This window comes from Sphaerodactylus townsendi, linkage group LG07, assembly GCF_021028975.2.
Source record: "Sphaerodactylus townsendi isolate TG3544 linkage group LG07, MPM_Stown_v2.3, whole genome shotgun sequence".
NCBI classification, from domain to species: domain Eukaryota; kingdom Metazoa; phylum Chordata; class Lepidosauria; order Squamata; family Sphaerodactylidae; genus Sphaerodactylus; species Sphaerodactylus townsendi.
In genome coordinates, this window is record NC_059431.1 from 125292783 (window position 1) to 125536575 (window position 243793).

The 243793-nt window shown below is 48.4% G+C and overlaps 3 protein-coding genes and 1 long non-coding RNA gene across 5 annotated transcripts; 2 read left to right on the top strand and 2 right to left on the bottom strand.

Annotated features, from left to right (window-relative positions):
- Positions 1 to 1152: 1152 nt before the first annotated feature.
- PLAU (plasminogen activator, urokinase) lies at positions 1153 to 30963 on the top strand. The gene is made up of 11 exons (XM_048504760.1): positions 1153 to 1253; positions 8477 to 8607; positions 10866 to 10923; positions 13217 to 13321; positions 15251 to 15425; positions 18316 to 18407; positions 22684 to 22879; positions 24660 to 24805; positions 25197 to 25337; positions 25996 to 26144; positions 30038 to 30963. The coding sequence occupies exons 2-11, from the start codon at positions 8548 to 8550 to the stop codon at positions 30224 to 30226; spliced, it is 1311 nt and encodes a 436-aa protein (XP_048360717.1). The 5' UTR covers positions 1153 to 1253; positions 8477 to 8547; the 3' UTR covers positions 30227 to 30963.
- LOC125437285 lies at positions 22420 to 31575 on the bottom strand. The gene is made up of 3 exons (XR_007245158.1): positions 31565 to 31575; positions 22896 to 22908; positions 22420 to 22617 (listed from the first exon to the last, which is right to left on the bottom strand). It is a non-coding gene; the product is annotated as an uncharacterized LOC125437285 (long non-coding RNA).
- A 50330-nt stretch (positions 31576 to 81905) lies between these two features.
- VCL (vinculin) lies at positions 81906 to 219145 on the top strand. Of its 2 annotated transcripts, XM_048503064.1 has the most exons (22): positions 81906 to 82319; positions 136772 to 136842; positions 143566 to 143716; positions 146910 to 147018; positions 155234 to 155356; positions 159709 to 159869; positions 169868 to 169958; positions 175940 to 176087; positions 177550 to 177703; positions 180904 to 181079; positions 182897 to 183087; positions 184728 to 184927; positions 186115 to 186243; positions 187925 to 188074; positions 190919 to 191027; positions 193656 to 193958; positions 196900 to 197024; positions 199367 to 199552; positions 205193 to 205411; positions 208999 to 209202; positions 210998 to 211102; positions 216687 to 219145. In XM_048503064.1, the coding sequence occupies exons 1-22, from the start codon at positions 82152 to 82154 to the stop codon at positions 216831 to 216833; spliced, it is 3420 nt and encodes a 1139-aa protein (XP_048359021.1). In that variant the 5' UTR covers positions 81906 to 82151; the 3' UTR covers positions 216834 to 219145. The 2 variants fall into 2 exon arrangements, with proteins under 2 accessions (XP_048359021.1, XP_048359019.1); XM_048503062.1 differs by lacking the exon at positions 205193 to 205411.
- Positions 219146 to 220085: 940 nt separating this feature from the next.
- On the bottom strand, positions 220086 to 243570 carry AP3M1 (adaptor related protein complex 3 subunit mu 1). Its single transcript, XM_048504469.1, has 5 exons — positions 243520 to 243570; positions 230625 to 230758; positions 229524 to 229731; positions 224723 to 224867; positions 220086 to 220947 (listed from the first exon to the last, which is right to left on the bottom strand). Exons 1-5 carry the CDS (start codon positions 243568 to 243570, stop codon positions 220847 to 220849), a joined length of 639 nt encoding a protein of 212 aa, XP_048360426.1. The 3' UTR covers positions 220086 to 220846.
- Between the last annotated feature and the right edge of the window lie 223 nt (positions 243571 to 243793).

Below are 243793 nucleotides of genomic sequence, written 5' to 3' on the forward strand. Positions count from 1 at the left end.
ATTTTCATGCGAAGAACTAAAGTGCGATCCTTTACCTGGGAGTAAGCTCGGTTGTTGGCAATGGGGCTTGCTTCTGAGTAAACCCTCCTAGGGTTGTGATTCACCCATTGGAAGAGTTCCACCGTTGCTTCAAAGCAAAGCCACTGACTACCACCAAGCTTACTCCCGAGTAACACATGTCTCGAAACGTTTTTTCTACACTAAAACCTCAGTATTCAGGTTAAATTGGCGTGTTGGCACTTTTTGATAAATAAGTGGGTTTTGGGTTGCAATTTGGGCACTCAAGTCTCAAGAAGGTTCGCCATCACTGTAATAGAGTAAACTAAATAATTGGCAATTTGTGACCTTTTTGTGGTACCTTTAGGCCTGATGATGACATAAATGTATTGGTCACATTGGTGACCCTGACCAATGAGGGATTCCTTCTAAGAACGGAACAGTTTTTCAGAGCTTTCGTGGTGATCCCACACAAATTGCCCGAGGCTGGACACTCTGATGAATGTTGTCATAAAAGCTGCTTCTTGTTGCCATTTGTGCTCATTTGGGCCCTGATCTTTCACCTATCCTAGCTTCATCACACAAGCAACCTGTTCAGGCAGCCAGGACCAGGCAAGATAGGTCAGGTCAGAGTCAGCGTGGTGTAGCGGCCAAATGCAGCGGACTGGGTTTAATTCCCCATTCCTCCACATAAGGGCCCCACTCTAATGTGGTGGACTGGATTTGTTTCCCTGCTCTTGCACGTGAAGCCTGCTGGGTGACCTTGGGCCAGTCTCTCAGACCTCAGACCTCTTTCAGTTCCACCTGCCTCACAAGGTGCCTGCGGTGGGGAGGGGAAGAAGGGAAAGAGTTTGCAAGATGCTTGGAGACTCCTTATGGTTGAAAAAAAAGTGGGGTATGCACCCACTCCCCGCCCCGGGCCAGCTCCGGCCCCGCGCCCTCACAGCTGCAGCCCTGCCCTCCCCAGCAGGGTGGAATTGGCCCCTCCCAGCCTTCCCGCGGGCGAGGGGGGGGGGCTTCGGGTGTGCAAAGCCGGGGGCGCTGGTGCGAAGCATCGTTCCGGGGGCTGAGCTGGAGGCGTCCAATGGGAGCGCGGCGGGAGGGTTTATATGGAGGAGCCTCGCCTCGCCTCGCCTCGCCTCTGCGGCACAGCCCCGAAGGCGGCAGCAGCAGCAGCAGCCCGGACCAGCGGCGCCCCCGCGCTCGAGCAGCGGATCGGCCGGGGACAGCCCGCCTCGTCTGGCAGACTCGAGCCGGTGAGAAGCCAGGGCGGCCGGGTTCGGTCCCAACTGGGGGCTGGGGGTGGGAAGGGGCTCTCCCGCGGGAATAGGGCGGCGGCGCAAAGCGGGGATCCCGGCGGGGCAGGGCCTTTTTCTTTTTTCTTTTTGGCACCGCGCCGGTTTGCCTTTGCAGATGGCCGCGTTCCCACGGTCCGCCTTGAGCCCGGTTCGGTCTTAATGACGTCATAATGGGGGGGGTTCCTTTTCGGGGGTTCCTGTAAATAGCTGTGTAGTTTTTTTTGGGGGGGGGGGGTTGGGGGGGGGGGGGTAGGCTTGGGTCTGCACATGGTTCCACTGTCCTGCCCGGAGACAACTGGCTGTTGTGTGCTTTGTGCAGAGCGTGCTTTTTTGGCTGTATGTTTTCTGTGTGGTCTGGTCGCTTTGGCTTCCGATATTTCCGCTGCATCTGTGGCTGGCATCTTCACAGACATGTCCCGGTGAGAGGTGAGATGCAGGTGAAGCATTAGGAGATGAAGCTCTGTAAATTCGGGGGGGGGGGGGGCGTTAACACCAACCCAAGTAACAGAACACCGTGTGCAAGTGGCTGTTGTGGGTTGTCCAAGCTGTGTTGTGGTCGTCCGGTGGCTTTTGCTCCTGAAGTTTCGTGTCGGCATCTCTGACGGGTCTCTCTCTGTGGCAGAACAATCACTTTTCTGTGCTCCATATACAAGTTTCCAGCAAACCAGGCAGACAAGGTTGCATGAAGCGCCAGGAGCCACCTGAGAGGCACACAGATTCCCCTGACCCGCCTCTGAAGATGCCAGCCGTAAGATGCCAGCGAAATGTTAGGAGCAAAAACTACTACACAGCCAGATGGCCCCACTGCGTTCTTGCTTTCCAGTTTCAAAAGATGAGCGGAGACTCGTTCAGGGACCAGAGGGTTCTCCAAGTCTATCCACAGTGGCTGAACACCAACTCTGCATTAATAATCTGCCTTTCAGCTTTCACTAGGATGTCACCTTTTAAACTTAATGCAACTTGAACCTTGCAGCCCATTCAGGGAGGGAGGGGTTGGTCAGCTGCCATGTGCAGATCTCATTCCGGATGCACCAAGCAGTGCACCAAACCCGCACCCAATCTGCACTGTAGACGAGATTGGGTATCGGGCTGGTCCCACTGGGAGATGACGAGGAGACATTCTGGGGTGGCACCTCTGGGCTCCCTGAACAAATGCCAGGTCTCCTCTTCCTTCAGGGGAATGGAAACAAATCAGCACGGCACAGATGGCTTTAAAGCCACGGCAGGCTGCCTTCTGCCAGCTGTCAGGGTGCCCCCGCTTCCCCAGATGTGGCCAGCTGCACACAAGACCAAATAACACCAGCACTTCTTTATGGAGACATAGGAAGCAGGGGTGGCCAACCTATGGCACTCCAGATGTTCATGGACTACAATTCCCATCAGCCCCTGCCAGGAGGGCCAACCTATGGCACTCCAGATGTTCATGGACTACAATTCCCATCAGCCCCTGCCAGCATGGCCAATAGTCCATGAACATCTGGAGTGCCATAGGTTATCGCCATGGTGGCGAACCTATGGCACTCCAGATGCTATAGGTTCTGGCACTCCAGATGTTCTCCAATTGGCCATGCTGATAGGGGCTGATGGGAATTGTAGTCCATGAACATCTGGAGTGCCATAGGTTCTCCACCACTGGGTTATCATGTCACCAGGATTACTCTCTCTCTCTCTCGCTCTCGCTCTCTCACTCTCTCGCGCTCTCTCTCTCTCTCTCTTGTGCATTTGCTCGTGTGTGAAGTGCTGTCAAGTTGCCGCTGGCTTCCGGCAACCCAGTAGGGTTCTCAAGGAAGAGGCTCGCAGGGGTGCCAGTCGCCTTCCTCTGCATCACAACCTTGGTGTTCCTTCGCTGGGAGTTAAAAAGTCTGCTTTGGAACAAACGCAGGAAAAGGCAGGAGTCCTGTCTTGAGGGTCACAAGCTAGACTTCCTGCATTTTATAGCTTTGGAACCCACAGTGTATGTTCTCACTCCCCCCCCCCCTCCCAGTTTGTATATGTTCTGCTAATTATAAGAATCCATTTAATGCGTCCTCCCCAAAAGTGAGCTCCAAGCCAAGCTTCATATACAATAAATCAGGTAGTTTCTTAGGAGTCAGAAGACTGGGAACAGTTGATGCAGCAGACGACTGACACGGCTAAATCCCAGCTCTCGATCTGCAGCAAAGACCTTGGCCAAATGTCTACCCGGCTCCTGCAGGGTTGCTAGCTGGACGCTGTTTAACTCAGCCTCAGAAATATTCATTGAATGTCTTTCCGTTTCTTTCAGTGAAGTCAATAATGCTCACGTGAATATGTTTTTAAAGGAGCAAATGACAATAAATAACTTCATTGTCATAATAGGCATCCATTACATACAAAATCCAGACGCAAACAAATAAACCCCCCTAAAATTCAGGAGAGGCTCAGCCAATCAGAACCCTTTCCAAGAATTCAGCAACCGACTCCAAAACCTTGACTGAGCTGTTGTTCAGCAAAAAGCAGACCCATAAATTAGCAGTAGAGTGCAATAAATAAATTACCAATATTCAGTTGACATTCCCATGGAACTATCTGGAAAGGACTTGGGAAACTGCCATTCTTTTGTGGCAGGAAAGTTGCTTGCAAGGGAAAGTTTCCACCTGCCGTCCAGCGTGGCATGAGTCAGATGTAGGGCAGGGCATTCAGCGCTTCACATCTGTGGATCAGGGCCTGCTGTGATCGAGAAGTCAAGTCTGATTGTTTGTTTATTACATTACATTTATGCCCCACCTTTTTCTGGAAGACTCCGGGCGTGACTCAAGGTGTGAGCAATGGGCCAGGAGAAAGCAGATGAGATTCACCAAAGCAGTAATCTGGATCAGAAAGACTGAGAGGTGGAAATTAATAAACAATATCCACAAAACAGGATTGACATAGCCAGCAAACCTTGATAAATTAGGTGGACCTTGATAAATTAGGCGAGTGGGCTAAGAAATGGCAAATGCAGTTCAATGTAGCAAAATGCAAAGTGATGCACATAGGGGCAAAAAATCCAAACTTCACATACACGCTACAGGGGTCAGTGCTATCAGTCACAGACCAGGAAAGGGATGTGGGCGTCTTAGTTGATAGTTCCATGGGAATGTCAACTCAGTGTATGGCAGCTGTGAAAAAGGCAAACTCTATGCTGGGGATAATTAGGAAAGGAGTTGATAATAAAACTGCAAGGATTGTCATGCCCTTATATAAAGCAGTGGTGTGACCGCACATGGAGTACTGTGTTCAGTTCTGGTCGCCACATCTCAAAAAGGATATCAAAGAGATAGAAAAAGTGCAGAGAAGGGCAACGAGGATGATTGAAGGATTGGAGCACCTTCCCTATGAGGAGAGGCTGCAGCATTTTGGACTCTTTAGTTTGGAGAGGAGACGTCTGAGGGGGGATATGATTGAAGTCTATAAAATTATGCATGGGGTAGAAAATGTTGACAGAGAGAAAAATTTCTCTCTGTCAACATTTTCTACCCCATGCATAATTTTATAGACTTCAATCATATCCCCCCTCAGACGTCTCCTCTCCAATACTCCAATTTCTCACAATACTAGAACCAGGGGGCATTAATTGAAAATGCTGGGGGGAAGAATTAGGACTAATAAAAGGAAACACTTCTTCACGCAACGTGTGATTGGTGTTTGGAATATGCTGCCACAGGAGGTGGTGATGGCCACTAACCTGGATAGCTTTAAAAAAGACTTGGACAGATTTATGGAGGAGAAGTCGATCTATGGCTACCAATCTTGATCCTCCTTGATCTCAGACTGCAAATGCCTTAGCAGACCAGGTGCTCGGGAGCAGCAGCAGCAAAAGGCCATTGCTTTCACCTCCTGCAGGTGAGCTCCCAAAGGCACCTGGTGGGCCACTGCGAGTAGCAGAGTGCTGGACTAGATGGACTCTGGTCTGATCCAGCAGGCTAGTTCTTATGTCCTGAAACAAACTCAACGTAGGATCTCATCAGCATGATAGATTATATAAATCCTTGAATCTGCAATGATTTAACTCTCTTAGTGTGGCTGTGCTCTTTGACAGCTTTATCTAGCGATGCCTTTGTCCCAGTGTCAGTGTGATTTGCCACACAGGACTGTTGCCTTGCATGACTCGTCTAGGGAGCAAGACCACGGCTGGAGGCATCTGAGCACCCAGCTTAGTCCAAGAACACAGCATGGTGGTGCTCATCCAATGTGATGAGGTCAAAATTGGAGCGACGGGAATAACCAAAAAACTTCTGGGCGACTCAAAGACTTGGCATGTTGTTCAGTTCTGGTTGCAATATCAGTATTTGCCCATTATTGGCAGAAGAACTGAAGCCCTCACAGATGAGACGGTTTGGATGAATTCAAAAGGCTTTTCAAAAGAGGTTAGACAGACATATTTTCCTGAGATGTAAATGTCAACAAATGGAGACATGACTACTTGTCTGGAAATTTTTTCCTAGCAATTTAGCATTTTGTCATGGCAGGTGTAGGAATGTTATTTGTCGATTTTCAGGACTAACTTCAAGAACATAAGAACAAGCCAGCTGGATCAGACCAGAGTCCATCTAGTCCAGCTCTCTGCTACTCGCAGTGGCCCACCAGGTGCTTTTGGGAGCTCACATGCAGGATGTGAAAGCAATGAATGGCCTTCTGCTGCTGCTGCTCTTGAGCACCTGGTCTGCGAAGGCATTTGCAATCTGAGATCAAAGAGGATCAGGATTGGTAGCCATAAATCGACTTCTCCTCCATAAATCTGTCCAAGCCCCTTTTAAAGCTATCCAGGTGAGTGGCCATCACCACCTCCTGTGGCAGCATATTCCAAACACCAATCACACGTTGCGTGAAGAAGTGTTTCCTTTTATTAGTCCTAATTCTTCCCCCCAGCATTTTCAATGGATGCCCCCTGGTTCTAGTATTGTGAGAAAGAGAGAAAAATTTATCTCTGTCAACATTTTCTACCCCATGCGTAATTTTATAGACTTCAATCATATCCCTTTAATCATAACTTTATTCATTTATATTTTTGGAATAGAAATAATTTTTTAAAAAAGGAATGTCAAAAGGCTGCAGAGATTGGAGGCTTGGTCATATTTATTTCTATACTCCCAGAGTCCTTTCCTGGTGCACGCCAAGTTTTTTTTTAGAAAATGGGCAGGGCTAGGTAGGACTTTTGCCCAGCAAGACTTCTGATTGACTATTGGAGATTTGATTAGCTGTACGGATTTTTAAAAAAATGTTGCTGCCACCACGCCCCAAAGATCTGCCCTGTGCAACTGAAGTTAAGCTGTGGCTGCTATTTTGTGACTGACACCGCCTCCTGCAACAGCCATTTTGTGGCAGCTATTTTGCTGCTGCTCCCGCCGTGCCGTGTCAAAATTCCAGATGTGCCCAGAAGCTCAAAGAGGTGTACAACCCCTGTTCTGCATTCTCATTTCCCTCTTTAACTGAGCTTGCCAAAAACAAACGAACAAAAAAAGACCCAAGCTACAGGTGTGCTGAAACTGAAATTTGTCTCATGAGTTATCTATGACTCTTCCTACTGAGTCCGGCCTGACTCAAGACTATAGCTGTCAGTTGTCTGATTTGGCAACAGGTGCCAGAATTGCCTTTTTATCTCCCAACACCTTCCCGAAACATTGTTCTGTGTTGCTTCACACAGAGATTGAAGAACCCCAGGCGTCAAAGGATGACTTCATGTGGATGCTTTGAAACTTAAGTCCCAAGCGGTTAATTTTTGACAACACATTAAATGGTTGGCTGATTTTGAAAGTCACTATAACGTGCTCTTACGGGTCTCTTTAGGACAGTGGTGGCGAACCTATGGCACGGTGCCAGAGGTGGCACTCAGAGCCATTTCTGTGGGCACACGTGCACAGAGTTTGTCATTGGGGGGTGGAAAATCACCCCCCCCCTTACACACACATCTAGGCTGGTCTAGGCACGATCCTTTACCTGGGAGTAAGCTCGGTTGCTGGCAATGGGGCTTGCTTCTGAGTAAACCCTCCTAGGGTCGTGATTCACCCATTCGAAGCATTGCACAGTTGCTTCACCAAGCTTACTCCCTAGTAACGCACACCTTGGAGCCAACCGTTTTTCCTAAACTAAAACCTCAGTATTCAAGTTAAATTGCTGTGTCGGCACTTTGCAATAAATAAGTGGGTTTTGGATTGCAATTTGGGCACTCTGTCTTGAAAAGGTTCGCCATCACTGCTTTAGGATCTTATTTGTTGGGCATTTTGTGGCAGCCTCATACTCCAAAAAGCACACCTTGGTGGAAGAACAGTTCACAGAAATTTCTGATCCTGTGCTCGAGAGGGTTCGCTGAGTTCAGCCATATTTCAGCTCTTTGCATTCCATCCCACGCTCTGCTCTGTTGCTGACCTCAGCTGCAAATGAAAGCAATTTATCCTGGTGAAAGACTCTACCATTGGTAGAATGGAGGGAAGGGATTTAGGATTCAGTCCCAGGATATAGTAGACCAAAAAGTACACTATTCCTGTTTACAAAATAGCAAAATCCAGGAAGAGATCTTACACGCAGAAAGATTATTTCTTATGGGCAGGAAAAAATCCCTCCCTTAACTGCCTACTTAAAAGCTCAAGCAGTCGGTCATCACTGACCCAGGGAAGGATGTCGTATCGCAACATATACTAGGGAGACTAGGTTTACAGGGTGATTTGCCACAACCTTCCCCAAATGCATAGTCTTTTTTTTTCAATTATTGCTGTCAACAGATATTAGTTTTAAACGATATAATATGGTCTTTATTTGACCAAGCTATCATCTCTGACTAGTTTTTTTCAGGTTGTATTAATTGAACAGAAATGTTTTTACCAGAGGTGACAGTGCAGTAAATGTGGTCACTGCAGACAATAATGCCCCTAACGTTCAGCTCTGTGAAAAGCCCACCCCATAATGGGTATTCTCTTGTGGGGGGCTGGGATCTTTCCACAGGCCAGGTGAGCCCCAAGATGGGTGGGGGGGGGAGGAATCATAGATCGAGGCTTGACCCGTGTAGAGTCTACAGGTAAATGCCTATTGGTGGGTCTTCTGTGATGACAAGATTGAAGTCCCATGTCTGGTTCCTGTTGAAGTTCACGACGGAGAAAGCTTTCACCTCCTCTATAGTGAGGACGTTCAAAAGACTGAGAAAAACCAGCAAATTGCCCCAAGTGACTTCACTCTTTTGCTTTCAGAGATCATCAGAAGAGGAAGTGGAGAAAGCAGCGGCCAGAACTGTGAAAATAGGAACCTCTTTCCCAACATCATGAAGCTGGTCTTCGTCACCTCTGTATTGCTGAGTGTTGTCCTCACAGACTTTGCCTCCGTAAGTGACACAACCAACAGAGACTCCCAGAGTTACTTCCATGTTTGTACTTATTTCCATTTTTGACCATAAGTTCCGCACTTCCTCTTTTGCCTGGGACCGAAGTCTATTTTTGCAACTTCTTTCTTGCTTGCTTTCTTGAAAATATCTGCTCGTTTTGTTCTGCCCTGAGTCTGCGGTTTGAGACCTGCAATGAATGTGAATATAAATTTGCACCCAGAAACGTAGGAGGTTATTTCAAAGCCTTCTGTGGGCTTCAGCCTCCCTTTCTCCGCTCTCCCTGGTCAGATTTGCTTCACTGCTCTCAGCCCTGTGGACCACGATTTCTTCTAAATTCAACCCCCTTTCCTAATTCTCCCCACTTCCCGCACACAGCATGCTGCTTTTTCATTCTCGGGCCCACTCGTTTCCTGGGGACGCCTGCTTCTTCTGCTCTTCCTTCAATTCTTTCTGCACCTTAGAGATTGGTCCATTTGTCCCAACATTAGGACAGCTCAGCCAACCACTTCCCAGGGCTGCTTCTCTGCCAGTACCACCACAAAGTTCCTCAGAGCCCAGATGTGCGTAAAGATAACTGCCATAACTAACTTCTGCAGATAAGCTCAGCTATGCTTCAGAGCAATCTGCCACGCTCTTGGTAGACCTTCCATTTCCTCCATCCAGGGTGGGAATTAGCAGCCCTCAGGCCTAGTTTTTCATCCCTGAGAAACTGAGGTGCAAGAGTAAAAAATGGCCTCCAAATAGTGACACTCTAGCAATCACCTCTAGTCTCTGTGGTAGAGGCCATAGAGATTTGCAGAAGCAAGCTAGGGTGTCATTCAGATTTTCTATCACATGACCCCAAACTCCATCATTTATAGCCACCAGTGAAACAGTGCTGGGAATCTTCATTCTTGGAGGCAGTTCACAATTAGTCTGATGCAGTGATGGCGGACCTCTGACACATGTGTCAAAGGTCATAGGCCATGATGTTTGGGTGCCACGCCAACGTTCACCAACACTCAACAACAACTGAGTTTGTTTTACCTGTATTTCATTTTTGTAATTATTTGACATTTATTTATATAACACATAATACCACACATCTACTTTTTAAAAATATGTAAAGAATAGGGGGGACGGGGGAGTGACATGCCAAAAGTGTTCAGTTAGGCATTTTCCGAATTTTTGACACGCTGATCCCAAAAGGTTTGCCATCACTGGTTAAATCCATGCTAAGCAAAAGGGGAAGGTACACACCAAAGTGAAAATGAAGAAAACTTGTACCAACAGGCTACAATAATGACTTCAAAAAATTAGCTCTCCCACTGGAGTAGCAATTTACTTGTAAGTAACCAAAATAATTTTATAATTTTACAAACAGTAACAAAATGTTTTGGAAAAATTGTTTACATTCTCCCATTGGAGTAATATATATATAAACACAAGTTAGAACGGCACGACAATGTAATCTAAATATAAATATAACAGCTAGCCAGATCCTAGATAATTAACCGACTGGCCTTGTTAAACTACACGGCTGTTCTGAAAAGAAACAAAATAAAGGCTTGTTACAAAGAACTACAATTTACATGTGAAACTGATTTCCAAAACATAAAAATACTTACAAAGGCACGTCAGGGTTTTTCAAAGTACAATGATGGTTACAATCTACAAAAAAAATAAGTAAATAGTTGTAATTATAGCGTTCAACCAGTAACAATTTGATTATTTTATATAGGAGAAAAAATGCCAAAATACCAGGGAGAACAACGCTCTGCAATTGGTTTATTCTTATGCCTCTCGAAATGTCCTTGACCACAAGACAGAAGCAACCTAATTTATGCAGAAAGTCAAGGGAGACAGGTGCAGTTAATTAAGGAATCACATTTTCACATCACTGGTTAAATTCCCTCCCTTTATCCAGAAGAGGGGAAAGCTCTGATTTGGAATGCAGAATACTCATCAATTCTGCCATTTATTTCCTATCAGTGTTTGCAGTCTGAAGACTCCTCTAGCACCTCGCAGAATCCTTTTCTGCCGCTTTATGGCCCAGTTGACTGGGAGCTGGATTCTGGTTGACCATCCACTCATCTGTCCTCTTTTGGGATGACTCCTCCTCAAAACCCCACGGGTCATTTTGCAATCTGTAGAGTGGAAACAGGGATTTATCTGTTGCCAGGCAAATGCAGCCAGAACACTGTTCTCGGTCTGCTGTGTCCACATTTACAATCCGTCTAATTTCTTTAGAATAATTTGCATCTCTTCTTCTGTTTTAGGCCTGGGTTCAGGAGACGCCTTATAAAGGAGTGAGCAAAACTAAATACCAGCGCCAAGGTACAGAAACATTGGCATCTTTGGGTTGCCACCTGAAGAAAGGCAGTGCTACTTATTAAATTCATATAGCAGCTATGCAGGGCCGGAGCAAGGGGGAACTGCGCCTGGGGCATGCGTCCATCCTGTGCCCTGCCATGCCCCCAACCACCACGCCCCAGCCATGCCCCCGCACCGGCGCATGCCCGGTGCATCGCGCACCACCCACCCCCTTGGTGCAACACGTCTGCAACTATGACAGACCCTTATTTCAAGGAAAAACAACGTAGGGAACTTTGGAGCAAAGAAAAATGAGAGGAGAGGGATGCTTAATCTTTTCCGCAGCTCTTACTTTTGCTTCAACTGTTGTCTAAGGTTGCCCCTAGCTCAGTAGTGGCGAACCTATGGGACGGGTGCCAGAGGTGGCACTCAGAGCCCTCTCTGTGGGCACGCACAGAGTCGCCCCCCCTCCCTCACATCTAGGCTGGCCTGGGCCTCCGAGCTCGATTATTAGCATTAAACCTAAGACCTAATTTTGGGGAAGCAGTGTAGGTAACCCTGTTAAGCGCTGTTAAACCCCACTGATTTTCATGCGAAGAACTAAAGCTTGACCTGGGAGTAAGCTCGGTTGCTGGCAATGGTCCTTGCTTCTGAGTAAACCCTCCTAGGGTCATGATTCACCCGTTCAAAGAGTTGCACGGTTGCTTCAAAGCAAAGCCACCGACTACCACCAAGCTTACTCCCAAGTAACGCACGCCTTGGAGCCAACCAGTTTTTCTATACTAAAACCTCAGTATTCAGGTTAAATTGCCGTATTGGCACTTTGTGTTAAATAAATGGGTTTTGGGTTGCAATTTGGGCACTCGGTCTTGAAAAGGTTCGCCATCACTACCCTAGCTCCTGCCTCGGAAATGCCTAAAATTTGGAAGCGGAGCCTGGGGAAGGGAGCGACCCTACTGCCATGGAGGCCACGCTTCAAAGAAGTCATTTTCTCTCGTGGAACTGATCTCTGTCAGTTGTAATTCTGGGAGAAAGGTTCTGACTGCAAATTTTTTACAGTCAGAGTAGATCAGCAGTGGCATTGGGTCCCTCGGGCAAGGGCCTGCAACCTGTGGCTCTCCAGATGTTCATGAACTACAATTCCCATCAGCCCCTGCCAGCATGGCCAATTGGAGAGCCACAGTTTGCAGACCACAGTCCCTGGGGTGATGTGTTGAGCTCCCCCTCACTGGCAGTTTTGGAGCAGCGGCCGGACAAACACTTGTCTGGGATGCTGCAGGCTGATTCTGGATTGAGTTGGGGATTGGACTAGATGGCCTCTATGGCCCCTTCCGACTCCTGTGATTCTATGAGATCTCCAGGCCCCACCTGGATGTTGGCAACCCAATGCCCAAGGCAGTGCCCACCAATGCACTTGCCCCCAGGATTCCAGACATAACTATTGTTATTTGTCTTCTATCCCACCCTTCCCCAAATGGCGTCAGGGTGGCTGACGACTGAGAAATTGCGTATCCTAGACATCACCATAAAACATCACACACGTAAAGGAGCAGCAGTGGCGTAGGAGGTTAAGAGCTCGTGTGTCTAATCTGGAGGAACTGGGTTTGATTCCCAGCTCTACCGCCTGAGCTGTGGAGGCTTCTCTGGGGAATTCAGATGAGCCTGTGCACTCCCACACACGCCAGCTGGGTGACCTTGGGCTAGTCACAGCTTCTCGGAGCTCTCTCAGCGCCACCCACCTCACAGGGTGTTTGTTGTGAGGGGGGAAGGGCAAGGAGATTGTCAGCCCCTTTGAGTCTCCTACAGGAGAGAAAGGAGGGATATAAATCCAAACTCTTCCTTCTTCTTCCTAAAAACTGACATAAAATTCCATCATATGCACAAAAATAAAACTGGTGCCTTCAAAACAAGGGTATCAGTCAGATCCAAGATCCTCCCCAATCAATGTTGTCAGTTGTATCAGGGGAGGGAAAGGGGGGGAGGCGATGGAAAACCATTGCTGTTCTCAACCCTGAGCCCTTTGGGGGTAGGGTGGTTTACCAAATCGAATAAATGATGATGACGATGATGACGATGATGACGATGATGATGACGACAACAACAACAACAACAACAACCCTGAGTCTGGCAGAACATCTTATGTGCTCTAGAAGAAAATCAGTTGTGGGGAGAGATGCCCTGGGTCAACTTTCACCCCTCCCCCCCATCCTACTCCAAACCTTTTCTGTTTCCCTCCCTGTTGCAGCCCCTACAGGCAGAACCTGGGACTACACGTACTTCTGCAATATAACGGTCTTTCTGTGGCTTTTGTTTCCAGACTGCAACTGTTTGCATGGAGGAAGATGCGTCTCCTATCACCTCTTTTCTCGAGTCAAACGCTGCTTGTGTCCCCAGAAATACACTGGAGATCACTGTGAAATAGGTACCGTACTTGTTGGCTGTTTACACGGCACCCCGCTGTTCAGGATTACCATCATTATCAGTTGAAGCCGTTCAGAGGTAGACTCAGGTGTTGGTCTGAAGCGGCAGGGAAAAAAGTGTTGAGTCTAGTGGCACTTTTGAGGCCAACAAAGTTTTATTTTTAGTATGAGCTTTTGTGTGCTCCAGATACACATCTCCAGATGTGCAAGAAAGCTTCTGCCAAGTGTACAACTATGTTGGTCTTTTTGGAGGATAGGGGCATCTTTTGCCAGGTGCAGTGGGAGAGTGTGGGCCGCCATTGCTGTGGTGCTGGGGCCCCCGGCTTCAGTGTCAGGGTGTGCAGAAAAAAGGAGCAGCTTTTGCTTGGCCCATTGGGAGAGCACAGGCTGCCGTGGCTGTGGCAGTAGGGCGGCTTTGGAGTCAGGGAAGGGTGGCCGAGGAAAAGGCCTGGTTGTTGGCAGGGTGAGTGAGAGAGAGTGGCTCAGCACCAGTCTCAGGCAGGGGGACGGTGCCACAACGCTGAACTCTCCACCAGTGGGCACCCAGGAGAGACTCCCGCTCTCTCTTGGTTAAGGGTTTGTCGTCGTGACAATTAGCGTGTTACCCAATTAGATAGGGTAAGATTAATATTTTGATTTGTTTCCTGCCCTTTACAATAGTTTTGTTGGATAATCTCCTTGGAGAGATCACACCTTTGCATAGAAGAAGAAGAAGAAGAAGAGTTTGGATTTATATCCCCCCTTTCTCTCCTGCAGGAGACTCAAAGGGGCTTACAATCTCCTTGCCCTTCCCCCCTCACAACAAACACCCTGTGAGGTAGGTGGGGCTGAGAGAGCTCTGAGAAGCTGTGACTAGCCCAAGGTCACCCAGCTGGTGTGTGTGGGAGTGCAGGGGCTAATCTGAATTCCCCAGAAAAGCCTTCACATCTCAGGCGGCAGAGCGGGGAATCAAACCCGGTTCCTCCAGATTAGACACACGAGCTCTTAACCTCCTACGCCAGAGGCTGCACTGGAGGCGGCAGCGCAGCCGAAGCATTTCCCAAACATGCGTGTGAGTGTGTTGGCACAAAGAAAAAGTCGGAGGCGTTTGTAGTTTCTAATCTAATAAAAGGAGTCCTTATTAGTAAACTCCATTCTGGATAGAAAGGTAGATAGTTAGGTTCACTAATCTAATCTAGCTGGAAGAGGATGGATGCACTCAGCATCCGTCCTCTTTATGCACGTGGTGCTGGAGAAGGTTAGAAAGCAAGAAAGAGAGTGAGCTGGAAGGAAGGAAGTCCTTGAAAGTATCAGTCTAACATCAAAGGGATAGGGCCTGCTCGTAAACATCTGGCTTTCTAGTAAAACCCCCTCTGAGATTGAGGCAGGAAACAGCGTAAAAGTCCTTCCCTTCCAACAAGTTTCAGGGAGGGTTACAATAACAAGCCTGCTAAAATCCAAAATCCAAGAGAGCAGCAGTGGCGTAGGGGGTTAAGAGCTCATGTATCTAATCTGGAGGAACCGGGTTTGATTCCCAGCTCTGCCGCCTGAGCTGTGGAGGCTTATCTGGGGAATTCAGATTAGCCTGTGCACTCCCACACACGCCAGCTGGGTGACCTTGGGCTAGTCACAGTTCTTCGGAGCTCTCTCAGCGCCACCCACCTCACAGGGTGTTTGTTGTGAGGGGGGAAGGGCAAGGAGATTGTCAGCCCCTTTGAGTCTCCTGCAGGAGAGAAAGGGGGATATAAATCCAAACTCCTCCTCCTCCTCCTCCTCCTCCTTCTTCTTCTTCTTCTTCTAAAACTCTCATCAACAATATCACATGGAAGCCTCCCCCCAAGGCCTGTGATTGGAGGGGGGGGGGGGGATGACATGAAGCAAAATATCCTTGTGGAGGCAGCCAAATTCTGTTATCAACGGGGACTGACGGTCACCTTTGCCTTCGTGTCCAGATGCTGAAAGTCAGTGTTATCTGGGCGACGGGGAGGACTACCGAGGGACCAAGTCGGTGAACGAGGAGAATGAGCGATGCCTCATGTGGGATTCTCCCCTGCTGAAGAGATGGCCTTACAATGAAGCCAGAGAAGATGCCGTGGCGCTTGGCTTAGGCAAGCACAACTATTGCAGGTATGAAAGCAAAATGGACGGCTGGTTGTGTTTTGTGCTGGTGTTTCTCTTGCTCCACTCTGGGAACATTAGCCAGTATCCGTTTCTAACAGAGGTGAATTCGGGGGGAAATGGCACCAGGAGACAATTACTCCTCTGGGCACCCCCCTGCACCCCCCATGCTTTAGGGCGGGACTTGGGGCCACACCCCTGAAAGCATGGAGGGTGGTGCTTGAGGGCGGGGCCACCTCCTGAACCCTGCCCCCCTGGCCTCCATGCAGGCCAGCTTTTGAAAGCTGGAGCTTTTGAAAGTCGGCTTTTGAAAGCACGGAGGCCGGGGGCAAGGCCACACTCCCAAGCCACGCCCCGGCCTTTCAAAAGCCAGCCTGCGGGGGGGCTTGCTGGCGTGTAGCTGGGGCACATGCCCTTTGGTCATGTGGGCAGGCACCCGGACCCCCCCCCCCACGACCTAAAGGCATGTGTCCAGGGACATGGGTGTCTCTAGAGTGGTACGCCCCTGGTTTCAACACTCACCCCTTCTCCAAGAACCGTACCCAAGACATGCAGTCCTGGGGATGACTAACAGGTTCTTCAAAGGCTGTTTCATTTATGACTCTTAGAACTTCAAGAGACTTGTTGTTGTTGTTGTTGTTGTTGTTGTTTAATTTTGGTTACTATCACAATTGCCAGTTCTTTTATTATTATTTATTAAATTTATATCCTGCCCTTCCCGACCAAGGCTGGGCTCAGTGCGCCATACGTACATCCTTGAAAACGTTCTATAAAAATCATTTATAAAATCTACTCCTCAAGGTCTAACCAAAATTCAGGGGGCAAAATAGCAGTCTAAACCTATAAAAATCCGTCCAGCACATTTTAACCCAGACCCCAATTGTCAGGGCATGGAGAAAATTAACAGAGTGGGCAACGCCAGAAGACAATAATGTGTTGGTGGTTAGTTGTTGGAAGGCAGCAGATAGAATCAAAATAAGCCCAGGGCCTCAACCATGGATCTAGTGGAGCATCTCTGTCTTACAGACCCTGCGTAACCTCTTTCTGTGGGTTCTGTGGGGCAGAACTTGGAATGAGTTTGCAGCAACAAAATTTAAAAACAAAATGGTTTACTTTCTTAACATACAGCATCAAACATCAACATTTAACATCACACTTCAAGGTCCTGTTCAGGTTTCATTTCAAGTCCTTATATTTACAGTCTTCTGATATTGCCAAGTCCAATTCTTCTGTGCAAGTGGGTTGGCTCCTGAAGACTCCAAGGGCTTGGTGAACAGGATTCAACATGGTGAAGGTTTCCAGGAGAACTCTCACCCATTACAAACATTAAAAAAAACCCTGAAACAATAAACTCCAACATTTACAACATAGCAAAAAACAAACAACTACCTTCCCAGTAGTTCCCAACAACATTGCAGTTACCTTAACAAGGTGTTCAGGGCTTATACAACCAAGGTCCGAGTCTGGTAGCCTCGTCTCCTCCAAACTACATGAGCTCTGCAGCCTCCTGCTGCTTTGAGTCTCCACCCCTTTCTGGGTCAACCCATTCTGAGCATGGGGGTTACACCTGCAGAACTTTTTAATGTCCCACAGGACCCTGGTGTCAACTGACAGAGAGTTCCCCCAAGCTGGAGCCGGGGCAGAGAAACCCCTGGTTCCGATTAAAGCCCAACCGCAGATCCTTGGGACTGGGGACCACCGTTCTCACAGAGCTTACTGAGAACTTTTCAGTTCTCACAGAAGTTACTTTTAAGATTTCGATGGGGACAAGTAGGGTTGCCATTTTTTAGGGGTGTGGGCACATTTGTGTTCCCTAGCTCCAGACCCCTCCAGGGATGCGGAGCAACATCACACAGTACCATGATGTTGCTTCAACTTGTACCCAACAGTCACATCAGATTCTCCAGACATTTATTTTTTTTCTTTTATTATTAGTTTTATGTGCCGCCCTCCCCCTGAGGGCTCAGGGCGGTTCACAACAGGTTAAAACATACATTAAAACATAATTTAAATACCAATTACATAAAAACAGAACCCATTAAAAATGTGGATGGCGTCCGGCTACCCCCCTCCCCCCCCTTGTGCCCACGGGAGGCCAGATGACACGGTAGATGTATTTTTAACCAGGCTGGCCAAACGCCTGGCGGAACAGGTCCGTCTTGCAGGCCCTGCAGAAACCCTGCAAGCCCCGCAGGGCCCTGATCTCCCTAGGGAGCCTGTTCCACCAGGTAGGGGCCAGGGCTGAAAAGGCCCTGCCCCTCGTCGAGGCCAGCCTGATCATTTTGGGGCCAGGGATCATGAGTAGGTCCTCTTCGAGGAGCGGAGGGGCCTACCAGGGCAATATGGGGTTTTTAACCATAGAGAACGGAGAATTCCTAGAGTGCAATGATTCTAATCCTGAGTGCAGTTGGAAGGGATGTAGTGCCATGCTCCCATTGGAGCTACAGCGGTGCCTGACCAGCCTAGGGACAGGGTACCTATCCTTTTAAAAACTGTGCAAGAGATATGGGCTGAGGCACTGTCACCTGCTGACATTTCTCTTTTAGGAAGCTGTTAAAAGTACCAGAGTCCTCTCTTCCTTCTCTTGCTTTTCTGCAAGGCACTTGTCAGTCTTTAACAAGACCTCTTACTAAAAGGGATATCCTAAGCCAGGGGTAGGGAACCTGCGGCTCTCCAGATGTTCAGGAACTACAATTCCCATCAGCCCTACGTAAAGCCAATTGGCCATCCTGACACATCTTTGAGAGGGTGGATTCCGCAGGTTCCCTGAGCCCCTGATTCTAATCCTAAGCATATGCAACTATTTTCTATGGTTGATGGAAGGGACTGGACTGCCCTCTGCTGGTGTGTTCTAATATTACCAAGGATCACTTCAAACTGTTGCATTATCTTTTTACAGAAATCCAGATGGCCGGTCCAAGCCGTGGTGTTATGTTAGGAGGGGCTACCGAACCTTTTCAACCCCCTGCGACATATCGGAGTGTCACAAGCGTGAGTTATGTCTTGCTTGGAGGGGCAGATACTATGAATCTCAAAATCAAGGCAGGATGTGTTTAGGGAAATCCAAATTCTGTAATCTAAACTTTTTCAAAGCATGTATAAAGCAAGTACTTCATTTGGGATGTCTCTTCTGACGGCAGAGTTGTGCTGATAATAGCACAGCTTGATTCAGGCAGACGAGGAGGGAATCGTGTCGTTCTTGGGAGTCCAAACTGTTTTCCTCAGTCCTAGATTTTGTTGTTGCCTATTTATTGAGCAGATTTAGTTCAATTTACTCTCCTCTCCTTTCAACTCACAGTTCCCAAGGCAGCAAACATTAGAACATTTCAAATGTTAAAACCTTAAGACATTAAAATGTTAAAACCTTAAGACATTAAGCCTAAAAACTGCAAGTACATAAACACTACATATAAACAATTAAGTATGCATATAAATGCATGAGTGTACAAAGAGGGAGGGGGCCCAACAAAGTGAAAAATTATTCACCCACTGCTGGAGGTCGACAATAGAGAGATACAGTGTGGAACAAGATGGGGATTATGTGCTCTCTGACCCACTCCAGTCAACATTCCAGCTGGAATATTCTGTACCAACTACAGCTTCCAGGTAATCTTCAAGGGCAGCTCCACACAAAGTGCATTACAGTAATCTAATCTAGATGTCACTGGGGTCTGCACCACATGGGACAGATCTTTTCTGCTCAGGAACCGCCGCAGCTGGTGCACCAATTAGTCTCTTCCTCCCGTGAAACAGTGATGCCATCATGTTTCCAGATTTAGCTGCATGATTTAGCTGAAGGCAATCGAAGTGGATTACAAGTAAGGGCAAGACTTCTGGAACTGAATTGCCTTCCTCTAAGACAGTCAAGGACTGTCTCACGATACGGTGTAGCCAATCAGAACTGATTATATGATGACATCACTAAGGCCCAATAAAACCAATTCAGAGCGAGGAACATACTTCCTGCCTTCCTGTCCCCTCATTCTGAATGTCAGTACTTGTATAAGGAGTGAAAGTAGATGTGAAAGACACCGAGAGACAGAATTGGAGGAAGTTGAGTAATGTTACACAACATACATTAGCCCAAGCTAACATTTCCTGTAATAAACATATGAAGTGTGGAAAGGAGACATGCCATAGTTGTATATACACCACTGTCTTAGATTATCTGTCAGAGGCAAGTGACATAGGTATAGATTTTTTGTGGGGTGGGTTCAGGGGCGAGGCTCAGGGGATGTGGCCATGCCCCCACCTGGCCCTGGAGGTGGGTCACACCTCCCCAAGCCCTGCACCCAGCTGGTGGGGGGGCAGGGGGTGGAACCCACGCCACTATTCTGGTCATGTGGAGGGGGGTGCAAAATCGCCCCCCCACAATGACCATGAAGAAGGCAGGGGTGCAGAGCCGGGCGCCTTGGAGAGCTGCTTTTATAAGCACTGAGGCCGGGGGGCAGGGCTCAGGGGGTGGGACCACACACACACCCCGCCCCTAGGGGTGTGCCGATGCCTCCCCAAGCCCCACCCCCCGGCCTCAGTTCTTATAAAAGCAGCTCTCCGAGGCTGGGATGGCAGTCTCTTCTGGCTTCCCCAGAGGGGAGCGCAGAAGAGACTGCCGGCTGGGAGCCCAGCCAGTGGAGAGCGGGGGGCGGGTGAATCCAGATGCCCAGGACCCTGCCCACATCGTGCCCATGTCGATGATAACAACATGGGTGGGGTTGAGGGCGCTCGAAGATGACGAGGCAGCAGGAAGTCATGCGCTCCCCTCTGGGGAAGCCAGAAGAGACTACCGTCCCAGCCTCGGAGAGCTGCTTTTATAAGTACTGAGACCAGGGGGTGGGGCTTGGGGAGGCATTGTCACGCCCCCACGGGCAGGTGGGGGTGTGGCCCTACCCCTTGAGCCCTGCCCTCTGGCCTCAGTGCTTATAAAAGCAGCTCTCTAAGGCCGGGACAGCAGTCTCTTGTGACCTCCCCAGAGCGGAGGGCAGAAGGGACTACCGGCTGCCGGCTCAGCCAGAGGAGGGGTGGAGCCCCATCTCCAGGTGGGGGCTGGCGCGGGCAAAGCCCTGCCCGGCGGGGGGCACTCAAGCAAGCCAGACATGTAATGGGGGGTTGAACCCGTGAACCCCTCCCTTACCTACATCCTGGTAGACAACATGGCAGACAATGACAGGAGGACCTCATTATTTTGGACAAGCATAGCCCAATGAGTTGGGTCCCATGGATCTGTTCCTCTAATGGCAGTGATTTCCTCTGTGGCACAGAGCGTTGCTGAGAACTGGAAGGGTGACCCAGGCAGTTGCCCTGGGCCAGGGGCACCGTATGGGAATGCCCCAGAAAGTGTCTTTTAGTACCCCTTCTGCCCTCATGCCCTCTAGCATCCTAGACAACTACCGTAGTCTTCCTAGTACGCGGGCCGCTTCCCAGACTGTGTTTAGGTGTAACCTTTCAGATGTCCCATTATGTCAAAATACTCGGTCTACAGGAAGGCAGCATGTTATTTATTTATGTGTTCTCTGTATATTTATTGCCCACCCATCACCAAAGTCCCCAGGTGGGAAGTCAGGTATTTATGTGTAGCATGTACCTTTTGTTATTTGTGTAGTTTAGAATGTCAAGTGATTGGATCACTATTTTGTTTTGTATTGTATCATAAGAACAAGCCAGCTGGATCAGACCAGAGTCCATCTAGTCCAGCTCTCTGCTACTCGCAGTGGCCCACCAGGTGCCTTTGGGAGCTCACATGCAGGAGGTGAAAGCAATGGCCTTCTGCTGCTGTTGCTCCCGAGCACCTGGACTGTTAAGGCATTTGCAATCTCAGATCAAAGAGGATCAAGATTGGTAGCCATAGATCGACTTCTCCTCCATAAATCTGCCCAAGCCCTTTTTAAAGCTATCCAGGTTAGTGGCCATCACCACCTCCTGTGGCAGCATATTCCAAACACCAATCACACGTTGCGTGAAGAAGTTTTTCCTTTTATTAGTCCTAATTCTTCCCCCCAGCATTTTCAATGGATGCCCCCTGGTTCTAGTATTGTGAGAAAGAGAGAAAAATGTCTCTCTGTCAACATTTTCTACCCCAGGCATAATTTTATAGACTTCAATCATATCCCCCCTCAGACGTCTCCTCTCCAAACTAAAGAGTCCCAAACGCTGCAGCCTCTCCTCATAGGGAAGGTGCTCCAGTCCCTCAATCATCCTCGTTGCCCTTCTCTGCACTTTTTCTATCATTTGAGTTGGGTTGTAGTTGATAAAAAATTAGTTGATAAAAAATTAATAAAAATTAATAAAAATCACTATTAAAAAAAAAGAACCAGGGTCCCCAGCATCGCGGCTGCCAGCAGTGCTTGCCAGAACGTTTTCCAGAGTCCGCTGAGTGTTTTTAGGAAGTGGGTGGAACTAGGTAAGGCTTTTGCCCAGCAAGGTTTCTAATTGGCTTTTGGAGATTTGATTGGCGGCGCCGGTTTTCAAAAGCCTTGTTTTGGCAGCCGCTGCCGCTACGGCATAAGGATCTGCACTGTGTTGCTGCAGCCGAGCTGTGGCAGCCGTTTTGCGGCTGTGCCTACCATGCCGTATCAAAATTGCAAATGGGCCCGAAGGCTCAAAAAAGCTGAGCACCCTTGGCTTAGGAATTTGTGAGGCTCAGCCAGAATTGGAGAGGGTGTTTCTGAAGCACTAAAGCAGACCCGTCTTGGCTGGTTATCTATGAATTCAAGAGGTAACATCCAGTGAAGGATTCATAGCACAGTTTGGTAACTAGTAGCAATTATGCTTGACTGGTTGAAAACTAGTATTACTGCAACAATTTTGCACTGATGAAGACCTGCAAAAACGCACTTTAGCGCATAGGTGTCTTGCTGTACTGCTTTGCACGTCGCGTTAAGAGACTTTCTTCGCCGCTCCGCATCTTCAACCCGCTCAGCTGTTATCCCGGCTATTTGCACTATTTGGTAGCGTGGGGAGTGGACTGAGGTCCCATCATGCCCTGACTTGTTCTTTCAATGGACTATGAATGAGTAGAAACGGACTATGTGTTAACAGTATTTATTGGACATTTCACATGATTTCTGTTCATTGATTGCTGACTAGTATATGAGTAATAGTTATTATAGTTCATCAATTTAATACGCTTCCTTGTGCTGTGGCAAGTTATTGTTGGGGTTTGGCTAACCCGGTTCCTGTTTCCCTTCTACTTTTGCAATCTTGCCTCTTTTTCCTTTTTTTCTGTCAAAAAAGTCCTCCATTTGAACGCCTTGTATTCTTTCTTCCACAGAAGTCACGTGTGGCCGGAGGAACTTTATCAAGTACTTTAAGATTGTGGGCGGGAGCAAGGCAGAGATCGAGTCTCAGCCCTGGATAGCAACCATCTTCCAGTACATGAAGAGAGGCGCCGTAAACATGTTTCTGTGCGGGGCGACCCTCATCGATCCTTGCTGGGTCGCTACAGCAGCTCACTGTTTCAAGGGAAAGTATGTCATCATCAACTTCCTTTTCCCCACTTTGAATGCATTCGTGTCATCAACTGTTTGGTCAAGATCCTGAGCAGGGCTTTTTGAACAAACATTTAGAACTGCTCAAGAGTATAGGGTCATTATGAGGGTGCAGCACTTGTGTCTAAAACGTGTGTGTTTGCATCACTGCCCTTGCATGACGCTGGCAACAAATACAAGACTTGTCCGGAAAAAGGTTTCTGTGTTGTAAGATGACTTCAATGCTTTCTGTGATTTCTTTGGTCTTTGAAACTCTGGTGAGAAAATTGTGGACAGAAGTTGGAGAGAAGGAGGCTGATTCCACATGGGCCAAAAACAGTGGTGTGAAAACGGTGTGAAAACAGTATAAACCCTTTTACACCGTTTTAAACCCTTTTACACCATTCTCACACTGTTTTCACAGCGCTGTTTTTGGCCCATGCGGAATGAGCCGGAGTTTTGGCAGGGAGAAGAGACACAAAGGGCTTCACTTCATTCTTCCCCGCCCCAGGCTGCTTTGGTTTATTCCCTGACCCGTGCACGCATTTTTCGTGCCTTTAGTTTTCTTTTTTTGTTGTTCCCCTCCCCCAATTTTTTTCTGGAAAAATAAAGGTCAAGGATGCCTCAGTTGGATTCAAGTCCCACAGCGCCTTAGAAACCAACAAGATTTTCCGGTGTATACTTTCCAGTTCAATCCAGTTTGGGGCAAAAATGGGTTCTGGGAGTGGCACGGGCCCACACCAGTATGTTTCCCCACCCTGCCAGCATAATAATAATAATAATAATAATAATAATAATAATAATAATAATAATAATAATAATAATAATAATAATAATAATAATATGGATTTATATCCTCCCTTTCTCTCCTGTAAGGAGACTCAAAGGGGCTTACAATTTCCTTGCCCTTCCCCCCACCCCCAACAAACACCCTGTGAGGCAGGTGGGACTGAGAGAGCTCTGAAGAGCTGTGACTTGCCCAAGGCCACTCAGCTGGCATGTGTTGGATTGCACAAGCTAATCTAGTTCACCAGATAAGCCTCCACAGCTCAAGTGGCAGAGCAGGGCATCAAACCCAGTTCCCCAGATTAGAGTCCACCTGCTCTTAACCACTACGCCATGCTGGCTCTCATGGGGACATGGCTGGTTCTCTTATCCTCCATTTTATTTTCACAGCATCTGTGTGAGGTGTCCAAGTGACTCAAGGGCAGGGGTGGAGTGAGGGGGAACTGCACCCGGAGCGAGCATGCGCCTTGCCATGGTGGTGCCTGCCCCCGCTCTGCCCCTGCCCCACCCCAGAATGCCCCTCCACGCCCCCTCCATGCCCCAGCCATGTCCCTGCACTGGGGGGGCACCCAGGGCATCATTCCCCCCTTCTCTGTAGGCGCTACGCCACTGCTCAAGGGGCACCCATTCAGCTTATTGGCAGTCTGGAGATCTGAATGCACGATCTCCCTCGTCAAATGCAACACTGATCACCACACCACAGTCATTCGCCAGCTTTAGAAGCCTACAAGATGATTTGGGTGTGAAGTGCTTTGAGGGCTGAAAGCACTACATAAATGCTGAGTGTTATTTATGTAATAATAATATTTACCATCATTGTGTGTATTTTATAATGGTGAAGCGACAAAAAGTATTCCATAAATCAAGGAACAGAGTACAAGTGAAAGAAGCGCCATGGGAAACTATTTCACACACACACACACACACACATACACACAAACACTGTAGAAATCTCTCTGAAATTCAGGGCTGTGCCTTCTTTTGCTCTCTGCAGGAATCTTGACCCATCCCAGTTCACGGTTGTTCTGGGGAAGACCTCGCTGACTTCCGATGAAGCGAATGAGCAACGATTTACTGTCGAAAGGATTGTCCTCCATGAGGAATTTTCAGATGAATCCCGGAATTTCAACCATGATATTGGTAAGTCGATGCTTAAAATTTCCCTTCTGGTCATTGACACATTTCGCATGTTTTTATCTAAAAACAGGGCCACGTTTAAGCATAAGGAGTTCTTTAGGAGACCACTGGAGATGTTTCAATGTGATTATACTTTTCCTATAAGGCAAGCATCACAACGCATTGGTTCCAGGCTCCATGTGGGATAGAATAATATCAAATGGAGAGAAGTAAGAAGCAATATTCACAAGGAATGAAGTTTATACGAACCCAAATCTGTTTATATGGATAAAACAGTAATATGTGAAATTATCTAGGAAAGCTCTCGGGAGTAGCTCTGTACATAAACATGTTTGCTTTGAATTGGATGACTGAAGGCTGTCCTGGTAACGACAACTCTTTGCTCTTGATCTAGCCCTCATGAAGATCAGATCGTCTTCAGGACAGTGTGCGGAAGTGTCAAACTCCGTGGCAACCGTTTGTTTGCCACCTGAAAACTTAGTACTGAACGACAATTTCCGGTGCGAAGTTTCTGGCTATGGGAAAGCAAACAGCAGTAAGTCTTGTCTCTCTTGCACAGTTACGTCTAAGTCCCACTCAGATTTGCTGGAGTCCCGTTGCTGGGGCCGGAATTTGCTCATCAGAAGCCAGTTCTGCCCCAAACTAATGCCTACATTTTGAAAATTTGGTTTGTATGATTTGTTGGAAAACCTACTGGCATGCCATCATTCCTAAAAACGTTAACATTGGTTCCATGAACAAGGGTGTGAAACTTTCAAACAAGCCAACAGAAATATTCCCAGGTTGGCAGACCTTGGAAGTTTATTCTTTGACAGTTGCGGGTTTTCCAGGCTGTGTGGCCATGGGGTCTAGTACTGGGGTCTGCAACCTGCAGCTCTCCAGATGTTCATGGACTACAATTCCCATACTGGCAGGGGCTGATGGGATTTGTAGTCCATGAACATCTGGAGAGCCGCAGGTTGCAGACCTCTGGTCTGGTAGTTTTTGCTCCTAACGTTTCACCTGCATCCATGGCTGGCATCTGTGGCTGGTATCTACAATAGGTGACGCAAACACTACCAGACCACAGCCAGGAAAACCCAGAGCAACCAGTTGATAGTACATTTATTTCTTGGCTTCTCCCCTGAGAGAACTGTTAGCATTATACTTCCCTGGAGAAAGTCTTAATCAAATGGCACGTCTTTTGTCTGCAGGTGATATTTTATATGCAAGGATTCTGAAATCGACCAATGTAAATCTAATATCCCAGTCCTTGTGCCGAGACGAATACTATCATGATCGCGATCTCAATGACAACATGTTCTGTGCTGGAGATCCACGCTGGAAGACTGATGCCTGCCAAGTAAGTTGGCTTGCTGGTCACTTGGAAACTCTGTCTCCTGGGAAATGCGACTCATGCGAATGGAATATTCCTAAGGTGCACCTGAGACCTTCAGAACTGGGTTCTCCTTGACCCAAAACATCTCATGGGTAGTGATGTAAAGTGCCATTAAGTCGCAGCCCACCTGCGGCGACCCCTGTAGGAGGTAACCGCAAGAGATGATTAGGGATGGTTTGCCGTTGCCTGCCTCTGCAAAGCAGCTCTGGACCTCCTTGGTGGTCTTCCATCCAGATACTAACCAGGGCCCACCCTTCTTATCTTCCAAGATCTGAGATGATCAGGCGAGCCTGGGCCATCCAAGTCTCATAGGTAGAGAGCATATTTCCTGCACTGTACAGTGTTACGGCCTTAACAGGAGTAAGGATTTTATTGAAGGGAATCTCCACCAGCTGCTAAAAGTGTAACAGCACACATATAGTTTTTAAAAGTAGATCAATGGGGAATGAACGCTCACGTTGGCAGCGAGAGGGGCCGAGAGGAGATCTTTTAGACTGTATAATACGGAGAAGGAATTCTGGCAATGGATATTCCACAGAGAAGCAAGAGTCCAAATTGAGTTTAAACGTTTTATATAAATTTGTTCAAAAATACACACACACAGTAAGACATAAGGGCACATACATTCAAGTTCCTGGTATATAAAAAAGGTTTGAAAGATAGATTGGATGATAGAGAAGGGAATGGGGGTTGTTGTGGGGTAATACATTACCTAACGATTCTTAGAAGGGTAGAAGTAGAAGGCAGGGATTCCATGCCAGCACAGAAACCCAATGAAGGACGAATTCATGTCTCAAACTGACCAGACCAAGGAAGGTACAGGCTAGTAAGAGCACATGTGTTGGGGTGAACTAAACTTTTATACCCTTTTCCCCAGGTAGGGGCGGGAACAAGTGAGTTTTAAGTTTCATTTTTCTAAATTCTCTGGAACTTCCCATGCTGGGCTTGGGGGTGCTGAGGTAATTAGTCAGCTCATCTACTGCTAAACCCGGGACAATGGGGCCAAAATTGCTTTGTTAAGCTAAACGAGGAAATGCTGAAAGACTTCCATGCAGATTAACTCTTGAGAGTCACTGCCCAGGATATACAGATTTAGCTGAGACATTTAGATCAGGATAAGGTGAGTGATTTAGGAGAGTCATGACAAAGGGAAGGAAATGCAGAGAAGCAACCCTTTGTTGCTAGAAGAGATAGTGAAATTCAGCAACTGATGCTAATGTGGCTTTCCATATTCTTTGTCTTTAACAGTATCTTTGCCAGGTGAGGTAATCAAGCTCATGCCCACAAACAAAATGAGACCTCCAGGTTATGCTGGAGTAACTCATTATCTTAGCTTTTGTTAAAGTAGTTTTGACCTTTTGGCTGTGGTCAGGTGATCATGCGGCTACCTACACCCATAGGAGTGCTTTTGGCAACTGGCTTTTGCCAATATGATTTTAAAGCAGAAATGTATATAAATAATATTCTGGGGGTCCTTTGGGTCGTTACAACAGTGTAGTCTTACTCTGTTGGGGGGAGGGGGTCACCCAGCTCTGATAGGACTGAGAAGTCTGCTGAAGGTAGACCAGTTGAGGTTGCTACCATGTTTCCCCGAAAATAAGACAGTGCCTTATATTAATTTTTGCTCCCAAAGGTGCGCTATGTCTTATTTTCAGGGGATGTCATATATTTCTGTGTTCTGTTCGACGGGCATGCTTCCAAACAAAAACTTTGCTACGTCTTACTTTTGGGGGATGCCTTATATTTCGCACTTCAGCAAAACCTCTACTACGTCTTATTTTCCGGGGATGTCTTATATTCGGGAAAACAGGGTATGATGCTTGCTTCCTTTTCCACCATTGCAACCAGGTGTTCTTGAGAGCAGGTTCTTGTTCAGAATTCCTACATATTTTGAAGTGATGACTCAGGTGATTCTACTAAAATGCCCATTTCATCTGCCTTCATATTATGCAAATTAGGATTTTACCCTTTCTGGTCTCTCTTTAGAAGACTAAAATGCAACATAGTTTTTGATTATCCTGCAGCCCATATGCACTGCTGTCCCATTTATATTTCAATATATGATTAAAAAATAACTCCTATATATTTTATGTATCATAAAAAGCTAGCTTGGTTAAGAGGGGTGGGTTCTGATGTGGAGAACTGGGTTTGATCCCCTATACCTGTGGTGGCAAACCTTTGGCACTCCAGATGTTATGGACTACAATTCCCATCAGCCCCTACCAGCATGGCCAATTGGCCATGCTGGCAGGGCTGATGGGAATTGTAATCCATAACATCTGGAGTGCCAAAGGTTCGCCACCACTGCCTATACTCCATATGAGTGGCGGATGCTTATTTGGTGAATTGGATTTCTTTCCCCACTCCTCCACATGAAGACCTTGGGCCAGTCATGGTTCTCTTAAGAACACTCTCAGCCCCATCTGCCTCACACGGTGTCTGTTGTGGACAGGGGAAGGGAAGGAGTCTGAAAGTCACTTTGAGACTCCTTAAAGGAGAGACTCCTTACAGGAGATGGGGCATTCATCCAAACTCTTCTTCATCATCATCCTCTTTTCCCCATTTAAACAAAAGGAACTCCTCTTCCCATATTGAACCTCTGGCTGATGTGAAACTATTGATGATGATGATGATGATGATGATGATGATGATGATGATGATGATGATGATGATACAAAAACAGTTATACACAGCAAACAAGATCAATATGCTGGATTTTGTATTACATCACACGTCGGACACTTCCCAAGCATCTAGGACTGTGTGATGTATCGACGAATAATGCGTGCAGAGCTGAGTAGGGTGGCCTTTTGCAGCTGACATATGGTGATTTTGTCAGCGCCAATTGTTTTTAAGCGCCGTCCAAGGTCTTTAGGCACTGCACCCAGTGTGCCAATCACCACTGGGACCACCTTTACTGGTTGTTGTTGTTGTTGTTGTTATTGTTATTGTTATTATTATACACATAACAGCACATCGATTTGATTTGATAGACCGCTCTATCCCCGAAGGGTTCCGAGCGGTGTACAAATTAAACAAAAGACAACAAATAACAGTATACAAACAAATCGAATAACATCATTAAAATCCAGTTAAAAACAGCAGCAACAATTCATCCCATCCTCAAATTGATAGATGGCATCCAGTCCCAACCCCGGGAGGGGGCCGGCAAATTGCCAAAGATAAACAGGTGGCACATGGGCATCAGAGAGAGGCGGAACTCAGCGGCCAGTCTTCCCAAAAGCCCGGTGGAACGGCTCAGTTTTGCAGGCCCTGCAGGACTCGCCAAGGTCCCGCAGGGCCCCAACTTCTGGAGGAAGAGTGTTCCACCAGGCCTGGGCCAGGGCCATAAAAGCCTGGCCTGGGTAGAGGCCAGCTGCATCATAGAGGGGTGGGGGACCACCAGCAAATTCTCCTCTGCAGAACAGAGAGGTCGAGTCGGGACATATGGGGTAAGACAGTCTCTAAGGTATGAAAGTACAGTAGGAGAACGTAGAAGAAGAAGAGTTTGGATTTATATCCCCCCTTTCTCTCCCGTAGGAGACTCAAAGGGGCTGACAATCTCCTTGCCCTTCCCCCCTCACAACAGACACCCTGTGAGGTGGGTGGGGCTGAGAGAGCTCCGAGAAGCTGTGACTAGCCCAAGGTCACCCAGCTGGCGTGTGTGGGAGTGCACAGGCTAATCTGAATTCCCCAGATAAGCCTCCACAGCTCAGGCGGCAGAGCTGGGAATCAAACCCGGTTCCTCCAGATCAGAGTGCACCTGCTCTTAGCCACTGCTCTTAGCCACTACGTCACTGCTGCTCCTACGCCACTGCTGCTCGACGTAACCATCGCTCCTGGTTTTCTCTTGTCAGGGTGATTCCGGTGGACCTCTGGTGTGTGAGCACAACGGCAGGATGGTGCTGTACGGCATTGTCAGCTGGGGAGACGGCTGTGCTAAGGAAAGGAAGCCTGGAGTCTACACCCGAGTCAACAAATACCTCCCTTGGATTGAGTCCCATGTGAACAGCGTGCACTTCAAAAGCTACTACCCTCCGAAGTGAAGGCAGCACTTCCTTTCCAACGTGAACCTAAAGCCCGGATCCGAGGTGTTCATTAGAATGCCAAACTTGTGGGAACTGAGCCAAACCACAATGCCGTGCATTGGAGCTCCAAAGTCTTGCCTTGGAGTTGATCTGACCTCTTCAGAGGATTCCTTTTATGGCTTTTCATAGGATCGTTTGTTGGCGTTCATCTCAGCTTGTCTGGAATACAGATCTGTCCCCATCGCCGTGGATGATACAAAAAGTATCCGATGGGGGGAAAAAACACTATATAATATTTAACATTTAAATACAAAGTGTTTGCCTGCCAATGTACCTTATAAGTCATATTATTTACAGGAATGGGTATGACAGTATGGCAACAGTTTTTGTAAAGGTTTAAAATCAGCTATTCGCTTACTAATGGAGAAATGTGATGCTCGCTGAAGTCCCTTTGAAACTGAACGGAGTGAGATTTAAGTGCTGAATTGTTTTGAACGGTTGGTTTTTATGCGTCTTAAGTGCACTTAGCTTTGACTGGCTGAAACTCTTCAGCTTTTACCCCCATTTTAATGTTTTTGTCTGAAATTTTTTTAAGGGAAGGCCATCAGCAATTTTGCTGTACGAACAGAGAAACAAGTTTAAAATTGGTGGGGGGGGGGGGAGAGAGATTATCAGTCTTGATCCTCTTTGATCTGAGATTGCAAATGCCTTAATAGTCCAGGTGCTCGGGAGCAACAGCCACAGAAGGCCATTGCTTTCACCTCCTGCATGTGAGCTCCCAAAGGCACCTGGTGTAGCAGAGAGCTGGACTAGATGGACTCTGGTCTGATCCAGCTGGCTTGTTCTTATGTTCTTATCAGGAGCTGAGTCTGCTGCCTAGTTTTAGTTCCAGAAAAAAATAATAGGGAAGCAATTAATGCTTCCGTTAGGACCACTCTTGAAATGACCAGGGCAATTTATCTGACATGAAATTAGTACGTCATTCCAATTGTATCTGAATCTTATTTTATATGGAAGAGACGTCCATCGATGGCCGCTGTCCCGGTGACTAAAGGGAATCCACCATGTTCCAGTGTTACGAGACAATGTCAGAAGGAGGTTTTGGCCTTGTCCCCTGTTTGTTAGTCCCACTCAGCAACTGGCTGGAAGCTGTGTACCTTAGGGTGCTGGATTAGATGGACCACTGGTCTGGTCTTCATAACAAGTGTATCGAGATCATTCTGACATGCAGAGAACAGAGGTCAAGAAGCAATAAATGAAAAATGAAATTTTGTGAGGAGGGTAGAGATTTGTGAGGAGGGTAGAGATTCCTCACCACTTCCAAGAGTACGTTCGGCAAATCAGTGACAGTTAAACTTATTGGTATGGGGGGGGGGGGGCAACCTATTTGAGGGAGCCAAGAAGCAAATCTTGAATAATGCCAAATTTTTCCAGCATTATTCAGACTGCTTCGGCCCCATTTCCATTTTTAAAAACTGAGGAAAATCCTCTCTCACCCCGCTCCCTCACTTATCTGCTGGCTGGCGGAGTCTCAGGGGCAGCAGCTACGCAGAGCTGAATACTGGGCTCAGAGGTGGCTGGAATATTTGGGGTTTGTGTTTAATAGATCCCCCCAAAAAATGACTATCCAAAAAAAGCTACCCCTCAATTTCGGTATCGGGGTTCAGCTTTTTCGCATTTTTTGAAAATTTTCAGGTATGTTAAACCTGAACCTGAAAAATAGCAGGAAAAATGGCGTGCACCCACGCGGGCTACAGTCTTCAGTTGTCACAATCCTGCCAATCTCAGGGAACCTGAACACTGGCTTTATAATGTTCTTCACACTCAACTCTGAATTTGGAAAAGCAACAAAAAATGGTTTGTCCAATGAGTGTCCCTCCTAATGAAGAACATTTTAATATATAGCTTAGCCATTACTTTTTATTCCTAGTGGAGAGGTTTGTAATTATGTTTTGCTTAATGAATTTGTAATATGGGGGCAGGAACCTCTATTATTTAAGAATTTTACTTTGTTTAACTTATTGTTAATAAACCAGCTCTTTTAAAACTCAACAAACTGTTCTCATCGGTTACATGGATTTCTGTTGCTCTTTTCCCCATTGCATTGGTTTCATAGGATTTATTAATTTAGTATGTTTTTATCTTTCTTTTGTCCAAAGCAGCTTATGGAAAATACACTTTAAAACAAATTTACATAAAATATTGTATTAAAAAAACAGCCAAAAGACCCAAGATAAGCAAGACCTTCTAGGCCCATAGTGGCGAACCTTTGGCACTCCAGATGTTATGGACTACAATTCCCATCAGCCCCTACCAGCATGGCCAATTGGCCATGCTGGAAGAACTGATAAGAATGTAGTCCTGGAAGTCTCAGGTACTCCCTCTAAGAGCTGGTGTCCACCAGCTGAATCTACCCAGCCAAAATTAGGGACTCTGACATCAAGCTAAGAAATGGGCACAAGATCACTTCCGCATTAGGGAAGGCTGTCTGGATGTTTCCCTTGTTTATGATTTGATAAAGGGGGCTGCCGTTCCGTGCGGTCGCTCCCTGATGAGCTCCTCCGCATTTTTACGATAAGTTTTTAAAAGTTCTTTTACCTCACTCACTTTTTATCTACTAGCACTTCCTTTTAATCTAAAATTGTTTTATCATTCTTGCTTAACGCTGGCGACATGCCAGTTGCACTCATTGGACTGGGCTCTGTGTTGCTTGAGTCTTTTTTAAAACTTTTAAACCTACTATCTTCCTAGCTATTATTATTTTAATTTTAGTTTTAGCTTTGGTATATTTTAACTTTTAACAATTTTATTGCTGGGCAGTACAGTGTGTCCTTTTTTATTAGGGTAACTAGGAGTCTATTTCAACTTTTAAAAAAAAAGGTTTTTTAAAATTTAGTAACCTATAGCAAATTGTTTTACTGTTTGTGTGTTTATTGGGTTTCATTTGTTGTTTTGGTTTTAGAAGATCCCCAAGGAAGCAGGTTTGGAATCCCGAAACCCAGGGGAGGATTTTAATCAATTAACTTAAAAGGTTGCCCACACCCGGCTTCCAGTTCTGGTAATTCCAGCAGACCAGGCGGCTATGAACGCTTTCCCACAATTTTAAGTTAAGTCCAAGGTTTTAAAGACTATTGTGAAGATTTGTTTGTGATTTCTGGTCGCTCCCAGGCTGAGGAACAGAGCTGTGTTGGGGTGGTTGAAGACAGTTATAAACTATTAGTAGGCGCTGGAAGAAACTGCAAATGACTCCCGGCAAGAGGCAGCGAGATTGAAGACAGCTGCTCTCCGCCGGCCAGTAAACAACTTAAACAACTTAATATTTGATAAAGGTCTGTCTGTATGAGACAGAGAGTGCTCTTCAGTAGACCTATGGCTCTGTTGCGTGTACCAGTGAAAGTGCAGAAGTTCATCAGCAAGTTTCAGGCCAACATCTTCTGAGTTTGCTTCCCTCAACAGTTCAGTGCCTTGCTCCATCTCTTGCTTAGATGCCGTTGGAAAGGAAAACACCTGTGCAATAGTACACAGTAGCTCCTCTTCTTAAACTGGCTTCAGAAAGAAAGGATTTGGTCCTACACTTATCTCTTGAAGAAAGTTCATCTGAGGCTTTAGGACCACATGCACTTCCGTCATTTCCTTGCCATTTCCTGGCTCTTCTTCTTGTGGCAGTTCTGTAGTTAACATTTTGGCAAGGCGGTTTGATGAGCTTATTGCTCACGCTCAACAAAATCTTTTAATTTTGTTCAAGTGAAGTGAACTGTACACACTTGCACAAGTACACACTTGCACAAGCAGAATATGAGAAAGTGTATCAATTGTGTCGATTTTGTCCTGATACTACTGATACACTTTCTCATATTCTGCTTCACTGTTCAAAATACAACAACATCAGAACTGATTTGAGAACTGTATTACCAACAGGATTTATGCTCCTTTCTGATAAAATAAAATGGTTAGCTTCTAAATAGCTCTAATGTTGAAATCTCTAGGCTATTTGCTATATTTACTCTGTGTACTGCAGTTACACAATACTTGATCTTCTTATTGTATTTGGAATTCTTGACACACACCGGTTTCATGCCTAATAAAGGTTTTGGATTTGGATTTGAAGTGCTCAATAACAATTCAGATTTCTGAATGGCTTTGCTGACCCTCTGAAAATGACTCAGCACACGGGTCCAAAAATGCAACACACACCAATTCCAGTTCTTCCTCACAGGGTGGACTTAACTCAGACAGGTGTCGACAGCCACCCAGTGCCCTTTTCCTGAGGGAACAAAATGGCAACTGACCTGGCCCAGGTGAAGTGGCAGCTGGCAGCCCTGGCTAGCGTTTGCGTCTTCCCACTGAACTCCCTCCAGCCCAGTCGGCGAAGGTGGCTGACAGGCAGCAACGGGGACTGCTGAACGCCTTCCCGCAGCCCAGCAAGTTTCCGAGGCTCGGTGCAGCCCCCGGCCTCTCTGTTTGATGCTGCTGAGAAAAGGCAGGCCAGCGAGTGGGAAAAAACAGGTGCATTTCCAGAGCCCAGCAGCGGCGGAGGCAGTGGGTGGGAGGCTGGGGAAGAGGTGGCCCAAAACAGTCCCCCACGTGATGAATCAAAGTGTTGCACTGGGTCACCGCCAAGACCCACCCACATCCCTCTAGTGGTGGAGGGCAGTCATTGTGTCACCCTGGAGATCCCAGTTGCTTAATTCTAGAAAGACCCTGGCCTGACTTGGAGATTGGCTGCCCTAACACACACTGCCAACTGATCAGTGAGTAGGCCTGGAGCATTCTCTGCCTTATTACGGGGAGCATTCTAGAAACCTATCTGTTTATACAGAGAGTTATGGAAGGTCAGGGGTCAGCCAACGCTTCTCTTCAAAGAGGAGTACCTCCTGTAGCTCCAAAGCCTACAGCAAAGTTCCTTCAGCCCTTAGTCCCTCAAGAAGCTGTCAAATCAGTCCCCGCCACTGGGGAGCCACCAGCAATGATACCAGTAGGGCCTGCGCCTTCGCAGCAAACCATACCACAAGTCTCCACAAGTTATAATTCCCATGAATCCAGAAGCGCGCTTTGTCACCATACAATCCATGGACGAAGAAGCAGCAAGAAAATCAATTTTGCTAGCTGCAGTGATACATTTCAGTTAATGTTACTCTACATTGATTGCAGATGCTGAACTTAGTTTCTAACTTTTCTCCGGCTGCTATTGACCAAGGAAAGCATAGTTATTTCAGTTCTGCGATAAACTGAACATTTTGCTTTTCGCTGTAAAAATCCTGCTATATCTAACCCAGGTCTAGGGGAGACTATAGAAGCCTTTCCCCACTTACCTTAAGGCCTTCGCAGGAGAGTAAGCATGGGGTCTGACACTCCGCAGTGACGGCAGCGCCAACCGCCCTGGCGGCGCCCCTCAGCTGAGAACATCCCTAGGCGCTCTTGCAAAGGCACGTAAGGGATGCCGGTGGCCTCAAGGATGCTGCGGCGCTGGGAATTCTTGTACATGGCGACGGTGGCGAGGGGAAAGTGGGAAAGTCCCTATGACATTTTTCCCCACAGACAAAATATCCTGGGATAGACCCGGGATCATATATCCCAGGGTGTTTTTTTATCCTAGTTTCTTCCTTCGCACAACAGCCCATCAGTGCGTTCCGGGCTGGGAAGAACTCCAGTGAATTATGGGGCGGGCCCAATTTTATTTTCATTTTTTTTCCACGCCCGGCGTTCGTGGTTACGCCGTTCCGTTTTTCCGACGTTCACGGATTGGCTGCTGAAGGTCGGCCGCCCAGAATTACATGGGGAGAAGAGAAGCGAGAGGCAGCGGTAGTATCATCCGGTGGAGAGAGCCAGCAGCAGGGAAGAAACCCGATGGGCCTGCAACAGCTCTGCCGTGTGCTGAGTCCCTGGCACCTTTATTAGAGTTTGCAGAGAGTGTAAAGGGAGGCGGATGGGCAGGCGAGGAGAGGCCCGGAGGCGGGAGATCATCATGTGATGCAGCATGATCTCATGGGGCTGCTACGTGCAGGAGGAGGCGATCCAGTGGTCCTAATCCCTCCTGCCCTGAGGGGGCAAAAGGGCCCGCCTTTGTCCCTTTGTCTGGGACATCTGGTGACCGTGAGTCAGGCAGTTCATGACCCGTGACTCCCGCGGGGGGGCCGAGAGGTGGGGGGCGTGTCTTGAAGGCAGCAACTGGCACAGGCATTCCATAAAATATCCGTGGTTCTGCTGGGTTGTGGGCTCCTGCCCATCTGCAGCTAAGGAGTGCAGGAGAACAGGCGGAAATAAAACTGGCCGTCTCCTGCGTTGTTTGCATTAGGGCAGGGGGGGAGGTGTGGAGCTTTTCAAAAGAACCTGACAATTTAATGGATTTTTTTGAAAGCCCAGCGGGACAAGGAATCTCAAGGCGACCCAAGTTAGGCCGGAAGCCTTAGGGAATTCACTTGGCTGAAACAGGACAGTTCATTTCCTTATGGGATAATATTTTATCCCGTGGGAAAACGCCCCAGTTTATTATTTGCTTGTGAGGGTCTAATTCTAAAATCCACCGTTAGTAAAATGCTTGATGAGTGAAAAAAATTGTATTCCTTCAAAATGCAGTAAATTGTTAAATCATCTTTTTCTCTCTCTCTTTCCTCTCTATAGACAATACTTCTACGGAGACTAAGTATTAGTTGTTTCTTTTTTGTATAGATATGTATTGATGTATGTATTGATGTAACAAACCTTATTCAACTGGAAATTATTAAGGAGAAGTATTAGATTTAAGTAACAAAGATGGAAATTATATAGATATGATGGACTAGTTTATATGTATCTCAGGTGATTTAGTTGGAATATACAAATCTCTTTCTGTATAAAACAGCAACAAGTATATATACTAAATAGATAGATCAAAATTGAACTGAATTACATGTATTAGATTATATGTATCCTAGCTGGAAGTATATTAGTTTAAAAACTGTGATGCATAAGTTAGAATGATTTGATTTGATTTGATTTGATTTATTGTATTTATAAGCAGCCTCCCGAAGGTCTCAGGAAGTGAACAGAACAAACAAATAGAGCACAAATAAAAATCAAAGAGTTAAATATAGCTCTATGCTAAAGAGTGCTTGTTAAAAGAGTACAGCATCCTAATATCCACAAAGTGCTGATGGCGACCTACTAGCAATCCCCTAAAAGAAAGGAGGGAGGAATGGCAGGGATGAGATGTTATAAGAGAGGAGGAGAGAGGGAGGGCATCAGCGGGACCCCCGAAGGCCAATTGGAACAACTCCGTCTTGCAGGCCCCTCTGAAATTCTTTAAGATCCCTTGGGGCCCCTGGAGGTAGAAGCGTTCCACCAGGCAGGGCCAAGAGCCAACAAAGCTCTGGCCCAAGTGAAGATCAGCAGCATCATTGTTGAGGAGCTAGGGATCACCAGCAAATTTACCTCTACTGGCCCAGAGGCGATTAGGAACATATGGGGAAAGAGCGGTCCCGTGGAGTGCGGAGTCCCAGGCAGCATAGAGCCTTAAGGTCAAACCAACACCTTGAAAAGCGATTCAGAATTCAAATGCATTTAACCAGTGCAAGTGACTGCTTACAGGTGAGATATGGTCTCTATGGCGGCACCTCCTGTGGAGCAAGCGTGCAGCAGCATTCCTGGACCAATTTTAATTTCGAATCAGAGCATGAGGGCCCTACGTGGGAAAGCGAGTTACAATAATCTAGCCTGGAGGTGACCGTTTACATGGATCACAGTGTGGAGTCCGTTTGGAGAGGGAGATGGCTGGTGAGCATGGGTTACATGGAGCCACCTGGGTCTCCATTTAGAAAGAGGCAGGTGGAGTGGACCCCAGACTTTCTGAAACGGAGGAGAGGCGGTTTGAGAATGAGTTGTTTTTTTAAATGGATGGAATTTTTTCATGTAATAACTTTATGTTAAAACTTATATGCTTAACAATTTCTGTTAATCCTGCAATAACTTTAGAAATTCAAATGTCAATTTTTCTTACTCAATAAAATTTAGAATTTAAAAAAAATTCTAAATTCCACCCCGCTCACTTAGCGGGCCACTATGTAAGGTTTTGAACTCATGACTTTCCAATTATTCTGACACAGAAGTGCAATCCACTCTGCCAGAAGTGTAATTCTGTGCTAATATTGACATTCTGAATGCTTTACTATTCCAGAGTGAGAACAAAAGCAACAGAATTCAACCCAAAGGTAATGAATGCTTGATCCAAAGAGACCAAATGTGCACAAAACTCTCTCCCAATAGTTTTGCCCATAAAATGTCCATAAAACTCTCTTCTTCAAAAAGCACATTTCAAATGAATCAAGGTTTTTTTTGTTGACTTTCTTCATTGCTCAACTTTCACACCCATCTGTAGTCAATGGGAATACAAATGAAACTCAATGGGGAAGAAATTGCTGGAGAACCAGTAATGTTGGGGCAACCAAGACAATAAAACCCTTATTTGTGTTAATGTTGACAATGATAATAAAGGTCAAAGATAAGGTGACCAGATGGTCACCGCCATAAATGGAGACAGGTGGGTGTGATGCACATACACATCTGTAGCATAGCAGCCGCAGGGAAGCCTTCACAGAGCTCCGTTTCCGCCCTGTCTAGAGCATATGCCCAGAAAAACCAGCGGCACAAGTTGTTTCAAGACAGGGACTGTCCTTAGCGGGGCGTCGAGATCCAACCCTAGTCAAAGGAAGCATCACATGCCAGCAAAGAAATCCCTCACTCCAATCTGCATCATTTTAGGTTGCTTTGCTGCATTGCCTGACCCTGAAATTGGGTCCTAAGTCCACTAAGCATTTCTCTTTTTTGTTCTTTTTATTTTGGGGTTACCAACTAGCACAGAAGCGTAAAGAAGGGCATTTTCTACGGACATAATGTCCAAGAGAAAACCAGGATCAAATATGCAGACTGTTTGCATCTTAGTTTCTCCCTTCCTCCATGACTGCCCCATCCCAGCATATTCCAATTGGAGGAAGAACTCAGTAAATTATACCCGAGCCCCCCCAGTTTATTTCATTTTCCACATGAGCATTATAAGTAGTTTCACATTAGATTCTCTGCATGTCTTGAACATTCCCGTTTTTCTGACGTTCTGATTGGTTGCAGCTGTGGGCGGGGAGAGCAAGTAGAGAGGCAGGACAAATAAACTGCTCCGTCTCCTGCAGTGTTTGCATGGGAGTGGGAGCGGCCCAGGCTTTTTAAAAAGAATCTCCAATTTTATCGTTTTTTGAAAGCTGCAGGATAAGGGAAATCTTGTGAGGCGGGCCTCCAATTCAGGCCTGGAAGTCATGGCCAAAACTGCAGAAGTCATGGCCAAACTGGGATGTTTCACCTCCTTATCCCAAGACATGTGGTCCATGGGTCAAAGCCAAGGAATATAAAATACAGCACAAGGCTGTGAAGCATTGAAACATCCATTCAACGGAGGAACTCAAAAAAAATAGGGAAATCACATAATGGCAGCCAGGAATTGTTTCGAGGGAGGAGTGCAAATAAAGGTTTGAAAATGTTTTACAAACATTTTAGCAGATCTGTGTGGAAAGGGTCACTTTTTCTCTATAAAAAGGGAAAGGGTGACTTTCGTTGATTTCCCCAACTGTCACTGCGTGCCCCTCCCCTATTTTGACTCTGTGATGCTCCTGGAGCCCACCATGAGCCACAGACAACTTTGCACTTGCTCTGCAAAATCCCGCTTTGTGGGACGCCTGCTCACCGGATCTGTAACCACAGCTATTTGCATTCTGTGAGCGGCCTGCTCGAATATGAGACAAAGATCCCCGTGGAATGATATCAACTCAAGACAAACGTACATCCAGGTGGCTGCCAACACAAGAAGCACTATTTAGGCACGAATTGACTTTTGAAAATAAATGGATGGTACTATATGGTGACATTCTCAACACTGCTCAAAAGGAAGTTAAAATGAAATCAAAGAGGGACAATTATTGTCAGAGGCCATTTCTTGCGACTGGTTTCCCTTCCCCTTACTTAATTATCTGAGAGATTTAAGTTAGATAAAGACTGTATGGTTTACTGAAAATAGAGACTAATTTGAAATGGAATTATGTACAAATGGTGAACATTTGTTGTGTGGTTTCCAGGCTGTACGTCTAGTGTTCTAGTAGCATTTTCTCCAGACGTTTTGCCTGCATCTGTAGCTGGCATCTTCAGAGGATCTGGATCCACAGATGAAGGTGAAACCTCAGGAGAAAATGGCACTAATTTCACAACCAATGACCGGGCTCCACAGTGATTCGGCTGAAATAGCGACAATACGATGAACATGTTATTTCTAAAATGTATGTACTACTTTTGAGGTATGAAATGGGAGGAGAACAAATAAAGGAGTGTATGATAAAATGGGCCACTAATTTTGGGTATACTACTACTACTACTACTACTACTACTACTACTACTACTACTACTACTACTACTACTACTACTATTATAGATAGATAGATAGATAGATAGGTAGATAGATAGATAGGTAGATAGATAGATAGATAGATAGATAGATAGATAGATAGATAGATAGATAGATAGATAGATAGATAGATAGATAGATAGATAGATTAAATGAATTTAGTATACCGCCCTATCCCCGAAGGGGTCAAATAAAACAATAGGAGAACATGTGGTCAAAGAGTCTTAGAGTTTGTTAGAGCTCTATCTCTACATTTACCACATCTCCCCGATTTGAAGATTGAATTACGCTACTTGTTGGACAATCCTAGTCCCCTTCTCTCTGTATGATAGTGGCAGACTTTCTCCTGAAGTACCAAGCCAGTGGATTTCCTTCGACCTAACATTTTATTTCTTGTATTGTATATACTTTTTTTTAATTCCGTTTTATTATTGTTGCTGTTGTCTATACCAATAAGGCTTGCTTCTAACATTGAGCTCTAAATATTCAGACTATACAAGAGCCGCTTGCTGGAAACAATCTCACAGAATATCTGGCAACACTTAAATGGCTGTGTTCAACATCGGTTATTGCAGCAAGCATGTGGGCAACTTGTGTTCCATCTCAAGTGGCATTCCTGAACTGAAGAATAACTTGACTTTTTAGAAAGTTACTCTAAATGGGTACAAAGACAGTGCTCGAATGGCAATCTTGCTCTCAAGGAGTGCACAGTTCCTCCTAGTCCCCTTCTGCAAAGATTAAACAGTCATTTCTTTGTACATGGTTTTGAAATGCCATCCCTCTCTCAAGTTTCTCCATTAAGTAGAATTGCTCAGCCTTCTGAGCCAAGGTCAGGTCAAGAGGAATCTGAGTTAGGGACAATCTAATGACCTATTCCTGAGAAAGGAAAATGCTCCAAAGGGATGGGATAAAATTTTTTTATTTGTTTATTTAGAGAATGTTTGTGAATTCAGCTTCATCCTGAGGACTCGGGATCCAAGACAGGCAACAACATTGACTATAGTACAGTGGTGGTGAACCTACCTATGTACCAGTGCACCAGAGTGACACTCAGAGCCCTCTCCCTGGGCACAGACAGAGCAGAGTGCCCCACATCTAGGCTGGCCTGGGCCGCTGGGCTCGATTATTAGCATTAAACCTAAGACCTATTTTTGAGGAAGCAGTGTAGGTAACCCTGTTAAGCACTGTTAAACCCCACTGATTTTCATGCAAAGAACTAAAGTGCAATCCTTTACCTGGGAGTAAGCTTGGTTGCTGGCAATGGGGCTTGCTTCAAAGGTAAGCCACCGGCTACCACCAAACTTACTCCCGAGTAACACATACCTAGGAGCCAACAGTTTTTTCTAAACTAAAACCTCAGTATTCAGGTTAAATTGCCGTGTTGGCACTTTGCGATAAATAAGCGGGTTTGGGGTTGCAATTTGGGCACTCGGTCTCGAAAAGGTTCGCCACCACTGCTATAGTACATCACAACAGTATCTATCATTAACATATAAAATAAATGTATAGCAGTAAACATTAACAAGAGTTCAGTGGGGAAGCAAAAAAAACTGGCAATATTAATATTTATTATGGATTTGGTTATTTATAGTCGGCGTTTGTCGCTGGGACTCGATAGGGGAGGGGCTGTAGCTCAGTAACAAAGTATCTGCTTAGCATGCAGGAAGTCCCGGGTTCAAATCCGCAGCACCTACTGTTAGGTCTTGCCACAACAGTCACTCAACAGGCTCTGGATATGAAATTGGAAGTCTTTATTGGGTTGGCAACAAGGAAACATGGAAACTTCTGGGGCAGCCAGTTCACAGGGACCCAGGCTTCTGCAGATACATTTTATTCCCCCCTTTTCCCTGCTCCATTACCCCCTCCCATCTTACGGATTGAGTAGAACAACAAGGTGTGAGAAGGCTTTGTTATAGGTACTGAGTGTCTAAATTTAAAGTGATGGTCTTTTGCCTAGACCTCCCACCATTTCCAAGAGGCTCCAGGTGAGGCCGCCTGGTTAGCTACAAGATTTAGAACAAAAGCCCATTAACATATTATTTACCCATAGAATTATAGGTAACAATAAGTGATTCAACAAACAACTTAATGAGGCAGAGAGCAAAGCGTTCTTCAAGCAAAAGGGATTTTTATTGCAGTGAATTGCGTCACAGCTCAGACGGAGAGAATGGCTCTTGCAGCAGTGCAAGAACTCTATTCAAACCAAGGGGCAAGGGAGGTGGGGGGGAAAAGTCCCTCACCCCAAAACACCAATCATAAACAAACAGTTTACAAACCAGAGACAGTTACACTTTTCTGCAGAACCCAAATCTCAGCTGTCAGAGGCGTCTTCCCATGAGGATCATGATAGTCCCTGAAGGGACAAGCAGATAGTGTCTATTGTCCCTTGAGAAATCAGATAGACTCACTGCCGCACCCAGCTATCCCAGCTATCAGATGGCTACACCCTTCAGGGGATGCCTTAGAGCTCCCCTGCTGCTTGCTATACTGTAACAAAAGGAAAGTTCAAACTGTCAATGGTATTCCTGCCGTCTCCCCAGCGGCTGGAGACCTCTGGGTGCTGGCTGCAGATTTGATTTGTAATTCCAAAGAGGGGTTGCTGTCTTTATCAAAGAGAGCCGGCTGGGCATTTGGTCTGAGAGCTGCATTCCAGAATAACTTCCTTGTCCTTAATGTCAGACCTTAACTAGCTATTACTTTTACTATCGAACCCACAAATTTCAAAATAGCATTTCCTAGCAAACATTAAGAGCAACAAGGACAAACACACATACTTATACTTGTAGGCAAGGCTTCACAGATACTTATTGGCGTAATAACAAGAATCTAGCAATAACAAGACCTTAGAAGCTAACTGAAGAACCTAACTAAACTAGCATCCCTAGAAGCACAGGCACATCTAAATTCAGCTTAAAGGGGCATTTATTACATCCCTAAAATGGCACAAACACAGGAAACCATATAGCATTGGTACAATCACACATATACATTCTTTTTTTAAAACCTTGTAGAGGCTTCTGAACCACACACAAGTCTCCATGTCCGGAGAAAGGGAGCCAGTGTAATGACAACCCTGACTTCAGGAAAATATTTCTTTATTTTCCTGTGGCAGTAACAATATGACGGTTGGTTACATGGAGGGTTGATTCCCCTGCTCAGGTGTGCCCCTGAACTCTGAATGGTTTGGTCAAGGAGGGGCATGACTGGGATTGGGTAGGGTGGGTGTGAAGACCGAGGAACCAGAAGGATCCTGGAGGAGCAGCTGCCCGTCAAGAGCAGACGATGTGACTATGATAGACCAATGGTCTGAGGGCAATGCAAGGCAGCTTCAAGTATTAAAACCCTGTACCGCGTTGCCTCATTTAAGTCACTGCAGGGACTGTGGCTGTAACCCCAGTGGGATGGCTTTCTGTGGTCATTTTGCCACTGTCTCTGTTGCTGCAGAACTGCTAGAGCCACCTGGGCAGAAGATTACCTGAAGGGGAAACAGGGCTTTGTCCCTTTAAGAGGAGGCTTAACCTGTGGGAAGAGACAGCTGAAGCACTTCCTGGCCGAGTCCATCACATTCCAAATTAAGGCCAAACTTAAGTATTACCTTCAGAAATGTCTCCTGCTGCCTTTTTTTTTTAAGGAAGGAGAAACACCAGCAGCCTGGTGGTGCAGGGCAATCTGTTTAGAAACATGTTGTCATTCCAGCCTCCAGTGTATGAATTGCCAGAGTTCTTAGCAAGCTTCACGGGCATCCAAAGGCAGAGTAAGGAACTGAGAACCAGCCGCTCTCAAGAAGTTAACCATCTTTTACCAGCAGACAAAGCACCTCCTTTAGCTTGTTCAAGGAGCAGCAGTGGCGTAAGAGGTTAAGAGCTCGTGTATCTAATCTGGAGGAACCGGGTTTGATTCCCCGCTCTGCCGCCTGAGCTGTGGAGGCTTATCTGGGGAATTCAGATTAGCCTGTGCACTCCCACAAACGCCAGCTGGGTGACCTTGGAGCTGATCCCGCAGCTCGGAGCTCTCTCAGCCCACCACCTCTGGGGTGTTTGTTGTGAGGGGGGGGGAAGGGCAAGAGATTGTCAACCCTTTGGAGTCTCCCTACGGGAAGGGGGATATAAATCAAACTCTTCTTCTTCTTCTTCTTCACCCTTGAAGCGTGCACCACGGCGGCTGGCTGTAATGCTGCGCAGAATTTGGAGATCTGGTCTCTCAGGCCTGTCAAATCTGAGACTCATAGCCGACTGAATCGAACCGCCATAGTTTGTTGAGTCCGTGTTGTTTTACTCTGGCTGACAGCAGACTGTCATGATGGCACCCCCGAAGTTTGGTGCAGTTTGGTTCAGGGGGTCCAAAGTTATTGAACCCCAAAGGTAGCCCATCTCATTAGCAAAAAGGCGGGGATGGGAGCTGCCTTGAGGGTCCACTGGACCATACATAAGCACGAAGTCTCGTTTGGAACTTGGGACTGAAATTTGGTGCCGATAAATCCAAAATGCGCCCCCTGCAGGAACATCCCAATTTGCCCAGAATCTTTGTTCTGCATTGAGTTTGCACTGTCAATGGGGGTTTACGGGCTGGGGGGGGGGGCACATTTCTGAGAGCACAGTCTCAAAACCTTCAATTTATCATCAGGTGACTTATGATATCCCAGGTTTGGTGCAGTTTGGTTTCAGGGGGGGCCAAAGTTATGGACCCTCAAAACTGTATTATCTCCTATTAGCTCCCTTTGGAAACAATGGGATGGGGCACCCAGGGTGTAACTTTGGAATCCTTGAACCAAACCTCTCACAAAACGTGGGGGAGTAAGGACAGTCTGTTATTATGCTGAAAATTCTGGTGCTGATATGACTCACAAACCACCTACGAGGCACCAATGTCCTGGTGCAAAACAAAATTTGGTCGTGGTGGGTGAAAGCGCCCATGGGGGGGGGGGCATTGAACTCTGGGCTTTGCCCAGGCTGGTTTACTCGTTATGCCCCTGAGGGAGACGATTTTGACTGATTTCCCCTTCCCGCGGTAGAACCTCCGACTCCTTCCCCCAGCTGATACTGCGTTCCCAGAAGCATTGTTTGGGCTATGGAGGGAAAAGGAGAAATCCTGCTGCACAGATGCTGGAATCCCTCCATCTGCAGAATCTTGGAGTGAATCCAGTGTCTGTTTCCAGAGATCTCATCACTGAAAATTAAATTAGCGCCTCACTGTTTGCGGAACGCTGGGAACATTCAGCAATACTTTTGCCAGTCACGACGTTCCCATTTCGCAGCTCACAATGCATTCTACTCACAGCGTAACCTGCAGGGGGGATTTTGTCTGGAGACCTCCAGATGGTTAAAGTAAACACAAAACACAGCAGATGAGTAATTTCGTGGGAAAAAAAATGATTTCAGAAGAGGATCGATGCTGATAAAGAATCCCATTATCCTGCGGGTGGATGAATGTCCTGCTGACACTGTGAATTGGTTTTTGTTCCCTTTCTCGCTTTCGGAGCAGCCAGAGGTAACAGTCCTCGGCGACTCGGGCAGGAAACTGGGACAGCCTGGGTTGGGAGGTGGGGTTGGGAGGTGCGCAGAGCGGCACCATCAGGGGCCCGGCTGGCTCGTCGGTCGGTGGATGAATGGGTCAGGTGGAATGAAGCCTTTTAACTGGCGGAGGCGGGCCTGGCTGAAGGTTGCCAGGATGAAACGGTGACTTGGTTAAACGTTTGGTAAAACATTACTGAACATGGTAAACCTGAAATTGCATGTTTGGACTGCTAGGTATTTAAAATGGTGCTCGTCAGATTGTTTTGCTTGGTCCCGTTCAACTCCCGGTGTTTGGTTATCGGAGAAAGGTTCTGGAAGCACTGGCACTTTTAGTGGCATTGGGCACAGGCATGCTGAAGCGGCTCGGGATGACCTTGAGAATGGATAACTGGTTAAGCTGATGCTGGAGCAGTGAGCCAGGCAGCACTGGCGGCTGGACAGGACAGGTGAGATCACTCGATGCTGAACTGAAGCTGGAAAATGGGCTGTATCACACTGGCACTACTGAGCGACCCAGTTGAAATCTCTTCCTTTGGTTTTGTTGTGGGCAAATGAAATTAGACCATGTGATCTCTTTGAAATAGTTCTTTGGGCGGTTTTGTCCGGACTAACCAGTGCATGTTTCATTTCTGCTTTATGCATGGGACTAGTGTGCTGGACTCCATATTTCCGGAACTGAAGCTAAGTTGCCCTAGATGCCAATCAGTTTTATGGAACAGGTTCCGGAACCCCTGTTGTAGCTTGGTGGCATGGCATTTCAGCTTGTTCTGTGTATTTGTTCAGGCTCGCAGTGGGCAGCATGAAAGTATGGGATGCCTCCCTAAGAATGGTCAAGAAAAAACTCATTGCCAAAACCAGAGGCTCAATTTTGGCCTCAGAATAACAAGCTGTTGGAGGTTTGCTATTGCGGCGTTTGAAATATTTCATGCAGGAATGGGCTCATGAAACATTCAGGTTTGGGAGTGACATGGGCCTTGCAGACCCAAGACCCACATTGGGATAGCCCTTAACCATTCCGCACTGGCAGGTGGGCAGCTAGGCATGGGGCATCAGGCTGATGCAACTTCCTTCGCCAGTCCATGGGAATGCGTTTGACCTTTGACTGATTGCAACAACCATAATCCATTATATGAGAGACTGCAGGTGGGAAAACACTCAGCAACCATGGCCCCAACAGTGCTCTCATGAGCCTAGTCTTAGTGATGGGATAGCTATTTGATGACCACTGTGCCAAAAATGGGCAGGCTGGGAGGTTGGCAGAAACACAAGTTCAGGTTGAAACTCTCATCCATTTGGGATCTCCTTTGGGAAAACAGACAAACTTGGATGCTTCAGCCAACGAGAATAGTCCTCCTGACTGGTGCATTCTGTCCATGAATACGTTGAGCCTCCATGATGCAGGAAGCCTAGAATAGTGAACCTGGCTGGGGCCGCAGAAGACAGGCATCTGTGAACGCTCAGGCTGAGTGCACGCCTCCAAGGCTGGCTAGGCTGCTCAGTGTGCATTGACCAAGGCTACGTTTGCAGAGGCAGTGAGGTGGCACACTATTAAAAAAAGCTAACTAAACCCACTGAAGAGACACATGGGAAAACACAGAGTCAACTTTGGGAGTAGCTAGTTGCTGTGTGAGGCTTGCAGCACTTTGATAGCCTCAAGATGGTGAATTATGGAAGGGCCTTGGTGCTTGGCTTTCCAAAGCCAGCCACCAGCTTTCCCTCCTGAACAACCCCAGCTGGAGCCAACAGGTTTTCAGCAAGCCTCGGTATTTAGGTTCAAATGTTGTCAAACAGACTGGTTTCTGGGACATTGAACTCAATTCCCCTTGAAAAGGATTATGCCTCCTTTAAGAGCTACCCCTCAGGGTACTTTTGCTCCCACTACCAACAGAACCTCCTCCAGCTGGCCCTCGTCTCCTTGGGACACATTGGACTGGTGCTGACAGAAACCAGAGCCATTGGGACAGCAGCACTCACCTGGCTGAAGGCAGGAATGGAGGTATCTGGATTGGAATCCTGTAATATATCCAAGTAGTTGCTTAGGCTGGGCTTAGAAAACTCACTAGGAGGGCTGGGAGGTAGGGTGCATGACCAAACATGCCAAACTCTGCCCACCTGAGGCTGGCTGGGAACATCTAGGCAGGGAAGAGGCAGAACTTAGGCATCTCGGACATGGGATCTGCCTCCAGGGACATGTTGACCCGCCACTGCTAGGCACTTATCTCCAAACCAGCAACAGGAACTTGATGCCTTCTATGTTCAGGAATGGGTTTGACCCAAAGGTGACTTCAGCACCTTAGAAAGGCTTTAAAGCTTTAGTGAGAGAGACGGGAGAAACTACTTGGCTTGCAGACAGGACACCAATTTGTCCTTTGTAAACTATACTGTTTAAAATTTTGCAAAGATTATTTGGGAACTTCAATGGGAAGGGACTGACACATGCACTAATAGCGTTAGAATTTGGCTGGCTGGGAGCACTATGGCTGAGAGTGAGTTGCTGAGACCGCCTATATGCCCCAGACCATTCTGGGCCTGAGGAATACTGGCATGGCTGCCGGACTTCACGAACATCGGTGGTTAAACCAGGATAGGACGATGCGGAAATTGTTGCGCTTGCTTGCATGGCCTGGAGACGTGGGATCCTGGGCATGCGGGGCATTGCGGCGGCGCTGTGGCTGCGACATCGGAAAACTGTTTCTTTCCAGCGGTGGGCGGTATTGGGGCGACGGGCGGCCTGGGGACACCGAAGCGGGCGTGGCAGCGGGGGGGGTGAAGTGGAGGAATTTCAGAAGGTTTTGTGATGGTTAATGACGATGATTTGGGATGACGCGGTTCAGCGACAAACAGGGATGCCCAGAACTGATTTAAGTTACTGAAGCCGTTTCTGGGGATCCTCTGGAATTATACGCGAGAAACGGGATAGCTTCATTCCGGCGGGATAACGCAGCAGGACGTCGCGATAATGGCTGAACCTATTTGAAGGCGAGTGGGACGCTCTGGATGTTGCAGCTAACCAGGACGGAGGATGGACTTGTTCGTTTGGACTTGGGACGTTTGATTACCGTTCGAATGGACTGAAAGGCTTTAAAGTTGAAACACCGGAAGCGGTAGAACGAAATTCGGACACTGAACGGCAATACGACAGGGACCCGCCGGGTAGGAGAACTTCACCGAGTACGGAACCAATTTCGAACTGAAATGAAGTTGGGAGTTTGAGCATACCGAAAGGTGGCCGGCGGTATGGTACGCCGGATGAAACGGCGTCGCTTACGGTAATAAATAAAGTCCGTACCTGCTTTCGTTGCAAAGCGCTGTTCAATTCATTGGATGGAATTGTCTCCTTATCCCATGAAGACAGCCCTCTATTCTCGTGTTACATTCCTTCTGTTACTCAAACTCTGCGTGCTGTTATCTATCCATTACAAGGGGCTGCCATAAAGCTAGCCCTCTGTCTCCAAGAAGAACCTGTTCTTCTTGGTTTTCTCCCAGAGAGAGATATGTCCTTAAAGGGTATGCAGAGTTCATGGGATCATGAAACATTCTCCATTCCCAGTTTGAATGGTTTTAAAACATTTAAAAGATTAGCCACATACACTGATTCTAAAACAATGGGGTATTGTGAAATGCCAATACATATGAATCTCTCATTATCATTTCTGTGTTCGTTAACCTTATAGAAAAACTGCTGTAATTTAACCTAATCATTCAGTTCTTGTTGGCCTAGTGCACGGGAAGGATGGAATTATAACTCACCCTTACTAGAACGGAGGTAACTGCTTTACGCAGTATGAAAGAAACACTCAGACAGTAGATTTAGTTCAACAGAATACTTTATCTCTTGTTTCTCAAAGGAACAAAGAAAATAACAATAACTATCCATCTCTACTCTGACAACAATCTGAACCCGAAACACAAGAAGATTGAAGGAGAATTGAAGGAGAGGTACTGCTGAATTATGGGTATGCAGTCTTCTTATATGGATTTTGTCCAACAAATCATTAATGAATGATCTAATCATCCTGGCCTGTGACCTTTCACTTCTGCTGACTGTTACAGCCTGCCAATCCTGCAGACCGGACAGAGACTCGACCTTTGAATTCTGCTGACTGTTACATGCCAATCACTGCAGACCCAGACAGAGAGGCTCCGACCTTTACAATTCTGCTGACTGTTACATTCCAGTCATTCTAGACCAGCATATGACCACCTTTACGATTTTCAATATCTGACACCCCTTCTCATATCTGGTTGGAATGTTGCCTCATTGTAATATTTACAAAACAAAATAATTACAAACAAAGTCATTCCATTATTTACACTCATTACATGGTTAATTTGCATGGTCGGTTTTAGGTTACTTATTTCACTCACTTTGTACAGAGTCCTTACCAAATTAATACATCTGCTAAGCCAAACCAAACCGCAAGTCATTATATGTTTTTGTATTAGTAATGTAGCTTTGATAAGATATCCATTATGTTTGCAGATGATTCACAATCTACAACTTAATCGCATATTTGTGTATCGGTTGTTTTGTTGGAATTCCACAGCTACATGTTTGTCTGACTTTTAAAGGTTTTAGTTCTCTGCCAGCGAAAGCTATATACATGTCTGTGAGTCTTCAAAACTGTTATAAGGTTGTTCACATTTCTCACGCAAGGTCTTTTAGCAACTGCATGACCATTAGCTCATTACATGCCTCATTAAGAGCAGCATGCATCTGCCTCAGCAGTTGAAATTAGCAACCGTTGTTCATTTCGAGATCCAACAAATGGGATGGCTGCCATATGTATTGCATATAATAACCACTCACTGAGCTTACATCCTGGAGTCCTCTACCGATAAGGCTGTCGCATACACCACTAAGTCCTTGTTGTTTTGGTTAAGAAAGATAATAGCAAAACCATAGTTAACGGTTCCTTCAAGTAGCAGAATTACTCTTTTTTAGCCCTGCCAGTCTTTCTCCAGTAGGTTTTGCAACTGTTCTACTTAATAAACCTACAGCAAAAGCTATATCTGGTCTTGTCCAGTTAGCAATGTGCAACCAGGCTGCCAATTAAGGAAGCGATATAGATCTTGCCTTTCAAATGCTTTGCTGTTATCTTGCTTACAAATCAGCCACCATTGGGGTTTGTGTGCCACTTTGGCATCTTACGAACCAGCTTTTGTATGACACGCCTATCTTTTGTTTTGTGTCGAAACATCCCTTCTTCAGATTTACTGACGAATACCCAGGTATTACTTTGAATACCCAAGTCTCCAGCTTGAGTGTTTACTCAACTCAGTGTAAAGTTGTTTGATTTGGTTGTCTGTTTTACCAACCACACAAGAGATCATCAACATAAATCATCAAAATGATACATTCATCGCAATTACCTCATAACGGGTATATATACGAGCATCCGGCCACACTTTGGTCAAATTTCATTTCACATAATGCTTTGTGTATGCACCTGTTCCAACATCTGGCGGCTGACTGTTTCAGCCATTACAAAGCTTTGTTGAGCTTATAAACTTTATCCAACTTGTTCATTACTCATAACCTGGTGCGCACTTCATGTATATATGGTCTCTTGCAAATCTGCATTTAAATAAGCTGTTCAAAATCAAAGTTACCTCATTTAAAAGTCACTTTGCTCAGCCAAGAGCAATCCACTAATCATGGATTCTGCTGCTTTGCAGTGGGTGCATAAATCTGATCGCCAGCTGTCAAACTTTGTTTGAGAGAAGCCTTGTCGAACTAATCTTGTACCTTATTTGCAAAGTCCCCGCCGGACATGAGTTTCGCCTGTATACCATCTTACCTATGATTGGCCTATCAGTAGGTTTATCAACAATGTTAAACACTTTTAAAGTTCACCAAGGGATTCAAACTCATTGTCCATAGCCTGATTCCCATTTTCCACCCTGTTCCTCAGGGTGGACATTTCAACTTATATCATGAAACTTGGTTCTGTCCCTAATTGGCACACTCTCACTTCTTGTACCATATAAACCTTTTTTGGTGGTATGCCTTTATTTACTCTTTCCTGATCTGCGTGGTATAGCTATTTCTCCCAGTTTGCTCAGCCCTCCTCTCCTAGCTTCCTTCCTTCTGATCACTATCACTGTTCTGTTGTTGCCCAAGGCTCGAACAGATGTGTGACTATGTGAACAAAGGGGTCAGGGTTGTGGCTCGTGCCTAATCACTAGGTACTGTGTCATGTGTACTGGTGGTAAGAACACTTCAGAGTTTGATGCACACATGTTCTACAACCTGTATGTGCTTTTTTTTTCAAAGTTGGCACTGCATTGAGATAGCAATTCTTCCATGACCAATGAAAATCTGCCAGCCTTTGGTATTCTGCGCCTTATCCTACAAAGCACAGTCTCTGCCATTCTTTTGTCCCTTTTCCGTTGCTGTCTGGGAATGAGGCGTTAGCAAAACTCCCAAATGTTCTAAAGGTGTTTCAGGGAGGCCTTTGCCAAACATTCTGAAAAATGATTGTTTCATTGATATGAACTCCCTGCTCTGTTTTGTATGTGTGGCGGCTAAAGACAACCTCTCCCCAAATGGAATGGAACCATGGCATCATTGTATCATGCAATCCCAGCATTGTTTGAAGATACTAGATCTCCTCTCCCAGCCGCCATTTCCAGCCGGGCTGAAACGGATTTGTTCTCCTGGCTAATACTGTCAGCCATGTTTGGAATTTGTTCCCCATGAACTCACCGCCTCTGTCAGATTGCCGGGCAAACCACCTTGTGTGGGGAACCTCCGTTCAATCGGTAAGGACCCATTCCTTAAAACCTTGTAAAGGCTTCATCCTTAGATTTCAACAGCGAAGCAGTAAGAATATCTTACTTTATAATCATCCAATCCCAGCAGAAATATATATATAGGTGCACCCCGCCCGGCTTGATTGGAAGGACAATGAAGTCATGCATGGACGCTAGTTCAAATGGTCTTTCCATTTGTCATAGCTCTTTTGAGGATTGGATGGGATTTCACCTTAACCCCACCAGACTGAACGGTCTAGAATGCTTTACCGAGCTTTACACTCAAATCCTTACTTTTGCCAACGCTGCTTGATGGTGGCAAAGCACGTATCTAGGACTCTGTGAAAATGGTGCACACAATGAAATCATCGTACATAGGCTTATTAGCTAGACTTGAAACATTCGTTACATTTTCATTTTGCCCTTATCAGTCATGGCTGTACATTTTGGCCATGAAATTGTACCTTTTTTGCACACTCTATGTCATTCTGCCATACTGTACAGCCCTGTCTATCAAATATAGTTTGTACCCTTGTTCAAAGCTAAACTTGGGGCGCTCAACAAACAAAAAATCCAGTCCAGGAACACACAACACATTTTGCAACTTTTTACCTGGAAGGCATGGCCCATGTGACAGTTCCTTGCAATTAACAGCAGCGGTGATCCATCCCGGCCAAGCGACATGCTTCTGCCTTGGACTCCTCAGTCAATAGATTGATGAGCATTTACGACATGCTCTGAGCAGGCGAGTCAAAAGAGCCAACAGATGGGTTATTTCTGCTCTGGACATCGGTTCTCAACAATGCTGCCGTCAAAGTGGTGCTCTTCTTTCCTCTTCCCGTTGTCCGCTTTGCTGGCCTTCTTCTCCCCCCTTCTGGGCATTCTCGGAGAAGATGATTAGTAGAACCATGAGTAACTTATCGGGCTTCTGTACATGTGACCAACGGACAGTTCAGGAAGCTGGGTTTCACTTTTGCCTCTGGAAACAGAGACTCTCTTTCTGGCTGTGGCTTCAAGGCAAAACTCTCTCTTTTGTTTCTGGAGCTCCAAGAAGCCGTTACTGATCCACCTTAGTCTAAGGAGTCAAATCATCTTCGCTTTGTACTCTGCATACTATAGATAAAATTGTCCCAGCTGTCATCTGAGGAAGATAATTTTACAATATAGGCCCCTATGCTGTTCAGTGAAAGTCAACCTCTGTCTTCAGCTTTCGATGAATGAATTATGCGCAGCTGTTGGACATGGTTATTACATTTTCACCTCCCTTTCAGCTTCAAATTGGCATAAGCGTCTGGTCAGAATTACCTTGGAGACCAGCAGTCTCGTCTGGTACAGGTCCTTCAACACCTTCCAGCAGTCAGAAACCTTCTCAGCAGCAACCCGTGAATGAATGGGCTGGGTTTTCCACAGCCAACATTATGGGCCGCCTTGGCTCACCAGCATCCTGTCTCTGCTCTGCTGCTGTGCCACACTGGGTTCGGTGGGGTCTCGTTACAGCCCATAAATCTTCACGTATGAAAGCTCTGCATTTTACACTCCATGCTAGGTAGTTCCCTGCAGTCAGCCCGTTCAAAGACAAACTGCACATGGTGGATGTCATCGTGTCACACTGCCTCGACACTCTAGCTTCAGTGGTTGGGATACTGGGACCCATAATAGGTGTTGGCCCTAGTGCACAGTGGAAGGACAGGTGTAACTCACCTTGCTAGAACAGGAGGTAACTTTGCTGCGGTATAAGAAAAAAGAAACACTCAGACAGTAGATTTAGTTCCAACAGGAATACTTTATCTTTTCTTTCTCAAAGGAACAAAAATAACAATAACTATCCACTCTCTAACAACAATCTGAGCCCGAACCTGAAGGTGAAGGTGAAGGTGAAGGAGAGGGTGAAGGAGAGGTACTGAATTGGGTATGCAGTCTTCTTATATAGTTTTGTCCAGCAAATCATTAGCTAGATGATCTAATCATCCTGGCCTGTGACCTTTTCACTTCTGCTGACTGTTACATGCCAATCACTGCAGACCCAGACAGAGGCTCCGACCTTTACAATTCTGCTGACTGTTACATTCCAGTCATTCTAGACCAGCATATGACCACCTTGCAATTTTCAATATCCTGACAGTTCTAACCCAAAAACAGAGTAATAAAATGTATATTTCTGCTGTCACGTTGGCCCTTTGTGACAAGATCTCAAAGATATTATCTTGCTTGCCTGCATATTCACTGAGAAACAGGCTTCTGACCTGTTGGAGACAAGCAAACCTGCTGTCTCTTTACACAGAAACCATTTTGATTCTTTAAATCTTTGGTTCTAAACAGAATCCATATTCCTTGATTAAATACAAATTTTATACATTCTGATCCATCTCCACAGTGTGGGGGATTCTGTGGAAGGATGAACCACTTGAGGCAAATCGGTTGTTCATGGCAGTTTTGCTCCATTGTTGAAATTGCCAAACTCTTCCTCTCTGTGCTTGTCTGCCTCTGATATTTCGCAGAACAAAATAAGAATGGCATCCTATAGTTCAGTGACGGCGAACCTTTTCGAGACCGAGTGCCCAAATTGCAACCCAAAACCCACTTATATATCGCAAAGTGCCAACATGGCAATTTAATCTGAATACTGAGGTTTTAGTTTAGAAAAAACAGTTGGCTCCGAGACGTGCGTTCCTTGGGAGTGAGCTTGGTGGTAGTCGGTGGCTTTGCTTTGAAGCAACCGTGCGACTCTTCCAACGGGTGAATCATGACCCTAGGAGGGTTTACTCAGAAGCAAGCCCCATTGCCAGCAACCAAGCTTGCTCCCAGGTAAAGGATTGTGCTGTAGTTCTTCGCGTGAAAATCAGTGGGGTTTAACAGCACTTAACAGGGTTACCTGCACTGCTTCCCCAAAACTAGGTCTTAGGTTTAATGTTAATAATCAAGCCCAGTGGCCCAGGCCAGCCTAGATGTGGGGGGGGGGACTCTGTTTGCACGTGCCCACAGAGAGGGCTCTGAGTGCCACCTCTGACACCCGTGCCATAGGTTCGCCACCACTGCTATAGTTGGAGCCCCCCTGTTTCTGCATCAAGAGTCACCAAGAGCTCTCCACTCAACCAAACTGAAGGCCTTTCTGGGACCGCACTACATTTTCTTCGTTACGAGTGCTTATCCTTCATTAGCCTCTGAAACAACAGACAATATCTAACAGTTATCAATATCAACAATATCAACAGTTTCAATATCTAACAGTTGCAGCTAGAATTGTATGGGACGAAATATTGGAAATCTAATCATAATCCATCCAAACTTGAATGGCAAATTAAAGTATTAGAATTGGCAAAGCTTGCAAAAATAGCAGATGAAGCCGATTATAAGCTAGATCATAATTATCAAACACAATGGGAAAAATGGATTCAATATATCCAGAAAACAGTGTTGCAATAGTTAGAATCACGTACAAGATTAAGGGAAAAATACAAATAGAGATATTTGGAAGTCTGCTCATATAGGCTCATTCCGCACATGCAGAATAATGCACTTTCAAACTGCTTTCAGTGCTCTTTGAAGCTGTGCGGAATAGCAAAATCCACTTGCAAACAATTGTGAAAGCGGTTTTCGAAGGGTTAGGGTTGAAGATAAATAAGTTTGCTAGGTTTGTTCTATGTCTATGTACTATGTCTATGTTTTATGTCAATATGTCTGTTCTATATTTATGTATTTTGTTTATATATTCTTTTGTTATTAACAATAAAAACATTTAAAAAGATTATTCTTAAAAAAAAACTTAATAGAATGTTTCATCTCACAATGGTGTTGTCGTACTGAGATTATAATGCGATGCATTCTGGGAAGAAATTACTATCTGTAAAAATAGTATCTGTTAGGTTTGCCAGGTACAGGTTGGGAAATTCCTGGAGATGTCAGGGTGGAGTTGGGGCTGCCCAGCCTCCAGCTGGTGGCTGGAGATCTCCTGGGATTACAACTGATCTCTGGGCAACAGTTCATCTGGATAAAATGGCCGCTTTGGAAGGTGGACTTATGGCATTATGAAGCTTCTTTCCTCTTCAAACCCCACTCTTCTCAGGCTTTACCCAAAATCTCCAGGTATTTCCCAACCCAGAGATGGTAACTGCAACACCTCCCACTCCCTCTGAAGAGAGACAGAGGCCCAATGTGGGGGGGGGGAAGCATATTGCTGGGGGTGGATGTTTGATAGCTGCCTTTTGCTTAGGCATCCTCCACTTTAGTAAAAAATCCTGTCAGGAAGACTAATAATAAGCTGCCACCAATTCTGAGGTAAATGTTGAAGCTTTAGAGAGGTTTTTGAAAGATTAAAAAAAACCTAGATTTTATTTTACAAACTTTATTCTCAGATTGTTGTTACAGAGAGGTACTTGTGTTTCTCATTTCTTTAGGCAGATATTTACTTAGAGGTTACAGATGAAAGGCAGTTTCACTTAAATATGGCTATTTCAGTTTCCAGATAACTTCACACACACACAGATGTCTCTGTTTAGTGTCTCTGTTTTCAGCATGGTCCTGAGCACGCTCCTAAAACACCGACCCTTAACTCCAAAGTGAACTCACACTGGCTTGGGACAGATTAAGCTCTGGGGTTTCACTAAACCCACACTTAACTCTGCCAGTTAAGCTAAACACACCCTCATGGGCTCTCCGGCTCAGTATCTAGGTGTGGTCTTCTCATGAGGTAATAGCCGAGCCTTCTGTGTGGTCTTAGGATAGGCTGACCAGACGTCCCGCTTTTGGCAGGACAGTCCCGTCTTGAAACAACTTGTCCCGCGTTCTGCGGGTTTTTTCAAATGTTCCGGGTTTTGGAAGGCTGCCGCACTGCCTTCTGGGGCGCAAGGCAGTGCGGCAGCCTCCTGCGCGGCCACAGGAGCCCATGGCCTTCTGGGCCGCTGCCGTTTCCTGCCCTGTCACAGGGCGGGAAACAGGAGCACCCCAGAAGGCAGTGTGCTCCTGTGGCTGTGAGCGCATGTGCGCGCGGCCACGGCCGCCCGCCTGCCCACCTGTCCCGGTTCGCGAGGGTGACCATCTGGTCACCTTATCTTAGGAGTGTCCTCGTGATATAAGCGTCCCTCTTGTTTTCCACCACCACCAGGCCTCCCAGCCTCTGGTGAAAACAAGGCTCTTTCCTCTCAGTCTTTGAGATCTCTTTGAGAACACTGGCGCCCTAGCTGTTCTCCCTCTGTCTCTGTCTCTCTCTGCCTTTAGACACGATCTCCACACACGTTGCCTTCATTTCTTTATCTGTGTGCATGAAAAAGCTTTGGGGAACAGACTATGAAAGCTGCAGAGCTGGAAAAAGTGCAGAAAATGGCAACTAAATGACAAAGGTGTTAAGAGCCAGGACAGCTCCTGGAATTACAACCGCAAACTACAGAGATCAGCATCCCTGGAGGTCATGTACTTTTGGAGAGGGGACTCCGTGGCCTCGTGTCCGTGCTGTGGTCCTTCTCCTCCCAAATTCCACCCATTTCAAGCTCTATCCCCACTAAGAACGGCAGCCTCCAGGTGGAAGGTAGTCTGTAGTCTGGCGAGGAGCAGGGAGAAAACCGATGCTTTGAAGAATGGACTGGGTGGCAGAGTAGCCCACGGATGTCTCTGTCCTCCCCAGCCTCCATGCCCAAATCTCCAGGAGTTTCAGGTTGGGCTTGATGCCTCTTGTGGCCTCTTCCAACTCTATGGTTCTATGATTCTAACCCAGAATTGGCAACCCTAATCCTACATCTGCAAGAATTTCCCCAAAGTCAGCAACCACACCTCAAGCCCAGCAGGAAATTGTCTGGACCTCTAAACTGGGGCCCCGTGCTCTGAGTTTCGACTCTGCCCATCTATAGCAGTGATGGCGAACCTTTTCGAGACCGAGTGCCCAAATGGCAACCCAAAACCCACATATTTATCACAAAGTGCCAACACAGCAATTTAACCTGAATACTGAGGTTTTAGTTTAGAAAAAATGGTTGGCTCTGAGGCGTGTGTTACTCGGGAGTAAGCTTGGTGGTAGTCGGTGGCCTTGCAACTCTTCCAACTCTTCCAACCATGCAACTCTTCCAACTGATGAATCACGACCCTAGGAGGGTTTACTCAGAAGCAAGCCCCATTGCCAGCAACTGAGCTTACTCCCAGGTAAAGGATCACGCTTTAGTTCTTCGCATGAAAATCAATGTGGTTTAACAGCGCGTAACAGGGTTACCTACACTGCTTCCCCAAAACTAGGTCTTAAGTTTAATGCTAATAATCGGGCCCAGTGGCCCAGGCCAGTCTAGATGGGGGGGGGGACTCTGCGCATGCCCACAGAAAGTACTGTGAGTGCCCCCTCTGGCACCCGTGCCATAGGTTCGCCACCACTGATATATAGTGAAAACTTGAGATCCAGTTTGTAGAATCAGAGCATCAAAGAAAAAGTAACCTCATCCAGGAACTAACTTTTCCCAACAGAATTGTTGGGGGAGATAATTTCAGCTTTCTTACCAGAATTTGTGTTTTTAGGAAATGTCTGGTCAAGATTTTTGACCCTAGGGATTGAAATCTCTTGGGGGAGTCTAAATATATTAAACAGGAGCCCCAATGCCAACCAAGATCAGGTCTTGTATGTGATTAAGGGGTCTGGATTATTTATTGAGTCCTTACATCTGACAGATCAGAGTGGGCATGCACTAGAAGCAGAATTTAGTACCCCAAAGGTCAACAATGAATGCAACAACAATGTCAACAAATTCAAAAGTAATAATTATTTAACTAATGAAAATATAATATAAAAATATATTTATTGCCAGCTAAAAACAACATCAAAAATATGGCCCTACATTTCAAACATGTTCATACACCAATATGACACACACTGACAAACAAATCCAGTTTCCAAACCTGGCCACATGTTTTGGCCAAATAGCCTTCCTCATTGATCAAAAACGGCACAAGTCTCAACTCCAGACAAAAACCAATCTTTCTTTTTAAGATCTTTATCATTGTGGTAGATACTTTTGCAAGACTAATAATAAATAACAGCAGAATCTCCTCATATAGTATACAGTTCAATCAAAAGATTCATCCAGAGCATATCTTTCGCATAAGAGAAAAGTTAGTGTCGTTGAAACAGCTGTAGAATTTTTTCCATAGTAATGTTGTCATAAAAATGTCTGGAGCATGGACTGGAAGCCCCGGCAACCTCAGCGTTCTGCCTCTTGTCATTCCTTAGTCTAGTTTCCTGCTCTGTGGCTGCTGAGACGAAACACTCCCATATTTGGAAGTCGGACGATGGGCTGGAAATCCCTTATGGGTTCCTGTTTAAAGTCAAGTCACTGTTGCACACACACACACACACAAACACATCTTCTTGAGCTGATATAAATCAAACACAGTGCCAAAGAAAAAGCCGAGAAGCTCTGCCTTTCCTGACGCCCTCCAGAGAAAAGCCGCTTCTGCCTCAGGCTGTGTTTCAGACGGAGGGGTGTGTGGACATGCGGGCACTCCTTTCGTTTCCCCAAATTTCTACTCATGCCACAGGGTTCAGTCTGAACTTCTTGCTCTTCTGGGTGTGCGCTTCACTGCAAACTCCCATTGGGTTGCTCCCACGGAGTGGAGGGCATTGCTATTTCTACCTCGAAATCTATTCCTGAGGCCTGGCTTCAAGGAAAAGCAAAAGAGACCTCCTCGTGCAGACTCAAAGTCGTATTCAAAGACAAGCCAGGGAGGTCTCAATAGAAGAGAAGCAAGCCTTTATTGGCATACCCAGGGGTAGGGAACCTGCGGCTCTCCAGATGTTCAGGAACTACAATTCCCATCAGCCTCTGTCAGCATGGCCAATTGGCCTCTGTCAGCATGGCCAATTTTCACAAGATAACTGGACTCCCAAATTGCGTGCCCTATGCAGCCCTTTGTCTGGAGTTAGGTCAAAACTCCTTGGAATCAGCTGTTTGGCTGAGGACTTTTAGATTCTGGCTGCGAATTCATTTTCTCTCGGACTGTAAGAGCCTCAGGTTCCCTACTGGAGAGCCTCAGGTTCCCTACCCCTGGCATAGACAACAGTACAACAATAATAAAAAAAACGGATTAAAAAGCATATACAATACAGGTCGAAGGAAATCTACTGGCGTTTAGTAATTTCCAGGAGAAAGTCTGTCACTATCATACAGAGAGAAGGATCATGATTGTCCAACAAGTAGTATAATCTAATTAAATCGGGGAGATGGGGTAAATGTAAAGGAGTAAGATTCACATACTTGGATCTGATTTCCTTGAATCTGAGACAGTGTAGTAATTGGTGGGCCAGAAATTCAACTGAGCCATCGTACATGGGCACCAATCTTTTAACCTTTCCTTGCTTGTCACAAATCTGCCATGTAACAAGGCAGAAGGCATAACATTAAACCTGGCGAGCATTATGGCTCTCCTTTGAGCAGGGTTTATAAAGCAATACAGGTAGTGTGCCAAGTGGCCCCGTTCAAATGGGAGAGAAAAATACAGGGGGGAGCACGTTTTCTTGGCTGCGGTGATTGGGGTAGAGAACTCTCTATCCAATAGTTGACCTTTTAATTTCCTATAAGCTTCTGAATAGGACAAAGGGCAAAGTGAATCCATTTTTTCTTCAATTATGGAAAACCAGGGGTTGGAATGGGTGTCAGAGAGCAGATGGTGGACCAGGGAATTACAGTCCGAGAGAAAATGAATTCGCAGCCAGAATCTAAAAGCCCTCAGCCAAGCAGCTGATTCCAAGGAGTTTTGACCTAACTCCAGACAAAGGGCTGCATAGGGCACAGAATTTGGGAGTCCAGTTATCTTGTGAAAAAATTTATTCAAAGACTTTGTGCCAAGCAGTTGTGAGTCCTCACTTTGCCAACTAGAGGTCTGTAACCCTTGTGCATGTTGTGGGGTGGGAGGTACAGTTGCCAGATTCAGGTTGGGAAACTCTTGGTGATATTTGGGGAGGTCAGGGGACGCAGTGGGGGGCAGCGTCACAGAGCCTGCCCTCCGAACATCCATTTTCTCGAGGGGAACTGGTCCCTGTAGTTTGGAGATGATGTATAATTCTGGGGGAACCTGGAAGTGGGTGTCACTATTTGTGCTAACTAAATACGTGTGTCTACTTTGCACTGATAGCAGCCCTGTTTGAGCAGGACATGGAGTTGGACCCACCCAGCTTTTTCTGCTGGTAGTCCCCTTTGATTACCAAAAAAGGTCGTGCCGGCCTCATGAGACCTGGATGGACAAAAGCTGTGTGGGATTGAGGCCAGGGGCGTGTAATAAAGAGAGGGGATGGATGGCACTGAGTGGAAAAAGGTGTCTGGAACTAGCCCAGCATGGGTGCTTTGCAAAGTTGCACGAGGATCTGTCCTGTTCTCGGCAGCTGGAAATCCTCCCTGTGTTTCCTGCCCCATGAAACAACTTACTGTCCCTGAACACGTTTGCTGCATTAGTTGACACCACTGGTGGATACTTTTTAGCCAGTGAAAATACCTTGTGTGACTCCCGAAACCTACTTGATGGTGCTATAGAGATCAGTGTGGTGTAGCGGTTAAGAGCAGGTACACTCTAATCTGCAGAACCAGGTTTGATTCCCCATTCTGACACATGAGTTGTGGACTCTTAACTGGTGAATTTGATTTGTTTCCCTGCTCCTACACATGAAGCCTGCTGGGTGACCTTGGGCCAGTCACAGTTCTCTCAGAATTCTCTCAGCCCCATCGACCTCACAAGGTGTATGTTGTGGGGAGAGGAAGGGAAGGCGATTGCAAGCTGTCTGAGACTCCCTACAGTTGAGAAAAACAGGGTATAAATCCAAACTCTAGTTCTTCTACAGTATCTGACTGAGCAATGGTCCAGGGACACCAGACCTGTGCTTTGTGTACAAAAATGTCATGTGACCAAACACACCTTCACACTCTTTATAGAGGACACCAAAGAAGACAACATCTGTCCATAAATCTCAAAAATTTTCCCCAACTCAGAGCAGGCAGCCCTAGGGAAATCCCCCCCCTAGGGAAAAGGGGGAGGGGGTCCATCATCCGGTCGAGGTCCACCCACCCTGCAGGGAAGGGCCCCATCATCGGTTCATGGGCCGCCCACCCACCCTGGGGGGAGGGGTTGGGAAAGGGAGGGTGGGGTGGGGGAGGGGAGGGGCTCATCATCTGGTTGTGGCCCACACATCCAGTAGGGAAGGGGAAGGAGAGGCCCAGCATCTGGTCCAGGAAGGGGAGGGTTAGGGAGGGGGAGAGAGGGAAGGGCCCCGTCATCCGATCATGGCCCACCCACCCTGGAGGGAGGGGAGGGGAAAGAGTTGCCGGCTCGGTGTTGGAAAGTTCCTGAAGATTTGGGGGCGGAGCCTGGGGACCATGGGGTGGAGAGAGGCGAGCAACCTCAGCAACAGGGACGTAGGTATAGATTTTTTATGGGGGGGTTCGGGGGTGGTGCCACACCCCCACCCGCCCCTAGGGCATGGCCATGCCTCCCCAAGCCCCGCCCCTGGCCTAGCGCTTATAAAAGCAGCTCTCCGAGGCGGGGGACAGCAGACTCCCATGCCCTGCCCTGCCCTGCCCCCCACCAGCTGGGCTCCCAGCCAGCAGCCGGCAGTTCCTTCTGCCCTCCGCTCTGGGCAGAGGCATAGAGGGAAAATGGAGCCTGGTGCAAAATCTGAGTTTTGCAGCCGCTGTGATGCTGGAATCCACCCCCAAACAGCATCACTTTCAATGGTGTTTAAACTAGAAAGCCCAAATTCTCCTTTTGAATCCACCTTAACGGCAGAATCTGGGGTCCCTAGTTAAACAACATTGAAAATGATGCTGTTTTGGGGTGGATTATCCCCCACCCTGAAACAGTATCACTTTCAATGGGGCATAGTGGTTAAGAGCAGGTGCATTCTAATCTGGAGGAACTGGGTTTGATTCCCTGCTCTGTGCACTCCCACACATGCCAACTGGGTGACCTTGGGCTAGTCACAGCTTTTCGGAGCTCTCTCAGCCCCACCCCCTTTCTCTCCTGTAGGGAGCTTACAATCTCCTTGACCTTCCTCCCTCACAACAAACACCCTGTGAGGTGGGTGGGGCTGAGAGAGCTCTCAAAAAGGATATTGAAGAGATAGAAAAAGTGCAGAGAAAGGCAACGAGGATGATTGAGGGACTGGAGCACCTTCCTTATGAGGAGAGGCTGCAGCGTTTGGGACTCTTTCGTTTGGAGAGGAGACGTTTGAGGGGGGATATGATTGAAGTCTATAAAATTATGCATGGGGTAGAAAATGTGGACAGAGAGACATTTTTCTCTCTTTCTCACAATACTAGAACCAGGGGTCATCCATTGAAAATGCTGGGGGGAAGAATTAGGACTAATAAAAGGAAACACTTCTTCACGCAACGTGTGATTGGTGTTTGCAATATGCTGCCACAGGAGGTGGTGGTGGCCCCTAACCTGGATAGCTTTAAAAGGGACTTGGACAGATTTATGGAGGAGAAGTCGATTTATGGCTACCAATCTTGATCCTCTTTGATCTGAGATTGCAAATGCCTTAACAGACCAGGTGCTCGGGAGCAACAGCAGCAGCAGAAGGCCCTTGCTTTCACATCCTACATGTGAGCTCCCAAAGCCACTTGGTGGGCCACTGCGAGGAGCAGAGAGCTGGACTAGATGGACTTTGGTCTGATCCAGCTGGCTTGTTCTTAAGTTCTTATGTTCTTAAAGGCTGCTGCTGGGAAGGCTTAATGCAGGACCAATGCAGGGAAACGCTTTGCTGCTGGGCTGTATCAGCATCTGTGGCAGCTGTGGGAAAAACCTACCCTGTGTGGGAAACACCAAAGGCACCTTGGCAGAGCAGAACAGGCCTTTAAGAAAGCGGAGAAACGATCTGAGAACTCAGAGGAAAGGAGGGCTGTCTCCGGAAGGCTGTACTTCATCCTGTTGTGCAAAAGCCATACAAGAGGGAGCTGGTTTGGCCTGACCAGAGAGAAGAGGCTGCCTTCAGCCTCCTCAATGACTAAGGAGTTTATATTTGGCCTCCAACTGATTTCCTGGCTTTACCACAGCATCTGTTTCGCGTCCTTCAAACGTTACGCAGCTCCATCCTCATGTACTTTTATGTCCTGCCATACTCCACGACACATTGTGCAATGGGAGTTCATAAGACATCTTGGATTGCAGAGTATTTGACCCTCAGAGGGAGGGGAAAGAAAGGTGGGGCCACATTCTGGAGTTACTGGTGGCTGCATTAAACATTTGTTCTCTCTGAGGGCCTGGCTGGAGCTCCTTTCTCTCCCCCCCCCACACACACACACCCTCCACATTCTATGCCTGCCATACACTTGATTAATCTGCTTGGTCATCACTTTTCTCATACTGCCTTCTGAGGTCGCTACCTTAGTAACCCAGCCCTGTTGGATGGAAGATGGACTGGCACGAAGCCCGTTTCCCCTGCAAGGGTGACAGATTCTTCCTTGCAAATGCCATTTCTGTGCTGTTCAAAATGAGAGAATTCTTATATTTTTATCTCGCAACCGACACCCCAAATGTAGGTTGCTGGTAACTTTAGGAAATGTTACATCATAACATCAGGGAAACCTATTCTATCGACCCCCAGCGCCTTCTTGCTCATCTTTGCTAGTCCACAGAGCTCCTGGGTGGAGGAGTGGAACATTTGTTCTCTCGTCCTCCCTGCAAATCGCTTTCCCCATAGGACGGACAGCCCAGAGCACGCCATCATTCCTCCACACTGCATCACTTTCAACAGAATGCAGCGCAGTCTGGGCAGATCAGATGCACATCTGGAGCTCTGTACCCCACACGGACCTGCAGTGTGTTTCTTCTGACCAAATGTGTATTTGGAGACACATGTGAGAAGACATTCCAAGGGGAACAACCACAGGGGTAGCTACCATGGGGACATCCGGGGACAAGTGTCCCGGGCGCCACCTTGTGGTGGGTGCAAAAAATGTAGGTTCGTTTCTGGCTTTCTGTATTTTTTTACTGTGTTTTCCAATTCTGGCCTGCAGGGGGCGCAGTATTTAGGCTGGTGGCACCAAAATTTCAGGCTATCATCAGGTGACTCTCTTGATGATATCAGCCAAGTTTGGTGAAGTTTGGTTCAGGGAGTCCAACGTTATGGACCCCCAAAGGGGGTGACCCCATCCTCCATTGTTTCCAATGGGAACTAATGGTAGATGGGGCTACCCTTTTGAAGGTCCATAACTTTGGACCCCCTGATAAGCTTTCCACTAAACCTGGAATGAGTATAATCGGAATAATTTCCTAAAGACCAACCCTAGGGCCCACTAGTATTATTAGCTTTCGTATTGCTCTCCCTGAAGGCAGGCACCCTCAAAGCCACCGGGTTCTCTCTTTAAATCCACCCCCTTTGGAGTGGATTTAAAGGGAGAATCTGGGCTCCCTGGACACAGTGTATAACAGACTTCTCTCTGTGATACACCTCTGAAGATACCAGCCACGGATGCTGGTGAAACATTAGGAACAAGATCTACCAGACCACAGCCACACAGCCCAGAAAACCCACAACAACCAACATTGACCATGATGCTGTTTGGGGTGGATGGGTGGGAAATCTACCCTGAAACAGCACCACTTTCAATGTTGTTTAAACTAGAGAGCCCAGAGTCTCTCTTTAAGGTGGATTTAAAAGGAGAATCTGGGCTCTCTAGTTTAAACAACATTAAAAGTGATGCTATTTCAGAGTGGATTCCCCCTCTTCAAAAAATAGCATCACTTTCAATGTTGTTTAAACTAGGGAGCCCTGGGTGTGTTCAGATTTGTGTGTTGGGGCATGTTCTATAATGTGATGGTGACTTTGAGATGACCTGGCGCAAAAAAATGTTGTTTGGTCGTGGTGGGGAAGGGACGCTGCCCATATGCCCGGGGGGGGGGGGGGCACAAAACTCAGATTTTGTCCCGGGCTCCATTTTTCCTAACTACGCCACTGGGAACAACCAAGTGTGGATAGACTTTCCGTAATAGGGTGTGGATCCAAATGTACACACCTGCACATGAAACTTTTTCATGTGGCTTCAACTTGGCGCTCGTTTATTTTCTACATACAGTAGCAGCACAAATGGAGCTCCCTATAAAATAGGTGTTTACAACTGCCGGGGAGCATCTGTTTCCTATCATCTGAACTTACATGAGTGCAATAAAGAGTCTTGTGCAAAAAAAACACCAAAAAGACTTTCTAATCTTAAAACCAGGATTTTTAAAAAACCATTTTAGCTGACATTCTCCAGTTCCAGAAGGTTAGGCAGAAATCTTCAGATTTGCACACTAGGTAGCTGTGACCAGTGAGTTCCTAGCAGTGTTTGGGCGTCTTGCTGCTGTACTGAACTAACTAGAAGGCTGCGCTACAAACTTATCTACAATCCATAATATATAAACAAGTAATTATTCTGAGTGCATAATGAGGGGAAAGAAATGAACCAATGCACAGATGGGCTAAAACCCAGTGAAATAATTCACATCTGGGATTTATAGTGCAATCGAAAGCAGACGCATACCCTTGTATCATTTACAACTGCCAATAGTGAACGATCAGGCTCCAAAATGCAAGTGCATTACAAACTCCAAATTACTGGTAATTATCTTTGCTCAGAACATAAGAACTAGCCTGCTGGATCAGACCAGAGTCCATCTAGTCCAGCACTCTGCTACTCGCACTGGCCCACCAGGTGCCTTTGGGAGCTCACATGCAGGAGGTGAAAGCAATGGCCTTCTGCTGCTGCTGCTCCTGAACACCTGGTCTGCTAAGGCATTTGCAATCTGAGATCAAGGAGGATCAAGTCCTGTAATATTTTGTCACAATAGGAATGCCAGCCTCCAGGTGGGATTTAGGCACCCCCCTCCCCCCCAAGAATTATAGTTCATCTCCAGACTGAGCTCTATTCCCTGGGAGTGTGGACTCCATGGCATATTGTACCCCAATGAGGTCCATTATGCAGTCTGCACTAAACATCATAGAGTTTATGTAGATCACAGGTTGTTGGTTGAGGAGCACTTCGCAAGCTTTGGAGCTGATAAAGGACAGAACAGAAAGAGCTGAATTTGTTAGCTGGAAGAACTGAACTGTCTTCTGTGGAAACTGCAGTCCCTGGAAAGAGCAGAAGTGGCTGGAAAGAGGAAGGAACAGGATTTGCAGTAGGTGCACTCTTGGAGAGCTGCATTGAAGCACCCTCGTACACAGCTGCCCCACCTTGTCTTTGCAAGGGGAAAAGAAGACCAGCTCCTAGAGCAGTGATGGCGAACCTATGGCACGGGTGCCAGAGGTGGCACTCAGAGCCCTCTCTGTGGGCACGCACAGAGTGCCCCTCCCCCCACATCTAGGCTGGCCTGGGCCACTGGGCTCAATTATTAGCATTAAACCTAAGACCTAGTTTTGGGGAAGCAGTGCAGGTAACCCTGTTAAGTGCTGTTAAACCCCACTGATTTTCATGCCAAGAACTAAAGCTTGATCCTTTACCTGGGAGGAAGCTCAGTTGCTGGCAATGGGGCTTGCTTCTGAGTAAACCCTCTTGGGTCATGATTCACCTGTTGGAAGAGTTGCACAGTTGCTTCAAAGCAAAGCCACCGACTACCACCAAGCTTACTCCTAAGTAACACATGCCTCTGAGCCAATTGTTTTTTCTAAACTAAAACCTCAGTATTCAGGTTAAATTGCCGTGTTGGCACTTTGCAATAAATCAGTGGGTTTTGGGTTGCAATTTGGGCACTCGGTCTTGAAAAGGTTCACCATCACTGTCCTAGAGGGTAACTACAAATCTGGAAGACTCATCTGGAAGGATTGGGGGGGGGGGGGGTTTCTGCTCCAGACTTGGTCTCAGGAAGAACCCTCAGTGCTGCCTGCAAGGGACTGTGAAGAGGACTCTGATATAAGATAGTGGTTAGTGAACCAAAGTTGATACGTCTGGGAATGTTTTCACAAATGCTTTCTAATGTAGTTTAATAAATGGGATTTATACTTTGAGTTTATTAGAATTACTTTAGACTTGGAACTGGGACTTTGGGGATTCAAGGAGTTATACCAGGGGCGTAACGAGGCAGCCCTGGGCAAACTGTAGCCCTGGGCAAAACCTGAGTTGGATGCCCCCATGGGCTTGACCACCTGCACTCCACTAATTTTTTTTTTGCACCAGGACATTGGTGCCTGCAGGGGGTGCATTTTTAGACATATCAGCACCATGAAAGTTTTGAGACTGTGCCTTCAGAAATGTCCCGCCCCCCCAGCCTGCAACCCCCATGGACAGTGATACAGAAAACTCAATGCAGAACAAAGATTCTTGGGGAAATGTCTGGGATGTCCCTGCAGGGGGCGCATGTTTGGATTTATCGGCACCAAAATTTCAGGGTGTCATCTGGAAACTGTCCTTATGGTACCCCCAAAGTTTGGTGCAGTTTGGTTTAGGGAGTCCAAAGTTATGGCCCCTCAAAGGGGGTGCCCCATCCCCCATTCTTTGCTAAGGAGATGGGGGCTACCCTTTGAGGGTCCATAACTTTGGACCCCCTGAACCAAACTGCACCAAACTTGGGGGGTGCCATCATCTCCACATGATACCCTGAAATTCTGATGCTGATACATCCAAAAATGCACCCCCTGCAGGAACATCCCAGACATTTGCCCAAGAATCTTTGTTCTGCATTGAGTTTTCTGCATTGCTGTCAATGGGGGTTGCAGGCTGGGGGGGGGGGGGCACATTTCTGAAGGCACAGTCTCAAAACTTGCAGGGTCTCATCAGGAGACTGCCCTAATGATACCCCCCACGTTTGGTGCAGTTTGGTTCAGGGGGGCCAAAGTTATGGACCCTCAAAACTGTAGCCCCCATCTCCCATTAGCTCCCACTGGATACAATGCGGGATAGGGGCACCCCCTTTGGGAGTCCATAACTTTGGACCCCCTGAATCAAACCTCACCAAACGTGGAGGGTAGCATAAGGACAGCCTCCTGATGATACGCTGAAATTATGGTGCCGCTAGCCTAAAAACTGCGCCCCCTGCAGGCCAAAAATGGAAAACCACTAAAATACTCAAAAACGAACCCAGCATTTTGATGCCCCCCACAAGGTGATGCCCTGGGCAGCTGCCCACCTTGCCCAATGGGCATTACGCCAGTGAGTTATACTTATGTCCTGTGATGGATTCCTGGTCATCTGACAATGAGTTAATAAGCAGGTGAAGAGGCCAAAGAGAAATCCTCTTGGGTTTCCCCTGAGTCACCTGTCGGAGTGGGAGGAAAGACTGAATCTCGCCTGGGTCTGTGCAGCCCACAACCAGTCCCTGATTGATGACTAGTTGTTGTGGAGATTAAGGAAGAGCCAGCGGCGAATGGATGCAATGGTTTGTTTGTTTTTTAAAAGATGTTAAAATGCCTTGTACTAACCAGAGACATTCACACATACATACATATTTTCATCAAAAATATAATCCATTATAACGAAAAGGAGACATAGTTGATAAACATCCAAAAGTAATAGAAAGCAGAATAGAAAGCAAAATTATAAAAATACATATGTTATATATTTTTAAATACATACAATTAACACTTATTCCTAACAAAGCCAAGGTTTATAGCGCCCTGTAGGAAACTTGCTACCCTCTCACACAAATCTGTGGAAGGGCTATTTAATAAATACAACGTCACAGCTGCAACAGAAGAGTCGGTTCTCAGTGCAAGAATAGGGGTTAAGGATCTTTCTACATATGTTACAGTGGTGTAGTAGTTAAGAGCAGGTGTACTCTAATCTGAAAGAACTGGGTTTGATTCCCTGCTCTGCTGCTTGAGCTGTGGAGGCTTAACTGGGGAATTCAGATTAGCCTGTGCCAGCTGGGTGACCTTGGGCTAGTCACAGTTCTTTGGATCTCTCTGCCTACCTCACAGGGTGTTTGTTGTGGGGGGAGGTAAAGGAGACTGTCAGCCCCTTTGAGTCTCCTTACAGGAGAGAAAGGGGGGAATATCCAACTCTTCTTCTTCTTCTCAGTCATGACTGACACATTTTTCGATGGGGGAAGCAGGAGAAGTTAGAGCAAATTTAAAATTACTTCCCAATGTAATTTCTTGGGTCAGACCTGCCAGAAAGGGAGAAGAAACTGTGACATGATTTAGGCCATTCACGCCTCTTGCAGTTAAACTATTGGAATACTGCTAAGAGATTAATGAAAATAAATGTTAATGGATGATGTCTGACCAAGTTCCTTCTTTTATTTTTTTTTAAAAATCTGTTTATTTGTCCTGCCTTGATTGTCCGCTCTTGAAGGGACTCGTAGCCATCTGCCATAATGCAAACTATGCTCTTTCCCCTCTGGAATCAAAAAGAAGAAACACAGCGAAACTTTTGGGATGGGTGGTTTTTACTGTTTCAGTAAAATCTGGTTGCAAAGTGCATTGGAAATGCACAGACAGTGCGTTATTCAGTGAATGTGAACGTGCCAAGTTCCCCCCAGGAAATCAGTAGCCTCAATGGGGTGCGTGTGCATCGCAGAAAACAGCCCCCACTTACGGCAGCCACTCGATTCAAAGAACAAACCAGGAATGCTTTGCTTCAGATGACAAAAAGTCGGGGGGGGGGCAAGAAAGAGTGTGGATCCCTACGTAGCTGACACCCCCTTTTTCATGTCATGCAAGAGAAAAGGGATTTAGATCTACCCCAAAAGGCAGGCACAGGCCCTTTCAACACAAACCTTTTTAAATGTTTTGAGGCAGGAAATAAAACGTTTCCTCCATGGAGTTCCACACTCTTTTTCTTCCCCTTTGGTTCTGAAAGGGTTTTATTACCAGCCTCAAAGCCCATTTCAGTGAATCTCCTTTACAAACAATTCCTGAGGCGTAAACATTTTCAAAATGTATTGTCGAAGACTTCACAGCCAAACTTAACAGGTTGTTGTGGGCTTTCCAGGATGTGTGGCCGTGGTCTGGTAGATCTTGTTCCTAATGTTTCGTCTGCATCTGTGGCTGGCATCTTGAGAGGTGTATCATAGATAGAAGTGTGTTACACACTGTGTCCAGTGAGAAGGCGTTACCCATAAAAAATTGGAAAACTAGATTTTTCTGTTAGTTCCATATTATATGTATTGTGCTTAGATTGTTAGTAAAGCTACCCTTCTTCCCTTTTATTATATAGAAGAATGTATGAGATTCTTAACTGTTATATTAGCATGTATGAAATACTAATATTCATATATAACCTTTGTGTGTGTCTGTATTAAGAACATAAGAACAAGCCAGCTGGATCAGACCAAAGTCCATCTAGTCCAGCTCTCTGCTACTCGCAGTGGCCCACCAGGTGCCTTTGGGAGCTCACATGTAGGATGTGAACGCAATGGCCTTCTGCGGCTGTTGCTCCCGATCACCTGGTCTGTTAAGGCATTTGCAATCGCAGATCAAGGAGGATCAAGATTGGTAGCCATAAATCGACTTCTCCTCCATAAATCTGTCCAAGCCCCTTTTAAAGCTATCCAGGTTAGTGGCCATCACCACCTCCTGTGGTAGTGCATATTCCAAACACCAATCACACGTTAAGCAGCTGAAGAAGTGTTTCTTTTATTAGTCCTAATTCTTCCCCAGCATTTTCCAATGCTTATGCCCCTGGTTCTAATTCATTGGGCCGCGTGGAGTAAAGAGAGAAAAATTTCTCTCTGTCAACATTTTCACCCCATGCATAATTTTGTAGACTTCAATCATGGCATCCCCCCCTCAGGTGTATATATCCAAGGCTACAGAGTCCCAAACGCTGCAGCCTCTCTCCTGGGAGAGGGTGCTCCAGTCCCCTCAATCATCCTTGTTGCCGTCTTCTCTGCACTTCTTCTATCATCCCTCAATATTCCTTTTGAGGATGCGGCCGCACCAGAACTGGGCAGCTAGGAGTCGCATCTTCAATTGGGTGGTGGCTTTGCATATAAGGGTAAGTACGACAACCTTGCATTTTTATTATCAATTCCTTTCTTAATGATCCCCTGCTAGAGCCTGCCTGGGTTTACAGCTGGCATGCATTGGAGTTGACATTTCTCCCATGGAACTATCAACCAGGACGGCTGGGCCCTTTCCCAGGTCTGTGACGACAGCATTAGACCCCATTCAGATGAAGTTTGGACTCTTGCCCCTATGTGCATCACCTCTTCTTTACATTTTTCTAGTAGAACTGCACTTTGCCATTTCGGCTTAAGCCCACTTCACCTACTTATCATTTAACTCGAGATGAAGCAGACTCTTCTGCAATCCTTTGTGGTTCTCACCCATTCCCCTAATTTGGTATCATCTAGCAAACTTGTGCAGACGCTACCCACCCCTGCTTGACCATGGTGTCATTTTAATAGCGTTAAAGGGCTTTGGTTCCAAACGGATCCCTTGGGGACACCCAATTCACACTTGAGTCCATTGTGAGAACTTCCCATTTACACCCACTCTTTGTTTCCTGTTTCTCAGCCAGTTTTTGATCCATAGGAGGACTTCCCTCTTATTCCTTCATTGCTGAGTTTTCTCAACAGTCTCTGGTGAGGAACTTTGAGACTGTTGAGAAAATATTAAATGTATTACTAGTGTTATTATCTCCCCATATAGGAATAAGCTGAGTATTTTGTTACAAGAGTAAGAGATTCTTTGGAGAAAGAAAGAGAGAGAATCAATTTAAAATATTCCTTTTCTGTATTAACAGAATAAGTTCCTTAGGGTTACATTAGTTTCTATTTTAGCTGATATTAAGTCTCCAGGAAGTAAGCTAAAAAATGCAAAACAAGTCAACACCCTTCTGCAACTGGAGAAACCCATCAACTTAAACAAAGGACCTTTGGACTTACAGAGTAATGGGATCAGGGTGTGTGTTTGTTTTTTTGAAGATGTCACCCTACTGCCCATTGGATTATTTGAACTCTCCACTAACAGGATCTCCAGTCCCATTGGACAATTTGAATTTTCCTTTGACAGAATCCCAAGGAACTAGCCTCAGGCAAGAAGGTGCAGCCTTTTATTTTGGGACTTAACCCCATCAGCAAAAGCAAAAGACTGTCTTCCTGCTCTTTGTTTTAGATTGTTTCTGTATTGTGTGGCAGGGGACTACCCCCTTTCCCCTCTGATTGGGTGAAAAGCTGAATAAAAAGGGCTGCATTTCGCTCTGTGGAGGACGGACTGGCCTGGAAAGAGCTTGAAGTCACAATAAAGAACCTCTGCTCTAAAGGCAGCCTGCCTCTGCATCTGCTCACTGCCGCCAAAGCTGAAATCACTCTGAAATCACTTTCTAGTTGCCCTGGCAGTGGGTAACAAAGGGAATGTTCAGGGTGGTATATATTGTCTGTCCCAGGGTGGGGAACCAATATACCCCACTAAACATTCCCTTCTCACTGGACACAGTGTGTAACACACTTCTCTCTGTGATACACCTCTGAAGATGGTGGCCACAGATGCAGGCAAAATGTTAGGGACAAGATCTACCAGACCACGGCCACACAGTCTAGAAAGCCCACAACAAACAGTTCTCAAAATGACTTCACTGCTTTGCAGTCTTTTAAAGAATTTTTCATGCCTCTCTGCCTTCCCCGAACATTTTCCTTGGCACCATGTTCTCAGCTCGCTCTCTGTTCCCCCTCGCCTGTTTTCTGAGCGTTTGTGTGAGTTCTTTATTTCGGGGTGGTGAGAGGGTAATCTTCGAGACCTCGATTATCCACAGTTTAGAGAGAATCGCAGCACAAAGCTGTGAAGAATGAAAGCATCGATCCATCAACTAACTTTTTTTTAAAGGGGGGAAAACGTGTAATGGTGGCTGTGAATTGTTTTGAGTGCAGACACATGTAGTTTTGTTTTTAACTGTATTTATATTTTTAACTGTATTTATAGTACCAATATTACAATGATTTTATATATGTTTTATGTTGTGCACCGCCCTGAGCCCCCCGGGGATAGGGCGGTATAAATCAATCAAACAAACAAACAAACATAATAACAATAATAACAAGAACAAGAACAACAAGAACAACATGAACAAGAACAACAACAGTACTACTACTACTACTACTACTACTACTACTACTACTACTACTACTAATAATAATAATAATAATAATAATAATAGTGGTAAAGGGGGGGATTGAAAACGTTTCCCAAACATTCTCCAAATGTTTTAGGAGATTTGTGCAGAGAGAGACTCCGTTTGCAAAGAGATATCATCAGCACAAGCTATCCTGAGCATGGAATCCTGAAGTGTAGCTGGTTCATACTGCGCCCGGTGCGCACTCTGCGCTATCCACCCCCACCCAATTCCTTGTTCTCGCGTTATCATTACATTGTTAGCCAATGACCCCCCGAGTGTAGGCTGGAAAGCGCGGCCTCGTTCATTCGAGTTTGAGGTTGAAAAAAAAACACTTAGTGGGAACTGAAGACATTCTGCAGACCCTTGGGCCTCGCGAAGGTCTCCTGGGGAAGTGTAAGGAAGTGTGGTTTCCACCAGGTCAGACCCTAAGCCTCAGAGTGAATAGGCTGACCTTTTCCAGCTCCACCCTCTAGCTGTTCATAGTGTGGGGCTTGAGAGGAGGCATAGCAGGGGGGCAATTTTCCACCCCCAGGCGTGCGCCTGATGCAATGCACACACCCCTGTCCCCCGGTAGCTCCGCCTGACACTCTCCACTCTTTATGAGGAAGCGTACGCTTGATGGTTTCTCAACACACTTTAAACATCTATTTCAATGACTGATCTGGGGAAAATCTCTCCCGAGCTCCATGTGTCTGTTTAACAAAATTCATGTTTGCATTGATGAGTACCAGGGTCTTCAGTATATTATTTGTGTAATTTTGGATGGGCATGCACAAACCTGGAATTCTGCAGGTTTTTGGCAAGCCTTAATTTCCAACAGGATTCAGTGTTGTGTTAGAAGCCAGACAGGAAACCATGAATTTTGCCCTGGAGGCTTCCTAATTAATTAAGCAACGGGAAGAGAGCAGAGCTGGTGAGGAAATGCACTCTGCACGTGCTCCAAAGCATTTGCTGTTTGACTTTGACCTCCCTGGCATTGATAATTGACTATAGGGACTAAGTCACGGAGACCACAAGTCCTAGTCTAAATTAAGTAGTGCTTTCTGCGACTCCTAGACATAGCAGCCCTTTACATCTCATGTATACGAGACTTCTTCAAAGGCTGCCAGAGAAAGGGGAAGTTCGTGGTTGCCGGTCACTCCCTTCCGGCTGTGGTGTGTGTGGTTTGTAAACAGAAAGCAGAACACATGGGCTGATTGTAGCTAACTAAACACAAACCTTTAGCAATGAAGTTTTTAGCAGGGATCTGGGTTCCAATTCCACTGGGTTCCAATTCCACAAACTCGGTGTTGCACACAGGAAAGGTTCCATCCCATACATTCCAGAGTATCCACCAATTAAAAGCATCCAATTGGGGGGATTACACATCATCATCACACCATACTTGCCGACTTGCACGCGACGATCGCATTGGTCATCATCACACACACGAGTGTGTGTGTGCAGACTATAAAGCGGATAATAATTGCTCTGGTGCAGACCAATCCTTTTAATTTTTGTAAGGCTCCTCTTTTTTTATTCACATCCAATGAGAACTAATGTTTTCGGGACCTCAGCCTGCGCAGCAGATTACACGGCCTCACATACTACATGGGGAGAGACAACGAGGGCACTTGCCTGCCCCTCTCTCCAAGGCAGAAGGGAAAAGATGGTGGCAGCTCTGAAAAGCTGTGGTCCAGCCACACTGGGACTCTCTCCTTCCCTCTCAGTTTCATCATGGGAAAATGAACGGCTCCTCAAAGAGAGGGTGGGATCGGGACACACACACACACACACACACACTTTGAAAAGCCACAGGTTGAAACTGAAAGATGAGAAAGACAGGCACCAAATTGTCCTCATCCAAAGAGGAGACCTGCTCACAGCTCTTGACCCACCAGCTGCCCTTCTTGTCCAGTGACAGGGGGGATCTCTAGGTAGGCGACTAGTGCTTTTAACTGCAGTCGCTGAAGGGGGGAAGAGCCACGTCTGGGCCCAGAGATCTTTACCTCACTGGTGGGTTCCTGAAGTTCCTGCCTGCAAAGCAGGCCCCTTTGATCCTCAAAAGCTGGTCCTGATTGGCTAGATGTTCGGATGGGCAAGACGGACCAACCCTGTGTGCCAGGAGATGTCACCGAGCACAGCTGTCACAGACGACAGGCTTGTGTAAAGCATGTCTTGCACGTGCCCACCACTGCGCATCAGGAGGAATAGCACGAGGGTGGGACGGCAGGAGAAAGGATGGAACTCCTTCCGACAGTAGGGTGGGACCCCCCCTCTGAATTGCTATCAAGTCACAGCCAATTTCTGGTGACCCCTAGTGGGGTTTTCAAGGCAAGAGATGTTCAGAGGTGGTTTGCCATTGCCGGCCTTTGCATAGAGACGTCGGTGGTCTCTCATCCAATTACTTACCAGGACGGACCTTGCTTAGCTTCTGAGATCTGACAAGAACAGGCTGGTCCATGAATGCTCCTCTGTATATTCCCCTCCTAATTTCTTAAAAAAAACCAACAAATTAGTAGAAACAGGGGAGGGACTCCATCACCCCCTTGATGCAGAGAGTTTTTGACAGAAGGAAGAACTGGGGTGGGGTGGGGGGATGGCACCACCCTGACACTCTGAAGTAGCAAAATCTGCTCTGCCACGTCAGCACGCTATCCTGGCTTGGCCCATGCAAGCAAGCAACAAGACTTTGTTTTATTTTATCAATCAATCAATCAATCAATCAATCAATCAATCATCATCATCCACCTTTTATTGGCATGAGTTTAAAATACAACAGAGAGGTTAATCAAGTTAAAATAAGTAGGTTCAGACATTTCCAGCAGTTAAAACAATAAATAAATAAACTAAAATCTGTGGCGAATCTGTTGTGCCAGTGCCAAGAATCTGGCAATGTCTAGGGATCTCTGAGGAGACTGATCGCAAAGCAGATAGAAAGATTTAACCTTGTCTGATGAGTAGGCACAGTTCTCAGTATATGGGTCTATATATTGTCTTCTAGATGAAGCATATAATTCACAATCTAAGAGGATGTGCTCGATTGTTTCAATGGCTTTTTGTGAGCAGGGACACGTTCTTTGTTGGTATGGGAACTGGAGAAATCTGCCGCTCAGGACTGCTGAGGGTAGGATGTTCAGTCGGGCTAGCATTAAGGTACGCCGGAGGTACGGCGAAGATATATTGTAGAAATACCTTGGTAGCCCTTTACTGAAGGGGGGAAGGTAGGAGCCCTCCGGTAAAATGCCCTTCATGTGCTGAGTAGAAAGCAGTTGGTTTTCAGCGTCAAGTAGCCTTAGCGACAGAAGTTTGACTATTTGCGCTTCGTCCATGTTTATGAAGAAATCTAAAGCGAAGCCTAACGAATTAATTTTAGTCTTGATCAAGAGACTCCAAGTGGAGAGATAGGAATCCGAAAGCATTCGCTTTGTTAGGCTGTCCTGTCCTGATCGAAAATGGAGGCGCAGCCAGTATCGAAGCGAGGAGAGCCATATGCGTGTTTCGAGAAGATTTAGACCTAATTCCGAACATAAAGAGAGATATGACACGCTGTTCGAAATTCCAAGTAGTTTGCAAAAAAAGCTAGTATCAATCAATTAATTAAATTCAGTACCATGCCCTGGGTCAACTATGAAATCATTAGCTAACTATAAAAGAATTTCAGTACAGAATTTCAGTACAGAAAAGAATTTCAACCAGACAGGAAACCACGAATTTTGCCCAGGAGGCTTCCTAATAAATTCAGCAACGGGAAGAGAGGCAGAGCTGGTGAGGAAATGCACTCTGCACGTGCTCCAAAGCATTTGCTGTTTGACTTCGACCTCCCTGGCATTGATAATTGACTATAGGGACTAAGTCACAGAGACCACAAGTCCTAGTCTAAATTAAGAAGGGCTTTCTGCGACTCCTAGACATAGCAACCCTTTACATCTCATGGACCAGCAGTGGCGTAAGAGGTTAAGAGCTCGTGTATCTAATCTGGAGGAGCCAGGTTTGATTCCTAGCTCTGCCGCCTCTTCTTCCAAACTCTTCTTCTACAAAATCATGCCATTCCTTTATCTAGCAGATGTTGTAAATATATTAAAACCATTAAAACAAACGCACCCAAATGGTGCCTGATGCATAGGTCAGCCCTGAAGCCATGCCTGCCGGCGCACCGGATGGGGACCTGGGGTTGCCAGATTCCAGGTGGGGCCTGGAATTGCCTCCGAATTACAAGTCACCCCAATGCTACGGAGACCAGTTCCACTGGAGCAGAGGCCTCCCCTGGAGGGGGACTGGGCTGAGGCCCCTCCCCTCTCCCCTGGCTCCGCCTCTAAAACTTCCAGGGATTTCCTTCCCCCCCCCGTTTATTATAATAAATTCATGCAGAAATACATAGTACCCCTACCACACTATACATTATATATTCCCTTACATTACTACATTCACATTACACAAAACCATCACCCCAACCTTGGTGCATATGACTTCCGCTTGGAACCAATCTATCTTCTGATACCGTTCGTCTATTATATAATTCTACTTCAATCCAATAATTTCATCAACATTAATTTGCAGGCATAACAAAAATGGTTTATAGTCGGGTGCTGTGTGGTTTCCGGACTGTATGGCCGTGTTCTAGCAGCATTCTCTCCTGACGTTTCGCCTGCATCTGTGGCTGGCGGCATCTTCAGAGGATCTGATAGTAGCCACAGATGCCAGCCACAGATGCAGGCGAAACGTCAGGAGAGAATGCTGCTAGAACACGGCCATACAGCCCGGAAACCACACAGCACCCCAGTGATTCCGGCCATGGAAGCCTTCGACAATACATGGTTTATAGTCCTCATTTTTCCTTAAAAATTGATCACTGGTTCCCAAATTAATACAAATTCATCAATTGAACTCGTACTTAACACTTTAGATAATTTATCATAGGAGGCAAATTCCAGGAGTTGGTTCCTCCAACCTTCTATTGTTGGAATTGTAGGGCTCTTCCATTTTTTTAGCAAATTGGATTCCAATCCAATCCAATCGAATCCGAAACTTCCAGGGATTTCCCAACCTGTATCTGGCAACCCCAAATGTGCCCTAAAGGTCCACTGCCCCCACATACATAGCCAGGGGTTATCTATGGGAAACAGCGCCGAGGACAAGCACTGAAAACCCCCTCCCTATTGGAAGCAGCCCTCCCTCTCCCCCCGCCCCCAAGCCTAGCCAGGTGGAGGCGGAACCCACAGTTTAAACTGGGACCTGTCTTGGGGAGTTCTTGAGGGCCAGGGAGCTGAGAGCGCCCATGTGATGCTCATGGCACGTGCCCCAGTGGTCTCCCCCTAGATACGCCTGTGCACATCGCTTAGTTCAGGCCAGGGGCGGCCGAATCGTGGCTCACGAGGTACATGCGGCTCTTTGCCACATAACGGACAGCTGGTGGTTGGCTGGGCAGTGAAGTGCGTGTCTCCCATTCCTGGTCTGACTCCCCCTGTGCCCGTCCTGGTCCCTTTGCTATGGGGCAGGGAGGTCTGAAAGGGCAGCAGAAGCTTGGGTACGGGGTTGGAAGGCAGAGCTGCCCAAGGCCCTGCAGCCCCTGCAATTCGTATGGCCTTGACAACACATCAGCTGGAGTTCAAGGACGCACAGCAAAGATGGAGACTCAAAAAGTCTACTATCAGCAACAGCCAGTAGCTACCACTAGCAAGATCTGTTCATACGCTCCCTTTTAATTTTTGACAGACTCGTTTAATGTTAATAACAATTAATAACATATGGGAATAATTATTACTTATGTGCATTTCTCAACATGTCTATAAAAGGTTTGCCACAAAATGTGCACGGAACAATAAAAAGTGTAATATCTGTGTCTTGTGGCTCTTCATATATATCTGAAGTTTCTTCTGCACGGCTCTTACATTAAGCAAGTTTAAATTAGGACGTTGTGGGTTTTCCGGATTGTATGGCCGTGTTCCAGTACTGGAACACGGCCACACAACCCGGAAAACCCACAACATGCCAGTGATTGTCGGCCTGCTTCAAATTCAACCACCAGGATTCAACCACCAGGATTCAACCACCGGGGAACCCTGATCTGGCCACCCCTTACCACATCAGCCTACCTTGCAGGGCTGACGTGCGGCTAAAACAGAGGAGGAGGAGGCGGTGATGAACCTGCACTCCTCCGCAAAAGGGGAAAGACGACCGACGGGGCAGCACTCCGATGCATTCAACAGATTGAATAGAATAGAATAGAATCTTTATTGGCCAAGTGTGATTGGACACACAAGGAATTTGTCTCTGGTGCATATGCTCTCAGTGTACATAAAAGAAAATACATTTGTCAAGAATCATAAGGTACAGCACTTAATGATTGTCATATAGGTCTAGTAAGCAATCAGGAAACAATCAATAGTAATAAAAACATAAAATGTAAAATCATAAAATAAAATGAAATGTCAGCACAGGCTATAGTCATACAGTCATAATTGGGAGGAGATGGGTAATAGGAATGATGAAAAAAGTAGTGCAGTAATTATATAATAAATATATAATAAATAGTTTGACATTATCGAGGGAATTATTTGTTTAACAGAGTTGGCACCCAGTTCTGCCACGTATTGGGTCGGTGGGTAAGGATAGCAGGTCTCCTCCTGGCAGTGGCTCAGCAACTTACTGCTGAGTAATTAAGCAGCGAAGGGATCGGGCCGCTTGGGGCTGGGGGGGGGCGTCCCCCGCTCAGGAATCCTCCCCCCCCCCCCGCCGGTGTCCCGGCTTGCATAATCTCCTTATAAGGACAGCAGAATGTCTGACGTCACCCCAGGGCAGGGAAAACCAGCGTCGGCGCAACCAAACTCCCTCTGGGGCTGGGAAGAGGGGGAAAGGGGGCGGGGGAGGAAAAAAAAAGCAGGTGGGCTTGGAATGCGGGCGGGTAGAGGCGCTCGGCCAATGAGGGCGAAGGTCTGCGCTGTCTGATTGGCTGGGAGGGCGTCTAGGGGCGGGGCGGACGTTTGGGGTGGAGTTTGCGGGAATGGCCGGGCGGGGGTTAGGCTGCGCCAGCTGAAAGTCGCCGCCTGGCTGCGGACGGGCGTCACTCGGGTCCGGGCAGGCGGTGCTGCCGGGCGAGGAGGCGCGAGGGTGATCAGTTCGAGTCCCGCCGCCGGAATTTTCCAAGAAAAATTATTAATAATTATTTCTAACCGAGGCCCTTTTAGGGGGGATTTTGGGGGCTTTTCTTGGTTTTTTTTTGCACCGCCGCTTTTGCAGCCCACTTGTGGAAGTTCTCCCTGCTCTGTCTCCCCTGGCCAGCCACCATGCCGGTCTTCCACACCCGCACGATCGAGAGTATCCTGGAGCCGGTGGCGCAGCAGATCTCCCACCTGGTCATCATGCACGAGGAGGGCGAAGTGGACGGCAAGGCCATTCCGGACCTCACCGCCCCCGTGGCCGCCGTGCAAGCCGCCGTCAGCAACCTGGTCCGGGTAAGTGGGGTCCCGCATGCCCTGCAGTACCCCCCCCCCCCTTCCTTCTCCCTTGGCTTCCCAGCAACTTTTAAAAAGAGCTTTCTAGGCAATGCCCCCCCTTACATTTTTTGCATGCACCTCCACAGTTGCGGAGGGGCCCGATTATCCCTTTTCGGGCGAGGCGTGACCCCCCAGCCCAACTTCTGGGCAAAGTTTCCTTCCCTGCCCCGCCCCGCCCCGCCCCCCGCGCTAAAGCCACCGGGTGAAGATTTGCATGGGGGGGGGGGGGAGTTCAGCTGTAAAAAGAAACCCCTCTGCCAGTGACTCGCGAGTAGCACTGCTCCGTCCCCAGGATGTGCAACTCCAGGGGGGCTCCTGAGGGGCGGGGCTTGGGAGTCATCTTGCCCCACGATTTGAAACATTTTTTCCCAGTTTAATTGCAACACAAACCCTTTTAACAATTGAATTGCAACACCATTCAAAATGTTCCTTTTGACACATTAATTGCAAAACGGTTTAAAACAGTTTTTTTCCCCGCTGAGGACTGACCCATGCCACCCAGCCGGGATCTTATTCAGGGCTAACGCTTGATCTTTGCACCACTGGCCGACCCTAAAGGTCCTATTTCCTGTGGCTGGAAGTCCTGGGCTACTGGCTTCGAAAGAGGAGGGTCCCAAGACCAGTCTCCCCAAATCTATCTATATAAAAAGCTAACAGTGACTTTGTTAGTCACTCCCTCCCTGTTGCGGGCAGGTAATCGGACCTTCCAATTGCCGAAAGTCCATACCTGAGCCAGGTAGAACGTCTTTTTCCTGGCGCACCAGGCCATGAAACTGTTTGTGTTTAACTGTCACCCTTAGAATGTTTGTGTTTGGGTTGCAGACTGTGATGAGACATCTGTTTGGGTTGCAGACTGATCAGAAGGACAATTGCCACAGCAACGCGTGGCCGGGCCCCGCTAGTAGACAAATAGGCCCCCGAAACAATAAATTCTGACATTTATGATTTGGGACAAAAGTCTGCTTCCCTTATTACTTCTCATACAAACAACACGGCTTACCTTAGACAAGGCGCTTCCTTCAGCTTTCCAACCCTGGCCGTCCAGATGTTCATGGACTACAATTCCCATCAGCCCCTGCCAGCACGAACATCTGGAGGGCCAGAGTTGGACGCCCCTGCGCTGGAGACTCCATCCCCACCTGGCACACTCCGTTCCTTTGTGGGGTTTACAATTGCAGCCGGGCACTGGGCAGTCAGAATGGGGCCGTGGGACAGGCAGCGGCCCCTCATCTGCCGAGGCTTGGCTGCTTCTTTCCACGCTTGGGGGCCTTCCTTCTTCCGAGGCCCCCTGTTCTCCCATCCTCAGCTCTCCTTGGCTGTGCCAACTTCTTCCGAAGGATGGCAACGAGTTCAGGTGCCCGCTGGCTGGACTGTAGGTGCCAGAGGGCAGGTGCTTCTGACGAGGAAGGCTGTTTTGGAAGGCTTTCCTGGAAAGTAGGAGGCTAGCTTTGTGTGTGTGTGTGTGTGTGTTTATGTTGCCAAGTCAGATCTCCCAACTGATTTTGTGGCTGCCAGTTGGCATCTGGGAGACAATGGGAACAGCACTGGAAATGTGCTGTGTTTTCCTCCCGGTTTCTGAAAACGGCCTTTGAGTGTGTGTGTGTGTGGGGGGGGGATTAGTGTTACCTGTGGCAGCCAAAATGAATGGGAGTCTTGTGGCACTTCGCAGACTTAGCATTGGATTCCGGCTTTTTTGTGGGGCGATCCACGTGTGGCCGGTTGTCGTCTCGGAAGAAGTGGGCTGTAGCCCCCGAAACGCACCAAATTCTTTCTTTGTCTTCCTTGGCCCCCATATTTGAAACTTTTCTTCTTTGTGATCGGTTCTTCTTGTGTTACCTGGGCCTGACCCATTTTTTCTCTCCCTTCTCTCTGCTCCCCCCCCCCCCACTTGCTTCTCTTGGGAGAACTCCTGGCTGTGTCCCCCCCCCCCCACACACACACAAACAGTGCTTCAAGATCCCAAAAGGGAGTGGTCAGAGAATATTGAGCAGTTAATGCTACACTTGGGGGTGGAAAATGCCATCAAGTTACATCCTCTTCACGGCAGTCCCACAGGGTTTTCAAGGCAAGGGACGTTCAGAGGTGGTTTTCCTCTGTGTGGGTAGAGAATTCTGAGCGAACTGGGATGGGGCCAAGATCAGCCGGCTTCATGTGGAGGAGGGGGGAATCAAACCCGGTTCTGCAGATTCATGTCTGCTGCTCTTTATGCTGCACTGACACTCAACCATAAAAGCAGATTAAAGTTTCCAGACATGGGACAGGACAATGAAATGTTTCCCTGACTAAACCATTCTTGTGTGTGTTTGGGGTGGGGGAGAGTTGGGTGCAGCCGGCCTCTGTTCCTGGCACGTTTGGCCTTATTACTTATTTTTTCCTGTTGGTAAAATTAGACGGTGCTTTCAGGAGTCCGACATCCTGCGTCTCATTTTTCTGAGCGACCGTTTGTGCTGTAGTCTGTGGGGGCTTTAGGACGGGCCCGTGGTTTCCCTTCTTCCTTCCCGTTTCTCCTTCAGACCCTCACCAGGGAGCTGTACAGCCCACACCTTTGGAGAGTCGCTGTCTTTCCCTTTCGCTTTGCTTAATCTGAGCTTGGGTGGTTCGGGACCCCTTGTTTTTATTTACGTGCATTTATAGCTGCCTATTCAGAGTCACCCCAAGGCTTGCGTTGGCCCTGCTGTCTGTCTACTGCAAATACCACAGGGAACAACGCTGCAGACTGTGGAACTAGGGTGCTCTCCTGACGCGGCTCATCTGTTCAGTAGCCCCAAAGGTAACAATTGGGGGCCTCCTTTTGGAACCCAAATCCATTTCTCTGATCATTCATTGTCTCTCAGTGCCAGCAATGGGACTTGGTTGCTACTATTTTATTTATTTATTTATTAAATTTAGTATACCGCCCTATCCCCGAAGGGCTCAGGGCGGTGAACAACATAAAATCATATATAAAACATACAATTTAAAACAGTTATATTCTGAAATAGTAGCCCACGAAACCCATATCCAACCCTCCCCAGAAAAGAAATGGGTCCCAATGATGTTAGGGGACCCTGTAGCAGAGGGGGGGTGGGGTGGCAGAGGCACTATCAGCGGCTGGTCCCTCCAAAGGCCCGGTGGAACAGTTCGGTCTTTCAGGCCCTGCGGAATTCTCCAAGGGCCCGCAGGGCCCGGACAGCTGGTGGTAGTGTGTTCCACCAGGCCGGTGCCAGAGCCGTAAAGGCCCTGGCCTGTGTGGAGGCCAACTGCATCATCGAGGGGCCGGGGACCCACCTCAGTAGAATGCCCCTGCCTCTGCGGCGGGCATTAGAGGGACGAGACAGTGACATATGGGGTAATGCGGTCCCGAAGGTTCTAACTGTTCTTCACAGGTTGTAAAAGAGCTGGCTCTTAAAAAAAAGAAAAAAAGGTTTATCATCTGGTTTTCTCTCATCGTGCAGCAGCCATTGATCCGGATCCCATTTTAAACTTTTCTTTTTTGTGGGTACATCTTCTCTGAAGCAGAACATGTGCCCACAAACACCGACCGCGTACTCCGGGGAGTCTCTTCGCTTGCGTGAAGATGGCAGGGGCACCACCTTTGGCACTTTTAGGGCTGTTTGTGTCCAGTCGGAGGCTGAGGTTGTGCTTTGCAGGGAGGTGTGTTCAGACCCAGATTTGAAACACGGCTCAGTGGTGTTCATGCTGACATGTTCCCTAAACGCGGCCCCTTGCATACATTTTAGCAGCTGAAGGTGGGACATGGAAGACGGACAGACACAACAGTCCGTCCCTCTGCAAAGCCGAACAAGGTTTTATTTGTTCAAAAGCCAGTTTGTTTTGCCCCTGGTCTGGTGTGCTGGATATCCAAGGCGTGGCTCTTTGGGCAGTTGTCTCACTTAAATAATGGGTCTCCTCTGGTGCAACTGTGATGGGGTTGGCTTCTCTCCAGTTGAAAGATCAAACTGACTCGGGGGGAAGCCATGGGGCACCTGTGCGCATCAGAAGGTTTGATCTTTGTGAGACCTCGGGTCCTGCCTGTGCCATAATTTCTTTGTGGCTTTGAGGCTGAACTAGATGTGTCCAGAAGGGGAAATTTGTACATGGATGCCCATTCGCATCTAATGTGAACTATACATCAACAACGGAGTGCATAGGAACGTGCTGTATGTATTATCAAAAGCTTTCACAGCAGAAATCACGTGACTTTTGTGGGTTGTCCTACCGTGTTTCCCCGAAAATAAGACAGTGTCTTATATTAATTTTTGCTCCCATAGATGTGCTATGTCTTATTTTCAGGGGATGTCTTATTGTTCTGTGTTCTGTTCGTCGGGCATGCTTCCAAACAAAAACTTTGCTACGTCTTACTTTTGGGGGATGCCTTATATTTCGCACTTCAGCAAAACCTCTACTACGTCTTATTTTCTGGGGATGTCTTATATTCGGGGAAACAGGGTATGTGGCTGTGGTCTGGCAAGAGCTGAAACACAGCTACACAGCCCAGAAAACCCCCAACAGCCTGTGTGGAGGGTTATACTTTGTCCTTATCACCTTGCCCAACTGTGTTCAGTCACTTCCAAGAACCCTTTGTCCCAGCCCAAGATAGAATGGCTATCTGTGTGTACAAATATGCATGAAACACCGCCCCCCCCCTACACACACACACATCTAATTTAGCCGTTTGAACAAATGCTAACAGCACTTCATCAGCATAAATAGTTCTGGGTCTACATTACAAGGTTGTTGTATGACAAATGTAATGTTTGATATATTGTAAGTTACTATGATGCTGAAGCCAGCATCTAGCGTTTGAAATTCTGAATTGAACCTCAGAAAAAGAAGAAAAGTTGGGTTTCTTATAACTTGATTTTTCTCTACCTTTATGGAGCCTGAAGGCAGTTTACAATTATCTTCCCGTCCACTTCCCACAACAGACTCCTTGTGAGTTAGGTGGGGCTGAGAGAGTTCTGAAAGAACTGTGACTGGCCCAAGGTCACCCAGCAGGCTTCATGTGGAGGAGGGGGGAGACAAATACAGTTCCAATTACATACAAAGCGGAGCCTGAGACAGTATAATTGTCAACAGCAAAAACACAACACCCCCGTCTGACTCTAATACAAGATTAAAAACTCCATTTTAATGAAAATATTTAAAACATATATATCCTTAAACTTGTGCACTATTCATGAGGTGGACAACAAATGAATCTGAAGCACAAACACACATACACTAGGAGGGAAATCCCTAAACCAATTCACAGGCAACAAGTCTCTATCATGAGATCATCATATTCTGTGATTCTGTAGAGTGTGCACAGTTCTGAGAACCAGTCATTGGCTGATGGTCTCTTCCTGGCTGTTTCCCCGTGCAGAATTCCCACTCGCCCAAGGGGTCATGGCTCTCTTTTAAGTTTCTCTCCTCTCACGTAACTGCATATAGCAGTTGTTGGATTTCTTGGCAGTGTGGCTGTAGTCTGATAGTTTTTGCTCCTGACTCCGCATATGCTTATCCCTCTGGACACAATAACTGCATTCTCCTTTTGCTAGAATACCTTTTAATTCCTGTACTCCTGTATTTCCCTACATAAATTCTAAGCCTTGCTTTGGAAAAGATCTGATTGTTCCCTGGTTACTGGCAGCCTATTAGAAGCACTTGGAGCTTGCTTGCCCACCATCTAGGCCAGGGGTAGGGAACCTGCGGCTCGAGAGCCGCATGCGGCTCTTCTGCCCTTGCACTGTGGCTCCACAAGCCGCAGGCCGCTTGCACTACACATCTTGAGCCACACCCTACGGGAAGCAGGGCAGGCACACCAACTTCATTCCGCCCTGGTCAACTCTGCAGGCTGGGCGGCGCCCTTGGCTATCCCCTCTAGCCCATGGTCCCAATTGGAGCAGGTTGAGGCACCCCCCATTGGAGCAGGTGCCGGGTCTTCACGGCGAGGAATGTCGAACCACTCAACTGTCATCTCTTGCCATCTTCCTGCAGGAATGTGTGGGAGCAGCACATCCATCCATGCGCTTTTCAGAATGAGTGGAGTAAAAGGTTTTAAAAAACCCTATATATATATAGTGTTATCTTTATTTTAAATGTCAAAAATTATTTGCGGCTCCAAGTGTTTTCTTTTCCCATGGAAAACGGGTCCAAATGGCTCTTTGAGTGTTAAAGGTTCCCTACCCCTGATCTAGGCAGAGATCCCTAAACCACGTGTTCTGCTCCCGTTTTGTTGGTGAATGTGTCAGTTTTCCAAGCTAGCCAGGAAGAGGGAAGAGGTTTCCCTCAGAATGGGCTTAATTTCCCAAACTGGTTTCAGTTCTGGGGAAGCGTCCCAAACCCTTGTTTGAGCGTCCACATGTGTCAATACACGTGAAAGGGGACATGTGGGAAGCAATGGAACATTCTAACGCTTTCCCCCAAGGGGCTTTCCAGGTGTTACAGGTAGGGATTCACAGCAGAAGGTAGCATTTATTATTTAGAATGGCTGAAATATGAGATGCAGGTCTGTGTTCAGAAGGGACTGGAGTTGAGGCAGAAAGTAAAACTCCCATCTGCGGTGATGCATGAGTGACTTACAGCTTTTGTGGCATATAAAATATTGGACGCAGTTTCAATTTTGTTTCGACTGCCTCATCGGGGTGTCTGGCTAGATTTACAGTTGCAGTCCTAAACAGAGTTACACCCGTAGGGTTGTATTGTTAAAGTCTCTGGTGCTAAAAAGATATTCTCTACAAAACAGCTTTCTTATCAAACGCTTATATATTTAGCAAGAGAGTGGGGTCCTGTCTGAATTGGTTCATCCATTTTTTTTCCTCCCAATGTAGTTAGTAATATTTGATAACTTTTTTGCATGGTTTGGACAGTGTTTATGTAGTGATGTAGTAATGAGTGTTTTATGTACGCTGGACAAATCACCTAACAAGTGGATCAACCCAGTAGATGTCATACAGCCAATAAATGGGCATGTGGAATGATTGCTTTTTGGGGAGAGAATTCTAAGATTAGTTCAGTTGGTGATACTTTTTCTATTTCTAAGCATATTCAGTAAAACCCAGAGCATAGCTTGTATAGTAGTCTTCCTCTGTCAGTGGCAGCCAGCCCACATTCGTCATGGTCACCAAGCGCCAAGATCAACAGTGCCCTCTCCCATTTTACTTAATGCCTTTGGAGGTGGCTGGATTTGAATCCAAGTCTTTATCTAACTTTATTGAACTTCAAATAACTGATACCATTGAATTGTTCTGGAATTAGTTTTTGGGCTTGAGTGACTTGAAGAATTTGGGCTGAATATCCCGGAGATTGGTGCAAAGGAAAATTTTACAGTGTGCAGCAGTTCCAGAGGGGTAGCAGAATTAGTCAGTGGCAGGAAAAACAAACAAGTTTGTGGTATTGTAGAGACTTAACAATATTTTATTTTAGCAGAAGCTTCTATGACAGTGGTGGCGAACCTTTGGCACGGGTGCCAGAGGTGGCACTCAGAGCCCTCTCTGTGGGCATGCATGCACAGAGTTCGTCATGTGATAATAGTGTAATTATTTCAGGGAGATTATTAGCATTAAACCTAAGACCTAGTTTTGGGGAAGCAGTGTAGGCAACCCTGTTAAGCACTGTTAAACCCCACTGATTTTCATGCGAAGAACTAAAGCTTGATCCTTTACCTGGGAGTAAGCTCGGTGCAGGCAGTGGGGTTTGCTTCTGAGTAAACCCTCCTAGGGTCATGATTCACCCGTTCGAAGCATTGCACAGTTGCTTCAAAGCAAAGCCACCGACTACCACCAAGCTTACTCCCGAGTGACGTGTGCCTTGGAGCCAACTGTTTTTTCTAAACTAAAACCTCAGTATTCAGGTTAAATTGCCATGTTGGCCCTTTGCGATAAATAAGCGGGTTTGGGGTTGCAATTTGGGCACTCGGTCTCGAAAAGGTTCGCCATCACTGTTCTATGAGAACCTACAAGCTCTGTTCTTGAATGGGAATTGTCTAAACTATTTTAGCACCAGATTTAATTCAAGGGCTCGTTTTCATTGAAAGGATTAAAAAAAAAATACACAGCTCGACTCAGTGCCTTTCACTGCAAAGAAAGACAGTTCATGTAGGGAAAAAGAACCGGGACGTGTCACTATAAGGACACCCAACCCTTTGCTGTTGAATGCGGCTCTTTTATTTCCATAATAACACGGAGATGGTTTCAGTACATAATGGTTGCCCGGGGCAAGTCCTTGGACTATAAGCAACTGGAAGAAAACTTAATTACTCCCCCAGATTGTCTCTTTGCAGCAGCTGAGATAATACAGTCTCCAGCGGAAATTGGACCGGGTGGGGTCTCCTTCCCAGAGCTGCAAAGAGGGAGAGAGCTGCTTTAGAGTTATGCTCCATAGAGGGACACTGACCCTCGCCCCGTGTGAGTGTGTTTTTATATCTCTAAGTGCTCCATGATTTTTCTCAGAGCCCCATTCCTTCCAAGGCCAGTGTCAAACACCATGGAAAGGACTTGGAATACGGCAAGCCCTGGTGGGTTGGACTTTGTACCCCGCCCCCTGTCCCCAGCTGCAGACTCATCCCAGAGATGCTGGCTGAGCTGTGGTTTCCTTTGTCAGGGTCTCGAACATGGAAATAACAGAGACCGTAGGAAAGTCCAAAAGCAGTTTATTCCAGGTGTTGCAAAGAGTAACAATGTAAAGCAGGATCTGAGCTAGAGAGCTCAGATCGAGGACTTATATCTTTTAATTCCCCCCCCCCATTTCGCCCCACATCAAATGTCCACTACAGTTTCTACTACAAAGCTACAAAGGACCTGGGAACCTTTCACACCTCTTTGAGCATGGGCTGGTGCCCGGCGATTGCTAACAGGAGGTTGCTAGGAAGGGAAGAGGGAAACAGGAAAACAAGTGTAAATCACACACAGCAAGACATCAAGATACTGACAGGCATGGTCCTGACATCCTTCTCACTCTGGTAGGGATGCCAACCTCCAGGTGGGACCTGGGGATGCCCCAGAATCAAGGGAGTATCTGCCAGAGGGATACCCATGGGGTATCACATGTCCCTGGGTGCACATCATCTAATCACATGGGGGACGAGACGGGTCATGCTCACCGGCTCCGGGTGGTAAACCTGGGTGCCTGGCCAGATCCGGGCGGTAGACCTGTGCACTGGGGGGGAGGGGAGGAGGATTCAGATTTTGCTCCTAGGCTCCATTTTTCCTGGCTATGCCTCTGCCTAGAATTATATCTAATCTCTGGGAGAAGGAGGAGGAGGAGGAGGAGTTTGGATTTATATCCCCCCTTTCTCTCCTGCAGGAGACTCAAAGGGGCTTACAATCTCCTTGCCCTTCCCCCCTCACAACAAACACCCTGTGAGGTAGGTGGGGCTGAGAGAGCGCCGAGAAGCTGTGACTAGCCCAAGGTCACCCAGCTGGCGTGTGTGGGAGTGCACAGGCTAATCTGAATTCCCCAGATAAGCCTCTACAGCTCAGGCAGCAGAGCTGGGAATCAAACCCGGTTCCTCCAGATTAGATATACGAGCTCTTAACCTCCTACGCCACTGCTGCTCCTGGATCTTCTGGACATCTGGAGTGCCAAAGGTTCACCACCATGGGCGTAGAGTATTGGCCATGCTGGAAGGGGCTGATGGGAATTGTAGTCCATAACATCTGGAGTGCCAAAGGTTCGCCACCATGGGCGTAGAGTATTGACACAAAATCCAAGGGATAACAGGAGCCAAAAAAGAAAAAAAATGCATTTAAAAGGACGATATGAATATTTTATTAGACATTTGTTATGGCAGATGTGGTTTGCTTTAGTGTGGCTGTCAGGAAGCTGACTGCGGAAGGCCATGACAAACCATCCAGTAAACGTGGTGTGTCTAGTAAATGTTGTGATGTTCTGTCAACCCCATGGATCAGCAATGGCCCAGTGCTTGCTCGGGAGACTAACTTGACCTTTATACCCATCCTGCCCTCCCCAATAGTTTCCTTTCCTCATCTCCAGCCGCAAGCTGCCGCTCAGAGCCTGACTTCTGCTGTCCTGAAGTTTTTCTTCGAGGCACCGGCCTCTGTGTTCAGAAGATGCCCCTGTCACATGTGTGCCCTTTGAATGAACTTCAGCAATTGTTTGCGAGGGATTTCTCCAACATCACTATAAAGCAGGGGTGGGCAATTATTTTTTCCATGGGGCCGCATTAGAAACAGAAAATATTGTGGAGGCGGACCCAAAGGCAGGCGAGGTGCTTTGAAGAAGCCCGCCCAGAGCTGGCAGCCAAGGCAACCCGGCTTCTCTTGGGACTTTCAAAGCGCCCTCAGCTTCCAACTGAGGGGCCTGTCAGGGTCATCCGGCGGGCCGGATGTGGCCCGCGGGCCGTATAATGCCCAGGTCTGCTATAAAACCTGGGCTTACCAAGGTGCTGCTGGGGGCAAAAGATCTCCTGATTCCCATTCTGCTAGCTGGTGGGAGGTGGGGAGAGATCACCATTGGATGATGGCATAACGTGATTTCAGTCCATTCTAGGAATTGCTAGAAACTCTATGGCTTTATATAGAGTTTCTGATCTTCTTAGAGATGTGTCTTCACTTCCAGGTTTCCCAGGAAGTGATTTCATGCCGTTACCTGATGGCAACCCCTCAGCACCCCCCGCCCCCGGACTATAGCTCCAATGGCTGGCAAAGCCTGGATTTGCAAGCTAAGGTTAACCTGTCAGCCTATCCTTGGCCCCTTCCGGACACACGAGGCGACTCAGGTTCGACTCGTGTTGGCGGAGTCGTACCTCAACTCAAGTCCTCCCGTTCCTCCACACAGCAGCCGACTTGTGTCTCCGGAGCCGAGCTCAGAGGGCGGGACCACCTCCCTGTGCTGCTTTCCGATTGGTTGCTGAGTTACTTGAGCTCAACTCAGCTTACTCCGCACAGCAGCTGACTCGTGTCTCCGGAGCCGAGCTCAGAGGGCGGGACCACCTCCTCACGTCTTCCGATCCTCATTTCCGATTGGGTTTAGCTCTTCTTACTTAACCTAACCCTACATCCTGAAGTTCAGCTGTGCCTGACCTTTGTTTGCCGTTGCCAGCAACTGCCAAGTTTACTTTCCCCTGTTATTTATCCCATTGTTATCCTTGATCTGGTGTGGATGAGATGTTTTCAATTGCCTGAGTATGGTCACAAATGCCCCATGGGCGTGCCTGCTCCCCGCTCTATCCACCTTTTCTTTTGCCCCCATTTCCTTGCCCTTTCCTGTTTGGGACAAGATATGGAGTGGTGTTATGGCTAAGCTGGGGTGAATGTTATCGAAACTATGGCGCAGATTCTGTGGTGAATCCCTGTTAATGAATAGCTTTGAGCAAGGTTCTAAATAAATACTTCCTCTGTAGGTCAGATGTGTGCTAGAGCGGGGCGTGAGCTTTTCGGTTTGGACTACACCCTACTGTAATATTACTCTGAGAACTGTCTGTTGTCAGGAAGTAAGCTAAAAATAAGCTTTGTGATATTGAGAAGTGGCTACTCCTGGATTGTGACTTTACAGTTACAGCCAACAAACCACTGTGTGTATACACCCCCATTCAGTTGTTCATCCATGCTGATTTTTTAACTGCTCTGAAATAGAAGGGGTTAGTGCAAGCCAGTGTGGGGTAGTGGTTAAGGTGTCGGACTAAGACCGGGGAAACCCAGGTTCCAATCCCCACTTGCTCCCTGGAAGCTTTCTTGGGCCAGTTATTTGGATGGGAGACCTCCCAAGAATACCAGAGTCATGACACAGAGGCAGGCAATGGCAAAACCCCTCTGAACTTGTCTGGCCTTGAAAGCCGTTTTAGAAACAGACAGAAAAAGTTACCGTACACATTCAGACCTGAACAGTGCCTAGAACAGGGGTCTGCAACCTGCGGCTCTCCAGATGTTCCTGGACTACAAATCCCATCAGCCCCTGCCAGCATGGCCAATTGGCTGATGGGGTATGGATCCAGGAACATCTGGAGAAGGTTAGACAACTAAACTAAAATAACTAAACCGAGGCTGTCGTACTTGGTCACGATATGAGAAGCCAAGAGCCACTGGAAGAGACAGAAGGCCAAAGATGAAGGCAGGCAAAGTTGAGGGCAGCAGAAAAAGAGGAAGACCCAACGTGAGATGGATTGACTTAATCAAGGGAGATTTGTGATACCTGAGCAAGGCTGTTTACAACAGGATGCTTGGGAAGGACATTGATCATACTGTCACCATGAGTTGGAGGCAACTTGATGGCATTTCGCACACAAACAAGGCACCCAGGCTAGGTGATCTTGTTGGAGCTCGGAAGCTAAGCAGGGTCGGCCTTGGTTGGTCCTTGAATGGGAGACCACCAAGGAACTCCAGGGTTGCTACACAGAGACAAGCAATGACAGATGCCTCTGAACATCTCTTTCTTTGAAAATCCCACAGTGACTCTGGAAGTTGACTTTGACTTGATGGTTAAAAAAGAACAGTGTCGTCAAGTCCACGAGCTCCCCACTAACCTTGATCAGTGGTAGAAAGTGCCTTCAAGTCACAGTTGATTCATTCACGCGGCTGCCAGTTAAGAAATTTTAACCAGGGCTGTCCCTGCTTAATATCTGAGATCGGGTTAGCCTGGGCCGTGCAGGGCGGGCTCTTAACTGTGATTAGGGAATCCAAAATGGGTTTCAGGGTTCCGTTCTCCTTGCCCTTTGAGCATGAGTTATTCTGACTGGATTTAACTGTGACTCATGGTTTGTCTCAGTAGATCCTTCAGGCATGAAGAACGCTGACCAGATTCAGCAGGAGAGCCTTGGCAGATAATCAGGATTTCCCCAGCATAAGTGAAGAGTTGCAATAGATCTAAGGGATCATTTTGCATTTAACATGAGAGGCTTTTTGAAAAACGTAGAGGATTTCGTACAAAGCCACAATTGGGACAGAGACAGAAACCTCCGTGCTCGTTTTCCGAAGAAGAGCGAAGCACAAAACGAGTGATTTATACCGGGAGCGAATAAAAAGTTTTAATAATTATAAAATGCATCTTTTGTCCCAACAAACCAATAATGTTGCATTTAATGACGTGTTATGGATCAGTATCAGTGTAGGGGTTGCATCAACCACAGAGGCTATTTTGTTCTGCTGCTCTGTTCTGCTACATTCCATTTTCAAGAAATGTGTTCCTGTTTGTTATTTCCTTTGTAGAAATGTATGTGTAACACATGCGGAGTTGGAATATTCACTTACTGAATTACATTTTAGTCTGCTGTTAACCTACAGTTTTTGTCTTTGGGTACAGACTCTGCCTTAACCAGGGTTTGCTTCCCAGGTTTTCATCCTGTGCTTCATGTATGCCAGTGGTGGCGAACCTATGGCACGGGTTGTTAGAGGTGGCACTCAGAGCCCTCTCTGGGGGAACATGCAAACAGAGTGCCCCACACACACATTACGTAGACCTTGGCCACATAGACTTGCAGGGCTTGATATTTTAGCATTAGACCTAAGACCCTAGTTTTTTTGGGGAAGCAGTGTAGATAACCCTGTTAAGCGCTGTTAAACCCCACTGGTTTTCATGCGAAGAACTAAAGCATGATCTTTACCTGGGAGTAGAGGTATGTCTCAGTTGCTGGCAATGGGGCTTGTTTCTGAGCAAACCCTCCTATGGTTGGGATTCACCCATTGGAAGAGTTGCACAGTTGCTTCAAAGCAAAGCCACCGACTACCACCAAGCTTAATTCCCTCACAATTGCTACTGCCTTCTCGGGCTCCACCTGCTTTTTCTAAACTAAAACCTCAGTGTTCTAGGTTAAAATTGCCGTGTTGGCACTTTCTTGCGGTGATAAATAAAGTGGGTTTGGAGTTTGCAATTTAGTACTTTTCGGTCTCAAAAGGGTTAAGCCATGCATCACTGATGGCAATGCCATGGACTCTCCTCGATTCCACCTGTACTTTTGGCCGTTTCCCCATGAAATTGTCCCCCCCCCCCCCCCCCCCCGTTGTCCAAAGAGCCATGGGTTTTAAGTAAGCAGACATTGTGGCAATTCTGTGCTTAAGCGGAATGTTAATTTCACTTGCAGTCATGTGCCCTTCGCCGAAATTCTTACTTGAGCTGCAGCTTTGGAAATTAGTAACAATGCATGCCATAAAACCCAGTAGCCAACGCCCTTGCAGTTCCACTGGATAATAGGTTAGTCATGCTTATGACCTACATGAGGAGACTTGAGGATGAATACGTTGTCCTTGGAACCTTTGCAGTTATTCATACATTTTAACTTTTTAGACAGCCATTTTTTTCCTGTGGGAACTTACCTCCGCTGTGGCTGTACAAACAGAACGCACTTGTGTTGCCAGGACGGTACTGTTGTTTGATGCAGCCTTGAAACTTGTCATATGGTCCTGAATGAAATGGTTCGCGTTTCCCAGCAGGTGGCATAGGAGGTTAAGAGGCTTCGTGTATTATCTAATCTGGAGGAACCCGGGTTTGCGATTCCCTGCTCACCGCCACTCTGAGCTGTGGAGGCTTATCTGGGGAATTCAAGATTAGCCTGGGCGCTCCCACACACGCCTAGCTGGGTGACCTTGGAGCTAGGTCACAGCTTCTTGGAGCTCTCCTTCAGCCCCACCCACCCTGCCAAGGTGTTTGTTGTGAGGGGAGGGGAGACTAAGAGAGTTGTTGTCCCTTTGAGTCTCCTACAGGAGAGAAAGGGGGGATAAAAATCCAAACTCTTCTTCTTCCTCCTCCTCCTCCTCCTCCTCTTCTTCTTTGCTTGGAGCGTGTGGCAGCTTCTCAAATACACATTTCTGGATTCCACTGAACAGGAGCCGCACCTCTGGCGCTGCCGTGTGAGGTGTTCAGTGGGCAGCTGTGGTGCAAGGCAGGGAGTGATGCCCATTTTGGGTGGTGGATTGTGGGTGGCAGAGGGAGAGACAGATCTGATGGGGTTCTCCCCGTGCTTTGGTTCATTTACGTGGCATTCGTGTCGGGAGGCGTCCCACTAAGTGTGGCCGGCAGGAATTACTGGGGAGGGTGTGCCATTTGAGTTTTGCATGGGATGTCTTAGTCTGGCTCTGGCTCTGCAGGATATATCTTCTCCTTTTCTCATATAAATCCAGAGCTTGGCACAGCCCAGAATGTCACGCACCAAACTAAAAGTCCCCATTTGAGGAACGGGGTCTTAGCATGCAGTAGTGACTTCATCTTTATGGTTCAAGTTCGTGTTTAGAGAGCCAATGAGGGGCATAGTGGTTAAGAAGCTTATGGATTCAAGGTGAAGGAAAGAGATTCCCACTTAAACAATAGGAAGAACTTCCCTGATCCGTCCAGGAGCTGGTCGACAATAGTGGAATTCACCGCCTCGAGGAGTGGTGGAGTCTCCCTTCTTTGGAGGTTTTTAAACAAAGGCTGGATCAGCATATGTCAGGAATGCTTTGATTGTGTGTTCATGCATTGGGAGGTTGGACTTGATGGCCCTTGGGCAGAAGCGTAACAGAGCAAACTAGTCTCTGGGCAAAACCCACTGAGTTGGATGCCCTCCATGGCTGACCCACTCCAATTAATGCGATCAAATTCTATTTTTTTACGTACCAGGACATTTGAACTGAATTTGCCTTATACAGAGGGGTGCACTTTTAGACATATCAGCACCACAATTTCAAGTGACAGGCGTATCATCAGAGAGACTGTCCTTATGCACTCCCACTCAAGGATTTGGTGGAGGTTTGGTTCAAAGGATTCCAAAGTTATGGATTCCCAATGAGGTGCCCCATCCCCATTGTTTCCAAAGGGAGCTAATAGAGATGGGGTTGTGCTACAGTTACTGAGGGGAGTCCATATAACCTTGGCCCCCTGAACTGGGTAACAATCCTGCACCTGCCAAACTCTAAGGGGTATCTATCATTAAGCAGTCTCCTGATGAGACCTGCAAGTTTTGAGACTGTGCCTTCAGAAATGTGCTCCCTCCCAAGGCCTGCAACCCCCATTGACAGCAATGCAATACAGAAAACTCAATGCAGAACAAAGATTCTTGGGCAAATTTCTGGGATGTTCCTGCAGGGGCGATTTCTTTTGGATGTCGACATCAAAATTTCTTTAGGGTATTACACCCCATTTTGGGGTCTCTTTCCACACTCTATGGCTCATTCCAAAGTATTACGTAGTCAATGCACTTTCAAACTGCTTGCCTAAAGTGCTCTGTAAAGTTGCAAGGAATAGCAAAATCACTTGCAAACAGCTGTGAAAGTGGGTTTGAAAATGCATTATTTTTATTGTGTTGAAAAAGGGATGTTCTAAGTGATTCTATGATTCTATGACTCTAATCTGAAGAACCGGGAGTCTCCTCCACACAAGGGGCAGACTCTTGACTGGTGAACTGGATTTGCTTCTCCAGGTAAGCTCTCTGGAGAGTTTGGGTGTGTGGATTGATGGATCTGGTTTATGCCAGGAATACTTGTTGGGTATTGGAACATTTTAATCCAAGAGGATGGACTGAGTTGGGTTGGCTGTTTTTGACCATACTTTGTACCCTCTGGCAGATCCTTCTCTTGATTATGCTCAGTTCAGGGCTGTATTAACAGCTTTTGATGACATTATTGTTGCTTAGAACAGCAAATGCTGTGGCTCGGTGCAGCAGAAGTTGTTGCTTCGTTGTCGAGCGTATGCTCAACAAATGCTTTCCTTTGTAACTTCCTATGAGCCGTTCTGCAACATGTGCATCTCTAATAAGGATTGGACCCAAACCATTGGTTGGAAAAAGGGCTCTGCTGGCTGTGTGCCTAGTAATTTTGATTCCAAGGGGCTGGTTGTGGGGTTTGACCTGAATCTAGGGAGCAGGACTGCTTTTCAATTTAAGTGAAAACTGGATTGTTTTATTTATGGATTTTGTTGTGTTCAGGAAATGCCTGGTCAACTAACTGATTAGTTGATTAACTCAAAACCTTTTAAATTGTGGATTCAGAGGTTTTGCCTTCAGGGTAGAAATGTCTAACTAAGGGAGACCAAAGGCAAAGCGTATTCTTCTCCCACAAAAGTAGTCTAGTCTGTGCTAAACAAATCTCTTTGGGTGTTAGTGTCCCTCCAACGGATTCCCCTCGAGGATAATAATACTGGCTTAATAGTGTGTGGGAAAGTGAGGATGAGGGATTCTTGGGACCATGTATGTGAAATATATTAAACACTCTAAAGCAGTGATGGCAAACAACTTTTGAAGGAACCGAAAGTGCCCAAATTGGTTACCACCAAACCCAGCTTATTTATCAGCAAAGTGCCAACCACTGGCAATTTAACCCTGAACACTGAGGTTTTAGTTTAGAAAAAATGGTGGGCTCGGTAAGGCATTAGATTTACTTCCAGGAGATAAGCTTGGTGGTAGTTCGGTGGCTTTGCTTCTGAAGCAACCGGTATGCAACTCTTCCAGAATGGGTGAATCCCTGACCACTAGGAGGGTTTTGTTCAGAAACAGAAGCCCCATTGCCAGCAACTGAGCTTACTCTCCAGGTAAAGATCATCCTTAAGTTCTTTGCATGGAAAAATCAGTGGGAGTTTTAAATAACAGTGCTTATCAGGGTTATCTACACTGCTTCCCTAAAACTAGATCTTAGGTCTAATGCTAAATATCAAGCCCTGCGGCACAGGCCAGTCTACATGTGGGGGGGGGGGGCACTCTGTTTACATAGCTGCCCACAGAGGAGCTCTGAGTGCCACCTCGGTAATCCGTGCCACTACAGGTCTTCGCTTCACCACTGCTCTAAAACATAAGTAGCCAGAACTTCAGCTGTTCTCCAGATGTTATGGACTACAGTTCCCCATTTCATCCCACTGCCAGCATCATTCTGGCATAGGGATGATGGGAACAACAATCCAGTCCATAACACCTGAGGCCTGCTTTGAATTACCTGATGCTCTAAAGCAAGCGTGTAGATTCCTGAAAGTTGAGATCAGATACACATTTCTTCACAGTCCCAAAGGACTCGTGGAGATTTACACAAATGAGTGTCCATATTATCCTGTGGTTTGTCGTTCCCACATGAATTGTACAGAAGAAAAAAGACCAAAACCACGTCGGTCGTCAAGTGATGCTGCTTCCATGTGGCTCTGTCATTGCTTCACACATTTCAGAAATCCTTGCTGGGAGGTATAATGTCTTTTGGGCTGCAGATGTGTAGGGCAACCATTGGATCTGAAAATATGGAGCACCTAACCTGAAACTGGAGATCTCGAACAGACCTTCTGCCTATCAGTCTTCAGATGTCTCCTGTATGTATATATTTTTGCGGGGGGGTGGGGGGTGGGGGGACTCTTTTGTCCCATATGTTCCTACCTGGGAATTAAGATCTCAAAGAGAGGCCCTCCTGACTCTCTAATCTGAGTAGGTGTCAAATTCAGAGCGTTCTCCAGATACAAAGTGGACTGGTTAGGTTCCCATAATCCCCTGCCAGCATCATGCTGGCAGAGGATTGTGGGAAGACTGTGAGTCCTGATAAATAATCTGGAGGGCCGCAACATCATGGATACCCGGTGTGCTGCCTTAAACAATCTAAGAAGTTCGCTTAGCAGGTGGAATTTTTACACCGCTTTGGGGTGGCAATTCCACTATTATGGTACCATCTCCCCAGGGAAAATGTGTCTAGCCACCTCCCTTTCAGACTTCAATTGAAGACAGTTTTATTTTGGACCCCATTTGACTAATTTACCGTAGCTTTTATTTATTGGCAGTCCTAATTGGAGGATTCAAATTGTGGTCTTTGTGTGTTTTTTTAAAAATTGTTTTATTTACACTGTAAGCCACCTCGAGTTCCAGAAACTGGAAAGACAACGAATAAAAGTTTTAAATGAATAAAACGTTTGATTTGCATTTTTTTTTCATAATAGTGAAAAAAGTGTGACAACAGAAGTTCACATGGGCTTTCTTTCTTTGTTGCTGGTGCAAGAGAAAATAAATCATTCCTTTATTTGAATGGCAGATGAGTTTTTAGTAGCGCTTCCATCTCTTACGGGGGAAAAAAAACAATAGGAAATGCTATTCTAGACGTTTCAGAGCTGGCGGCTGCCCTCAGCTCTGTCAGCTGTTTTGTTCTGAAGCCCGCTCTGAGCAAGTAAAATGGAGAATATTTTTCCTGAATGAAAGAGGGAATGCGACTGACTGAATTGAGCATAGTGTGAGCGGATGTGTCACACACATTTGATGCTGCTGCGCAGAATATAATATCGTATCGGTTAGGAAAGCTCTGAAACTTTTGTTTGGCTGTGCGCCCAACATGGCCGTTTTGAGAAGCTCATTGACACACACACACACACACGCCTTTATTGGCATATAAAACAGGACAAAATTTTAAAACAAAACAAGGTTAAGAAATACAGTGTTTCAACCGTAGTCATATCACATGAACAAACTCGTTTAGAACGTTCCATATTCTTAAATCTTCCCTCCAGCAGAGCTGATGGCAGCACATTACATCTTGCAGTAGCCAAGGCTCTCTCCCTCTGCGAATTAAAGGATTAATCAGCAAAGGAAACGGAAGATATGCTGCCATAATTCCACGCTTGCATGGGATTAATAATGTAGTCGGAGAACAGGTTGTCTTGGCAGCAAGAGTCAAATTATGAAAATCAAGATCCAAGAGGCTATTCTTAACTAGTCTGAAGGCTTCTACCTTTGTGAGCATAAGGAGTGATTCCAAGGGGAAACCAATAGCTTCAACCTTTCTAAAGATCAAAGTATACCATTGTGAAATAAAGTGATCTGATAACAGAGAGGGAATATAGCTATTGGATCCCACTAGAAAATGTATATGCAGCCAATATTTTATGGCCCTTATCCATGCCAAGGTTTCTAGAGTTGTTTGGCCCATCTCAATACACAACGCAGCATAAGGCACACATCTAGGGAGCCCCATTAGTTTCCAAAGGAATTTGGAATGTAATAAATTAAATTATTTATTTATTGCCGGAGAAGCTCATTGGTTACTACTTGGATGAGAGGCCACCAATAAAGTCCAGGGTTGTTACACAGAGCCCGGCAATGGCAAATCGCCTCTGAACCTCTCCCTCTAGGCCAACCCTACTGGGTTCCCATAAATCGGCTGCAAATTGATGGCGCTTTCCACCCCTACAACCACTTAATCTGACAGGATAGTTGTGGTTATTGTGGCACCCTGAGTCAATAGCAACCCCATGTTGTTTCACTATTGTTTAATTGTATCACCATCCCTGCCCAATCCACAAAAAAGGGGATAAATCAGACCCAAACAACTACCGACCAATAAGCCTTCTGAATACTGCCTCCAAATTATATGGCAAATACCTCCTCCTTAAACTAGAAGAATGGGAAACTGAAAATCAGATACTGTATCCACAGCAGGCTGACTTTAGGAAGGGACAATCCACAGTTGCTCACTGCCTAGTACTGTACCAACTAGCTTACACAGCCATGAGAGGCCCAACTAAAGCTTTATACGCGGCATTTGTTGACCTGGCCTCGGCGTTTGACTCAGTTTAGTAGGGAGAGACTCTGGTGGAAACTGGCTAATAAAAATATAGATAAACGTTTGTTTTTCCTCCCTCCTTTTTGGGGAGGTTTTAATGAATTGGGTCATGGGATGCTGTTACTATTGTTTTGTTTTGACCGCTGTTTAAATGGTTTTTAATGGATTTTAGTAAACGGTCACTATTGTGACCCTTGTTACATGTTGTATATATATTGATATTGTTGTACACCGCCCAGAGCCCCTCTGGGATGGGGCGGTCTATAAATTTAAATAAAAAATAAATAAATTAGGGAGCTACATAAGGATACGCAAATCAAAGTTAGAATGGCTCTTTAACATCAGGCTCTTTAACAGATGAGATTCGAGCGAGGAAAGGAGTTAAGCAGGGCTGTTTACTTGTCCCATATTATTTAACTTGTATATCAGTGATATAATTCCTAGACTCTCAGGCTCTGAATTCGTTTCTCCCTCTTTAGGAAAGCAGAAAATTTCAATCTTGCTATATGCAGATGATATGGTCTTGGTCTCACTTACTAGGAACAGTCAGAGACTTCTAAACAGTCTGGGCAAGTATTGTAGAGCGGAAGCTCTCACTATAAATTACTCTAAAACCAAGGTAATGGTGTTCAAGAAAAGACCAGTAAAATACAGATGGAGCATTCATAACATTCCTATTGAACAATGTAATTCTTTAAAATATTTAGGTGTAACATTCAGTCCTTCATTAAGTTGGAATGACCATATAACAGTAGTCAAATCTGCAGCTCAAAAATCAATTGGGGCAATTTTGAGATTCTATCACACAAGAGGAAGCCATTTAGTCGACCCAGCTATTAACATCTTTAAAACTAGAGTCATATCCCTGCTACTCTATGCTGTAGAGATTTGGGGATGGAATGTACAAGTTCTGAATAAAACGGAAACCATTCAAAATTCCTTCCTCCGACGAATTCTGACACTCCCTGAGGAGGCACCAACAGCTCTTCTCGGGGCAGAACTCCGCTTGCCCTCCATTAAAGCTTGTGCTCAATGGGCAATTTTGAAATTTCTTAAAAAGAGCTTTTTAAAACCAACCTCATTTGGTAGCCAAAGTCTGCAGTTTTTGCAAAAATATTCCAAATTACAGGCTGCCTCCTTAAATAATATCCTGTACAGCTTTACAGTCCCAGATGATTTAATGCTGTCACCAAATACTCATTTTGATCTCCGGGACTGGCTTTTTAGAGGAGACAATTCTGCAGATAGAGAAACAATTTTACACTCCAAGTTTGTGCCATGGCATAGCCTTATCAAAAAAGATCATTGTAGAGCCCCTTGTCTAGTTGACATAACTCAATATAGTATAAGAAGGGCTCTGACAGCATTACGCTTCCAATCAATGCCAACAATTTGGGTGCTGTGTGGTTTCCAGGCTGTATGGCCGTGTTCTAGCAGCATTCTCTCCTGACATTTTGCCTGCATCTGTGGCTGGCATCTTCAGAGGACAGATCCTCTGAAGATGCCAGCCACAGATGCAGGCGAAACGTCAGGAGAGAATGCTGCTAGAACACGGCCATACAGCCCGGAAACCACACAGCACCCAAGTGACTCCGGCCATGAAAGCCTTCGACAATACAATGGCAACAATGTATTTGGAAGGCAAATATGCTCAGATACCATTGGAGCAGCGAATTTGCATTTGCGGGAGCGAAGTGGAAGATCTTCCTCACTATGTTATGATCCTCTGATCCTTCAGATCCTCTGAAGATGCCAGCCACAGATGCAGGCAAAACGTCAGGAGAGAATGCTGCTAGAACATGGCCATACAGCCCGGAAACCACACAGCACCCAAGTGATTCCGGCCGTGAAAGCCTTCGACAATACAATGCCAACAATGTATTTGGAAGGCAGATATGCTCAGATACCATTGGAGCAGCAAATTTGCATTTGCGGGAGCGAAGTGGAAGATCTTCCTCACTATGTTATGATCTGTCCTTTGTATGATGAGCCAAGGGCCAAGTTCCTTTTTAGTCTTGCATCCATGTACCAGATGCACTCTGTGGCAGATAAAATAAATCTCCTTCTCTCAGACTCAGATCCTTTTATATCTTATAGGGTTGACCTTTTTGCATTGGCAGCCTCAAAGATTCGAGCTAAGAAAATACAGAAGGAAATAGTATAATTGAATGTATTGTCGAAGGCTTTCACGGCCAAATTCAACTGGTTCTGGTGGGTTTTCTGGTCTGTGTGGCCGTGGTCTGGTGGATCTTGTTCCTAACGTTTCGCCTGCATCTGTGGCTGGCATCTTCAGAGGTGTATCACAGAGGGAAGTCTGTTTCACACTGTGTCCAGAGAGAAGGGAATGTTTGGGGTATATATTGTCCATGTCCCAGCGTGGGGAAGCAATCAGTAAGTGTTTGGGTAGAACTTGTTATGCAAAGATGTGGTTGATAGTATTGTATTGCAGGTAGGGCTTATCAGTCCAGTGAGTGATTCACATTTTCATGCCCTGTAGCAGCAGCAGTATTAGTGAATGCAAATCCCACCCGCAATACAATATTATCAACCACATCTTTGCATAACAAGTTCCACCCAAACACTTACTGATTGGTTCCCAACCCTGGGAAATGGACAATATATATCCCAAACATTTCCTTCTCTCTGGACACAGTGTGTAACAGACTTCCCTCTGTGATACACCACCACCACCACCAACAACAACAACAACAACCATTTATTGTTATTGTGCATGCACAACAGAAATTACAAGCATTCCCCGATGCCCACTATTTCAGACCGCACACCCAATCCTCACATTCCCCTTCCTCCAACCATCACTACACAGCCCCAACCATATCAACACGAAACCATGGAGTTCAGCATAGCCACAGCTCTAGAACCGAAGCTGTCCTTGTTTTTATAATCCTATACCATCTGCCAGATGGTAACATTTCAAAAAGGGAGTATGCCGGAAGAGACGGGTCCTTCAGAATATTCTGAACTTTCTTTAGGCAGCGGGAATTATAAAGTTCTTCCAAAGAGGGGAGAGGGCAGCCAATAGTCCTATGGGCAGTAGAGATCACCCTTTGGAGCACCTTCCTATCATATCCTCTTATAAAGAGTGTAATGCAATGTGGCAGTCATTCCCAATTCTGCTGTGGCAAAATCTTACAATGCCTCAGTCATAGGAGATTTTTTTGGTCTGGAGGAAATGAATTATGCTGCTGAGGGTGTGTTAGCAGAGAGCAGGACGTAACCAGCGCCCGGACCCTCCCTGTTTGAAAGGCATGGAATGGGGGAGTCATCCCATGTGGAGGGCATAACGCTTCAATGCTCTTTTGGGCCTATTTGGTCTCTATTAGTCTGCCTGAGCGGGCACCTGGTTTGGAAATCACCCCATTGAGTTTCTGATGGCACTTTGTTGTCTGTCTCAAGCAAAGGTTTCGCACCGTGGATATGTTGTACTATCTCTTATTTCTCGGTGGGTGTTCTGTGAGAGCAAATAATCTGCTACGGTGCATTTCCTTTGTAAATTTGGCCCAGGACTAAAGTTCTCCTCTGAAGGGCGAGGCACGACGTGACTTAGTTTCACTGCTTGGAAACATAATCAAATCTGTTTTTTTGGGTCACCACGGACTGCCGTGTAACCCGATTGCCATGCGGCGGGGTGAACTGGCAACAGGAGCGCGGGCGACTCTTTTTGGCTGGCGGACTGTTTTCTTCTACTTCAGCCTAAGTGTGAGCCGATGAAGACCGTCTGGAGACCCTGCAGCTGTTCCCTTGTTTCACTGTTCATTTAGTTTTTTCGAACCAGGCCCGATGAATAGGCCACAGTAAATTACGTGGGACTGTTCCAGGGTCGTCCTTCTATCTTCAGAGTACGGAGCTGCCCAGATTGGCTGGAGTGGTGCTCTGCTACCAAACAGTGCCGATCTTTGTTTGACGGGACTGCAGTTTTGGCAAAAAGCCGCAAAGCTCATCAGGGCATTGGAAAGTGCCAGGAATCCTTGCTTGCCTGCTAGGGACCCATGGGGCGGGGGGGGTGTTGGTTTTTTGACAGTGAAGGGGCCAAACTGCACATCAGTGTTTTTGAGCAGGTAGATCTGGCTTCTGCACAGCAGCTGCAAGAAATTACTTCTATTAAAAAAAGAGCCCAAATGGGTTTATCTGCTGCCCCGTCAATCCACGGCCCAGTGGCCCCCTCGATCCGCCATCCCACCGCCCCTCGGTCCGCCGTCCTACTCTTGGTCAGAGTAGTTTTTAAAGTCCGATGCTTTCAGATCCCTGGATCAGGATCCAATAGACTGGGCTGCCAAGAATTGTGTAATTTATAGGGCAGGGGTAGGGAACCTGCGGCTCTCCAGATGTTCAGGAACTACAATTCCCATCAGCCCCTTCCAGCATGGCCAATACTCTAGGGGATGTGACTCGCCTGGCTACTTCAGCCTAAGTGTGAGCCGATGCAGTCTTGTGTGGAAGGCACAGGTTCTTTCAGAAACATGTGACGCCCCTGGCTACCTCCTATGTAACTTATGGAATGAAAGGGGAACCAATATCTAAATCAGTGTTTCCCAACCTTTTCAACATTGCGGTACCTGCAACCTCGCTCTTCATATCTCAGGATTCCCTTGAGGTGCGTTTGATTTTTTTTTGCATTTTTTAGGGTTTTTTCTGTTTTTTGGCCTGTAGGTGGGGGGAGTGGCAAGCAGGGGGAGGGGAGGGAAAGCAGCATTGACAGCTGTGTTGTTTGTTTGCCTAAATTGGGCATGGATTGGGGGGATTTAAAGGGAGAGCTCCCTTTAAATCTGCCCCCCCCCCATCCACGGCAAATTTGGGCAAATAAAACAATTCTGTTTTTCAGTGTTGTTTAAAGGGAGCCCATGAGGCTTTCAGCCCCCCCTTCAAAATCCATTTTATTTGGGGGGGGGGGGCAGGCAGTAGCATTGTCAAGGTACCCCTGGGACGTGCTCATGCTACCCCAGGGTACCACGGAACCCTGGTTGGGAATCACTGATCTAAATCATTACCAATCATGGAAGAACACTAAATATTCAATGAATCAAACTAAACAGAAATGTACAATCCAAACATTTTGATAACAGAAAATAAAAGGTAGAGGTATTTTACTGTACTCACACCAGCCTGATGGTGAGTTGCTAAAGAGATAGACCGCAGAGTTCCCAAGGCAAGTCTGGGGACCAGAGTGCATGAGGCTAAAAACTGAGATCTCATTGGATTTGAAGACTCTGCTCCACACAGGGCAGGCTCCATTCCAACAAAATAAGAGACAAATGATAGAGTTCAAGAAAAACCCCAAAGGGGCTGTTTGGCAAAAGGAGCGTGTCCTTCTTCAAAACACAAGAGAGAGAGACTTGAAACGAAGCATAAAGGATTTAAGCAGCACCATGTGATTGGAATTCAGAATTTGAAAAACAAACAAACCTCAAAACAGGAAACGTATACATAAAAAGGGTAGGGCCATAGACACAGTGGTACTGGGTTAAGATGTGGCAGAACAATTGTAGCAAAAACAAACAAACCCCCTCGCACAAACTGTTCCTTTGTTCCTGGACAGTGCTCTTATCACAGTGAGAGGCAGGCCTGAATAGTAGGGTATGCAGAATAGTCTTTAAAATACTTTAGCCAAAAATAAGGAAAAGAAACAAGGCAAAACAAATGACAAAGTATGTCCAAAACTGGCATTTTCCTTTTGATTTTAACAAGCAAAAACACACACCTAAGTAAAAGGAAAGAAATTAGGTTAGGTCAGCGATGGCAAACCTTTTCGAGACCAAGTGCCCAAATTGCAACCCAAAACCCACTTATTTATCGCCAAGTGCCAATACGGTAATTTAACCTGAGGTTTTTGTTTAGAATACTGCGGTTTTCGTTTAGGAAAAAACGGTTGGTTCCGAGGCGTGCATTACTCAGGAGTAAGCTTGGTGGTAGTCGATGGCTTTGCTTTGAAGCAACTGTGCAACTCTTCCAACGGGTGAATCACGACCATAGGAGGGTTTACTCAGAAGCAAGCCCCATTGCCAGCAACCGAGCTTACTCCCAGGTAAAGGATCGTGCTTTAGTTTAACAGCGCTTAACAGGATTACCTACACTACTTCCCCAAAACTAGGTCTTAGGTTTAATGCTAATAGAGCCCAGCGACCCAGGCCAGCCTAGATGTGTGTGGGGGAACTCTGTGCGTGCCCACAGAGAGGGCTCTGAGTGCCACCTCTGGCACCCGTGCCATAGGTTCGCCATCACTGGGTTAGGTTCTCCCCTCTTGTTACCTGTAGGTGAGGTTCAATGTCAGTTGTGTCAGAGTTCCTAAAGCAGTTTGGAGACAGAGAGCTCGCGTCAGATTTCCCAAGAATGACTGTTGCTGGTACTGGGAGCTCTACTTTTGAGCTTCAGTTCGAGATTTCAGATTTCAAAAGGTCCAAACCTGTGTCCCGATTCTCTTTATATCCTTTAGGTGCAACAAGAATAATCACAATGCTTTTCCCTGGTGCTAGATTTTTGTCAGACATTTCTCGCTCTTTGGAGACTGAGTGCATAGCTACATTGTCCGGAAACACCGAATTTGAGTTCCTTTTAGGTTTCTTGGAACACCTATCCTGTTTCTCTTGTGAAGGAGGGGGACTGACTCTGTAGGTACCAGCAAACTCTTGAGCCAAAACACCCTTTGCCATCCCAGATTGTTCATGTACAAACAGAAAAGACTGGTTGGTTAGACCTGGAAGACCCAAAGCTGGTGCTTTTATTAAAGCTTGTTTAATTCCTTCAAAGGGGACTCTCTGTTCTGGCATCCATTCTAAATGTGGCGTCTCTGCCCCCTGCAGCTTTTCGTGCCGAGGCTTAGACCGGGCAGCACGCCCAGGACTCCAGTTGCACATGTATCCAGCCATTCTGAAAAAATATTTTTGAGTTTTGGAGGGTTGTATTTGGGATATTGCATCCTTTCTGGAGACTTTTGGCACGATTGTTTTGGATTAGTACTGTCTGATCACCTTGGGGTAATGAGTCCATAATAGATGTCCGTTGTTTGCATTTCTCTCTAGCAAGAGCTGATAACATCCTACAGGGACAGAAATTATATATCCTTCATTATTTTATTTATGTGTTCGTTTAATGTTGTTTTCCATCTCGTCTCCGTGAAAGCCAGGATAGTATGTGAGACACCTGCATACGAACTCCAAATCCAACAGGGAAGCTACTCTAGGTGGTCCGCAGCATGTCAGTCTTTTTCTGTCTAACCGACCTCAAAAGGTTTGGGGTGGCAAAGACAAAATGGAGGACGGGAGAAGGAAGTTGTAGGGGACTTTGGGATCCCACTGGGGAGGAAATGGGGTGTAAATATCTCAACTTAAAAATGCAGTGGTTGTCTTTGCCTGTAAAATTGTGCTTGATACCTTTACTGATCATTTACATCTCCTTGTCTACAGTGAAGCCTTCGTCTGTTTAATGGGCAGTAAAACTAGGAGACATTCATTGGAAAGGCCTCACCTGCAGAATCAGACACCTGTGACATGGTTGGAAGGGGAGATAGTTGCTGATGGACAGCTGGCTTGTTAAGCATCCGGACTTGTAGTCTTCTAAATTGGCTTGTTTCACAGTATGTCTTCCTAATGCCAGGATTACCAATTTCCAGGTGAGGCCTGGAGTTCTCCCAGGATCGTAACTGATTCACAGACTAGAGCAGGGGTAGGGAACCTGCAGCTCAAGAGCCTCATGCGGCTCTTCTGCCCTTGCACTGCGGCTCCACGAGCCAAGCCACCGGCTTCATCTTTGCCTGCCCTGCAGGCAGCAGGGCGGGCGCACCAACTGCCTGCGGATGGCTGGGCTGTGCCGCGGGCTTCCCCTCTCGCCCGCCCCATTGGGGCTGGGCAGGCGCTTTCCCGGCAGACGGTGAGGCCAAGCTGCCGGCTTCATCCTTGCCCACCCTGCAGGCAGCAGGGCAAGCGCACCAATTGCCCGTGGCCGGCTGGGCAGTGCTGCGGACTTCCCCTCTCGCCCACCCCGTTCAAGCGGGGCGGGCGCTTTCCCGGCAGCCGGCAAGGCCAAGCCGCTGGCCCCATCCTTGCCCGCCCTGCAGGCAGCAGGGCGGGCGCATCTATGCGCTTCTCAGAATGAGTGGAGTAAAAGGTAAAAACAAATCCAATATATACAGTGTTATCTTTATTTTAAATGTCAAAAATTATTTGCGGCTCCAAGTGTTTTCTTTTCCTGTGGAAAACGGGTCCAAATGGCTCTTTGAGTGTTAAAGGTTCCCTACCCCTGGACTAGAGAGATCAGTTTGTCTGGAGGAAACAGCTTCTTTTTGGAGGGGAGTGGCCTATGTGGCCTAACATCCCCCCCCCCCCAGGAGTTCCCTTTTCTCCTCAAACTCTACCAGGGTCCTCAGGGTCCTACCCAGTGGTGGGATCCAAAAATTTTAGTAACAGGTTCCCATGGTGGTGGGATTCAAACTGTGACGTAGCGCCAATGGGGCTGGGTGGGGCAAGACGGGGCGTGGCCGGGCATTCCGGGGCGGGGCATTCCTGGGTGGGGCTGTGGCAAGGACGCAGCCACTGCGCCGGTCCTTGGGCGGGAAACGAATGCACCTCCTGCTAGACTGCTTCAAGTTCTGCGTGCTGCTGCTGAGAGGAGGGGCGTAACTAAGGCAAAAATCACGGGGCAAAATCGCCAATCAGTAACCCCCTCTCGTCACCCACAAATAATTAGTAACCTACTCTTGGGAACCTGTGAGAACCTGCTGGATCCCACCTCTGGTCCTACCCCTCATTTCCAGGATTTTCCTACCTCAGAGCTGGCAGACCTGCACGAAAGCCTCGGAGCTTAAAATATTGCATTTCCCGATCATCTTTGCAGGAGGAGATTCTGCATTTTTCATTTTTCTTACCAACATTTACCTATTTTTATCTGATGGTTATGCGTAGCCGACCTGTGGATCAAAAAATCCTCGCAGTAGGGCCAATTAGAGCTGGGGTAACAGATTCTGCAGTCTTGTGTGGAATGCCCAGGTTCTTTCAGAAACACTTGAATGGTGGTTAAAAACTGATAGTGACGCCTCCATGCTGTGATGGCTGCGGCAACTCGGAATATGCTTGCAGCAGCTGGCTCTAGCTTGCCTCCCCGATTTCCTTTCCTTTAGCTGCCCCCTCCCGCCTGCCCCCCCCCCCCCAGAAGCAGGACTAGAGAAGCAAACAAGCGGGTAGGTGGGAAGATGGAGGAAACCCAGGTGTGTGTGTGTGGGGGGGGGGGTTAATGGAGCTGAAGCAAGAGGGAACAGTTGAAAGGAAGTGTGATTTATCCTGCTCTGTGGCGAGTCATGAGGGATCCCCCTCCCGAATTGTGCTTCAGGCAATTGAGCCTGTGACACTGATTGATTGAGCTGGTGTAGAAACATGCCAAGTTCCCTTTCTCCGGGAAATGAAGGGGGAAGGGAAGCAGTAATTTTGGCACTGGTTTGGGGAAAGGTTTTGGGGTGTGAGGGAGAGGAGGCCAAGGAGCCCAGCAGCACGGAAGAGCGAGGAAGACCACTCACAGAGAAGGAGGACCATCAACCCCCCCTTTCCGTCCTTTTCTTGGACTACTGTGAAATAGCATCTTCCTTGGGGTACGAGAGCCGGCAGAGAAAGACTTAAATTGCTCTTCCTTTGCTAAGAAATGATGTCTGAATAACATTCAGGAATGCTGATCTGAAATGGGAAGAAAGTTTCTTCTAAGATGATCTTTCCTGTTCTTTTGAAACCAAATAGTTTTATTTTTACGTATTGGAAACTCTACTTTTAATATTGGGTACAAGGTACCTGGAAGGCCCAGGCTGGTCCGATCTCCAGGGGCACAGCTTCATAAAATGGCCCTTTTGGCTCCACACCCTGGGCACTGCGACCCTCTGGTTGTGCCCTGGTCCCAAACTCCGCATGGAATTAGGGCAGTGGTGGCGAACCTATGGCACGGGTGCCAGCGGTGGCACTCAGAGCCCTCTCTGTGGGCACGCGTGCACAGAGTTTGTCATGTGATAATAGTGCAATTATTTCAGAGAGATTATTAGCATTAAACCTAAGACCTAGTTTTGGAGAAGCAGTGTAGGTAACCCTGTTAAGCGCTGTTAAACCCTACTGATTTTCATGGGAAGAACTAAGAACTTTACGGCTCTGGCCCCTGCCTGGTGGAACACTCTTCCTCCAACTGTCCGGGCCCTGCGGGACCTTGGGGACTTCCGCAGGGCCTGTAAGACCGAGTTGTTCCACCGGGCTTTTGGAGAAACCAGCCGCTGAGTTCCCCCCCCCGCCCCCCCAGGCTGGAATCCCAATATTAATGGGATCCATTATTAAGATCTATGGGTTCCTCATACCATCGGGACCTCTCCCCCTCTTGCTAAAGGGATCAGGTTTAGGAGGGACGCCATCTAGATATATTATAACTGCTGTTTTTATTATAATTTATGGATGCCTATGATGTTTTTATGTGTTTTTATGTTGTACACCGCCCAGAGCCCTCCGGGGATTGGGCGGTATACCAAATTAAATAAATAAAAAATAAAAAATAAAGCATGATCCTTTACCTGGAAGTAAGCTTGGTTGCTGGAAATGGGGCTTGCTTCTGAGTAAACCGTCCTAGGGTCATGATTCACCCGTTCAAAGCGTTGCACAATTGCTTCAAAGCAAAGCCACTGACTACCACCAAGCTTACTCCCGAGTAACTCCTTGGAGCCAACTGTTTTTTTCTATACTAAAACCTCAGTATTCAGGCTAAATTGCCATGTTGGCACTTTGCGATAAATAAGTGGGTTTTGGGTTGCAATTTGGGCACACGTTGTTGAAAAGGTTCGCCATCACTGAATTAGGGATAAGGGCACAGCAGGGCGCTGACTGGAGATGGAGCTGGGAGGGGTGGGGGCGGGCAGAGCCAGCAGTACAAAGCTAGGGCGGACAGCCGCTGGTGCACAATCTGATTCTCGCATAAAAACAGAAGCCCTTAGGCCCACTGGCCTTCCTCAGTGGTCAAAAGTTGTACAGTATTTAGCTACCGGACTACAAATTGCAATTATAACTTTTTGGTGACTGATAGCGATTGTTGGAGAGCTGTTTGGTTCTGAATTCAGATCCTCTGAAGATGCCAGCCACAGATGCAGGCGAAACGTCAGGAGAGAATGCTGCTAGAACACGGCCATACAGCCCAGAAACCAGACAGCACCCCAGTGATTCCGGCCGTGAAAGCCTTCGACAATAGATTGTTGGAGAGTTGTTTAAACTGGGACCCAGACCTTCCACCCAAAGTAATGTCCTTTTAAAAGAGTATAATACTATGTGCTATGGCAAAATCCTATAATGCCTCAGTCATAGGAAATTCTTGTAGAGTGGAGTAAATGAATTAGGTCTTGACCTTCATGAATGAACTCAACGAGTGGGTGTCTTGGATCAGTAGTTTTTTTTTCTGGGGTCAGCCGTGTCAAACAGGAGGCCATCTTTCAGCCTAGACTGTTATTCCAGAGAAAACCACATCTAGACCAGTGATGGGGAACCCATGACATGTCTGTCAAAGCAGACACGCCATGACATTTTGGGTGACATGCCAGGGTTCACCAACAGCCAACAGCTCCTTTCTCCCTCGCTCATTCCGCACATGCAGAATAATGCACTTTCAAAGTGCTTTCAGTGCTCTTTGAAGCTGTGCGGAATGGCAAAATCCACTTGCAAACAGTTGTGAAAGTGGTTTGAAAACGCATTATTTTGCGTGTGCGGAAGGGGCCCCTGTTTCCGTTTGAGTCATTTTTGTAATTATTTGACATTTCGTTATATAACGCATAGCGCCATACATGATTGGGCTGTATATTTTTGAATATGTAAGAACTATTTCTTTTGTTCAGAGGTGGGGGGGGGGCGCACCTTCAGAGCCAAGTTAGGCATTTTTTGATGTTTTGACATGCCAAGGCCAAAAGGTTTGCCATCACTGATGTAGACCACAACCATCTAGTTGTGAGAGACCGGTTTGGCGTATGATGCATTGCCGGTCCTCTGCTCCTTCATCACCAGATGCTTCAGTCTCATTAGAGCTCTTCAGGGGAAATTATTTTTTCTTCGCCACCTGGCAAGAGATTTTGAAGGCCGTTTTCTCATGCTGTCGGCGTATCGCATAGAATCCGCGTCATCCTCTAGAATCTCTTGGAGTAAGAGTCCCCAACTTTATTGAGCCTGTGACGCGTTTGCAATTCTGGCCCAGGATGGTGGGACAATCACAAAATGTTAGGGAGTGATATTATGTATAACTCTAATCTGTGTCTCGCAAAAAAATGTTAGCAGATTGTATATTCCTCCGCCGCAGAACAAAGCACACCGGACCATCTTCGTTGAAGAATGCTCTGCCTGGATCCGAGTGTATACCTAGCTCTGCTTCCCCACCCCCACCCCACATCGTTTGAAAGCTAAAACACATTTTGGCATAAATGCTCTTGTATCAAAGTACCATGTTCAATAATGCACAAAGTAATGTTCTGGCAAAGGCAGCATGTAAAAATCAATAATTCTGGGGATAGGGCGGTATAGAAAACTAAATAATAAATAAATAAATAACGAGAGCAGCAGTGGCGTAGGAGGTTAAGAGCTCGTGTATCTAATCTGGAGGAACCAGGTTTGATTCCCAGCTTTGCCGCCTGAGCTGTGGAGGCTTATCTGGGGAATTCAGATTAGCCTGTACACTCCCACACATGCCAGCTGGGTGACCTTGGGCTAGTCACAGTTCTTCGGAGCTCTCTCAGCCCCACCCACCTCACAGGGTGTTTGTTGTGAGGGGGGAAGGGCAAGGAGATTGTAAGCCCCTTTGAGTCTCCTGCAGGAGAGAAAAGGGGGATATAAATCCAAACTCCTCCTCCTCCTCCTCTTCTTCTTCTTCTTCTTCTTCTTCTTCTTCTTCTTCTTCTTCTTCTTCTTCTTCTTCTTCTTCTTAATAAATAAATAAATAAATAAATAAATAAATAAATAAATAAATAAATATTTATCCATTCGGGACTGTATCCTAATGTGGAAACATACAATTTTCTCATCCACTGCACCTCGACTTGTCTTACTGACATCTTTATCTGAGACGGGGTAATAGTAACGCTTTTACATGTCGAGCAAGAAGCTCTGTTTAACATGATGCCTTTTAATCTGCACAGCCAATCAGAAGCCCTGCTGGATAAGTGCCCCACCCCCAGCCCCCTTTTTCTTCTACTTTCTAGTGGGGATGTAGCCCCAACAGGCCTAATGGAGGAGCTTCCCTGCATGTTGAACTTTTAAACTTTTAAACTTTTTTTATAGCAGTGTATATAAAGCAGAGGGTTTGAAGCTGCAGCTTCAAAATGGGCACCCAGGTGTAGCTTTTTAATAACATGCCCAGCCCAGCATCGTCTTCCGGAAACTGCAGCCCAGTGCAGCTTTGTTGTGAAAAGCCATGTGTTGTAGTGGTTAGTGTGTTTGATCTGGGAGGACCCAGGTTTGAATCCTGCTCTGCCATGGAAACTTACTGGGTGACCGTGGGCCAGTCACACACTCTCGATCTGACCCACTTCACAGGGTTGTTGTGAGGATAAAATGGAAGAGAGGGCAACACAGTAGTCCCCGCTGGAGATAGGTAGGGGGGTATTAATGAAATAAGTTAATAGTGGGGGTGTGTCGTCTGTTTTCTTGTTGAAAGTGGTGCACAGAATCACTGTGGGGTTGGCTGCAGGGACCGTTTCCACTGTGTTAGCTCACAGCAGAGATGCTGACATTTACAACAATGCTTACCCAGAAATATATTTTCCTGGAATGCGTAACACGCAACAGGTCCAGTGGTGGGCAAAGGAAGTTTTAAAAAATTGTTCTTGTTGTGTGTGTGTGCGGGGGGGGGGGGGGTTCCCCCTCCCTTTTAACAAACTGGATTTTAAAGGTAACCCCAGGGTTTTGCAGAATTGGACATTCTAGCCCCGGTTGCAGAGGTGGGATGCAACCTATTCGCACCCGGTTATTAAAATTTTCTCAGTTTGGAGAACCGGTTATTAATGATTAACTCCATTAGGGACAAGGGGGTAATCTCTGTCCCTGGGTACAACAAATCTCGTCAAGTGGGGGATGCAAAATTGCCCCCCAGGGCCCCTTGAGGCCCTCCCTGCCCCCCACCCCGTGGCGCCCACCCCCACCCCCTTACCTTCATTTCAGAGCGAGATAGGAATTGGCAGGCAATCCCTAACTTAAGTCTCTTTTCTGCAGCCAATAGCTTTTGCCCTTAACAAAAATGGCTGCAGTAACAGCAACGAGATAGATCTGAAAATTGTGGAGGTAGGTTTTAAAACCGCATTATGCAAACAGCACACAAGCAGCAATTTATAAAGCTTAGAGATTAAGAATCTGAAGTTTACAATTAATCTCATAGATGCTAGAACGCATTCAGTCATGAACAATTGAACCTGCAACGTTTTAATTAGTAGTTTTTTGTATTATGCTATTAAATGGAGTTGCATAATCCGTTTAGTTAAAACAACTGTGCAGGTACATGTATGTGATTTTACAATATTGTGTCTCTTAAAATAAGTTCATAGATAACTAAAGAGCACAAGTCATATATTGCTCCAACCTCCAGGTAGTGGCTGGAGATCTCCTGGAATTGCAACTGATTTCCAAGCACAGAGATCAGTTCACCAGGAGAAAATGGCAACTTTATATGGTAGATTCTCCTCAACTATTAGCCTGGCAAAACAGTTAGTTTCCACTGGTTGTGGTGGGTTTTCCAGGCTGTGTGGCCGTGGTCTGGTGGATCTTGTTCTAATGTTTCGCCTGCACCTGTGGCTGGCATCTTCAGAGGTGTGTCACAGAGGGAAGTCTGTTACACACTGTCTCCAGTAAGAAGGGAATGTTTTATTTTAAAAAATGTATACCCCACTAACTGTCTCTTAATATCTTCCACTCTCTGTTTTAAGGCTCGTTTTTCCTGGTCTCTGCCTAGCCTGAGTAATTTGTGTCAAGAGAAGCCTAGACTTGCCATTTTATTCCAAAGGTCAGGGAAAACACTCTATGGCAAACTACATCTGTTAGTCCTGTCCTCTTGGTTGCCGTAAGTTGGCTGTGTCTTGATGAAGAGAGCCAGCATGGCTGTAGTAGTTAAGAGCAATGGAGTGTTTGGAGAAATTCTGTTTTTCTTTTTTTGTTTATTTGTTCATTGTCAGTTATAAAGGTTGGGAAAGTATTGTAGGTAATGATGTTTCATTTTCTTTTTTACTTGAAATATAGTTTGGAAAGAGAGGAGTTTAAACTACTCTTTTAGATTAAGGGTTTTGGATGTCTCTGTTAGTTTTCTTTCAAGGGGAATAGATAAAGTAGTTATAGGAATCTGAAGGGTAAGTAGAAAGTACAGGGGAGGGAAATATGGGAAGGAGGGAGGCAAAATAGCGGGGCAACTGTATTTTGGGTGATGTTTTAATTGGGGAAGTTCAAAGAGATAGACAGTTAGACATGTTTGTAATATGTTAACAATTGTAAACAGTTTTTGGTTTCTCTCTTTATGTTGTCATATAAAATCAATCAATATAATTATATATATATATAAAAGAAATAATACACTACCTTTCGGTATATCGCTTTTTTAATACTGTAAACGGTCATTATTTAAATCCAGAGGCGGAGCGAGGGGGAACTGCACCTGGGGTGTGCAGAACCTGCGCCCCTGCCGCAGCACTGCCCACCCTGCTCTGGAACGCCCCGCCCCCCGGAACACCCAAGCCACACCCCCACCGAGTCACGCCCCACCCGGCCCCGTTGGCCCCACCACCATCGAAACCTGTTGTTATTTTTTTTTTAATCCCACCACTGCCCGGTTGGCTCTGTTTTGCAGACTCCTCAATCTGTGCAATGTCCGACCCTTAGCTGTTAGTTAAAGAGATGGATAAGATGGATAGATAAAAGATGGATAAGATAAAAAGATGGGTAAGAAATTCTTCTCCTCATTTCAACAAGTTTGCAAAATGACTTTCAGTTTACTGTTTCTTCTCATGCAGGCTAGGCTGCGAGCGGGCTCCTCTTTTCTCCCCTGACTTTGCTGTTCTGGAAAGTTATTAAATATTCTTCTGGTTCTCCAACAGAAGAAGTTCCCCCCTCTCCTCAGTTTTGATTACCATGAATACCCAAGGTGAGAAAGGGAGTGGCTTCCTCCTTTGCTGATTGAAATGTCACTTTCTGTTTGGCTTGTCCTGCTTCGGAAGGAGATGAAAGGGGCCGCCGGGCTGCATCATTCCAGCCAGGTGCCAAATGTGGTAATGCAAAATTGGGAGGGGGGGATATCTTGCTGGGTGGGGTGTTCTGCACAGACTTTAGGTAACAGCTGGCATTGCTACTGTGGACTTTTGGTAGTTTCCCATCTAAGTACTAACAAGGACTGCCCCGGTTAGCTTCCGGGATCAGTGGCTTACAACATAAATAAAACAGAACAAAAACATTTAAAAAAATTAAACCACAACTCGAAACTGCTAGTAAACGTAATCAAATGCAAAACATAATCAAATCTCCTGCCTCCTAAAGATTGAAAGTGAGGGGTTGATATTTATCTCCTCGGGGTAGTTGTTCCAGAACTGTAGGGCTGCCCCCAAGGGCGATTCCGCACACGAGTAAAATAGGTTCGACCCAGTTCCCTGAGAAGGATACTAACCTAGGTCGAAGCCATTGTTGTTCCCCACTGCAACCAGCTTGGTCCCAGCTCGGAGGGCGGAATCATCCTGTGCCTCTTCGCTGCTTCGTTCCAATTGGCTACTGTTCTACGGCCATGTTCCGTCTATTCCCACACACGTTATAAAAAAACTGCCACAGGAATGGAGGGATGAAGGTGGCGTTTTTTGATTGACCAGCTGTACGCATGCCCGAAATACTCCGCTGTGATTGGCTGAATGGGGGACTCCTGGCACCAGAGATTCCGCACTTTACTGGAATCGAGCTGAGTTCGAGCGGGGTTCCCTGAAAAAGTAGTAGTTCCCAACTGGAGTCGGAAATTTGACCGTTATACGGGGCGAAGCTGGTACAAAACCACATCAATCCCAGTGGTTGTGCAGAGCACTTAGGTCGAACGCAGCTCGAACTTAGGTCGATAACCCAAGTGCGGAATCCACCTAGAAAGGCCTTCTTCTAAAAGAGTTAGACGCCATCAGTTGTAAAAATTTCTCCAGCATCTGACTCAAATCCTGCCGGTTTCCATGAGAAAATAAAGGCTGTCAAAGCGACAGGTTAATTTGAAGCAAAACAGCATGGAAGAAAAAGGGAAGAGTGCTGGACATTTTTAAATGGGTGCCGTCATTGGGAAAATGATGTCGTTTGTTGGGCTCATTGGTTACGGCCTGGAATTCTTTTGCAGACGTGGGTATAAGACAAAAATAAGCTGATTTGTTTCTGAGATGCTCCAGCAATAGTCTGTGCCGCGGATTCACTTGAAGTTGCCTGGCCGCTGCCCAGAGATGAGTAATCCTTGGATGATAGGGTTTTCGAAACTGAATTACCGAAAAAAATTACATTACAGTATGTCAATTTAAGCCTTCATTTAGTTCTCCCACGGAACTGATTCAAGGTCCCAGAGAAACTGTATTTTACAGGGTAAATGCTAGAATAAGACAAACGGCTTTGACCTTCTAGTTGCGTTCTTCATTAAAAAAAACGGAATAGCACGTGAGAGCAGGTGGCGATTGCATGTTTATTCATGGGGAAGTCCTCCGACCAGTTCTCATCTTGAGGGAGTGATAAGGAAGTTGGGGTGCTGTGTGGTTTCCGGGCTGTACGGCCGTGTTCTAGCAGCATTCTCTCCTGACGTTTCGCCTGCATCTGTGGCTGGCATCTTCAGAGGATCTGATAGTAGGAATGGAAAGCAAGTGGAGTATATATACTGTGAGGTCAAAAGGTGAGGCCCTCTGAATAGAGTAGCCTGGTATGTGAGTCACAAAGAAGTCTGTAGCCTGGGAGCAACAATGAAGATAGCAAGGTCAATAGGTGAATGCATCTGAATAGAAGTATCCTGGTCTTTGTTTCCTTGGTTGCCATTGTCTATAGTTGTCCTGTGTTTGTGTGGAGCTGATTAGTCACTGTCTTGATAAGGAAGTTGTTAACAACCTACAATTATTTCCGAAGGCCTTGATTTTTTTCCTAGCACACGGTGCTTTTAATTGTCATAACTCTCAAATTCTGAAAGCTGACTTTCTCATGCCGTGGCTGCCTCATGAGCCGAGACGCAGACATGTCGAGGAGAACCCTCTGATTGTTTCTGGCGGGAGCATGGGATCGGCCCGTCTGTTGCCCTGAGGCACTGAGCATAAATTATTAGGTGATATCAAGGCTAGCTGCGTGGCCTATGTAGACGTGATTGTTCCGCTAAGAAGAAGAAGAAGAGTTTGGATTTATATCCCCCCTTTCTCTCCTGCAGGAGACTCAAAGGGGCTGACAATCTCCTTGCCCTTCCCCCCTCACAACAAACACCCTGTGAGGTAGGTGGGGCTGAGAGAGCTCCGAGAAGCTGTGACTAGCCCAAGGTCACCCAGCTGGCGTGTGTGGGAGTGCCCAGGCTCATCTGAATTCCCCAGATAAGCCTCCACAGCTCAGGCGGCAGAGCTGGGAATCAAACCTGGTTCCTCCAGATTAGATACACGAGCTCTTAACCTCCCACGCCACTGCTGCTCCTAAGTACCACGCGGTCCCTTTTTCTCTCAGCGAGGAGGTAGCGGCTGCTGGTTATGCATTAGAACCTTGTAAAAAAGGCGCCAGAATAAAATAGTCTCAAAAATCACCTTTATGTGTGTGTGTTTTCTTGATAATTTTCACAACTAAATCCTAGTATATATGCATAATCTCTAATCGATACTCTACAGCAGTGATGGCGAACCTATGGCACGGGTGCCAGAGGTGGCACTCAGAGCCCTCTCTGTGGGCACGCACCAACAGAGTTCATCATGTGGGGGTGGGAATCACCCTCCCACACATACATCTAGGCTGGCCTGGGCCGCTGGGCTTGATTATTAGCATTAAACCTAATAACTAGTTTTGGGGAAGCAGTATAGGTAACCCTGTTAAGCACTGTTAAATCCCACTGATTTTCATGCAGAGAACTAAAGCACGATCCTTTACCTGGGAGTAAGCTCGGTTGCTGGCAATGTGGCTTGCTTCTGAGTAAACCCTCCTAGGGTCGTGATTCACCCGTTCGAAGAGTTGCAGGGTTGCTTCAAAGCAAAGCCAACAACTACCACCAAGCTTGCTCCTGAGTAACGCACGCCTCTGAGCCACCATTTTTTCTAAACGAAAACCTCAGCATTCAGGTTAAATTGCCGGGTTGGCACTTTGCGATAAATAAGTGGGTTTTGGGTTGCCACGGAGCCTTCCCATTGCTTCTGTCCTCCCGAGAGGACCAGATCAGTGGTGCCCGGGGACAGAGGGTATCCCCTGTCCCTAGGCAAATACACCACTGCCCCCTTGACTCCCTGGCCACATTCCTAGTGTTCTGTACCCCCCGCCCCCCAAACACACACATGTGTGAACAAACACACCTTTCTTGGCATGAGTCTACTGCAAATTCAGAATGACTTCTAACAGTGTAAATACAAGTATGTATTTCACAAATAAAACATGACCTAGTACAGTGGTGGCGAACCTTTGGCACTCCAGATGTTATGGACTACAATTCCCATCAGCCCCTGCCAGCATGGCCAATTGGCCATGGCCAGCATCAGCCCCTGCCAGCATGGCCAATTGGCCACGTAAAAATCAATAATTCTGGGGCCACGTAAAAATCAATAATTCTGGGCAGGGGCTGATGGGAATTGTAGTCCATAACATCTGGAGTGCCAAAGGTTCGCCACCACGGACCTAGTAAAAGTAAACCAATTTATTGAGTTATTTTAGCAATACGAAAGGGGATATTTGTATTTCACCCGCAAGGCACTAAAAAGAAGTCTTAGAGCTTCACATTCAGTAATTTTCAATTGTCAAAGGCTTTCCTAGCCAGAATCACTAGGATGTTGTGGGTTTTCTGGATTGTATGGCCGTGTTCCAGTAGTATTTTCTCCTGATGTTTCACCTGCATCTGCATCTGTCGAAAGTTTTCATGGCCAGAATCACTAGGATGTTGTTGGTTTTCCGGGTTGTATGGCTGTGTTCCAGTAGTATTTTCTCCTCACTACTGGAACACGACCATACAACCCGGAAAACCCACAACTTCCTAGTAATTTTCAGTCTGTTTCTCTACTTGGAAAGAAGTTAGGTATCTGTACTGAAGCCCCACTCTAATAAATAGGTTGTTGGGAAGGCAATAGAGTACATTTTGACGTTGTCCCATAGTGCACAGTAGAGGTCAGGAAGGTCTTTTTGAGAGAACCATGTAAATGGGGCACAGAAATTGAGTAATAAAGATAGCTTCTGGGTCCCGATGCAAGCCAGTTACTTCAGTGTTACGCCCGAAGGTTTATTCAAGGGACCATCTGATGGGTACGCTTAATGTTCTACCTGAATCTTATATTCAGGATGTTTAAACTTTGTCAATTGGTTTCAATAAAGCAAAAGATGCTCTTATTCTGAATATAAACTCTCTCTCATCAGGGAGTTTGAGACATAAGTCTTCTGTTGCCAAGATTTCTTAAGGGTTAGAAACATTACAAGTTCTGTAACAAAAAAATCTAATTGTACACAGAGGGTTGGATTTTTAAGTAATTAAGGACATAGCTTACTAGGAAAATGTGTTGTTTGGTTATGTATTGAACAGCTGTATACCCTGATTTGTTCCCCTTCCCAAAGTTTTTAAACTGTTAGTTCTAAGATCAAAAGTTGAGTATTTGTGTCCCAAAAGGGGAATAAGTTTCTGATTTATTTCTGCTTTATTTTCACTTTCCATGTTCCTAACCGTCTTCATTGTAGAAATGTTTTAAAAATGTGCTATCTGTGGGCACATCTAGATTTGCCATAGATTTCTGTTTTCACACAACATACTTATTTGTTTCTAAGTCTTGGCACATGTATGTGGTGTGTCAAGTTGTTAGCTCCCTGGCCCGCAGTTCCCCTCAAGAATTCTGGAATGAATTCACAGGATAATTTTAGCCAGTGGCAATTGCGACATTTGCATCAGGCTCCAGGAAAAGAGCCTTTTGTTATCTGTTTGCCTGTTCTGATTCCAAACCATCGGAAGCAATGCAGGCTGTCTGTTTGTTGGTTCTTCAAAATAATAGCTTCTATAACTTCCTCAGATGGTTAGCGATAACTAACACAATATGACCCTGCGATGGAAATCTGAGTTTTAACTCGCTGTGTGATTTTTGCCATGTGAAAATCTGCAGGACGCTGTATCTTGACCCTTCTGTGAAGTGAATGACTGCATTATGTTGAAGCTGTGGATTGTAATATTGCACGCATAAAAGCACAGACTAAAACGGGTCCGCAAGCTGGCAGGGGCTGATGGGAATTGTAGTCCATGAACACCTGGAGAACCGCAGGTTGCAGACCCCTGGACTAAAATAATACAATTTATACAAAGTAAAACCTTAAGAATCGCAGTGTGGCATTAAAACCACCCATATGACAATCTAAAAATCCACACAAAAAAACAAAATACGTGGTATATCATCTATAGTACAGTGAAAGAATAGATAAAAGAACCTGTTATTAGTTTATTGTTCCCTCACAGTTAACAGAAATTAATATCCGCTTTAGCTTGCCTGCAAGTATCAACCTTCCAATTTATGTATGTATGTGTGTGTGTGTGTTTATTGTTTGTTTGTTTGTTTGTTTGTTTGTTTATTAGTTTTATATACCGCCCTATCCCCAAAGGGCTCTGGGATGGATACAAAAGCCAATACGATTTTCATCAGAACCAGAAAATCTTGTCAAGGCCCAATTCATCTTAGTCCAAATGGATGCATATGTTGGACAACGTAATAAATAATGAGTCAGATCTTCGACCTTATTAAGCCCACAAGGGCAGAGACAGAATCTCGAATGGATCTCGTCAGATCAGCCCTGATGAACAACTGTAGGCATGGATTGAAACCATAGTGAAGACTTTCCGTAGGGGGGAGATGGAAAGAGAGAAGAAGAAGAAGAGTTTTGGATTTATATGCCCCCTTTCTCTCCTATAGGAGACTCAAGGGGGCTTACAATCTCCTTGCCCTTCCCCCCTCACAACAAACACCCTGGGAGGTAGGTGGGGCTGAGAGAGCTCCGGAAAGCTGTGACTAGCCCAAGGTCACCCAGCTGGCATGTGTGGGAGTGCATAGGCTAATCTGAATTCCCCAGATAAGCCTCCACAACTCAGGCAGCAGAGGTGGGAATCAAACCCGGTTCCTCCAGATCAGAGTGCACCTGCTCTTAGCCACTACGTCACTATGCCACTACGCCACTGCTGATAAGTATTTAGAATAGACTTAAAAAGAGGATGCTATGTAGAATACTTAAAGAGTTTTGAACTAAGCTGATATTTCCTTCTGTGAAGATTGTAGGGCTGCCATCTCTGGGTTGGAAAGTTCCTGGAGATTGGGAGGGTGCAGCCTCAGCGGAGTACAATTCTGTACAGCCCATGTTCCAAAGCGGTCATTTTCTCCGGGAGAGCTGACTTCTGTCATTTGGAAATCCGGTGCAACTGTGGGGGATCTGCAGGCTGGAAGCCTAAAGATATGGCTTCATCCAGGCCTTGCCCTTTTGCCCATAAAGATACAGCGTTAAATCGGAGTTCTTTGATGTGTGTTTGAAAGGAGTCTATCCCTTGCACACGACTCTGACCTCAGCTCCAGCTCTGGAGACGTCGCACCTATTAGCTGGGCTCACTTCTTCTTCCACGTGACCTGTCCCTTAAACAGACGCTTCGGATGTGTCCAGTCATTCAGTTTTTCTGGAAAACAGTTATTACTCATAACTGTTTTGTATTAGAATGGCCATTCTAGTACAATTCTAATACCTTGAGAGGGTTAGGGTTAGCCTCCCGCTTCCCTCCCCTTCCTTGCATGCCACCCCTCCCCTCCCCCTCCCTGCTAGGGTGGGTGGGTCATGTTCAGATGCCGGGTCCCCTCCCCTCCCTTGCATGCCACCTCTCCCTCCCCCTCCCTCTGCTAGGGTGGGTGGGGCAGGTCCAGATGCTGGGGCCCCTTTCCTTCCCTCTCCTCCCTCACATGCCACCCCTCACTCACAATGTAGACATTGGAAATACTACCGACAAGAAGTACTTAAAACCAAACAAGGAACAGAATCCAACTGAAAGGGTGGGGGGAATACTGGGCTGGAAAATCTCAAAACTGAGTTGCCAAATGTTAACTTGGTCAGAGTTTTTTTAAGTACTTTTCGATTAGGCATTAAAAAATTATTATGCACTGATATTTGCATAGGCTTTAGGAAATATTAGATAAATGTTTATAATTTGGATAATGTGGTTAGCATTACTGCCATTGACCCACTGTTAAAACTGACACGTATCAGAGATTGCAAAGATATAAAGCTTTTCAACATTATTGCAAAATATCAGTCCATGCAAGTCTTTGTTCATTCTGTCTGCCCCTGTTCAAGATACTACCTGGCTTTGCGTCTGCACACTATCTTGTGGGCCTTGGCTGCAGCAGTTGAAGGCCAATACCTGAGTTGACTTTGGGGCTCAAAGATAGAGTGGGAAGATGGCTTCACCACCCCCAAAACCATTGCAGAGGACCTGTAATCTCACATACTGGAAATTCTTGCTTTGTTTGAAATATCTCCATATTCACTGAAAATGTGTCTTAAAATTAAGGTGACCAGATGGTCACCTTTGTGAACTGGGATGGGGGGTAGGCGGCCGTGCGTGTGCGCGCAGCCGCAGGAGCGCATGGGGCGGGAAACGGCAAGCCCCAGAAGGCCGTGCTCCTGCGGCCGCGCGTGGGGGAGGCGGCCGCACTGCCTTGCGCCCCAGAAGGCAGTGTGGCAGGACAATTTAAATAACCCGTGGGACATGGAACAAATTGTTTTAAGGCGGGACTGTCCCGCCAAAAGCGGGACGTCTGGTCAGCCTGCTTAAAATCAAAGGTGTTTTGCCTTCCATGCAAGTCTGAATGTATCCTCAAAGTAGCCTATCATGGCATATGCATTTGTTTGTATAATATCTGCTGTGTCTTGAATTTACATGTGGAAAACAGAGGGTGCGACTTTTCAGGTGGAAAAAAAATTGCCTTGATGGCTGAGCAGTTTTGACTGGCATCAGCCACTCCCTTTGTGACATCTTTCGATGTGGAGCAGCTCTGCAGTAGTTTGGCTGTGATATGAATGTAAAATAGGAGTGAAACCCTTAATCAAGAGTAATTGAGCACTTTTCCTATATTTATTTCTGGATTCTGCTCTCTGCAATTACAGCTGTTCATGTACTCGTTGTGCATTTTTAATCTTGTTGAAGATTAACCCCCTAGTTTCACCATCTCGGTTGCTGCAAACTGACCGGCGAGTCTGTTTTTGGATTTTTGGGTTATTTTTTTTAGTAGCTCTTTTTCAGTACTGAGCTCCTTCATAGAAGGGTAGGAGGCAAAGGTAATAGGATTTTATGTGGTTCTAATAAGAACATAAGAAGAAGCCAGCTGGATCAGACCAGAGTCCATCTAGTCCAGCTCTCTGCTACTCGCAGTGGCCCACCAGGTGCCTTTGGGAGCTCACGTGCAGGAGGTGAAAGCAATGGCCTTCTGCTGCTGCTGCTGCTGAGCACCTGGTCTGCTAAGGCATTTGCAACCTCAGATCAAGGAGGATCAAGATTGGTAGCCAGAGATCGACTTCTCCTCCATAAATCTGTCCAAGCCCCTTTTAAAGCTATCCAGGTGAGTGGCCATCACCACCTCCTGTGGCAGCATATTCCAAACACCAATCACACGTTGCGTGAAGAAGTGTTTCCTTTTATTCGTCCTAATTCTTCCCCCCAGCATTTTCAATGGATGCCCCCTGGTTCTAGTATTGTGAGAAAGAGAGAACAATTTCTCTCTGTCAACATTTTCTACCCCGTGCATAATTTTATAGACTTCAATCCTATCCCCCCTCAGAGGTCTCCTCTCCAAACTAAAGAGTCCCAAACGCTGCAGCCTCTCCTCATAAGGAAAGTGCTCTGAGTTCTCTGTGTGATTTGAAAAAAAAAATAGTCCAACCTCTGTGGGGGATGGAATCCTAGCATGTCTCTGTTGAGGGACGAGTGTGCTTATAATGTAATGGTGCTTAACATCCTGTCCAATGCAAAGGTGCTATAAACTATTCAAACTAATAGTAGACTCATAATTTGTCTGAATTAGGTGCGGTATGTACCCTAGTCTGTGGGAATCCATTTTGAACAGGAAGTGTAACCATGGATAGGGGGAAATGCCAGTTTTTAATTCTGTTTGAACAGAATAAAGACCCGTTGGAAATAAGGGAAAGACACAGATTTTAATTTAAGGAGTAGCTAAACTGGAGACGACTTCAGTGAAGTTGTGCCCAGAGAAACTGCTGCCGTTAGCAAAGCCATTGCATGCAGAATAAGATTAGTCCATAAAATGTTAAGACATAAGGCACAAGTCCACATTTTCACATTTGCATGTTTCGGATAAAATAGTCCATAAATACAATCCCTAATCTATAAAATATTTTTCAAAGGTAAAGGTTGTCCCCTGAGCACGCACTGGGTCATTACTGACCAGAGGTGGGATCCAGCAGGTTCTCACAGTTCCCGAAAGTAGGTTACTAATTATTTGTGTGTGCCTAGAGGGGGTTACTAATTGATGATTTTGCCACATGATTTTTGCCTTAGTTACGCCTCTCCTCCGCTCCTCAGCAGTAGCACGCAGAACTTCAAGCAGTCTAGTAGGAGGTGCACTGGCATGCATGGCAGCCTGCACCTGCATGCATTCATTTCCCGCCCAAGGACCGGCGCAGTGGCTGTGTCCTTGCCACAGCCCTGCCCAGCAATGCCCCGCCCCTGGAATGCCCGGCCACGCCCCCGTCATGCCCCGCCCAGCCCATTGGCACTGCGCCACAGTTTGAATCCCACCACCATGGAAACCTGTTACTAAAATTTTTGGATCCCACCACTGTTACCGACCCATTGTGTGACGTCACATCACAACCTTTACTAGGCGGACTTTGTTAGCCATGGCCTTCCCTGGTCATCTGCAGTTTACCCCCAGCAAGCTGAGTGCTGATTTTACTGATGTCAGTAGGATGGAAGTCTGAATCAACCTGCTACCTGAACCCCACTTTCCTCGAGATTGAACTTGTGAGCAGACCTTTGACTGCAGGACTGCTGCTTACTGCTGTGCACTATGTCCTTCCCCCTGTTTTAAAGGAAACTCAAAATCTTTGCTAACTGCTGCTTATTGTCACTAGTCCAATTAATTCGCCATGGGATCTGTTTGTATCTAGCAATATTAATGTAATGGTAGTGGGAACCGATGTGCCATGTGAATCGGTTCATGGTGGGAAGCAGTTCTGGGCTACTGCGGCCCATAACAGAAATTTGCAATTAAATGCATTGGTGGAAAGGTGGTGTGTCAATCTAGTCCAGTGATGGCGAACCTTTTCGAGACCAAGTGCCCAAACTACAACCCAAAACCCACTGATTTATCGCAAAGTGCCAACATGGCAATTTAACCTGAATACTGAGGTTTTAGTTTAGAAAAAACGGTTGGCTCTGAGGCGTGCGTTACTCAGGAGTAAGCTTGGTGGTGGAAGGTGGCTTTGCTTTGAAGCAACTGTGCAACTCTTCCAATGGGTGAATCATGACCCTAGGAGGGTTTACTCAGAAGCAAGTCCCATTGCCAGCAACCGAGCTTACTCCCAGGTAAAGGATCGCGCTTTAGTACTTCGCATGAAAATCAATGGGGTTTAACATTGCTTAATAGGGTTACCTACACTGCTTCCTCAAAACTAGGTCTTAGGTTTAATGCTAATAATCGAGCCTAATGGCAAAGGCCAGCCTAGATGTGGGGGGGGGGGGGCGCTCTGTTTGCGCGTGCCCACAGAGAGGACTCTGAGTGCCACCTCTGGCACCCGTGCCATAGGTTTGCCACCACTGATGTAGTAAGTTTTGGACGGCAGCCTTTTGCGTGGCTGTAGGACTTCTACTATGCTTAAGCATTGCTTGTTTTATTCCACATTTCATGCTTCAGTGGCTATTTTTTTTCAAGCTGAGTTTCTTGCAGTTGAAAGCCAATGATGATAAATTGTTGAACTGGTGGTCGGTGTGAAGATGAAGTGCTGAGGTCCATCACCATCTCTTTTAGATTTTGGTTTGTATCCATAACTGCAAAGAAGTGGTCTTCTAGGAGCAGCAGTGGCGTAGTGGTTCAGGTGCACTCTAATCTGGAGAACCGGGTTTGATTCCCTGCTCTGCCACTTGAGCTGTGGAGGCTTATCTGGGGAACTAGATTAGCCTGTACTCTCCAACACATGCTAGCTGGGTGACCTTGGGTGAGTCACAGCTCTTTGGACCTCTCTCAGCCCCAGTCACCTCACAGGGTGTTTGTTGTGGGTGGGAAGGGAAAGGAGATTGTTAGCCCATTGGGTTCCCTTACAGGAGAGAAGGGGGATATAAATCCAACTCTTCTAGTGTTTCTTCTACTGTTTCTGTGAAATTCTTCTAGCGTTTCTGTGAAATGGCATTGCATTGTGGACTTGGGCACTTTCTACAGAACTGTGTCACGTCCTTGCTTGGAAACACGACCCCATTAATTTAGCAGATGGCAATACAGATTGGGGGACAGATTAGATACTAATCTGGCCACCGATTAGAATCTCTCTCTCTCTCTCTCTCTCTCTCTCTCTTCTCTCTCTCCTCTCTCTCTCTCTCTCTCTCTTCTCTCTCTCTCTCTCTCTCTCACACATACACACACACACACACACACACACAAAAGCTCTGTTGGGCAAAGTATTAAAAGTCTGAAATGTTAAAAGCGACGGAGTAAATCTGAAAAGGATAATCCATCAGAGATGGCTGTTTCATTCCTCTTGTTTTTCAGCCGTCTTGAGTTTATTAAAGGCTTTCGTGGCTGGAACCAACAGGTCATGGTGGTTTTTTCAAACTGTGTCTGTAGTCTGGTAGTTCTGCAGGCGGAACGTTAGGAGCTAAAAGTAGCAGTCCTTGAGTGGGCAGTCAAAAAACCCGCAACAGCTTGTCTCGAGTATGATTGTCAGGAAGGCAGCAATGTTTGTTAAAAAGCCGAATGTCGGAAAATGATGAACATCTCATCATTATAGAATAAATTGAAGGAGGAAAGGAGAGCCAGGTGGTCTAATTCAGGTATTTCCTTGTCAAGCTCTGTGCGTGGCAGTTTCTGTGCAAGAAGAGAATTGCAGCCGTTTCTGGAGAGGGATTGTGTTTTAGTGTTATTTTAGGGGCATTGCTGATCAATTGAATGTTGCCTAGGGCAGTGTGGTGAACCTATGGCACGGGTGTCAGAGGTGGCACTCAGAGTCCTCTCTGTGGGCACGTGCAGAGTCTCCCCCCCCCCCCCACACATCTAGGCTGGCCTGGACCGCTGGGCTCGATTATTAGCATTAAACCTAAGACCTAGTTTTGGGGAAGTAGTGTAGGTAACCCTGTTAAGTGCCGTTAAACTAAAGCGTGATCCTTTACCTGGGAGTAAGCTAGGTTGCTGGCGATGGGGCTTGCTTCTGAGTAAACCCTCCTAGGATCGTGATTCACCCGTTCGAAGCATTGCACAGTTGCTTCATGTTAATCCTGTTCAGAAGAAGCCATTAAATATGTTTAATGTTTAGATATAATGATCTGAACATCTAAACATTATATGTCATCCTGGTTTAAACAGAGAGTTAGGTTTCCTTCCTCACTACAATCTTTAACAATTCTGCTTTATGGAAACGTTGATGGCCTGCTCTTGGTATGTTTTACCAGACCGAACCTAAAGCAGCTAATTTTCACTTAAAGTTATCATTTTGCTTTGCTTTTTGAATGTCTGATCTTTCTTATCCATTTTTTTTTAAAAAAACCTGCTAATTCTGTCATTGTCTGGATGCACCCCTTAACTCGGTGGGCGAGTTTGATTTTGTCAGTGAAGCTCAGGCTGACCAGACGTCCTGCTTTTGGCGGGACAGTCCCGCCTCCAAACAATTTGTCCCGTGGGTTATTTGAATTGTCCCGATTTTTGGGAGGCTGCCGCACTGCCTTCTGGGGCTCAAGGCAGTCACGGCAGCCTCCAGCGTCTTGAGGGGCAGGAGCACGACTGGGCTTGCGTTTTCCGCCCTGTGTCCAGGGCGAGAGCGTAAGCCCCAGAAAGGCAGTCTTGTATCTTGCCGCATGGCCGCCTACCCCCGTCCCGGTTTACAAAGGTGACCATCTGGTCACCTTAGTGAAGCTGAAAGAAGTGCCTTAGGAGTTTTGTCTCTGTCAAGAGCAGGGGTAGGGAACCTGCGGCTCTCCAGATGTTCAGGAACTACAATTCCCATCAGCCTCTGTCAGCATGGCCAATTGGCCATGCTGGTAGGGGCTGATGGGAATTGTAGTTCCTGAACATCTGGAGAGCCGCAGGTTCCCTACCCCTGGTCAAGAGGCTACATTCCTAGCAGAGTCACTAGAACTGGAATGGTCGCAGCTGAGACTCCAGACTAAGATAAATCCTTCCCCTTCAGGAATCAGTGGCCCCATCAGTGGAAGAGAATGGCGAGTTCCAACAGGAGGCCAAGGAATTCTTGAAGGGCAGTAGCAGAAGGTGACACTGGCAGGGGATAGACAACAGCCGTGCACGCTTCAGCTGACCCTGGTTAGTCCTGTGCAAAAGAAGGCCACGGCAAGCCATTTCTGATCATCTCTCACTTTGAAAACTCCATGGTGAGACAACCCAGAACATAGGAAGAAGCTGATTTATTTGAAATGTGGTATTGGCGGAGAATTTTATGGAGACCCTGGATCACAAAAAACACAAATCAGTGGGTCCTGGATCAAATCAGGCCTGAATTGTTGCTCGAAGTTAAAATGATCATACCTATTGTATTTTGGTCATGTCAGGAGAAGACCAAGATCGCTGGAAAAGATGATGTTAGGAAAGAAGACCCAGCATGGGCTGGACGGACTCAATCAAGGAAGACACAGTCCTCAGTTTGCAATGCTGTCCATGACAGGATGATTTGGAGGTCATAAATTCATAGGGTGTGTGCTTGTGTGTAGGACATCTAGGTAGGTTGCCTGGCAGGCAGGAAAGAGAAAAGGAGAGAAAGACGAAATAGTGGGGGAGGGGGTACAGGACTAATGAGATGCCCCTCTGCAAGTCCTTGCAAGTCACTGTGCACCTCACAGTTGATAGATGGCTTTTCTTGAAGGTGTGTGACGTACAGCTGCTGCGCTGAAGGATTTGGAGTCTGCCCCAGGTGTAGAGAAGCCCCCTCGGACGCAGGAGTGGAGCTTTGTGTGACAATATTTGCAGAAGGCTGGTAATTGGATCTCAGTATTATGGAGTTTGTTGACTGGTGAAGCAGACAAGAGATATTTAATCCCTTAATCGGTCTTTGGCTGGAGAAGAGGGCATGCTGCAAACTGGATGCAATTATTGCATTAATTTTGCATGTGTGGAGGGGGGGGGGGGATTCCAGGGCTGCTTCTTTGGTCTTCGAGACTGCATATAATAAATGCCTGGCTTTTGTACAGTGCATTAGAGCTGGGATCCCTTACCTTTTTGTGCCTGTAGGCTTGGTTTGAATTCTCAGCCGGGGGAGAGGGGTGCAGTCATAAAATGGCTGCCACAGCTGCAAAATGTCAGGGTGTGAGGTTGCTCATAACTTTTAATAGTAACTCTTAGCATTTCAGGCAGAAGCTGTGTTCAACAGGGCTTCTTTTTAAATGAATACATTCTTTCAAATAGTTTCAGGCACACACAAAATACATTGTTGAGCTAGTGCAGGGGTAGGGAACCTGCGGCTCTCCAGATGTTCAGGAACTACAATTCCCATCAGCCCCTGTCAGCATGGCCAATTGGCCATGCTGACAGGGGCTGATGGGAATTGTAGTTCCTGAACATCTGGAGAGCCGCAGGTTCCCTACCCCTGAGCTAGTGAAAGAAGAACATCATCTGATACTATCTGCATATGCTTACCGCCATGGAAATTTACCATCATCTAAAGATCAGACTGTACGACCAGGAATACCAATCTCTCCTGAGTGCTGCACAAAGCTCCTGTTCCCCTCTATACTTTGGGATCACCCCCCCGAAATCTAGCCCTGCTGTGTACTTAGAACAGCTTGTTAATTATAAGTACAGATGGGTCATGACAAGAGCAAGGTGCAACTCATTCCCCTCTGTCTATCTTCAAGGTCGTTTCCTTAACATCCCACAAGGTGAGCGTTGCTGTCGGTACTGTCCCAACGCTATAGACTCAATCCCTCATATCCTGCTTTACTGTTCGAGGTATAATGATATTAGAACCGATCTGGGAGCTTTACTACCTCTAGAATTTATGTTTCTCTCAGACAAACTAAAAATGTCTAAGCCCATGGTGGCGAACCTTTGGCACTCCAGATGTTATGGACTACAGTTCCCATCAGCCCCTGCCAGCATGGCCAATTCAGGGGCTGATGGGAATTGTAGTCCATAACATCTGGAGTGCCAAAGGTTCGCCACCACTGGTCTAAGCTATTGAACAGCCCTAATGTAGAAATTTCTGAAGCAGTTGCTACATTTTTAATCCATGTTCTACATGATATATAACAATGATCCTGTTTTTGTATTTGGAATGTATGGTACTTCTGGTTTATGCCTAATAAAGGTTTTTGGATTGGATTGGACTGGACTGGTACTATCTGTCTTCATTGTGGAGGCATCTGATCTGGCTTTATATGTGCTGGAAAAACCCCCACCCTTCACACTTTCTTAAAGCCGGCACCAGGAAAAGTGTGAGGAGTGCGAAGGTGCCGACGGACGCCATGTTGGGGAAATGTTAGATCTTGAACTTTGAGCCAATAAATGGACTCTGTATAGTTGACCAGAAGCGTTAATTGAGAAGCGTCAGAGCACTAAGTCTTGGCAAAGCCAGTTCCTGGGAACCTGGCTTTTGCCACCCCCCTTTATCCCCGGAAAGTCCCCCCTCCTGAATTCCCAGGAAAGTTGTGATAAACAGTCCCTGTAGCTGAGGTACTCCAAAGTTGGCGGCAGATTATGAGAGAGAGCCACCTGGCTTCCTGCCCCCATGAGATAACTGATGCAACTCTGTTTCTCATGGGACCCTGGTTTCAGGGGAGAGCCTTGTTATCTATGAAGCATGTGAAGCCATAAAGTAAAGATCAAGGAAAGAATGCCCCAGATGGCAGTGGTAACATAGCAGACTGGTTACATATATCTTATTAGCAACATTTGATTTGTAGCATTAAGAAGTTACAATGAGGTAGGAATGCATCTCAATCATCTAGATACAGTCTCCCCTGACAGGAATGCAAAATGCTTCACGTGTGTTGGGCTGGATCCTGTGGATCTTTCCACTAATGGCTGTACCTTTCTTGGTGCAAGAGATGTTCAAGTACATTGGGCTGGATCCATTGTCATTGCAATGGCTCTCCTAAGGCCTTTGTTACTATGCCCATCTTGCAAGGAGGGGGGAAGGAATGCAGCTGATGCGGCTTGCTTCAACCCCCCCCCCCCCCCCGGTGCCGCAAAAGGATGGAGGAGCCAGTCAGAAAATGGCCGCCACGGCTTATCTCCAGACACACAGTGAAGATTCTCACCCTAGGGTGGCAGCTGCTGCCAAAGCAATTAAAAAAAAAATCTGCTCAGCCAGTCAAATCTCCAATGGCCCATCGGGAGCCTTGCTTGGGAAAAGCCCCTCAGACTGAGGTGCCTCTGAATTAAAAAATATATATACTAATTGGCCATTTTGGGGAAAGAGAGGTAAATGCATCCAGGCCTCATAAATATGACAATTGCTAGTGGATGTGAGGAGCAGCTGCTTGAACTCTGCTGGTGCGATTCTTCTGCCAGGCACCACACTGTCTCCTTTCTCCTCAGCAATGAGAAGAAACAGCTGCTGGCTGTGCTTTGGAAGCGGTAAAATGGCTGATTTTGAGGGCCTAGAACCTTGGTGGCGAACCTTTGGCACTCCAGATGTTATGGACTACAATTCCCATCAGCCCCTGCCAGCATGGCCAATTTAGGGGCTGATGGGAATTGTAGTCCATAACATCTGGAGTGCCAAAGGTTAACTCCTGTGAACCCTAGAACATGGAGTAGCCTTGTTGAGACCTGTAATGTGTGGCAGGCTGGAATTCTAGGGTGTGGTGTGGAGGCCAGCGTGGCAAACCACCTGTGAGCATCTCTCGCCTAGAAAACCCCGTGACAATTGTCACATGTCAGCCGGGACTTGACAGCAAAAACCCCAGATGACTTCCCCTTCCCAAAGGTTTTTTAATTGCTCAGGATTAGAAGTTGAGTATTTGTGGCCCAGACTGGGAGAAGTGATTTCTGCTGTATTTTCTCCATCTTCTTCAGTGGTTCTGGACTGTAGAAATGTCCAGTATTACAGATGTGGTATCCATGGTCAAGTCTAGATGGTACAGTCGTCATAGATTGTTGGGGGCTACAGGACCTCTTAATCTGGGCAACTTTGTAGAGGTAAATCAGGAATCCCTCAGTCTTTGCTGAATGTAATGGCCAGCTATGGTTTGTAGAAAACCTGGGAACATATAATAACTGATGAAGGACAGGGAAATGAGAAGAATAAGGCCTGAGCCTTTTCAAGTGTTGTTTCAGCAACATGTTGAAGCAAAGTTGGGCATGTGTGAACCTTTTCCGTCATTTATCTTTTGGTCTCTTTGCTGCTGCAGTGCAGTAGATACGTTTAATTTCATTTTTGTTATCGTAATAAATAGCAAATAATAAAAACAATTTTTACACGAGAGATCCCCTTAGGTTTCTAACTGCGCTCTTACACTATCAGTTTACTCTCTAGATAGATGAATATGGGAATTCTGGTGTCGCTTAATCTTCTTTAGAGCTTTATTAAACTATGGCAACCGACAAAGCATTGCTCATTTTTGGTAATTCTGTGAAGGGCGAGATTTTTTTTTAAAAAAGTGTAATGCTTTCTCCCTCGCTTCCTTATGCAGGTTGGAAAAGAGACTGTTCAGACAACTGAAGATCAGATTTTGAAGAGAGACATGCCGCCCGCTTTCATCAAGTGAGTAAACCAAAATTTGTCAGGGTGAACAGGAATATTGGGAGACTTACTGACTTTTACTGGAGACAGCCTAACCCTTACTGAGGAGGTGAACCCATATTTTGGCTGTAGCAGTTTAGGCTCCTGGCACGGGATAACATGACCGAATGCCTCTCTGGACGTGCTTCCGTCTGAGAGACCTTTGTAACCTATCAATTACCATCAGCAATCTGCAGCAATAGAAGAAGAAGAGTTTGGATTTATATCCCCCCTTTCTCTCCCGCAGGAGACTCAAAGGGGCTTACAATCTCCTTGCCCTTCCCCCCTCACAACAAACACCCTGTGAGGTAGGTGGGGCTGAGAGAGCTCCGAGAAGCTGTGACTAGCCCAAGGTCACCCAGCTGGCGTGTGTGGGAGTGCACAGGCTAATCTGAATTCCCCAGATCAGCCTCCACAGCTCAGGTGGCAGAGCGGGGAATCAAACCCGGTTCCTCCAGATTAGATACACAAGCTCTTAACCTCCTACGCCACTGCTGCTCCAATAGAGTCGTCCCCCCACCCCCCGCATGTGATGCAGGTTAACTGCCTTGGTGACAACCAAACGCCTGTCTGAAATTTTAAACCTCGTTTTATTTTAGCTGAGAAACCTCCTATTTTTCACCCGATGTTTGGGTCAGTTCACCAGACCGGTTCTGTAAATGAGCCTTCCCAGTGAGTCTTCCCACACATTTTGAGTGCCTCATATTTAGCATGGTGGAATAGCCGTGTGCAAATCTGCATTTCCCCTTTTCTCACTCGAGGGTACAAGAGCTGGTGGTAAACATGCCTGGCTGCTGCTTTCGTCTTCTTGCGCTCTCCGTTCAGCTCCACTTTCATTTGACACCTGAAGGCTAATTGACTGACACTTGTAATTAACTTCACGCCGTTAATGCTGAAGTCATAATGATTTTCTCCTCCCAAGGTCTTGAAGGCATAAATAATCGTTTCTCCATTATCATTCATCCGCCTTCCTTGACAATGTCTGGCAGCACCTCCTGATTGAAAAGGCAAATCCTGGCCTCCTGGACACTTCATATTCTTTTATTAGTAATGTGTTCTGGCTCGATAAGAGCGCAGAGGGGTTTGTGGGGGAAGGAATTTGGCCAAGAGTTCAAGGACAGGAAGAAGGTGGGTCAAATGCATGCATGCATTTTTCTGTGGGTGGGCACAGATGGGCTATGAGTGGAATCAGTTCTTTGTGAGTTTCAAGGTATTTTGTGAGCATGTCAGGTTGCCAGCTCTGGGTTGGGAAATCCCGGCAGATTTTGGTGGTGGAGATGGGAGAGGGAGGGGTTTGAAAAGGGGAGGGACGTTGCTGGTATAGAAGACCACAGATTCCACCCTCCAAGTCAGCCGTTTTGTCCAAGTTAACTCATCTCTGTCGTCCAGAGATCAGTTGTAATCCTGGGAGTTCTCTATGGTCCACCTGTTCTGTGGCCATTTTTCACCCCTTCTGTGCAGGATAGATGAAGAATAATAACAGGAGCTGATGCATAACAGAGAAGGCGATTATGTTCACTCCTGTAGAAACGCTGCTTTGTTTTTCGATGCTGAATCTTTTATGTTTGAAAGGTGTCTTTAAAAAAATCTGGAAGGGACGCCAATATTTCCTAGCACATAACAGCTCTAGTGGCATTTACAAGTTCCCTTGGCTGGTATCTAAAACCAGCCCAGTGAATTATATTTAATCTTTTGCTAAATTTGGCTGGTGAATATGGCGTTGTGCTCTCATCTGCATTACAGCTTAGTTTGCACGTCCAACAAATGACGGCTGTAGGCGGCTGCCCAAAAGACCGTTTGGTGCACTATACTCCACAAAACCCACAAATTCGTGAATGTGCTGGTCTTGGCCCTGGCAGAATGCTGCTTCATTCCTAATATCTCCCAGAGTCCTCTGACGGAGAATAATGTTGCAGTTATGAGTCCCAGACCTACCCAGATGCTCAGATTAGCATTGTGGAAATGAGGTGATTGTTTCTGATGGTAGAACACATTGTTCGATTCCACACTTCAGAACACTGGCTGTGAATAAAGAAATCTTCAATCGTATTGCATGTGGCATTCCAGTTCAGGCACAGAGTTCCTCATACAAGGGAATGCCATGCCTTATAGTATCTTTGTTGCCTTTTTAGTCAGCCTGTCCTAACTGATAAGCCTTCCGTAAGCTCAGTAAGGTCTGTTTTGGCCAATTATAAAAAGCCCTTCTTGTGTACAGAATGGGTGTTCATTGGAAACCGTTTTGTTTCTTTACGTTCTTACTGAGTAGTAGCCTCTTTTCTGGAGTACAGAGTGCACATCAAGACAATCAGATGATGGGGCACGCCCATTTCTTTCAAAACCGGCTGCGGCCGGGGAGGGCAGGCAACCAAATCAATCAATAAATAAAAAACTAACCATAGCTTTGCATGATCTTTAGTCAAAAGATTTGCTATAATCTATGAAACCCAACCTGATTTTCTTCTGAAATTCTCTCATGCTATAGAGAGTGTCTTAACCTACTGCATCTGTGCATGGTTCACCAGTTGCACAGTGGCAAATAGGAAGGCGCTCCAATGGGTGATCTCTACTGCCCAGAGGACTATTGGCTGCCCTCTCCCCTCTTTGGAAGAACTTTATAATTCCTGCTGCCTAAAGAAAGTTCAGAATATTCTGAAGGATCCGTCTCTTCCGGCATACTCTCTTTTTGAAATGTTACCATCTGGCAGAAAATAAACGATTATAAAAACAAGGACAAATAGGCTCAGAGACAGCTTCTATTCTAGAGCTGTGGCGATTCTGAACTCCGTGGTTTCGTGCTGATGTGTTTGGGGCTGTGCAGGGCTGGGTGGAGGAAGGGGAATGTGAGGATCGGGTGTGAGATCTGAAATAGTGGGCATCGGGGAATGCTTGTAAATTTCGTTGTACGTGCACAATGACAATAAATGCTTCTTACCTTCTTATCTTATGTGCTCCAATAACCAACATAAATTTTCAAAAAATTATCACCAGTCTCTCTTCCTTTTCTGAACCCAACTTGAACATGCGGCATTTTTTGTTCCATATATGGCAATGGGGGCGAACCTATGGCACTCCGGATGTTCGTGAACTACAATTCCCATCAGGCCATGCTGGCAGGGGCTGATGGGAATTGTAGTCCATGAACATCTGGAGTGCCATAGGTTCGCCACCACAGATATATGGTAATAGTGGCTGATAGTTGCTGCACTCTTTAACATTTCCTTGTTTTGTAATTGGAATGTAGTTTGAGTGTTTCCAGACTGTGAGCCATTATTTTGTTTTCCATATTTGTTGGCATATTCTTATCGATTTTGATGGGTTCTGTGGCTTGGAATAGCTCTGTTGATATCCCATCTACTCCTGGTGATTTGTTTCTTCCAATTGCTTTGAGTGCAGCTTTCACTTCACTTTCTAAAATGGTAAGTTCTACCTCAAAAGGTTTTGTCATCCTTTCATCCCTTTTGTATAAGTCTTCAGTGTATTATTGCCATCTTTTCTGTACTTGGTCTTATTAATGCATTTTCATGTTGATCTTTCAGCATGCCTAACTATCCTTTAAAGTTCCCTTTGATTTTCTTGGAACTTATGGAACACATCTCAGTGTTCTTTTTTGTTGTTGTTCTCTTCTATTTCTTTACCCTAATTATTATAATAGTTCTCTTTGCCTCTGTGTTCGAGTCACTGGAACATTGAATTTTTTAAATTCTGTTTCTGTCACCTTTTACTTTTCTTTCTCTTCTTTCTTTCCCAATTTTAAGAGTTTCCTTAGTCATCCATTGAGACTTTTCATTTCTTTTGGCTACAGGAATAGTCTTTGCAAATTCTTCCTTGATAATTTTTTTTGGTTTCAACTCCTTATTCTACTGGTTTGTGTTCACTTGAATTTAGTAATGCAAATCTGTTCTTGACATGGCCTTTAATCTCTCTAGGAATGTTACTTAGATTGTATTTTGGCACTATGAGTGTTCTGGTGTTTTCTTCATCTTTATGCTAATCTTTGATAGTAACAATTCATAGTCTGTACCACAATCAGCTTCTGATCTTATTTTGGCAGAGATAATAGAACTTCTCTATCTTCTGCTTCCGATTCTGTTTTGATTTCAGTATTGGCCATTCAGTGTTGTCCACTTATACAGTTACCTGTTTGGTTGCCTGAAACAGGTGTTTGCAAATGTACAAATTGTTGTCTTTACAGAATTCTACAAGTTTCTCTCCTGCTTCATTTCCTGTTCGTAGTCCAAAACTTCCAACCATATTTGATTTGCTTTGTTTCCTACTTGTGTGTTCCGGTCGCACATGATTATCAGCATATCACATTTAGGTGTGTGATCAGTTTCTGTCTAACCCAGGGGTCCCCAAACTTTTTAAACAGGGGGCCAGTTCACTGTCCCTCAGACTGTTGGAGGGCCGGACTAAAAAAAACTATGAACAAATTCCTATGCACAAATGATTGTAAAATGTTTGATTTCACCTTTCAGCCTTTCTGTCATGGTCTATTTTTAGAACAGTGACCAAAGTATGTCAAGGACAGGGTGGGCTCCAAATATTGTTGGGGAGGCTGTGGAATACCTTCCCCTGTTAAAAAAAAAAAGCAGAACTTTCCCAATGAAGCATTCCATCTAACCCAGGATCAGGTATATTCCTGGGTTCTTTCCTGCCTAGCAGCCAGCGAGCGATTCACCAGCCTGGCTGATGCCAATGGGAGTGAGGCAGAACAGAAAGCCTGAGAGCAACACATGGAGTAGCTGAGAGGGAAGGGCGGAGCAGGCGTTGCCACATGTAAGGTTTCCAACTCTGGGTCAGAAAATTCATGGAGATTTGGGGGTGCCATCATGTAACTGCAATCAACAGCCGTTGGGGCCGGTTCCTCCTCTCCCTTGAGCCCCCACTGCACATGAATGGAGCCATCGCCGCCATGCCTGGCGGGCCGGATAAATGCCTTCAGGGGGCCACATTTGGCCCCCGGGCCGTAGTTTGGGGACCCCTGGTCTAACCCCTTACATCAGGGGTCTTCAAACTATGGCCCTCCAGATGTTCATGGACTACAATTCCCACCATCCCCTGCCAGCATGGCCAAGTGGTAGTTCTCATGGGAATTGTAGTCTATGAACATCTGGAGGGCCATAGTTTGAAGACCCCTGCCTTACATAAAAGTTTTCTGCTTTTTCTTCATTGCTAACTGTAGTTGGGGAAGGAGGGTAAACTTGAATTATGATTGAATTATGATTAGGCTTTCCTTGAAGTCTGATTAATAGTATTCTGTCAGACTTTGCATTGTTGCCCCTGACTGCATATGCTACGTCTCACCTCACTATTAAATCACCTCCATTTCTTCTGTGTATTTCATTCTCTTGAGTAAAACTCTTGACTGGAAATGTCCTCAACTGGTCCCCTTTAGTTCACTCGCTCCCTGGATTGAAATGTTTAAACATACAATTTCTCGTGTTACAGTGTCAGTGTTCCTTGATTCTCAACTTCTCTTGTTTCATGTTCCTATTATATTCACTGAACAGATTTGGATTTTTCCTATTGGAGGAGGAGGAGTTTGGATTTATATCCCCCTTTCTCTCCTGCAGGAGACTCAAAGGGGTTTACAATCTCCTTGCCCTTCCCCCCTCACAACAAACACCCTGTGACAGTGATGGCGAACCTTTTCGAGGCCGAGTGCCCAAATTGCAACCCCAAACCTGCTTATTTATCGCAAAGTCCCAACACGGCAATTTAACCTGAATACTGAGGTTTCGGTTTTGAAAAAACAGTTGGCTCCGAGGCATGCGTTACTCGGGAGTAAGCTTGGTGGTAGTCGGTGGCTTTGTTTTGAAGCAGCCATGCAACTCTTCCAACGGGTGAATCATGACCCTAGGAGGGTTTACTTAGAAGCAAGCCCCACTGCCAGCAACCAAGCTTACTCCCAGGTAAAGGATCGCACTGTAGTTCTTCCCATGAAAATAAGCGGGGTTTAACAGCGCTTAACAGGTTACCTACACTGCTTCCCCAAAACTAGGTCTTAGGTTTAATGCTAATAATTGAGCCCAGCGGCCCAGGCCAGCCTAGATGTGAGGGGGCGGGGTTGGGGGGTGACTCTGTGCGTGCCCACAGAGAGGGCTCTGAGTGCCACCTCTGGCACCCGTGCCATAGGTTCGCCATCACTGCCCTGTGAGGTAGGTGGGGCTGAGAGAGCTCTGAGAAGCTGTGACTAGCCCAAGGTCACCCAGCTGGCGCGTGTGTGTGAATTCCCCAGATCAGCCTCCACAGCTGAGGCGGCAGATCTGGGAATCAAACCCGGTTCCTCCAGATTAGATACACGAGCTCTTAACCTCCTACGCCACTGCTGCTCCCATTGCATTCATTCATATCAACAACTGTCTTTTTGACTTTAGTGTCATTAAGAATAGCACTGGCAGTAGCTGTGCTCAGCTTTTCTCCAGTAGCTGACTGAGTGCCATCTGACCTGAGGGATTCCAGGGCATAGCAAAACCATGTAGGGCGTGACGTGAATTAAATTGTACTTTTAGTATTGTATTAAAAGTTCGAGTGGAGTGTATTGAAGGGGGTCGAAGTTACCACAAGTTAAATCAATCTGTGCGCAATACCAGTGGCCTGTGAAAAAACTATGTTTATGGCCGAAGCATACCTGTCACCTGACACTGTCACCCCAATGGGCGATGAGTCCGGTATTAATGTATCTTGCCTCCTGATTGCCCGCAGGGTGGAGAATGCTTGCACGAAACTTGTCCAGGCAGCCCAGATGCTCCAGACCGACCCGTATTCCGTACCTGCTCGCGATTATCTCATTGACGGCTCAAGGGGCATCCTTTCCGGGACCTCAGACCTGTTGCTGACGTTTGATGAGGCAGAGGTAGGCTGTCAAATTGCACCTCGTGCCAAAACTACATGTTACTTTTTCTAACAAGTTGGGTTGAGGTTCTTCCAAACTGGTCATGGGCCACACACTCTGAGGAGAAAGGGAGGGAGAGGGAGAGGGGAAGGGAGGGGGGCCATCATCTGGTCATGGCGTTGGGTGGAAGGGGAGGCAGGTGGACGGGGGAAGGAGACCCATCATCTGGTCATGGCCCACCCACCCACCCACCCACCCACCCTGGGGGAGAGGGGAAGTGGAGGATTCAAATGGAGTGAGGATCTCCTTGCTGCTATTTGATTTGTGAAAATGACCAGGGGGTGGGATAAGAATCCCCTCCTCCCATGCTGCAGTTCCAAGCTGAATTGGGCCTTTGTAGACCTTTACAGTGCAAATTCTGGAAGCCTTGGGGCATTTGTGCAGCAAGTGAGTTTGGTCAGGGGAATCTGGACTTAACCCATTAGAAAATGTGTCATGTGGTTTGGCTTGAAGCAACACTTGTGCAAAAAAAAAAAAATAAAGTTGGTCATTGTGAGTGCTCCCTTAAAAACAAATTTCTGTTTTCCCAACGTTGACTGCTTCCATGTCCGCCCACCTGATGTCCGTTGTCGTTTGCTGAAAGCCACATTCTAAAGCTTCTTCATGTAAATTTTGTTGTGCATGCACAGTGACAATAAATGCTTATGCAACGTGTGGTTGGTGTTTGGAATATGCTGCCACAGGAGGTGGTGATGGCCACTAACCTGGATAGCTTTAAAAAAGGCTTGGACAGATTTATGGAGGAGAAATCGATTTATGGCTACCAATCTTGATCCTCTTTGATCTGAGATTGCAAATGCCTTAACAGTCCAGGTGATCGGGAGCAGCAGCCGCAGAAGGCCATTGCTTTCACATCCTGCCTGTGAGCTCCCAAAGGCACCTGGTGGGCCACTGCGAGTAGCAGAGAGCTGGACTAGATGGACTCTAGTCTGATCCAGCTGGCTTGTTCTTATGTTCTTATGTTCTTAAAGCTTCTCCTTTTTATCCATGTGTGCCCCCAAAGACTTCCTTTCTGCGACTGTGACGGCAATGTTGAAATCTTTACAACCTTTTTATTAAAAGAAGAGTCTTGTTTTTTTGTAGCTTCTTACCAGCCTTCAGCAAATTGATTTCCTGGTTTGCATTCTACGTTCACTTTGCTTCCGTTCCTGTTGAATGAATATTAAAACATGCCTTGCTAGACTGAGAATAAATGCTGAACGTTCTCACCAAAATCCAAGGACTGGGCCCTTTCCAGAAGTTAGCTGTGTGGAGGCTCAGAAGAGGTGCTAAAAATATCTTTGGCTTTTGTTTTATTGGTGATTTCTCTGCAGGCAATGCGCCACGCTTCATTAGCACCTCTCAAGATAACAGCTCTTGATATTATAGAGTTGTTCATTTGCCTGCCAAGAGGCGCTTCAACTCTGATCTAACCTTCGCAGAAGCTAATTGCCAGAATATGTGCTCTTTTGCTGTGTCTTTGTGTTTTGATGCCACCTTCTGAAGCATGGACTGCCATGCCAGAAATGCATTCCTGGGCATCACGTGTGGCAGAAGAAAGAAGTAAGAACCTTCAGAATTATCAGCAACGCAGAGTTTTTCAGGGTTCAAATTGCAACTTTCTCTGCAATGCTGGAATTCATTTCATACTTTCTCATTGTTAAATATTTTGCTTGCATTGGTTACAGGGGTCTGCAACCTGTGGCTCTCCAGATGTTCATGGTCTACAATTCCCATCAGCCCCTGCCAGCACGGCCAATTGGCTGATGGGAACTGTAGTTCATGAACATCTGGAGAGCCACAGGTTGCAGACCCCTGATTGATTACCGTATATACTCGCGTATAAGTCGACCCGCATATAAGTCGAGGCACCTAATTTTACCACAAAAAACTGGGAAAACTTATTGACTCAGCATTATAAAGTCAGAGGGGTGGGAAATGCAGCAGCTGCTGGTAAATTTCAAAAATAAAAATAGATGCCAATAAAAAATTACATCAATTATGAGGCATCCAAGTTGGTTAAATGTTTTTTTTGAATATTTATTTCAAAGAAAAAAAACAATGTGAAACTGGCTCTGTAAGAAGTGGAAAAGAGGGTCAAGCAAGAACAATATGGGTATCAACAATAACTTTAAAAGGGGTACAAAAACCTTAGCTCAACCAGCAAGCCAATGAGATAAAACACAAGAGTTAAAATCCTCCAAAACTGGATTCCTCATCATCATCTGTATGTCCAAATTGTAACCCAACTTAGATTTTTTTAAGAGGGATATTATCAAGAGGAAATGGAAAATCTACTGTATTAGCTTCCAAATTGTAAACAATGGGGGGATGGGAGGCATCCCCACTTTGGGGGTCAATAACTTTGGATCCCCTGACCCAAACTTCACCAAACCTGGCTGAGTATCATAAAGAGACTCTCCTGATGAGACCAGCCAAGGTTTCGTGGTCAGAAGGGAATCCAAAGTTGATGTGAACCCTCAAAAGGGTAGCCCCATCTACTAATAGCTCCCATTGAAAACAATGGGGAATGGGGGCACCTCCTTTGTGGGTCCATAACTTTGGACCCCCTGAACCAAAATTTACCAAATTTGGCTGGTATCATCAGGAGTGTCTTCCGAGGGTACCCTGAAATTGTGGTGCCGCTAGCATATAAACTGCGCCCCCTGCTGGCCGGCAAAGTAAAAACACACACAAAATTTTAATGACCCGCATATAAGTCGAGGGGAGCTTTTTCAGCATTAAAAATGTGCTGAAAAATTTGACTTATACATGAGTATATACGGTAGATACAATTATTTGCTTTTCCAAGGAATCCCTAACCTTTTTGACCTATTAGGCACCTCTGGAATTCAGATGCAGGCTGGGGGGCAGCAGAACCACAAAATAATTGCTGCACTCTTAACCATTGTGCCATACTGCCGTGAAATGAATGGAAGTGTGGTGAAGATTTACATTGCGACACGTGGATGGTTTTGGCGCATGCTCAGTGCCCTACACAAATGCCTCAGACTCTAGTGACTGCTCATTTATGCCACTTCTACTGCACCCGAGAATGACCGTGTCAGTAGAGGTGCTGAAATCTTGTGCACGTTCTGCTTTCCAATCGAATTTATTTTGACTTGTAATAAATGGTTAAGTGAGTGTTCCTTTTCCCCCTTGTCCTGTGTTCAAGGTCCGCAAAATCATCCGTGTCTGCAAAGGAATTCTAGAATACCTCACTGTGGCCGAAGTGGTAGAGACGATGGAGGACTTGGTGACCTACACAAAGAACTTGGGGCCAGGTCAGATGCTCTTGATTTCAAGACTTATTTTTATGTGGCTTTTAAAAGTTCAGGGGTTTTGTTTTTTCTCTGCTGAGCTGTAGCTGTCATGTTCAGTCTCTGGTCTCTCCCATTAAAAAAATCTTGTGGGAATGGATCAGGCAAAAACCCCTTGGAAAACTGCTACTAGGTAGAGGAGACCAGCACTTCTCAATGTTTTTGAAGTGGGACTGACTACAAAAGCCACTGCTCCCTGTGAGATGCATCTCTACTGGCGTGGTATAGTGGTTAAAAGTGGTGAAGTAGTGATGGGCTGTAATCTGGAGAACCGGGTTTGATTCCCCATTCCTCTACCTGAGCAGTGGACTCTTATATCTGCTGAACTGGATTTGTTTTCCCACTCCTGCACATGAAGCCTGCTGACTGACCCTGGGCTGGTCACCATTCTCTCTGGGCTCTCTGGGCTCTGCTTATCTCACGTGTCTGTTGTGGGAAGAGAAAGGAAGCTGCCTTGAGACTCCTTATGGGAGAGAAAGGTGGGTATAAATCCAAACGCTTCTTCTTCTGGATGCTGGTGATGAGCAGAATGAAATGGGTTGTAGGGCGAAAGGATTTCTGATCTGCCCTCCCTTCTCCTTTTCCCATCACTGTGAGGAGAGGGTCCCAGAGTTTCCTCTCTGAACAAAAGCCCTGCATGACTTGGCACCAGGGTTTCTGAAGGACTGTCTTCTCATCTGTTTTCCAGCCTGGGTATTAAGGTCCCAGGGAGAGGCCTTCTTCTGCACCTTCAATCAAAGAAGCTCATCTGGTGGGCACACAAGAAAGGGTCCTTTTAGTGGTAGCCCCATGATTATGTAACACCCTCACCATTTTTGATCTGTAGAGGCAGTTGAAGACTGCTTTGTTTAGGATTGCATTTAATCAAAGCAGTCCTAAACTGTGATTTTACAATCTTGGTTTCATACTTTTAAGTATTTTATTAATATTGAGATCAGTAGGAAGAAAGGCGGATGGCAGATATTTCAAATGATACAGGAATAAAGAGCTCGGCCCACTTCTGATAGAGTCATGACTCACAGTTTTGTGAGAAACACCACAGAAGACAACAATTGGCGTCCTGGAATAGTAGTTTGATTTGGTGTAAGAACATTTTGTATGTGTGTCCACCGATGTATTTTTTTAACAGTTATGGTGAGATGTTCTGACCCATACAGTCCAGGCTAGCCTGATCTTGTCAGAAGCTAAGCAGGTTGGCTGTGGTTAGTATTTGGATGGGAAACCACCAGTGAAGACTACGGTTGCTTCGCAGAGGCAGACGATGGCCAGCCACCTCTGAATGTTTGGAAACCTCATGCTGGTTTGTCCAGTCGGTTATGCCTTGAAAACTTTCCTTGATAGTATCAGGCAGGCCCAATCTTGCCGGATCCTGGAACCTAAGCAGGGTCAGCCCTGGTTTGTACTTAGGTGGGAGACCATCAAGGAAGTTCAGAGTCACCATGCAGAGGCAGACACCTCTGTGTGTCTTTGGCCTTTGAGAGTGAATGAAGTGGAATCAACTGACCTGGACAGAAAGGAAAATATATAATCGGTGGCGAACCTATGGCATGCGTGCCAGAGGTGGTACTCAGAGCCCTCTCTGTGGGCACGTGAACACAGAGTTCATCATGTAGGGGGAGCGGAAAATCACCCCCACCCCACACACACACATATCTAGGCTGGCCTTGCTTCTGAGTAAACCCTCCTAAGGTAGTGATTCACCCATTCGAAGCATTGCATTAGGGGTCTTCAAACTATGGCCCTCCAGAGGTTCATGGACTACAATTCCCATCAGCCCCTGCCAGCATGACCAAGTGGTAGGGCTTGTGGGAATTGTAGTCTATGAACATCTGGAGGGCCATAGTTTGAAGACCCCTGCATTGCACGATTGCTTCACCAAGCTTACTCCCAAGTAATGCACACCTCGGAGCAAACAGTTTTTTCTAAACTAAAAGCTCAGTATTCAGGTTAAATTGCCATGTTGGCACTTTGCGATAAATAAGTGGGTTTTGGGTTGCAATTTGGGCACTCGGTCTCAAAAAGGTTCGCCATCACTGTAATAGACTATGTCTGTGTCTTGGTAAAATGTGTGAAGATTCTTTGTGGGGCACCTAGGTATGATCTTTGAATAGCATCTTTTGCTATGGGGGTACCGTATATACTCGTGTATAAGCCGACTCGTGTATAAGCCGAGGCACCTAATTTTACTACCAAAACCTGGGAAAACGTATTGACTCACGTATAAGCTGAAGGTGGGAAGCTGGGAGGCAGAGGGAGCTCCTTATTTGGGCAGTGACTCCCCCTGATGTCATTGCCCAAATAAGGAGCTCCCTCCACCTCCCGGCAGGCTGGGCTTCCTCAAACCCAGCCCGGAGGTGGAGGGAGCTCCTTATTTGGGCAATGACATCAGGGGGAGTCACTGCCCAAATAAGGAGCTCCCTCTGCCTCCCCGGGTTTGAGGAAACCCAGCCAGCCAGGGTTCCCCTTCACCCTCCAAGGAGGGCAACAACAAGCGGCTTGTGCAACCACAGGGAGGTCGTCCAGGCTACGCCCCCAGCCTTGGCAGAGGCCTGAAGAGCCGGCTGGTAAGCAGTGACTCGTGTATAAACCGAGGAGGCATTTTTCAGCCTTAAAACAGGGCTGAAAAACTCGGCTTAAACGTGAGTATATACGGTAATATTGCTATAATAGCTGTATGTCACGTCTCCCACCGCAACTAGACAGAGAAGTATTTCTTCTCTCCTTTGATGTGAGGCGCCTCTTCGTAGCCAGAAGAATAATTGTTGCAATCCCTGTTCTATTTATTTTGTCTTTTATTCTGGGCATCAAGGCATTGATTCATAAGTTATCTTTCTCAAGGTTGAAGCTGAGGTTTGCTGGAACAGTGAAAAAATACTCGCGCTCTGAAGCCTACTGTCTCCAAACATCCTAAATTGTGATTGAGAATTAAAGTTCACAACACAGCCATAGCGGCAAATTTTTGGCTGATCGCCAAGCGACTGAAGGTCAAAGCAGTGGCCGTGCCTTTTAGCTCCACACCTGACCATTTCATGCACAGCACAGAGAATGGAGGGATATATAAAAGGACATCTGGGTTAACTGTCACTGTTTTCCTGTTTAAATCACGTCGGGCTTCTTTTCTCTCGCACTGGCTCCTTTCTCAATGTTCCCTTCACCCATATGCCAGCTTGACATTAGAATCTGACCCTCTACCCCAGGGGTCTGCAACCTGCAACTCTCCAGATGTCCATGGACTACAATTCCCATCAGCCCCTGCCACCATGGCCAATTGGCTGGTGGGAATTGTAGTCCACATACAACTGGAGCACTGCAGGTTGCAGACCCATGCCCTACCCACTTAAGAATGGGGCTGTGGCTCTCCAGAAGAGCCTCTGCCATGTAGGCAGAAGACCGCAGGTTCTATCCCTGGCATCTTCAGTTAAGAAGGTCAGGCAGTAGGTGGTGGGAAACACCTCTGCCTGAGACCTGCACAGAGTCTGCCAGTCTGAGTGGGCCATGCCGAACTTGTCCACTGTGTGGTGTAGTGGTTATAAGCAGCGGATTCTAATCTGGAGAGCTGGGTTTGAGTCCCCACTCCTCCACGTAGACGGCGGACTCTAACCTGGTGAACTGGAACATTTTATTTTATGTATTGTCGAAGGCTTTCACGGCCTGATTCAGTTGGTTGTTGTGGGTTTTCTGGGCTGTGTGGCTGTGGTCTGGTAGATCTTGTTCCTAATGTTTCGCCTGCAGGCGAAACATTAGGAACAAGATCTACCAGACCACGGCCACACAACCCAGGAAACCCACAACAACCAAGTTTATTTTATTTTTGTTTTATTAAATTTAACACCCCACCCTTTCCCAGCCAAAGCTGAGCTCAGGGTGGCTCACACACACAGCTTAATAAATTACAATAATAATAACATATAAGCATTAAAACATTAAAATACAATAATCAATTAATATCCTTGATGATGACTAATCAGTATCCATAAAAGATCTCTATGCAGCCTAAAACATGTTTGACTTAGAAATTACATCAAATAAGAAATAAAACCTCAATATGGGAGGCTGTTTTAAGCAGCTTTGAGTCTATGCTCTTACTGGCTGATTTTTTTCGTTATGCTGTTTGTTCAGAATTTGGCAGGGCACACCGTCTCCACCCAACTGTGCTGGATGTTTCCCCCAGGTCTTCCCAGACTCCTTTCCTACTATTCAGTTGAAATTGCAGGAAATTTTAAGTAATTATTCTGGTATTTTGACAGTGCGATTTTAACAACTGGGAGTAAGCCCTATTTAAATAGATTTACGTAGGCTTCACTCTTTAAAACTCAGCTGTTGCGTTGTATATTCTTGTTGGATATCTCTAAAAGCCCTTTGGGGATGGGGCGGTATAAAAGTTTAAGCAATAAATAAATAAATAATAAATAAATAAATAAAATGATCTATTTTTTCATGAAATAAGAATTGCCATTTTAATTTTTGGAAGATTTTTCTGTTTTCAATCTATCATCCAAAATAGTTAATATTTCAGTGTCCTTTCTTGAAATCTCTTGGGCCTGACCTGCTGGTTCAGACATCCATTTCATCCAAGTTTTCTTCCTTGATTATATTCATTCATTTTATTATTTCTTTTTTATATATGAAAATTGGTGGATTATTTAGAAATGTCCTCGCCTCGTGGGGTGGCTCCTCTTCACGCCGCTACCTTGTTTGACACGGCCTCCTCTGGCACAGAACTCGATAATATTTTGATCGCTGTCTCCTGAGAGATGTGCAGACGTCGGTTCAGGAAATAAATATAATTGACGTACTAAACTGGGAATACACGGAGGCCAGCAGTCTCAAGCAGTAGCCTTTTTACGGTATTGAAATCCTTTCCGAGCTGACCCGATCGCTTTTCACTCTGATGCAGGCCGTTTAATGCAAGCGACTGAAACTCCTGAAGACGTTGGTGGGCTGCTGTTGTCCCAGTTAGCCAAGTCGGTTCTGGTTGGTCCGGTGTCCCTTTTTCTTTCTTTTTTTAAAAAATATTTTTTATTAAATTTGCATATTAAAATTGTTACAGATTCCACTTTTTAAAAAAATTCCAACTTAACTATACAATTTCTTTCTGACATATTTGTGGAGAAATCATAGATAGATGGGAGCTGGAATTTAAGAGACTATAACAGAGACAAAGTGAGAATGTATACAACCTCAACATACCCCCCCCCCCACCTAAGTTTTACTATAGGTGAAAGAGAAAGAAAAAGGAGAAAGAAAAAAAAAGAAAAAGAAAAAAAGTATAAGAGAAAGAAAAAAATTATATATATAATAAAAAAATTAAATATAAAGTAGAAGAGAAGAGAAGGACCTCCCCTTAGCCTTGTTTCTATTAAATAATTAGATAATCCATATTTCTTGGAGTCGTATTTACATAAAATCAGTTAACATATTTTCTTATATACTTATTCCCTTATAATCTTATTTTCTTTTAAATCAACACTGTAGATAGATATTTACATTCTTATATTCATCTCTTGATTGGAGAAATCGCATCAAAGGTTGCCATATCTCTATAAATGGTTGGTCCCGTGTCCCCAAGGGCGCCACGGAGAGGTCTTTCCAAATCATGCTAAGTGAGATCTTGTTAATCAAAGACCCCTGGGGTTGAATTTTGGGCCCTCAGTTGGCTTCCTGGAAGTGACATCACATCCGGCTTTTGCGCAGGCACTATTGGTAGCCATAGCCTTCAAATTGCAGGATGCGTGAGCTTCTACTGAGCTGCAGTTTCTCTCTTTAATATGAAAGGTGAAAGAAATGGGAGGACAAGATCTCTCTTTATTGTATCATCAAACTATCAGTCTATCATCTATGTGTCTATCATCAGTCTGTCTGTCTGTTTCTATCATCAATCTATATCTATCATCTAGCTTTCTATCTGCTTATCTATGTCTCTGTGATCAGTCTACTTATCATGAAACTATTGTCTGTCATCTGTCTATCTGTGCCTCCAGCATCAATCTATATCCCTGTCTGTCTGTCTGTCTGTCTGTCTGTCTGTCTGTCTGTCTGTCTGTCTGTCTGTCTGTCTGTCTGTCTGTCATCACCTTGTCTAGCATCTATCATCAAGCCATGTGTCTATCTATATCTTTCTATGTATCATCTGTCAATCTATCATCCATTTTTATTTTGCATTGCATACTACATGACCTTTCTTTGTGATTTGTGGTTGGGGAATGAAGCACCCCGGAAGACCAGCCTTCCTGCTCTCTGTTCTCACTGCCTACCTGGTGGACAGTTGAGGAATTGCATTTTTTCAGGTCTTGCTGTTCCGAAGAGCCCTTTGCACTTCTTGCGTGTCTCTTCTCACACAAAGAACGCCCTGGGCTTTGCATTTTGTAAGACTGATTCCTCCCTTTTTTAGATGTGGTTACGAAAAGTTGAACATAAAATGTATGAGTCGAAAGGTCCCCAGTTGTGAACAGTGGGAATGCACTTAAGGAATTGGGGGTGGTTCAGAGTTTGCTATAACAAAAATCAGGGAAAATCCCACCTCCTTTTGTGTAACATCCTCCCGAAGCTGCCTTTTATAACATCGCTCTTGGCCCGTCAAAGTCAGTATTGCCCACTCAGAGGGGCAGTGCCTCTCCAGGGTCTCAAGCGGGGGTTTTCCAGACCACTTAGTGTGATTTCTGGAGATGCCAGGGACTGGACGCACTGCATACAAATCGGATGCTTTACCCCACATTTTACCCCAGAGCCCCCCTCGAGTCATGGTCCCTATACAATAACATTTAGCATCCCTATAGTGCTCCGGAATGCGTAGAGCTCCTTGCATGTTTTACCTAATTGTAGTCCTTACAGTAACCTGATAAGGGAAGACAGAGGCATTGCAGATGGGAAACTGAGGCAGAAGAAGAAGAGTTGGATTTATATCCCCCTTTCCTATAGGAGACTCAAAGGGGCTTACAAACTCCTTGCCCTTCCCCCCTCACAACAAACACCCTGTGAGGTAGGTGGGGCTGAGAGAGCTCCGAGAAGCTGTGACTAGCCCAAGGTCACCCAGCTGGCGTGTGTGGGAGTGCACAGGCTAATCTGAATTCCCCAGATAAGCCTCCACAGCTCAGGCGGCAGAGCTGGGAATCAAACCCTCCAGATTAGAGTATACCTGCTCTTAACCACTGTGTCACAGAGACTGAGATGCTTGGCTGTGGCTAATCAGGAAGTTCTTGGCAGAATCAGGATTCGATCCAGGGATCTCCTCGTTCATAGCTCATCATCTTAGCCACTTCTGTAGCTTTAGGTTGAATGAATGTGGGACTTTATAATAGATACAACTTCCAATCTGGGCTGCTTTAAACTTTGCCCAAAGAAAGGTGCGTCTTTTGATACAACCTCCTGATATGTTGATTTTTCTAAAGCTGATGTTTAATCAGGTGTCCGAAGCGGAAGAAGTAACTTTTGGAGAATTTTGCCACATGTGGCTGAGAGGGTGGTCTTCTTTGTAATGTGCCTGCTAGCTTCTGTTCTTCACTAGCCTTACAAATAATGTCACTGGACATGGGAACATTCCAACGTTGTGTTCTTTGTGTAAAGAATTTAAAAACGATGATGCTACTTTGCAAACGCAGAAATAAAGCATTACAAACGAAGGCCGATTATTAATTAATCGGCTTTAAATTTATAGGCCGCCTCATCCCCAAAGGGCTCGAGGCGGCTCACAACATGGCTGTTCTAACGAGCAGCAAATCAACAACGTCAAAACTTAAATCCCATAAAACCTATGCAGCAATAAATTAAAACAGCAGAAGTATGTTAAGACAAAATTGTTTAAACAGGCGCCCGAACCAAGGCCAAGGAAGGGAGGAAATAGGTGCTGGGGCAAGTGTGTAGCGGCAAGAAATCTTGTCCCGATGCGCTGCCTTTTTGCTGCGTGCCGAGAGAGGAGACATGTTGTGCCAAAGTTTCTTGACCCCATGCGCTTCCTCTTGCCCCGCTTGTGCTTCTCGCTTTCTGCTGGAAACGCAAGAGAACTTCTGTTGCGACTTTTCACCCAAGAGCGGGGCGAGGGCAGGGCACAGTTGGCAGTGGGCAATTGTCCCACGTGTCCTTTTGCCAACCCTCTGACTTTTGGGGTGTGTGAAAATGTGCATTTAATTCTACTCAACTTTTGAGAGAGAACAGTTTGGACCTGCTTCCTTTCCTCCTGCAGGGATGACCAAGATGGCCAAGATGATTGACGAGCGTCAGCAAGAGCTAACTCACCAGGAGCACAGAGTCATGTTGGTGAACTCCATGAACACAGTGAAGGAATTGCTGCCAGTCCTCATTTCAGGTAACTCTGTGCTGCAGCTTCCATGAATAAAAAAGCGACCAATTCATCGGGTGGTGCATGGGCACCCTTGATGAAATCATGCGTGGATAGAGCTATGCAGGTAGATGCTCACAGCAAACATTTCCAAAACAGAAGCTTTTAAAAATGTGGCTCGTAAGCTGACTGCAGATACTAAATATGTGGTTTTATTTGTGGCTGCCTTGGGGAGGGGGGGTTGTACCTCCCAAATCCCAACTTGCATACCCTGCATATTTCCTATTTCAGTTCTGTGAGCTGAACTCACTGAGACATGTGAATGTAGGGCTATTTATATGAGATTATATTTGTAGTGCTTGCCTGTAACAGGGGCCTGTGTAATGTCCAGTTCCTGCTGAGATCCATGTCTGGGTTGTATCACTGTAGGGAGAGACACATTCCTGAATTCTCTTCTGTACAAAATATCGCCGTGCATGGAGAAAAAAGGGTGCCAGGGAGAAAGAGTTTAGCCTGGCCTTTCCCTTGACACCTAGCTTTCTGTTTGCAAGGGAGGCTTTTTTGGGGGCATGATAATGTTATATCATCATCTTTATTTGTTCATAGTCCATAGACTCCATACAATTTTAAAGAAACAGATAACAGATAAACAAGTAATATTATAATTGCTTGGAATTTAAAACAGTGTTATTATCATGTGATACAAAATTATAACTTCATTATCCTAGCCAATCTGACTTGAGATGAAAACTTTGCATCATCTAAAGTTAATTTAAAAACTCTCTTCTGTACAAAAAAATCTCTTCTGTATAAAATATCCTCGTGCATGGAGAAATAAGGTGCCAGGGAGAAAGAGTTTAGCTTGGCCTTTCCCTTGACACCTAGCTTTCTGTTTGCAAGGGAGACTTTTTTTTGCATGATAATGTTATATCATCTTCTTTATTTGTTCATAGTCCATAGACTCCATACAATTTTAAAGAAACAGATAACAGATGAACAAGCAATATTATAATTGCGTGGAATTTAAAACAGTGTTATTATCATATGATACAAAATTATAACTTCGTTATCTTAGCCAATCTGATGCTTGAGACTTGAGATAAAAACTTTGCATCATCTAAAGTTAATTTAAAAACTCTCTTCTGTACAAAAAAATCTATTCTGTACAAAATATCCCCGTGCATGGAGAAAGAGTTTAGCCTGGCCTTTCCCTTGACACCTAGCTTTCTGTTTGCAGGAAGGCTTTTTTTTTTGGTATGATAGTGCAGCCTGGAGCGATATACCCACCGCCACTGTGGCCACGGTTTCCTAGCAGTTGGGATGCTGCTTCTTCCTTGTTTTCAGCCTTACGTGTGTAGAACCCACCCCTCTAACATATTCTGGGCAATCAGCAAGTAATGAAAACTATCTTTGGTAACATTGGCCTTGAAAAATAATTATGGCAGGTGGAGTTGAAAACACCTGGAATTAAGGTCGAGGTCACCAGAACTATTGAAAGCGCCACATAACATAATCTTTCTGGTTGTCAGAATACAGTTTTATTCTGGAAAGTATTCACTGATTTATCTGTGCACGCATGCCCTGGTTTTGCAGTGCAGTTTTTCTGGAAGCCCAGAGAGGCCAACATTCTTCTCTCGTCCGCTATTTATCCTTACAAACAACCCTGTGAAGATGGACTAGGCCAGTGATGGCGAACCTATGGCACGGGTGCCAGAGGTGGCACTCAGAGTCCTTTCTGTGGGCACGCACAAACAGAGTTGCTGCGCCCCCCCCCCCCCCACACACACACACACATCTAGGCTGGCCTGGGCTGCTGGGCTTGATTATTAGCATTAAACCTAAGACCTAGTTTTGGGGAAGCAGTGTAGGTAACCCTGTTAAGCACTATTAAACGCTGTTAAACTGATTTTCATGTGAAGAACTAAAGCACAATCCCTTACCTGGGAGTAAGCTCGGTTGCTGGCAATGGGGCTTGCTTCTGGGTAAACCCTCCTAGGGTTGTGATTCACCCATTGGAAGAGTTGCACTGTTGCTTCAAAGCAAAGCCACCAAGCTTACTCCCGAGTAACGCACGCCTAGAAATGTTTTTTCTAAACTAAAACCTCAGTATTCAGGTTAAATGGCCGTGTTGGCACTTTGCGATAAATAAGTGGGTTTGGGGTTGCAGTTTGGGCACTCGGTCTGGAAAAGGTTCACCACCACTGGACTAGGCTGTGAGAGAGTGGCTAGCTCAGGGTCATCTTGCAAACTTTATGGCATAGTGAGCGTTTGATCCCGGGCACCCCTCATCCAGTCCTGACTTGCATCGCCCCAGACTAGCCTGACCCCGTCATGTCTCAGAAGCTTAGCAGGGTTCATATGTGGATGGGAGACCTCCAAGGAATATCAGGGTTGCAATGTGGAGGCAGGCAATGGCAATGGCAAGCCACCTCTTTTAGTCTCTCACTTGAAACCCCCACCAGGGCTCTCCATATGTCAGATGCAACTTGTACTAACCTCTCTTGAGTATGCAGCCTTTTCCTTCTCGCAGGAACAAGCCAAACTTTCGGGATAGTGGAGAACTGCCGTGAAATTTCTGTGCCAAGAATGTGTCATGAGTTCTAGGTGGTACCATGCTATGGGACTGCCCCAGGCTGTTGAATGATTGGACCATGTCTTTTGATGTTACCTTAATAATTTTGGCGCTAATTTGTACAGCAAAATTTTAGTGCAGCTTCAGTTTTAGTCAGGTTTCCCGAGAAGCGCCCTGAAACCAAGTCAGTGGCTAAGAAGATTCCCCCCACCCCCTGCCTCTTGACCAAATTGCCCTTTGTGGTTGTTCTGATGGACATATCAAATAATAGGAAATTTGGAGTGGTTAGGTTAGATGTGAAATGGTTCTGGTCTTCGTGTGCAATAGCAGTCAATTCGTGTGCAATAGCAGTCCATTCAGAGTGAAATGGTTCCGGTCTTCGTGTGCAATAGCAGTCCATTGAAAATGTTGCTTGATTTTCCTGATTCCATGCAGTGAGCATCTCTCAGCCAGCATATCTTTTGCCCTCTTGATTAACTTTTCTGGTAGTAGTTTATTGTCAGCCATAGTCCATCATAATCACATAAAATACCGTAAATCCATGCAATCCCCTACATACACTGGTGCGATATCTCTATCAACATATCCACTGAAATATCACAGGTTATATTTACATTTTCGCTTTAAAATGTTGGCCTGCAACTAGTTTTCTCCTTAGAGTGGCAGCTAAGAAAATAAAAGCAGTGGCCTTAGAAATGACTGAGGGAAAAAATATCAGCCAATAAAAAGTGCAGCTTGTATAGAGAGGTACAATTACATCCCTCGATCTAGGAGTATAGTGTCCAGAAGATCGAGGGATGTAATTGTACCTTTCTATTCTGCATTGGTTAGACCTCACCTGGAATATTGTGCTCAGTTCTGGACACTGCAATTCAAGAAGGACATTGACAAACTGGAATGGGTCCAGAGGACCACATCCAAAATGGTAAAAGGTCTGGAATCCATGCCCTACAAGGAGAGACATAGGGAGCTGGGTATGTCTAGTGTGGTGAAGCGAAAGTTAAGAGATAGCCATGTTTAGATATTTGAGGGGATGTCATGTTGGTGAGGAAGCAAGAATGTTTTCTGTGGCTCCAGAGACTAGGACTTAGAGCCGTGGTGGCGAACCTTTGGCACTCCAGATGTTATGGACTACAATTCCCATCAGCCCCTTCCTGCGTGGCCAATTGGCCATGATGGAAGGGACTGATGGGAATTGTAGTCTATTACATCTGTAGTGCCAAAGGTTCGCCACCACTGACCTAGAGTAATGGGTTCAAAGTGAAGGAAAAGAGATTCCATCTAAACATCAGGAAAGACTTCCTGACCGTCAGGGCTGTTCGACAGTGGAATGCACTACTTTGGCATGTGGTGGAGTCTCCTTCTTTGGAGGATTTTAAAGAGAGGCTGGATGGCCATCTGTCAGGAGTGCTTTGATTATGTGTTCCTGAATTGTAGGGGTTTGGACTTGATGGCCTTGGTGGTCTCTTCCAGCTCTATGATTCTTTTATTCTATTCTGTGATTCTTTAGAACCAGTCACATAAGATTTGGTTGAGATGTTTATCTGGAATAACATTCTGTAGAGAGCTAGATCTTCTGGCTAGTCAAGGCTACAAGGGCAGAGATGCCCCTGGAAGTTTCCGGTATCTACCACGGAGATGTTCAGTGGAAACGGATTGAAAGTGCAGGCTAGTAAATGCCTTTCTTAAGGTGGCATTGGAGAGATCAGTTAGGTATCGGGAATAAATTTTATTTTTCCTTGACTTTAGGATACCTGATTCAAAATTTTGTGATAGGCTTTTCTAACCTGTCCTGTAATCTTCACAGCTATGAAGATTTTTGTAACGACCAAAAATTCCAAAAGCCAAGGAATAGAAGAGGCCTTGAAAAACCGCAACTTCACTGTGGAGAAGATGAGTGCCGAAATAAACGAAATAATCCGCGTGTTGCAGCTCACATCCTGGGATGAAGATGCTTGGGCCAGCAAGGTGGGGGCACGTTCCAGTTTAGGATTCTGTTTTTCTCAGTTTTAAACCAGAGCTTTTAACAAGGTACATCACACTTGTGTGCATAAGATAACATCATACCCAATTTGAAAGTCATTTATCTTTTGATAAGACGATTGTTTAAGGTGGTGGTAAGCAACGGGTGATTCTGTGTATTCGGGATATTTCACCAAGGATAGCTGTGCAACCACCATGCTTTGAACCAGATTAATCTTATTATTATTATTTAAAAAGTATTACATTTCACACAAAATCCCTAATTCAGACAGTACTCCTAACTCTGGAAGGCGGAGTTTGCTGTTGTACTGCTGACTGTAAACAGATTAGTGCTTGCATCTCAAAACGGAATTGGAATCCTATTTCAAACCATTTGTTTTTCTGCTATGGGAGGTGTCTACAGCTTGCTGCTTTAGGTGGTTAAACAGTGGTTAATGCTTAAGAAGAACTGGAAACCCTGGGTGAGCGTGCAGTTCTGTTACTAGGGTATCCTGTTACTTTTGGGTGAAACTTACCCAAGAAGTGGTGGCTTAATGCATTTATTTAGGAATGCATCTATTTGAAAGCAATGAGGACCTATTTCAGATGTGATCAAATCCAGGGTGTGTGAGGTTCAAGTAGATTACATGCAAAGGTGAGCTTTCTTGATCCTTGTCTAGCAGTAATATTTGGAGTGCAGGTGAATGAATGTTCATTGCTTTCTTTCTCTTAGCAGCACATCTACATTTGCATTGATGGGTTGGGGGAATACTATTCTTTTCCAAAGTGTTTGTTATTCCTTACAAAAATGCAGACTCCTCTAGCAGTTCTCAGAACAATGTGTTGATGCTTAACTAGGCAGAATATTCACACATCCAGGAATCACATGTAAAAAAAAATACATTCAGAGGTGGTTTGCCATTGTCTACCTCAGCATAACAACCCTTGAACTTCCTAGGTCTGGACGTTCCATCTGAGTGGCAACCAGGACTGACCCTGCTTAGCTTCTGAGATCTAATGAGATCAGACCAGCCTGAGCTATTCAAGTCAAGGCAAAAGTCACGCAGAGGTGGTTTGCCATTGCCTGCCTCTACAAAGCAATCCTAGACTTCCTTCGTGATCTCTCATCTAAGAGCCAGCCCTGTTTAGTTTCCGAGGTCTAATGAGATTGGGCTAACCTGAGCTATCCCGGTCAGGGCAAAGGTGGTTTGCCATTTTCATGCAGAGGTGGTTTGCCATTTTAGTCTTCATAGCCACTTTGGACTTCCTTGATGGTTTTCCATCCAAGTACAAACCAGGGCTGACCCTGCTTAGCTTCTGAGATCTAATGAGATCAGATCAGCCTGAGCTATTCAAGTCAAAGCAAAAGTCATGCAGAGGTGGTTTGCGATTGCCTGCCTTTACAAAGCAATCCTAGACTTCCTTAGTGATCTCTCATCTAAGAGCCAACCCTGTTTAGTTTCCGAGGTCTAATGAGATTGGGCTAACCTGAGCTATCCCAGTCAGGGCAAACTACATGCAGAGGTGGTTTGCCAACTTCAGTCTTCATAGCCACTTTGGACTTCCTTGATGGTTTTCCATCCAAGTACAAACCAGGGCTGACCCTGCTTCGTTTCTGAGATCTGACGAAATCGGCCTAGCCTGGGCCCTCCAAAACAGCGTTCAGGCTGTGTGTGAAGGGCTGGACCAAACTGCCTGCTTCCTGAAAACCATTAATTAAATTACAGATTTGTTGCACGTTATACAGTTGGTGCCATTGCTGTACATAAACTAAAAATCACTTCCAGTGACGTTTTTTCCACATTGATCTATCTTCCCGGGAGGGTGCTGCGTGTAGCAACACTAGTCAGATTCATGTCTCTCCCCAAACATGCATTGCCCCTGCTTATTGGGGTACGAAAGCATCTGTCTTGGTGTGCGACAGTGACGTAGGTATAGATTTTTTTATGGGGTGGGTTCAGGGCCCCTGGGGTGTGTGGCCATGCCTCCCCAAGCCCCACCCATGGCCTCAGTACTTATAAAAGCAGCCCTCGGAGGCCGGGGACAGCAGACTCCTCTGCCCCTCCCCCCCCCACCTCCCCCCACACCAGCTGGGCTTGCAGCCGGCAGCCGGCAGTTCCTTCTGCCCTCCTGTCCGGGAAGAGGCGTAACTAGGGAAAATGGAGCCCAGTGCAAAATCTGAGTTTTGCGGTAAGGGCCCCACCCCATGGGTGACCACTGTGATGCTGGAATCCAACCCCAAACAGCATCATTTTCAATGGTGTTTAAACTAGGGAGCCCAGATTCTCCTTTTAAATCCACCTTAAAGGGAGAATCTGGGGTGCCCAGTTAAAACAACATTGAAAGTGATGCTGTTTGGGGGTGGATTCTCCCCCACCCTAAAGCAGCATCACTTTCAATGTTTAAACTGAGGACCTCAGATTCTCCCTTTAAATCCATGCTGAAGGGGTGGATTTAAAAGGAGAATCTGGGGAAATTTGGGGGGTGCCTGCTGTCAGGGGTGCAATTGTTAAGCTAGCAGCACCAGAATTTCAGGGTATCTTTAGGAGACTCTCCTGATGATACCAGCCAGGTTTGGTGAAGTTTGGTTCAGGGGGTCCAAAGTTATGAACCCTCAAAGGAAACAATGATGGGGCACCCCCTTTGCGTGTCCATAACTTTGGACCCCCTGAACCAAACTGGCTGGTATCATCAGGAGGGTCACCCGAAAGATCCCTGAAATGTTGGTGCTGCTAGCCTAAAGGCCAAAAACTGGAAAAAAACTAAAAATTCAAAAAAACCACAAATGCGGGGGGGGGGGGGTGTGTGGAGCTTAGAAATGTAATGGGCGGGTTTGAACCCGGGAACCCCCCCCCCCCACTTACATCCTTGGTGTGCAATGCTCATGCGAGCAGTGTCCACACTGAACCTTCACCTGGTGTATGAGTCCATTCACACCTGTGCACAGTCCGTTCTGTGGGCTTCAAGTCTCTGTTGAATCCAATTCTCTTTCTGTACATTCAGTGAAATATGAATACATCTCATGGTTCCTTTTATGCATCTTTGTTTTTTATTTCTTTCTGTTTTTCTGTTTCTTTTCTCACCTTTAGAAGGTAAGCTCTCCTCCCCAACCCTCCGCTGTGATCTTTGTACTAAAACGGAAGAGCATGGCCCGGGGATGTTTTGCAGTGTGCAGACGGTGTGTGGTGCATTTTGCTGTGTGTCGGATGTAACGCTGTATTCCTTTCTGAAGGCGGAGGAATTAAAATGCACTTAAAGCGTTGCCAGCTATTCAGCTGTGAAGTATGGAGCTGTTGACGAGGTGTTGACAGCCATCCATGCTATCCCAAAGCTTGCTAATGTGAATTTAATGATGGGAAGTTTTTCCTGGGATATTCAGAGACCTTATCTGCTGCCGGCCTCTGTCGCTCCCAAGCATCTGAACGTTCGGAGGGAAGCATTCGTCTCTTTTCTTTATGTCTGAAGCAAAGATGATTTGATGAATGCCGTGGGTATTTTTAGCAACGCTTCTTCGTGCCAGCCTCAGCAGAGGAGACGGGGAGGGGTGCTGTTGAGAACAGTCGTTTTTTGGGCTACAATTTAATGTAGAACAATTGTTACTAGATCAGTGGTGGCGAACCTATGGCACGGGTGCCAGAGGTGGCACTCAGAGCCCTCTCTGTGGGCACGCGCAATCAGAGTCCCCCCCATCTAGGCTGGCCTGGGCTGCTGGGCTCGATTATTAGCATTAAACCTAAGACCTAGTTTTGAGGAAGCAGTGTAGGTAACCCTGTTAAGTGCTGTTAAACCCCACTGATTTTCATGCAAAGAACTAAAGCGCGATGCTTTACCTGGGAGTAAGCTTGGTTGCTGACAATGGGGCTTACTTCTGAGTCATGATTCACCCGTTGGAAGAGTTGCACGGTTACTTCAAAGCAAAGCCACTGACTACCACCAAGCTTACTCCCGAGTAACGCACGCCTCGGAGCAAACTGTTTTTTATAAACTAAAATCTCAGTATTCAAGTTAAATTGCCGTGTTGGCACTTTGCGATAAATAAGTGGGTTTTGGGTTGCAATTTGGGCACTCGCTCTCGAAAAGGTTCACCACCACTGTACTAGATCTTTATTTAACTGGGAACCTTGGAAGTTTCAAAGTGTGAATATGGTAATATACACTGAAAAGTTGCCGTAGTTTCTTAAAAAGTAATTTACACTTTAGCACTTATAACCCGACTGCCAGAGGCCATGATGCAAGGGAGCCGGCTGCGGCCATTATAGTAGCACTGAACAGCTTTCTGAGGGGGCTGGTAGCTGCAGCAGCCATGAATGCTAAACTACACATCCGTACCCTGTGGTAAATGTGTGTGTGTGTGTGTCTCAAGAAAATTGCTCAACTTCGGTGGTAGTGAATTTCCCTCTTGGCTTCTCAAAATGGAGATGATAATTCTGGCTACATCAGAAGAGGCTCAAATGAGAAAATGGAGAGTTTGTTAAAAGGCAGCCCTGAAGATGTGTCTGGCTGCTGCCTTTGTTGTTTGAAATCCTTGACCAGAATTGTAAATTGGGGCATCTCTTCATAGCTGGAGCAATTCAAGGCCTTGGGCCCATCTTAACAATTGTGACTGAAGATTATTTTCTTTCAAGTATATTTATGTTGAGCTGCCAAGGCATTTGTGCAGTCGTAAATATACCTTTTAAAGCAGCAGTGGCGTAGGAGGTTAAGAGCTCGTGTATCTAATCTGGAGGAACCGGGTTTGATTCCCAGCTCTGCCGCCTGAGCTGTGAAGGCTGATCTGGGGAATCAGATTAGCCTGTGCACTCCCACACGCGCCAGCTGGGTGACCTTGGGCTAGTCACAGCTTCTCGGAGCTCTCTCAGCCCCACCCACCTCACAGGGTGTTTGTTGTGAGGGGGGAAGGGCAAGGAGATTGTCAGCCCCTTTGAGTCTCCTGCAGGAGAGAAAGGGGGGAGATAAATCCAAACTCTTCTTCTTCTCTTCCAAATTGTTTGCAAGTGGATTTTGCTTTTCCACACAGTAAAATTTAGCTGCAAAGTGCAGTGAAAGTGGGTTGAAAGTGCACTATTCTGCACGTGCGGAAGGGGCCTGAGAGAGTCTTCGTATCGGGTGCAGAAATGAATCGACACTGAAAATTCCAGGGGCCGATCCTGGCATGAAACCGCCAGCCAGAGGGCGGTTCCCTGTAGCCGTTCGAATAGCCGTGTGGTTTTCCTTCTTAGTGCTTGAAGAGCAGCCGTTCCTGCACGGGACTCAGTTCCGTTTGGCCGCTGGTTCTGAGCAGATTCTGGCAACTTGGGACCTTTTGCCTCCTGGTGACTAAATCATCAGTTATGTCAGAAATTTGGAGGAGAAGTTTTCCTTCCAGCGTTTCCTTCTTTGGTATAGAAAGGCTGACGGGGCCGAGGCTGTTCCCACTAGATCCCTTCCTAGGCATTAGAGCTGGATTGGCAACTCCTCTCGGGAGCGTAGGCTGACTACATCTTACAGACAGAGAAATCCTTTCGTAAAGGTGTGGCCAGCACATGGTGGAACGGTGGCCACTTCCGTAACCCAGGAAGCAGCATTTAATCACATCAGCTCAGGACACTCCCTGTTTACCGCAGTCTCTGAACACGGTTGTACTTTTCCAGACTTGTTTATTGGGGCCATTTCTCTATCCCAGGACTTGCAGTATATTAACGCCCTGCTAATTTGTTTTATTCTTTCTTTATTTGATTTCCTGCCCTCCTCCCCAGTGAGGATCTGAAAAGGCTTATATGATTCCCCTGTGCTCCATTTTTATCTCCACAATGACCCTGGGAGCTTGGTTAGGCTGAAGATGTGTGACTGGCCAAAGGATGGTTTCCACGGCACAAGTGAATCCCTGGTCACCTGTGGCCTGTCCTGATTAATACCTGTCTACCCAAAACCTTTTTGCGTTTTGCTCGATTTTTCCACACAAAGAAAGGTGTCCCAAATGGGAAGCTGGGGTGAGATAGCAAACAGACAGACATCACTGGAAAGTTCTCTGGCAAAATGAAGCAAAGGTTGACTTAGGGACCGGGACAGAACTTATTCCCTGATGTAATTTCCATGCCCCTTCGTCCCTCTCAAGCAGAGGCGGAAAGAGGGGAAACTGTGCCCGGGACGCATGCATGCCCTGCGCCCCTGCCACGGTGCTGCCCGCCCCGGAACGCCCCCACCACACTTCCGCCGCTTCTCCGCCTGGGGCATCGCCCCCCCCCCCCCCCCCGGCACTACACCAGTGATCTCAAGAACAGTCTGGCATTACATGGGCATCCCCAAGAGTTTTCCCAAGTCTGGTCTGGGAAATCCCTGGAGATATGGCAGCGGTGCCTGTGTGGTGGAGAATTTCGGGAGGGATTTTGCCTGGAATCTATGGTATACCTTGGAATTGCCCAGTGGTGGGATTCTGATAATTTAACAACTGGTTCACACACACACACACCCCGTACACACACACACCCCGCTCACTTACCTGCTGCAGAGGAACTTCTTGTGGGGGGCAACGAGGAGCAGCAGTGGCATAGGAGGTTAAGAGCTCGTGTATCTAATCTGGAGGAACCGGGTTTGATTCCCAGCTCTGCCGCCTGAGCTGTGGAGGCTTCTCTGGGGAATTCAGACTAACTCCCACACACGCCAGCTGGGTGACCTTGGGCTAGTCACAGCTTCTCGGAGCTCTCTCAGCCCCACCTACCTCCCAGGGTGTTTGTTGTGAGGGTGGAAGGGCAAGGAGATTGTAAGCCCCTTTGAGTCTCCTGCAGGAGAGAAAGGGGGGATATAAATCCAAACTCCTCCTCCTCCTCCTCCTCCTCCTCCTCCTCCTCCTCCTCTTCTTCTTCTTCTTCTTCTTCTTCTTCTTCTTCTTCTTCTTCTTCTTCTTCTTCTTCTTCTTCTTCTTCTTCTTCTTCTTGCCCCTGCTTCTCTGAAAGCCTCCTCGCTCTGCTGGGAGGGGGGGAGGGGGCTTTTAGTGCCCAGGGGCAGCCAGGTGTCAAGGCGCCCAGCTGCTCTGGGGCTCTGAAAGCCGCTTTTAACAACCAGTTCGCTGAGTGAAACAAAAAATTAGGTACCAGTTCTACCGAACCAGTGCAAACCAGCTGAACCCCACTCCTGGAGTTGCCCCTGGGACAGTGCCATGTTTCAGTTACCCAGAATCTACAAACATCCTCTTAATTCAGAGACAAACCATGGAGCGTCGACCTCTGTTGTTCGACGCTGAGCCTTGTTTGTGAACCACCTGCTCTACTCAGTTTTTCCTGTGTTTGATAAATGAGTCCCGCATCTTGGAGCTTTTGCACTGGCTTTTTGGGCGTTCCCTGGATCTCAAGCGGGGTGCGTGCATGCGCCACATTTAGGTGTGCCCATAACTGAATGTGTAAAAAAGTCTTCGCTGTGCTCTTGTTAGTATCTCCTTTGTATAATAAAAAGCAATTAGCTTTTTTTGTGTGAAATTATTCTACACTTACATGCATGTAAAGTTCTACCATGTACATCGTGGCTGTCTCTGAGCACTGAGAAATCTGTGAGTAACATTTGTGATTCCACAGATGCTTATACTAATGGGGCCATTGGCCTCTAACATTGGGTCCTTCTGAGAAGTTTGGGAGCTGGGAAAATTGATAATGGCAGCTTTTATCTTTTGCCTCTGGCCACTGGAGAATGGTAAACTGAGAAACTCCGCTTGTGGCCAAAGTGGTTTATATTGTTGCTTCGGTCCCCTTGGCTGATTTCGCCCAGAAGTGCTATTCTCTGGGGGTTTGTGGCAGTGGTGGGATCCAAAAATGTTAGGAACAGGTTCCCATGGTGGTGGGATTCAAACTGTGGCATAGCGCCAATGAGGCTGGGCGGGGCAAGACGGGGCGTGGCTGGTCATTCCGGGGGCGGGGCATTCCTGGGCGGGGCTGTGGCAAGGACGCAGCCGCTGCGCCGGTCCTTGGGCGGGAAACAAATGCACACAGGTGCAGGCTGCCACGCACGACGGTGCACCTCCTGCTAGACTGCTTCCAGTTCTGCGCGCTACTGCTGAGAGGAGGGGCGTAACTAAGGCAAAAATCACGTGGCAAAATCACCCATTAGTAACCCCCTCTCGGCACACACAAATAATTAGTAACCTACTCTCGGGAACCTGTGAGAACCTGCTGGATCCCACCTCTGGTTTGTGGGTTGGCATATGTTTTGATGAGGCTAGTTGTTGTATTCACCTCTTCTGGCTTTCATACTGGCTGTGGTCACACATATATGAGCATTTGCTTGTGCAAAAGAGCCCACACACTTTCACTTTATGAATGAAACTGAGGACCAGGGCCTGGATAAATATTATATTTTAATTTCATGGTCAGCTGTACGTGCGTCAGATGTAATGTGAGAATTACTTGGCACATGTGTAAAGAACAGTCAAGTGTCGGAGTTGTATGTGCGTTCGCTATCACCTTTGAGGAAGGCTACTATGGTATATCAAAAACCTGATACTGCCCCCTGATGGAGAATGGGCAGAAAGCAGAGTTTGCATGCAAAGAAGCGATGTGGCTATTTCATGTTAAATGTGTTAACATTTAGGGTAGTTAGTCCTCTGTTCTTTGCAGGGGAGTAACTGACATGGGGAGTCAAATGTCCCTGGGCAACCCCATTTAGTCACGTTGGGGGGGGGGGGGCGCAAAAATTCAGGTTCGTTTGTGTGTTTTTTGTATTTTTAGTGTTTTCCGTTTTTGGCCTTCAAGGGGTGCAGTTTTTAGACTAGCAGCACCAAAATTTCAGGGATTTTTTGGGAGATGCTCCTGATGATACCACCCAGGTTTGGTGAGGTTAGGTTCAGGGGGTCCAAAGTTATGGACTCCAAAAAGAGGTGCCCCATCCCCCATTGTTTCCAATGGGAGCTATAGAAGATGGGGGCTACACCTTTGAGGGTCCATAACTTTGGACCCCCTGAACCAAACTTCACCAAACCTGGCTGGTATCATCAGGAGAGTCTCCTAAAGTTATCCTGAAATTCTAGTGCTGCTAGCTTAACAATTGCACCCCTGACAGCAGGCACTCCCCAAATTTCCCCAGATTTTCCTGTTAAATCCACCCCCTTCAGCAGGGAGAATCTGAGGTCCCCAGTTTAAACATTGAAAGTGATGCCATTTCAGGGTGGGGGAGAATCCACCCCCAAACAGCATCACTTTCAATCTTGTTTTAACTGGGGACCCCAGATTCTCCCTTTAAGGTGGATTTAAAAGGAGAATCTGAGCTCCCTAGTTTAAACACCATTGAAAGTGATGCTGTTTGGGGGTGGATTCCACCGGAGGTGTTTTGTGAGAGATGATGCTGACAGTTGTTTGGTAAATGTTTTGCTGGGGTTGATTTGTGAGAGATTTACATGCTTAATATCCACTTGCACTGGCTTGGAGCTGTTTCTCAGACTAACAACCTACCTCATAGGGTTGGTGGTGAGGACAAAATTAGGAAAGAGAGTTGGTGGGGAGAGAGCCATGTATGTTTTGCTGTCTGTAACGTATTGTATTGATGTGAGGTATTATATGGTTTTAAGAGTCTGCAGCTGCTGCACTGGTAATTGGTAATTAGTATTTGTGTTATATTGAGCACAGCTGCAGAGTGATTTTATGCTATGTGTGGGTAGCAGCCATGGAATAAAGTGCTGTATTTTGTTCCTCCGACTCCTGGTTCCTGAGATGCAACACTGTCGGTGGGAGGTGTTTAGTCGTGGTGGGGGAGGGTGGCCGCCCATACCGGGGGTGGGGACTCAGTTTTTGTCCCCGGGCTCCAGTTTGCCTAGATACCCCTCTGGTTCTTCGGCCATCAGATTGCTTGAGAAATGAAGGCACGTGACCTGATCTAAAACAACGCATGTTATGAGTTCCTCGTTCTTAGTGAGAGGAATGTATCTGGCAGAGAAGTTTGCTGGTTGTGGTGTGCATTGTTTGTATGGCTATGTTCAGTTTTCTGACACCTCAGAATCAGTGGCTGGTAGTATCTAATAATCTCCTCTTTTTTTAAAACTAAAGGACACTGAAGCCATGAAGAGGGCGTTGGCCTTAATCGATTCCAAGATGAATCAGGCCAAAGGCTGGCTCAGAGACCCCAGTGCTCCTGCAGGTAAGGTTATGTCCTTCAGTATCCTCAGCAAAGCTTCTTGATAAGGGACCACCACTGGGTTCAGATCCTGAATAGCCCTCCCATGCAGGGTGTGAGAAGAATCAAAGCTCCACACCAGCTAATGCCAGCTTCTGCCACTGACATAATTCATGCAGGGTGTCCAATGTTTACTTGGCATAATCTGTGTTGCTTCTGTAAAGTTTTGAGAGAGGCAGATGTCTCTTTAGGTTGTCGAAGCCCCCCAACGCCCTTCCAACCACGATCCGCTTCTCTTACTCTCCTCTGTCTTTTTTAGATTTCAACAGGATTTTGAGCCTCTCTGTAAAATCCAAACAGCTAGACCTTTCTGAGCCGGTGGGCACCTTTGGAATTGTGACACAGGGTGCTGGGCGCAGCCACAAAACGTTTGCCACAAAATAGCTGCAGCCAGAGGCAGAGTCCGCCATTAGCCTGGCTGCCACAGCTTACCTTTGGTCACACAGTGAAAATCTTTGGGCCGTGGCAGCAGCTGCCTCCAAAGCAACATTTTAAAAAATCTGCACAGCCATTTGGAAGCCCTGCTGGGCGAGAGACCTACCTGTCCCTGCCCATTTCTTAAAAACATTTGGTGGATACGAGGACAGGTGTCGGCAGGAGCCGTGAAATCCCCAGGCGCTGTGCTGGGTACCCTTGAGCTAGAGCAGCCATTCTCAACCAGGGTTCCCTGGTACCCTGGGGTGCCGTGAGCATGTCCCAGGGGTACCGCGGCAACACTACCGCCCCCCCCTCATTTTTGTGGTGTCTCCCACTGGCGCCAGCAAGGACATGGAGCTGGCCCATGGGACAGGGCCTGCCACAAGGTCAGCAGCCCCCCCCCCCAGTGCTACCCTTCACCCTGGGAGGGGAAGGTGGGGTGTGTGGCAAGCAGGGGCAATGGGAGGGGAAGGTGGAGGGTGGCGGCAGGGGTACCGTGAGATATGAAGAGTGAGGTCAAGGGTACCCTGACCTCGAAAAGGTTGGGAAACACTGAGCTAGATGCTTGATTTTGCATACATGGAACACTGAGAATCCCAGGATGCTAAATTCTGTGCTTTTAATCCAATTGCACACTAGTTCAGTGTGGGTGTTGTGTTCCAGTAGAGGCACCGTTCTTCTTTAATGCAACTCTTGCTCTAAATGGATGCTTTAGATTTCAATTCCTCCAACTGTTCGGGCAAAGCAAATCATTTCTATGCGAGAGAGAGAGAGAGCTTTGCTTACTTTATCAGCTCGTCCAAATTATTTTGCTCAAAGCCTTCTTCAATCAATATTCTGGTGCTGCTGTTTGGTGCAGAGTGATGTTGCATATTTATTACCCTCCTATCTTCCCTCTGCTGTACGGAAACGTTTCCTCCATTAAATTAAAGACAGGAGAACAGAACTCTGTAATTGATAAGACGGATGCCGCCCCTGCATGTTAACATGATTGTCTGGGCTCTCCAACATTAACTGGAGTTTGCATCTGTGTTTACTTGCCGGCATCTACCAGAAAATCTATAATTTATGTGTCTGCAATAAGGCCATTGCTTAGTTCTATGGAGCATGCTGAAGCCTGGATCATTTATTTTTCTACCCAAGGTCTGATAGCTACACTGAAAATACTGTTTGGAACAGGCAGTCAAATCTCAGCTGAAGTCTGTTTCTACCAGTGGCCAGCACATGTCCCTAGTTTTGTTTCTCCAATGAGCAATAGGATTGCACGGGTTGCATTAAATTTAATTTTCTGTGGTGTAATCTTTCTTTCGCATTTTAGGTTAAATAAATGAGGATACTTCTAAAAAGTAGTGCTGTGTAGGATTTTCACTTGGGGTCATTGCAGCTGTCAGTGGTGGTGAACCTATGGCACTCCAGATGTTCATGGACTACAATTCCCACATTCCCATCAGCCCCTGCCAGCACGGCCAATTGGCCATGCTGGCAGGGACTGATGGGAATTGTAGTCCATGAACATCTGGAGTGCCATAGGTTTCCAACCCGGCCCTAGGTCAAGGATTTGATTTGATTTGAAATTTAATTTATATACCACCCTCCCCCGGAGGGCTCAGGACGGTGTGCAGCATGTTAAATGACAACAACAGCAATACAACAAGGCCAAGCATAATAATACAACATTTGCACCAGACCATGGCAATAACCCAACAAGAGCTAAATATAACTAACAATAATATTCCTATCTCAGGTTAATTACAAACAACATAATCCACATAGCACATAATAAATTTTTCAATAGCATACAACATAATAGCGTAACAGCATAATACATAGCATACAATATAATTCAGCATCTACAGTAAGCACCTGCATAACATATCACATATAACATATCACATACTTTAGCACCTACAATAAGCACCTACATAGCCTAACAGTATAATATATAGCATACAGAATAACAAAGCACCAATCTCTACATGACTTATTAACTATCCCTATACATAACAGCTAACAACCTCATAATGAATATAGAGCCATAATTATTATTAATTAATTTTGATATTTATTGATTTTATCTGTGCTCTATCTGTGTATCCTGTTTATCTTGTTGTTCACCGCCCTGAGCCCTCCGGGGGAGGGCGGCATACAAGTATAATAAACAAACAAACAAATAAACAAACTAATTAACCTGATGACAAGCAGAAAATCAGAAAAGTCAGAGAAATTTTCCGAATTTGTTTGCTACAAGGGCCAGATATGGCATAAATGTGACTTGTTTGGGCCAGGCTCTGGGGAGGGGGTGGCTACCTCAACTAAAAAGGGTTTATCAGGCCCACGAACCAGCTGAGGTAAACCCCCCCTCCATACCAGATCAGGGAGCGGGGGTTGCCTCAGCTGCCTCAGCTGATAAGCCCTCTCAAGGGCCGGATTTGGCACCAGCAATTAAAGCAGACTGTGCAACGCTGTGCCCCCTCTTTGTGGATTTCCCCTGCTCTTCCTGTGCCAGCTGCTGTTGGCCTTGCCCTTAACCACTGGCCCCAGTTTCCAACCCTGGCTAGTGTTAACCATAGTTAAACCTAATTCTATAGGGGCCGTGGTGCCAAGAAAGGAAGGGGGAGTGAGATCCTGTTTTTTCATGGTAAAACCTTTAACTGTGGTCGAGAGCAGGGAAACAGGTCCGTAGAAAAGGTTGCTTTGGGAAATGGCTCATTTATTAAGTTCATTCAGATTAATCCCATAATGTGTGATCCATCAGACTTAAGGACGTCTCCATCTGTTACATTCCAGTGGCAGAAATAATCTGTCTCCATTAGAGTCAGGGGCCTGTGAAAGCGCCCTGCTTCGGCTGGGCCCGTCAGCCCTGTTCTTGTGTCCCTTGACTCCTGTGCACACGGGTGGGCTGTCTAAATTGGCAGTCCCTTGAGGGCAAAAGCATTACGTTGGATCCAACGCAGCGTTTGTGCAAGAGCTCAGAGGGATGAATTTTTTACCTCCACCCCTTCCATCAGCGGAGATTTCTGAAGGAGTCAAGCCAACAATCCGACCAGGTTGTGTGGCTTTCCATACATGGCTGTGTCAGCAGAACTTCTGGCACCCATGGTGATTATTACACTCAACGGAGGGGAGTTTCTCTACAACACAAGCCTTTATTGGCATATAAAACAGGACAAAATTTTAAAACAAAACAAGGTTAAGAAATACAGTTAAAATTACTAATTTCCAGTATAAAATTTGCAACAGTTTCACAAAAGAGCACATCACAGCTGTTCAGGAGGTTGGGTATCTTACAACACTCATGCCACTGAGAACATGGCAAGAAAATGGAATTCATGTATTCCATGCGTATCTTATTGTATTTAGGGCATAGAAACAAAGAATGGTCAAGTGTTTCAACCGTAGTCATATCACATGAACAAACTCTTTTAGAACGTTCCATATTCTTAAATCTTCCCTCCAGCAGAGCTGATGGCAGCACATTACATCTTGCAGTAGCCAAGGCTCTCCTCTGGGTGGGATTAATCAGCAGACAAAGATATGCTGCCATAATTCCTCGCTCACATGGGATTAATAATGTAGTCGGAGAACAGGTTGTCTTCGCAGCACGAGTCAAATTAGGAAAATCAAGATCCAAGAGCCTATTCTTAACTAGTCTGAAGGCTTCCACCTTTGTGAGCATAAGGAGTGGTTCCAAAGGGAAACCAATGGCTTCAACCTTTCTAAAGATCAAAGTATACCATTCTGAAATAAAGTGATCTGATAACAGAGAGGGAATATAGCTATTGGATCCCACTAGAAAATGTATATGCAGCCAATATTTTATGGCCCTTATCCATGCCAAGGTTTCTAGAGTTGTTTGGCCCATCTCAATGCACAACGCAGCATAAGGTACACATCTAGGGAGCAAGGGAGTTTCTCTACAATTCCTTTGACTTAGAACAGACACCAGAAGAGGGACTCTGAGGTGTCCACTTTAGTTTTCATCATGAGTTTGTTGTCCACTGGGATCATATAGTTAGTCTATGTGGGTGGTGGTCTTTGTAGTGGAGTCCAGCCCCTCCAAGACCATCACAAGTGGTTTTCTCTCCACCAACAAGGCCTGCCGTCTGAGTCTTGGGTGGGTCAGGCATGCATATGCATGCAGAGTTTTACTAGTCTCCACACCTGAGAATTTCTGTTGGCAAATTTGCCATGACGTTTTCCTGCTCTTCCATTTCTGATCTGGGACTGCACAGATCTGCTCTCCCAGTAAAGGTACACGTCTGATCCTGTCTTCCAACCAGGAAGTGATGCTATCCCAGTTTATAAAGGCTGCCCTCTGAACAGGAAATTGCAGTGAACAAAAATTTGGCCCCAAAATTTTTTTTAAACTGGTGCTGGTGGGTTTTTCGGGTTGTGTGGCCGTGGTCTGGTGGATCTTGTTGCATTCGCCAATACTGCTGCTGCTGCAGGGCATGAAAATATGAATCACTCACTGGACTGATAAGCCCTACCGGCAATACAATACTATCAACCACATCTTTGCATAACAAGTTCCACCCGAACACTTACTGATTGCTTCCCCACGCTGGGACATGGACAATATATACCCCACTAAACATGCCCTTTTCACTGGACACAGTGTGTAACAGACTTCCCTCTTCCCTAGAACCAGGGGGCATTCATTGAAAATGCTGGGGGGAAGAATTAGGACTAATAAAAGGAAACACTTCTTCATGCAACGTGTGATTGGTGTTTGGAATATCCTGCCACAGGAGGTGGTGATGGCCACTAACCTGGATAGCTTTAAAAAGGGCTTGGACAGATTGATGGAGGAGAAGTCGATCTATGGCTACCAATCTTGATCCTCCTTGATCTGAGATTGCAAATGCCTTAGCAGACCAGGTGCTCAGGAGCAGCAGCAGCAGAAGGCCATTGCTTTCACCTCCTGCAGGTGAGCTCCCAGAGCCCTTCGGGGATTGGGCGGTATATTAAGTCAAATAAATAAATAATAAAGGCACCTGGTGGGCCACTGCGAGTAGCAGAGTGCTGGACTAGATGGACTCTGGTCTGATCCAGCAGGCTAGTTCTTATGTTTTTATGTTCTCTGTGATATGCCTCTGAAGATGCCAGCCACAGATGCAGGCAAAACGTTAGGAACAAGATCCACCAGACCACGGCCACATAGCCCGGAAAACCCACCACATCCGGCCGTGAAAGCCTTCGACAATACATTGCTTTTTAACTGTTTTGTCACTTATCTTGTAAAATTATGCAGAGGTAAGAACACTCTGCAGATTCCATGAGATTTCTTCTTGGAATTAAAATCGACTGACTTTCAGGGAGGTGTATCTCGCCCCGAACCTTGAAATGATACACCTATTACTAGAGCAACGTTACCCTGCTGTGGAAGCATTGTTTCATTATGATGGATTATATTTCTTTCCTCCTTCATTGGATGTGGCTCAGGGTTTTTAATAGGACTGGCGGTTCCCTTTGCGTAAATAATGCATGGCTTTCATTGTCCACATTCACACGTTCTTGCTTCCTAGGTGACTCCGGCGAACAGGCCATTAGGCAGATCCTGGATGAAGCCGGGAAAGTTGGAGAGCTTTGTGCGGGCAAAGAACGTAGAGAGATTCTGGGGACCTGTAAGATGCTTGGCCAGTTGACCGACCAAGTGGCAGACCTTCGAGCTAGGTAAACTCGGCTTTCTTCTAAATACTCGTAGCCCGTTGTTCAGGAAATAGTTATTCTGGTGTTCCAAACATGGCATTTCTTTAAAATAACACGGATAGGTAGATACCTGATTTATTTTAAACAGTGACAGGCAATATATTTCTAGGATTGAACGGAGCAACTCTGACTACTGAATTTACAGGGAGAAGTTCTCTTGTGAAGCCTCGGTGCATCCAGAGTTTGCTCCGTTCCTTTCTTTTTTCGTATCTCTTTCCCACATTTTGGCCACGTGCCATGTACTTGCTTTCTTCTGTTTCCCCTGGCATTCAGCCCTCCCCATCATCATCAAACACCGCTTTTAGCCCTTGGAAAGGCTCTGCCTTCCCATTCATTGAAAGATAGGGAGGGGGGGAACATGGATACATGCAGCCAAAGTCAAGGTAGTTCTGGGAACAAAGGGGAGGGGCTGTACTGGACCCCCGCCCCCATTTATAGTCTGACCCTCTTGGAAGCACTGAGTTCCCCATTTGATGCAGTGGGGTCTGTATCCTGATGCTGTCATGAGCAACTGTAATATGGAACTTGATGATACCAAGAGGCTCACAGACTTTGATTCTGCATACTGGCCAGCCATAATTGGTGACTACCACAGACGCTTCTTCCCAGGTTCTCTGCATGTACCACAGCACTTGGTGGGACGTTGTAAGTTGCTTTTATTTGTTCTAGAACTCTGTGGATCTAAGAAACTGTGGGGGAGGCTGCCACCCCCCGAGTTCGGATTAAGAGATCCCTCCTTCCCCTTTTTTGTTGGAAGGGGTTGTCATGTCATGCCAAGTTGTGTTCCCTCACCAGAGGGTCGGGGGGCAACTTTATTGTCCCATCAAAACTGTGAGTGGGTTTGCAGAGGCCTGATCATATGGCTCAGAGAGAAATGCACAACTTTTCAGATCGGGTGCAGGTGGCTGCCGTGTAGAAGGGAGAGGGAGCAGACCGTATTTTCCTTCAAATGCTGCCGTGACAATCAAGCTAACATCAATTTTCCACTTGCATCTGAAAGCTCCTTGTGCTTTCTCCATGGTAACTGGGTGGTCTTCCACAGCTGGTGGGGAAATTGTAGTGTAGGATATGCTACAGTTCTGCAAAGGGGGAAAATGAGGCAACAGATTACCAAGTTGTCCAGATACATGTATCGCGTGTGCAGAGTTTCTTTATGGCTGAGTTTTTCAAGGAAAGTTTATAACGTACAGTAATTCCTTATTCACTGAATAACTTGCAAACAAGTGGACTGTAATCCAAAACATGGCTCAGGCCGGGACAGGAATTGGGATCGGCCTTGGGATCTGGGGAGGAGGCCCCCAACAGCTTCCAACGTGCATATTTCTCTTCCTGTACAAATCAGAGGTCTCTGGCCAAGTTCTGTGAGGTCCAGTGTAGTGGGTCAGAGTTCACAGGGATTTCAGTGTCTTCTTTCCTTTCTTAACAGAGGACAAGGTGCTACCCCGCTAGCCATGCAGAAGGCACACCAGGTGTCCCAAGGTCTGGATTTACTGACCGCAAAAGTGGAAAATGCGGCTCGCAAGTTGGAAGCGATGACCAATTCTAAACAGGCCATTGCAAAGAAAATAGATGCAGCTCAGGTATGACCAGGACTGTAATGAAGAAAGAAGGCAGGAAACCCTCCCTGTATGTTTTGCTCAGCTGTCCCCCGGGGCTAACGAAGCAGCTGTGCTCAGAAACGGTCTTCCAGGATTGTTTTGGTCTTAGTGAGAACCTGTGTTTCCTGCCCATAATCATCATCATCATCAAGTTAAAGGCCTCTAAGGAAAGGGTCACATACTTCATTATTTTCTGAGACTCAAGTGCACTCAAGGAGAGGACCAGACCATGTGTCTCACATAGCGTCCTATTTAACACGTTACCCAACTGCCCTGCAGGGCCAAATAAGCATGACTTAGGGGCCTCTCCATGATGGTGCCCCCCAGCACTGATATTTGGAGATTTGCTCCATCTGTATTTGCAGGTTTCCTTTAGTTGCCGTGGCCAGTAGCCACTGATGGTTCCTCTTCTCCATGTTTCACTCTAACCCCATTATTAAGTCATCTGTGTTCCTAGCCTACACTCACTGGCAGTGAATTCCTCAACTTTATTACTTATCGAGTGAAGACATATTTCTTTTTGTCTCCTGGATCTGCCTCGAGGAACAGATGTGTGTAGAATAAGATTGTGAGTAGAATGGGCCACTGCGAGTGGCAGAGTGCTGGACTAGATGGACTCTGGTCTGATCCAGCAGGCTCTTTCATATGTTCTTATGTTCTACGACTCCGGTTCTGAAGTTCACGTTTGTTCGCTGGGTGTGACCCCCAGGCTGGTTCCACAACCAGGGCGTTCTGTTGTAGTGCGGTTGCTGATGTGATTTGGCAGCCCCTTTTAGATTACTAAACCAGGCGTTATCTGTTGTTGACCTGGACCCAGGTAAAGAGATACAGGGACAGGTGTTTCATACACCTTGTTTCAGTCCATCTATGCACCACCTTTGAAGTGCTTTGGTCATTTCAAACAATTCCGCTATTTTCCCCCCTGCCTTTTTCTGCACGGCGTTCCTTTTCAGCTACAGTGACAGGCAAGGCAATGGTGCTGCTAGAGCCCCGTCACACAAACCTTAGAACTGGGGTGCTGTGTGGTTTCCGGGCTGTATGGCTGTGTTCTAGCAGCATTCTCTCCTGACGTTTCGCCTGCATCTGTGGCTGGCATCTTCAGATCCTCTGAAGATGCCAGCCACAGATGCAGGCAAAACATCAGGGAGAATGCTGCCAGAACACGGCCATACAGCCTGGGAACCACACAGCACCCCAGTGATTCTGGCCGTGAAAGCCTCCGACAAATCTTAGAACATTAAAAAAAAACCTGGGAAAGAACACAGCGCGGGAAAAGGCGGGACAAAAATAGCCGTTCTTTTAGAAGCACTTCAGTCAGATCGAACAACACACTGGAGCTATTCAGAAGTGCGAGAAGAACCGAAAGTGGAAGAAAGCAGTTTTTGTAAAATGGCTGAGCCCTGGGATGGCCGCAGGACGCAAACGGCTGTGCCTGAAAAGCTAAAAACAAAAATCCGTTAGCAGCTGGGAGCCAAAACTGTTGTGTCTGAAATGACATAAAAACCCATCAGCCGCAGGCTGTTCAAACAGATGATAAGGGCAGTCTGAAAGGGGCCTGCCCTTCCAAAAGAGATTCCACACAGTCCAGGGTAAAATGTTTTCAGCTGGCCGTTTTCCTTTGGGCACCTGCTATACATTGAAGCCCCACCCCCCACATGACCTTCAGGACTCTCTTCGACTTTTCTTTGTTTTGAAAAAGCAAGGCTAAGACAGCACTGCACAGAAATAACATACCCTATTCATTTTTTTAAAAAAAGGCCTCCATGTGTTTGCAGACACATTTGATAATCTCCTCCCCTCCGCTGCCTTCCCGAGAGCTGCGAGTGATTTCTTTCTGCTGTGTTTTTTTTAAAACCACAAGCATGAGAGGAATGATTCCCGTAACAACTCACACTTGGAGAGATGTCAAGGATGCTCTCCTCTTTGTCCAAGAAAGCAAGTAACCGAAGAGAGTAACTGACTTGCACTTTGACGAAGTTCCAGTCCAGAAAACGTTGGGTTTTTTAGACGTTAAAATAAAGCAGATTTTTTTTGTGTGGAGGGTGAACGAATGAGCTGTTCACAGAGAATATAAATTATGTCTATATAATTTAATATAAATTATATCTACAACCTGTGAGGCTGATGAAGCCATCGAAAAACGCGGATTAGGCGCAATGCGTTTTCCTCCTTGTGTTTAAAAGAATTTGGACTTATGTCTGTGCACAATTTTGGATTTATCATTGAATACGTACAGAATACTTACCTTAGTGGATTCATATAAAATGTTGATGAACCAAGATGGACTGAATATATTTATGTATATACATGTTTTTGGATTGATTGACTACTTACCTTAAGGATGTTGAACTGATGGGAGAGTGTGAACTAAATACTTACCTGAATTAATACGGATGACCCTGAATCTATTTGTTATAGTTGTTAAAAATAAGTTGAAATAAATTCATGTATATAGATATACGCATTTGAAATATTAGTTATAGCCAGAGTGCAACAGTAGTGGTAGTTCTATTATTATTAATATTTACTATTGCACCCCCTTTTCTTATGTGAGTCTACACAAACAGAGAATGACATCATGTAGAAACCTGGGAATAAAATCCACCAGTTGGGGGGCTGAAATGTGGGGAATTCTTGTGTGAAAGCAGTCCTGATTTATGAAACCTTGTTTACTTATCTAAGTCAAGGTCACTCGTGCCTCTCATCCTGTAGTATGACTTTAAAAAACCCTGAAAGAAACCTTGTTTTGATTTTAGATATTCAACACCTTTTGGTGTAGATCACACGTGTCAAACTCGCAGCCCTCCAGATGTTATGGACTACAGTTCCCATCATCCCCTGCCAGCATGATGCTGGCATGGGGATGATGGGAACTGTAGTCCATAACATCTGGAGGGCTGCGAGTTTGACACTTTTGGTGTAGATGGTTCTAAAGGAGACATTTTGGAATCATACAAAAATCCAACTTTAGATGATTCCAAAATGTCTCCTTTAGAACCATCTACACCAAAAGGTGTTGACATTGATTGCATTAAGCTTGCTTAAATCTGAGAAGGATGCTGACAGTAGATCATACTGTACTAGTAATTGTATTAGTAATGCTGTTTCACCACAGATGACTGAAATATTGCCAATAGGTCTCCAAAAGTGATGTATTGATACCACTCTTTTTAAATCCTAAGAGCTGGCTAGCTGATCCTCACGGGGGCAGTGAAGGAGAGGAACATATTCGAGGAATTATGGCTGAAGCCCGGAAAATCGCAGAGCTCTGTGAAGATCCCAAGGAGAGAGATGATATTCTGCGGTCCCTGGGAGAAATCTCTGCTCTGACCGCTAAGTTGTCAGACCTCCGGAAACAGTATGTATTCTCATGCTTGTGCTAACACCTTTCTTGACTGCAGTCCTGAGCAAAGTTTGCATGCAAGTTCCATGCTCTAGAACAGTGATGGCGAACCTTTTCGAGGCCGAGTGCCCAAATTGCAACCCCAAACCCGCTGATTTATCGCAAAGTGCCAACACGGCAATTTAACCTGAATACTGAGGTTTTAGTTTAGAAAAAACGGTTGGCTCCAAGGCGCACGTTACTCGGGAGTAAGCTTGGTGGTAGTCGGTGGCTTTGCTTTGAAGCCCCCATGCAACTCTTCCAACAAGTGAATCACAACCCTAGGAGGGTTTACTCAGAAGCAAGCCTCATTGCCAGCAACTGAGCTTACTCCCAGGTAAAGGATTGTGTTTTTGTTCTTCGCATGAAAATCAGTGGGGTTTAACAGCGCTTAACAGGGTTACCTACACTGCCTCCCCAAAACTAGGTCTTCGTTTTAATGCTAATAATCAAGCCCAGCGGCCCAGGCCAGCCTAGATGTGTGTGCGTGGGGTGTGTGACTCTGTTTGCACGTGCCCACAGAGAGCGCTCTGAGTTCCACCTCTGGCACCGGTGCCATAGGTTCGCCACCACTGCTCTAGAATGTTTTGTTCTGTCCTGTGGTCTCAGATCCTCATGGTTATAAGGAGAAATCAGGAAACCAAACTGGGAACCAAGTCTGGGAACCAAACTGGTCATGTGTGGATTCTGTCTTCCCTTGGAATTTTCCCATTAAAGTATATAGTGACGGTTCTCCTTGGCCTCTGTTTTCACCAGATTGTTCTAACAGCAAATCTCTGGAATTAAAAATTTTGATCTAATCTAAAATCTGCAAAGATTGGAATTGTTTCCTCCCCTGTTAAAAAGTTGCCCTGCACCCAACTCACCTCAAAAGTGTACCGGATTCCACTGGTGAGAAAGCCGGGCTATAAATATTTGTAGTTCCAGAAAAAGAAGAAGGGAAGAAAAAGCGTTTGGATTTGTACCCTTCTTTTCTCAGCCAGAAGGAGCCTTAAAGTGGATTACTTCCTCTCCCCATAATAGACACCTTGTGAGTTTGGTGGGGTTGAGAGAGTTTGGAGAGAACTGTGACTGGCTCAAGGTCATCCAGCAGGCTTCATGTGTAGGAGCGAGGAAACAAATCCAGTTCTCCCAATTAGAATCCACCTTTCTTAATCCCTACATCCCACTGGGGTTAGAGATCACTTAACTATTCTCAGTAGTACTTCACCAAAACAATTCTCAGGACCTTTTGAAGGAAGTCTTGAAAATCAATTTGATTTAAAACCAGTTCAAGACTGTGGAATGTCATGAGCAGTTCAATCCTGGTCTTGGACTGGAGCAATTTGTCATAGGATTGCAGTGTAAATGCGACTGATTAAATTTTTAACTGAATAAAATGAAATACAAGGACCGATTCTTCTTGTTGAACTTTTCCTGTTCGCTTTTGTGCCTTGGGGGTGCTGCTTTCTTTCCTTTGTGAAGCAAGGCTTTATATTATCACGGTTAAAATGTAGTCCGCAGGGCTTTGTGAAATGTCTGTCACAACCGTGCTTGTATAGATCAGCTGGTTGTTCTTGTAAGTATAATGCAGAAGCCTCGTCCTCTTAATTCAGGGGTCTGCAACCTGTGGCTCTCCAGATGTTCATGGACTACAATTCCCATCAGCCCCTTCCAGCATGGCCAATTGGAATTGTAGTCCATGAACATCTGGAGAGCCACAGGTTGCAGACCCCTGTGTTAATTGAAGGCAACGTACTTGTTAAAAAATGGATTTCCCAAAGTGTGCTTAAGTCTGCTTCTCTGAACTGCAGTGGAAAGGGGGACTCTCCAGAAGCCCGGGCCTTAGCTAAGCAGATCGCTACCTCGCTCCAGAATCTGCAGTCGAAAACCAACCGGGCGGTTGCAAACAGCAGGCCAGTCAAAGCCGCTGTCCACTTGGAAGGCAAGATCGAGCAAGCTCAGAGATGGATAGACAATCCCACAATCGACGACCGTGGAGTCGGTAAGCTTTTCACTGTCCCATTGCTATACTCCAGTGGTGGTGAACCTTTGGCACTCCAGATGTTATGGACTACAATTCCCATCAGCCCCTGCCAGCATGGCCAATTGGTGGGAATTGTAGTCTATAACATCTGGAGTGCCAAAGGTTCGCCACCACGGCTATACTCTGTCTCTGAAAAGGATATCAGCTCAGCCAGTTGAGGTGCAGCAGTCAAGAAGATTGTATGCTTCCACATTAGAATATAGTCCCGAACGAATAGGAGAATTATTGCCTTTGTTAAAACCATTATTTTGTGCATTATTGAACATGGAACTTTGAGCATTTTTAGTTCATTGAATGTCTGTCTCGAATACTGGCCCTTTGCAAATGGATTGTGGGAGAAGCAGGACCAGGTCGGCACCAGGACCCAGGCAGAGCATTCTACAACAAAGAAGGCCCGGCACGTTAAGTTCAGTAGCACAGGAATATACAACCCTACTAACATCTTTTTCTGAGACGATTATAGAGTGGTCACTTGGCGTCTGATTCCAGTTGTCTCCGTACGTGGTTTTCTTTTTCTCATTTAGAGTTAGGTCCAGTCCAAAATTTTCACTTGTGCTTGAGTTCTTGTGCAAGTAGAAATGCAAGAGAAAAGGTAGCCTCTTTCTGCAAGTCAAACTTATCATATCTCTCCCCCCCCCACCCCGCCCGCCCCGCATTTCCACTTGTGCAAAATCTTGTGCAGCTAATTTCTGGGCACTTGGTGTTGCTCAAGATTTTGGATAAGCTGGATTTTGCCACTCTGTCTCTGCATTGTTGAAGACTGGTACAGTTTCTCTAAATGGTGATGCATGTGGTCCATGGTGCAAATCTTGCCTTATCCGCAAACTCTCCAACTGTAGATTATTCTCCTAAACTCTGCACATCTGTAGTACTGGGGATATTAATACCAGGCCAGCTTACCAAGAACATTGTAAATTCTGTTGAGGGAATGTGCGCTGAGTGCTGGAAGACTCTGTTTTGGGGCGTACAGACTGCCGCGGTGGTTAAGAAGGCCCAGCAAAGACTGTACTATCTGAGACTTTTAAGGAAACAGCAACTGAATGGAAAACTCCTGGTGTCCTTTTACCGCTGTGCTATAGAGAGTGTCTTAACCTACTGCATCTGTGTATGGTTCTCCAGTTGCACAGTGGCAGATAGGAAGGCGCTCCAAAGGGTGATCACTACTGCACAGAGGATTATCGGCTGCCCTCTCCCCTCCTTGGAAGAACTCTATAATTCCCGAAGCCTAAAAAAAGCCCAAAATATTCTGAGAGACCCGTCTCATCCAACACACACTCTTTTTGAACTGTTACCATCCGGCAGACGATACAGGTCTATCAAAACCAGGACAAAGAGGCTTAGAGACAGCTTCTACTCTGGAGCTGTGGCTATGCTGAACTCCGCGGCTTCGTGTTGATGTGTTTGGGGCTGTGTAGGGATGGGTGGAGGAAGGGGAAAGTGAGGATGAGGTATGAGTCTGAAATTGCGTGCATCGAGGAATGCTGCTGTAAATTTTGTTGTGCGTGCACAATGACAATAAAATGCTTATGCTTATGCTCAGTGGTAGAATGACCATTTCCTTCATGGATAAGACAGTATTTTCATAACTGCTGTTGCAGGCCAGGCTGCTATCCGGGGGCTCGTGGCTGAAGGTCGCCGTCTCGCCAACGTCATGATGGGCCCTTACCGTCAAGACCTGCTGGCCAGATGTGATTGTGTGGAACAGCTGGCTGCCCAGCTGGCTGATCTGGCTGCCAGAGGGGAAGGGGAGTCTCCTCAAGCAAGGACCCTCGCTGCGCAACTGCAGGACTCCTTGAAGGTACAGAGAGAGACACCACTCGTTGCATAGAAAAAGCCAGTTGGAAGGACGTTCCTCTCATTTGAGCAGCAGTGGCGAAGTGGTTAAGAGCAGGTGCATCCTAATCTGGAGAACCGGGTTTGATTCCCCGACCTGCCACTTGACCTGTGGAGGCCGATCTGGTGAACCAGCTTGTGTACTCCAACACATGCCAGCTGGGTGACCTTGGGCTAGTCACAGCTTCTCAGAGCTCTCTCAGCCCCACCCACCTCACAGGGTGTTTGTTGTGGGCGGGGGGAGGGCAAGGAGATTGTCAGCCCCTTTGAGTCTCCTATAGGAGAGAAAGGGGAGGGGGTATAAATCCAAACTCCTCCTCCTCCTCCATTTGACTCTGGGAACCAGGTTGGCTTTAGGCCACTGCCGATTGCCCTGACTGGGGGTTTGCTCTGCAGTCAGCCGTCCTTCCCTTCAGTACATTCTCTGTTAATTTAACGAGGTTCCCGTGCCTCTCAGTGCCGCAATCTGCTCTTCCCCTGGTCCAGTTTTGTATCTTCAAGCTACTGGAAGAGTGGAAGTAGAGGAGGCATATTCTGTTCCTTGCAGGAGGTTTTGTGCAGAGTCCCCAAAGCCCTTCAGAGAAATTGGCTGGGAGTCTCTGGCTTGTCTGTCTCTGTATTGACCTTGCCTAATTTATTGATTTTACAAAATGCGAACCCTGCCTTTCTGCCCAGGTGGGGCTGTTGAACGTTTCTTGTTGAGAAACTCCCTCCTTGCTCATTCCCTTCCCTTGCATTTTGAATTGGGGCGGGGGAAACAGAGAAGAAGAGGAGGAGGAGGAGTTTGGATTTGTACCCCACCTTTCTCTCCTATAGGGAGTCTCAAAGATGTTTACAAACTCCTTTTCCCACCCCATAACAGACATCTTGTGAGACAGGTAGGGCTGAGAGAGTTCTGAGAGAACTGTGACCAGCCCAGGGTCACCCAATTGTGGAGGAGTGTGGGAGCGTGGGAGAAAAACAAGGCTGTGCCAGCGGGCTGGACAGCGAGGTGCCCGGTTGAGAGTTTAATTAGCTCTTCTAGAATTCTATGCATTTCACAATTTGCTTGTCAGGGGATCTTTTAGAGAGAGTTCTCACCCTCCGCCCCAGGCGATGTGCCATGCCTCGCCAAAGCCAATTTATGCCTCTGTTTCTGAAATTCTGATTCAGGATCTGAAATCAAGGATGCAGGAAGCCATGACCCAGGAAGTGTCCGACGTCTTCAGCGACACCACCACTCCCATCAAACTGCTGGCCGTGGCAGCCACTGCTCCTCCGGATGCACCAAACAGGGATGAGGTGAGTGTGAATCAGGCAGGCCGCGACTCTCAGGAAGGATTCTCGCCGCCAGTCGGCGGGTCTTACACTTGGGCTGGGGCTTTGACTGAGATCTTTAAACCTTAGCCTTAGAGGAGCTTCTTCAACCTTTGAAGAGATTTGGGTTCCAGTTATTTATAATGTCAGTGACCTGAATTTCACCGTGGCTCTGTGCGTGGGATTCAGATCGTCCCAAGTTCAATCTTTGCCATCTCCCCTTCAGGTATCTGCCGAAATGGCCCTTAAAGTTCACAAAAAGAGCAGAATAATACCACTGACTATTACAGATTTCTCATTCAAAGGCCAATTTCCCATTCAATGGAAGCTGAATGCCAGTGATCCAGTGAGTTTATGTGACATACTCAAGTGTATGCTGCCATGTAGAAACTCCTCAACTGCTTTTATTTTTGGTAGTATTTCATTTCAGTTCATTACCTTTATTAGGCATGGATAAAACAACAATCAAACTAACAATAACAACAGTAGAAAAAGTTATTAGGTGATCAACAGGAATGCGTAGTTGTTGATAAAGCTGTTGCCAAAAACTTTGCTACGTCTGCAGTTCTTTTAGTGCAGCAAAAGCAGACATGGTCAGAAGTGGCAAGACACGAATTAATATCAGGTTCAATGTGGAGTCTCCTGAGTTCTGTGTGGCGAGAACAATGCAGGAGTAGATGAGCAGTTGTTTCCTCTTGGTTGGGCGAACATTGACAAGTTCTCGCTTGTAACGGGACCCGAAGGAATCTGCCACGGAGAGCTGCAGAGGGGAGGACATTTAGACGAGCTGGCATCAAGAAGCATCTCAGTAATGGGGATGAGAGATTTTTTAAGAAGGCCGGAAGGGATCCATCAGGTGGAAGAAGTCCAGGCCTTGCTCAAAGCGCAGCGGAAGCGTGCTGGGCCCATAACCTGATAGCAGAATTGAGCGGTGCTACTCAGAGTAGACAAGTGGTCTTGTACAGCAAACCCCCGCCTCCACACAGCTGTTTCATTCAAAAGAAGGCTTTTACCATTGAGTTGCTCTATGTACTAGATACTATATACAAAGTAGAATATTAAGCAGTCCAACAAAGTGCTTCGCCAGGCACTTGTTTCCCTAAGGAACAAAGTCACAATACATTGCTGTTGCTTATATACATGGTTCCACCAATCACTGTAAAGGTCACTTGCATCTGGTTAGAACCGGTTTGTTAGCTGTCAGATCATTCCTTTCTTGCTGACTCATACCTCTGCTGGATAGGATATGATCACCATGATCTAACTGTCATAACAGGCCTGTTAGTTTCAGGTAGCAGTTTTTGTCTTTACAAATCAAGTACTCTTTGTATTGTCGAAGGCTTTTATGGCCGGAATCACTGGGGTGCTGTGTGGTTTCCGGGCTGTATGGCCGTGTTCTAGCAGCATTCTCTCCTGACGTTTCGCCTGCATCTGTGGCTGGCATCTTCAGAGGATCTGAAGTACTCTTTGTTTTAAGATGCGAAAGGTACTGATCTCATCCGAGTTGGAAAAAAAATGCACAAAGAAACCTAAGGTTGTGATATAATTTGTACTTTATTGGTTCCATTTGGAGCGGTATGACTCAGCGAGCATGTGCCATGTTAACCTGCCTTGCAACATGATGGAGGTGTAGTATTTGCTAACTGTGATGTGTTTCGACTTCCAGGTGTTCGATGAAAGAGCAGCCAACTTTGAGAATCATGCCGCTCGGCTTGGTGCCACCGCAGAAAAAGCCGCCGCGGTTGGAACAGCAAACAAAAGTGCCGTGGAAGGCATACAAGCCACTGTGAAGTCAGCGAGGGAACTCACGCCTCAGGTCTAAACAGCTGCTTTTTATCACTGTATCCCTCCCCAGAATTCTGGAGTTTTTATGGTCCAAATATCATGTGTGTTCATTTTGAAAGAGAGTGCTATTGCCGTTAATTATGGCTGGATCAAACCAAGGGGTCCTTATAATCTGGGCATGAAGGTAACTAGCTTCTCTTGTGGTTCATCCCCAGCTTTGGGTGACTAGGGGTATACTGCCTCTGAATACAGGAGTTCCATTTAACAACTGTAGCTGATAGCCCTCAATAGCTTACGAGTTTGCACGGGAGTGTAAAGAATGTCTAAACACAACCTGACCTCTAAAAAGGCTCCACGTTTTTTGAACTATTATTAGTGAACTACTATTATTTATGTTATGCGATCCTTTATCTTAGTGTTTCCCAAATTGTGAACATGAGTGGGGAACGGGGGACAGCCTGTTGTGGTAGACGGTGTTTATGGTCAGGAAAAACAGACAAAGAAAAGTTTCTTTAGGGTGTTAAGATTTTTATGGCAAGATATCCTTGATCTGGTAATAGGACGCCAGTCAGTTGCAAAAATCTTGACCTGAATAAGCTTGATGGTAGGAAAGGCTGTCAGGTCGCAGCTGCCTGTAGGGTTTTCGAGGCAAGAGACATTCAGGGGTGGTTTGCCAATGCCTGCCTCTGTGTTGCAACACACACACACACACACACACACACACACACACACACACACACACACACACACACACACACACACACACACACAGGCCCCTTCCCCACATGCAGAATAATGCACTTCCAATGCACTTTGCAACTGGATTTTACTGTGCAGAATAGCAAAATCCACTTGCAATCAATTGTGAAGGTAGATTGAAAGTGTGTTATTCTGAGTGTGGGGAAGGGGCCGCACACAACCGTTTGTCAAGGAAGTACATAGTAGGTAGTAGAGAGACAGTCTCCTCGTTATCCTAACTAACTGAGGGAACAGAGATAGAAGGTAGAATTTCCAAGGAGGAGGAAATTGTCTTAAGAATATCAGTCCGAGGACAGACCAGGAGTGACACTTAAACAGATGGAAGGGCCCCAATCTTACCGTCCCATCTAGCTACACTCTTGCCGCCCCTTGCAGGATCTTCTTCTCATTGCTTTGCACATTAAATGTTGCCAGTCCCTACCATCCAGAGCAGCAGTGGCGTAGTGGCTAAGAGCAGGTGCTCTCTTATCTGGAGGAACCAGGTTTGATTCCCAGCTCTGCCGCTTGAGTTGTGGAGGCTTATCTGGGGAATTCAGATTAGCCTGTGCACTCCCACACACGCCAGCTGGGTGACCTTGGGCTAGTCACAGCTTCTCGGAGCTCTCTCAGCCCCACCCACCTCACAGGGTGTTTGTTGTGAGGGGGGAAGGGCAAGGAGATTGTCAGCCCCTTTGAGTCTCCTACAGGAGAGAAAGGGGGGATATAAATCCAAACTCTTCTTCTTCTTTTTCTTTAAAGTAAACTTTTTAGCAAAAAAATAATAATAATCCCAAAGAAACTCACTGCATTGGAAGTACCGCATGAAACTTTTTTATTTATCTGAGTAGTAATTGCTGTGTGCGTATGTTTGTGTATTTGTGGGGGGATGTTTATCAGGTTTGCCTGTTTGTGGTGGTCTTGGATAGAACTGTCTTTCCTTGCTGCTAAATTGAGAAATTGTGTACTGTCTTTTTAAAAAAGCAATTAATACTGCTGCTTTTTATTGTCTGCTGTTTTAATGCTGTTTCTGGTGCAGGTTTTAATGGGTTTGATTGACTTTTAAAAAACGATTTAATGGTTTTCTTTTTGTGTGTTACATCGAAAGTCATATTGCCATGCATCAGTATCAGAATAATGTACATAATGAATTAGTTCAAGATGATCCTGGGGTGATGGGCAGAGGATCCTGGGATCCTGGGTCTGGCCTGGTGTCCTGAGGTTTGGAATCCTGCCAGTTCTTCTTCCCCTGAAGGGCAGCACCGGGATCTAGAACACCTGTGGAATCCTCCATCAAGTTTTCCTGAACTCGGGAGTTGCATTAGGGCGCTTCGGGGATCCAGTATATAGTAAAGCCCTCAGGAAGTTTGTTGTTGTTGTTGCTGCTGCTGCTGTTACGATTACTGTTGTTGTTACTGTTACTGTCACTATTGTTGTTGTGGTTGTTACGATTACTGTTACGATTACTGTTGTTGTTACTGTTACTGTCACTATTGTTGTTGTGGTTGTGGTTGTTATGATTACTGTTACGATTACTGTTGTTGTTACTGTTACTGTCACTATTGTTGTGATTGTGGTTGTGGTTGTGGTTGTTACGATTACTGTTGTTGTTACTGTTACTGTTACTGTCACTATTGTGGTTGTGGTTGTGGTTGTTACGATTACTGTTACGATTACTGTTGTTGTGACTGTTACTGTTACTGTCACTATTGTTGTGGTTGTGGTTGTTGTTGTTATTATTTTTATTTTTATTATTTCATAGACTGCCCAATCCCCAAAGGGCTCTGGACGGTGTACAATAAGCAATAAATGCACAATAAAATACAAATCATGAACAATAGACATTAAAATCCCTTAAAACACACTGGCAGCATTATCATAAAACCTATAACAATTAATATTGTAGGAGTAACTTCAACAGATCAAGGAGGCTTTCACAGAATCATCTGTTCTATGATTCCATGAAAGCCTCCTTGATCTGTTGAAGTTACTCCTACAGTTGAAAACTTCCTGAGGGAAAATGCACAATGATATATATATCCATGTAAAATGGGACATTTAATTTTCCAGTGATCAGACTTTAAAAATCCACTGTGGATCCAAATATTGACTTAGTACTGGAATATTTTTATATTGGCAGGTTGTATCTGCTGCTCGGATTCTCCTACGAAACCCGGGGAATCAAGCCGCTTATGAACACTTTGAGACTATGAAGAACCAGTGGATTGACAATGTAGAGAAAATGACAGGTACAGAAGAAGTGGTGGGTGGATTTTGTGGCTTCAAATCATAGTGGGCTAATCCAAGACATAACTGGAGGAGCAGAAGTTGGAGGAAGTCCCCAATTGAACAACAGGAAACTTTGTGAGAGGGAGAGACGTTGGCAGCCCTGGAAAAGCTTGCCTGAGTCAGAAGAGCAGGGAAATGTCAAATGGCAGTTTACAGATTGGAAATACGAAATCATTGAAGATAAAATGTCGTAAACTGCACAATGATGAGTCTTGAAAGGCCAATAGCAGGCCAGTTCATGCAGGTGAAGTAGCGTCCAGTTGGCTGCAGCCACCACCCCATTTGGTGGACACTACCACTTGCTTTCCATCTTGAGTAGTTCTGCTGCCACCTCCTGTTGTGTCTTGCTTTTATCAGTACCCCCAGTTTTTTAGGGGAGCAGAGCAAGGTACTTTCTGGCTGTTTGCAAGGAAGCGTTAGAGCTGGTAGCTGCTACAAGCTCTTGGAAGCTCTTCATTTGTTGGTTGGTTTGTGAGCTCCTGTGTGGCCAGGCCTACGCACAACCCAACATAAGTATTATTGAGGATGCAGAATATTCTACTGCACTCGCTTTTCCCGCTATCTAGTTCAGAATCCTACAACTTGTTAAAACAAAAATTGTTGGAAAGCGAATGGATTAATTTAATTAGGGCTGCTATGAAAACTTGTTCACCTTTACATCTTTCAATACCCCTATATCAAAACAGGATGGCTCCCTATTTGTATTTTTTGACTAATCCTATGCAGAGAAGAGCCCTCACACTTGCTTGCTTCAATGTTTTCCCCTCCGCTTTATTGCATGGTAGATATAACAACTTGGAAATGAGCGAAAGGGTATGCTCTTGTGGTGAACAACAAATTGAAACATTGGCACATCAACTGCTTTGCTGCCCTAAATGTGCTAATATCAGATCAAAATATTCCAATGTTCTTTCTAGGATACCTAGTGAAATGGGAGAATCAGGTAGACTCCCTTTCCTTCTGGACAATTCTGACAATGAAACTTGTGAATTGGTAGCACGATTTTTACGGGAGGTGATGCACAATCAATAATTTATCTCAGGTTTTTTATTGTGTTATGATTATTGTTATGCCAAATAAAGGCTTATTATTATTAATATTCTACTGCCTTTAGCTGATGCTTTACTATGTATTTATTTATTTATTTATTTATTTATTATTTGATTTGATATACCGCCCTATCCCCAAAGGGCTCAGGGCGGTGAACAATATAATATCATATATAAAACATATAAAAAGTTTAAAATTTACATTCTAAAACAGTATCCCACGAACCCATATGCAACCCTCCCAAAAGAGAATAATGGGTCCCGATGATGTTAGGGACCCTATACAGCGGGGGGGTGGGGGGTGGGGGGGATAGAGCAGGGCACCTTCAGCGGCTGGTCTCTCCAAATGCCCGGTGGAACAATTCGGTCTTGCAGGCCCTATGGCAAATCACTGCTTGTTTGCCACATTATCAGTGTGAGATCTAGGCTGGAAGAGAGACGTTTCCAAGGCTCAAGTGCATTTGGAACTGAAATCCACTGGACCATAACATTTTATTAATCTACTCAGGATGTGTCCTCCCATCCATGTCTGTTGTTTTGGCAGCAATTGAACCAAAGTATTGCACTAACTCCCTCACCAACTGATAGGATTATCTCTGTCAGCCTGTAGCAGGCTATAGTGCAGTGATGGCGAACCTATGGCACGGGTGCCAGAGGTGGCACTCAGAGCCCTCTCTGTGGGCACGTGCAAACAGAGTTTGTCGTGGGGGGGGAGGAAATTGCCCCCCCCCATCTAGGCTGGGCTGGGGCGCTGGGCTCGATTATTAGCATTAAACCTAATTTTGGGGAAGCAGTATAGGTAACCCTGTTAAGCACTGTTAAACCCCACTGATTTTCATGCAAAGAAATAAAGGACGATCCTTTACCTGGGAATAAGCTTGGTTGCTGGCAATGGGGCTTGCTTCTGAGTAAACCCTCCTAGGGTCATGATTCACCCATTGGAAGAGTTGCATGGTTGCTTCAAAGCAAAGCCAACAACTACCACCAACCTTACTCCTGAGTAACACACGCCTCAGAGCCAACCATTTTTTTCTAAAGTAAAACCTCAGTATTCAAGTTAAATTGCCATGTTGGCACTTGGCGATAAATAAGTGGGTTTTGGGTTACAGTTTGGGCACTCGGTGTCAAAAAGGTTCGCCATCACTGCTATAGTGGCTTAAGGGTGGTGAACATCTATGTCAGGAGCGACCCTTATACTCCAGATAACCGGATTCATATTATCAGCCCCTTCCAGCATGGTCAATTGGCCATGCTGGCAGGGGCTGATGGGAATTGTAGTCCATAACATCTGGAGTGCCAAAGGTTCGCCACCACTGATCTATAGAATGGACAGCGTTGGTTAAGACCTTGCTCTTTCAGCAGCTTACAGCTAGGTGGATTCAGCCAGAGGTCGATGAGCCTGCATCACAAGTGGTGCAGTGGTACCATGCGGCTAGGGTGCCCCGGTGTAGGCTGTATTGGCAGGTTTGTGTGTTCACTTTTCCCCATGGGGAAGTTCATGGGCGAGGGATGTTAACCGGTTTATCTTTTTACCCCCAGGACTGGTGGATGAAGCCATTGATACCAAGTCACTGTTGGATGCCTCGGAAGAAGCCATTAAGAAAGATCTGGATAAATGCAAGGTTGCCATGGCCAACATTCAGCCTCAGATGCTTGTAGCTGGAGCCACCAGCATTGCCCGGCGAGCCAACCGGATTTTGTTAGTGGCCAAGAAGGAGGTGGAAAACTCAGAGGACCCCAAGTTCCGGGAAGCTGTTAAGGCCGCCTCTGATGACCTGAGCAAAACCATTTCGCCGATGGTGCTGGATGCTAAGGCTGTGGCTGGCAACATTTCGGATCCTGGTAAGCCTGAAATAAGATGACGTCCTGCAACTCTTGAGCTCGTTCACTCCCTTAGATCCCCCTTTTCACTTTGAAGTAAAGCTCAAGAAGGCACATTCTGGATCCGTCTCTGCGTACAGTCAGTCAGCTCTAGCGTCAGTGATCCATGCCTCAGTTACATTTAGACTGGACTACTGCAATGCATTCTGTTTGGGGCTACCCTTGAAGAAGGAGGAGGAGGAAAAGGGGAAGGGGATGAGGAGGATTTATATCCTGCTTTTCTCTATCTTAAGGAGACTCAAAGGAGCTTACAAATTCCTTTTCCTTCCTCTCCCTATAACCAGAGGTGTATCTAGGAAAAATGGAGCCCGGGGGTATAATCTGAATTTTCTGGCTCCCCCCCTCCCCTCTGGCACCCAGGTCTACTGCCCAGAGCCGGCAAGCGTGGGACAGGGACAGCGCCTCCCCCCACACAGTGATTAGATGGCGTGCGCCTGGGGACATGTGATACCCCATGTCCTTCTGGCAGATACGCCCCTGCCTATAACAGACACCTTATGAGGTAGGTGGGACTGAGAGAGTTCTGAGAGAACTGTGACTTGTCCAAGGTCACCCAGCAGGAATGTAGGAGCGGGGGAAAAAATCCGGTTCACCAGGATTGACTTCACCACTCATGTGGAGGTGTGCAGAATCAAACCCTGTTCTCTAGATTAGAGTGCATCTCCTCTTAGCCACTACACTGGCTTCTGAGTGCCCAGAAGCTTCAGCTAGTGTAGAGTTCTGTGGCGAAGCTATCGGGGGAGGGGGGTGCGCCATGCACCAAGCGCACGCCTGGGGGGTGGAAAATCTCCCCCTCCCCCTCCTTCCGTAGTGCCCCCCTTCAGGCTGAGAAACCGGCCCATTCAGTTCAGGCTGCAAAAAGCACCCTGGTGGGAACTACACTACCCTGGAGACCTTGTGAGCCCCAAGGTTTTGTCAGGAGGCCTGTTAGAATTGGTTTTTTGCTTATGCTGCTTTCTGTAAGATGGGTGTGTGTGTGTGAATGGGTTAATTGCAAAAACATTTTGAAATCTCTGCCATTCTGGACTCTCGCTTCTATCGTAACCGCTTGCAGTATTTTGTCTCCTGGACTGGATGTTTACCTGGGCAGAATGAATGGGTGTTTGCAGATAAGGTCAAAGCCCCCGGCCTTGTTAAAGCTTTCCATCAATCCTGTCCAAGCAAGCCGGGGGGGAGGGCCCTAGAGGGAGCGGAATGTCAGGAGGCCTGTTAGAATTGGGGATTTGCTTATGCTGCTTTCTGTAAGATGGGGGGTGGTGGTGGAATGGGTTAATTGCAATACTGTCTGCCTTTTGACTGTTTCTTGTGTGTGATTTCACTTCCCAGGTGCTGGCCAAGTTCAGTGGCTGGGCATCTTCACTGTTATCTTTCTTACAGTTACTTTTAGGTGCATTTTCCCAGGATTGGAGGGTGGGGGTGTGCAAGCTGTTTTAATTACTGAATTTTGCGCGGGCAAAGTCAGTTCTGGCTTTGTCCAGGGAAGATCCTCAGGCTGAATAAACTACTGTTCTACACAAGAGTTTTTCTCCGTTTTTGGGATTCTGACAGGTTTCTTGGGAAGTGGAGTTCCCACCAGGGCGCTTTTTGCAGCCTGGGTACAAGAGTGAAAAAAGGTTGGGAACCGCTGGACTGGGGTCTGAGGAACCCCCAGTTGACTCTCAAACTTGCTGGCTGTCCTTAGGCCAGTCACACACCCTCCACTTCAACCCTGGCGAGTTTTTGGATGGAAGACATCCAAGGAACGCCGGGGCATGACAGTGGTGAACCACCTCCAAACATCTCTTGTCGAAAAACCTCCTCTAGGGTTACCAAAAGTCAGCTGCGATTTAACATCAAAACCAAACAAATTCATGGAGTCCATCAATAACTACCAGCCATGGCGACTCAGGGGAGCCTCCATAGTCTGAGGTAGCAAACCTTTGAATGCCAGGGGGTGGGGCTAAGGTCAGCAGAAGTCCTCAGCAGAAGTCCTGTGTTTGCTGGCCCTCCATGGCAACTGGTTGGCTAGTTTACAAAGCAGGAAGCTGGACTTGACAGATTGCTGAGAGGCCAGTTAAGGACCATTTGGCATGGATCTGCCCACCCTCCCAGGTTCTACATTGGGATCCTTCGTCTCTTCAGTCTGTCCTACCTCTGTTAAAATTTCTGTTTCTCAGTTATAATTCTTTTTCTCAGAGGAACAAAATAGCGCGTCACACACTGAAGACGGAGAATCAATATATTCAATGAATGTATTTATGTATATTTTATAATTGTCCAGTTACTGAATCCAATAATTGTACATCCAGTTTTTTCAACAATAAAAGTTCATTTTTGAGATATATAATCCATATCTTCAATATATACTGAACAAAAATAGTTCATTTTTTCAATGTCTTTAGGATAATTATATTCCATATAGAAAGTACTCCCCAAATGACTCGCGCGTTTATAAGTACGTTTTCACTGTAGTCTTCCTCAGGAGAAGCAATTCTTTCAGGAAAATTATTCATTCATTTGCCATGCAGGTCTTTCTACAAATAAATAAACAACGTCTAAAAAACGTACTTATAAACGCGTGAGTCATTTGGGGAGTACTTTCTATATGGAATATAATTATCCTAAAGACATCGAAAAAATGAACTATTTTTGTTCAGTATATATTGAAGATATGGATTATATATCTCAAAAATGAACTTTTATTGTTGAAAAAACTGGATGTACAATTATTGGATTCAGTAACTGGACAATTATAAAATATACATAAATACATTCATTGAATATATTGATTCTCCGTCTTCAGTGTGTGACGCGCTATTTTGTTCCTCTGTCATTTACGTTACACACAATTTGGCTTGTTTTCATAATTCTTTTTCTCAGCTTCACCTTTAAGTGAAAAAGGTGTGCTTTCTTTTCTTTCCAGGTTTGCAGAAGAACTTCCTGGATTCTGGGTATCGGATCTTGGGAGCCGTGGCCAAAGTCCGAGAAGCTTTTCAACCCCAGGAGCCGGACTTCCCCCCACCTCCTCCTGACCTCGAGCAGCTTCACGTAAGTGTGGGGTCATTTCAACCGCTGCGCAAAAGGGCTAGCTGGTCGGGGGAAAATCACCAGCCATTTTCTTTTCAGCTCTTCAGTTGTCTTGGGCTGACTTGGGAGAGTCGGATCACTTAGCACTGAAATCACATTTGAGCCCTGCAGAAAGGTTCCTTTTTTCCAGACTTTAGAATAGACTTCTGAAGGTCACGGACTGTACTTTACAACGTTGCTTGCCATGCAAAGTAGCCCAACCACACTGCGGCAGTTCAAAATAACCGTGGGCCATTCAGAACTCATTAAAAATATATACCTTTTCTACTTGAACATACTTTATTGTAAACATATTCATGAAAAAGAACACGCCTTGATTAACTTAGACATGAGAAAGCTCGTTGCTTTGAAATTACAGACAATACCCCTGGAAGTCTTCAAAGGTTGGCATAAAAACGTGGGCTCGTGAAGCATAGAATTGTAGAGTTGGAAGGGGCTACACTGGCAGTCTAGTCCAACCCGCTAGCCAACCTACCTCACAGGGTGTTTGTTGTGAGGGGGGAAGGGCAAGGAGATTGTCAGCCCCTTTGAGTCTCCTGCAGGAGAGAAAGGGGGGATATAAATCCAAACTCTTCTTCTTCCTCTTCTTAGGATCACCTTAGAGCACCCCTGGTTAGTGTTTGTTCAGCAGCTGCTCAAACATTGCCAGAGAGGGGGAGCTCACCACCTCCCCAAGAAAGCCAATTCCACTGCTAAACGATTCTTACTGTAAACATTTTTCCTACTGTACAGCTGGTAACTTTTCACCTGTAATTTATACTCATTATTCATATGTGATAGACTAGCCTGTTACCTTCTGGAGTGTCTGTTGTGCCAGATTATCAAATATGAATGATTTGCCCTGATTTGTTCCTAAATACAAAGTTGGTCACTGGTTCAGAAATCCTGAGCTTTTTCTTAATGGGGAGGAATACGGAACATTAACAATAAAGTAATCATGCTTGCTCTGAACAGCTGCCAAAAAAATAGGTACTTTTTGTAAACGCAGAGGTAATAGTAGATAGGTTTATGGTTGCAACCACCTGGTCATAACAACCGTAAAATCAAAAATAAAAACATGCATTTAAAATGCAAATACCACTGACGGACCGGACCGAACTGACCGAACCGAACTGACCGGACCGAACTGACTGGACTGAACTGAAAAACCACCTAACCTACAAAGTTGAAATTTGGCACTGTTCATTATGGGGTTTAGGTGCTCACTAAGAAAGGATTTTTCAAAAGATTCAGTTTTACTTGAGTTATGACACATTTACTGTTGAGCTCTGGCCATCTGCGTTACTCCACCCACCCTCACATTAACAGCACCGCTACAGCCAAATACTATCAAAATAGATTACAAACCACACTTTCACCTTGGACTACTAAATTTTTGTTGGGTTTTCCATATGGACATCAGATTGCTTACTGTGGAGACAAGTTTATTGCTCTTGGCCTCCGATCACCCTGTGCTTGGTGTCGTGCTCTGAAGTGGCGGGATGAGTCCCCAGGAATGTGCTGCAGTGGCGGTACAGTCCAGCTCCCTGCCCTTCAACCCTACCCTGAACCTCTTCACAGCCTTCTCACTCATCAGCATCCAATGGCAGAACACTTCCTTTCTGCATCCTGAAAGTACAACCGCTGCTTCCAAATGATGTCTTTTGGAGCCCACCAGGTGAAAGAGAGCATTAGAAAAAGACAACTACAGGAAGCTTCTGCAAAATAATGTGAAAACAAACCCATCAGTCCACAGACAGGCTGTGAGGAAATATGCTGCATGTCACCCCAAAGTTCACAAACAGGCTGTAAAGAAGTATGTTGAATGTCACCCCAAAATTCATAGAGAGCCTGTGATGAAGTATGCGTAGGGAAGCACAGGTGCCCTGCTAGTAAACCATAAAATACAAAATGCCAGTAGTGCTTACATTCAGAATAAAGCCTAAAGCTACAGTTTATCCTAGAGTAAAATATTTTTTCTGGTTTGAAATGATAAAGTAATAATAGAGGGTATAGAATACATTTGCAAAATATAGGACAGTCCATCTGCCAATCTCCCGCCCAATAATGCCAGTAGCAGGATTTAACCAGGTGGTCTTCTGGAAGGCTATCAAGTTTCTTAAAATGTTTTAGCAATGTCATGTGAGCCTTGAGGTTATTCGTTCTTTCTGATTACAGTGATATAATTTTTTTTAATTTTGATTGGCGGCAAAAGGATTCTTTTCAGAAAAACCCATCCAAAGCATTGATCTCTGAAGATCGCTGGCCCCTTTCTTTTTGTCTCGGTGGGTGTGCTGACCCCCTCTCTCTCCCTCCCTCCACAGCTCACTGATGAACTCGCTCCTCCAAAGCCCCCCTTGCCAGAGGGGGAGGTTCCTCCTCCCCGACCCCCTCCCCCGGAAGAGAAGGATGAGGAGTTCCCGGAGCAGAAGGCGGGTGAGGTGCTGAACCAGCCCATGATGATTGCGGCCAGGCAGCTTCACGACGAAGCCAGGAAGTGGTCTAGCAAGGTGAGTCCTGCCCAGCCGTCCCTCAGCCGCCAATTCGTGGCTGCTTCAGTATTTAACCCGAGGAAAGTGTTTCGTGCCTCTGATGGGGAGGCTGAGCCATTTGCCGTTTCCTCATACACGAGGGGGCTCAGACACCTTCTTGCTGAGAAACAGCCACAGGGGGGCATTTCATAGTTTCCTCCTCCCCAGTTCCACATGAGAACCGCCGAATTCTTTGGATGACAACAGTTTGTTTTCCGCTGTAAAAATGCCTTTCTACTACCTTACTGGCTATGGGGGGAAACAGCAGTCTGGTAGATTGGGTGGTGTCCTTTATGAAAATAATATGGATTTGCCTGTAATATTCCCAGGTATCCATTGTGTGTACATGTGCGTGCAGGGGATCACTTGTACAGACATGGCCTGACACCCTCCCCATCCCTCAACTCCATTCACTACTGGTGGTGGAAAGTGCAGCCAAGTCAGATTTGACCTATGGTGACCCAATCGGGTTTTCAAGCCAAGAGACTCTCCAGGGTGGTTTTGTCGTTGCCCGCTTCTTGTCACAACCAGAGGCGTACCAGGGGTAAATGGCGCCTGGAGACAAATTGTCTCTAGGACGCCCCCCAGGCTCTGCTCCCCCCCGCCCACCCCAGCTTCGCCCCCACTGCCCTCGACCCCGCCCATGTCACCATGGACATGGGCAAGGTTTAGGGTGCCCACCTCTCCCCCACCCAGACTCCCCCTGCTGGCTGGGTTCCCAGCCGGCAGCCTGCAGTCTCTTCTGACCTCCCCTCCGGGCAGGCCAGAAGACACTGCAGTCCTGGCCTCGGAGACCTTCTTTTATATGCACTGAGGCTGGGGGGGGTGGGGCTTGGGGTGCAGGAAGTCCCACCCTTTCCTGCTCCCCAAGCCCCACCCCCCACCCTCAGTGCTTATAAAAGAAGGTCTTCGAGGCTGGGACTGCAGTCTCTTCAGACCTGCCCGGAGGGGAGGCCAGAAGAGACTGCAGGCTGCCGGCTGAGAGCCCAGTTGGCAGGGGGGAAGGGAGGAAGGGAGGAGTCCAGGGCAGGGTTGAGGGCGCTTGGAGGTAGCAGGAAGTCCTGTTGTCTCGTCATTTTTACATGCCTCGGACAGGGTCGAGGCATGCAAAAACGATGAGACAGCAGGACTTCCTGGTCACTTGGGGGGCTGATTTTGCACCCCCCCACGTGACCAGAAGAGTGGCGCCTGGGGACAAGGGGTACCCCTTGTCCCTAGGCAGATACGCCACTGGTCACAACCCTGGACTTCTTGGTTGCTTATCACTGAAGTACTAACCAGGTCTGACCCTGGTTAGCTTTTGGGATCTGAAAAGATCGGGCAACCTTGGGCCATCCAGGTACCGGTCAATACTAGCTGAAGGTAGCCAATGATGTGGGGAGATTACGGGTCATTCTCCTCGCAGTACTTGGTGGTCAGGGAAGGGAGCCTGGGAGCCCAAAGCCCAGTTAGCATCTTCCCCTGGGTTGAACCTTGTGGATGAGATCACCATAGGACAGTTCGGCTGGACACTTCCAGTTGGGCTGAGTGGCAGCTCCACCACCATTTTCAAACCACACGTGGCACACTTTGTTGACATCTTGAATATCTCTAGCTCCGTGGTGGCGAACCTTTGGCACTCCAGATGTTGTGGACTACAATTCCCATCAGCCCCTGCCAATTGGCCATGCTGGCAGGGGCTGATGGGAAATGTAGTCCATAACATCTGGAGTGCCAAAGGTTTGCCACCACTGCTCTAGCTACTGGAGAGGCAGTCCACAAACTGTCCAGAAACTCTTCGTCCCTCAACCAGAAATATGTTTATTGGTGAACATAACTGTAATTTGTGTGTGAATTTCAGAGAAAACCCCTCCCCCTTTTGATGGCATATCTGGGGGGGAAAGCTAGGCTTGCATTTGAGTGAATGCAGTTTTTACTGAAGGCGTTCATCTTCATTTTAAAGTATTTTCCCTGCAGGTTTTTCCCCCCCAAGTTTGTGTTTTAGGATAAGGATCAAGTGGTGGAGGGGCCAAAGTGAGGGAGGGGCTTCCCGAGTTGTTCTTGTCCACAGCGGCATTCTGTTGGGACAGTGGAGCATCAGTGGCGTAGGAGGTTAAGAGCTCATGTATCTAATCTGGAGGAACAGGGTTTGATTCCCCGCTCTGCCGCCTGAGCTGTGGAGGCTTATCTGGGGAATTCAGATTAGCCTGCACACTCCCACACACGCCAGCTGGGTGACCTTGGGCTAGTCACAGCTTCTCGGAGCTCTCTCAGCCCCACCTACCTCACAGGGTGTTAGTTGTGAGGGGGGAAGGGCAAGGAGATTGTCAGCCCCTTTGAGTCTCCTGCAGGAGAGAAAGGGGGGATATAAATCCAAACTCTTCTTCTTCTTCAAACTCTTCATGAACTGGGCTTTGGTCTCAGTGCCACTGGCAGAACTCTGTTGTCCAAGAAAGCTACAAAGGATGTGAAGTGCCGATCTGGGCCAGGGGGACAATTTATTTATGGAAGTACAGATCCATGATGTGAAATCAGGGAGTTCTCTACTTGGCACCAGGACGAGAGGCACTTCTTTCTCGGCTCAGAGTTGCCAGCTACCAAGTGGTGGCCGGAGACCTCCCTGGAGAACAGCTGGTTTCCATGTGTCAGATATCAGCTCCCCTGGGGAAAATGGCCGCTTTGGAAGGTGGGCTCTGTGGGCATTAGAGCAGGGGTCTTCAAACTATGGCCCTCCAGATGTTCATGGACTACAATTCCCATCAGCCCCTGCCAGCATGGCCAAGTGGCAGGGCTGATGGGAATTGTAGTTCATGAACATCTGGGGGGCCATAGTTTGAAGACCCCTGCATTAGAGCCAGCACAACTCTTTTTCATTTGGTAAATTTCAGGTTTGGGTTTTAAAAACCTGGAAATTTTCGTTAACCCTGGATCAAGTCAGTGGGCAGTGGCTTCATTTGGCTTTTTACCATTTTTTTGGAGGGGGGCAGGATTAAAGCCTGAACCTTGATATTTACCTAATTAAACAAAATTTCTCTTCCTGCCCCCTTCAGCATTCAGGTGAAGCTTTTGACCACCCGTGCCTCTTTTTCCCTAGCCCACTTGGGCCTGGGAAATAACGGTGGGGCTGGGGGGGGGGGCAGAAGGCTTGTGTTCCAGCCCCAAAAGCTGGATCATGTTTGGCTTTTTAAGCACTAGGGCTGATTGACTTTGCTGAATAGTCTGGGGCTTTTTAGCTAAAGGACCCCCCCCCCAAAAAAGCATAATTATAACCCATCAAAATCCCTCCCCTTCCCAAACCCTGCCTTCCTTAGACTCTACCTCCAAAATCTCCAGGTATTTTCCCGTTTCAGCTGCTTCTTGTGTCAGCCTTTGCCTCTTCCTTGTTTGTATGCGATTGTGCCATCAGCAGTGTGTTTGAGCTGCACTTTTTGTCCCTTGAAGGAATATAAGAACTTGCTTTGAAAAAAATGCCTTTTTTTTGTAAAGTCCTGATGATTTCCTTCAGGAAGTGAAGGCTGTTTTGAGGACAGTCATTCTAAAAGAATTTGCCCATAAATGGTCTTGCATGTAAAACCAAAACATTGTGCAGAGATATCATTCAGAGTGTGTTCGAACCCCAATCTTACATCCTGAAATTTCCTGTAACTTCTTTTCTGCCAAAAAATATGCTTCATTAAAGAGGACACCCTGTAACATGATTGGTCTGAAGAGGAAGTAAGTATTGACCATCTTCCTGGTCATTTTCTCATCCTTTGTTCTTTGTTGTTGAAAGACCCTTTTGTTAAACCTTGGATTTCCTCCATCGTGCTCATTCACCCAGAAAATTTGTAAATGCTCATTCTTTTAGTGGATGCAAACTTAGAACTGTTTCATAATCCCGTCTCTAGATAACCAGCTCCCACACCTGCTTTTTAGGAAGCTATATCTTATTTATTTGGAGATCACACAGAGGTAATTGTGTAAACCAAGTTGCAGTTAAGAAAAAAGTTGTGGGTTTTTCAGCTGTTGTGGATTTTTCAGGCTGTGTGGTTGTGGTCTGATAGTTTTTGCTCCTAACATCTTACCCGCATCTGTAGCTGGCATCTTTGGAGGCATGTCATGCGAAGAGGTGTTTCTGTCCATGACGTGCCTCTGAAGACGCCAACCGTAAATGCAGTCGAAACATCAGGAGCAGAGGTCTTCAAACTATGGCCCTCCAGATGTTCATAGACTACAATTCCCATGAGCCCTACCACTTGGCCATGCTGGCAGGGGCTGATGGGAATTGTAGTCCATGAACATCTGGAGGGCCATAGTTTGAAGACCCCTGATCAGGAGCAAAAACTACTAGCCCAGAAAACCCACAACAGCCAGTTGATTCTGGCCACGAAAACCTCTGGCAATACTTAAGCAAAGAGTGTTTATAAACGCAAGCTCCTAATCCTAAAAGGCAAAGGTGTGCAGACAATGTCCACCCGTTACTGTGGAGGGTGAGAAGATGGAAATTGAATATGACTGTGCTGGTTTAGATGATCCTCTGCTGTTCTGGGTATGGGTGATGTTGGGTTTGCCCAAGTTTCTCTTTCTAGAATGAGTTATCGTAGCTGCAGTGACGCTCCGACCTGTTTTGTAGATGCCTCCATTATGCGCTCCAGGGGTACAGTGGCAGCCAGTGGTTTTTAATCCGCTTTTGGATTTTGGTCAAACAACATTGTGGCAAAACAATCCGGCACCATCTCATTAACTTTACGCTAACAGCAACATTCTGACGAGCTCCGTTGCGTGCTGCTAACATCACTTCCTTCCCGCTATCAGTTAACCCGTCAATAACATAACTGAACGAATGGTCCTTCCCATCACTCCCATAATCCCTTGGTGTGTTCTCTTTTCTTCCTACCTGCCTGCTGGGTGGCTATTAATTAACTGTTGTGTCCATCGATGCATTTTGGTGCCTGAGGTGGAAAATCCCAGTGGTCACCTCCTCTCTTCCCACCTACGAGGTTCGTGGGATACCTTTTTTAGCGAGATTCTTCCCCACAAGCCATGTTGGCCTGAACAGAGACGAGGGCTGCTATGTTGCATTCATTTTTATCTGCAGGAGAATTTCCCAAAGACTTGTGCCTCGTGGGTCAGATTTGGCCCGTTTCCTACTCTCTGCCATCTTTAATGCTGTCCACTTCGCTTTACCTCTTTGCGCCTTTATGTCTCTTAAGGAACAGAAAACAATACCTGACATCTCGACTCCGCTGTTCTCCCAACGCTCGAGCTGCATCATCGGAGTGTTCATCTCGCACCCCTGCGTCAGTCTTCTTTTGCTTGCTTCTTTTTTTTTCTGTCTCCGTGGCGCTATTGTCTTGCCAGACAAAAATGTTGTGGTGAAATTTCTCGTAGATGAACAGAGAACCCTTAATAAGAGTGGTTCACGGGAAAATACAAATATTTCTGGGTGTGCTTTCTAAAACTCTTCGTTTCTCTCCCTTAACAACTTTGTCGATTTTCAGACCGAGCGTCCCCTCACCCCACCCCCAACTCTCTTCCCGTTGTCTTCTCGACTGAAGAATTTACTAAACCGGCTCTCGGTTCTTGCTCTGGTACCGGATCCTGCTCCTTGTACTAACTGTCCCTGTTTCTTCATCCCCGCTGCTCTCCCTACCTGCAAAGCCTGAAGTGACTGAGGAGGTTAAGGAGGCCCCTGAGGCTGGTGTAGATGTAGATCAGGAGGAGGAGGAGGAAGCGGATGTTGAATTCACTCTCCCCTCTGACATTGAAGACGATTACGAGCCTGAGTTGCTGTTAATGCCAACCAACCAGCCCGTTAACCAACCCATTCTGGCTGCTGCTCAGTCTCTGCACCGGGAAGCCACCAAGTGGTCTAGTAAGGTACTTTGTTTCCTCCCTGGCAACCGATCCGCCGCCGTGCATCCAGCCATTTTGGAACGCTGACACATTTGCATCACTCTTGATCCTTGCTGGGTCCCCGTTTTCTTTCCTTTTCGCCCGAACGCCTCCCAGTTTGTCCGACACTTCGTTGTGTCGAGGATTTGAAGGCTGGCTTCACACGTTCTGTGACGACCAGGCTAAATCGCCATTCGGCTCACGACTTCCTTCTTCTCCTCTCTCCTCCTCAACTAAGCTTCCTTTCCCCCCCTGTTGTGGTTCTTTGGCCCTGTCTGTCTCTTCATGGCAGTGTGCTTTTTCTAAAAAAAGAAAAGGAAAAGGAAAGAAAAATGGAACCCAAATCTCAGCCGACCTGTGAAGCCATGACGGTTGACCGTCTCGCAACGACTCCCCTACTGGCGAGGGAGTTGTTGCTGTCACCCCAGAGTCATATAACACACATAATCGTGCTTGCTGCCTCTCATCAGCGGCTTCCACTAAACAGTACAGGCGAGGAATGGCTTTGTGTGGCCGTGTGGCCGAGGAATCGGATCTGCTGATTTTGTTCTGGGCTGTGTCGCAAAAGGCTGGAGTTGTTTTGTCGAGAAGCTCCACTGAACGGATTCGTTGCTAAGTGGAGACGCTGCTTATTCTAAACAAAAATATGGTTATTTGTGGAGGCTTGGGTCTGTGGTTTGGTGGAGGGGAAGTGTATGTTCCAAGGCTGCGAGCACGAAAACACCAGCCAAAGGGTTTGCGTGGCCGCTGGTCACGTCGTCCTGCATCTGGAATCGAGCATGCTGCAAGGAAATAAAAGCGTGTGGCGACATGGCTACTAAGGAGAGGTGTGTCTGTGTGGCAAAGGTTTTATTTGTGGTCTGAACGAAACCAGCGTGTTTTCTCGTTTTGAATTTCATTGTCTTTCCAGGTCCCAAGGCAGGTCCTGAGCATTCAGTAATTGTTATGGGGGCAATTCAAGACCTTGTGGTAGCTGGGGCATCAAGCCCAAGCTATGTCTTTTGTCCTACCCCCCACCCCACCCCACCCCCATAATGTGCCTGTTAACAGGAGGCCCAATCCACTGGAAGGCTCTCCTGCCTATGCATGAGAAGTTGTGAAATTGTCCCGTTTGGTGGCTGGTGCCTCACCTGAGTAACGCCCCAGATCTGCAGTCGTCCCTCCTTGCATTGTGTCGTGAATCCCTGTGAGGATGCATGTCCTGGCCTTTTGTTGCACAAACTCTGCTTCACACACAACTCACGTCACCAAACGCAGGTCCACCCCCCACCCGCCCCCGCTGTGTAGCACATGATATATAAGATAAATGTGGTGATATGTATCTGTTTGAGCATGACATGTTAATGTGCATACCCTCAAGGTATTTTTGTGTACCTGCTAAACAAATGTGTGAAGAAGCCACCTGACAAGGACGTAGCCCCGGATTGTGATTGGGCACCTGAGCGGGTCATCGTGAAGTGTTATGTCTGGTTTTCCATGCTGCCCAAAACAGAACAAAAGGCCTTGTGGAGCATTTGTAAGGATTACCAGTATCCGTACAGCAACCAGTATCCCCTGCTGTTCCTTTGTGTCAGCAGCAGTGGCATAGTGGTTAAGAGCAGGTGCACTCTAATCTGCAGGAACCGGGTTTGATTCCCCGCTCTGCTGCTTGAGCTATGGAGGCTTATCTGGGGAATTCAGATTAGCCTGTGCACTCCCATACACGCCAGCTGGGTGACCTTGGGCGAGTCACAGTTCTTCGGAGCTCTCTCAGCCCCACCCACCTCACAGGGTGTTTGTTGTAGGGGGGAAGGGAAAGGAGATTGTAAGCCCCTTTGAGTCTCCTACAGGAGAGAAAGGGGGGGGGGATATAAATCCAACTCTTCTTCTTCTACTTGACTGCCAAACACAATCCACATGCTACATGCCCAAGACAACACACCTCTTTTCCTGTGTTTAGTTGAGTGGGTGAACAGGTTCCACTAACTTCGTTTTGTTCACAGAAACCATCGCCTGCTGGAATCTAACAATCACATTTGCGTAGTTGGGCAGCAAGAATATTAAGCCCAAAAGGTTTTTTTAAAACAATGTGTACATGAAGTTAGGAGAGGAGCCTTCCCCTCTTCCCTGGAAACTCCCCTCCCCTGCAAGCACTCTGCAGTAGCTCTGAACGCCCTTATTCAAAATAATTAGCATTAAAAATACCTTGCTGCCTGCCTAATCAGCAACACCTTTTAGATCTAACTGATTGATTAAAGGTTACCCCCCCCCCCCGCCACACACACACACAGAGCATATCCTCTGCCCCATGCAACAGTCTTTTTTTTTTTTGGAGTATCAGACAAAAGCAACAGCAGATGCTATTTCCTCTCCAGAATTAGGTGCTTTGTTCTTGTAAAACGTTTGGGCATCAAGAATATTCACTGTTGAAACGGAATACTGTCAACTTACCTCAAGACGTGCTTAATTAAAAAGATTTCTAGTCAATAGGAGTTCACAATGTCTGACCTTCAGTCGATTCTGCACAGCAAATGCATAACAAGTTGCAGTTATGCTAAAGGAACCAGTTTCCCTGTTTTCCCGTTCACTTGTGTTCCGTGCAGGCAGCAATCGGAGGCCACGGAAACAATCCAGGTTGCTTTCGTGCCTTCCCATGGAGACACTTCTTTTTGAAAAATTTCCGGCAAAATGTGCGTGGCTGCACAGGCACGCAGACGTGAATCCCACAGCTTACTGTCACATGATACGACTAGCTGCACCTGCAGAGCTACGCAGATGCACCACACATTTTTTTTTAAAAGGAAAAGGGACCTCCCTGCAATGGATGGTGCGGTGGAAGGGAGGGAAATGAAGCGCCTCCTGTCTGGCCGTTTGCACGGGAGCGTCTCAAACTAGGGATTTTTCAAAAGGATTGTTAGTTTAGCGATTTTCGAAAAAAAACGGGTTGGGGGAAACAAAACGGGACATGCTTGTTTGGGAGGCGGGACCTGTGCGAAGTCCCCGCCCCCCAATGGACCGTCTGCCTCACTACACTCGTTTTATTTGGCCTATGCAGAATCAACCTCAGTCACGTTCACTTTAGCAACAAAACTAACCTTGGGTGCTGTGTGGTTTCCGGGCTGTATGGCCGTGTTCTAGCAGCATTCTCTCCTGACGTTTCGCCTGCATCTGTTGCTGGCATCTTCAGAGGATCTGATAGTAGCCACAGATGCCAGCCACAGATGCAGGCGAAATGTCAGGAGAGAATGCTGCTAGAACACGGCCATACAGCCCGGAAACCGCACAGCACCCAAGTGATTCCGGCTGTGAAAGCCTTCGACAATACATAAAACTAACCTTATATGTCCATAATATAGAGAGAGGGTTTTTTTCCTGGCCACGCTTGATGCCACTGGATTTTGGATGAGAGAATATATGACAAATAGCCTGTTTGCAGGGATCTCGAGTTCTTTGTGGAGGAGCATCCCCTGCTATACAACAAGGACACCGTTTTGTTGCCATCCCAGACGGCTCAGCTGCCGGCTAGGTAGGTGGCGATTCGGACGGCCGCTTCCCCCCCGAGCTTTCATGCCCACCCCCTTTGCTCATTGCAGGGTAATGACATCATCGCCGCCGCCAAGCGGATGGCCCTGCTGATGGCCGAGATGTCCCGCCTGGTGAGGGGCGGCAGCGGGAACAAGCGGGCCCTGATTCATTGCGCCAAGGACATTGCGAAGGCTTCGGACGAGGTGACCCGGCTGGCCAAGGAGGTGGCGAAGCAGTGCACGGACAAGCGCATCAGAACCAACCTTTTGCAGGTGGGGGACAATCTCTGAGGCACTCCACAGCCTTTCCCTGCTTTCCAGTCCTGCCCCGCCCTCTCCTTTGATTCTCCCCGTCCCAGATTCCCCTGTCAACCGTTTCCTGTTCGTTCCTTGAAGCTGCAGCGGGGACCATTTTGTGCCTCAGCTTCCATTGGATGCCGTTTGAGTTCCATTTTTGAATTGCGGCTCTTTTTAAAATTTGGACGGACTGCAGGGTGGATTGTAACTGCTGCCGTTTCCCTAATTTGTTCATTTTGTTTCTTTTTTTAATTAGCTAATTATTCACTCACTGTCATTCTATCACTATTTTTATTGCTTTTTTTTGTTTACTCAAGAAACAAATTTGATTCTGGGAGCACCTTGAAGGCCCACAAAGTCTTCTTCTTGGTATAAGCTTCCATGTGCACGCGCACTTCTTCAGATATCTTCAGGTGCGGACAAAAGCATGTACCAAAAAAGAAAAGTTTGTTAGTCTTAATGATGGAACCAACACAAAACTTTTCTGCTTCTTCAGACCAGCACTGCTGCCCACTGGAATCTTTGTTAAGTAAATCTCTTGAGTGTTATTTTTTTGTCGAGTATAAGTGGAATAGGACATGAATCTTATAAATCCCACCCCCTTCCCTTTCCCCGTCTCCCTACTTGTTTTTCCCCCCATCCATCAACACCTTGTCGTCCCGTGCTGGGTACGTGTGGTTGGTCTGGACATGGAAATGACAACATCAGCTGTGAGCCAGGATCAGGGGGCCATTATGATGATTGTTATTAATGTTTAATGTTTTTATTATTATTACAGTATCTTTGATTTTAACTGTAATAATTCCATTCTGTTAGCCACCCTGAGCCTGGATTTATTTGGGAACGGTGGGATAAATATATAAATTGATGATGTTAAACAAACCGGGGGGCTCTAGTTTGGTTTCCTGCCTTCCCTGGAAGTCTCTGCACAATTTGTTCCTGAAATACGTGAGCCGTCCAGTGGCAGGCAAGTGTGACCCCGGGGGAATTAACGGTGTCCCGGTCATTCCTGCTGCTCTCCTGTGGGTAACTGCTTCAGGGGAACTGGAGCTCTGAGTTGAAGGAAAAGGGTTTTATTTAGAACAGGGGTAGGGAACCTGCGGCTCTCCAGATGTTCAGGAACTACAATTCCCATCAGCCCCTGTCAGCATGGCCAATTGGCCATGCTGGTAGGGGCTGATGGGGATTGTAGTTCCTGAACATCTGGAGAGCCGCAGGTTCCCTACCCCTGATTTAGAAGATAGGGAGTTTTTTAAAGAGAAAAGATCGAATGTCCTAATATTCCCGATTGAATATTAAGTTATATTTGATTAAACCTTCTTGTTTTTTGTATCAGGCGTAAGGGTTACATAGGATAGAAAATTATTAAGAAACAATATTTATAGAGTAACAGAATGTACTAATATAAAACACTTATAGACAAACTTTTTTCCTTTTCTTTAATTGTTAAATGAATTAAGAACAGTCAGGTGTAATAGCGAGATTCTAGAACAAAGTATATGAAATAGGTTGAAGGGGAAGTCTCTACAATTTTCTTTCTTTATAACAGCTTCTGAGATTTATCGGTTTGGATTATAATAGAATTTGTTATACAGTTACAGCCGTGGAAGCTTGACATGTAAAATATTTGTGTTTGTTGTTGTTTGTCTGTTATTTGTTGTTCTATGTGGGTGTGTTTGTCGCATGCCCTTTTCTTTTTTTAAAACAATGAAGTATATTCAATTCTGAAGATAGGGAGTTTGAGGAAACTCATTTTTCGGTCCTTGCCTAGGTCTGCGAACGCATCCCGACTATCAGCACCCAGCTCAAAATCCTTTCCACCGTTAAAGCGACTATGTTGGGTCGGACTAATATCAGTGACGAAGAGTCTGAACAGGTAAATGCAAGTACAAATCCCAAGCAGCTGTGTGCTCTCGACTTGGAAAATATCACCAGTTGTTGGGAAAGGGGGCAATTACCACCATGGGAGTTTGCTGTTGTTGAGTGGATCTCCGTTAGCAGCAGGGGCTCCTCGTGTAACAATTCGTTCTTGTTAAAAGCTGAAAAATTGGTTTGGACCTCAGTGTGCAGCGCTGCTGGCTGCTCCTTTTGCCTTGCTTCAGAGGCGGCAGGTAACAAAAGAAACCGCCAAAATGCTTTTCAGCTTTCTTTGGGTTGGGCTATTTGGCTCTGCCTGGAAAGCCATTTTTTTTCAGGGTGTGTGTGTGTGTGTGTTGAAGGTGGTCCAGTTTCATCTATATCGAGCAGGTTTCTTCCAGAGGGGCTCAGGAATTATACCTTATCAGTTTCTACCAGCATGGCCAATTGGCCATGCTGACAGAGGCTGATGGAAATTGTAGTTCCTGAACATCTGGAGAGCCGCAGGTTCCCTACCCCTGATCTAGAGTCACAGCCCTAATAATTATTAGAATGAGTGGCTAACAGTGGGGCTGGTTTCTGAGGTCCTCTCCTTCTGAGGAGCAGCAGTGGCGTAGGAGGTTAAGAGCTCGAGTATCTAATCTGGAGGAACCGGGTTTGATTCCCAGCTCTGCCGCCTGAGCTGTGGAGGCTTATCTGGGGAATTCAGATTAGCCTGTGCACTCCCACACACGCCAGCTGGGTGACCTTGGGCTAGTCACAGCTTCTCGGAGCTCTCTCAGCCCCACCTACCTCACAGGGTGTTTGTTGTGAGGGGGGGAAGGAAAAGGAGATTGTCAGCCCCTTTGAGTCTCCTGCAGGAGAGAAAGGGGGGATATAAATCCAAACTCTTCTTCTTCTTCTCTTCCCAAGCCACGTATTGTATGTGAAGATTTATGGCGTGTTTTTTTTAAAGTGCATACCCAAAAATGTGCTGCCAAGTCACAGCTGGTATAAGGCGATCTCAGCAAGGGGCTTTCAAGGCAATGGAGAAGCAGAGGTGGTTTGCCGTCCCCGTTCTCTGCAGAGTCTTCCTTGGCGGTCTCCCAGCCAAGCACCGACCCTGCTTAGCTGCTGAGGTCTGGTGAGATCGGGCTCTGCCACGCTGCCCTCCTTACCCACAAATGCAAAGTGTTGAAAATGGATGTGTTCAGAAACAAATGCACGCAACCAGTCAGGCAGCCACGATGAGCTCTGTGTGTCTGTTGAAAGTGCCGCCTTTGAGTCAAATCTGGCTGTGTGACACATTTGGATCAAGTCCAGCAGTCTGTTCACACAGAGGTCACACAACCCCAAGTTCCACTTTATGGTACAAAGCATATCCCCGGCTCATTTCCTTGCCTGGATTTTTTCCCTCTCTCCTAAACATGAAGCCTGCTGGGTGACCATTAGTCCTCAGGAGAATCCCAGACTTCAGATGTTATGGACTACAATTCCCATCAGCCCCTGCCAGCATGGCCAATTGTAGGGGCTGATGGGAGTTGTAGTCCATAACATCTGGAGTGCCAAAGGTTCGCCCCCACTGGGCTAGTCTCTGAGAACTCTCTCAGCCTCAACAATCTCACAAGGAGAGGAAGGGGAAGGAGTTTGTAAGCCCCTTTGAGCCTCCTTACAGGAGATAAAGGTGGGGTATAAATCCAAACTCCTCCTCTTCTTCTGTTGTGGGGAGCTGAAGAGATTGTGGTTGTCAGCTGCTTTGAGACCCTGTACAGTAGAGAAAAGTAGAGTATAAAAAACCAACTATTTCCTTTCTCCTTCTGAAGAAATTTGCTGTAATTTGTTCAAATGATTTACTGTCACCCTCTGGTGGCTGAAAAGAAGAAGAAGAAGAAGAAGAAGAGTTTGGATTTATATCCCCCCTTTCTCTCCTGCAGGAGACTCAAAGGGGCTGACAATCTCCTTGCCCTTCCCCCCTCACAACAAACACCCTGTGAGGTAGGTGGGGCTGAGAGAGCTCCGAGAAGCTGTGACTAACCCAAGGTCACCCAGCTGGCGTGTGTGGGAGTGTACAGGCTATCATGGAAGTACCTTGGAAGGGAACTAACTGAAATAAAGCAAGAAAGAATCCACTTTAATTTAATTTAATTGGAATGCTGCAAGACTCCCACGGATGTAATTTACCGGCTGTGGATATTGCTGTTTCTCTAGTCCAAATTGGTTCATTGTTATTTGGCACAGAATCAAATTTTTAAATATCAAATATGATACATAAAACAAACGTAGAACTTCTTATAAAAGATAGGTATCTTCTCCAATCTGTCTAATATTCGGCATGGTAGGATACCTATTGCTGTGTATTATTTTGCTTTTAACTTGCTAAACAGATTCTATTGTTATTGCAATTCTTTTATTAGATTGTATTTCTTTTTACATTGATGTAGGGCTATTTACTGTCATTTGCTCTGGCTAATTTCTTTTAAAAAAAATCTGAAGTGATTTGAATCCCCTGCCAACCGCCAAGTTATGTGGGCTATTTCCTTGCTACTGAACTAGATACTCTTGAGACTGCAGAATGTGTCTGTGTAAATCCTGATCTATCTATGCCTATTAAAGGTTAATAAAGATAAAGATAAAGAAGATCTAGTCTGTGGGTCTGGTGCCCAGATGTACCAGGATCGCATTAGCCCCTGCCAGCATGACCAATAGCCATGCTGGCAGGGGCTGATGGGATTTGTAGTCCATGAACATCTGGAGAGCCGCAGGTTGCAGACCCCTGCTCTAGTTTAAGCCATGTTCTCAAACTTCCCTTAGGTCTAACATATTTGCTTTCCAGCAAGAAGATGCTGTGTTAGCAGCCATTGGCTTAACAAGTGGGCACATGGATGGAAGGGGGAGCTATCAGGGGCCAGTAGGCATATTGGTTAAAGGTGGCATCTGAGTCTACAGGCGGTGTCTCTCTGATTCCTAGCTCTGCCGCCTGAGCTGTGGAGGCTTATCTGGGGGATTCAGATTAGCCTGTGCACTCCCACACACGCCAGCTGGGGGACCTTGGGCTAGTCCAGAGATAGGGAACCTGCGGCTCGAGAGCCGCATGCGGCTCTTCTGCCCTTGCACTGTGGCTCCACGAGCTGAGCTGCTGGCTCTTATCTCTGCCTCGGCCTGCAGGCAGCAGGGTGGGCGCATCTAACTGCCCGCAGCTGGCTGGGCAGCCATGTGGGCCTCCCTTCTCACCTGCCTCCCGCTGGATGTGGGTGGTGCTTTCCCCGGCGCCGGGCGCAGGCTAAGCCACTGGCTCCCCATTCCTGCTCCTGCAGGCAGCAAGGCGGACGCATCCATGCGCTTCTCAGAATGAGCGGAGTAAAAGGTTAAAAAACCCCAATATATACAGTGTTATCTTTATTTTAAATGTCAAAAATTATTTGTGGCTCCAAATGTTTTCTTTTCCCATGGAAAACGGGTCCAAATGGCTCTTTGAGTGTTAACGGTTCCCTACCCCTGGGCTAGTCACAGCTTTCCGGAGCGCTCTCAGCCCCACCCACCTCACAGGGTGTTTGTTGTGAGGGGGGAAGGGCAAGGAGATTGTCAGCCCCTTTGAGTCTCCTGCAGGAGAGAAAGGGGGGATATAAATCCAAACTCTTCTTTTTCTTCTTCTTGTTAATTTAATGTAATAGACCGCTGTACCCCCAAAGGGCTCAGAGCGGTTTACATCAGATAAAATCACCAAAGAAATCACCAATAAATTACAAATACAAACAGTCAACAATCCAACTAAGACTCAATACAATCAATAAATTCAGTAGCAAACATTAAGCCACTCATAATGTAATAGAACAGTGATGGCGAACCTTTTCGAGACCGAGTGCCCAAACTGTAAAACCCACTTATTTATCGCCAAGTGCCAACATGGCAATTTAACTTGAATACTGAGGTTTTAGTTTAGAAAAAATGGTTGGCTCTGAGGCGTGTGTTACTCAGGAGTAAGGTTGGTGGTAGTTGTTGGCTTTGCTTTGAAGCAACCGTGCAACTCTTCCAACGGGTGAATCACGACCCTAGGAGGATTTACTCAGAAGCAAGCCCCATTGCCAGCAACCGAGCTTATTCCCAGGTAAAGGATCGTCCTTTATTTCTTTGCATGAAAATCAGTGGGGTTTAACAGTGCTTAACAGGGTTACCTATACTGCTTCCCCAAAATTAGGTTTAATGCTAATAATCGAGCCCAGCACCCCAGCCCAGCCTAGATGTTTGGGGGGGGGCAATTTCCTCCCCCCCACGACAAACTCTGTTTGCACGTGCCCACAGAGAGGGCTCTGAGTGCCACCTCTGGCACCCGTGCCATAGGTTCGCCATCACTGTAATAGAAGATGTCCGATCCTACCCCTGGGAGGGGACTGAAAGCCAAAGACAAGGCCAGATGGTACAACGGGCAACAAGGCGGGCCGGTAACTGCCCCCCCCCCCCAAAGCCCGGTGGAACAGCTCAGTTTTACAGGCCTTGCAGAACTCACCAAGGTCCCAAAGGGTCCTAACAGATGGCAAAAGAGCGTTCCGTCAGGCAGGGGCCAGGGCCGTAAAAGCATGGGGGCAGCTGCTGCTAAAGCAACATTTTTTTAAAAATCTGCCAAGCCAATCAAGTCATCAGTTGTCCGTCAGAAGCAAAAGCCCTTCCTGACCACACCCACTTCCGGAAAATACTTGGTGGACTCCAGGAAAGTTGGTGGGCACCTGTTTCAGAATCGGAGCTCCTGTGTGCCCCAAGGCACCTGGGCAGAACTAGCTCTTCCACCCCAGGGGAGAGTTTTAACACATCCCTGTCTCATTCTGAGGGCACAAAATACAATTTTTTCCATAGACAAAGTAACACACCTGTTGTCATTGTCAGCTAAGATTTATATTGGAGGTAAAAACCACCTGAACAGCAGGGAACCTTTACAGCTGAATACATTTCATTTCATTCAGCCTTTATTTGGCATAAACGGTATAAAATCACATCTAAATCGCATCAAAATACAAGCTTGCAACATATAACAAATGAAGTTGATTCATGCATAGTGTTGCTTGTGGGATATTTCCAGCAGAAAGTTCGCAGCCATTTTACAGAATGTAGCATCAGAATTATTTAATAAACACAGTAGTCTGTTTAGTTCATCCAGCTCTCTGGGTATCATAGAAAGCAACCTAGAGTATTTGACTCTAATACTTGCCGATTTAGGACAACGGAATAATTGGTGAGTTAATGATTCTAATTGATTTGCACCACATGAACACACCCTTTTGCACATTTCTATATTGTTATATCTACCTCGTAGTATGGCAGAAGGGAAAACATTGAAGCGAGCGAGTGAAAAAACTCTTCTCTGGTCTGGATTGGTCAGATGATACAGATAGGAGGCCATTCTGTTATGTTGTAAGGGGATTGATAGATGTAAAGGTGAACAAGTTTTCCTCGAACAGCTGAATACAAATAACAGCTAAATACAAAACAAGGTCTGGTGTCCATTCCACCATGAAAAAAGAGTCCGTGGAGTGGGTGGGCGCCGTGGGTGCCATGTTGAGGGCCTCTGCTCAAGACCTGTGGTCCGCTTCTTCCAAAACATCCGTTTTAAAATACGTTTCTTTTTCACGCAGGCGACTGAGATGTTGGTTCACAATGCCCAAAACCTGATGCAGTCGGTCAAGGAAACCGTCCGAGAAGCTGAGGCGGCTTCTATTAAGATCAGAACAGATGCCGGGTTCACTCTACGCTGGGTCAGGAAAACTCCTTGGTACCAGTAGAGAGCTGGCTGCCTTCTCGCCTCTCCCACAATGTTGTCTTTTATAAAATCCCTTTCGAAGCAGAAGAGAATTTTGTAATCGGCGAAAAGGTGCTGCAAAGTTTGAATGCTCGCCTTCTGGAGCCCTTGCGGAGGGGCCTTAACTCCATGCGGAGCTCCCTTTTGTATCTACCCTCACCATAATATTTTGTCTCTAAAAGGACGACTACTTTTTTTTTCTCTTGCTTTTCTGAGGGCTTTCAAAATCTTGCGTTTATGAACTCTAATCTCGGAATCACGTTTCTCCTCTTCCACCCCCTCACCCCCCCAATTTATGTACTCTCTATGCTAATGTTTTCTATGCGAGGCAATAGATGCAGCATGGATTGACATTCTGGAACACTCTCTGTGTGCTTAGCTCTTTATTGTGCAGGACAATCGGAAGACACGAGAATGGGGCACTTCGCTGTTTTCTGTTCCCCTGTCTAACTCCTTCTGAGTTGGTGTAACGCTAAGTTAATCTTCTCCAAAAAGCTTTACCCCACTATGCAGGAAACGATTGTTGGCTGAAAAGCTGCTGCTGCTGCTGCTATTATTATGGGATGGGTGGGGAGGGGGGCTGGTAGAGATCCAAAGCCATCAAAAATTGGGATAATGTTGCCATAGTGACCAACAACTGGTAGAGCACCTTGTGTGAGAGAATTGCTCGTTTCTGAGGCAGAACACAACCCTGACCCCAATTCTTAACTTCACGAGCCGGAATGTTTCCGCCTTTCCCCACCCGCCAGGCGATTGATTCCTTGCCTTCTCTTTGCTTCTGAGGCCAGGAGGAAGAGAGAGTGGTCTTCAGTTTCAGGGAATTTTGCCACCCTGTTTATTTAATTCTGGTAGTAGAGAAGTTTTGGACTGTGTATTCGGATCTGTGTATTCGGATCTGTGTATTTGGACTGTGTATTGAAGGTACAGGAGAAGGCATCTTTGCGTGGGCTTTCAGATGTCACTCTTCACACAGCTTCAGGCTGTCTGCACTTTGTAGGGCGCTCCTGAACGCAGGGCCCGTAAACATGATGCTTTTGAACTGCAGCAAATAGCAAATGGAACGGTTTCTTTCAGTTGTGTTCAGGATGCTGATTACTCAGAAGAATGTTTGGGGCTGAGGCAGCACGTCCGTACTATAGCATGCTTAAGGACAGATGGGTGACTGGTTGCCATTTGCATAGAGTGATTAATTCGGGGGTCTCTGCCATGGGGGTCTCCCCTCCTACATGGACACTTAACATTAAAAGCACATTTGTTAAAAGAGGGAGATAACCAGTGGTGGGACTCATCAGGTTTGCACCACTTCGGCAGAACTGGTTGTTAAAATGGTGCTTGTAAACAACCCGTTGTTAAACGGTTTGAATCCCACCACTGGAGAGAACTTCAAATCACGTTAAGTGACTTGCACAGAAGAAGCATTATGCGCTGATGCCACAGCACGCGCTGCAATCAATACCCTGTCAAACAACTTCTGCTCAGTTGATGGTTAGAAATAAGTCACGTGAGCGAGTTTAGTGCCCACGAGCTTCACAGCAGGGCTAGAGAGCTGCAGGTTGACTTGGTTCAGATCCCCTGGATCATTAGGGTTTGCCCTTCCCTGGCACGTGCAGCTTAAAAGGGTATAGAAATTACTTTCTCGTAACCTCTCCTACACTGTAGGGGTAGAAGGTGCTCGCTTCTCTCTCTCTCTTTCCCCTCCTCAGCCTCCTCGACTGCTTGTGCCTAGAGATTGCCAATTGCACGGTACTCAGAATCTTAATTTTGCCTCTGGCAATAATTAGCCACGACCGGCATCGAAAGGGAACGTCTTGGCTTGACCTCTCTGTGGAGAGGAGGGTGGAGGCGGCGACGTTCCGGAAGGGCTCTTCCCGGCTTCCTGTTCAGCCTTTCCTCATGAGCTTTGTAATAACCCTTTTAATTGCTTGACTTTGTATTAATGCAATATTACTAATGCCTATAAATTACATCGATGGTTGATGCCAAAGATTGCTTTTTTGTTGTTGTTGAGGAATGTTTTGAGGGAAAACTGAATCATGTTTGCCTTGGATATTTCTTCAGAAATGTGTGCTAAACTCAACAATCTTTTACAGAAGGTAATATCCTTTACACCTTATGCAATGCCAGCTTTCCTGAACACTTGTGTTCATCAGACCTAAGATGAAACAAACTTGAATGTCTGGGAGGAATGTTTTTGCCACTAAATACCTTTGTTTATAAACAAGAAATTTTGTTGTATATGCTAATATTTTCAATCTTTGTTCTGTTCAAACAAAATAAACATGCATTTGTATAAAATCTGTTCAGGGGCACCGTTTTCTGAGTTTGAGTGATCAGTTTAGCCAGGGGTTTTTTTTAAAAAAGGAAAATACCTGTGAGTTTTAGCCCCCAGCTCCAAATGCCGATTCATTTGCCCACAGCAGTTGGGTGGTAAAAGGGAGACCTGCAGTTAGAGAGACCACTGTGCCAGGAATATCCTCCTTTTAAGCCAAGCATCCTTCCTGCTAGAATTACTGTGTTCTGGCCATGAGTACTTGCGCAGTAGAGAGTGTCAGATGAAGCTGTACCCTGACCTAGAAAAGACAGAACCTTGACTGTGTCAGGAGTGGGGTCCAAAAGACAGAGGCAATCTGTGCTAACTTGCTATCAACGTCCAGGACAGGACATTCAGCACTAAGTTGGCGAGGAGGGAAGACCGAGATCACCCACCAGAAATGAAAATCATAAAGAACAAAATGCATCCAGACTTGACACGTTAGTCCAAGGGACGTCAAAAGCTTTCACAGCCAGAATCAGCTGGCAGTTGTGGGTTTTCCAGCCTGTGTTGACAGTGGGAAGTTTTGCTCCTAACGTTCTGCCCGCCTCAATGGTGGCATCTTTAGAGGCATGTCACAACAAGGTGTGCTTTGTGCCATGGAGAGAAACACATCTCACCGTGACATACTTCTGAAGATGCCAGCTGTAGATGGCCAAAATGTTAGGAGCAAAACCTACCAGGCTACTGCCACACAGCCACACCAGCCAGTTGGTTTAAGGCAGGGGCTGGTGGGAATTGTAGTCCATGAACATCTGGAGAGCCGCAGGTTGCAGACCCCTGGTTTAAGGTGACTTAGTTAAATGTTTATGCTGCAGCCAGGAGGAGCCCTATGAAGAGGAAAACGCATAAACTCCAGCGGTTGCCACGTGCAGAGCAGCAGATCCCCACCCAAACATTTCAAAGAACAGACAAGAACGTTGCTTCTAGCAGAGTTCCCTTTTATTTCATTACAAATCAGTACCACAACCTTTTCAATGACCTGTGCAGCCCAGTGTGAGTTACTCTTGAGGTATCCATGGCACAAACAAACAATGGTGGGTCTGAGAAGAGACACTTTTAACGTTGGGGTACCTGTAAAATCCAAGCAGGCTTCAATACATTTTGCACCTGCCAAGAAAAAGCAAGTAGTCAGAAAAAATGAGCGCTGCTCCCATCGTCTGCAGAACACACCAGAGGAAAGCAGATAAGGCCGACACTTTGGCTTAAAAGGCAGCATATTGTAAACAGGGCAGGGAGCCTCCTCCGCCCATCAAGGTGCACTGAGGGCCAACTTCTCGCAGGCTGCAGGCTCTCGCGTCTTCGTCGTGTCCAAAGCAGGATTGGCCACAATGTTCTGCACCTGTCTTGTGCTTTGGTATGTCGTCTGGCAGTGTACAGTCCTAGCTGGTTCAGCAGACAGTCCTGGGTGGGCGCTGTGGCGCTTTTGTGAGCCCCGAGGATCCACCGAAAGGGAACGTGCAACTCTAGTTCAAAGCCATAGACCGAGACGTCCTAAACTACCATTTAATTGGAGGGGGCTGGCGTGGACAGGAATGACTGAATCAGAGACCTTATTCGACGGGCATCTAAGAGTGTATTGCTACATAATCATATTTGCTCCTTGACACTGGAAAAAAAAAAGAAACCTTCCACAAATCAAACCCACACTCAATTTTCGGCCAGGAAAGCAGGGATCTTCTGCCTCATGTTCGGACTTGGAATTTCCCCGCTTTTGTGATATATTTCACGCCCTTAAACGGTTTGTACTTCTCTCCGTACATGTCAAGGCGGTTGACTTTCAGTCCTGGAGTGGGGGATGAAATGGAGAATTAAAACATTTCTCAGTATTGAAGGCAGGATTTTTATCAGGCACCGTGCCCCCCCTCCCCTTCGGAACTGGCCAGGAAGCAGGCTTCGAGGGAGACATTGGGGAGGTGTTCTTTCTCCACTCAAAGCATGGAAATCCAGTACCCCGTTGTCAGTAGAATCACTGAATTGGAATGGACCATACAGGCCATATAGACCAACTGTAAAGCTGTTGTCTAACTTTGGAGAGTTCTTGTCTGCCAAGGTTGGCGCGCAGCCCAGAATTGGGGAGTGCTCTTAGTATCTGCCATAGAATTTTCTTGTCTGTCTGTGTGAAACTGTCTTGATGTAGTTTTCAGATGAAAACTGCAGGTGCTTATCTAACATTGGCGGGAACTGGGAGGTGAGCCCGTAAAAGCAGCTGCTCTTGCGTTAAAAGGCCAGATCCCGCATTGCGTGTGTTTAACTTAAGTTGCTAGATCAATAAAAAACTAAAACGTTACTTTTAGCCTAGACTTTGCAAGTTCCTTACACCAACCCAGTGGTAGAATTCAAATAATTTAACAACCGGTTCTGAAAGGACTCGGTGGTGGGATTACAACCATTCTCTGAATTAGTCAAAAAAATTAGCTACCGGTTCTACCGAATGGGTGCGAATAGGCTGGATCCCACCACTGGACCAACCCCTGCGCAACGCTGATAGTATTGTTCTGTCCATAAGTTCAACCAAGGCTTCATGTGGGGGTGCACAGCGCTGTCCTGTGTGGCCAACAGGAACTGACCTCCTCTAAGGGGCAGCCCATTGAAACAGAGGCAGGGCTTTCCCAGTATCTCTGCATCACAATATTCTGCACTAAGACAAGCAGAATTCTGAATGGCACATTGGTAGAATTTTTTCCAGTTTGTCCTGGGAGCTGCAACGCACAGACAAGGGGGCTTTCCCCACTCACCTTCTGCTGCGCGCCGCTCTTGCGCCCCCTCAGCGCACGTCATTCCTGGCGCGCTCTCGGGGTTCCCCACAACCCTGCGCTCTGCATGGGGTCATCAAAAGGTGCCGTTTCTTCAGCGCCAGGAATGACGCGCTGAAGTGGTGCAAGAGCAGCAGCGTCGGGGTGGCTGCGTGGTTGCTGCCCTTGCAAGTGGGGAGCGCCGCTGGACCCTGTGCTACTTTCCCGGAGTAGCGCGCAGCAGAAGATAAGTCCTCTGCTCCACTGTCAGCTACCCCTTCGGATGGCTAAGATTCCAGAAGCCAGCACTCCCAACCGCAGCAACATCAGTGAACTGGCTCTTTGTACAGGAAACCTCCCAGGTGTCCAGACAAACCTCCCAGGTGTCCGAAAACACATCTCAGGTGTCCGGACACCCCCCCTGGTGTCCGGAGATTAAGGAATTGGGGCACAGATGGTCAGGTGGTGTGGCACAGTGGTTAGGACGTTAGGATTTGGGATGCCCAGGTTTGAAGACCCACTCTGCCACAGAGGCTGGGCCAGTCACATACACTCAGCCTAGCCTACCTCACAGGACTGGTGTGAGGATCAAATGGAGGAAAGAACAATGTAAGACTCTTTGGAGAAAGGCAGGGTTACAGATGAAATCCATTAAAAAAACCTCTGCCCTGTCAGGATGTACGCAGTCATAAGAACATAAGAACTAGCCTGCTGGATCAGACCAGAGTCCATCTAGTCCAGCACTCTGCTACTCGCAGTGGCCCACCAGGTGCCTTTGGGATCTCACATGCAGGAGGTGAAAGCAATGGCCTTCTGCTGCTGCTGCTGCTCCCGAGCACCTGGTCTGCTAAGGCATTTGCAATCTCAGATCAAGGAGGATCAAGATTGGTAGCCATAAATCGACTTCTCCTCCATAAATCTGTCCAAGTCCTTTTTAAAGCTATCCAGGTTAGTGGCCATCACCACCTCCTGTGGCAGCATATTCCAAACACCAACCACACGTTGCATGAAGAAGTGTTTCCTTTTATTAGTCCTAATTCTTCCCCCCAGCATTTTCAATGAATGCCCCCTGGTTCTAGTATTGTGAGAAAGAGAGAAAAATTTCTCTGTCAACATTTTCTATCCCAGGCATAATTTTATAGACTTCAATCATATCCCCCCTCAGACGTCTCCTCTCCAAACTAAAGAGTCCCAAACGCTGCAGCCTCTCCTCATAAGGAAGGTGCTCTAATCCTTCAATCATCCTCGCTGCCCTTCTCTGCACTTTTTCTATCTCTTCAATATCCTTTTTGAGATGTGGCGACCAGAACTGAACACAGTACTCCAAGTGCGGTCGCACCACTGCTTTATATAAGGGCATGACAATTTTTGCAGTTTTATTATCAACTCCTTTCCTAATTATCCCCAGCATAGAGTTTGCCTTTTTCACAGCTGCCATGCATTGAGTTGACATTCCCATGGAACTATCAACTAAGACGCCCAAATCCCTTTCCTAGTCTGTGACTGATAGCACTGACCCCTGTAGCGTGTATGTGAAGTTTGGATTTTTTGCCCCTATGTGCATCACTTTGCATTTTGCTACATTGAACTGCATTTGCCATTTCTTAGCCCACTCACCTAATTTATCAAGGTCCGCTTGGAGCTCTTCGCAATCCTTTGCGGTTCTCACCACCCTACATAATTTGGTACCATCTGCAAACTTGGCCACCACACTACCCACCCCTACTTCCAGGTCATTTATGAATAGGTTAAAGAGTACTGGTCCCAAAACTGATCCTTGGGGGACACCAATCCCTACATCTCTCCATTGTGAGAACTTCCCATTTATACCCACCCTTTGTTTCCTGTTCCTCAACCAGTTTTTAATCCATAGGAGGACTTCCCCTCTTATTCCTTCATTGCTGAGTTTTCTCAATAGTCTCTGGTGAGGAACTTTGTCAAAAGCCTTTTGGAAATCCAAGTGGACAATGTCCACTGGTTCCCCCTTATCCACATGCCTGTTTACACCCTCAAAGAACTCTAGTAAGTTTGTAAGACAGGACTTGCCTCTGCAAAAGCCATGCTGACTCTTCCTCAGCAGGTCTTGCTTTTCTACATGTTTTATTATTTTATCTTTAATGATAGATTCTACTAATTTACCAGGAACAGAGGTCAAACTGACTGGCCCGTAATTTCCTGGGTTGCCCCCCTAGACCCTTTCTTAAAGATTGGTATGACATTGGCCATCTTCCAGTCTTCAGGGATGGAGACAGATTTCAGGGATAAGTTGCCTATTAAAGTGAGAAGATCAGCAGTCTGAGATAATGCTGTCCACCCCGAACATGCCAATATGCCGTCCCTATGTGGCTGGCATGAGGCAAGGGCCAGTCTACTTGCTGCAAGCCCTTTGGGAAGAAGGGGGCGTCCTGCTCTTGGTGCAGCCCTGAAGGATCCAAGCCAGATCGTTAAAGGGCGGGGATGGAGGGGAGGGGAAGACTTCCCCCCCTCCAACAATACTGGCGAGTAAAAGGGGTTCTCTTCCCCAAGAAGCACCTGGCAGCCACTTACGTGGAAGAAAGCAAACTGGGGATGGGGGAAGACATTCTAGTTCAGCGCTCATAAACTCAGAAGTTTCATGAAATGATAACGCTCGTTCAGGCCACGCCCCTCATGAAATCCAACCCACAAAGTGCCCCTTTTCCAGAAAGCTAAGCTGTTTGTCCTGGAGAACCCTCCCGAAGCCACAAAAACTCTAGATTCATTCATTTTGGGGACACAGCAGGGCCTGGGAAGAGAACCAGGAAGTCCGCAAAGCCAGTCCACTGGCCAGTCCGATTCCTGCCTCACCTGAAATTGCCAGCTGCTGAATCTTGAACTGAACGTTCAGGCTGGGATTCTCTTCTGGTTTGGGGGCTCCGGATTGCAAATTCACAGTCCCTTTAAGGCTGGGCAACTTCTGAAGGGTGATCTTGCCAACGTCCCACGTTAACACCTGAAACCGCAACATTTTGTGGTGATTTTCCTAAAGATGCTCACTTTGGCAATCAGAAGGGAGGGGAAGGAAACTATGCTAAGAATGAAAAATCAAACCCAGTTCTCCAGATTAGAGTCCACTGCTCTTAATCACTACACAGCACTGGCTCTCTAATCGGACAGCATGCCTCTTTCATCCTATGCTTGTGCCTGGACCACTGCTGGGGTTCATGAAACGTAGTGATGATAATGAATGCTACTTGCTCATTAATTTTGCATTCGCAACTCACTAGTGAAAAATCAGAGGAAGACGATTTAGCCAGTGAGACATGTACGAAGCACGGCTGAAAAACCTCGTGCTTTGAGCGTGGGACATGATCATCTTGATTTTTACACCAGCAGCCTCCACGTGGAGGAGTGGGGAAACAAATCTGCTCATGTGCAGAAGTGGACTCTTGTCACACATTTCTCAAGGGGCACATGGCCGTGAAGTGCGAGGGTCTTTGGGCAGAAACAGCAAAACCCGAAACCCGTGAAAAGTTTGGTGTGAAAGGCAAGTCGGAAGCGGAGGAGATTGAGCCGGAAGTCACAGTCCCAAGATGTGTCCCTGACAACTGGTTTGGGAAAACCATTTCAGCAACATTAATAAAAAATTTTCCCCAATCCAAAGTGTTCAGAAATATGCCATTAATAGTATTCGATATCCAATAAATGGAGACTGATAAATAATCTGAATGAAATCAGATCTCTGTATCTTTATGCATATTTGAGAAGTGTGGGTGGAGTGAATCTGTAGGAAATCCGTACTTCGAAGGAATACTTAACGCCAGTGTCCCCCACGGAGCGCATTTTCACAGGTTTGCAGAATTGCTGAATGAAGCCAATTCAGGACGGCTCTTATTGAGATAACTTTGGCAACTCACATTTCTAGAAGGTGGAGCATTATCCCCTATAACCCTCCTCCCCCCCAAAAAAAAACAAAAACAAATCCAGACTGCATTGCAAACAATTTTCATTGTAAGACCATAGAAATTATTCTTAAGAAAGTGGAGTTCAAAGGATCTTCCAGGACATGGCAGTTTTAACATTTCGGGACATTTTCCTCAATACACCAAAAATGACAAGCAAAGAAACGAGGTTATAAGAGGGCACTCTTTCCCGGCTTTCCACAAACTGTGCAAAATGGAATTATTCAGGAGGGCATTTTTACGCGGCTGGAGGGGCTGTACTGTAATGAAACGGTTGAGAAAGACCAGAGGTGGGATCCAGCAGGTTCTCACAGGTTCCCGAGAGTAGGTTACTAATTATTTGTGTGTGCCGAGAGGGGGTTACTAATTGGTGATTTTGCCACCTGGTTTTTGCCTTAGTTACGCCCCTCCTCTCAGCAGTAGCGCGCAGAACTTGAAGCAGTCTAGCAGGTGGTGCACCGGCGTGCGTGGCAGCCTGCGCCTGCGTGCATTCGTTTCCCACCCACAGCCCCGCCCAGGAATGCCCTGCCTTTGGAATGCCCGCCCCCGCCCCCGTCGTGCCACGCCCAGCCCCATTGGTGCTTCGCCAGTTTGAATCCCACCACCATGGGAACCTGTTACTAAAATTTTTGGATCCCACCACTGAGAAAGACCCTTTCATAAAGGGACTGGGGACTATACTACTGTGTCTGGTATATGCTGTGTGTTGCTGTAAACATGATCTTACTGTGAAATTTGTGCACCAGTCAGCAAGTTGTGTTTAAATGCTTATGCTTTGCTTCAGCTCTCTTTCAGATTTCAACAGTCCAAACCCTGTTGTGTTGTTTGTTGGATGTGCTGGATATGCCATTTGGGTAACCCATCTTGAGCCTCATTTATAATCAGCCATTCTCACACACAATTTCTGAGGATCCTTTATGCAGATTATTACACTATCTGCATTTAGCTGTTAGAGAAGCCAGACAAAGAAATAAAAATCTGCTGTAACAGGATAGCAACGGCCTTTTTGACTCTTAGCCCCCTTCCGCACATGCAGAATAATGCACTTTCAATCCACTTTGCAGCTGGATTTTATTGTGCGGAATAGCAAAATCCACTTGCAAACAATTGTGAAAGTGGATTGAAAGTGCATTATTCTGCATGTGCAGAAGGGGCCTCAGTTACTGGAAGAAATCTTGCCTGCCTCCTTAACTGAAATGGTTCTAAGCCAGTGATGGCGAACCTTTTTAAGACCGAGTGCCCAAACTGCAACCCAAACCCCACTGATTTATCGCAAAGTGCCAACCCGGAAATTTAACCTGAATGCTGAGGTTTTAGTTTAGAAAAAACCGGTTGGCTCCCTCTTCCTACACCCCACTCGCTTGAGCAGGGGCCAGCCTGCTCTAGCCTCTAGCAAGTCCTGCGCACACTGCTCTGTGCCTCTCTAGCATCTCTGCCTCCTCTGCGCCCCCCCCCCCCTTGGGCAGCAGCCACCCGGAGCACAGGCCCCAGGACCACTAGCTGAGTTCTCCCTGCTCACCGCGGTGCGCGCACATCGTGCTCAGTGGCCCAGGCCAGCTTAGATGTGTGTGTGTGTGGGAGTGATTTTCTGGGGTCCCCCACATGATGAACTCTGTGTGTGTGTGCCCACAGAGAGGGCTCCGAGTGCCACCTCTGGAACCCGTGCCATAGGTTCGCCATCACTGTTCTAAGCAAAACAGGTAAGGACAGAAACAGGCAATGTGACATTTTGGAGCAAGTTTTAAGATGTATTCTTTAATCTGACAGTGGCACCAATTCTGGTAACCTGGCACAATGGAGACAGTTTTAACAGTGGGCTGTTTGAACATTCTCTCTTTTGTGGATTTAGAGGAAAACATTTTTTTTAAGGAATGATAAAGAACTGTAGGACCAAGCGGTGCCACAAAGAGGAATGCCTGAAATATCACCGTCTGGCAATAAAGCAGCGTCGCACTTCTCTTTGTCCCCAGAGCCACCCAATCGACACCCCACCCAGAAGAAGCTGCCCGTAGCTTTTTAAATAAACTCTTTACTGCTCGAATCAGCTGGCAGCATTTTTTCAGTATCAAATCCAGCCCTTAAAACGTTCTCCAGGACAATGTCTACAACTTAGTATGCCTTTGGAGGGACCGGCCTTTCTTGGCTCTGACATCTGGGCCTTGTATTATCCAGTGGGACTCGCCGTTCCCCCCTTTGGGAGAGGATCTAAAAATGGGTCGTCGGACGCCACCTAAACTTATAATGATTGGTATTATAGTTAGTCTCCCGGTGCTTTTATAGGTTTTAGCTGTTTTATGATTGTCTTAGAACTGTATTTTTATTGTATGCTGTGCACCGCCCGGAGCCCTTCGGGGATATGGCGGTATAAAAGTCTAAAGTATGAATAAATAAATAAGTAAGTAAGTAAGTAAGAAAGACAGCGACTAAAAATCGTACACTGCGATCATAGGAGGGGCTGCAGCTCACTGGGAAAGCGTCTGCTTAGCAGGAGCCCCCAGGTTCAATCTCCAACAACTCCAAGCGACGAGGCCTTCGGTGATGCGACAGACCTCCACCTGAAGCCCCGGAGAGGCACACGGCCGGTCTGAGTAAGCAATGCTGATCTGGTCTAGCTCAGTATAACCCAACGGAAATGACACTGCAGACAGCTCGCAGTGACTGCTGCCTACTTTCAGATGAAGTCTTGTTGTAAGTATAAGAACATAAGAACTAGCCTGCTGGATCAGACCAGAGTCCATCTAGTCCAGCACTCTGCTACTCGCAGTGGCCCACCAGGTGCCTTTGGGAGCTCACATGCAGGAGGTGAAAGCAATGGCCTCTGCTGCTGCTGCTCCTGAGCACCTGGTCTGCTAAGGCATTTGCAATCTGAGATCAAGGAGGATCAAGATTGGTAGCCATAAATCGACTTCTCCTCCATCAATCTGTCCAAGCCCCTTTTAAAGCTATCCAGGTGAGTGGCCATCACCACCTCCTGTGGCAGCATATTCCAAACACCAATCACACGTTGTGTGAAGAAGTGTTTCCTTTTATTAGTCCTAATTCTTCCCCCCAGCATTTTCAATGGATGCCCCCTGGTTCTAGTATTGTGAGAAAGAGACCTTTGCTTTGCACTACACAGGATTTTTATCAGTGTTATTTAGGTTTTATTTTTATCAGTTGTATTACCTTGTGGTACTGTTGTACTGTTTGTGGGTCTGGACATGTATTATTCTTATACCAAAGCCTTCCTCTGAAAGTAGACAGCAACTGCTGTGAGCCTTCTTCAGTGACATTTCTATTGGGTTGTCCTGTGTGCACTTAATTCAAATGCTGTTTCTGTGTGAGGCAGTTTCACAAGCTCATATGATCCTGACTTGTGTGCTGTGTTGGTCAAGAGAAACAAAGGCCCCTTCCGCACACGCAAAATAATGTGTTTTCAAACCACTTTCACAACTGTTTGCAAGTGGATTTTGCTAATCTGCACAGCTTTAAAGAGCACTGAAAGAAGTTTGAAAGTGCATTATTCTGCATGTGCGGAATGAGCCAAAGTGACTTGCGTTCAAGCAGGGATTGATCAAATCCAGCCTTCATCTGAGTAGCCTAATGCCCCTCTGCCAACCTCCAAAATGGGTGGCCTCCATTCACCTCCAAGGGGAAAGCCCCTCTGACTCGAAGGGAGCTTGGCTGACCACGTCCTGAAGAAAAGGTCAGGCCGGAGAAGGACTCACCTTCGTGACAGGATCAAACATGTAGCTGCCCTGGGAGGCTGCAAGGCTCATATTGAGCACCGGTTTGGGCATGTGGACCGTCATGATCACTCCTTCCACCGTCTTGCCCATGTTCTGTTTAGGTCCAATCGTAACATCAAACCTTCCGCAAGAGGAGTTCTCTTTGAAAGTGATGGAGTGCTTCACGTACACAGGAATGGCCACCAAGCTGGGAGGGAGAAAAGAAGACCTCTAAAGAGCAACTCGCAGGGGGGTCAGTCTGTGTGCAAAGTGCCATCAAGTCACAGGCACCTTATGACAATCTCACAGAATTCACAAGGGTGATATTCAGAGGTGGTTTTCCATTGCCTGCCTCTTGTGTGGCAGCTCTGGATTTCCTTGGGTATGTTGGGGGGGGGACGCGGGGGGCGGTTTCCTATCCAACTACTAACTCGGGCTGACTCTGCTAAGCTATCAAGATCTGATGAGACTGGGCTAACCTGGGCAGTCCAGGTCAGGGCAAGGTTTGCCGTTGCCTGCCTCGGCATAGCTCAGGAGTCTGCAACCTGCGGCTCTCCAGATGTTCATGGACTACAATTCCCATCAGCCCCTGCCAGCACGGTCAATTGGCCATGCTGGCAGGGGCTGATGGGAAATGTAGTGCATGAACATCTGGAGAGCCACGGGTTGCAGACCCCTGGCATAGCTAAACTGGATATTCTCAGTGGCCTCCCATCCATCCAGGGCCAACCAAGATCTGGCTTCCAAGATCTGGCCAGCCTGGCCATTCAAGTCAGGGTCAGTTCTCAGACAACAGCCTCTCAGTCTCAACCACGCAACACAGACTTGGGATGATGCCAAGGTTTTATAGAGGAGTGCAGCCGCCAGCATAAACACACAACCAACACACCCACCCTTCCCTTATGGCAGAAGCCCCCAACTTCAGATTCTAAGCACATGGAAGAGGTTCTGCTTTGTTTTGACCTTTCAAAGGCCGATTTTTCAGTTACCAAGAACCTCCAAGCAGAAGGAATGGAAGGACCTGCTGCACACAGGAAGGAAGAGATTGGGGTGAGAGAGGAGGATGTGGGGGGGGGGGGTGCTTGACCCCTGGAGACTTACTTTTGCGAACTGACCCGATAGGAAATCAACCTGAAGTTTCCATCTGGGGGGATGAAGGAGAGAACTCTTTCGGACTCCCAGCGCTTGAACCGGATGCACGGATGGAAGCTCACGTCATCGAGGAGCCGGGGGTTCTACGGACAGGGAAACAAGGAACGTTCTTCCCCTTGAATAAGAGCCCTGATGCTCCATCATATGCTCACCCCTAAAGGGAAAATCTATTCACTGCCATAGGCAGATGCTGGTGTGCCTGGATCTGAACTCAAGTCCTTGCTCAGGCTAATTTTTAGGAAATCATAACAGCCTTGGAAAAAACAAACTATCCTGTACTGCAGGACTGCAAGGAGACTGGATGAGTTTAGCATGCTTTTAAAAGCCTTTAAATGATTAACAGGTTCAGAAGACTGGAATACTCCACTGACTGCTTGAGAGCTTCCATTTTTCCCCATTTGTCACTGCAAGCCCCGCCCCTCCCAAACCCCAAGAAATAAAACACACAATTAATGAGTAAAAGAGAACATTTTGAGATACGCTTGAACAAAGGACTGTCAAGTAACACACATATTTGATTGCAAGAGGTGGTGTTATTCTCTTCCTTTCTCTCTCTTATTTTACTCTCTCTTAAATATAAACGATGGGCACAGATTATAGCAGTGATGGCAAACCTTTTCAAGATCGAGTGCCCAAATTGCAACCCAAAACCCACTTATTTATCGCAAAGTGCCAACACGGCAATTTAACCAGAATACTGAGGTTTTCGTTGGCTCCGAGGCGTGCGTTACTTAGGAGTAAGCTTGGTGGTAGTCAGTGGCTTTGCTTTGAAGCAACTGTGTAACTCTTCCAACGGGTGAATCACGACCCTAGGAGGGTTTACTCAGAAGCAAGCCCCATTGTCAGCAACCAAGCTTACTCTCAGGTAAAGGATTGCGCTTTAGTTCTTCACATGAAAACCAGTGGAGTTTAACAGCACTTAACACGGTTACCTACACTGCTTCCCCAGTGTCTTAGTTTTAATGCTAATAATCGAGCCCAGGGGCCCAGGCCAGCCTAGATGTGTGTGTGTGTGTGGGGGGGGGGCACTCTGTTTGCACGTGCCCACAGAGAGGGTTCTGAGTGCCACCTCTGGCACCCGTGCCATAGGTTCGCCACCACTGGATTATAGGAATATGGTAGGATTCTTTACTCTGACCGAAATTTGAGATAGGCTGTATTTTCTAATGTGTGCATTACTTAAAAATAAAAAAGAAACAAAACCCACCCCCAAGTTTCCCCAGAACTCCTGCCAATTTAAGACCAAAATTCGGGCAGTTTGTGCCTCAAACTATCTTGCAGCACAAAAGACGGCACTCAGGGTCAAGTCAATGCTCGGTGGACACATCATATCCTACCAAGGTGAGTTAAACTCTTCACAGCAAAGACAGATCCCTCGCCTGTCCCACGAGGAAAGCAGCCAACTTTAAACTCTGCCCAAATGTCAAAACCCCCCCCCCACTCAGAGATCTAATGCCTGTAGCCCCAGATGTGCTCATGGATACTTCACCAGTCAGCCCCTGCCAGAATGGGGCTGATGGGATTTGTAGTCCATGAACATCTGGAGAGCCGCAGGTCACCCCCCCCCCCCCCCACCCCCCCCCCCCCCCACCCCCCCCCCCCCCCACCCCCCCCCCCCCCCACCCCCCCCCCCCCCCACCCCCCCCCCCCCCCACCCCCCCCCCCCCCCACCCCCCCCCCCCCCCACCCCCCCCCCCCCCCACCCCCCCCCCCCCCCACCCCCCCCCCCCCCCACCCCCCCCCCCCCCCACCCCCCCCCCCCCCCACCCCCCCCCCCCCCCACCCCCCCCCCCCCCCACCCCCCCCCCCCCCCACCCCCCCCCCCCCCCACCCCCCCCCCCCCCCACCCCCCCCCCCCCCCACCCCCCCCCCCCCCCACCCCCCCCCCCCCCCACCCCCCCCCCCCCCCACCCCCCCCCCCCCCCACCCCCCCCCCCCCCCACCCCCCCCCCCCCCCACCCCCCCCCCCCCCCACCCCCCCCCCCCCCCACCCCCCCCCCCCCCCACCCCCCCCCCCCCCCACCCCCCCCCCCCCCCACCCCCCCCCCCCCCCACCCCCCCCCCCCCCCACCCCCCCCCCCCCCCACCCCCCCCCCCCCCCACCCCCCCCCCCCCCCACCCCCCCCCCCCCCCACCCCCCCCCCCCCCCACCCCCCCCCCCCCCCACCCCCCCCCCCCCCCACCCCCCCCCCCCCCCACCCCCCCCCCCCCCCACCCCCCCCCCCCCCCACCCCCCCCCCCCCCCACCCCCCCCCCCCCCCACCCCCCCCCCCCCCCACCCCCCCCCCCCCCCACCCCCCCCCCCCCCCACCCCCCCCCCCCCCCACCCCCCCCCCCCCCCACCCCCCCCCCCCCCCACCCCCCCCCCCCCCCACCCCCCCCCCCCCCCACCCCCCCCCCCCCCCACCCCCCCCCCCCCCCACCCCCCCCCCCCCCCACCCCCCCCCCCCCCCACCCCCCCCCCCCCCCACCCCCCCCCCCCCCCACCCCCCCCCCCCCCCACCCCCCCCCCCCCCCACCCCCCCCCCCCCCCACCCCCCCCCCCCCCCACCCCCCCCCCCCCCCACCCCCCCCCCCCCCCACCCCCCCCCCCCCCCACCCCCCCCCCCCCCCACCCCCCCCCCCCCCCACCCCCCCCCCCCCCCACCCCCCCCCCCCCCCACCCCCCCCCCCCCCCACCCCCCCCCCCCCCCACCCCCCCCCCCCCCCACCCCCCCCCCCCCCCACCCCCCCCCCCCCCCACCCCCCCCCCCCCCCACCCCCCCCCCCCCCCACCCCCCCCCCCCCCCACCCCCCCCCCCCCCCACCCCCCCCCCCCCCCACCCCCCCCCCCCCCCACCCCCCCCCCCCCCCACCCCCCCCCCCCCCCACCCCCCCCCCCCCCCACCCCCCCCCCCCCCCACCCCCCCCCCCCCCCACCCCCCCCCCCCCCCACCCCCCCCCCCCCCCACCCCCCCCCCCCCCCACCCCCCCCCCCCCCCACCCCCCCCCCCCCCCACCCCCCCCCCCCCCCACCCCCCCCCCCCCCCACCCCCCCCCCCCCCCACCCCCCCCCCCCCCCACCCCCCCCCCCCCCCACCCCCCCCCCCCCCCACCCCCCCCCCCCCCCACCCCCCCCCCCCCCCACCCCCCCCCCCCCCCACCCCCCCCCCCCCCCACCCCCCCCCCCCCCCACCCCCCCCCCCCCCCACCCCCCCCCCCCCCCACCCCCCCCCCCCCCCACCCCCCCCCCCCCCCACCCCCCCCCCCCCCCACCCCCCCCCCCCCCCACCCCCCCCCCCCCCCACCCCCCCCCCCCCCCACCCCCCCCCCCCCCCACCCCCCCCCCCCCCCACCCCCCCCCCCCCCCACCCCCCCCCCCCCCCACCCCCCCCCCCCCCCACCCCCCCCCCCCCCCACCCCCCCCCCCCCCCACCCCCCCCCCCCCCCACCCCCCCCCCCCCCCACCCCCCCCCCCCCCCACCCCCCCCCCCCCCCACCCCCCCCCCCCCCCACCCCCCCCCCCCCCCACCCCCCCCCCCCCCCACCCCCCCCCCCCCCCACCCCCCCCCCCCCCCACCCCCCCCCCCCCCCACCCCCCCCCCCCCCCACCCCCCCCCCCCCCCACCCCCCCCCCCCCCCACCCCCCCCCCCCCCCACCCCCCCCCCCCCCCACCCCCCCCCCCCCCCACCCCCCCCCCCCCCCACCCCCCCCCCCCCCCACCCCCCCCCCCCCCCACCCCCCCCCCCCCCCACCCCCCCCCCCCCCCACCCCCCCCCCCCCCCACCCCCCCCCCCCCCCACCCCCCCCCCCCCCCACCCCCCCCCCCCCCCACCCCCCCCCCCCCCCACCCCCCCCCCCCCCCACCCCCCCCCCCCCCCACCCCCCCCCCCCCCCACCCCCCCCCCCCCCCACCCCCCCCCCCCCCCACCCCCCCCCCCCCCCACCCCCCCCCCCCCCCACCCCCCCCCCCCCCCACCCCCCCCCCCCCCCACCCCCCCCCCCCCCCACCCCCCCCCCCCCCCACCCCCCCCCCCCCCCACCCCCCCCCCCCCCCACCCCCCCCCCCCCCCACCCCCCCCCCCCCCCACCCCCCCCCCCCCCCACCCCCCCCCCCCCCCACCCCCCCCCCCCCCCACCCCCCCCCCCCCCCACCCCCCCCCCCCCCCACCCCCCCCCCCCCCCACCCCCCCCCCCCCCCACCCCCCCCCCCCCCCACCCCCCCCCCCCCCCACCCCCCCCCCCCCCCACCCCCCCCCCCCCCCACCCCCCCCCCCCCCCACCCCCCCCCCCCCCCACCCCCCCCCCCCCCCACCCCCCCCCCCCCCCACCCCCCCCCCCCCCCACCCCCCCCCCCCCCCACCCCCCCCCCCCCCCACCCCCCCCCCCCCCCACCCCCCCCCCCCCCCACCCCCCCCCCCCCCCACCCCCCCCCCCCCCCACCCCCCCCCCCCCCCACCCCCCCCCCCCCCCACCCCCCCCCCCCCCCACCCCCCCCCCCCCCCACCCCCCCCCCCCCCCACCCCCCCCCCCCCCCACCCCCCCCCCCCCCCACCCCCCCCCCCCCCCACCCCCCCCCCCCCCCACCCCCCCCCCCCCCCACCCCCCCCCCCCCCCACCCCCCCCCCCCCCCACCCCCCCCCCCCCCCACCCCCCCCCCCCCCCACCCCCCCCCCCCCCCACCCCCCCCCCCCCCCACCCCCCCCCCCCCCCACCCCCCCCCCCCCCCACCCCCCCCCCCCCCCACCCCCCCCCCCCCCCACCCCCCCCCCCCCCCACCCCCCCCCCCCCCCACCCCCCCCCCCCCCCACCCCCCCCCCCCCCCACCCCCCCCCCCCCCCACCCCCCCCCCCCCCCACCCCCCCCCCCCCCCACCCCCCCCCCCCCCCACCCCCCCCCCCCCCCACCCCCCCCCCCCCCCACCCCCCCCCCCCCCCACCCCCCCCCCCCCCCACCCCCCCCCCCCCCCACCCCCCCCCCCCCCCACCCCCCCCCCCCCCCACCCCCCCCCCCCCCCACCCCCCCCCCCCCCCACCCCCCCCCCCCCCCACCCCCCCCCCCCCCCACCCCCCCCCCCCCCCACCCCCCCCCCCCCCCACCCCCCCCCCCCCCCACCCCCCCCCCCCCCCACCCCCCCCCCCCCCCACCCCCCCCCCCCCCCACCCCCCCCCCCCCCCACCCCCCCCCCCCCCCACCCCCCCCCCCCCCCACCCCCCCCCCCCCCCACCCCCCCCCCCCCCCACCCCCCCCCCCCCCCACCCCCCCCCCCCCCCACCCCCCCCCCCCCCCACCCCCCCCCCCCCCCACCCCCCCCCCCCCCCACCCCCCCCCCCCCCCACCCCCCCCCCCCCCCACCCCCCCCCCCCCCCACCCCCCCCCCCCCCCACCCCCCCCCCCCCCCACCCCCCCCCCCCCCCACCCCCCCCCCCCCCCACCCCCCCCCCCCCCCACCCCCCCCCCCCCCCACCCCCCCCCCCCCCCACCCCCCCCCCCCCCCACCCCCCCCCCCCCCCACCCCCCCCCCCCCCCACCCCCCCCCCCCCCCACCCCCCCCCCCCCCCACCCCCCCCCCCCCCCACCCCCCCCCCCCCCCACCCCCCCCCCCCCCCACCCCCCCCCCCCCCCACCCCCCCCCCCCCCCACCCCCCCCCCCCCCCACCCCCCCCCCCCCCCACCCCCCCCCCCCCCCACCCCCCCCCCCCCCCACCCCCCCCCCCCCCCACCCCCCCCCCCCCCCACCCCCCCCCCCCCCCACCCCCCCCCCCCCCCACCCCCCCCCCCCCCCACCCCCCCCCCCCCCCACCCCCCCCCCCCCCCACCCCCCCCCCCCCCCACCCCCCCCCCCCCCCACCCCCCCCCCCCCCCACCCCCCCCCCCCCCCACCCCCCCCCCCCCCCACCCCCCCCCCCCCCCACCCCCCCCCCCCCCCACCCCCCCCCCCCCCCACCCCCCCCCCCCCCCACCCCCCCCCCCCCCCACCCCCCCCCCCCCCCACCCCCCCCCCCCCCCACCCCCCCCCCCCCCCACCCCCCCCCCCCCCCACCCCCCCCCCCCCCCACCCCCCCCCCCCCCCACCCCCCCCCCCCCCCACCCCCCCCCCCCCCCACCCCCCCCCCCCCCCACCCCCCCCCCCCCCCACCCCCCCCCCCCCCCACCCCCCCCCCCCCCCACCCCCCCCCCCCCCCACCCCCCCCCCCCCCCACCCCCCCCCCCCCCCACCCCCCCCCCCCCCCACCCCCCCCCCCCCCCACCCCCCCCCCCCCCCACCCCCCCCCCCCCCCACCCCCCCCCCCCCCCACCCCCCCCCCCCCCCACCCCCCCCCCCCCCCACCCCCCCCCCCCCCCACCCCCCCCCCCCCCCACCCCCCCCCCCCCCCACCCCCCCCCCCCCCCACCCCCCCCCCCCCCCACCCCCCCCCCCCCCCACCCCCCCCCCCCCCCACCCCCCCCCCCCCCCACCCCCCCCCCCCCCCACCCCCCCCCCCCCCCACCCCCCCCCCCCCCCACCCCCCCCCCCCCCCACCCCCCCCCCCCCCCACCCCCCCCCCCCCCCACCCCCCCCCCCCCCCACCCCCCCCCCCCCCCACCCCCCCCCCCCCCCACCCCCCCCCCCCCCCACCCCCCCCCCCCCCCACCCCCCCCCCCCCCCACCCCCCCCCCCCCCCACCCCCCCCCCCCCCCACCCCCCCCCCCCCCCACCCCCCCCCCCCCCCACCCCCCCCCCCCCCCACCCCCCCCCCCCCCCACCCCCCCCCCCCCCCACCCCCCCCCCCCCCCACCCCCCCCCCCCCCCACCCCCCCCCCCCCCCACCCCCCCCCCCCCCCACCCCCCCCCCCCCCCACCCCCCCCCCCCCCCACCCCCCCCCCCCCCCACCCCCCCCCCCCCCCACCCCCCCCCCCCCCCACCCCCCCCCCCCCCCACCCCCCCCCCCCCCCACCCCCCCCCCCCCCCACCCCCCCCCCCCCCCACCCCCCCCCCCCCCCACCCCCCCCCCCCCCCACCCCCCCCCCCCCCCACCCCCCCCCCCCCCCACCCCCCCCCCCCCCCACCCCCCCCCCCCCCCACCCCCCCCCCCCCCCACCCCCCCCCCCCCCCACCCCCCCCCCCCCCCACCCCCCCCCCCCCCCACCCCCCCCCCCCCCCACCCCCCCCCCCCCCCACCCCCCCCCCCCCCCACCCCCCCCCCCCCCCACCCCCCCCCCCCCCCACCCCCCCCCCCCCCCACCCCCCCCCCCCCCCACCCCCCCCCCCCCCCACCCCCCCCCCCCCCCACCCCCCCCCCCCCCCACCCCCCCCCCCCCCCACCCCCCCCCCCCCCCACCCCCCCCCCCCCCCACCCCCCCCCCCCCCCACCCCCCCCCCCCCCCACCCCCCCCCCCCCCCACCCCCCCCCCCCCCCACCCCCCCCCCCCCCCACCCCCCCCCCCCCCCACCCCCCCCCCCCCCCACCCCCCCCCCCCCCCACCCCCCCCCCCCCCCACCCCCCCCCCCCCCCACCCCCCCCCCCCCCCACCCCCCCCCCCCCCCACCCCCCCCCCCCCCCACCCCCCCCCCCCCCCACCCCCCCCCCCCCCCACCCCCCCCCCCCCCCACCCCCCCCCCCCCCCACCCCCCCCCCCCCCCACCCCCCCCCCCCCCCACCCCCCCCCCCCCCCACCCCCCCCCCCCCCCACCCCCCCCCCCCCCCACCCCCCCCCCCCCCCACCCCCCCCCCCCCCCACCCCCCCCCCCCCCCACCCCCCCCCCCCCCCACCCCCCCCCCCCCCCACCCCCCCCCCCCCCCACCCCCCCCCCCCCCCACCCCCCCCCCCCCCCACCCCCCCCCCCCCCCACCCCCCCCCCCCCCCACCCCCCCCCCCCCCCACCCCCCCCCCCCCCCACCCCCCCCCCCCCCCACCCCCCCCCCCCCCCACCCCCCCCCCCCCCCACCCCCCCCCCCCCCCACCCCCCCCCCCCCCCACCCCCCCCCCCCCCCACCCCCCCCCCCCCCCACCCCCCCCCCCCCCCACCCCCCCCCCCCCCCACCCCCCCCCCCCCCCACCCCCCCCCCCCCCCACCCCCCCCCCCCCCCACCCCCCCCCCCCCCCACCCCCCCCCCCCCCCACCCCCCCCCCCCCCCACCCCCCCCCCCCCCCACCCCCCCCCCCCCCCACCCCCCCCCCCCCCCACCCCCCCCCCCCCCCACCCCCCCCCCCCCCCACCCCCCCCCCCCCCCACCCCCCCCCCCCCCCACCCCCCCCCCCCCCCACCCCCCCCCCCCCCCACCCCCCCCCCCCCCCACCCCCCCCCCCCCCCACCCCCCCCCCCCCCCACCCCCCCCCCCCCCCACCCCCCCCCCCCCCCACCCCCCCCCCCCCCCACCCCCCCCCCCCCCCACCCCCCCCCCCCCCCACCCCCCCCCCCCCCCACCCCCCCCCCCCCCCACCCCCCCCCCCCCCCACCCCCCCCCCCCCCCACCCCCCCCCCCCCCCACCCCCCCCCCCCCCCACCCCCCCCCCCCCCCACCCCCCCCCCCCCCCACCCCCCCCCCCCCCCACCCCCCCCCCCCCCCACCCCCCCCCCCCCCCACCCCCCCCCCCCCCCACCCCCCCCCCCCCCCACCCCCCCCCCCCCCCACCCCCCCCCCCCCCCACCCCCCCCCCCCCCCACCCCCCCCCCCCCCCACCCCCCCCCCCCCCCACCCCCCCCCCCCCCCACCCCCCCCCCCCCCCACCCCCCCCCCCCCCCACCCCCCCCCCCCCCCACCCCCCCCCCCCCCCACCCCCCCCCCCCCCCACCCCCCCCCCCCCCCACCCCCCCCCCCCCCCACCCCCCCCCCCCCCCACCCCCCCCCCCCCCCACCCCCCCCCCCCCCCACCCCCCCCCCCCCCCACCCCCCCCCCCCCCCACCCCCCCCCCCCCCCACCCCCCCCCCCCCCCACCCCCCCCCCCCCCCACCCCCCCCCCCCCCCACCCCCCCCCCCCCCCACCCCCCCCCCCCCCCACCCCCCCCCCCCCCCACCCCCCCCCCCCCCCACCCCCCCCCCCCCCCACCCCCCCCCCCCCCCACCCCCCCCCCCCCCCACCCCCCCCCCCCCCCACCCCCCCCCCCCCCCACCCCCCCCCCCCCCCACCCCCCCCCCCCCCCACCCCCCCCCCCCCCCACCCCCCCCCCCCCCCACCCCCCCCCCCCCCCACCCCCCCCCCCCCCCACCCCCCCCCCCCCCCACCCCCCCCCCCCCCCACCCCCCCCCCCCCCCACCCCCCCCCCCCCCCACCCCCCCCCCCCCCCACCCCCCCCCCCCCCCACCCCCCCCCCCCCCCACCCCCCCCCCCCCCCACCCCCCCCCCCCCCCACCCCCCCCCCCCCCCACCCCCCCCCCCCCCCACCCCCCCCCCCCCCCACCCCCCCCCCCCCCCACCCCCCCCCCCCCCCACCCCCCCCCCCCCCCACCCCCCCCCCCCCCCACCCCCCCCCCCCCCCACCCCCCCCCCCCCCCACCCCCCCCCCCCCCCACCCCCCCCCCCCCCCACCCCCCCCCCCCCCCACCCCCCCCCCCCCCCACCCCCCCCCCCCCCCACCCCCCCCCCCCCCCACCCCCCCCCCCCCCCACCCCCCCCCCCCCCCACCCCCCCCCCCCCCCACCCCCCCCCCCCCCCACCCCCCCCCCCCCCCACCCCCCCCCCCCCCCACCCCCCCCCCCCCCCACCCCCCCCCCCCCCCACCCCCCCCCCCCCCCACCCCCCCCCCCCCCCACCCCCCCCCCCCCCCACCCCCCCCCCCCCCCACCCCCCCCCCCCCCCACCCCCCCCCCCCCCCACCCCCCCCCCCCCCCACCCCCCCCCCCCCCCACCCCCCCCCCCCCCCACCCCCCCCCCCCCCCACCCCCCCCCCCCCCCACCCCCCCCCCCCCCCACCCCCCCCCCCCCCCACCCCCCCCCCCCCCCACCCCCCCCCCCCCCCACCCCCCCCCCCCCCCACCCCCCCCCCCCCCCACCCCCCCCCCCCCCCACCCCCCCCCCCCCCCACCCCCCCCCCCCCCCACCCCCCCCCCCCCCCACCCCCCCCCCCCCCCACCCCCCCCCCCCCCCACCCCCCCCCCCCCCCACCCCCCCCCCCCCCCACCCCCCCCCCCCCCCACCCCCCCCCCCCCCCACCCCCCCCCCCCCCCACCCCCCCCCCCCCCCACCCCCCCCCCCCCCCACCCCCCCCCCCCCCCACCCCCCCCCCCCCCCACCCCCCCCCCCCCCCACCCCCCCCCCCCCCCACCCCCCCCCCCCCCCACCCCCCCCCCCCCCCACCCCCCCCCCCCCCCACCCCCCCCCCCCCCCACCCCCCCCCCCCCCCACCCCCCCCCCCCCCCACCCCCCCCCCCCCCCACCCCCCCCCCCCCCCACCCCCCCCCCCCCCCACCCCCCCCCCCCCCCACCCCCCCCCCCCCCCACCCCCCCCCCCCCCCACCCCCCCCCCCCCCCACCCCCCCCCCCCCCCACCCCCCCCCCCCCCCACCCCCCCCCCCCCCCACCCCCCCCCCCCCCCACCCCCCCCCCCCCCCACCCCCCCCCCCCCCCACCCCCCCCCCCCCCCACCCCCCCCCCCCCCCACCCCCCCCCCCCCCCACCCCCCCCCCCCCCCACCCCCCCCCCCCCCCACCCCCCCCCCCCCCCACCCCCCCCCCCCCCCACCCCCCCCCCCCCCCACCCCCCCCCCCCCCCACCCCCCCCCCCCCCCACCCCCCCCCCCCCCCACCCCCCCCCCCCCCCACCCCCCCCCCCCCCCACCCCCCCCCCCCCCCACCCCCCCCCCCCCCCACCCCCCCCCCCCCCCACCCCCCCCCCCCCCCACCCCCCCCCCCCCCCACCCCCCCCCCCCCCCACCCCCCCCCCCCCCCACCCCCCCCCCCCCCCACCCCCCCCCCCCCCCACCCCCCCCCCCCCCCACCCCCCCCCCCCCCCACCCCCCCCCCCCCCCACCCCCCCCCCCCCCCACCCCCCCCCCCCCCCACCCCCCCCCCCCCCCACCCCCCCCCCCCCCCACCCCCCCCCCCCCCCACCCCCCCCCCCCCCCACCCCCCCCCCCCCCCACCCCCCCCCCCCCCCACCCCCCCCCCCCCCCACCCCCCCCCCCCCCCACCCCCCCCCCCCCCCACCCCCCCCCCCCCCCACCCCCCCCCCCCCCCACCCCCCCCCCCCCCCACCCCCCCCCCCCCCCACCCCCCCCCCCCCCCACCCCCCCCCCCCCCCACCCCCCCCCCCCCCCACCCCCCCCCCCCCCCACCCCCCCCCCCCCCCACCCCCCCCCCCCCCCACCCCCCCCCCCCCCCACCCCCCCCCCCCCCCACCCCCCCCCCCCCCCACCCCCCCCCCCCCCCACCCCCCCCCCCCCCCACCCCCCCCCCCCCCCACCCCCCCCCCCCCCCACCCCCCCCCCCCCCCACCCCCCCCCCCCCCCACCCCCCCCCCCCCCCACCCCCCCCCCCCCCCACCCCCCCCCCCCCCCACCCCCCCCCCCCCCCACCCCCCCCCCCCCCCACCCCCCCCCCCCCCCACCCCCCCCCCCCCCCACCCCCCCCCCCCCCCACCCCCCCCCCCCCAGGCTGATGGGAATTGTAGTTCCTGAACATCTGGAGAAAGTTTCGCAGGTTCCCTACCATAGTCTAAATCCCGGGTAATCTCCTGCATAGCTTTCAAAACAGAAAAAACACTGAAAATTCAAAAAAAATCCCACCTGCATTTTTGGCGCCCCCCACAAGCGGGCGCCCTGGGCAACTGCCCACTTTGCCCAATGGGAGGAACACCTCTGGGCGGCTGGGCCGGGGCTTCGGGGGGGGGGGTCAGCAGCTTCTTGCCCCCGGCGGGTGGGAGAGGCCGGGCACTCCCCGTCAGTCAGTCAACCCGAAGCCCCACCGGAGAGGTGCAGGGCCGCCCGGCTCGGCCCTCCCACTCGACTGGCCCGCGAGGGGCGGGGCCAGTGTGCATCCCCCCTCCCCCCCGGGGCTTCTTGTCAAACCTGTCCTTAGCCGGGGGTCGGTGGGGGTGGGAAGGCAGGCAAGTCGATCATTTTGGGGCGTGCGCTTTTTAAAATAAGAAAAGTCCACTCCGGTGTATAGGGCTGCTTACCTGCACGTCGATCCTGGAGAGTTCCCCACATTACAGGTGTGACCCTCCACCCTTCGGGTGGGATGGACACCGCCCCTGAGAGAGCTGTAGTAGTTTCTTTGAAGGAGGAACACTGTGTGGTGCCTTGCCCCTCTGACGGCCCTCCCCTCCAGGGTCCACCCCCTCCCCCACCCCCTAGTACAGTGATGCCGAACCTTTGGGACTCCAGATCTGCCACAACCTGATGGGAATTGTAGTCCATAACATCTGGAGTGATGGGAATTGTAGTCCATAACATCTGGAGTGCCAACAGTTAGTATTTCACCCCGCAGGAGCTGGCAGCTCTCCTCCCTTCATTTCATTGATGGAGTTGATTTGTTTATACCCCACCTTTCTTCCTAGTTGGGCATCCCCGGGGGCCAGCAGCCGGGTTTCCCATCCTGGATCCCAGAGTTTCTGTGTCACGCCTGAGTTGCTACATTCCCCACCCCTCATCCACTTGCTGATGAAGTCAGAGGTGTCCCAGTGGGAACCTCAGAATCTGAGGGGGAATGGAGGGGACAACGATTAGGGGTTAGGGTTAGCCCCTCTCTGGGAGCTGTGCTATGTTTGGCTTTGCCAAAGGCCATGAGTAGACCTGCCCTCTCATCTGATAGGCTTGGCCTTCCCCAGAGAGCCTGATTTTACACCTTGGGAAGGGAGACAAGAACTGAGGGCCTGCTCACATACATTATGGGGCCTCCCCAACGTCGGCTGCCCAACGTCGCCTGGCGAACAGCCATACTTGGACACTGCAAACGCTCTGGGCTCTGGCTTCCTTGATGACTGAATCCATCTTGTATGGGGTGTGTGTGTGTGTGTGTCCACTTTTCTCACTATCTTCAACATTTCCTTGCATTAGTGTCTTTTCCAGTGACTAAAGTGTGGGAGCTTCAGTTTGGTTATTTTAGCTTCTAGCAGCAGAACTATCGGATAAAGCTTTGCTTGGGCTTCAAAAGAGCAGGGGGTGCGTTTGGTGTTTCCCACATCAAAAGGATCTGTGCTTTATTTGTTTTTTA

Excerpts from the sequence above, each read along its gene's own strand:
- AP3M1 (XM_048504469.1), bottom strand. The coding sequence starts at position 243,570 with ATGGATTCAGTCATCAAGGAAGCCAGAGCCCAGAGCGTTTGCAGTGTC. Across the intron at positions 229,732-230,624 it reads TATCGGGTCAGTTCGCAAAA|CTTGGTGGCCATTCCTGTGT; the intron begins GTAAGTCTCCAG and ends TCTCCCTCCCAG. Across the intron at positions 224,868-229,523 it reads TGTTTGATCCTGTCACGAAG|GTGTTAACGTGGGACGTTGG; the intron begins GTGAGTCCTTCT and ends TTGCGGTTTCAG.
- VCL (XM_048503064.1), top strand. The coding sequence starts at position 82,152 with ATGCCGGTCTTCCACACCCGCACGATCGAGAGTATCCTGGAGCCGGTG. Across the intron at positions 186,244-187,924 it reads ATGCACCAAACAGGGATGAG|GTGTTCGATGAAAGAGCAGC; the intron begins GTGAGTGTGAAT and ends TTCGACTTCCAG. Across the intron at positions 211,103-216,686 it reads GTGACGAAGAGTCTGAACAG|GCGACTGAGATGTTGGTTCA; the intron begins GTAAATGCAAGT and ends TTTTTCACGCAG.
- PLAU (XM_048504760.1), top strand. The coding sequence starts at position 8,548 with ATGAAGCTGGTCTTCGTCACCTCTGTATTGCTGAGTGTTGTCCTCACA. Across the intron at positions 8,608-10,865 it reads TCCTCACAGACTTTGCCTCC|GCCTGGGTTCAGGAGACGCC; the intron begins GTAAGTGACACA and ends CTTCTGTTTTAG. Across the intron at positions 18,408-22,683 it reads CATATCGGAGTGTCACAAGC|AAGTCACGTGTGGCCGGAGG; the intron begins GTGAGTTATGTC and ends TTTCTTCCACAG.